The 288358-nt window shown below is 40.3% G+C and overlaps 1 protein-coding gene and 1 non-coding gene across 2 annotated transcripts; one reads left to right on the top strand and one right to left on the bottom strand.

Moving 5' to 3' along the window:
- The first annotated feature begins 66366 nt into the window (after positions 1–66366).
- Positions 66367–191285, top strand: CHRNA7 (cholinergic receptor nicotinic alpha 7 subunit). The gene is made up of 10 exons (XM_032623156.1): positions 66367–66473; positions 66747–66886; positions 112188–112232; positions 126878–126987; positions 174193–174272; positions 178492–178659; positions 179628–179822; positions 181424–181510; positions 185023–185132; positions 190656–191285. Exons 1-10 carry the CDS (start codon positions 66428–66430, stop codon positions 191172–191174), a joined length of 1500 nt encoding a protein of 499 aa, XP_032479047.1. The 5' UTR covers positions 66367–66427; the 3' UTR covers positions 191175–191285.
- Positions 155984–156090, bottom strand: LOC116750029. Its single transcript, XR_004348774.1, has one exon. It is a non-coding gene; the product is annotated as a U6 spliceosomal RNA (small nuclear RNA).
- Positions 191286–288358: the final 97073 nt, after the last annotated feature.

Here is a 288358-nt window from a genome sequence, read left to right as displayed (position 1 = left end):
AATATCAATGCACACACACATGCAAACACAAACATGTCCCTATTCATATCACACTCAAACTGCTTAAAACACAAGAAAAAGAGAAAATTTAAAAGGTAGCCGCAAAAAAGGAAACACTAAGTGTAAGGAACAAAGTGAGAATTAGAACAAAGTCAAGAATGACAGCAGACTTCTCATCAGAAACAGTGCAAGCTAGAAGACTATAGAGTGACATCTTTAAAGTGCTGGGAAAAAAAACATTAACCCAGAATTCTATACACAGAGAAAATACCTTTCAAAAGTGAAGAAAAAAAATAAAGATATTCTCAAAGTAAAACTGAGAGAATTTATTGCTAACGTATTTGCACTGCAGAAGAAAAATAGTGGTTAAGCAAAAGAATATGATAACATATTTAAACATGGAATCTACACAGAAATGAGGAGTTCTGGAAATGGAATAACTTAAGGTAAATTAAAAATATACATATTTTTAAAATGTTTAATTGCTGTAAGAAATAGCTGTCTAAAGCAGGGTTGGGAAACTTTCTTTAAAGGGCCACATTGTAGATGTCTTGTGGGTCCTATGGTGTGTGTTGAAATGACAGGTGACCCTTGAACAACACAGGTTTGAAGTGTGAGGGTCTCCTTATATGCAGATTTTTTTCAGTAGTAAATACTGCAGTATTACACTATCCATATGTTGAATCTATGGTTGAATCCATGGATACAGAGGAACTGCTTATACAGAGGACTGACTTCAAGTGGATAGATTTTCAACTGCATGGAGGGTCAGCACTCCGACCTCTTGTTGTTCAGGAATTAGCTGTACTTAGCTCTGCTGCTGAACTGAATCCATAAAAATTACATAAATAAGTGGTGTGATTATGTTACAATAAAACTTCACTCACAATGACAGCCTTTAGCCTGTAGTTTGTCAAGCCCTGGTCTAAATCAAAGAATGGCAATTCAGTGTGTATTTGTAGCATATGCAAAAGCAAAAGGTATGACAATAATATTGCAACGAATAATGTGGGGGAATTGGTAATATACTGTTGAAAGGTCCTTATACTACCCATGAAGCAGTATAATATTGTTTTAAGGTAGACTGATTAACTAAACATAAAGCCTCAGACAATGCTGAAATTTTAAAGAGGTGTAAATAATAAATTATTAGAGATGATAACTTGAAATGCTCTGAATCAACAAGAGAAAAAAAGAGGAAAAGAAAAACAAACAACAGATGGATCAAGTGGAAAATAGCAGATGGGTAGATTTTAATCCCAAAATCCCAAGAATAATATTAAATATGAAAAGTCTAAAACCACCAATTAAAATATAGTGATTGTCAGATTGGCTATAAAATCAAGACCTAAGTGTATGCTGTTTTCTAGAAGCCCACCTTAAAAATAACTATTGATACATAGATAGTTAAAACTAAAAGAATGGAGAAAGATATACAAGTAGTACTGTTCAGTGAAAACACTAAACAAGGAAAACCAGAGTAGCTATATTACTATCAAGCAAAGTAGATTTCAGGAAATGGACAATTATCAGAAATATACAAACAAGTAGTTCTTTTTTTCTGTTTATTTTGTTTTTCTTTTTTTTCATTTTTTTGTTTTCCTTTTTTTTCATTTTTTCTCTCCTTTTTTTACAACCCAAGTAGTTCTCCATCTAATTTAAACATCAAATTCATAGTTTAAAATCTTCCAAAAAAGAAACACTAGGCCAATATGATTTCTCAGCGGTGAATTCTACCAAATATTTAAAGAAAAAAATATAAATTGTACAGAATTCTCTCCAGAATAAAAATATTATTGATTATTGTTGACTTCCAAATACTTAATGAGGCCAGCATTACCCTAATAACAAAATCAAAGATATTGCAAGGAACAAATGCTACTGATCAATATCCCATATGAATATAGATGCAAACTCCTCAACAGAATGCTAGAAAATCAAAACTAGCAATATATAAAAATAGTACCTCACAGTAAATTGGATTTCATCCCAATATACAAGATTAACATTAAAAAATCAATGAAAGCACATTATTAATAGACTAAATAAAATAGTATTTGATCTTCTCAGTAGATATAGAAACAGCATTTGACAAATTAAACATCTGTAGTATAGTCTGACTCCATTTTCAATGTTTGATGTTCACACTTTTCAAGGCTCACCATTTCCCCTTTCCTTTCTGACCCACATCCTAGAAAGCTGATAAGAAAGCCTGTGTGTTCCCCCCATTGGTGTCAGTGGAAAGTCCAAACAATGGAAGTCCTGGCCTATAAGTGTGAATTCCCACCTTAGCCCCACACCCTAACCACAATAAAACCCCAAGCTACTTAAGGACTTGCTTGGGAATCTGCCCTGCTCTCCCCAGAGAGCCTCCATTATGTGATTAATAAACGTTTTCATACTCTCTCAGTACATGTCTGACATCATCAAGTCTTGACATCTGAACCAAATTTTGGTTGGGATCCATCTCCTTTCTCCAGTGTATCCACAATAACATCCATTCATGATAAAAACTAGGAATAAAAAGGATACTTCTTTAACCAGATAAAAACCATCATCAACAAATAAAAAAAACAAACAACAACAGCAGAAAACCCAGCAAGTATCACACTTAATGGTGAAAGAAAAAATGACTTCTCCCTTAGATTGGGTACAGTGTTTGGATGGCCTCTCTCACCATTCCTAGTCAACACTAGAAGTCTTAGCAAATGTAGTAAAGCATCAAGAAGGGATAAGGAATAAAACTCTCCCTTTTCATAGGTGACATGAACACATGTACAGAAAAGTCCCAAGGAATCTAGAAGAAAGCACCTAAAATTAGTAAATGAACTTACCAAGTTCACAGTACAAAAAGCCAACCTTCAAAAAATCAATTGTGTTTCTATATAATAGCAATGAATCATTGAAATTTGAAAGTTAATACCATGTACAATAGTACCAAAAAAATGAATCTAACAAAATATGTGCAGGATCTGCACTTTGAAAACTACAAAATGTTGATAAAAGCAATCAATCAAGACCTAAACAGATGGAAAGTTATACCATGTTCATGGGTTGGGAAACTTAATATTATTTAGATATCAATTTTCCCAATTTGATCCATATATTCAATTCAATTACAAACGAAATTACAGTAAGTTTCTTGGGTAGATATTAACAAGCTTATTCTAAAGTTTATATAAAAAGCAAAAGAACTAAAGTAGTTAATTCAATTTTGGAAGAAAAACATAGTTGGACTACTTATCCTACCGTATTTCAGATTACTATAAAAGTACAGTATTAAAAGTAGTGGGGGGGGCTTCCCTGGTGGCACAATGGTTGAGAGTCCACCTGCCGATGCAGGGGACGCGGATTTGTGCCCCGGTCCAGGAGGATCCCACGTGCCGCGGAGCCGCTGGGCCCGTGAGCCGTGAGCCATGGCCACTGAGCCTGCATGTCCGGAGTCTGTGCTCCGCAACAGGAGAGGCCACAGCAGTGAGAGGCCCGCGTACTGGAAAAAAAAAAAAAAATAGTGGGTATTGGTAAAAAGGATAGACATATAGATAAATGAATGAGGATAAAGATACCATAAATAAACCCAGACAAATATAGTCATCTGATTCTTAAAAATGCAAAGGCAATTCAGTGTAGAAAAAATAGTTATCCACATATGGATGTTAGAAAAATTGTAAGCCCATATGCAGAAAAATGCATCTTGACCCATATCTAACATCTTAAAAATAACTCCAAATGTACCAGAACTATAAATATAAATCATAAAAAAGTATAAAAATTCTAGAAGAAAACAAAGGGAAAAACATCTGTAGGTTCAACAAAGTGATTTTAGACACAACACCAAAAGCATGAGCCACAAAAGAAAAAAATAATTGGACTTTATTTAAGAAAAGAATATTTATTTGGCTTCACTGGGTCTTAGTTGTGGCACATAGAATCTTCATTGTGGCATGTGGGCTCTTAGTTGTGGCATACCGGATCTAGTTCCCTGACCAAGGATCAAACCTGGGCCCCCTGCACTGGGAGTACAGAGTCTTAACCACTGGACCACCAGGGAAGTCCCCATAGTTGGACTTTATTTTTTAAAAATCTTGCTCTATTAAATAAAGCTGTTCAGATATTGAAAATAAAAACACAAGGTTGGAGAAAATATTTGCCAATCACATTTCTGACAACAGACTTGTATTCAGAATACGAAGAACTCTCAAAACTCAACAATAAGAAAACAATGTAAGTTGACAGAAGTTCTGAAGAGACATTTCATCAAAGAAGATGTGAGGGTGGCAAGTAAACATATAGACAGATGTGATGCTTAATATCTTTATCCATTAATGAAATTCAAATTACAGCCAGCCCTCTGTATCCGCGGGCTCAAGGGACAGTGGATGGAAAACACTACACAATCTGTGGTTGGTTGAATCTACCAATGCGGAACTGAGAACCAACTGTAAGGCACACAGGGATTTTGGTATTCTTGAGTGTCCTGGGACCAATTCCCAGAGGATACCGAGGGATGACTGTAAAACCACACACACAAAAACATGGCTATACTTTGTGCTGACAAGATGTGGAGCAACTGAAACCCATATACATTGTGGGTGGAAATGCAAAAATGGTGCAGTCACTTTGGGAAAAATGTGACAGGTTTGTTAAATAACTTACTGAAATTTTCCTTGAGAAAAATGTAGATTCACATGCAGTAGTAAGAAATATGAGATGTCCCTTATATACTTGTAGGAGTTTCCAACAATGGTAACATTTTGCAAAACTATAGTATCGTATCACAACTAGGATATTCACCTTGATACAAACCACTGATATTATTTAGATTTCCCATCTTGTACTCATTTGTATGTGAGTGTATTAAATTTGATGGATTTTATCACCCCTGTATATTCTTTACCCATCACCATAGTCAATACAGTGAGGAATTACAACACAAGGATGCCTCCTGTCAACCTTTTAAAATCTACCTACTTTTGCACACCTTACTTCCATCCCTAAATTCTGGCAACAACTAACACATCTTCTGCTTCTAAAATGTGTCATATCAAAGTTATATAAATGTAATCATATGACATGGAAACTTTTGGGATTGCTTTTTTACACTCAGGATAATTTCCTAGAGTTTCTAAATTGTTACAGGTGCCAATAGTCAATTCCTCTTCATTGGTGAGTAGTATTCCATGGTATGTTTGGACCACAGTTTATTTAATCATTCACCTGTTGAAGGCTATCTGGGCTGATTCCAGTTTGTGGCTACTACAAATAAAACTGCTCTGACCATTAGTGGACAGGTTTTAATGTGAACACAAGTTTCCAGTTCTCTGGGATAAATGTCCAGGAGTGCAATTGCTGGGTCATATGGAAATTGCAAGTCTAGCATTCTGGGAAACTGCCAAATGGTTTTCCAGAGTGGCTGTACCATTTACATTCTCACCAGCAAAGTCTGAGTAAAGCAGTTTCTTTGCATTCTCAAAGGCATTTGATGGTATCACATTTTTAAAAAATTTTAGACATTCTTATATTTCTGTAGTGATATCTCATTGTGGTTTTAATTGGAATTTCCCTGATGGCTGGCGAGGCTGAGCATCTTTTCATGTGCTTCTTTGCTATGTGTACTGTATATCCTCTTGGGGGAAGTGTCTGTTCATCTAGTTTGCTAATTTTAATTGGATTTTTTTTTTACTGTTGAGTTTATATCTTCTAGCTACTAATCCTTTGATAGATACGTGATTTGGAAATATTTTCTCAGTCTGTCGCTTGTGTTTTCGTTCTGTTCTCAGGGCTATTTGCACAGCAAAGGTTTTTTAATTTTGATAAGCTGCGAATTATCATTTTTTTGGTGTCAATCTAAGAAAACTTTGCCCACCCTCAGATTCTGAAGATTTTCTCCAATGTTTTTCCAAAACCTTTATAGTTAACATTTTACATTTAAGGCAATGAAGAATTTTGAGTTAATTTGTTGTACAAGGTATTAGGTCTGGGTTTAGGTTAAGATTCATTTCCCCCACCCCCGCCATGGATTTCCAATTGCTCCAACACCATTTGTTGAAATGGCTATCCTTCCTCCACTGAGTTGCTTTTGCACTATTGTGGAAAGTCAGGCATATTATTTGGGGTCTGTTTCTGGGTTCTCTATTCAGTTCCATTGATTGATGTTCATCTCTCCCCAATAACACAATGTCTTGATTACTGTAGCTATATAGTGAACCTTAATATTAAGTACAATGTTTCCTCCAACTTTATTCTTATTTTTTGAGATTTTTAAAGCTATTCTAAAACCTGTACCTTTTCACATAAATTTTAGAATCGGTTGTCTATGTCTACAAAAATTCTTGGTAGGGTTTTTATAGGAATTGCATTAAACCTATAGATCAATTTTGGGAAAATTGACATTTTTTACTATGTTGAGTTTTCTAACCCATAAACATGATACGTCTCTCCATTTATGGAGGTTTTCTCTATTTCTTTCATCAGCATTTTGTAATGTTAGGCACATAGATATTACACATGTTTTTTAAGTGCATACCTAACATTTCATTTTATTTGAAGTGATTGTCAATTTATTGTGGTTTCTACAATTGTTAGTATATAGAAATGTGATTGATATTTGTGTGTCCACCTTATAAACTGGGACAGGGATGAACTTACTTATTAGTTCTAGGAGTTTTCTTGTAGAATTCTTGGGATTTTTACATAGAAATAAGAGTGGTCAGAGCTGATATCTTTGTCCTTTTCCTAATCCTAGGGGAGTTGGGAAGCATTAAGTATGATGTTAGCTACAATTGCTATTGTTTTCTGTAAATGCTCTTTATCAAGTTCAGACAATTCTTCCCAGCTATTAACTTGCTGAAAAAATTTTTCTTATCATGAATGAGAGACAGATTTTGTAAAATGTATTTTCTGCCTATCAATTGATAAGATCATATGATTTTTTCCCCTTTAGCTTGTTGACATGATGGATTGCATTGATTGATTTCAAATGTTGTATGAACATTGCATCCTGGAATAAATCCAATTTGGTCATGGTAAATAATTCTTTTTACACTCTAATAGATCCAGTTGCTAATTTTAAATTCATGGGAGACATTGGTCTCTAATTTTTTTTTCTTTTTATACTATTTTTGTCTGGTTTTGAAATCAGACTAACACTGTCCTCATAAAATGAGCTGAGAAGTGCTCCTTCCTCTGTTATATTCTCAAATAGATTGCATAAAATTGGTTTATTTTTCTTCAAATAATTTTTAGAACTCTTCAGTGGAACCATATGAACCTGGAGATTTATTTTTCCAGACATTCTAAATTGCTAATTCAATCCCGTTAATGATTTAGAGATATTCAGATTATCTATTTCATCCTGCATGAGTTTTTGCAGTTTGGGTATTTTATTTTGGAATTGTTCTATTTCTTCTATGTTTTTAAATTTATGAGTAATTGCTCAAACCATCCCATTGTTATCTTTTCAACAGCTGCAGACTATGTAGTGATATCCCCAGTTTCATTCGTAATATTGATGATTTGAGTTTTCTTTCTGTATTTTTGTCAGACTTGCTAGAGGTTCATCAATTTTATTGATTTATTTCCCAAAGAACTAGCTATTTGTTTCATTTATTTTTCCTATTTTTTTCCTGTCTGAAATTTCATTAATTTCTGTTCTTATCTTTATTATTTCCTTCCTTCTTCTTGCTTTAATTAGGTTATTTATTTAGACCTTTCTGCATTTCTAATGAAAACATTTAGCAGTATACATTTCTCTCTTAACATTGCTTTCGCTGCATCCCACATATTTTGATATTATATATTTTTGCTTTCATTCAGTTCTATGTGTTTTCAAATTTTCTTTGAGATTTCCCCTTTGACCCAGGACTTATTTAGAGTGTTGTTTACTTTCTGCATGTATAAGTTTCCTGTTGTCTTTCTACTATTAACTTCTACTTTGAGACTCTGGTGGTTGTAGAGCACACACTCAGTATGATATTTGGTGAGTTTGATTTTTTGCCCAGGATAGAGTTTATCTTGGTGAAATTTCCAAGGGTGCTTGGGAAAAAATATGTATTCTTCTGTTGATTGGTGGACTGTTCCGTGTGTCAAGTTACATCCTATTTTGTGTGTTGTTCAGATCTTATATATCCTTGTTGATTTCATAGTAGGTGGTTGTGGGTGTTGAAATCTCCAACTGTAATTGTAGATTTGTCTGTTTCTCCTGGCATCTCTATCAGTTTTTCCTTCATGTACTGTGAAGCTCTGTGGTTTGGCTATTACACATTTAGGATCATTATGTCTTTCTGGTGGATTATTAATCCACCTTTTATCATTGTGGGATGTCCTTCTCTGCCTCTGGCAGTTTTCTTTGCTCTGGAGTTCTCTTTATTAGATATGAACCTAGACAATCCTGCTTTTAAAATATAATGTTTACGTGGTGTATCTTTCTCCCTCCTTTCAATCTACATATGTCATTGAATTTAAAGTGAGTTTCTCATATAAAGTTTATAGTTGGACCCTGTTTTTTTCTTAATCCACTCTGCTGCTCTCTGTCTGTTCATTGTATTTCTATACAAGGTATTTATTGACATGTTAGATATTAAGTCTGCCTCATTTTAAATTAATTAATTAATTAATTAATTTTTGGCTGCATTGGGTCTTTGTTGCTGCCTGTGGGCTTTCTCTAGTTGTGGCAAGTGGGAGCTGCTCTTCGTTTTGGTACACGGGCTTCTCATTGCGGTGGATTCTTTTATTGCGGAGCACAGGCCCTAGTTGCATGGGCTTCAGTAGTTGTGGCTTGCAGGCTCTAGAGTGCAGGCTCAGTAGTTGTGCACTGGGCTTAGTTGCTCTGCAGCATGTAAGATCTTCCCAGACCAGGGCTTGAACCTGTGTCCCTTGCATTGACAGGCGGATTCTTAACCACTGCGCCACCAGGGAGGTCCCTAAGTCTGCCTTTAAAATACTTTTTTCTGTTTGTTTCTTCTGGTTCTCATTCCTCTGTCTCTTTTCCTGCCTTCCTGTGGATTATTTGAACACTTTCTAGGATCCTACTTTGATTTACTTGTCATGCTTTTGGGTGTATCATTTTATATATTTTTCATTCTAGTTGCTCTGGGTTGGTACTACAATACAGGTACATGACATCATAGCTACTGGTATTACTATTTTACCACTTAGTGTTACATGTGGAAACCTCAGTTCCATTTAGGCACCTTACTGCCCCATTTTTAAACACCATTGTCTGGAGTGTCAGATAGTGTTACAGTTTTTTTCAGTCATTAAATATGATTTATAAAGCTCATTAGGAAAAGGAAAACATACCTATATTTTTCTTTTTACCATTGTTCCTTCATTTATCATTTCCCTCCTTTTGAAGAACTTGCTTTAGCCACTCTTTAAGGATAGGTCTTCTAGCACCAAATTCTTATTGTTTTCCCTCATCTGACAATGTTTTCATTTTCTCTTTATTCTTAAAGAATAGCTTCACTAGATACAGAATTCTTGGTTGACAGATCTTTTCTTTCAGCACTTGAAAAATATTGTGCTACTTCCTTCTGCCTCCATGATTTGGGTTCTGATAAGAATTCTGTTGATATTTGAGTTAGTGTTTCCTTATTGGTAAGGTATTTTTTCCCTTTGCTTGCTTTCCAGATTTTTCTCTTTGTCTTTGGTTTACAAAACTTCATTATGATGTATCTTGAAATGATTCTTTGGGTTTATCTTATTTGGGTGTTCTTAGCCTTTTTGAGCTGTAGGTTTGTGTCTTTTGCCAAATGAGAGAAATCTTCAGCCATTATTTTTTCAGATATTCTTTCTGCCCCATTAACTTTCTCTTCTCCTTTTGGGACTTTGATGATATGATTGTTGGATCCTATGTTATTTTCTTACAGATCTCTGAGGCTCTGCTCATTTCTTTCCATATATTTTCTCTTTGTTGCTCAGATTGGCTGAATTTTATTGATACATTTTCAAGTTCACTTATTCTATCCTCTGTAATTTCCATTCTATTATTGAGCTCATCCAGTGAGTTATTGTTTTCTCTTACTTGTATTTTTCAGTTCTATAATTTCCACTTGGTTATTTTTGTAGCTTTTGTTTCTGTGCTGAAAATTTCTATTTTTTTCATTTGTTTCAAGGGAATTTGTAACTGATTATTGAAGCGTTTTTATGACAACTGCTTTAAAAATCCTTGTCAACTAATTTCAAGGTCTGATTCATCTTGCTGGTGTTGGTTGGTTGTCTTCTCATTCAAGGTAGTTCTTAGTATGACAGTTGACTTTCAACTCTATGCTGGCTATTTTGTCTATTAGATTAGGGGGTTGAGTTCTATTTAAATCTTTTAATTTAGCTTGCTGTCACCCTTTGCAGGTTTAGTGTGTGGTTCTTATCCAAATTTTGTGGGTTGTGGTTCGAATGGCAGTTTCACGTTCAGAAACTTAGCAATGTTATTTTCCTCTGTTTGGCTTATCTGGTGCCATGAGGATCTCAGTGTTGTCTTCCAGTGCTGCCTGCAGGGTAGAAAAGTTCTCCCCAGCTGGGACATGTAAGCATTTCTTGGCAAGGGAGGGCAGTTCCACATTTGCATGCCTTATACACTTCCTTGGTGTCTCTGGGTGAGGGACACAGTCTTGCACCCACAGGGACAAAGAGGCTTCAAGGACCAGATCGCTTGCTGTGACTGGGCCCTGTTTATTTTTTCTGCGTGTCTGTCCCAGGTCTAGATTGGGGAGGAGAATTGGGCAATTTTGTATAAAATTAATCATACCCCTGCTCTATGACCCAGAGTCCTACTCTTATGTATTTATCCAAGAGAAATGAAAATGTATGTTCACACAAAAGCCTGTATGTGAATGTCCTTGACATGATGAATGGATATTTAATCTATGATATGTCCACCTAATAGAATACTTTTCAGCAACAAAAAGAAGCAAATTATTCATGTGTGCCAAATTATAAATGACTCTTAAAAGCATTTGCTAAGTGAAATAAGAAAGATCCAAAAGAAGACCTACTGTGTAATTCAATTTATATAACACTGGAAAAGGCAAAATTATAGAAAGGAAAGCAGATCAGAGGTTGTTTTGCATTGGAAGAGGGTTTATATAAAAAGGTAGTATGGGGAGCTTTTGGGATGATGCAACTGTTTGATATGAAATGGTTGAGGTGAATCTGTGCTGGTTGATACATGACCCTATTCATTTGTCAAAATCCATAGACCTTTCTACCACAAAGTGAATTTTATTGATATAATATTTTAAAATCAAACAGGATGTGGGAGAAAGTTTGAATCTTAACTGTGATGAATGAATCAAGCTATATTACCAATGAATCACACAAGCACACAGAAAGGATAAGGAATAAAAGACTATACCTAAGTTCAAAAATCTAGTTTTGACTGCATATGGTAAGGCTAAATACAAAAAGAGCAATGAGCAAACACTGTACTTTTGTTGATATATTTGTTTCCCAGAAGAGGTTGAATTAAGAATTTTGAAACTACTATTTTTGTGTGTGTACTAGTGTTGGACAAATGAGTAAGTATGTTGTAGAGAATGAAAGCAAAGTTTCTCACTGTGGGAGAAAGAAGCTACAAATAAGGTAAGGAGAGGAGGAAGTCTAGAATGCTGCATTGAGGTTGGAAGATCAATATGGACACATGAATATATATATATATATTCATATATATGTAAATAGATAAATAAGTATAAGTATGTAAATGTGTATATGCAAGATAATATACATACACGTATTCCCTAGTCCTATCCACTGAGAGAAAATGGATGCTATGTGACCCAGTAACGAAGAGTATACCTTGTGTCTAGGAGGTCTTGGTTTCTAAACCATTTTTGTTCTCCAACGAAAGGAGAATGTTAGTCTTTGGAGATGTGGTTGACTCCAAACCTGTGGCAGGGAAAATACACGATGAGCCTGGGTCATCTTGTAGTGCCAATAAGTAAATGATAAAATAAAACAACATAAGCAAACAAAACAAAAATATAAAAGGATGGGGGGTATATTAAAAGAGTACAGGTGCAAACCTGAAAGAGCTCTAAATGTCCAAAGAACAATGACCAATTATAAATAACTATAGTATTAGTATATAACCCAAATGATAAAATAAATACCCATAAATCTGTGCTGATATAAATATATATCTAAATAAATAGGAAAGAAATAACTCATTTACATAAGAATTACAATTATAAAATGCAGAAGAAATTGGGAAATATAAAAAAATCACTATTACCACAGTGAAGGAAACCATCAACAAAATAAAAGGGCAACCTACTGAATGGGAGAAGATATTTGCAAATGGTATATCCAACAAGGGGTTAATATCCAAATTATATTTTAAAAATCATACAACTCAATATCTAAAAACAAACAATCCAATTGAAAAATGAGCAGAGGACTTGAACAGATATTTCTCCAAAGAAGACATACAAATGGCCAACAGGCACATGAAAAGATGTTCAACATCACTAGTCATGAGGGAAATGCAAATCAAAACCACAGTGAGGTATTGCCTCACACCTGTCAGAATATCTGTCATCAAAAAGACAAGAAATTGGGCTTCCCTGGTGGCGCAGTGGTTGAGAGTCCACCTGCCGATGCAGGGGACGCGGGTTCGTGCCCCGGCCCGGGAGGATCCCACATGCCGCGGAGCGGCTGGGCCCGTGACCCATGGCCGCTGGGCCTGCGCGTCCGGAGCCTGTGCTCCGCAATGGGAGAGGCCGCAACAGTGAGAGGCCCGCGTACCACAAAAAAAAAAAAAAAAAAAAAAATCATAAAAAAAAAGACAAGAAATTACAAGTGTTACTGAGGATGTGGACTATTGGTGGGAATGTAAATTGGTGCAGCCACTATGGAAAACTGTATGGAGTTTCATCAAAAATTAGAAACAGAACTATTGTAAGATCCAGCAATTCCACTTCTGGGTATTTACCCAAAGGGAAAAAACCACTGATCTGAAAATATATATGTACCCCTATGTTCATTGCAACAAAATTTACAATAGCCAAGGTACAGAAGCAACCAAAGTGTCCATCAACAGATGAATGGATAAAGAAGATGTGGTGTATATATAAAATGCAATATTACTCAACCATAAAAGAATGAAATCCTGCCATTTGCCTAGAACATGCTAAGTGAAATAAGTCAGACAGAGAAAGACAAATACTGTATGATTTTACTTACATGTGGAATCTATAAAACAAACAAAACAAAACAAAACAAAAATAGACTTATAGATACAGAGAACAAACTGGTGGTTGCCAGAGTGGGATGGGTGGGTGAAATAGGTGAAGGGGATTAAGAGGTACAAACTTCCAGTTATAAAATACATGGGGATGTATTATATAGCATAAGGATAAGTCAATAATGCTGTAGTAATTTGGTATGGTGACAGATGATTACTAGACTTGTGGTGACCATTTTGTAATGTGGATTTAAATGTCAAATCACTATGTTGTACACCTGAAACTAACATAATATTATACATCAAGTCTACTTCAATAAAAAATCACTAGCAGAACGCTACAGATCAAAAATCACTAGTAGAATCGCCACAGGCAAGGTCCACTGATGAATGGTAAATAGTTGAAAATTTTAAGCAAAATATATATAATTTTCTAAGTATATTCCCCCAAATATCTGTTAATTACAAAGAGGAAAATAGTAAGTTTACACTGGAGAACTCTGGCAGACACCATCTGAGTCGTGTGATAAAAGTTAACATACGCAGTAATAAATAATTGACATTATGTCTCCCCACCTGTGATGTACTAGAAGGACTCACCCCTTGGTGGTATCCTTCCCAATTATTAATAAACTCAATCTGATCATGAGATGACATCAGAATACTAGAAATGGAGGTACTTTCTACAAAAATACCTGTCTAGTATTTTCCCAAAATGTCAAGGTTCTAGGTTCTAAAGAACAAGGCAGAATTTACAAATGATCATGAATTGGAGAAGACATGACAACTCAATGCAATATGATATCCTGGATGCATCTGGAACAGGAAGACATTAGAGGAAAAACTGATCAAATTCAATTAAATTCTGTACCTTAGTTACCACTTTTTACCAATGTTAATTTCTTAATTTTGGTAAATGTTCTACGGTTATGTAAGTTGTTTACATAAAAGGAAGCTGGGTGATGGGTAAACTATAACTTTCTACTGTTTTTACAACTCTGAGTCTAAAATTATCTTTAAATGCTATTAGGTCACTTCCTGTCGATGATAGGGAAAAAACTAGTTATCTGGAAACCTAGGTAAATAAAAAGAAAAATAATTATTCATTCTGCCTTCCTTATATCAACTATACCCCTGGGTAATCAAGCAGGAAATGAGGGAAATGTTTCCTTATAGAAGTATTCTAACACATAAGACTTCCACTTTCTGGTTGGTCTTGCATGTAAGGAGCTTAGAAGTCATGATTCCCATCTTCACAACAAGGAAAAAACTGAAAACCAACAACTATTCTTAGTTCCATCAGAGAAGTGATGTCCCAGGGCAAATAGTTACACCCCAAATACAGACAGACAGGCAGATATAGAGACTTAGTTTAGTAGAGCAGAAACTCAAGAACAGAAACTGTCCTTGGAGCCAGCACTAGGGTAGAAAATTCTCATCGCTGAAATGTTGGAAGCTCAGTGTGGACAAGCTTGAGAGTTAAAAACTCCTGGAGGGCTCAGTCTTAGACTGGATGAGGCACACTTTCATGAGTTTTACCTCCGGGAAAACTACTAGATTCTCACAGTGAGAATAAAGAAACAATCCCCTTGCACTCCCAGCAGGGGGAGTGGAAAGGAACCATTTTGAAACATGCTCAGAACATTCTGTTCTTCTTAACAAGGCCTTCCTTCAAGGAAAACTATTTTACCAGAGTCTAACTGATTTGAGGAATAGAAATAACCAATTGCAGCCCTCTCTATCCTTTCTATCTCACCTAACAGGGCAACAACAGAGAGACACTTGTGAAGCTCACAGTCTAAGGGCACAAGCTCACTAAAAGACTGAGATGTAATTATGGTACTATATAACACTTGCTTCACACCTTGCCACCACATCATCGGGGTTCCTGTATGATAACAGGGATTACAGCAAAAAAACTGCATATCACAGACCTTATTTAAGAAGAAGTCTCTATGGAAACCCAAAGACAACAGGGAAGAAAAAAACAAGGAAACTTAAGGAAATTGTAGCCTCTGAAACCTATAGCAAACAGTAAACACAACTCCTAGGCTGATAAACATAAAACTTCACACAAAGGCCTACTTACCTCTGTTCATTTTACCCAGTATACCACATCTGGCTTTCAACAAAAATTACAAAGCATGCTAAAAGACAAAGCACATTATTTGAAGAGTCAGAGAAAGCATCAGAACCAGATTCAGATATGGTAGAGATATTGGAATTATTAGACCAAGAAGTTGAAACAACTATGATTAATGTGCTAAGATCTCTAACGAAAAAAGTGGATAGCATGCAACAACAGATTGGTAATGTAAGCAGAGAGATGGAAATTCTAAGAAAAATCAAAAGGAAATGCTAGAAATTAAAAGGCAGGTGTAACAGAAATGAAGAATGTCTTTGATGGGCTCATCATGGCCAAAGAAAGAATCAGTAAGTTTGAAAAAAAAGTCACTGGGAACTTTAAAAGCTGAAATGCAAGAGAAAAGGGGATAAAAAAGGTGGAACAGAATGTCAAAAACTGTGGGACAATTATAACACGTGTGACATATGCAGAATAGGAATACCAGAAGGAGAAGAAAGAGAGAAAGGAATAAAGGGAAAAAATATTAATAACAGATGCTGAAACACAGATCCAGTAAGCTTGGAGAATTTAAAGAAGGGTAAATACCAAAATATCTACATCAAGTCATATCATAATCAAACTGCAGAAATTTGAAGACAAAGAGAAATATTTAAAGAGGCCAGATATTTAAACAAACAAACAAACAAACAGAAAAACCTTATCTATGGAAGAACTAAGAATTACATCTGCTTCTGACTTCTACTTAGAAATCATGTGAACAAGAAGAGAGTGGAGTGAAATATTTAAGGTGTTGAAAGAAAAAAAGAAAAAACCCACCAACCTAAAATTCTGTAACCAGAGTCATTATCTTTCAGAAGTTAAGAGAGAAATAAAGCCTTCCTCAGACAAACAAAAATTGAGGTAATTTGCCTTGCAAGAAATGTTTAAAGGAGTTTTTTTTAGAAGAAAGGAAAATGATGGAGGTCAGAAACTTGGATCTACATAAATAAAGAATATTAGAGAAGGAAAAAAATAAAGGTAAAATAAAACATTTTATTTTTCTTGTTCTCAGTTGATCTAACAGACCACAGTTTAATGTAATAATAATGACAATGGATTGTGCAATTACAGCAAATTTTAAGTAAATGAAAGACAATTCATTTTTATATGCAATTTTATGTGATAAGAGGGAGGAATTATGAATACTTTCAGACCCTTGAGGTGATATAGTGTATTTGAGGGTGAAATTGGATTAGCCGTAAGTGTGTATTGCGACATCTAGGGCAACCATTAAAAAACATTAAATAGATATGCTAAGAGAGAACAAAATTGTATAAAATCCTCAATTAAAACTGGAGGAGGCAGAAAAAGAGTGTAAGATTAAAATAAGGGCAATAAATAGAAAGCAGTAACAAATATGGTAGACATTAGTCCAAATATATCAATAATCACTTTAAACCTCAATAGTCTGAACACACCAATTAGTAGACAGAGTATCAGAGTGGATAAAAGAAGTAAGACCTAACTATATGTTGTCAACAAGAAACCCATTTTATTTTATTCTCTTTATTTTGATGTGGACAATTTTTAAAGTCTTTATTGAATTTGTTACAATGTTGCTTGTTTTTCTTAAGTTTTGGTTTCTTGGCCACAAGGCATGTGGGATCTTAGCTCCCCAACAAGGGATTGAACCTGCACCCTCCGCACTGGAAGGCAAAGTCTTAACCACTGGACCTCCAGAGAAGTCCCAAGAAACCCATTTTAAATATAAAGACACTAATAGATTAAACATAAAGGGATAAGGAAAGATATACTATGCTAGCACTAATCAAAAGAAAGCTGGAGTAGCTATATTAGTTTCAGACAAAGCAAAGACAGTTACCAGGAATAAAAAGAGGCATTACATCATGATAAATGTATTAATTCATCAAGATGACATCACGATCCTTAGTGTTCATGTGTCTAACAACAGTGTCAAAATACATGAGGCAAAACCTGATAGAACTACCAGGAGAAATAGATGAATACACTATTCTCATTGGAGACTTCAACACCCCTCTCTCAGTAATTGACAGATCCAGCAGGCAGAAAATCAGTAAGGAGGTGATTGAACTGAAAAGCATCATCAATCAGGTGGATATAATTGACATTTCTAGAGTACTTCATGTAACAAGAGCAGATTACACAATCTCCACAAGATAGAACATTTGCCAAGACCACATTCGGGGACATAAAACACACCTTAACAAATTTAAAAGCAACAATAAAAACACCATGACAAAATAAGTATATTAGGTTTTTCCAACAGTCAATCAATTAATAGGTCTTGGCACTCAGTATCATTCATTGGTGATCAAAAGAGTGAAAACCAGGCACCATGTGCTTCCTGGCAAAAGGTCACAGCACAGCCTGTAGTCCTGTCAATGGGGTTGAACCTCAGTTTGATGGGGCCTCGGGATTCAGCTGCTAGTTTGCAGAAAATAAGGCAGGGGAAACACACTGAGCTGCACAGTGAGTCTGAAATTCAGGCAATAGGGAACTCTACAGGTGAAAGAGCTCAGATTCTTCAATTCTTCAACAGATAAATTGAAGAAAGAAAGAGAGAAAATAAAGGAAGGAAGGAAGGGACGGATACATGATTTCTAGCTTGAAAGAGAATACACAGTTGGATGGTAAAACCTTTCTAGCTTGAAAGGATACACAGTTGGATGGTAAAACCATGAAGTAATGCAAGGAAGTGGCTATTACAAAAGTCATCATCATTGCATTTAGAGGAAGGAGGGGCATGGCTTGGATGAGGTATGGAGAAGGGCTTTTGAGGTTACTGCAAAGTTCTGGTCTTGACCTGGGTGATTGTTACTAGGGCACTTGCCTTATAATTGTAATTCACTAAGCTCAGCATGGGTTTTGATCTAGTTTCCTGTTTAACCTTAAAATAAGAAGATAAATAATAAACAAACTAATATATACATAAATTCAAGGAAAAACAAGTTAACGAATGTTTGGTGGAACTTAAGGGCAGAAAGTGCACATTGCGGAGGAGATGGGGTCTACTCCTTCCTGCCTCTATTCCTTTCTGCACAGACTACATCCTCCCTGGCCGTCAGCAGGCATGGCCCCAAGCAGTAGGTTTCTCTGACTGTCCAGCTCTAACATTAACTGTCTGTCACCCTTGGACAGGTGGCAAGAGAAAGAATCTGGTTGGGTTAGCCAGTCCCCACTGTGTTTCTCCCCGGATTAGGAGTCCCACAGCTGAGCAAATAATGGAGGCCAGGTGCAGCCATGCTTCCCCCTTCTAAGCTGTCTGTAGGACAGAGTCCAGGAGAAAGGAGGGAGGCCAGGGAGAGTTCTGGTCATTTCCAGTGTGGCCTGTGTCTCTCATTGAGTGTGTTTTATGGTTTTCTCCTCTTGTGAGATTCTGGCTTTTTTATATATATTACTGAATTAATTTTTTTCTCTATTTCCCCCCCAGTATTCTAACAATTTATTTGTTTACCGTTTGGGTGTGCAGGCTCATTTTGTAATTGTGGCTGTATTCACAGATAGGATTTGTAGTATGCTTTCTTCTACTTAGTATGTTTCGTAAGTATTTTCCATATAGCTGTTTTAATCTTCATAATTTGGAAAAGGGCTTATGCCTTTATTTATTTATTTTAAAATATTTTTTTATTGGAGTATAGTTGCTTTACAATGTTGTGTTAGTTTCTTGCTGTACAGCAAAGTGCATCAGTCATACATATAAATTTTTTTTTTTTCCTTTGCGGTACGTGTCTCACTGCTGTGGCCTCTCCCGTTGCGGAGCACAGGCTCCGGATGCGCAGGCTCAGCGGCCATGGCTCACGGGCCCAGCTGCTCCGTAGCATGTGGGATGCCCCCGGACCGGGGCATGAACCCGTGTCCCCTGCATCAGCAGGTGGACTCTCAACCACTGCACCACCAGGGAAGCCCCATACATATAAATTTATCCACTCTTTTTTAGATTTCCCCCCCATTTAGGCCACCACAGAACACTGAGTTCCCTGTGCTATACAGTAAGTTCTCATTAGTTATCTATTTTATATGTAGTCGTGTAAATATGTCAGTCCCAATGTCCCAGTTCATCCCACCCCACCCCCTTTCCCATAAGTTTGTTCTCTACATCTATGATTCTACTTCTGCTTTGCAAGTAAGTTCATCTCTACCATTTTTCTAGATTTCACATATAAGTGATATTACACAACATTTGTTTTTCTCTTTCTGACTAACTTCACTCTGTATGACAATCTCTAGGTCCATCCACGTCTCTGCAAATGGCACTGTTTCATTCCTTTTTATGCCTAAGTAATATTCCATTGTATATATGTACCACATCTTCTTTATCCATTCCTCTGTCGATGGACATTTAGGTCGCTTCCATGTCCTGGCTATTGTAAATAGTGCTGCAGTGAATATCAGGGTGCATGCCTCCTTTTGAATTATGGTTTTCTCTGGATATATGCCTAGAAGTGGGATTTCTGGATCATATGGTAGTTCTATTTTTCATTTTTTAAGGAACCTCCATGCTGTTCTCCATAGTAGCTGTACCAATTTACATTCCCACCAACAGTGCAGGAGGCTTCCCTTTTCTCCACATCCTATCCAGCATTTATTGTTTGTAGATTTTTTGTTGATGGCCATTCTGACTGGTGTGAGGTGATACCTCATGGGAGTTTTGATTTGCTTTTCTCCAATAATTAGTGATGTTGAGCATTTTTTCATGTGTTTGTTGGCCATCTGTATGTCTTCTTCAGAGAAATGTCTATTATGGTCTTATGCTCATTTTTTGATTGGGTTGTTTGTTTTTTTGATATTGAGCTGCACATGTTGTTTGTATATTTTGTAGATTAATCCCTTGTCAGTTGCTTAATTTGCAAATATTTTCTCCTATTCTGAGGGTTGTCTTTTTGTTTTGTTTATGGTTTCCTTTGCTGTGCAAAAGCTTTTAAGTTTAATTAGGTTCCATTTGTTTATTTTTGTTTTTATTTCCATTACTCTAAGTGGTGGATCAAAAAAGATCTTGCTGTGATTTATGTCATAAAGTGTTCTGCTTATATTTTTCCTCTAAGAGTTTTATAGTATCCAGCCTTACATTTAGGTCTTTATCTTGTTTTGAGTTTATTTTTGTGTATGGTGTTGGCGAGTGTTCTAATTTAATTCTTTTACATGTAGCTGTCCAGTTTTCCCAGCACCACTTATTGAAGAGACTGTCTTTTCTCCATTGTATATTCTTGATTCCTTTATCATAGATTAGGTACCACAGGTGCATGGGTTTATCTCTTTCTATCCTGTTCCATTGATCTATATTCCTGTTTTTGTGCCAGCACTATGCTGTTTTGATTACTGTAGCATAGTTTGAAGTCAGGGAGCCTATTTTATTTTTTTTAATTGAAGTATAGTTTATTTACAATGTTGTGTTAATTTCTGCTGTACAGAAAAGTGATTCAGTTATACATATATACATTCTTTTTAATATTGTTTTCCATCATGGTTTATCACAGGATATTGAATATAATTCCCTGTTATATACAGTAGGACCTTGTTATTTACCAATCCTATATATAATAGTTTACATCTGTTAATCCCAAACTCCCGGTCCTTCCCTCCCCCGAACCCTTGACAACCACAGATCTGTTCTCTATCTCTGTGAGTCTATTTCTTTTTCATAGATAGTTTCATTTGTGTCATATTTTAGATAAATATAGTATTTGTCTTTCTCTTTTTTTCTCTATTTTTAAGTGTCTTATTATTTGTGCCTAAGAATTGCCAATCTAAAAACCAGCAAGTAATAAAATCTGAGGCTCCCTGTGTCAATCTGAGAAACACCCTTATCTTATCCTTATTCTGTGTTCACTGTCCAAACACTTGTCTATACTAATTATTACCTAGGGTATACCATTATCTTTAAATAGGACAAATAAAAAATTATTCTCAATTTCAACTGTCTGGTAGCTGCCATTTCTTCAATGAGCTGGCACTTCAGGGCCAAATCCTCTGCAGAAGCCCCATCTACTTGAGTCTCCCAGTCCCAGAAACAGCACTGTTCTTTTGTGGTACAATTGCTATAGATTTATGTTTTCTGTATATGGATAACCAAAATAGAAAATCAGTGTCATAATTTCAGAGAATCACTGAGTAGTGGGTTTTGAATATCTATGAATCTTGTACTCTGAAACCTGCTGAGTCATGATATTTGAAAATTATGTTCACTTGAAGGCTTGGATTTGCACTTGTGTACTAGAGAAGAACAAATCTGATTCCATATTGAATGTATTCCTTTAGCTCTAACATTTGTGCTCTGTTGCCTGTGCTTAGTCATGCTGGCTCTGCACCTTTTGTAAAAGAATTTTGCCTGTAGCCTAAAATATACGTGATAGCCCATTCTCAGGGCTCTGACCTTAAAGAGCCCATTCATATAGAGATAAAAATTTGCAAAACAGAGTAACATTTTTTTTGTTGGAGGTTTACAGTAACAGCGTGACCTGACCTATGTGGACAGCTGCAAGAACAAAGGATTTTGACACCAAGAAGTTTTTAACAACTAACCACGTCCCTCACCTGGTCTTTAAAAATGCTTTGCTGAAACTCTTCAGAGAGTTCGGGGTTTTTCTTTGGCACAAGTCACCCATCTCCTTGCTTGGCCCTGCAATAAACCTCTCTCTGCTCCAAACTCCGATGTTTCAGTGTTGTTTGGCCTTACTGTGCGTCGGGCACAAGGACTTGCATCTGGTAACACTTGCAGAATATCAAAATCACAACTGCAGTCATCCCCACAGTCATTCTCACTGAAATCTTAAGCTTTAATTCAAACATTCTGTGACTGCAAACTCACAAATTCCAAGAAATGAGGAGTCATGGCATCATAATGTCTTAAAGATGCAGGTGGGAATGCTAGAGCAAGCTGTGAATGACCAGATTGAAAGCATTTGTCTGCCACAGCAGAAATGCCCCATTATTAAATGAAGTCCCTGTGGAGACTCAGATATTCAAAGCAGTGAGGAAGAGGGCAATACTAATGTTTTATTCTGCATTAACCACACATCAGCTGCTTTGAAGAGATCATCCAAGCCTATGGTGTTATCCTCACTTGAGGGGTAAGGAAATTAAAACCAAGAATGATTTAACATCAAAGGTCAGCTGATACATGCCAGATCCAGGACAGTAACTGCTCATCTGTCAGAAGCCTTGATAGATGGCCATGACAGCATGGGGAGAGAGTGAGGATTGCAGAGGACCCAACCTCTATCTGGTCAGGGTTCCATCCTAGAAGCAGGCAAAATCTCCTAGGTCCTAATCTCCTGCACCCTCTCACCCTCACTCTATCCTGGAAGATGATCATCTAACCCACAGGGTTTGCAAATGGTCCCTTGTTGACCTCTCTGAAGACTCATGTACCCATAAATCCTTACCTTTCCCCTGCTCAAATCCCAGAGCTATTCTGGGAGAAGATCCAGGAGTGGATCCCAAATTTGTCTGCTCATTAGAAACACCTGCTGATGTTTAAAATCACCCAAAGCCCTGGCCAACACCCAGACAAGTTAAACCGTCATCTCCGAGAGAAGACATTGGTATTTTAAAAACTTACCAGCCGATTACAATGGAAAGACAAGTTTGGGAACCTTGAGGTTATTCTGTTATTCACAGAAAGCAGTGGTTTAAAATAAGAATCAAATAAGGGAGGCTTTTAAAAAGTTACTGAAGCCAAAATACAAACTCAGACCAGTGAGAATCTCTGGGGGAAGTCTGGGCATAGAGTTTTGAAATCTTCTCAGGCTGATAGAGGTAAAATCCTGAAAGCTTACGGCAGGAGATTCCTGAACTGCATAATCCTTTCCTGGGACTTTGCAAACCTGGTTGTAGATCTTTCCACACCATGGTTCGATTTTGTGAGTCAAAAAATTATATATTTTTGTTTAACTAGTGACTTTCTATCTTTTGCAAGTTCTGGAGTTGACCAAGCATCCCAGTTTGCCCAGGACTCTCATGGTTTTAGCACTGAAAATTCCACTTCCCAGGAAACTCTGCAGTCATAGACAAACCGGGATGGCTGGTTACTCCACTTGCAATCAAAGTATTCTGGCTAATTTAATTTCCTGCTGGATTTCTTGGAATGACCTCTCTTCATCCTCTGAACTGGGGCTCATAAATGAACCACCATCATAATTTATCTCAGCCGCATGGATCTCCGAGTACATGCCCCGCACAGATCCTGAGATGTCATCCCAGCCTTCACTGGCTCCCAATCTTGTCTCACAACTGCCCTCTCACTTCTGTTCCTTACCCAACACAACTCCTGGACCCTGATTCACTGAAGCCTCTAAGGCAGAACCACACTTTGCCTAACTTTGCCTCCATAAATCAAATTAGGGTCACATGGCTCCTTCCATGTGTGGCTTAAGCTATTGGAAACTGAAGCATGAAGCAGACTTCCTAGATACTTTTTCTCACACTTGAGTGTTTGGGTCTCCTTGGTCAAAGTTGAAGGCCACCTTCTAGAAACTTGAGAAAGCAAAACCATGATTCAGTTGGGCTCTTTTTCTTCATGGAAAAGATTTGCTCACACCACCTCATGTAAATGGGAGAAGAGCTTAAGAATCCATTTAAGAAATTGAAAAGAATGCAGTGGTTCTTCACAAGAACCTAGGGAAAACTGAACAACAATGCCTCACATCAAGGTGAGGAAGTCCAAGTTAGCCACCAGGAAGACTTGAACAGAAGAGCTTCCTGAATCAGGGTAGCTCCAAACTCAGCTGCAGGAATCCAGGGACCACTTCAGGACCACTCAGCTAGATGCTGGTGTGCCCTCCTCTCTGGATCAGCTTACCTTGGCCTACCAAGGAGCTCATGGTTGCCAAGCCTCCTACTTTGAATTCCAGAGAAGACTCTACCTTGCCTGATCTATATCTATAATATTGGGTTGACCAAAATGTTCATTCTGCTTTTCCCATAACATCTTATGGAAAAACCTGAACGAACTTTTTGGCCAACCCAATACCTGACAGGGAAAATCTTTTCTTAACCTTTTTTCATCTTGGGCCACTGACTTTTGCAGTGGTTACCTTCAGGTCATTGCAAGTCCCTGGTCCATCAGCTGTGGGCTGGGAGTGGGGGTCATGGTATGACTGCCTAGGGCTGTCCTCTCAGAAGGGTCTATGGTCATAGCAGTTTATTGTAGAAGCTATGAGAAACCCTATGATTGGCATATCTAGTAAAATGGTAAAATCTTAGTGTTGGATGACCCCATGTGAATAATGAAATGCAACTCTAGTATCTTATAGATGAAGGTAAAGTGCTATATATTGAAAAGAGTCAGAAATGTCTGAGTTTGAACCTCAGCTGGTTTTTATCAGTCGACCTTGTGCAATTTATATCACCTCTCTTGATCTCACCTGTAAAACAAAAAAGAATACTTGCCTATTATGTTTGTCATGAAAACTGATTAACACAGCCTACCTAAACCCCTGGTACAACATAATACTAGTTTCTAGTATAGATTTAGGCACTTCATCCTCCTGCCTCTTTGTCCTCAGCCATCACAGCCAATGTGACACAGCACAATAAGGACTCTTCAATGAGCAATCAGTTCTGCTTTAGATGGAGCACAAGCTCGTTGGATTGGGCACCCAGTAGCACTCCATCAGTCTCAAGTCTCTTATGTAACCAACACACATGATCAAAGATCTTATACTTTAAACCTGAATCATCAATCTCAGTGCTAATAGAATATAGAAAACCCTTTTTCCCTGGAAGATTACTAAAAGGTCACAGTCTTGTTTTCCCCTGATAGATTTTCTGTCATATTATATAGTAATGTTCAGTTGGGTGGCGAGATTACTGTCCTCCCGAGAATAACAGTCATCTCTGTAGCTATTTTACTCAACTCTCCAATTCTGCTGTGAGTTTCTCTTGAGATGACTTTTCAATTATTGGCATCTAATTTTTAATTAGTTTTACTTTTTAGACCACAGATAAACAAAAACAAAATTCTCCCGACCATATTCTTCTGTCTAGGGCAATCTCATCATCAGTCTTCCCTGCAAAGTCCCCTTTGTGTGACTTCATTCATTCATTCTTTATTTAAGTTAGTTATTAATTTATTAATTTTCCCCTTCATTCATCATCCCCATTCCCATTCCACTCCCTACCCTGACCTTCACAATGTACACACACTGTACCTAAAGTCCATTCAAACCATTTTCATGTATTCACTTAAAACTATATGTGATATATTTTGTGTGTATGTGATTAATGCAAATAACTTTTTTCATTAACCACAAAGATGTTGATATATGTAAATCTAATTTCAACTGCTGCTGAGATCTCTACTGTGTACATACACACCCTCATCCATTTCTATAAGAAAGGCTGCCCAGGTCATCTCCAGCTGCTTGCTCTCATGACCAAGGCTGAATGCCCTGGTATCAGTACCTTTGTGCCCACCACTGACACTTTCTTCAGGGTATATGCCCTGGAGAAGGATTTCTGGGTAGGAAGGTATACACATACTAATTTTATCTGATTGCCCTCCAGAATGACTCCACCAGTTTTCAGTTCCCAAAGTAAACAAAGTTTTCCATTTCCCCCAAATATCCAATAACATTGAACACATTTTCTACTTTTTGCCAATCTGACATCAAGGCTGCAATATGATGTTTAAATTTGAATATTTCAGAATTTTAGTGAGGTTAAGCACATACTCATTCAGTTAGCAGCTATTCTGTCTGATTTTCCATCTGAAAAGCTTCCTCGTGTGTCTTGCCCATTTTTTTTCTATTGGATTTTTTATCTTTTCCTTGACTATTAGCAGGAGTCCTTTGTATATTCTAGATACTGGAAAGAGTGGCACTCAGCCTATCCCTCATATGTTAACTTTATCTTTGCTAAACAGAAATCACAAATTCTGAATGGGTCCATTGATGACTTTTGGATCTTAGTTAAGAAAGACTTCTCCATCTGAGTTTACAAAGGCATTCTGTATCCTCTCCTGTGAGTGTAATAGAATTACTTTTTAAATAGAAGTTTAACCCATTAAATGTTTGTGTGTGTGTGTGTGTGTGTGTGTGTGTGTGTGTATGTGTTGTAAGGTAAGAATCCAGCTTCTTTCTCTCTACAGGTAGTCAGCCGGTTCACCGAACACTCTTTACTAAGTAAAAAGACATCCTTACTGATGGTTAGTATCATATACCACATCCCTAAATACATATGTGGCATTGTTTGGACTGTCTAGGCTATTCCATTGCTCTTGTGCTAGTAACACATAATTTTTATTAAAGAATTTAAAAATGTGTATTATTTTAAGGTAGAATAATTACCCCATCTTGTGTGTTTCATTTTTAGGATTTGATTGGTATGTTATACATTTCTAAAATCAGTTTATTGATTTTCCCTAAAGAAAATGATTACAAAATAAAACCTGACTATTAGAAAGAAGCTGATTATATAGTCTAATTCCTGGTTTATTCCAAAAAACTTGCAAATAAATAGAATATCAAATGAAAGGAAATTAACATAGATATACTAGAGGTTTTTTTTAATTAAAGGAATTTTCTTTTAAACATGGTAATTGAACTTACATTAAAAATTCCACTGAAATCAGAATAAAGAGGACAAACATAGCATTGGTGCAGAAGGACAAAGCAAATAAGATGACATCCATTAATAGATATTAGAAATCTTTAAAAGTGGCAAAGTAGAAGGACTAATGGTGTCAGAGTTACCAGCTCAGTGGAAGCTAAGTGCCTATGAAGAGTGAAGCAAGTGACTATAACAGAAGATATTGCATCCATGGAGTAAAAACAGGATGCTTTTAAGGAAGATTCAGAGAACAAAAATTCTCAGAAATATGATGGGAAAAACAATATATACAATGAAAAGCCTGGAAGATGAAGTGGAGTTACTCTATAAGAATGTAGAGCAAAAAACAAACAGATGAACTATAAGGAAAAAAAAAAAGATCAATCTGTAAGGGCCAACATGCAAATAATTGGAGTTCCAAAAAATGAGAAGAGATAAAAAGGAAAGAAAAATAACAATGAAATAATACTAGAATTCTCAGAATTTTAGGGCATGAGTCTCCAGATTGAAAGGTCCCACTGAACACTTTACACAATGTAGGAAAGGAAATCACAAGAAACTAGCCATTGATATTTCAGAGCATCGTGGGGAGATGACAACAATATGGGTATAAAATGATGAATAAATAGATGAGTCATTAAAATTACCTCAGATGATAAACAATCCCTCCACCTTCTTAAAGAAAAATGATTTCCAATCAAGACTTCTATTCCAGCTAGTCAATTAATCTCATATAAGGATATAGCGAGGATACTTCCAGAAAGTAAGGTCTCAAAATGTGATTGCCATGTACCCTATCTTAGGAGGATTTGTTCTAAAATATGACAGTAATGAAAGAAGAAGGAAAGTATGAGATCTAAAAACAATTTAGCTAATTCAGAAAATAAGCAGAAAGAATTGTTGGTATGATGATAAGACTCTGGACAACTGGACAAGAGATGACAACTGGACAAGAGCATGTCTAAACAAGATTGAAGATTCCATGGAAAGTGTCTCTGGGAAAAATGGGAAATTATTAGTGATTAGGAAGTATTGGGAGATTTACCCTTCTTTACTAGAGAATGAAGAATTTACTTGATATAAATTTAAAAAGCAATTAATTTAAAATTTATTGTCATGAATATTATGAACAACTATAGAGGACTAAATATAAAGATCTAGAGGAAGTGGGAAATTTTCTGAAAAAAATTAAAATACTAAATTTGGTGCCAGAAGTAAGAAAAGAATGTGAACACCAATAAAAAAATTAAAATATTGAAATGGTGATCAAATGCTATCCTTGTAGACTGAAACTGTAGAATTTACATAGGTAAATTCTACTGAACTCTCAAAGAATATGTAACCCCTATTTTACACAATCTGTTGCAGAAAATAGAACTTGAAGATAAGCTTCCAAACTCATTATATAAAGTCAGTTAATAACCTTGTTACCAAAACAGAGCAAGCAAATTATAAGGAAGGAAAATGACAGATTGATTTCACGGGTTATATAAACTCAGAAATGAGAAATGAAATGTTAGCTGATTAAACTCAAAAGCGTATTTTTAAATTAACAAAACAAAATTATTATGTCGAGTTTATCCCAGTAAACATGGGTGCCATCAGAAAAGATTCAACATTAGATTATTTCATCATCAGAAAATCTACCAGTGCAATTTACTATATGAATGCAGTAAAGAAGGAAATCACATGGTCTTCTGAATACATTAGCAAAAAGCATTTAAAAAGTTCAGTGCTGAGGCTTGCTTCAAGATGGCAGAGAGTAAGACGTGGATATCACCTTCCTCCTCACAGATACATCAAAAATACATCTACATGTGGAACAGCTCCTACAGAACATCTACTGAACGTTGGCAGAAGACCTCAGACTTCTCAAAAGGCAAGAAACTCCTCATGTACATGGGTAGGGCAAAAGAAAAAAGGAAAAACAGAGACAAAAGAATAGGGATGGGACCTGCTCCTCTGGGAGGGAGCTGTGAAGGAGGAAATGATTCCACACACTAGGAAGCCCCTTCACTGGTGGAGACAGGGGAGTGGTGGTGGTGGGAAGCTTCGGGGCCATGGAGGAGAGCACAGTCACAGGGGAGCAGAAGGAAAAGTGGAGAAATTCCTGCACAGAGATCAGTGCAGAGCAGCACTCACCAGCCTGAGAGGCTTGTCTGCTCACCCGCTGGGGCGAGTGGGGGCTGGAACCTGAGGCTCGGACATTGGAGGTCAGATCCTGAGGAGAGGACGGGGGTTGGCTGCGTGAACACAGCCTGAAGGGGGTTAGTGCGCCACAGCTAACTGGGAGGGAATCTGGGGAAAAGTCTGTAACTGCCTAAGCGTCAAGAGACCATTGTTTCAGGGTGAGTAAGGAGAGGGGATTCAGGGCGAGCAAGGAGAGGGGATTCAGGGCACTGCCTAAACGAGCTTCAGAGACGGGTGCAAGCCACCGCTATCAGAGTGGACACCAGAGACAGGAATGAAACACTAAGGCTGCTGCTGCAGCCACCAAGAATCCTGTGTGCAAGCATAGGTCACTATCCACACTTCCCCTCCTGGGAGCCTGTGCAGCAGGCCACTGTCAGGGTCCCGTGATTCAGGGACAACTTCCCCAGGTGAACACATAGCCTGCCTCAGGCTGTTGCAACGTCACACTGGCCACTGCCGCCTCAGGCTAAGCCCACATTCGGTACTCCTCATTTATCCCGGCCTGAGTGAGCCAGAGCCCCCTAATCAGCTGCTCCTTTAACTCCCTCCTGTCTGGGCAAAGAACAGATGCCAGAGGGTGACCTACATTCAGGGCCAAATCCAAAGCTGAACACCAGGAGCTGTGCGAACAAGGAAGAGAAAGGGAAATTTCTCCATGCAGCCCCAGGAGCAGCGGATTAAAGCTCCACAATCAACTTGATGTACCCTGCATCTGTGGAATACCTGAATAAACTAAGAATCATCCCCAAATTGAGGCGGTGGACTTTGGAAGCAACTGTAGACTTGGGGTTTGCTGTATGTGAATAATTTCTGATTTATATGTTTATCTTAGTTTAGTTTTTAGCGCTTGTTATCATTGGTGGATTTGTTTATTGGTGTGGTTGATCTCTTCTTGTTTTTAGTTATTAAAAACTTTTTTTTGTTTTAGTAAAATTTTTCTAGTTTGTAATTTTAATAACTTTAATTTCTTTCTTTCTTTCTTTTTTATCCTCTCTTTTCTTCTGAGCCATGTGGCTGATAGGGTATTGGTGCTTGCTCCTTCCATTTGTCAGGCCTCAGTCTCCAAGGTGGGAGAGCTGAGTTCAGGACATTGGACCACCAGAGACCTCCCAGCCCCATGTAATATCAATCGGTGAGAGGTCTCCCAGAGATCTCCATCTCAATGCTAAGACCCAGGTCTACTCAATGACCAGCAAGCTCCAGTGCTGGACATCCCATGCCAAACAACTAGCAAGAGAGGAACACACCCCACCCATTAGAAGAGAAGCTGCCTAAAATCATACTAAGTTCACGGACACCACAAAACACATCACCAGATGCAGTCCAGCCCACCAGAAAGACAAGATCCAGCCTCATCCACCAGAACACAGGCACCAGTCCCCTTCACCAGGAAGCCTACACAACCCCCTGAACCAAACTTATCCAGTGGGGGCAGACACCAAAAACAATGGGAACTATGAACCTGCAGCCAGCAAAAAGGAGACCCCAAACACAGTAAGTTAAGCAAAACGAGAAGACAGAGAAATGCGCAGCAGATGAAGGAGCAAGGTGAAAGCCCACCAGACCAAACAAATGAAGAGGAAATAGGCAGTCTACCTGAAAAAGAATTCAGAGTAATGATAGTAAAGGTGATCCAAAATCTTGGAAATAGAATGGATGAAATACAAGAAATGCTTAACAAGGACATAAAAGAACTAAAGAACAAACAACAATGAACAATACAATAAATGAGATTAAATATTCTCTAGAAGGAATCAATAGCAGAATACCTGAGGCAGAAGAATGGATAAGTGACCTGGAAGATAAAATAGTGGAAATAACTACTGCAGAGCAGAATAAAGAAAAAAGAATTAAACGAACTGAGGACAGTCTCAGAGACTTCTGGGACAACATTAACTGCACCAATATTTGAATTATAGGGGTCTCAGAAGAAGAAGAGAAAAAGAAAGGGACTGAGAAAATATTTGAAGAGATTATAGTTGAAAACTTCCCTAATACAGGAAAGGAAATAGTCAATCAAGTCTAGGAAGTGCAGAGAGTCCAATACAGGATAAAACCAAGGAGAAACATGCCAAGACACATATTAATCAAACTATCAAAAATTAAATACAAAGAAAAAATATTAAAAGCAGCAAGGGAAAAGTAACAATTAACATACAAGGGAATCCCCATAAGGTTAACAGCTTATCTTTCAGCAGAAACTCTGCAAGCCAGAAGGGAGTGGGCAGGACATATTTAAAGTCATGAAAGAGAAAAACCTACAACCAAGATGACTCTACCCAGCAAGGATCTTGTAATAAAGACTATTTCAAGAGACAAAGAAGGACACTACAAAATGATCAAAGGATCAATCCAAGAAGAAGATATCACAATTGTAAATATTTATGCACCCAACATAGGAGCACCACAATACATAAGGTGAATGCTAACAGCCATAAAAGGGGAAATCGACAGTAACACAATAATAGTAGGGGACTTTAACACCCCACTTTCACCCATGGACAGATCAACCAAAATGAAAATAAATATGGAAACACAAGCTTTAAATGATACATTAAACAAGATGGACCTAGTTGATATTTATAGGACATTCCATCCAAAAACAACAGAATACACTTTCTTCTCAAGTGTTCATGGAACATTCTCCAGGATAGATCATATCTTGGGTCACAAATCAAGTCTTGGTAAATTTAAGAAAATTGAAATTGTATCAAGTAACTTTTCCAACAACAATGCTATGAGACTAGATATCAATTATAGGAAAAAAACTGTAAAAAATACAAACACATGGAGGCTAAACAATACACTACTAAATAACCAAGAGACCACTGAAGAAATTCAAAAATACCTAGAAATAAATGACAATGAAAACACGACAACACAAAAGCTATGGGATGCAGCAAAAGCAGTTTTAAGAGGGAAGTTTACAGCAATACAATCCTACCTCAAGAAACAAGAAACATCTCAAATAAACAACCTAACCTTACACCTAAAGCAATTAGGGAAAGAAGAACAGAAAAACCCCAAAGTTAGCAGAAGGAAAGAAATCATAAATATCAAAACAGAAACAAATGGAAAAGAAATGAAGGAAACAATAGGAAAGATCAATACAACTAAAACCTGGTTCGTTGAGAAGATAAACAAAATTGATAAACCATTAACCAGACTGATCCAGAAAAAAAGGAAGAAGACTCAAATCAGTAGAGTTAGAAATGAAAAAGGAGAAGTAACAACTGACACTGCAGAAATCCAAAGGATCATGAGAGATTACTACAAGCAACTATATGCCAATAAAATGGACAATCTGGAAGAAATGGACAAATTATTAGAAAAGCACAAGCTGTCGAGACTGAACCAGGAAGAAATAAAAAATATGAACAGACCAATCACAAGCACTGAAATTGAAACTGTGATTTAAAATCTTCCAACAGACAAAAGCTCAGGACCGGATGACTTCACAGGTGAATTCTATCACACATTTAGAGAAGAGCTAACACCTATCCTTCTCAAACTCTTCCAAAATATAGTAGAGGGAGGAACACTCCCAAACTCATTCTATGAAGCCACCATCACCCTGATACCAAAATCAGACAAAGATGTCACAAAGAAAGAAAACTACAGGCCAATATCAGTGATCAACACAGATGCCAAAATCCTCAACAAAATACTAACAAAGAGAATCCAACAGCACATTAAAAGGATCATACACCATGATCAAGTGGGGTTTATCCCAGAAATGCAAGGATTCCTCCATATATTCAAATAAAAAAATGTGATTCATCACAGTAAAAAATTGAAGGAGAAAAACCATATGATAATCTCAACAGATGCAGAGAAAGTTACTGACAAAATTCAACACCCATTTATGATAAAAGCCCTCCAGAAAGTAGGCATAGAGGGAAGTTAACATAATAAAGGCCATATATGACAAACCCACAGCCATCATTCTCAAAGGTGAAAAAATGAAACCATTTCCACTAAGATCAGGAAAAAGACAAGGTTGCCCACTCTCACCACTATTATTTGACATAGTTTTGGAAGTTTTAGCCACAGCAATCACAGATACAAGGAATCCAAATCGGAAAAGAAGAAGTAAAACTGGCACTGTTTGCAGATGACATGATGCTATACATAGAGAATCCTAAAGATGCTACCAGAAAACTGCTAGAGCTAATAAATGAATCTGGTAAAGTAGAAGGATAGAAAATTAATGCACAGAAATCTCTTGCATTCCTATACACTAATGATGAAAAATCTGAAAGAGAAATTAAGGAAACACTCCCATTTACCACTGCAACAAAAAGAATGAAATACCTAGGAATAAACCTACCTAAGAAGACAAAAGACCTGTATGCAGAAATCTATAAGACACTGATGAACGAAATTAAAGATGATACCAACAGATGGAGAGCTATACTATGTTCTTGGATTGGAAGAATCAACACTGTGAAAATGACTATACTACGCAAAGCAATCTACAGATTCATTGCAATTCCTATCAAACTACCACTGGCATTTTTCACAGACCTAGAACAAAATATTTCACAATTTGTATTGAAACACAAAAGACACCGAATAGCCAAAGCAATCTTGAGAAAGAAAAATGGAGCTGGAGGAATCAGGCTCCCAGTCTTCAGACTATACTACAAAGCTACAATAATCAAGACAATATGGTACTGGCACAAAAACAGAAATATAGATCAATGAAACAGGATAGAAAACCCAGAGATAAAGCCAGACACCTATGGTCACCTTATCTTTGATAATGAAGGCAAGAATATACAATGGAGAAAAGACAGCCTCTTCAGTAAGTGGTGCTGGGAAAACTAGACAGCTACATGTAAAAGAAAGAAATTAGAACACTCCCTAACACCATACACAAAAATAAACTCAAAATGGATTAAAGACCTAAATGTAAGGCCAGACACTTTAAAACTCTTAGAGGAAAACATAGGCAGATCACTCTATGTCATAAATCACAGCAGGATCCTTTTGACCCACCTCCTAGATAAATGGAAATAAAAACAAAAATAAGCTAATGGGACCTAATGAAACTTAAAAGATTTTGCACAGCAATGGAAACCATAAACAGATGAAAAGACAACTCTCAGAATGGGAGAAAATATTTGCAAATGAAGCAACTGTCAAACGATTAATCTCCAAAATATACAAGTAGCTAATGCAGCTCAATATCAAAAAACCAAAAAACCCAATCCAAAAATGGGCAGAAAACCTAAATAGACATTTCTCCAAAGAAGATATACAGATAGGCAAGTAACACATGAAAGGATGCTAAGCATAACTAATCATTAGAGAAATGCAAATCAAAACTGCAATGTGGGGCTTCCCTGGTGGCGCAGTGGTCGGGGGTCCGCCTGCCGATGCGGAGGACGCGGGTTCGTGACCCGGTCCGGGGGGGTCCCGCGTGCCGCGGAGCGGCTGGGCCCGTGGGCCGTGGCCGCTGGGCCTGCGCGTCCGGAGACTGTGCTCCGCGGCGGGAGAGGCCGCGGCGGTGAGAGGCCCGTGTACCGCAAAAAAAATTAAAAAAAAAAAAAAAACTGCAATGTGGTATCACCTCACACTGGTCAGAATGGCCATCATCAAAAAATCTACAAACAATAAATGCTGGAGAGGGTGTGGAGAAAAGGGAACCCTCTTGCACTGTTGGTGGGAATGTAAATTGATACAGCCACTATGGAGAACAGTAAGGAGGTTCCTTAAAAAACAAAAAATAGGGCTACCATATGACCCAGCAATCCCACTCCTGGGCATATACCCTGAGAAAACCATAATTCAAAAAGAGTCATGTATCACATTGTTCATTGCAGCTCTTTTTATAATAGCCAGGACATGGAAGCAACCTAAGTGTCCTTCGACAGATGAATGGATAAAGAAGATGTGGCACATATATACAATGGACTATTACTCAGTCATAAAAAGAAATGAAATTGAGTTATTTGTTGTGGGGTAGATGGACCTAGCGTCTGTCATACAGAGTGAAGTAAGTCAGAAAGAGAAAAACAAATACTGTATGCTAGCACATATATATGGAATCTAAAAAAACCAAATGGCTTTGAAGAACCTAGGGCCTAGACAGGGATAAAGATGCAGATGTAGAGAATGGATTTGAGACCAGGGGGAAGAGGAAGGGTAAGCTGAGACAAAGTGAGAGATTGGCATAGACATATATACACTACCAAATGTAAAATAGATAGCTAGTGGGAAGCAGCCGCATAGCACAGGGAGATCAGCTCAGTGCTTTGTGGCCATCGAGAGGGCTGGGATAGGGAGGGTGCGAAGGAGATGCAAGAGGGAGGGGATATGGGTATGTACGTATACATATAGCTGATTCACTTTGTTATACAGCAACAACTAACACAGCAATGTAAAGCAATTATACTCCAATAAAGATATATTTTTTTAAAAGTCCAATGCTGTTTACATTGAAAACTCATAGGAAAAAAAAAAAGCCTCAATAGATAGTCTATCCGAATAAATGAGAGAATACAGCAAAATTGCCAAATAGTAGATCAACATATAAAAATGAATTTCATGCCTCTAAATCAGTAATAACTATTAAGAAAATGTAATAGACAGTAAGTTTCAGTTTACAATAGGATGAAAATCTATAATATATTCTGGATATCCTAACAAAAAAATTCATGAGATCTTTATAGAGAAGAAGAATCACTCTGGGGGTAGTTTTCTTTTTTTTTTTCTAGTTAAACTTTTTTTTTTTTTTTTGGCGGTACACGGGTGTCTCACTGTTGTGACCTCTCTCATTGTGGAGCACAGGCCCCGGATGCGCAGGCTCAGCGGCCATGGCTCACGGGCCTAGCCGCTCCGTGGCATGTGGGATCTTCCCGGACCGGGGCACGAACCCGTGTCCGCTGCATCGGCAGGGGGACTCTCAACCACTGCGCCACCAGGGAAGCCCTAGTTAAACTTTTTAATTTGAAATAATTAAATATTCACATGCAATTGTAGGAAATAATACAGAGAGATTCTGGAGGCTGTGTGTGTTCTTTGCCCAATTTCCCCCAATAGTAACATCTACAAATGCTGTATTACATCATAACAATCAGACTTTGATGTAGTCCACCTACCTTATTCAGACTTGCCCAGTTTTAATTATTTATGTGTATGTGTATGTTTAGTTCTATGCAACTTTATGGCATGCGTAGGTTCATGCATCCACCACCATAGTCAAGATACAGAATAGATCCCTCACCACAATGGCCATTCAACTTTCCCTTTTGTACCCCCACCCACCTGCCTTCTACCCTATACCCCCATCCCTGACCCCTGGCACCCACTAATAAGTTCTCCATTTCTACAATTTTGTCTTTTAAAGATGAGATAAAAATGGAACAATATAGTATGTAGCTTTTTGGGACTGGCTTTTTAAGACTCAGCCTAATTCCCTTAAGATCACTCCAGGTTGCTGCGTGTTTACCAATTGGTTGTTTCTTTCTATTGCTGAGTAGTTGTCTGTGGAATGGATTTATCATAGTTTATTTAACCATTTACCCACTGAAGGATGTCTGCGTTGTTTCCAGTTTGGGGCTTTGAAAATAAAGTTACTACGAACATGCATGTGAGGTTTTTTGTGTGAACATGAGTTTTTATTTCCCTGGGACAAATGCCCAAGAGGGCAATTGCTGGATCATGTGGTAATCACATGTTTAGTTTTATAAGGAACTGCCAAGCTATTTTCCAGAGTCGCGGTACCATACTACATTCCCACCAGAAATAAGGGCTAGTCTTAAAAATAAAAACACAATTAAAGGTATGTCAATAAAACTGCAAAAAGTAAGAAAGGATACAAATGTCAAAGTCCTTCACACCTCATTTCTAATGATTACAATTAATGCCTGCCAACAGTCATGTGACTGGCTTCCAGAACAGTCTTACTCAAATGAGGTCAGAGCATATCTCCTAGTAAATTTTCTACTCTGTAGCTTCTTGTGTATATTTCCTAATCTGTAAGCACATCTCTATCCAATTCTTTTGAATGCTGCCAAGTATTCTAGTTTGTGGATATGCCATCCTTTATTCAACTTGTCTCTTAATGATTGGCTTTTAGGGAATTTGCAGTTCTTTGTGCTAATATAAACAATACTCTAATAGATATTTTTAAAGTAAATTTTAAGTGTATATATGGTTTGCATCTGTTAACCCCAAACTCCCAAGCATTATATATAGAATGGATAAACAACAGGGCCCTACTGTATAGCACAGGGAACTACATTCAATATCCTGTGATAAACCATAATGGAAAAGAATTTTAAAAGGAATGTATATATATGTATAACTGAATCACTTTGCTGTACAACAGAAATTAACACAACATTGTAAATCAACTGTACTTCAATTAAAAAATTTTAAAAATGTATACATGGCAACTGTATCCTGTAGGATAAATTAGGAAATCAGTGTATTCAATAGGATGCTAATTAAAACTTTGATATATATTCCCAAATTGCTCTCCTAAACAGTTGCACCTATTTATACTACCAAAGGCAGTATATTGGAGTGCATCTTTTCCCAAAACACCGCCCCCCAGACTTTGGACTTCATCAGAATTCTGAGTCTTCACTGATTTAGTAGGCTAAATATGGAATCTCAGCTTCAAGTCAGCATTGGAAGATAATGTTTTGAAGTTTTCCTCTTCTCCGATCATACAGATAAAGTATACATGGAAATAAAACCCTAAAAATGTGCAGCTCTGCTGCAAGACAGGAAACAATACCTGTGACTGAGAAACCTAGAAAAGCAGAAGCTAGAGAGCCAATAGAAGCGTCTGGCTCCCAGAGAAAGTGGGAAATGAGCCATCTCAGTGTTTAAAATGAGAGTCTGCCTACAGCCTCCCTTCTTATGAAGCATGTGGAAAGAAGATGCTGCCTGGGACAGCTGCGAAGCACAGATCCAGCCAGAGGAGTCTGAGATAGGACTAGCTTTTTGCTGACCTTGGGATGACACATGAAAGTCCTCAGTTTTGCCTAGAAATGTGAAATGGGACTCAATAAGTAAAATGCAGTTTTGGACTGACGGTTCCAACGAGGTAGGGATTGGCAATTGCAAAATCACTAGGCAGAGTAGGATGAGAGAGAGAGACAGAGACAGAGAGAGAGAGGCAGAGAGAGAGAGGTGGAAGTTTTCAAAAGAAAATGTGAAAACATATAAGGAATTCTAAAGCTAGGGAAGTCAACCCTCCTCTCACAAAATATCAATAAGTGGAACATATTTTCACTGAAGAAAACAATTAAAATAACGGCATCATAAAGATAAGCAAGAGGGACAACTTGTTCTGGACCAAAACGGAATAGAGGCACTCTTCCCTACTCCTGCAGCTGAACACAGCTAAAGCTCTGAACATTATGTATAAAGCAAACAAGGTTCTGAAAGGAAGAGACAAAAGACCAGCTGGGGACCTTGGGGCAGAGGAGGAGCACAGCGGTGATGTCCCTGGGTTCTCTTTCTTCCTCACAGATCCCAGACTGGTTACTGGAGAAATCGGCGTTTGAGGACTGCCAACAGGTGCAGACAGAAAAGTCTACAAAAAAGCCCGCTCTCTTGAGCCAGTGACCAGGAAAGAAGCAACCAAGCAAGACAGAAAACTTTTAGAGAACTGCCCTGTGCCCACTTCATCAGCAAAGGCTGAGTTCTGCTCCCCAACTGTGAGTGGACACTGGGGTCCATTGCCCCCTCCCCATCACATCAAAGGAGAAGTAGGGAGTTAGGACTTTCACCCGTACTTATGGTACTGATACTCCCCATTTCACAGTGTCAGCGAGGGCCACGTGGGGTCCTGGACCTCTACCGCCTCCCCAGTGGTAGCGGGCATGCCCCACCTCACAGTGCCAGAGGGCTCCTCCTGCTCCAGACCAGGGCGGAGCCTAGTGGAAACTGTATCCCACTTCAGTCCAGCAGAACCCTCTGGAATAATGTCGTCAAAAGGGTTGAATGTAAACAACTGTTAAAATCAAATTTTACATGCAGTTAAAATATCTTTTCAAGGACTCTGGGAAGACGGGGCAGGGAGCAGTATTTTTTCTGAATCTCTCCAAATCCTTGGTGAACACAAAGAGATGGGGATAGCAAAATCCAAATCCCATAGGTAACATCTACAATAAAGCTAGATAACCCAGTTTCTTAAGAACTCCAGAATACAAGGGGGTGGGGGAACCACTGGCTTCCAAAAGACACCCATAGCTTCAGCAGAGGGCAACAGTGGGTGTCTGCAAGGCTGAGACCTCCAGTATAGCCACCAGGCAGGGCTGACCTCATGCGTATGTGACCAGCATATTCACACAGGGTCCCACACTCAGAAGGGGCTCACACTTGGAGAGGTTAAGGATCTGCAGTGGCTATCTAGAAATACTGAATAAGTTTTGAATTTTTATCCTGGGACAATGGAGCATGCACTGGGTGCTTGGAGACTTAGCTTGATACCAACCAGCGTTCTTGGCCTTCTCCAATCAACAGAAATTGATAAGAAGCCAGACAAGAAATTCAGGCAAAGATTTATTGGGTCCCCTGCTGCAGCAGAGGGGAGTGAAAACAAGTAACAACTTCCCTTGCTCGCTCCCTGAGGGGGGGCGGTCTGGTTCCTTATATGGAGTGAGGGTAGGGGCAGGTCCAGGTGTTGGGCTGGAGGGGTGGCTTAGGTGGTTTGCCCACCCCTTAGGTGGTGGTGTGTGCAGGGGGCATGCACAATGCCCTGCTTTTGCTCCCTACAGCTTGGTTCTGTTCCCAGCACTTCAGAAGTGGCAGCTGGGTGGTTTTGGTCTTTTTGTATCTTGTTGTTTACCCCAACTGCATTTGAATGCAGTTATTTTTAGTCCCTTATAGTTTCTTTGTATTTTGTTGCTGGAGGAAATGTTTGTCCAGGTGCAAGCACTGCAGCAAAGGGTCCCAGTTCCGGGGCCCCAGCCTGTCTCAAGCTCCATGTGGTCCTACTTCCCACCACCTCCCCACCTCCCGAGCAAGCGTTCTCAGGAGTCTGCTTCTCCATGTCCACCCCAAGATTGCAGCCAACGTCAACCCTGGTAGGGACTTGGCACAAGAGGGACTGGGGTTGGGCGTGTGTACCCTGTGAAGTGAATCATGGATGGGGCCCCAGGTACCTGTGAGGGTCTCACTCCTCTACAAGTGTTCTTGTGCTCAAGCAAGTGCAATGTTAAATGTCAAAGGAAAAAACACCATGACAGATTGGGAAAGAGATTACAGAAAAAAGGGAAAAAAATCCCTTAAAACAAAGTTTTTTTGCAACAAAGCGTCCTCCATCTTCACTTTTCACTGGGCCTCCTCAAAGCATGTGGCAAGCCTTGCTAACAGTTATTTTCTGGAAATTCCAGCAGGCCAACTTTGAAAGCAGCTGAATTGGAAGGATATTCTCACTTTTAAAGTAAGTAAGCAAAAGAGGATGTCAGTAAGGTCTAAAGAAGCCAGTGCAGACTAGGTCCTCCAAACTCTCAAGAATAACGAGCAAGGCTCCCTTCCAGGACAGAGCCCCACTGAGAGGAAACTGTTAAGAAAAGAGTCCAAATTGAGCTGGATAAGGACAATGGTGACAAAGAAGAATGCGTGCTGATACAGATGGGGGAGGGGAACAGTTAGAATCTTTCAGAAAACACAATGCTATATTTTCTAACATGTCTCAAAAACAACCAAATGAGGTTACTTGTACCAGCAGCCAAGATTCAACCAGAGAAGCAGAACCTCTAGGGTGTGTGTGTGTGTGTGTGTGTGTGTGTGTGTGTGTGTGTGTGTGATCAAATACTGGGAGCTGGTTAAGCAGCCTTTGTAAGTCTAGCAACCTTGTATGTGAGTCTGAGGTTTGTAAGGCAGGCAGTCAGGAAGGGAGGATGAATGCGTTGTTGGGAGAGAAATAACCAGCTGGAACCTTGTCAGATGGGCTGAAACCCGTGCAGACCTTGTTGCCTTTGAAACTGCAGAGAGACTGGCATAAATACTGGTGGTATGAATTATTATTATTATATGTAGAACTAAGATTAAATATGAAATTCAAGGGAGATAGTATAGCATGCAATAGCTATAGGCTTTGACAATGTACATACAGTAGAACTTTTTAAAATGAAAGAGAAAATGGAAAAAACATACACAAAAAACAATTTTTAAAATATTTTTAGTAATCATGGTGACAGTTGGATAAAGTGTTGGTATCTTCTGAATATTATTTTTGTGTACATATGTTATTCTAATTTGATTATCCCTAGTGCTCTTGAGAACCAGGTTTCTTAGGAGCTGCAAATGAAAGATAGAAAATCTTAAGTAAACACCACATAATGTTGAATTTGAACTTGAGGCATTTTACCATAGATATAGATAGATAGGTAGGTAGATAGATAGTGATAGAGAGATGATAGGTAGATAGAGTATAGATAGCTAGATGATAGAGAGACAGATAGCTAGATGATAGATAGACAGATAAATGATAGATAGATGATAGACAGATAGGTAGATAGATGATAGATATATGATAGATGATAGGAAGAGAGAATATAGATAGATGATAGAGAGATAGATAGCTAGGTGATAGCTAGATGATAGATACATAGATAGATAGATAAATAGATACCCTAAATATGTTCATTGAAGAAGCCTAAAAATAATATTTACAACTAAAAGACACCAGGGTTTCTTAGAGAAATGGTTGAAATTGCATTGCTGATTCCAGGTGTGGGACAGGAAAAGGAAAAGATGAGCAGATGAGCTTAGAATATCTTTTTGTAACAGAGAGCAAGGACATTATCAAAGACTAGTAAGGTTGTGTTAAAAAGACTTGGGTGTCGGGTTTCCCTGGTGGCACAGCAGTTGAGAGTCTGCCTGCCGATGCAGGGAACACGGGTTCGTGCCCCGGTCCTGGAAGATCCCACGTGCCGCGGAGCAGCTGGGCCCGTGAGCCATGACTGCTGAGCCTGCGCGTCCAGAGCCTGTGCTCTGCAACGGGAGAGGCCACAACAGTGAGAGGCCCGCATACTGCAAAAAAAAAAAAAAAAAGACTTGGGTGTCAAGCTGGAGAAACTCCCACTCAGCAAAGATAGGACAATTGGAGCATCAGTAAGGGTAATAATGCCTTAGATGGATGGAAACACACCAAAGAGGTGTACATCTGTGAGTTTATAATGATACATTGCATCGTCTAGGTCCTCCAAGAAGCAGATGCTGAGGTTGAATGAAATGTGCAAGGCTTTTATTGGAGGAAATGGCTAAGTGATAGAAAATACGGAGTGAAAGAGGAATCTTGGAGAGCTATCAAACTGCATTGTAAGTCTGATACCAGGTGCAGGGAGAAGGGAGGAAAGTTGTGTGGCAGAGTCCTAGATGAATATTCAGGAAAGTTCAGCAAGGCCACTAGGAGAACTCAAGCCAAAGGTGGTTGTCAGAGCAGTTCAGTCTCCCAGGATAGGGTCTCCCAGGAATGAGGAACAGCCTATCAGGAACACGTCCTCAGCACAGACACAGAGTTGGGGTTCATAGCTCTTGTAGCTGGAACCCTTGGTGAATTATGCTACTTGATGTTGGAGGTCTGCATGCTCTCTCTCCCCCTCTGTCTCTCTCAATCTCTCTCTCTCTCCATTTCTTTCTCTCTCACCTAATTAATTAAACTCTATAAAATACTAAGAAAACCAGTTCTTTGTTTTGCAAACTCATAAAAATAGGAAAGACTCTAACATCTATCCTGGCTTTCCTATGCAAACTACCTCTAGAAACTAAATGGCAGATGTGGGAATATATTTAAACAAAGAAGGAACAATAGAATTAGAGCATCACCATTTTGCAACACATTTAAGATCTAAGCATGTCCAACTAAGAATCTATGGTTGCCAACCACAAAAAATTAGATAACTAGACCACAATATGCCCCTTGACAATGAACTCAACAGCACCTATGAAGTAATTTTCCTGCCACAGTAAAATCTGAGCCAAATTAAGTTTATACTCAATTACTACTTTGCAGAAAACCTAGAGGACAAATAAAAATATCAAACTAAACCATAGGAATGCAATCAGCAAAATCTTAGCTCCCCAGAATTGGCTTCTTCAGCAAAAAATGTTCAAGGTTAAAAATATACAGAGGGGTAACAGACATATTTTTGAAAATCAGGCTAAGCTATACTATCTATAGTGTTTAGTGTTCCTCAGTTAGGTAATAAAACTACAAGTAAAAGTAATAAGAGGACTTCCATAAAATCTAGAGAGTTACTTTTGTCGTGGGAAGTCAGTGCTTGCTTTGGGGAAGAGGCATGAGGCTTCTGGGGTTGCTGCCAATTTCTGTCTGATTTATGGGTGGAATTAAAAAGACATTCATCTGGGCTTCCCTGGTGGCTCAGTGGTTGCGAGTCTGCCTGCCGATGCAGGGGACATGGGTTCGTGCCCTGGTCTGGGAAGATCCCACATGACGTGGAGCGGCTGGGCCTGTGAGCTGTGGCCGCTGAGCCTGTGCATCCGGAGCCTGTGCCCCACAATGGGAGAGGACACAACAGTGAGAGGCCTACATACCCCAAAAAACAAAACAAAAAAAGACATTCATCATCATCACTCTTTAAGTGGTACCTTTTCTCTAAGGTGTTTTCTGTATTCGTGGTTTGATCAAAAAATTCAAAAGTTGGTGGGAAAACAGAGACATTTATACATAACAACAGGAGCTTATCATACAAAGAGACTCACTAAATTAAATACTAAAGATGTATATCCATAAGAATAGTAAACATAGAGGGAAAGCAATTGAACTAAGAAACAATATGTTGATAACATTAACTAAATATTGCTTACATAAATTATATTGTTAACCTTAACTAAATAGTAGGTGTGAAAATAAATTTTCCAGATCTAGCTCCAGGCAAGGTGGAGTAAACACAGTCTCATCTTCCCATCTCTCTGAATACCAATTATAAACCTGAAACAGAATGAAGAGGCAGCAATCTGAGAACTCTGAAAAGTAAATAACAGCAGGCAGATCAAAGGAAGCCTCCAGAATTCGAAGTACTAATAAACTGGCAGTGAATTTACCATTTTTCCTTGGATATTCCCCAGCCTGAATTGGATACAGTTGGAAAATCAGGTTTGAGCCCTATGGTGCAGACAGAGAGAGTCCAGCAGAAACCCTCTAGCTGGGCTCAAGGACCAGAAAACAGAAATGCAAGAAAAGTGAGGGAAAGTCCCTGTTTTTTCTATTTTTGGTTCTAGCACCCTAACCCCCAGGCAACTGTGAAATGGGGGTAGTAGAAGTAGCCTGCAATGGAAAACTGCCAGAGCTAAATCTCTGTGGGAGGGAAGCTTCCCCTAGCATTTGTTGTTGCTACCCCTCCAAGAGGGCAGGGTGGGTCCCCAGTTGTTTGTTTTTCTCTCTGTTCTCCATTACATGGGCGTTATATATGGTACAATCATGGAATTGGGCAGTTCTGACCTAGGGACTACAAAGGGGAATTGGAAGGGACCAGAAAGTACTGGAGAGACAGCAGAGAGGTAAGCTTGAGAATGTGAACCCATCAAGGTTTTTATGACATCTTGGACTCACCTCTAAAATGCACATTCATGGATCTGATCCCACCCAGCACACCAAAGACTGAGAACTAAGATAACCAGTTGATTTATGCCCAGGTCCTTGACTGACCACTGGGCAGCACAGATCCAGGACATACATATTTGAGTAGCACTAAAAGGCTTGGAAAACTAACCTGGTATTGGAACCACAGCCTATAGAAAGCTAAAACGTACATATCATCATTCTTCATAGGGTTTAAAGAAGACCCAGGGTCTCATGAAACATTCAAAGTGTGCAGGATAAAATCCATAATTATTCAGCATGTGAAGAACCACACACACAAAAAACTCAACTTGCATTAGAAAAGACAATCAACAGACAACAATAATGAGGTGTCGGCATTATCTGATGAGTCTTCAAAGAAAGTATTAAAAAAATGCTCAGATGAGACAGATGAATGGATAAAGAAGATGTGGTACATATATACAATGGAATACCACTTAGCCATAAGAAGAAATGAAATAATGCCATTTGCAGAAACATGGATGGACCTAGAGATTACATACTAAGCAAAGTAAGTCAGAAGGAGAAAGACAAATGCCATATGCTATCACTTATATGTGGAATTTAAAATGCGACACAAATGAACTTATCTATGAAAGAGAAACAGACTCACAGACATAGAGAACAGACTTGTGGTTGCCAAGCAGGAGGTGGGGTGGGAGAGGGGTGGATTGGGAGTTTGGGATTAGTGGATGCAAACTATTATACCTAAGATGGATAAATAACAAGGTCCTACTGTATAGCACAGGGAACGCTATTCAATATCCTGTGATTAAACCATAATGGAAAAGAATATGAAAAAGAATGTATATACATCTATAACTGAATCACTTTTGTGGTACACCTGAAACTAACACAACATTGTAAATCAACTATTCTTCAATAAAATAAATCTTAAAAAAATGCTCAGATGATCAATCATAAGCTCTCTTGAAACAAGTTAAAACAGAAAATTTCTGCAAATAAATAGAAGATAAGAAGAGTCAAATGGAAATTTTAAATGGAAAAATTCAGCAACTGAAATAAATTTACTGTTATAACAATAGTAGAATGGAGATAACAAAGGAAAGAATTAGTGAACTTGAAGATTAATCGATAGAAATTATCCAACTTGAACAACACACAGAAACACACACACACACACACACACACACACACACACACACACACACACAGACAACACTGCCTAAGGGACCAGTAGGGGAACAACAGCAGGCCCAAATTTATGTCATCAGAATCCAAGAAAGAGAGGAGAAAGAGTGTGATGCTAAAAAAATAGTGAAGAAATAATGGCTGAAGACTTCCTCAGTTTGGCAAAAACAAAGCAAAACAAAACCCTCATACACCTACAGATTCAAGTAGTTCAACAAACCTAAAAAGTATAAACTCAAAGCAACCCATGCCCAGACATGTCATAATCAAACTTCTGAAAACTAAACATGAAGAAAATAATCTTGACAGCAGCCACAGAAAAATGACACACACCTGTACAGAAACAATGATTTGAGTGACAGAAGATTTCTCATAGGAAACCATGAAGGCAGGTGGTGGGGCAAGGAGGTGGCATAGTGTTTTTAAAGTAAATTAAAGAAATAGCTATCAACCTAGAATTCTATATCCAATGAAATACTTTTCAAATATCAAGGCATGACAAAGAGTGGTTTCCTTTTATCCTGAAAGAGAGTTATTTCTTCACTGGATACAGGGTTATTGACTTACATTTACTTTATATCAGTAGACTGGAGATTATTCCTCTCTTAGAGTTTCCATTTAATATGTATACAGTTTATCATATGTAAGTTATATCTCAAATTAAGAAAAGAAGACACAAAACAAAAAGACCACAGAGACAGACCCTCACATGCACTATCATATGATGTAGGACAAAGTGAAATTGTAATTCTACAAAGAATAATGATCTTTTCCATAAATGGGGCTAAGATAATTGTACATTAATACAGAAAAAATAATCTTGAACCCTGCCTTCTCTCAAAGCCTACACAAAAAATAATTACAGATGGATTACAGCTCTAAATACTAAAGATAACATGGCAAACTTTTTAGAAGAAAACTTAGGAGAATATCTTTCTGAATTTAGAGTTGGAAAAGATTTATTTCATAGGACATCAAAAACACAATAAATGAAAAATACATAAATTGGACTCTGTGAAGGTCAGTAAATTTTATTTGTCAAAATATGTCTTCAGAGAGTGAAAAGGAAGACACAGAGGGGGAGAAGATAATTGTAGTACATTTTTGGACAAAGGATTCATATCCAGAATAAATAGGAAACTCCTTCAAATAAATAGGAAAAAGTGTCTATTCAATAAAAATGGGCAAAAAGCTCTGAGCAGATGCTTCACAAAAGAAGATATTTAAATGATCAATAAATAGATGAAAAGGTCCTAAACCTCATTAGTTAGCAGAGAAGCTGATAACTAATGCCACTAATACCATCCAAAATGTTTCAAATAAAAGGGGATAAAGTGCTCACAAGGAGATGGAGTAACCATATTCAATAGACATAAACCCATTCACTGAAAGATCAGTTATAAGAATGTTCACAGAAGCATTATTTTTAATTGCTCCAAACTGGAAAATACTCAGATGCCTGCCCAATTAACAGTAGAAGTGTATTTGATATTCTCTCGATGAAATACTACACAGTCAAGAGAACCAATTAACTACAAGTGCATGCCAAAAAATGTGGATGAATATTACAAACATAAAATTGAGCAAAAATTGCCAGACAAAAAGAGAGTGCACTGTGTAATCACATTTATACAAAGTTCAATAATAGGCAAAGCTATCTATGAAGTTAGAAGTCAAGATAATATTACCCTCTGAGGGATAGAAACTGGAATACAGCAGAAAAAATGTGCTTTTGGAGTGCTGGCAATATTCTTTTTCTTGATCTCAATGCAAGTTTCACAAACATGACTTTTTCTGTTTGTATTTTGTGCTTCCATAAAAATTACAAAATGAAATTCTCCCAGGAAAGGAAACACAAAATTAGATGGCTTCACCAGCTAATTTTTCTAATGATTTGTGGAGAAAATAACACAAAGCTTAGAAAACTCTTTCACAATATAGAAAATGGGGAATAATTCTTGACTTATTTCATGAGGCTGACATAATCTACATGCCAAAAACATGTAGCTTTACAAGAAAATCTCAGGTACGTTCCTTTAATAAACATAGATGCAAAATTCTAAAGAGAATATCCACTAAACAAATTCAATAATATTTAAAAAAATAATAATAACTAAGATCAAGTAGGTGATTTTTCAGGACTAGAAGGTACAAAGGAACAGACTTTATAGACACATACCCTCCTACTTGTGAGGCCGCTTTAATTCTGTCCAAAACTCTTAGCAAAGAACAACTGATGAAATGCACCAACCATAAGATGAATAAGGATTCAACAGAGTGCTACAGGGGGTCCTGATTACTGATCTATGGGCACTTTTAGCATGCTATGCCTAGTTTGTCTATCATGCTTACTATAAATAAATCTGCAATTGATGGGCTGCCTCTGCATTGAACAATAGAAATTAGTCACATAGCCAGAACAGGGCCACCTGAGTTGCAGGATATAAAAGCTGAGTGATACACAGATGTTTTCCTGTGCTGACTTGTCCCTACTCATCACTCTGAAGCCAGAATTCATGCTATGTGGGAAAAAAAGTTCAGAGGGCTGAGTGTGAAGGAGTCAGGGCCTCCAGATATTGCTGCAGCATATATCATAGTTCTTGCTTTGCACCTTCATTAGTAAACTTGATGCTTGACAAGACTTCAATTTCATATAAGTTTGATCAGTAATGCGGGTCTTTGTATTAGGCACAAGGGTTAATTTAACAATAAAAAGTCAGTGTACTTCAAAATATTAGAAATAAAGGAGAAAATGATATCATCTTAATAAATGCTAAACAAAGAAATAATTCCATACCCACTTGTAATTTTTAAAAAAATCTTATCTGAGTAGGAATAGAAGGGAATTTTCTTCTTGTGTAAAGGATGATATATATGTGAAAAAAAAAAGAAAAACAATAAAAAAAATACAGCTAACATTTTCCTTAGTGATTGTTGTAAGTTGAATTCTGTCCCTCAAAAAGATATGTTGAAATTCTATGCCCACTGCCCCTGTACCTGTGAATGTGGCCTTATTTGGAACTAGGGTCTTTGTAGATGTAACAAAGTTAAGATGAGAACATTACAGTAGGGCCTAATCCAATATGACTGGTATCCTTATAAGAAAAGGGAAATTTGGACACACACACACAGGATGATCATCATGTGATGACATGGGCAGAGATTGAAGTGATGCAGCTGTGGGCCAAGGGACATCAAGGTGGCCAGCCACCACCAACACCAAGAAGATGCAGGGAGGATTCTGTGCAGAACTTCAAAGGGAACGTGCCAACACCTCAATTTCAGGATTCCAGCCTCCAGAACTGTGAGACAATAAACTGTGTTTAAAGTCACCCACCTTTTGGTATTGTGTTATGAAAATCCCGGAAAACTAATGCAGTGGTAAATTATTGAAGGCTTTCTGCCTGAGCTGAGGAATGAGACAAAACAGTGTGCTGCCCCTTCCATTAAATATTGAATTGGATGTCCCTACCTAGTGAAATAGGTCAAGAAAAAGACATAGAAGAGTACGGATTGGAAAGAAAAGTTTAAAACTGACTTGGCAGTTGTTATGTCTCTGTCTGTTTGAAAAAATAATCTACAGAAAAACTATTAGAGTCAATAAGGGAGCTTAGAATATTTCACTGAATATGAGACCAATATGCAGATATCAAATGTATTTCTAAACATGCAACAGTTGTAAAATGAAATTTAAAAACATATTGTTTTAATAGCATAAAAACATCAGTGTTTACTACGAATGATTCTTTTTTTAAATTTATTTATTTAATTTATTTATTTTTGGCTGTGTTGGGTCTTCATTGCTGAGTGTGGGCTTTCTCTAGTTGCGGCGAGCAGGGGCTACTCTTCATTACGGTGCGTGGGCTTCTCGTTGCGGAGGCTTCTCTTTTTGCAGAGCACGGGCTCTAGGTGTGCGGATAGAGTAGTTGTGGTTCGCGGGCTCCAGATGCAGGCTCAGTAGTTGTGACTCATGGGTTTAGTTGCTCTGCAGCATGTGGGATCTTCCCAGACCAGGGCTTGAACCCATGTTCCCTGCATTGGCAGGTGGATTCTTAACCACTGCGCCACCAGGGAAGCCCTATGAATGATTCTTGGAAAGTTTCCCAACATTTCTACACTGAGAATTATAAAATACAGTTGACATTTAAATAACATGTGTTTGAACTGTGCAGTACATTTGAACTGTGCAGTCCATTGAGACACAATTTTTTTTCTTCAGTCCGGACTACAGTCCTACACGATCCATGGTTGGTTGAATCCTCAGTTGGGGAACTGTGGATATGGAGGAATGATTGTAAATTTATGTATCAGTTTTTGACTGTGAGGAGGGTTGGCACCCCTAGCCCTCATGTTGTTCAAGGGTCAACTGTATTATTGAGAAAAATTAGAGAAGATCTAAATAAATGGAAGAAAACACCATGTTCACAGATTAAAGAACACAGTATCATAAGGCACCAGCTTGGTCTAAAAATTCCATAGAATTCCCCCCAAATTATAAAATGAATCATAATTATATAAAGGTAAAAAGGGTCAGGAATACCCAAGACTTATGGTTTTCTCAGGGTATGTGCCCAGCAGTGGAATTCCTGGGTCATATGGTAGTTCTATTTTTAGTTTTTTAAGGAACCTCCATACTGTTCCCCATGGTGACTGTACCAATTTACATTCCCACCAACAGTGCAAGAAGGTTCCATTTCCCCACACCCTCTCCAGCATTTATTGTTTGTAGATATTTTGATGATGGCCATTCTGACTGGTGTGAGGTGATACCTCATTGTAGTTTTGATTTGCATTTCTCTAATGATTAGTGATGTTGAGCATCCTTTCATGTGTTTGTTGGCAATCTGTATATCTTCTTTGGAGAAATGTCTATTTAGGTCTTCTGCCCATTTTTGGATTGAGTTGTTTGCTTTTTTGATATTGAGCTGCATTCAGAAAGAGTCATGTACCACAATGTTCATTGTAGCTCTATTTGCAATAGCCAGGACATGGAAGCAACCTAAGTGTCCATCGACAGATGAATGGATAAAGAAGATGTGGCACATATATACAATGGAATATTACTCAACCATAAAAAGAAACGAAATTGAGTTATTTGTAGTGAGTTGGATGGACCTAGAGTCTGTCATACAGAGTGAAGTAAGTCAGAAAGAGAAGAACAAATACTGCATGCTAACACATATATATGGAATCTATAAAAAAAAAAAAGGTTCTGAAGGACCTAGGGGCAGGACAGGAATAAAGATGCAGATGTAGAGAATGGACCTGAGGACACGGGGAGGGGGAAGGGTAAGCTGGGACGAAGTGAGAGAGTGGAATGGACATATATATACTACCAAGTGTAAAATAGATAGCTAGTGGGAAGCAGCCACATAGCACAGGGAAATCAGCTTGGTGCTTTGTGACCACCTAGAAGGGTGGGGTAGGGAGGGTGGGAGGGAGACGCAAGAGGGAGGCGATATGGGGATATATGTATATGTATAGCTGATTCACTTTGTTATAAAGCAGAAACTAACACACCATTGTAAAGCAATTATACTCCCAATAAAGATGTTAAAAAAAAAGAATACCCAAGACAATTTGAAGAAATTTTTAAAAGGGTAGAAAATTTATGCTACCAAGTACATAAACCTAGTTCAATGTTAGAGTAGTTGAGAAAGTGTGATATTGGTACAATATCAGACCCACACATATATACTGTCATCTGATGCACAAAGGTGACGTGGCAATACAGGGAGAAAAAAATTACCTTTTCATTAAATGGTATTGGGTCAGTTGAATATCCATATAAAATAATGAATCTTTATTCCTACCTTACCTCATAGCATACACAAAGTTAATTCCAAATGGGTAAAAAATCTCAATGTTAAATCATAAAACTCTTAAAAGAAAACATAGGATGGTATCTTTATGACCTTGGGATAGGCAAAGAAATCAAAAGGAAGGCACCCAAAATGCAAACTGTAGTTGGGAATATTGATAAATTGGACCACACTAAGATTAAGAACATCTGTTCCTCAAAAGATAACCTTAAGAAAGTAAAAACAAAGCCACAGACTTGTAAAAACTGTTTGCAATATAGATGTCTGACAAAGGACTAATATCCTGAACAAAGAATGAATTCCTACAAGTAACTAAGAAAAAGGCAGACAATCCAATAGAAAAATGGGCAAAAGTTTGAGAAGTCACTTCACAAAAAAGGGTATTCAAAATACCAATAAATACACGAAAAGATGTTCAACTGCCTTAGTCATGAAGGAAATGCAAATTAAACGCCGCAATGAGATCAATTTTCCATAAGCCAGAGTGTATGAAATTCTATCAAAGAAGGTGGATGAGTATGTAAAGCACATAGATCACTCATACATTGTGGTGGGAGTGTAATTAGAATAAGAACTTTGGGAAATTGACAGTATCTACTAAAGCTGAACGTTTGCAAATTCTGGGACCCAGCAGAACTCACATGAGAAACAGAATGAATAGGAGCTATCTTATATCTATATCTACATCTATATCAATATCTGTATGCATATCTAATCATGTGAGCCTATATATGTATCATGTATCTCTATATCTATCTATTATCTATCTATCTATCTATCGAGTTTATATGTATATATAAAGAGATCTATTATAAGGAATTGGCTCACGTGATTATGGAGGCTGACAGGTTCCAAGATCTGCAGGGTGATCCAGGGAACTGGAGCCCCTGGACAGCCAATGAGATAGCTGTAGTCCAAGGGCCTAAGAACTAGCAAAGCCAGAGGTAAGTTCCAATCCAAAGGTGGGAAAAAGCCAATGTCCCAGTTTGAAGGCAGTCAGGCAGGAGGAATTCTCTCTTACTGGGGGGGTGGGGGTCAGCCTTTTTATTCTACTCAGACCTTCAACTAATTGCACGAGTGTCACTCACATTATGGAAGACAATCTGTGTCACTCAGTTTACCAATTTAAATCTTAATCTCATCCAAAAAACACCCTCATAGAAATACCCAGAATAATATTTGAAATATATCAAGAATCTGGGCATTTGCAGTCCAGTAAAGTTGACACATAAAATTTACTATCACAATATCCAATGGAAATGTGTACACATTTCTCCCAAAAGATATGTTCAAGAATATTCATGGCAGCATTATTCATAATAGCTTCACAATGGAAACAACCCAATTTTCATCAATAGTGGATACTGTGGTATACTACTATAATCAGATACTCTATGACAAATAAAATGAACAAACTAAAACAACATCTAACAACACGGATGGGTCCCAAACATAATGTTGAGTGAAAGAAGCCAGACCCAATAGAATACATCCTGTAAGATTCCAGTCATAAGAGAACAAAAACATTCAAACCTAATCTCTAGTATTAGAAGTCAGGTTAATCATTACTTTGGTGGGGAGGGGCTAGAAAGTGGAGAGGATCTTTCTGCTTGCTGTTAATATTTTGTATCTTGATCTATTTTCAAAGTGTTTTAATTTTGTATATTAACTGAGCTGTAATTTTTGATTTGTACCTTTTCTTTCTTATGTTTTCCCCCAAAAAAGTTTATCTTAAAAATGGAGCTCCAATAAAGTATATTTAGAGAACAAGAGATGGAATGATTTTTAAATGATCAGATCTTAAGTGTGGTAACATCACAGAAAGGTTTCTAAAAAAGTGAAATAATCCTAGAGGATAGCCTGAGATGCAAAAAGAAATGGCATGTTTAAAATAAAAAGTAAACGTGGGAGAAACATAAACAAACATTTATGGATTATAACTATAACAATAAAATAATATCTAAACAATAATAACGATGCCTAAATTCAGGGGTAAAATGGCAAGAAAGAAACAAAATTTCCAATGATAATAACATATAATACTCACTGGGTTCAAAAACATTTAAAGTGTCCAAAGCTCCTTGTATATGTTGAAGGAAGGCACATATAATGCTTAAAGTATGGACTATATCCAGAGAAAATGATAATTCAAAAAGATACATGCACCCCAATGTTCATTGTAGCACTCTTTACAACAGCCAGGACATGGAAGCAACCAGTGTCCATCGACAGATGAATGGATAAAGAATATGCATACATATGTACAATGGAATATTGCTCAGCCATAAAAAGAATGAAATAATGCCATTTGCAGCAACATAGATGGACCTAGAGATTATCATACTAAGTGAAGTAAGCCAGATGGAGAAAGATAAATATCATATGATATCGCTTATATGTGGAATCTACAAGAAAATGATGCAAGTGAATTTATATAAAAAACAGAAATAGACCTACAGACATAGAAAACAAACTTATGGTTACCAAATGGGAAAGGAGAGGGATAAACTAGGAGTTTGGGATTAGCAGATATATAAAATAGATAAACAACGAGGACCTACTGTATATCGCAAGGAACTATACTTAATATTTTATAATAACTTATAAGGGAAAAGAATCTGAAAAAAAAAGATATATATGTATGTATAACTGAATCACTTTGCTGCACCCCTGAAACTAACACAACATTGTAAATCAACTATACTTCAATAAAAAAGAAAAAAAAAGGATAGAAAAAAAAGTACAGAATATTAAATACTTCTAAATGTTATAGGTAGGGAAGTTATCTGCTTCACACCATGAAAGAGTACCTTCCACTGTAAACAACTATAAAGCTGGATGAAATATATCAGGCAACTGTTTTTAGATGTTTGACAACAGGCAGTATAGGACTGTGATCCCACAATAAAAAGGAAAAAAGGGAGCCCTGCCCTCCCCTTTGCTTTTTGCCTGAGGGAAATTTTGGGACCTTGGGTGGAGAGATGGCACCCAAGCAGAGCAAACTGGTGTTGCTGAGCTGAGGAGGCAAAGGTGGGATTTCTAGGCTGAAAAAAGTGGCTGGAATTTGTGTTAGGATACCCAAGAGGAGGGTGTAATGTAAAGGGTGGTGGTTTAGAAAGTTATGAATTAACCATGAGCTTTTGGCCAAGAACTGGGCTGCACATACATAAAAAAAGCAAAAGCAAAAGCCACACCCCCGCAACAAGGCCTAAGAGAGATTGCCTGTTATGGGGATAAAACCTGAATAGAGATGCCAAATATTGTGCTAAGTGATGTTGATGTTTTAGACCAACCAGAGTGGAGATATCTTGCTGAGCACCATGGTTATTCATTCAAGATTCCAGAAAAGCCAAGGCCTAGGATTAAAGATCACGCCCTAGAGTGAGGGCTAGGCCCTGGACTAAGTTTGTAACCAAAATAATACACCCAAAAAAGTGTAAAGCCAAGTTGGGCAGGACTAGAACAGTACCTATTAATAACTGCCTACCAGAACATGACTCAGTACTCTTTAAAGCATTCCCTACTATGTACCATCTGTGATGTTCAGCATACATTAAAAAATGACTAGACACATGACGAAGCAGAAAAAAATGAGGCCCATAGTTAAGGAAAAAAAAAAAAAAGACAGTCAATAGAAACAGAATCCACAATGACCCAGATGTAGGAATTAACAGACATAGACATTAAAGCAACTATTTTGAGTTTTTTAAAAACATAATAAAAATATGTTCACAAGGAATGATCAAACTGGGAACACCAGGAGTGAAATTAAAACCACAAAAACTAACAAATATAAAATCTAGAAGTAAAAGTATATGAAAAATTTCACCAGATAGGCTTAAACACCAGATTGGAGTCTTCAGAGGAAAGGATTATGGAATTTAAGGACAGATGAATAGAAGTAATCCCACCTCAAGAACAGAGAGAAAACAGATTGTAAACAAAATAAGCAGAGCCTCAGTGGTATGTAGAATGGTGGCAAGGAAACTAACATATATAAGCACATTTGTTGCCAGCAGATCTGTTCTATAAGAAGAAGTTCTAAAAGGAAGTTCTACAGGGTGCAGGATATGAGATGGAAACTTGGATATGAAAATATAATGAGCTCCACAAATAGTAAACGTTAATTCTAAAAAATTACCCTTTTCCTAATCTTATGTTTTTAATTGAAGTATAGTTTATTTACAATATTATATTAGTTTCAGGTGTACAGCATAGTGATTCAGTACTTTTATAGATATTAATCTTAATTTTAAAAAAATTCAACTCTGTTTAAATACAAAATTAATAACATTATGAGGTGGGGTTTATTACCCATGTAGTTGTAAAATATATGATAATAATTATACAAAGAATAGGAGAGGTTAAATAGAATTTTACTGTTAAAAGATTTTACATTTTACAGAGGTAGTACAATTACCACAGTAGACAGTCATAAGTTAATGAAGCATATTGTAATTCCTAGAACAAACACTTAATAAATGCAAAATAGTATAATTAATAAGGCAACAGAGAAATTAAAAGAAAAAATCAATCAATGCAGAAAAAGGGTTTCATGAAATTAGATACCCATTCATACTCAAATCAAGTGAATGTATAAAAAACCTACAACTAATATCATATTTAATGGTGAGAACTAAACTCTTTTCCTTCTTTCCAGGAAGAAGGCAAGGATGTCCACTCTCACCACTTCTATTTATTATCATCCTGGAATACAAGAAGAAGAAATAAATGGTATACAGATTGGAAAGGATAAAATAAAACTATCTTTATTCTCAGATAATACGATTGTTTATGTAGAACACACCAAAGAATCCATACACACAAAAAACACCCCCACAAAACTTGTTAACTAATTAAATGAGTATAGCAAGAGTGCAGGATGTAAAGTCTATATACCAAAGTAAACTGCTTTCCTATATACAGCAATTGGAATTTAAATTTCAAAAAGCAAAACCATTTATAACAGCACCAAAAGAAATGATGTGCTTTGGTATGCATCTAACAAAATATGTTATGCAGAAAACTATAGAACATCAATGAGAGAAATCAAAGAAGGTCTAAATAAATGGAGAAATATTCCATGTTCATGAATTGGAAGAATCAATATTTTTAAGGTTCCCATTCTTCCCAATTTGATCCATAGATTCAATGTAATCCCAAATAAAACCTCAGCAAGCTATAGGAGAAAACTATAAAATTATAGGAAAAAAACTATGTGACCTTAGGTTTGGTCTCTTTTAGATACACACCACAAGCTCAATCCATGGAAAAAAAACATTAATAATCTGGATCTTATTAAAATTAAACCTTTTGCTCTGCAATGAACATTGTTAAGTGAATGAAAAGACAATCGACCAATAGGGAGAAAACATTTACAAATCACATGTCTGATAAAGGACATCTAGGCAAAATATACAAAGACTATTGATATTTAAATCTTAACATTAAGAAAACAAAAAACTGAATTTAAAAATGGGCAAAAGATCTAAACGGACACCTCACCAAACAAGATATATACATGGTAAACAGGCATATAAAAAGAGACTTAACATCATTTGTCATTAGAAAAAGACAAATTAAAACAAGAATGAAGTACCACTCTTAGAATGGCAAATTTACAAAAAATGGTTAATACTGATTGTTGGCAAGGATATAATGCAACAGGGACTCTTCTGATTTCTGGATGGGAATGCAAAATGGTACAGCCAGTTGGGAAGATAATTTGGCAAATTCTTAAAAAACTAAAATGTTTTTTAAAATATTTTAAAAAACTAAAAAATGTTATGGGTTGAATTCCCCCAGCCCCCATCTCATGCTGAAGTCCTAAACTCCAGTACCTCAGAATATGACATTATTTGGAAATAGGGTCATTGCAGATATATAGTTATACTGGAGTTGTATACTGGAGCTATAATACTCCAGTATTAGTTATACTGGAGTATGATGGGCCCCTAATCCAATATGATTAGTGTTCTTGAGAAAAGGAAATTCAGAGACATGTACACAGAGACAGGCCACCATGCAGGGACGAAGGCAGAGATCAGGGTCATGCTCCCACATGCCAGGGAACGCCAAAGATTGCCAGCAAACCACCAGAAGTTAGGAGAGAAATAGAATAGATTCTCCCTCACAGCTCTCAGAAGGAACCAACTCTTGCCAACACTTTGATAATCAGGCTGTTAGTCTCCAGAATTGTGAGACAGTAAATGTTTATTGTTTAAGCAATTCTGTTTGTGGTTCTTTGTTATGTCAGCCCTAGGAAACTAACACACTAAACATAGTCTGATCCTATGATAGTCAATCATCCTATGATAGTCAATCACATTTCTAGGTATTTATCCAATGATTTGAAACTTTATGTACACTCACACACACACACAAATCTGTACTTGAATGTTAATTACAGCTTTATTAATAATTACCCTAAGGGACTTCCTTGGCAGTCCAGTGCTAAAGAATCTGCCTTCCAATGCAGGGGATGTGGCTTCAATATCTGGTCGGGGAACTAAGATCCCACATGCCCGGGCAACTAAGCCTGCGCACCACAGCTACCGAGTTCGGATGCCTCAACAAGAGAGCCCATGTGCCGCAAACTACAGAGCCCATGTGCCCTGGGCCCCGTGCACCATAACTACAGAGCCCGCGCAATCTGGAGCCCGTGCACCACAACTAGAGAGAGAAAACCCGCATACCACAATTAGAGAGAAGCCTGCGTGCCCCAACGAAGAGCCCACGCCCCACAACTAAGAACCAGCACAGCCAAAAAAAAAAAAAAAACCCAAAAGTTAAAAAAACATTATCCCAAACTGGAAGTAATCAAAATGCCCTTCAATAGACGAATGGGTAAATAAACTATGTTACATATATGGAATGGAATAGTATTCAGCAATGAAAAGAAATAAGTTATCAAGCCATGCAAAAACATGGATGAATCTTAAAAGTATATTGCTACATGAAAGAAACCAGTCTTAAAAGGCTACATACTACATGATTCCATTTATATGACATTGTGGAAAAGACAAAACTATAATGATGATAAATGTATCCGTGGTTTCCAGGGATTTGGGAAGAGAGAGATAAATAGGTAAAGCACAGGGGAGTTTATAGGACAGAGAAACTATCCTGTATAATATTTTAATGGTAGAGATATTGAGGCAGGAGATAGATGGGCTCCAGGCTGGACAGTTACAACTGGCCTCTTGTTCACACTTCCTGGGGTGAGAAGAAGATGGGCTCCAGGCTGGACATTCATTATCAGCCCCCTGTTTACATTTCCTGAAGCAAGAGACAAACAGGGTCCGGACTACATATTTATGACCAGATTCCTGTCTGTATTTCGAGATCTGAACTTTGATTAAGAAACAACAACAGGAATAGGGTAGATAACTGGACATTTGACACTTTTATGGCCGGGACAGAGAGGAGCTAAACCCTGTTAAAAGATCAAGAGGTCATACATTTCCCAACCTTGGGGCAAGAGAGACACTACACATGCACAAAAGGTTTCACGGGGTCAAAAAGGCAAGGGATGCCAGACCATAATAAGTCTTGCCATTGTCCCTCCCAGAGGCCTTTGCGATGAAATCCATCTCGACTGAGGGTTGCGTGAGCACCCAGGGGAGAGTCCAGAGACAAATTAGCCATAGGGTCAAAATAATACGGTTGGCCAAGAAGAAGACAAAGACCCGGAAGGCTGACCCCTTATAAAGGATTTAAACTTCCCAAAGGCATGGCTCTCTTTCTGAGTTTGCCTGTGCGTCTTTCCACATGCACTTTGCTTTTCCAATAAATGTTTACTTTTCTCTTTACCTTCTGCCTCCTCACCTGAATTCATTCTTGACAAGGCAGGCAAGAACTTGGGGTTTAGGCCCTAGCAGCTGGTCTCTGTGGTCTAGCAGTTAGGACTCCCGGTCAGGGAAATAAGATCTTGCTTCCAGCTGCCGCTTACTGCTGCGTGCTTCCAAAATCAGTATGACATTATGCTTTTTAAAAATCCACAGAACTTTATAGCAAGAAGAATGAGCTTCACTTGATGCAAATTTTTAAAAAATCACTTTGGGATTCAGGGGAATCCCATGATGGAATGTTGACTGTGACAAAAATATCTAACAGTATCAGAAATATCTAAATTAACCTCAGTGAAGGGGGTTGAGGGAAAATGTACTGACCTAAGTAACTTTGGAAATGAATGGAGACTTAAAGGCAAAAAAGACTACATAAGCACAGTACTCCATTCGGCAAAGCACATGTACATCCCCCAAGGGTACAGGCTAAGAACAGGGAGATCAGCTCCGTGCTTTGTGACCACCTGGAGGGGTGGGATAGGGAGACGCAAGAGGGAAGAGATATGGGAACATATGTGTATATATAGCTGATTCACTTTGTTATAAAGCAGGAAATAATACACCATTGTAAAGCAATTATACTCCAATAAAGATGTTAAAAAAAAAAAGAATTCTGAAACATTTATAGATGCATACTGAAGTTCAACCAGTAAGTAAATAGATGCAATGGTACGAGACAGGTTTCTCACTGTAGGAGATGGGGGTTACCACAAGCAAGGGGGAGGGGGCTAAGATGGTCCACGTTGCATTATAGTTGGAGAATTCAGTGTGGACTTATGTGGAGTTTAATATGGATATAGATGGGTTTGTGCATATATACATGGGTTATATAAACATACATCTCCTTCCTCTGAAAACTCCAGAGGTCCTAGAAGCAACCTCCCCCAGTAGCAACAAGCACACCCAGGATTCAGATGTTCACTTCTAATACCATTTTCAAACAAAAGGAACTAGGGATCCTTGGAGAAATGGCTGATTCTAGGACTGGGGCCAGAAATATTACAAGTCTGGAGAATCTCGTAGTGCTAGAAAGAATGCAGGTGCTCAAAGACAACCCACAAGGGAGGGTATCAAAGCAACACAGGAGCCAACTGAAAGAGCTCCCAATGACCAAAGCTGGAAGAATATGGGCAATAAAATAAAGTCAAGGGATTAGAACCCAAAGTAGAAAGTAAATGTCCATGAATCTACACTGACATAAATGACTGAATGCATAAATAAATGTGGGAAGAGAGATGAATCTCCTAAGAAGAATAATTTGAGATAATTTATGTAAATACTTTAAGGAGTATTTAAAATGTATGTAAATATTTTAGTAGATAGAGTATAACTCCCCACTCCTTAAATGTGAGCTGCACATTTTGCCATCCTTCCAAAGACCACAGGACAGTGAGGGAGGTACAAAAGAGGAACTTCAGGGTACTTCCCTGGTGGTCCAGTGGTTAAGACTCCACACTTCCACTTGATCCCTGGTCAGGGAACTAAGATGCTGCATGCTGCGTGGCATGGTCCAAAATTAATATAAAGTAAAATTAAAGGATACCTATACTATCTCTGACATATATCAGTTCACAATTTTAAAAAAAGAGGAACTTCACAAAGGAGAAATCTGACAAACACTACATCAACACAATTGATCAAGGTCAACATGAGCAGTGATAAGTCATGTTAACAGTATGTACCCTTGATAAGATGTGATGAGAATGGCACTTTACCTCTGTGGTCTTCCTCCCCAAAACCCACATCCTCAGTCTAATACTGAGTAAACATCTGATAAACCCAAACTGAAGGACTTTCTACAAAATACCTGACAGGTACTCCGCAAAACTATCAAGATTACCAATAAACCGGCATGGCTGAGAATCTATCACAGCCAAGAGGAGCCCAAGGAGACATGACATCTAATGTGATGTGGTGTCCTGGATGGGATCCTGGAACAGAAAGATAGTGGGCAAAAACTAAGAAAATCTGAATAAAGTGTGGTCTTTAGTTAATAATAATGTATTCATATTCTTTCTTTAGTTGGAAAAATATAACATACTGATGTTAGATGTTAACAATAGTGGATCCTGGGTATTAAGTATATAAGAATTCTCTGTACATCTCCACAGCTTTTTTGGAAAGCTAAAATTATTCTAAAAATAAAAATTTATTCAGAACAAAAACATGACACTTGCTGTAGGCTTTTTATAAGGCACACTTGATAAGGTTAAGATCGTTTTCTTCAAACCTAGGTTTGTTGTTTATCTTTTAGTCCTGAATGAGCATTGGATTTTACACAACACATTGAATTTTATTATGTCAGTATATTTTGTTGACATGATATTTTTTATTAGCCTGTTAATGTGGTGATGAGTATTTTGCCTTCGTGGGATAAATTCTCTGTAGCATGCCATGCTGTTTAATAGCATTTTACCCACATTAGAACTTCTTTCAAAATTGGAGTCAATCCTCTCAAACCCTGCCACTGCTTTATCAACTAAGTTTATGCAACATTCTAAATCCTTTGTTGGCATTTCAACAATCTTCACAGCATCTTCACCAGGAGTAGTTTCCATCTCAAGAAACCACTTTCTTTGCTCATTCATAAGAAGCAACTCCTCATCCATTAAAGTTTTATCATGATATTGCAGCAATTCAGTCACATCTTCAGGCTCAACTTCTAAGTCTAGTTCTCTTTCTAAGTAATCTGCAGTTACTTCCCCCACTGAAGACTTGAACCCCTCAAAGTCATTCATCAGAGATGGAATCAACTTCTGCCAAATTTTTGTTAATGTTGATATTTTGACCTCTTCCCATGAATCACAAGTGTTCTTAATAGCATCTAGAATGGTGAATCCTTTCTAGAAGGTTTCAATTTACTTTGCCCAGATCCAGCAGAGGAATCACTATCTATGGTAGCTGCAGCCTTGCAAAATGTATTTCTTCAATAATGACATTAAAGTTGAAAGTACTCTTTGATTCATGGGCCACAGAATGAATGTTGTGTTAGCAGGCATGAAAGCAACATTAATCTCACTGTCCAGCTCCATCAGGGCTCTTGGGTGATTACGTGCATTGTCAATGAGCAGTAACATTTTGAAAGGGATTTTTTTTTTTTTTCTCATCAGTATGTCTCAACGGAGGGCTTAAAATATTCAGTAAACCATGTTGTAAACAGATGTGTTGTCATCCAGGCTTTGTTGTTTCATCGAGAGCATAGGAAGAGCAGATTTAGCATAATTCTTAGGGTCCTAGGATTTTCAGAATGGCAAATGGCATTGGCTTCAACTTCAAGTTACCAGCTGCATTAGCCCCTAACAAGACAGTCAGCCTGTGCTTTGAAGCTTGGAAGCCAGGCATTGAGTTCTCCTCTCTAGCTATGAAAGTCCTGGATGGCATCTTCTTCCAACAGAATGCTGTTTCATCTACATTGAAAATCTTTTGTATAGTGTTCAGATGTTCACTTCTAATACCATTTTCAAACAAATGGTATTATCTTAGCTAGATCTTCTGGATAACTTGCTGCAGCTCCTACATCAGCACTTGCTGCTTCACCTTGCACCTCTGTTATGGAGATGGCTTCTTTCCTTAAACCTCATGAACCAACTTCTGCTAGCTTCAGACATTTCTTCTGCAGCTTCCTCATCTCTCTCAGCCTTCACAAAATTGAAGAGAGTTAGGGTCTTCCTCTGGGTTAGACTTTGGCTTAAGGGAATGTTGTGGCTCGTTTTATATTCTATCCAGACCACTAAAACTTTCTCCATATCAATAAGAAGGCTGTTTCACGTTCTTATCATCCATGTGTTGACTGGAGTAGCACTTTCAATTTCCTTCAAGAACTTTTCTTTTGAATTCACAACTTGGCTGTTTGGTGCAAGAGTTCTAGTTATCAGCCTATCTTGGTTTTCAACATGTCTTCCTCACTATGCTTAATCATTTTTAGTGTTTGATTAAAATGAGATACGTACAATTCTTCCTTTCGCTTGAGCACTTAGAGGCCACTGGAGGGTATTAATTGGCCTAATTTCAATACTGTTGTGTCTCGGTGAGTAGGGAGGCCCTAGGAGAGGGAGAGAGACAGGGGAACAGCCAGTCAGTGGAGCAGTCAGAACACACAACCTTTACTGATTAAGTCTGCCATCTTATATGGGTGTGGTCTGTGGTGTCCCAGAACAACTACAATAGTAACGTCAAAGATCAGCCATAGATCACCATAAAGAACATAATTTTAATGGAAAAGTTTGAAATATGAGAACTACCAAAATGTGACCCAGAGGCATGAAGTGAGCAAATTGGAAAAATGACGTCAATAAACTTGCTCACTACAGAGTTGCTGCAAACCTTCACTTTGTAAAAAAAAACATCATATCTGTGAAGTGCAATAAAACGAGGTCTGCTTGTATAGCCAAACTCACAGACCTACTTATTGGCACAGCACAGACTGGAATTTATTTTCCACACTCACATTGGCTCTAAATTGTCAACTGAGTGAGTGGATTATTCTTGTTGCTGCTCCAGGCACCTAGCAGAGAACAGGGGCATAAACCAATACAGACGGTCCCCAATTTAAGACGGTTCAACCTATGATTTTTTGACATCATGATGCTGTGAAAATATGCATTCAGAAGAAACTGTACTTCAAAGTTGGCATTTTTGTCTTTTCCCAAGCTAGCAGTATGTGGTACCATATTCTCGTGATGCTGGGCAGCAACTGTGAGCACAGCCCCCAGTCAGCCACACGATCACGACAAGGATAAACAACTGATACCACCATTCTGTTTTTTACTTTCAGTACAGTGTCACAATAAGCTACATGAGATATTCAACACTTCATTATAAAGTGCTTTGTCTTAGATGATTTTGCCCAACTGTAGGCTGATGCACGGCTTCTGAGCACATTCAAGGTAGGCAAGGTTAAGCTTTGATGTTTGGTAGGTTAGGTTGTATTCAGTGCATTTTCGACTTAAAATATTTTCAACTTATGATGGGTTTATCAAGATGTAACCCCGCTGTAAGTCAAGGTAGATCTGTACTTACTGACCTGTTGTCCCACTGGAAAATGCTTTAATTTGAGGTTTCTGATATTATGGGGTACAAGGGAGGCAAGGAAGTAGTTATACTTTCAGAAATGTGATCCCCATGACCATATGCACATATATGAAGTCCCTTGGCCCCTCTGGGCTCATATACCTCTAGGATGGAAGGCACGGCTTGAAGGTACCTTCAGGAAACGTGTAGGAGAGTGGGTGCTGCATTCATAGGACCAGTGGAGGTGGTGTGCTAGTGGGAATCTTCCAACTGATGCTTCTTATGTCTCCTCTAGTCTGTTGTTGGGTTTTATTTTCCTTGTCTGACTCCCTTTTTGCCAGTGGCCAATACCGTGTAGTTCATTCCTTCACTATATGCTGGCTCCGTGTGTATCCAGACGGCCCCAGATGGTGTGGAACTCAGGAGCCAGATGAAGTGATGAGCATGCCGGTCTGCTCACCAGGAATCCCTACTCTGGTGCTCCCGTCTCCTGGCAAACCCCTCCTTTGAGGCAAGCCCAGGTCAGCAGTCACCTCTTCTATGAACCCTTCTCCAGAAAGAATGAATCCTTCCTTCTTCTAGGATCATGTTGCAGTTATCAAAGCCTATACTGATAATTTATTTATATGTGCATCAGTTAACGTGTGTGAATTTGCTACAGGACACTTCATTGCAAGGCTGACATAATTCTTTGTTTTTCCATATCAAATAACTGCCTTGGTTGCCCTTTACTGCTGCTGGGGTAAATTCAAGGGCAGTCACATTTTGGTAAGCCTTTCCTTAGGTTTTGGTGCCATCCAGGAATCCTGGGCCTTATGCAGTTCAGAGATGTGGGCATTGCCTCTGCTGGTCCACAGCGATCTCAGATCCTGGTGGAGCTCAGATTCTCTGGGGCCTGACGAAAGTGAGCTGCAGAGCCCCCTAAGTGGGCACAGGGAACCCCTCTGCACTCAGTCTTCTGCAACATGCTTGCTGAGAGCAAAGGGGACAGTGTCTACACACCACTTTTGAAGGCCCTCGTCAGCATTCTCTCTCCCATCCTCTTCCAGAACCATGACCCCTCCTCAATATCCAGGATGTAACTAAGCCCCTGACCCCTTGGCCTGGTGTCTGCTCTGAGCTTCTTCTTGGCAATTAATTCTCTCGGCCTCAGAAAAAAAAAAACAATGCCTAGATCACACCACCAAGTTTTGACTGTCCTTCTGGCAAGCCGTGGGGAGTTAACTTTTCAACATTCTCAATCGCCTTTAAAAGAGAACGAGATATAAAGAGGATATACACTGGGAATTCCATCACACACTTTTGCAGTCTCCTCCTTGTAGAACGCCTCCCTGGCGGACTTCGCCTCTCCTCTTGGCACCTCCAGAACTGGCTGAGAAGCAAGCTGGTGATGCCCAGCAAATGGATGCTGAAAGAACATCCACGACCGGCGGGAGGTAGGAGGGGCCTGTCTCAGGTCTGTCTCATCTCCTTGGAGGGAGTCGCGAACCTGTGGGAGCCCGGTTCCCGGGCGCTGCACCCCGCCCCGGCGGGGGGTAGGAAGGGCCCTGGAGAAACGGACCCTTGAGGGGCCCGGCGTTCTCCCACCGACCCGGCGCAGCTTTTGAGAGCATCAGCGAGCGGAGTGGGGACAAAGGACAGAAGGGACCGGCGGAGCCCGGCCTTGCACAGCCTCTGGAGCGCGGGGACCGCTTGGTGGAGACAGAGGCGGGGCGGGGGCGCACCTCCCCGGGAGCGCTCGAGCTACTGTCCCCCACTGCGGCCGCCTAGCCGCCCTAGGGCCGGCGGGTGGTGGGGTGGGCCAGAAGGGACGGGTGGGAGGGTCGCGGGGGGGCGGGGGCGGGGCTCGTCACGTGGAGAGGCGCGCGGGGGTGGCCGGGGCGGGGGCGCGTGCTCGGCTCTTTAAAGGCGCGCGAGCCGAACCGCGAGAAGCGGCTCTGCGGCCGCAGGCGCAGGCCCGGGCTGACTTCCGAGACGCGCAGCTCTGGCCCCAAAATGCGCCGCTTACTGTGCCTGGTGCTGGCCGCGTCGCTCCCGCACGGTAAAGCCGCTGGTCTCCCAGCCCTCCACTCTTCGTCCGCGGGATCCCGGGCGCATCCCGGGTGGCTTGGGGCGCCCCGCGCCGGGCCCGGGTTTGGGGGTTCGCTCCCGCCGGGGGCGGCGGGGGTCGCTGTCGGCGGTGCCGGGTGAAGGCGAGCCCTGCTCGTATGGGCTGCGCTGCTTGGGCGGCCTGGGGTGCGGGCAGGGGGCGCGGGGCGCATCCCCTTTGGCCTTCCTTGAGCATCCCGCCCGGCTCTTCTCTCCTCTCCTGAAGTGTCCCTGCAAGGCGAGTTCCAGAGGAAGCTCTACAAGGACCTGGTCAAGAACTACAACCCTTTGGAGAGGCCCGTGGCCAACGACTCGCAGCCGCTCACCGTCTACTTTTCTCTGAGCCTTCTGCAGATCATGGACGTGGTGAGTCCCGGCCCGGCCCTGCCCGCCACCGCGTGCCTCGGTTTCCCCGGTCGCCTGGGAGGAGCCTGGCGCGCGCCCCGGCCACCTGTGCACGGGTACTTCAGACCTGCCTTGCCCTCGGTTTAGAAACTCAGGACGAAAGTATCTCCGTCCCGAGCCGGGAATCCTCAAGAACAGCTCCGAATGATCGCGTATTAGTACCCCTTATGGTATAAGTATTGGCATGCAGTCCGACATTTGGAGTCAATTTAGACATTTCTAGGCTTTTCTGCTGCCCGTGGTATGCACCTTCTCTGGGTAGAGGCCTGGCCCTGGGCTTTGCAGCTGGTTCATCTGTCCAGGCAAAGGGCCAACTCTGAGCATTTAGACCCCCTCCCCAATTCCAGTAATGGGCATTCTTTGCCTTCCTGGTGAGGGTAGTGCGGGTTGTCTTGCTCTGAGGATGAGCAAAGCTCCGCCACCGGGATACACTTGTCTGCTCCTTCAGGCAGCTGCTTTCAGCCCCACGGGCTTGCGCACTTCAATTGGCAGATCTGTGTAATATCTGGGTAAGTTTGTTCTTTCGCTCTTCTAGACTGCTTTGGATATTCAGTTGTCACATATTAAATATGGATATTGGATATTCAGTTGGCACATCCTCATACGATATAAATAGTTTACAAAAGTGTTTAAGTCATTATAAATGGGTTTCAGTGTCTAGCCTGTACAAGGCATTCATTGGACTGTGCTCTGGAGAAGTGTACAGGTGTGACGCTGTTTCAGGGAGGGAAGAATGTGGTGGGAAGGGGGTGTGAGAATAGCTACAATAGGTAGAAAGTGCTAAGAGCCTCCAGAGGTGTAAAAAGACAGGTAAGATTTCATTGTCCTGAAAATAAAGAGTGCCCGTTCCCTTACACTGATGTATGTTGCATCACTTAACCTAGTTAAATTGCTGTGATGAATGGCTTGCTTTCCCACATGACACCTGTGTTAAATATGTACTTCCTTCTACAGATAGACCCTATGCTTCAAAATATTGAATGTGCGTGTGATGACGTGGGCAGGTTATCACAGAGGAGGACTGTAAAGGCAGACAAGTGCTGTCTCGTGGGTTACCAGGGCAAAAATTCCTGTTTACAGAGCTTGGGCTGCAGGAAAGGGGAAAGGATGGAGATATGGGGTTAGGGGAAGAGGGGCTGGGAAAGCTGCCCCGGTGTTAAGCGGAGCCATGGTGGAGAAATGGAGTTACAGGGGCTTTGGAGCAGCACAGGCCTGCGGCATTTGGGGAGGCAAGTGCTTTATGGAGCAGCTTCTCTGTTACTTCAGAGAGCTCAGGATTTGTGCTTGGGACCTTTGGTAGGTTCTGGCTCTGCTCGTTTCTGGCTGGTTGTTCTGAGGAAAGTTTCTTAAACATCCTGAGTCTGTATTTTCCAGTTAATACATTGTTCTCACTGTGGATCTAGCAGGGAATGCACTTGACTTCCCAGCCCAGCAATCCTGTGAGCTCATGGAGTGGCCTTGAGCAAATTACTTTACCTTTCTAAGCCCTGTTTCCTCATGTGTAAATGAGAATAGTAATACCCACTTCACAGGGTCTTGAGAGGATTAAATAAGAGAAGGTGCTTGCCACACACTGGTGATTCACTGAAGGTTTGCTTGATCTTCCTTATGTAGCTACTCAACTCAAGGGTTGGGATGTCAGTGCCTAGAAAGGTGTGGTCTCTTGCTCAGGGTTGCTCATTGGTTAGAGGCAGGGCTGTGTGGAACGTCCACATTTGCCTTGCAAGCCCTTTGCATCTCCTGCCTCCTTTAGAATCTGTAACTTCTTTTGCAGAAAGAAGTCAGCTTAATTTATTTAAACTGCCTGAGTGTAACTGATTGAATGTAACTATCCTGAGATCCTGGGTGAAGAAGAAGTCTATTAGAAGTAATGAAATATGCAAACATTTGTATTCCAGCAGGACTTGGCTCTGTCTGGTTTTGAAGCAGAGCCAGGGCTTTCCAGCCAGACTCTTGGGATCCTGGACAGAGATACAGTGACTCATAAGTGATTCATGTGGCAGAGCCCTAACTGTTGTCAGGTTCTCTTTACAAATTTTGTTCCAGGGGTCCTTTGCCCATTCTGACTGGGCTGTTCTAGAGAACATTTTTTCTCCCAAATCTTGTTATTGTTGCCCTTTCTGCCAGCAGAGCTTTCCTGGCGGGAGTAATAGGGAGATAATGTGTGATTCTACATATCTTATTTTCATGGAAGATCATTTACCTGTTTATCAACTTATTCCACACATACTTATTGAAGGACTTGTGGACTTCGCTAGATTCTGGGAACTTATACATGGTTAAGGGATTATTTCTACTTCTAGAATTCACAGTCTATCTAGGGAGACTGACGTGTAAATCCAAGATTACATCACGTGTAATTGAACACAAATGTCTGTAAAGTGGTACAGACATACATAGTAGGAAATATTTACTTCCAGCCAGGGTGGCTAGGAATTAGATTTCTAAAGGTGAGTAGAAGTTTGCCAGTTGGAGAAAATAAGAAAGGCTTTCCAGGTGAGACGAACAGGGTGAGGAAAGATGAGAGTGGGGTGAGGACAGCACACCCTCAACAAGGTGTGTTCTGTGTAACACTGGCTCCCAGTTGATCTTTGCTGCGGGTTTTGCTGAAAAAGTTTTCAGAAACTTGAATGTGCTATGTGTATTGAGAATTTTTTAAAGGAGGGATATCATACTAACAAAACTACTAACTTTCTCTTAGGTACCCTTTTGTAAGAATGATGTTCTAGAAACACACCTTGCAAGGATAGGGTTATCTTTTGGTGGGAGGGCTGAGGTGAGTTCATACCATAGACAGAAGAGGTGTTGAACGTGAGGTGTGTCAAGTGGCTCTGCAGAGTTTACATTTTGCCCTGGACCCTCGCCTGGGTATCTCCCAGGACATGAGGTGGAGGTGGTGGTGTGCTAGAGGATTTGTGAAGCTGCAAGACCAGCTTGCCATTGCGTATTTTCCTAGAAATGGAAACAGTCCAAACCATTATATTTGTATTCAATCCAACAAGTATAAATTATAGACTAGAATGAAAAAAATGTGCATAAATTTCTAAAGACAAAGCCTGTGTTTTTAGAGGGATAGTTTTACCAGGCCCCCTTGGTGAGGCACGAGGTGAAGCATGGGAAGGGGTGGTGGATTTTCAATCAAGAGGAGGGATGTTACTAGATCTGTGTTTAGATCGAGGATGCTGAGGGCAGTGTATGTGTGGGACAGATTAAAGACAAGAGAAAGTGTAGGCAAAGGATGAAGAGGTCGAAACTAGAATGGTCACTGTGGGAATGTGGAGATGTGGACAGATTCCAGAGGCATTTTGGGTATACTATCTATGATATATAACTGTGTATGTGAACTTCATGTAGGTATATAGATAAATGTATTGAGTGGAAGTACCTAAATGCATACTCTGACTTACGGTGATTATTAATTTACTTCATGGGCTTGTATCTGGGCTGGGAATGAGATAATACCTAAGAAATCATTTTGAAGTGATGCAAGTGTAAGGTTCTTAAACTACCAACAGTTTCCAGAATATTTCTCCTTTGTGCATGCCATTTAGTCATTCACCTGTACACGTATATCTGAAGGCCATTCCGAGTGTTGATTTGCATAAAATAAATGTGTACAGTTATGAAAGCGTGGCCAGAAGGCAAGGTATTTAAAATGAATACTAGGAATCAACACAAAATTATATGGAAATGTATAATATATAATGATGCATGGATGATTTTTGTTCTTTTGTACATTTGGGATTGCAGAGTCAACTTTTTAGAAGCTTTAGTCACAAGACAGCAGAACAAAGTGGTTGTGCATTTGGGGTTTGCTACTGCAGAGGGCAGGCATGGGTGTGGAGCCCAGTATCTGAGGGCTTGTGTGTTATCTGAAATCCCTTGGCCTCTGCTCTGGTTTGTCAGACTTATGATTTTATATTTACTGTTCACTATGTAAAATGCTACAACTCTAACTTAATATTACCAAATATTTGCTGTAAAAATTGCACACCTTGAAGACAGTCTGTGAAGAAAACCCAAGGTGCCGTTATGTAATTATCCTAATAATGTTTTTATAAATGGTATTTCTTATAGCTACAGATACGTGTTTTGTGCAAGAAATCAAACTAAACAAAAAAAGGACTGCAGGGGGGAAAATCACCCAAATCACCATCACTCAAGGCCTTCTGGTGCAGTTCAGGCTGTCTTTTCTCTGTGTTTTGGGGTGTTTAGAGAAATATTTAAAAATTGAAATAGCATAACACCATTATGGTGCCTTAATCAATATTAGCAGGCATTACTTTTAAAGTGACATAAATAGGCCAAGTAATAAACTGAGTTTTAAAACAAAATTGTGTTATTTCCCCACTATTACATAACTCTCACCATCACTGCATATTCAATCCCTGTTCCTATTTTTATTTTAGAAATCTCTCATAAAGTATTTATTGAATTGATACATGATGTTACTTCTAAGCCTGGATGCTTTTAAATTTTGTCCCAGATATTGTATGTGAAAAATCACAGAGATAATTTGAAGATCTTCACACTACCTCCCTCCAGTTTTATGTTTGCTTCTGACCAACACACAGGCTATAGCTACCAGCAAGCACAAATCACCTTAATCTAGTTAGTGACTGAGTAGAGGAGGACCTGGGCTTCCGTTCCTGTGAGGGCTGGTTAGTTTCTGAATTTTGCATATATGTTTTAGGGTGTGCAAATAGAGAATTTAGCAGGGTCTTCCTTCTATTCTGTGGACCCTGCACCCCTATTTGTCCTGCTAGCTGTTGAGTCTGCCAAGATCTGTTTAAACTTTTGGCATTGTAGGTGTTGCTTTAGAAATCATCACATGGCTCTGGAAAAATGGCCCCAGATCCTGTTATTTTCCTAAACTTCCCTTTTCTGGACCTTGGCCCTGCTGTTCATCATTGCCCTGCTAGTTATCTGGTGCCTTCATGCACATGATCATTGCATTTTTCTAATTATTCTCACCGGAGGGCTGGTGAGAACTACCTTGTTCATCATTGCTGGTAGCAGAACTGAAATTCTAAATTAAAACTTGTTTACCATGCACCTTTGTAATTGATCCAGATTTATTAAGGTAGAAATTGTATCCCTCTTAAACCTCTTTATGGCTCTGGAACATAAACGTACAAAATTCTTTTAGCTTTTCAGGCTGGGGATTATGGGCACTTTTAATAAAGGAAGCTTTCTTGTAAATGTTGCCTTTCAAGTCTACCCCTGAAGATATTCCCCAAAGGCTCAGTTCTCTCAGAGCTCCTGATTCATCCTCGACATGATGTTAAAGGAAGAGAAGTGGTCTTGTCATGAAGAGATACCAGTGAAAATCTCTGCTCCCTTATTGATTTATCAGGATTAGGTAGTGTTTTACTTCTTAGAGAAGACGAAAGTAATTTGGAACTTTCTGATCCCATGCTCTTTATTTCAGTGATTTCCTTATTCCCACTCTACATTAGCTATAAACTGTTTTAGCAAAAAGAGCCCTCAAAGTAAAAACCAAAACCATTGTAAAAAAGTTTGCATGTGCACATTTATTTGTATATAAACACACACACACACACCTATTACTCTTATCTCTCCTTTTTGAATATGTTTTTGGATATCATAAGACATCACATAATATGCTTAAGTTTCCAAGAGAAAAAGCTAGAAGTTACAGCAAAAGCCATGGAGTCATAGCTCCCAGAGAGCCAAATAATTGGCTGAAACTAACATGAAATTAAGGAATTGTTTAAAATCCTGCAGGGGAGTAGGCTGTGGGAGAGGCCTGGACACAGGGCTGACTCCATGCTCTGAGTCAGGTAGTCAGGTAGTAGAAGGAGGAGCTGACCCATCCCCCCTGCAGGTGGCAGTGGGCAGAACGGGGTGGGGGTGGTGGGGGAACATTGTGGCGGCTGTGGTTAATGAGTGCCACCTGTGAGATGACTCCCAGGGTGGAAAATTTATTCTGGGATCACTGAGGGCAAATTGTCAGTAAAGATTGCTGTCTTGGGGTAAAAGAGGTTGTGTCTGAGCAAGAATAAATGTGTTTGCTTTATTTTGTGGAGAGAAGGCAAGTGGTCAGGTTGAGTTCCAGGTGTTTTGAAACGTTAGAATCGTAAAATGGTTTTCTACTACTCTACTGCAGCCGTCTTCAGAAGCTCACACATACAGTGTGTCATATGGAGGGGCTCAGATTAAGCAAATTAATCCGAGGCTGCTCACTGATTGATTAAACTCAAATTGATAACATTTACAATTGAAATCACTGTTCTGGAAACATTCATTTATTCACTGTTTTTTTGTAAGATGTTTTATTGACATTTGCAGTAACCTTTAACATGCTGGCTAGCTCTTAGGCAGATTTCATTTTTGAAGTCATTTTCAACTTTGAATTGCAGTGTAATATGTATCCACCGTGTAGCACAATATCAAAACCAACTTGGTGAATTATCACAGTGAACCCACGCAGGTAACCACCACCCAAGATGGCTCTTCCCCCCTTTTTTCCCACTGGAAAACCATTAACATGAAATCAAGTGCAAGGGTTTAGTTTTGCCCTTCTCCAGAACTTTATACAAGTGGAATCACACAGCACACAATATGTATTCTTTTGTTTTCTTTTACTCGCTTTTATTTTTGTGAGAGTCACCCAAGTTCTTGCCTGTTGCTCCAGTTTATTCATTTTTATCAAGTGGATATAACATGATTTGTTATTCTGTTGGTGGAGATTTAAGTTGTTTCTAGCTTTTGTCTTCTGAAGGACACTGCCATGAATATTCTAATTGCTCATGTCTTTTGATGCACATGTATTTGTATTTCTATCACGTATGTATATATATAGGAGGGGACTAGCCAGGCCATAGGATGCCATATCTTTAACTTTTCCAGATGAAGCCAAACCCTTTTCAAAATGATTATACCAATTAACATTCTCACCAGCAGCGTCTGAAAAATTCTTCTTGTTCTACATAATCACCCACACTTTGGATTTTAGTCTTTTAAATTTACCATTCTGGTGGGTGGGGAGTGATACTTCCTTGTGATTTTAATTAGCAGTTTCCTGATTACCAATAAAGTCGAGGACATTTTCATTTGTTAATTTTCCACTTGGATATCATCTTCTCTGACAAAGTGTTACAAAGTGTTTATTCATATCTCTTGCCTATTTTTATCTTTGTGTGTGTTGTGTGTGTGTGTGTATGGTTTTGTTTTTTCCTTATTGGTATTTGTATGAGTTTTTCTGTATTATGGACATGAGCCCTTTGTAAAATATTTTTGCAAGTATTTTCTTTGACTCTTTGGCTGGTCTTTTCACTCTTCATGTTCTTTCCCTCTTTTGTAAACTTTTAATTGAAGTAGCATATGCTTACAGATAAATGGATCTTTTGATGAACAGAAATTCTTAATTGCCTAATTTTGTAATTCGTTTCTTCTATGTTTAGGGCTTATGTTATCTTTAGAAAGTCTTACCCTTCCTCAAGCTCATGAAGATACTTTCCTATATATTTGCTTTTACGGGCTTTTTGTTGTTGTTTTACCTTCACGTGGAAATCTCGACTGATGATTACTTTGGTTTTCAAGGATAATTTAAGGGTTGTTAGTGTAATGACTGCACAATTGGTGAACTTTCTCACATTTAGACATTGTATTATCCACTGTGTCTGCCCCCAAATGGACATTTCAGTTATTTAGCGTGTGCATAATACGGAGAAAATGTAGGGGCTATGACATTTTTAATATGACACAAATGAACCTATCTACAAAACAGAAAGAGACTCACAGACATAGAAAACAGACTTGTGGTTGCCAAGGAGGGGGTAGGGGAGGGATGGATTGGGAGTTTGGGGTTAGCAGATGCAAAGTAGTAAAAATGAATAAAGCAGGGATTACAAACTAGCCCACAGATTAAAAATCTGCCCACTGCCTGTTTTTGTAAATAAAGTCTTACTGGAACACACACACTCACAAATAAATGTCAGCAGGGCACACACAGCATTTACAGAGCCAACAATAAAGGATTTCTGAAAAGTCCTGGGCCCTCTCCACATTTCCCATTGCTGACCATTTCCCAGAGACTTTCAGCTGCCTCTGTTTCTGATTATGACTCCTATTTTAATACTCTGTTTATAGTCCTCTTCCTGGATTGATCAACTTTACCCATTTTCTGTGAATTCCTGCTATGACAGATATGAACTTGGCTCATTCACAGCTCTCCCCACCTCCTCTCTTAACCTCTGTTCTCACTTCTTCCACTGCTCACTTTTGCATCTTCAGAAGGGCAAAACGGGTTAAGGGCATCAACAGGATGGTGACAGATGGAAATTAACCTTCTGGTGGTAAGCATGCTGCAGTGTGTACAGAAGTTGAAATGTAAGGTATAGGTCAAACTTATATGATGTCATAAACCAATATTGTGATATCAATTATATGTGAAATCTAAAATATGACACAAACATATCTAGAAAGAGAAACAGACTCGCAGACATAGAGAACAGACTTGTCGTTGCTAAGGGGAAGAGGGGTTGGCAGAGGGATGGATTGGGAATTTGGGATTAGCAGATGCAAACTATAACATATAGAATGGATAAATAACAAGGTCCTACTGTATAGCACAGGGAGCTATATTCAATATCCTGTGATAAACCATAATGGAAAAGAATATGAAAAAGAATGTATATGTATAACTGAATCACTTTGTTGTATAGCAGAAACTAATACAACATTGTAAATCAACTATACTTCAATAAAATAAATTTTAAAAAGTTACCTCAATAAAAAATTAAGAGTAATCTTAACTATATCTACAAACTAACTTGGTGAAAAATAAAAAAAACAGTCTTAAAGCTTCTTGTTATTTCTGTCACCCGGAATTCAGTTTTCCTTTTCTGTAATCACTCCCGTTCTGTCCCTACTTCTCTCGAAGTCCTTCCATCTCCATGTTGTTAACATGTACATTCCATACTTTAGCCATATTTAATTTCTTTGTAATTTAAAGTTGGCTTGATTCAACTTAAAAAGAAAAAAAAATGCAGCCCTCTGTGACAGTGTAAGCACCGTTCTCTGCAAAACCATTTTTCTAAGCCCCTGTTTCCTTCTGTGTGGGTTTAGTGCTGTGGCTTCCATGCCATTCAGTTGAGTGTTCCTGTTGTCAGCTGATCTGGGGTCAAGCTGAGATGCTCTCCCTTTTTATTTTCTTCACCAAACCTTATTGTACCTTCCTTTCCCGATGTCTTTGGTCACGCTGTCCGTCCTCTGTGTCCTCCTTTTGCTGTTCCCTCTGTCCTTTGTACATTTGCCCCTCTTTCTTTGAGGATACCGCTTGGAGGGTTGTCCTTTCCTTCTTTATTTTTGTAGTTCATTTGTTTTAAACCAAACAATGTTATTTCTTCTAGGGTAGGGTTACTTTTCTGCCTTTCTTTTAATTTTGCTTATTTGTCTTTCCGTTTATTTCTACTATTTGTTTGGCAAGACTTCCTAAAGTGCCTTCTGATTCTTAGTATTCTCTTCCTATTTTTAAATTGGGAACAGAAACATTGATAGAAGTGCTATATCAGATGGGGGCTGTTACATTTTTGAGGACCCTAAATGCTCAAGGACTGAATGCTTTGCTTCAAGGCACCTCTTTTTTTTAAATAGATCTTTATTGGAGTATAATTGCTTCACATTACTGTGTTAGTTTCTCTTCTTCATTAGCTTCTTTGTTCCCTAATTCAGGGCTGTCCAATGGAAATGTAATATCAGCTCCAGATGTGATTTTAGATTTTCTGGTGGTCACATTTAAAAAGGAAAATGGTGCAGGGAACATTAATTTTAATAAGTATCTTACTTAGCCTAGTATTCCTAAATTATTAAAGTTGCAATGGGTAGCAAACATAAAAAATGTTAATGAGCTAGTTAATGCTTTTAGGGGAGGGCAGAGCTAAGCTATGGAAATCCTGTGTGTTAGGCTCACAGCACTGGCCACACATCCACGACTCGAGCCACGTTTTGGAGTGGCTACCATATTGTACTGTACAGCGCTCACTGATCAGATCAGTTTGTTTGAGTTTTCACTCCGTGGAGTGAGGAGAAACCTGGTTGCTCATTATTGTCAGAAGGGAGTTGACAAAGCTTTCTCTGAATTCACCTGTGACAGCTCCACTCCATACTCCCTGCCCTCCTCCAGACTCAGGGCACTTCTGAACTCTGTGGGTTTCTACGTGGCAGACCTGCTACCTCCATCCTGAAGCCCCTCCCCAGTGTTCAGCACCGGGCTTCCTTCATCTGCTTTTGCAGTTACCAAACCTCCGTCTGTGTGTGTGTTCTCTTCCTGTAGTGTATTGAAATACCTTGTCTTTTTATGGCCCCATTCCCATTCTCTTTGTTTTGGGAAGTTTATACCTGTCGACTGAAAAAAATGCACAAGCTAAAAGTTGAGAATTATGTTTTATTTGGTGGACAGAACTGAGGACTTAGGCCCGGGAGGCAGCCTCTCAGGTAGCTCTGAGCGACGTCTTGTCTCTGAAGAGGGAAGGGAGGAGCCAGGGTATATGGGAGTTTTTGCAACAAAGACCAAGTGGTCAGAACATCAGAAGATTACTGTTAATTAAAGAAAACCAGACATCTCAAGTTAAGGAATTCAGTGCTTTTCTATGTATGGGAAGATGCGAGAGTCTGGGGTCACTGAAATCATTCCTTTGATATGTACCTCAGCTCTCTGGGGCCAGTATCCTGTGCTTTCTCATCCTGAGTCCCCTCAGGGTGCATGTTTGGGGGTGGCTGCAGTGACCGACTGCTTGATGGCGGGCATCCTGTTTCCATCCCACGTTCCCTCAGAGTTCACCACCCAGGGAGGCTGTAATATGATGGCTTGGTGGCTGCAACATCCTCTGTTTCCTGATCTGGCAGGCAACATGTTTTCATTGACTTACTGTTTCCGTTCTTTATTTTAATTTGAGTGGTCTTGGGGGGAACGGGGAAATAGATCAGTATAAGCTGACATCTTAAGCTAGAAACTCAGAGGATACTCATATCAGCAAATAAGCAAATGGGCAAAATATATGTTATTTTCTCTTTTTAATTAATTATTTGATTCACAAATCCATGTCAGTATTTCTGCAATATCATTTTGATATATTTTTTTAAATTTCTGAGATATACATTTTAAAGTAATAACTAGAATTATGACTTATAACATTATACCAAAACATATAAGATTTTTAGAGAATTCATGTGATGTCTGAAACATTTATATTAACATATTTTCATACAAATTACCCAAGGAAAGTTTAGTATTAGTTTTTTTATTTGTTTGGTTTTTTATACTGCAGGTTCTTATTAGTCATCAGTTTTATACACATTAGTGTATACATGTCAATTCCAATTGCCCAATTCAGCACACCACCATCCCCACCCCACCGCGGTTTTCCCCCCTTGGTGTCCATATGTTTGTTCTCTACATCTGTGTCTCAACTTCTGCCCTGCAAACCGGTTCATCTGTATCATTTTTCTAGGTTCCACACACATGCATTAATATACAATATTTGTTTTTTCTCTTTCTCACTTCACTTTGTATGACAGTCTCTAGATCCATCCACGTCTCAACAAATGACGCAATTTCTTTCCTTTTTATGGCTGAGTAATATTCCACTGTATATATGTACCACATCTTCTTTATCCATTCATCTGTTGATGGGCATTTAGGTTGCTTCCATGACCTGGCTATTGTAAATAGTGCTGCAGTGAAGATCCGGGTGCATGTGTGTTTTTGAATTATGATTTTCTCTGGGTATATGCCCAGTAGTGGGATTGCTGGATCATATGGTAATTCTATTTTTAGTTTTTTAAGGAACCTCCATACTGTTCTCCATAGTGGCTGTATCAATTTACATTCCCACCAACAGTGCAAGAGGGTTCCCTTTTCTCCACACCCTCTCCAGCATTTGTTGTTTGTAGATTTTCTGATGATGCCCATTCTACCTGGTGTGAGGTGATACCTCATTGTAGTTTTGATTTGCATTTCTCTAATAATTAGTGATGTTGAGCAGCTTTTCATGTGCTTCTTGGCCATCTGTATGTCTTCTTTGGAGAAATGTCTATTTAGGTCTTCTGCCCATTTTTGGATTGGGTTGTTTCTTTAATATTGAGCTGCATGAGCTCTTTATATATTTTGGACATTAATCCTTTGTCCGTTGATTCGTTTGCAAATATTTTCTCCCATTCTGAGGCTGTCTTTTCATCTTGTTTATGGTTTCCTTTGCTGAGTAAAAGCTTTGAAGTTTCATTAGGTCCCATTTATTTTTCTTTTTATTTCCATTACTCTAGGAGTTGGATCAAAAAAGATCTTGCTGTGATTTATATCAAAGAGTGTTCTTCCTATGTTTTCCTCTAAGAGTTTTATAGTGTCCAGTCTTACATTTAGGTCTCGAATCCATTTTGAGTTTATTTTTGTGTATGGTGTTAGGGAGTGTTCTAATTTCATTCTTCTACATGTAGCTGTCCAGTTTTCCCAGCACCACTTATTGAAGAGGCTGTCTTTTCTCCATTGTATATCTTTGCTTCCTTTGTCATAGATTAGTTGACCATAGATGTGTGGGTTTATCTCTGGGCTTTCTATCTTGTTCCATTGATCTACGTTTCTGTTTTTGTGCCAGTACCATATTGTCTTGATTACTGTAGCTTTGTAGTATAGTCTGAAGTCAGGGAGTCTGATTCCTCCAGCTCCATTTTTTTCCCTCAAGACTGCTTTGGCTATTCCTGGTCTTTTGTGTCTCCATACAAATTTTTAGGTGATTTGTGGTAGTTCCATAAAAAATACCATTGGTAATTTGATAGGGATTGTATTGAATCTGTAGATTGCTTTGGGTAGTATAGTCATTTTCACAATATTGATTCTTCCAATCCAAGAACATGGTATATCTCTCCATCTGTTTGTATCATCTTTAATTTCTTTCATCAGCGTCTTATAGTTTTCTGCGTACAGGTCTTTTGTCACCCTAGGTAGGTTTATTCCTAGGTATTTTATTCTTTTTGTTGCAATGGTAAATGGGAGTGTTCCCTTAATTTCCCTTTCGTTTTTCATCATTAGTGTATAGGAATGTAAGAGATTTCAGTGCATTAATTTTGTATCCTGCAACTTTACCAAATTCATTGATTAGCTCTAGTAGTTTTCTGGTGGCATTTTTAGGATTCTCTATGTATAGTGTCATGTCATCTGCAAACAGTGACAGTTTTACTTCTTCTTTTCTGATTTGTATTCCTTTTATTTCTTTATCTTCTCTGATTGCCCTGGCTAGGACTTCCAAAACTATGTTGAATAATAGTGGTGAGAGTGGACTTCCTTATCTTGTTCCTCATATTAGAGGAAATGCTTTTAGTTTTTCACCATTGAGAATGATGTTTGCTGTGGGTTTGTCGTATATGGCCTTTATTATGTTGAGGTAGGTTCCCTCTATGCCCACTTTCTGGAGAGTTTTTATCATAAATGGGTGTTGAATTTTGTCAAAAGCTTTTTCTGCATCTATTGAGATGATCATATGGTTTTTATTCTTCAGTTTGTTAATATGGTGTATCACATTGATTGATTTGCGTATATTGAAGAATCCCTGCATCCCTGCGATAAATCCCACTTGGTCATGGTGTATGATCCTTTTAATGTGTTGTTGGATTCTGTTTGCTAGTATTTTGTTGAGGATTTTTGCATCTATATTCATCAGTGATATTGGTCCGTAATTTTCTTTTTTTGTAGTGTCTTTGTCTGGTTTTGGTATCAGGGTGATGCTGGCCTCATAAAATGAGTTTGGGAGTGTTCCTTCCTCTGCAATTTTTTGGAGGAGTTTGAGAAGGGTGGGTGTTAGCTCTTCTCTAAATGTTCGATAGAATTCACCTGTGAAGCCATCTAGTCTTGGACTTTTGTTTGTTGGAAGATTTTTAAACCCAGTTTCAATTTCATTACTTGTGATTGTTCTGTTCATATTTCTGTTTCTTCCTGGTTCAGTCTTGGGAGGTTATACCTTTCTAAGAATTTGTCCATTTCTTCCAGGTTGTCCATTTTATTGGCATAGAGTTGCTTGTAGTAGTCTCTTAGGATGCTTTGTATTTCTGCAGTGTCTGTTGTAACTTCTCCTTTTTCATTTCTAATTTTATTGATTTGAGTCCTTTCCCTCTTTTTCTTGATGATAAACAATTTTGTTTATCTTCTCAAAGAACTGGCTTTTAGTTTTATTGATCCTTGCTATTGTGTTCTTTGTTTCTATTTCATTTATTTCTGCTCTGATCTTTATGATTTCTTTCCTTCTGCTAACTTTCGGTTTTGTTTGTTCTTTCTGTAGGTCCTTTAGGTGTAAGGTTAGATTGTTTACTTGAGTTTTTTCTTGTTTCTTGAGGTAGGCTTGTATAGCCATAAACTTGCTTCTTAGAAATGCCCTTGCTGCATCCCATAGATTTTGGATAGTCATGTTTTCATTGTCATTTGTATCTAGGTATTTTTTGATTTCCTCTTTGATTTCTTCAGTGATCTTTTGGTTATTTAGTAATGTATTGTTTAGCCTCTATGTGTTTGTGTGTTTTACATTTTTTTCCCTGTAATTCATTTCTAATCTCATAGCATTGTGGTCAGAAAAGATGCTTGACATGATTTCAATTTTCTTAAATTTTCTGAGGCTGGATTTGTGACCCAAGATGTGATCTATCCTGGAGAATATTCCATGCGCACTTGAGAAGAAAGAATCCTCTGCTGTTTTTGGATGGAATGTCCTATAAATATCAATTAAATCTATCTGGTCTATTGTGTCATTTAAAGCGTCTGTTTCCTTATTTATTTTCATTTTGGATGATCTGTCCATTGGTGTAAGTGAGGTGTTAAAGTGCCCCAATATTATTGTGTTACTGTTTGTTTCCTCTTTTATAGGTGTTAGCAGTTGCCTTATGTATTGAGGTGGTCCTGTGTTGGGTGCATATGTATTTATAATAGTTATATCTTCTTCTTGGTTGATCCCTTGATCAATATGTAGTGTCCTTCTTGTGTCTTGTAACATTCTTTATTTTAAAGGCTATTTTATCTGATATGAGTATAGCTAGTCCATCTTTCTTTTGATTTCCACTTGCATGGAATTTCTTTTTCCATCCTCTGACTTTCAGTCTGTATGTGTTCCTAGGTCTGAAGTGGGTCTCTTGTAGACAGCATATATATGGGTCTTGTTTTTGTATCCATTCAGTAAGACTGTGTCTTTTGGTTGGATCATTTAATCCATTCACGTTTAAGCTGATTATCGATATGTATGTTTCTATTACCATTTTCTTAATTGTTTTGGGTTTATTTTTGTAGGTCCTTTTCTTCTCTTGTGTTTCCCACTTAGAGAAGTTCCTTTAGCATTTGTTGTAGAGCTGGTTTGGTGGTGCTGAATTCTCTTAGCTTTTGCTTGTCTGTAAAGCTTTTGATTTCTCCATCGAATCTGAATGAAATCCTTTCTGGGTAGAGTAATCTTGGTTGTAGGTTCTTCCCTTTCATCACTTTAAGTAGATCATGCCACTCCCTTCTGGCTTGTAGAGTTTCTGCTGAGAAAACTGTTGTTAACCTTATGGGAGTTCCCTTGTATGTTATTTGTCATTTTTCCCTTGCTGCTTTCAATATTTTTTCTTTGCCTTTAATTTTTGCCAGTTTGATTAGTATGTGTCTCGGCATGTTTCTCCTTTGGTTTATCCTGTATGGGACTCGCTGCACTTTCTGGACATGGGTGGCTATTTCTTTTCCCGTGTTAGGGAAGTTTTGGACTATAATCTCTTCAAACATTTTCTCTGGTCCTCTCTCTCTCTATTCTCCTTCTGGCACCCCTGTAATGCGAATGTTCTTAAGTTTAATGTTGTCCCAGAGGTCTCTTAGGCTGTTCTCATTTCTTTTCATTCTTTTTTCTTTATTCTGTTCCGCAGCAGTGAATTCCACCATTCTGTGTTCGAGGTCACTTATCTGTTCTTCTGCCTCAGTTATTCTGCTATTGATTCCTTCTAGTGTATTTTTCATTTCAGTTATTGTATTGTTCCTCTCTGTTTGTTTGTTCTTTAATTCTTCTAGGTCTTTGTTAAACATTTCTTGCACCTTCTCGGTCTTCGCTTCCATTCTTTTTCCGAGGTCCTGGAATATATTCACTACGATTATTCTGAATTCTTTTTCTGGAAGGTTGCCTATCTCCACTTCATTTAGTTGTTTTTCTGGGGTTTTATCTTGTTCCTTCATCTGGTACATAGCCCTCTGCCTTTTCATCTTGTCTGCCTTTCTGTGGATGGGGTTTTTTTTCCACAGGCTGCAAGATTGTAGTTCTTCTTGCTTCTGCTGTTTGCCCTCTGGTGGATGAGGCTATCTAAGAGACTTGTGTAAGTTTCCTGATGGGACTGGTGGTGGGTAGAGCTGACTGTTGCTCTGGTGGGCAGAGCTCAGTAAAACTATAATCCACTTGACTGTTGATGGGTGGGGCTGGGTTCCCTCCCTGTTGGTTTTTTGGCCTGAGGCAACCCAACACTGGAGCCTACCTGGCCGCTTTTGTGGGGCTAATGACAGACTCTGGAACGGCTCATGCCAAGGAGTACTTCCCAGAACTTCTGCTGCCCCCACTTGTCCCCACGGTGAGCCACGACCCCCCTCCCGCCTCTGCAGGAGACCCTCCAACACTAGCAGGTAAGTCTGGTTCAGTCTCCCCTGGGGTCACTGTTCCTTCCCCTGGGTCCCGATGCACAGACTACTTTGTGTGTGCTCTCTAAGAGTGGAGTCTCTGTTTCCCCCAGTCCTGTCGAAGTCCTGCAGTCAATTCCCAGTAGGCCTCAAAGTCTGATTCTCTAGGAATTCCTCCTCCTGTTGCTGGTCCCCCAGGTTGGGAAGCCTGATGTGTGGCTCTGAACCTTCACTCCAGTGGGTGGACTCCTGGGTATGAATGTTCTCCAGTGTGTGAGTCACCCACCCAGCAGTTATGGGATTTGATTTTACTGTGATTGCGCCCCTCCTACTGTCTCATTGTGCCTGCTCCTTTGTCTTTGGATGTGGAGTATCTTTTTTGGTGAGTTCCAGTGTCTTCCTATCGATGATTGTCCAGCAGCTAGTTGTGATTCTGGTGTTCTCGCAAGAGGGAGTGAGAGCCCGTCCTTCTACTCCGCCATCTTGGTTCCTCCCCCTCTCATTTTGATATTTAATGGGTTCCTTCAAACTGATAATTTGGAGAATACTTGGGCAAAATTGTGTCTGTTATTTTCTTAAATCAGTGCAGTTCATTGGAAAGGTGTATGAGCATGTCCTTCAGATGGTTTTTAGTGAATTGAATATATGCCTACAAGGTATTATCTAAAAAAAAATACAATTAGAAGTTGTAGTGTCCTATTCCACGGCTACACCTTTGACTTAATCAAGAATGAGTATTTTACATACTTCTTACATTTATGATTTATTTAAATGTAAATGAATGTTTCCTTCAATGTAGCCCCTGTAGAAGGAGATGCAGTTATTCTAAGAAAGCTATTAAAATATCAAATAGTTTCGGACTCCTGTTAGGATTAAAGCCCGATTATTTGAAAATTTTTGGTAAAGATATTCTTCTTTTCAGAATGAGTTTATTTATTAGGACTGGCAGGTGTACCTCAAAGCAGGGTCTCATGATGGATGTTGATGGCTCACAAATGAGATGGAGATGGATTTTCTGTTTTTATTTTTGTTTTGGATGCATATAATCTGACACTGGAGAAAAATAAAAATTCCCCAAAGTGTCCTAAGCAACTTAAAACAGTTCTCTACTGACTATTTTCAAAGATTGCCTTAATGAGGTAATGAACTTTTTGGTATGTTAGTTTGAAAAATTTATAGCTTATATATTAGTGAATGAAACATTTTGTGGGTCTTAAAAATCAATTGGTCCAAAACTTTAAAACTTGAGAAAACATTAAAAAACTATTTTACAAGTTTTTTTTTAATCCAAAAACATTACTCTTAGATTTTTTTCATTAAATGTTGTAGCTATTCAGCAAATTATGACTGAATCATTTAGGACAATATTTTATATTTGCCTAAAATATCTGGAGATGGAGGATCAACAGAATTCCTTGATGGAAACTAAAGAATAACAGGCATGTTGATAAAAAAACAGACAAAGCCCAGAGAATCCCGATATTTGCAAACATTCAAGTGCTTCTGGCTAGTCTTCAGGGGCACATTCTATAGACAAAATTGCATGCAGCATAGATATTTAGAAATAGGAGAATATCTCCGAATCAGGTTTATCCTCTGTATTAGTGGTCTTGTGTTTTTAAGTTCCAGAGTAAATGGAAACTGCACCAGAGGCTTTTCTCTGGAAGTCTTTATACCCAGGAGCAGTCTGTACTGACATCTGGTCTCAGGAATGAGAGGCATTGAAGGCAGCTCTCTGTCCAGGAGTTGGACTAATACCCAGCTGCAGGAAGGTCCCCCTTACCTCCTTTCTTTCCCTTGGAGGGCATCAGGCCAGTTGGACCCCTCCTCCTGTTCCATGTATAGAACAATTAATGTGATGGCCACTGCCCAGGACGCTTCTTTGTCAGTAACAATTGGGCATGCATTAAAGCAACAGTGTGCAGATGGCACCTTCATTGTTGATGACAGGAAAAATTATAGGCAGTGGATTAAATTAAAAACTGAAAGGGAATGAATACTCATGACAGGAAATGTGTTTCCTTTCCAGTGGTGGTTTGCATCTGCAGGGAGCAGCTGGTCATTGATGTGTCATCACAAACCAGCTTTCCACCGGCTCCCTCCATTTTTTTCCAGATGTCCCCTTAAAAGCACACAGGGGCTTCCCTGGTGGCGCGGTGGTTGAGAGTCCGCCTGCCGATGCAGGGGACACGGGTTCGTGCCCCGGTCTGGGAGGATCCCACATGCCGCGGAGCGACTGGGCCCATGAGCCATGGCTGCTGGGCCTGTGCGTCCGGAGCCTGTGCTCCGCAACGGGAGAGGCCACAGCAGTGAGAGGCCCACGTACCACACACACACAAAAAAGCACACAGAATTAGACAGAAATACTTTTAAAGAGCTTGAAACTTAATCTCAAATAGAGGAAGGGAATAGTACGATGGGATACGTGATGTGGCTTTCTCTGGATTGGAAAGATTGCACCTATTTCAGAAAGGCTGCTCTTTTGGAGGAAAATGAGACTCTTTCTGAGTTTATCTTCATCGTTGTAGGAAATCTGGAAAGGGTGGTGGGTGTCGACCTGATCTCGGAGAGGCAGCATTGAGCGGTGGTGTGAAGTGAGATCTTAGTTCCCTGCCCAGGAATTGAACCTGGGTAGCCTGGATGAAAACCAGGAATCCTAGCCACCAGACCAGCAAGGGCTAGAGGTTAGAAGCTATTTTTTTCCCTGGCTTTTGCCCCCAGTGAAAAAATGCATTTCTCAGGGAGGCAAAAACTGTAAAAACAGCTACAAAGTTTATTAGTAGAGACACAGCACGATGGGAGAGCACACAGAGAAACAGTTTGTTTAGTGAAGATAGGAGCAAGGCAGAGAGAGAGAAAGGGTGTGGGCGTCCTCCTTAATGAGGAGGAGCTGAGGAGGAGCACAGTGAAGAGGTGGTTAAATCATTCATATAGGGCAGTTCTTCGGGTCCTTGTTTACCTTTGGCCAATTATCTGGTTTCTTTTTCCACACTTGACCTGCCCTAGGGCCCTCCCCAACATGCGTGCGAAACTTTTTTCCCAGATGGATTCCAGCCCAGAGGCCTGTGACACTGCTGCCTTAGCATCACATATTATGGGGTGGTGCCTCCTTCTGTTTGACCCCAAGGAGCCTTTCTGCCCATGTGTAGTGTCTCCTTTGCTCCAAGGAAGGGAAATAGATGACCTATTGATCCTTTACTCAAACATGTGTTCCTGCCATGACTGTTATTTTAAGATGTCTGCAGGAGATAAAGCCTGGCTAGCTACCCTGTTTCTGTTGTTACTTTCATTTCCCAGAGCAAACAGGAGGCTGGTTGTAAATATCTAACCTGGAGCCCACCTATCTGCTGTCTCAGGAAATGCAAACAGGAGGCTAATTTTAAGTATCTGGCCTGAAGCCCACTTTTTTCTGTCCCGAAGAAATGTAAATAGGAGGCCAGTTGTAAATGCCTAGCCTGGAGCCCATCCATCTCCTGCCTCAGACCTGGGCTGGGGGGTATTCAGGGCCTGTCTCCCCTGCTAATAGGTAGATTTTTAGGTGTATATCAGTGTCTGTATTTGAAAAGCGCCCTAAAATGGCATCATTTCTATGCGTGTAAATTTAAGTTTTCAGACACTTTCACACACCTAATTTTTGTCTCTTCTTTGATCATATGAATGAGGTGTTATATTATTAGGACCGTTCTTGTATAGGCAGAGAAGATTTGGGGACTTGAACCCAGGCATTCTTCATATTTTTTGTTTGGGGATATTTTTGTTTTTTAATTTTTAAATATGTTATACAATATTCAAGATAGCCAAATAGATGACCAGTGAGATTTTATTATTATTTTGAATAATTTTGGGGGGTATTTGATGTGTCTTATTTCCTTCCAGTTATTTTTGTTTCTGATGCTCAGATTATCAAGGTGACTCCTGTCCTTTTGGTAGGGTCATTATGATCCTTGATAGCTGCTCTACTTTCTAGAACAAAATAAAATGAGGTGTCCCAAGGCTTTCTTGTACCTCCCACTCCAGACCTGAATCTACTTGATTATCAAGAAGCCTGTCAATGGGAAACTATTTGGAAACCACGGATTGACAGCAGGCATTGGAATAAATTCTGACCTGCGCCTAGTAAGTATCTCAGAAAGAGATAACTGAGCAAATGGGAAGTAAAAATATAAATGAATGATCTTTTTAAAGAAGCTTCTACAGTTCAAGGAAGACATGAAAACTTGGATGTAAAAGACCCACTGAGCACTTCAATTTCAGCGCACCAAGGATAAGAAAAAAAAATCTTAATTTCATTCAGAACAGAGGGAAATCATTTGCCAAAGAATAATTGCTAAACTGGGTTTTGAGAAGACAGTAGGCTATAATGTCAGAAATTGATAATTATCCCCAGATTTCTACAAAGCCAAGTAGAAAAATAAACAAAATTTTCAAATATGCAAGAATCCATCCACATTTTACCACCCACAGATTATCTGAAAGCATTGCTAGGTAATGTATTCCAGTTATGCAAAAACCAAAACAAACCCTAACCAAAGTAAGTGGGGTGTAAAAAAAACTAGTCAGAGGTCAGAAAAAAATTTCCATCAAGCTTAATCGTGTCAAACAACAACCATCCCTGTAATGTTAATAGCAATCTGTAACCCAAATATGTGTATTTCTCTCTCTCTCTCTCTGTATATATATAAATGAAAATATATGTTTTCAAAATTTTTAAATAACCACTATACGAGCAGAAAGATGTTCTAACATTTTGAAATCTTGAGGGGAAACTGGAACAAAGAAACTTGAACATTCCAATAATGTTTAGAAATGGTTTTAAGAAGTACAATGAAACACTGTGGGAAAACAGCAGCACATGATGACAGAACAAGCCCAGTCTCATCCATAACCACTCTATTGTGAAATGGGAAACGAGCAGCCCCAGGTTCACTTTTAAAAAGTTCCAGATGTGTACCACTTTCAAGAGAAGGACTTAAAAGTACTCAGAAAGGCAAAAATATGTAGACAGACAGACATACACAGAGGCAGTGAGTTTGGTAACACTGCAGTGAGCCCTGTCAAATGTACTGTTATTCACCTTATTCTGTTGATTGCACACCCACATTGGTGCAGTTTATGGGAGCTGTTAATAGTGGGGCCACCAGGTGCTGAGAAATTGTAGATGGTTTACAGACTGTTGAGAGCTCGCCAGACCCCCACATCAGGATCATGCGGTGGGTGGACTGCAGGAGCTCCATCCTTCCCCGACCCCAGACAGGAAGTCAGGTAGTGGCAGGAGAAGAGGGAGGAATATGGTCCAGGCACTTTCCCTGCCGGCAGGGAGCAGCCTGAGATGGCTCAAAGACTAGTTTAAAGGGTACTTTGTATAAAGAGATTTCCCAATCCCTGCCAATCAGAATTAATCTTTTTTACTCCTGTGATGTCAAAACACTTTACTTATTGACAGGTTGCTACTAGGAAGATTGAGAGAGAAACACAAGATTTGGAATCATAAGAAGACAGTTTCAAAGTGGATCCAACCCTCCGTAATCGTGTGAGCTCAGGAACCCTGCCACACCTCTTGGGTTCTGCCCCTTAAATTATACTGCTTCCTGTGATAACATCACAGTGCTGTTGTGGGTAGTGATACTTTTTTAAAAAATTGTATTTTTGTTAATATGATTCTCGCACATAGGTTAAACACTGAAATAGTTATACAAGACCTATTTATACCTCTCTCTCTGTTTACATTTTCCAGAAACGTCTGATTCCAGCTCTGGGTGTTTCTTTGAGATTTGCATCTGTGTCTCTAAATAAAATGCTTATAACAACTACTGCTTTTTGGTTTAGAGTTGTGGTCAATATCTAAGGACTTCCCAATACTGAAGGTGAGGATTTAGTTGTCCTTTCACCCCCCCACCACCAGATAAGTAATATACTTCCTTTTTTCATTCCTTATCCTCCCAATGAAGTTATATTATCATTTTTGGTTAAATTAATTTACAGTGTATATATTAAAATTGTTATGAAATCACTGTTCACATGAGCCAAGTAGTGGGCTATGATTGCATTTATCTTGTAGTATTACTTTTTATTTTTCTTCAGGGTTAATGCTATTGTCTTTTCCTAGTTGTTGAATTTTTCATATAACAATCATTGTTTCATCCCTAAACTTTCAAGTAGAAGTGTAAGTTGCTCTCCTTGGTTCAGACACATGTGGTTCTGTATCATCCACATTTTTAGTGACCTTATCTTTAGAAGCCTTTGTCTTAGTGCTTGTAACTAAATTGGCAAACGTTGAACTGGTATTTTCCTTCACTATCGGGTTCTGTCAACAAATCTCGGACACCAACTGGTGTCTTACAGTTCAGTCCAATTCTGACCCTGACTACTCTGTGTTGGCATCAAACCCCACGAAGTAAAGGGCATGATTCCCAACGAGGTGCTCTTGCTTCAGACACCAGCTGCAAGTGGGGTCTTCAGGCTGTCTGCACGTCTGTCTGGCTGACTGCAAATTTGGGACTTCCCTAAATCCCAGGTTTTGATAATTCACTAGACTGACTCACACAACTCAGGAAAATGCTGTGCTTACAATGATCATTTTATTATGAAGGATGCAAATGAGCAGCCAGGTGAAGAGTATGTAGGGCAAGGTTGAGGAGGTCTCGGAGAACAGGAGCTGGTTTGTGCCACCCTCCTGGTATATGGTGCCACCCTTCCAGCCAGGAAGCTCTCCCAAGAGCTAATATAAACAAACAGAGTCAAAAATATAAGCAAGGAATAAAAGGGCTTTGAAGAAACAGACAGTACAGGGAGCTGATGAAAACTTGCAAAACTTAAGAAAAATAACTTCAGAAATGTAAGAGAAGCAGTTGCATCAATGTGAAAAGAACAAGGTGTATCAGGACGCAGATACCAAAAAGGAACAGTCAGAGTGCAAAACAGAGTTCTTGGAAATTGGAACATTGGAAGGTAGAAGACAAAGAAACAACAAAATTCCAAGGAAAGAATTCTTTAGCTTATCCCCAACCAAACTAATCATCAAGTAGAAGGGACAAAAATAAAGCCACGTAAAACCTGGAAAACATATTCTTCTATGCTCCCTTTCTCAGACTGCTCCTGATGGACACCATCCACCAGAATGAGGACATACATCTTGAAAGGAAATCACATGGGTCCCTGAAAAGGATATACCTGGAGAAAAGCAACAGGAATTCTCTGCTTGAGTTGTGGTATAATAAAATATAAAAAAACTGTAAAATATTATATATATTTTTTTCCTTTGTTCCAAGTTCCTGACATAACACAAAGCTTCAGAAATGCTTGGAATTTCCTGATAGGAATGTTTTCATTATGCTAGTAAGGTAACTTATGATGGGTTATCCTGAATAGCTTCAGGATGGATGCTTTCATCAAAAAAACCCTAGAGGAGGTTAGAGGGCTGGAACTTTCAGCTCAACCTTCAGTGAGAGGAGGCAGTGCTGGAAATGGAGCCCAATAATGTGGCCAATAATCTAATCAACCGTGTTTACAAAAGAGAATTTCAATAAAAACTCTAGCTGGCAAAATTTGGGAAATAACTTCTGAAGTTATATTTTTTTTAAGTTTTGGAAGTTTTCATTTGCTCCCTGTTGTCTGTTTCTTGTTTTTTATATTAGAGGCTTTCTCATAATGCTAGGTGATCCCTTGATTGGAGCTGTGTGTGTGTGTGCGTGCGTGTGCGTGTGTGTGTGTGTGTGTGTGTCCATGTCCATGAGGGTCTCAGAGAGAGTGGTAGTGTGGGCTTCACTATAGCATGATCTGGCTGGGAAGGTATCAGTATTATTTTGGAGACCTTAGTATGATTAGACCTTTTCTTTTAGGCTGATCAGTTTGCCCAGAGAAAATTTTTCTAGTTTGCCACCGAGGCAGCCTGAGCCTGGCAATTGGAGTTCTGAGAGCCAAGAGGAGACAGGGGCTGGAGGAGTTGGGTATTCTTAACCCCACCTCTGTTTGTAGTGTGTTACTTCCGTTGTAGCTCTGCCTGTGTCTGGTGTACAGAATCCTCTGGTCTGTCTTCTCCAGAGAGTAAGATTCTAATATCCTGCCAGGCAGGGAGGAGCAGCTGCCACTCGTGCATATGAGTATATTGGGGCATTTGAATGATTCTTATAAAGACTTGATGTCAGCCCTCCTGTTTTAACCTCATCTGCACTTCTGCTTTCATGGTTACCTGCTCCCTCCAACTTGTGAGCTGTTCTGGGCTTCATCTCAGTCTCCTCCACGTGGACTTAGATCTGCACTTGGAAGACTCCGTCAGTCATCATTTCTTGTCCATTTACTTTTCAGATTCCAAGTTGTTTATGTTGTCTCCTTTCACATTTGTTTTGGTAAGTTTGAAATTATTCCTTAGCACATTTCTTTGTCACGCATTTTTTTTTGAATTTTGGGAAGAAGAGGATGTATGCTTATGCCCAAATCACATTTTTAATAGGAATCCTCTGAATGGTGATTCTTAACCAGGACTCTGTACCAGAACCCCATGAAAAGCTTTGTCAAATATGACTGCTTGAGGGATGGAAGTGAAAATGGTGGGGTAAGGACCCCTGGAAATTCTCTCCTTCACAAAATCAAGGAGAAAACTTTTGTCAAAAATTTCCCAAACAAACTTTTCCAAAACTTTGGAAATTAACCAAACGTATGCAGAAATCCAGGGGAACATTAATTCAAGAAAATTAGCTGACCTTTGGTAAGAACAGTGAGCTTTGTAACTTGCCCTCTATTCCATCCAGGGTACCAGCCACCACAGGGAAAAGAACTCATTGCCAGAGAAGAGTTTTCTTTGATCTGTCTGGTGCATCATTAGAAAACCCCACTTGCAAGGCTGTCTTTAACAGACCTAATCCAGTCCATAAAGCTTTTTCTAGTCCATAAAGCTTTTCCTGGGAGCATCTGTTGAATTTTTTCCCCACTCTGTCTCCCATTTCCATATTTCTTCTGTGTGACCATAATTTTTCTGTTTTCTTTTTAACTTTTGACCCCCTTCACCCATTTCTTCCACCTCCCACCCTCCCTATCAGGTTTTTGTTTTGTTTTTTTAGATTCCACAGGTAAGAGAGATCATACATAGTATTTGTCTTTCTGTATCTGACTTATTTCACTTAGCATAATGCCATTGAGGTTCATCCACATTGTCACAAACGGCAAGATTTCATTCTTTTTTATGATTGATATATGTGTATATATAGTGAAATATACATATCACAATTTCTTTACTCATTCATCCATCAATGGATAGTTCAGTTGCTTCCATATCTTGGCTGTTATAAACAATGCTACAGTGAACATGGGGATGCATATATCTTTGAGTTAGTGTTTTTGTTTTCTTTGGATAAATACCCAGAAGTGGAATTTGAAATGGTAGTTCTATTTTTAGTTTTTTGAATAATCTCCATACTGTTTTCCATAGTGGCTGTACCAATTTACATTCCTACCAACTGTGTACAAGAGCTCCCTTTTGTTCATCCTTGATAGTACTTGCTATTTCTTGCTTTTTTGATGATAGCCATTCTAACAGGTATGACGTGATATCTTATTGTGGTTTTGATTTGCATTTCCCTGATGATTAGTGATGGCACCTTTTCATGTACCTGTTGGCCATCTGTATGTCTTCTTTGGAAAAGTGTGTATTTAGACCTCTGCCCACTTTTTAATTGGTGATATATATATATATTTGCTATTGTGTTGTATGTTTTTCGTGTTGAAAATTTACTTTTCCATTTTGAAAAGTAATTGCTTAAGCTTGGAGCTGCCTGAGGCAATGGATGACACTTAGGGAAAAAAGATTAAAAGGAAAAGTTGGGGAATTAGATGCCATAGTGACTTTGAAAAAATCTCCAGAAAGCATGTGTAGGCTATGCACATGTTCAGGAAAAGACCTGAGAAGACCCTCACTTCTCACCTCTGATCGACCTTGAGGCCGCACACAAGCAGGAAGTAAATGCTAAAGCAATGTAGTTAACTGCCTGGCTGAGTGCTGAGGATGTGCCCCAGCACACACAGAAGATCCCATTGACAAAGACTGGGAGCCTTGTTGGTTCCAGGCATTTAAGGAAATTTCTGCTCATTCCATCATTATCTGAAAACGAAGCTAATCAAACAGAGACTTCAGTGGCCACACACAACAAAGAATACACTTTACAGAATTAATTCAGAAAAATGACTGCATAAATAAACAACAACAAAATGAAACCTGGGTGGAGAGAGAATATGATTTCCAGGGTTGTCATGTTATATTATTATAAATGTCCATTTTCAGCAAAAATATATAACACATGCGATGAAAAAAGAGTTTGATCCATACACAGAAATAAACAATAGAAACTATCCTGAGGAAGCCCACACATTGGACTTATTAGACAAACACTTTAAATCAGCTATTTTATATCTTTTCAATGAATTAAAGGAGATCATCTATAAAGAACCAAAGGAAAGTTCAAGAATGATGTCTCATCAAATACAGAATATCAATAATGAGATATAAATTATAAAAAAGATATATATTCTGGCATAGAAAATTACAAAAACTGAAAGGAAAACTCACTAGAGTGTTTCAACAGCAGATTTGAGTAGGTGGAAGAATGAAACTGGAAACTTGATCAATCAATGGGATTATCTAGTCTGAAGAACTTAAAAAAAAAGAATGAAGAAAAAGAAATCTCAGAGACCTGTTAGACACCAACAAATGCAAAATGGGAGTTCTAGACGGAGTGGAAAGAAAGGTGAAGAAGGGATATTTGAAGATATAATGGTTGGAAACTTACCAAATTTGATGAAAAACATTAACCTACACGTCCAAAGTGCTCAGTGAACTACAAGTAGGATAAACTCGAAGAGATCCACATACAGGTGCTCATAATTAAACTGTTGGAAGACAAATACAGAGAGAATCTTGAAAATAGTAGGGGAGAACTGACTCATCCCATTCAAAGAATCCTCAATCAGATTAACAGCTGATCTGTGAACAGAAGCAATGAAGGATAGAAGGCAGTGGGATGACATATTCAAAATGCTGAAAGAAAAGACTTTCAACCAAGAATTCTATATCTAGCAAAACTACCTTTTAAAAATGAAGGATGAATTAATACACAGTCAGCCCTCTGTGTCTGTGGGTTTCACGTCTGCAGATTCAACCATCCTCAGATTGAAAATCTCAGATTGAAAACCTCAGGTTGAAAATGAGATTGAAAATCTGAAATAAAATTTCAGAGAGTTCCAAAAAGCAAAACTTGAATTTTCTACATGCTGGCAACTATTTATATAGCATTTACATTGTATTTACAACCATCTGCATAGCATTTATGTTATATTAGATATCATAAGTAATCTAGCGATGAATTAAAGTATCTGGGAAGTTGTATGTAGGTTATATGCAAATACTACACCATTTTTTATAAGGGACTTGAGCATCTTTGGATTTTGGTATCTGAGGGTGGTCCTAGAACCAGTTCCCCTGGATATCAAAGGACAACTGCATTCTCAAATTTTAAAACTCCGAGAGAATTCACGTCATATGTCATCAGGTAAATGCAAATTGAAACAACAGTGAGATACCAATAACACCTATGAAAATGGCCAAAATCCAGAACACCCACAACACCAAATACTGGCAAGGATGCGCCAACAGGAACTCTCATTCATTGCTGGTGGGAATGCAAAATGCTACAACCACTCTGGAAGACAGTTTGGTGATTTCTTATGGAACTAAACATACTCTTACCATAACATCCAGCAATCCCACTCCTTGGCATTAACTCAAAAGAATTGAAAACTTATGTTCATACAAAAACTTGCACACAGGTGTTTAAAGCAGCCTCATTTAGTATTACTGCCAAAATTTGGAAACAACCAAAATGTCCTTCAGTCAATGAATAGATAGACTGTGGTACATCCAGTCACTGGAATGTTATTCATCACCAAACAGAAATGAGCCATTAAGCCATGAAAAGGCATAGGAACCTTACATACATATTACTAAGTGAAATGTCAATCTGAAAAGTCTTCATACTGAATGATTCCAACCATATGACTTTCTGGAAAAGGCAAAACTATAGAGATAATAACAATATCAGTGGTTTCCAAGAGTCAGGGGAGGGAGTGATGAATAGGCAGAGCACAGAGACTTTTTAGGGCAGTGAAACTACTCTGAATGATACTTAAATGATAGATATGTGTCATTATACACTTGTCCAAACTCATAGAATATACAACGCCAGGAGTGAACCATAACGTAAACTATGGACTTTGGTTGGTAATGATGTGTCTATGTAGGTTCATCGGTTGTAATGATTCTAGCACTTAGGTGTGGGGGGGGGGGTGTTGATAATGAGGGAGGCTATGTGTGTGGGGGCAGGTAAATCGCTGTACCTTCCCTTCAGTTTTGCCCTGAATCTAAAACTGCTCTAAAAAATAAAGTAAAAAAAAGCTGAGATAACTCTTGCTAGTAAACTTACTGTACAAGAAATACTAAAGGGAATCCTTTAGGTGAAATGAAAGGTCAGTAGACAGTAACTTGTATCCACATGAATAATAAATAAAGAGCACCAATAAGGTAACTACTTAGGTAAATATAAAAGACAGTATAAATCTTTGTTTTGTTTATCACTTTTTTCTTCCTATTTGACTTGAAAGGCAACCCAGTAAAGCAATAACTATAAATAGGTGTTGATGTGCATACCATATATAAAGTTTGTGTGGTATAAAGAAAGAGGGGTGAGAAAGCAGAACTATAGAGCAGCAGAGTTTTTGTGTAATATTTATTTAAGTTAATATCAATCCAAACAGGATTGTAATAAATTGTTAATTGTAATCCCCAGGAAAAATAGCTCAAAAAATATATGGTAAATGAAATGACAAGGAGATTAAAACAGTAGTCTAGAAGGTTTTTTTTTTGCCGTACACGGGCCTCTCACTGTTGTGGCCTCTCCCGTTGCGGAGCACAGGCTCCGGATGCACAGGCTCAGCGGCCATGGCTCAGGGGCCCAGCTGCTCCGCGGCATGTGGGATCTTCCCGGACCAGGGCACAAACCCATGTCCCCTGCATCGGCAGGCGGACTCTCAACCACTGCGCCACCAGGGAAGACCTGGATGGTTTTGATTTAACACATCAGAAGGCAATAAGAGAGGGATTCAGGTAGAGGGAGCCACATAAGACATTGAAACAAATAGCAAAATGTGAACATAAATCCTCCTTTTATCAGAAATTACATTAAATTTAAATAGTTAAACATTCCAATTGAAAGACAGAGATTGACAGAATGGGTTAAAAAAAAAGATCTGACTATATGTCTCTACAGGAGTTACTCTTTAGATTCCAAGATGTAAATACACTACCGTTTGAATTGCTTTTGCCCTATAGATAAGGTATTGTCTTTCTCTTGCTGTTTCAAAGGTGTTTTCATTGTTTTTAGCTTCTGGAAGTTTGACTCTGATGTATCTTGGTAGGGATTTCTTCTTCTTTTTTTTTTTTTGGTAGGGATTTCTTTAGATTTATCTTCTTTGGGGTTTGCTCACTTCTTGAATCTATAGTTGTGTCTCTTATCAAATTTGGGAAGTGTCAGCCATTATTTCTTCATGTACTTTTTTAGTTTCACCTTCTTTTTCATCCAAGACTCCAATTATACAATTGTTAGATATTTTATTTTAGTCCCATAGGTCCCTGAAGCTATGTTCATTTTTTAGTTTTCTTCTCTGTTTTTCAAATTGGGTAATTTCTATTGTTCTATCTCCCAGTTCACTCATTCTTTGACCATTCTGCTGTTGAGTCCCTCCATTCAGTTATTTAGGTTATTTTGTTTTTCAGTTCTAAAATTTCCATTTGATTCTCCTGTATATCTTCTATTTCTCTGCTGAGACTTCCTATTTTTTCATTTATTTCTATTATGTTTGCAATTGCTATTTGGAGCATTTTTTGATGTCTTTTTTCAAATATTCATCGATAATTCTAACGTCTCTTGGTCGTCATCTTGTTGACATCCATTGATTGTCTTTTTTTTTAAAATTCAGTTTTAGATCTTCCTGGCTCTTTTTCTGGTAAGTGATTTTCAGTAGGAACCTAAACACCATACTTATTTTGTTATGAGACTCTGGGTCTTATTTAAAATCTCTGTTTAAATAGGTGGGACCTTGGGAAGCTCCTCCTGAGGGCAGAGGGGTAGGTGAGACTTATGGCATGAGGTTAGTCAGGGAAGGTTAGGGAAGGTAAGGTAAGGGCAGGTAAGAAGAGGTTAGAGAATGACTCATTCTGGTACTCCATGCAAGTTCTTGAACTAGATTATAAGATGTCAAGAGGGTACTTCCTTCCCCAGGAATCTCTCCTTATTTCATAACCTAAGCCTCTCTAATAACCTGTATCTATGGAATCCAGGTTAGGTCAAATGCATTACTTCATTAAACTGAACAGAAACTGGTGATTGTTCTAGATGATAATGAATATAAAAGTAGGTGCAGATTAATTTTGATCTACAAGTGAGACTGTGATCGTCTGTAGTCTGGGGTGAGGAGATGGGGGGTTGTGGGATAGAAATTCAGCTGTAGCTGTTGTGTAGATATAAGCGCAGGCATCCCCTACATTGCATACTTTCTTCCTGTCTCCCAGCCCCCCCAGAGTTTATAATGAAATATTGTCCCTGACATGTTACGTGGCTCACACTTAACCAAAGGAATGACTTGAGAACTTTATGTAAACTATTTAATCACCTGAATTATGAAAAAGTTCCCGAAGTAATTCCTTTCCTGATTTGGTGATAGGAACATTTTTCTTGGTAATTGGTGTCATGTGCTTTATGGCCTGAGTCACTTCATTGTACTTCTCAGAAGCAAAGAGGTCTGTGAATAGTCTGAATTTGTGTTATTTAGCTCCTCATTGTTCCCTGTAAAATAGGAATCCGAATATGCTCTGGATTAGATGGGAAATGGACTTTGGGGCTGGGGACGGTAGAGGTGTCGAATTTTCCTTTCTGAGTGTTAGAACTCTATGGTGATTAATTGTTGGTGAATTGCCAAATTATTTCTGGGCACCAGTAATTTATTAGCTTCCTACAAGTCTCTAAAAGATAGAGTCTAAAGATCCATAGGGGACTCGGTATTTATAGATTTTACAGAAAAAAAGGATTCTATAAACCCGTTTGGGAAGCACAGGCTTAGTCAGATTCTCCAGGACCTCTTAGAGCCCTTGTGATAAATGGTGTGAGCTAGGAATCTGAGAGAGGACATGGTAGGTGCTTTCTCTTTGTTGATGTGTATTGTTTGGGCAGTACTCTTAGCCCAACAGGTTTCCAAGGTGACCCTGTCCTGATTTGACAAGGGGAGGACTTTATTTTTTTAAATTTTATTTTATTGAAGTATAGTTGATTTACAGGGTTGTGTTGTGTTAATTTCTCCTGTACAGCAAAGTGATTTTTATAAATATATATTCTTTTTCATATTCCTTTCCATTATGGTTTATTACAGGATATTGAATATAGTTCCCTGTGCTATATGGTAGGTCCTTGTTATCTATTTTATATATAGTAGTTTGTATCTGTTAACCCCAATTTCCCAATTTATCCCCCATCCCTGCTATCCCCTTTGATAACCATAAGTTTGTTTTCTGTCTGTGAGTCTGTTTCTGCTTTGTAAATAAGTTCATTTGTATCCTATTTTAGATTCCAGATATAAGTGATATCATATGGTATTTTTCTTTCTCTTTCTGACTTCACTTAGTAGATTTAGTTTTTTAAATACATATTTTATTTTAGGACAGTTTTAGATTTAGGGAAAATTTGCAAAGATTTACTCATTTACCCCACACCCAGTTTCCCCGGTTATTATCATCGTACATTTGTATGCTACCTTTTATTATAATTAATGAACATATATTGATAGATTATTTTAACTCAAGTCCATGCTTTATTAGGATTTTCTTGAATTTTTACTTATTGTCATTTTTCTCTCCTAGGATCCCATCCGGGTACCACATTCCATTTAGTCATCTCTTTAGACTCCTCTTGGTTGTGACAGTTTCTCAGACTTTCCTGGTTTTTGATGACTTTGACAGTTTTGAAGAGTGCTGGTCAGGCATTTTGTAGAATGTCCCTCCGTTGGGATTTGTTGGATGTTTTCCTTATAGTTAGACTGAGGTAATATGTTTTGGGGAGGAGGACCACAGAGCTAGAAGTACCATCCTCATCCTGTCATATCAAGGGCATATATCATCAATATGATTTGTCATTGTTGATGTTGACCTTCATCTTATGACTTTAGGTAGGTCAGGCCTCTCCACTGTACAGTTACTTTTCCCCCCCCCGCCCATCTATACTGTAGTTTTTGCAAGGAAGTCACTCTGTGTAGCCCACATTTAAGTAGTGGGGAGGTAAGCTCCATCTCCTTAAAAAGTGGAGTATCTACATAAATTATTTGGAGTTCCTCTGCATGAGAGATTTGTCTGTTTTCTCCCTTTTATTTATTCAATTATTTATTTATGGCAATGTGGACTCATGGATATTTATCTTATACTCTGGTTATACTTCAATACTACTTTATGGATTTTGTTTCTCAAATTGTTCCAGCTTTGGCCACCTGGGTACTTGTTTTGTTTGTTCCTGTGACCCTTTGATGTACCCTCATCATTGTGAATTTATGTATTTATTTTTTGACCACTTTCTTACTTCCTGGCACTCAAAGATGCTCCAGGTCATCTTGCTTATTTCCTGCCCAACACCTGGAGTCAGCTGTTTCTGAAGGACACCTGATTCTTTTTACTGGAGAATGATTAGGAAACAAAACCTCGGTGCTTGGTGTGTGTGTTCATTGTTCCTGGGGCATGTTTCTAGGCCCTCTAAATTGACGGAGTAAGGGACAGGTGTATGTATACAGTATGTATACTAATGCATGTGTATGCACATATCTATGGTATTTCTATATATAACACTGGAATCTATATTAAGCTAAATGTGAATTTTGCCATATGTCTCCAACTCTAATCCATTACCATATAGGTAATTCTAACCTCCTCCCACCCCAGTGGTGAGAAATCTGACTCCCACGATCTTCCACCCACTTACATAATTGTTCAATTCCAGTATACATGCAGTGGTTTTAGAATTGTTAGGCCAGACCTCTGTGGAGAACAGCTTCATCATCTAGAGTGCAGTGCTAGTGTACGGTGCCTTACAGACTCCCTTATTTGGGAATTTACTTAGGTCAGCACCCTTTTCCTCCAACTCCGTCAGGGAGGTTCATACTTTTGTGATGTGTTTAGATCCAACATTTTGCATTCCATCCTGGATCCTCTGACTTCCTAAATGATTTTCTTTTAAATTTGCATACATTAAGGTTTACTCTTTGTGCTCTACAGTTATATGGGTTTTGACAAATGCTTTATGTCTTGTGTTCACTATTGCAATATCATACAAAATTGTTTCCCTGCTCTAAAATTCCCCTGTGCTCCATCTATTCATCCTTATAACCTCACACACAGCACAACTGATCCATCTGTTTACCATCCCTAGTTTTGCAATGTCTTATAATTGAAATCATACGGTATGTTGCCTTTTCAGCCTGGCTTCTTTCACTTAGCAGTATATGTTTAAGGTTTATCTCTATGTTTCGTGGTTTGATAGCTTATTTCATTTTATCCCTGAATAGTAGTAGTTCATTATAGGGATGTAACGCAGTTTATCCATTCATCTACTGTAGGACATCTTGGTTGCTTCCAGGTTTTGGCAGTTATGAATAAACTGGCCATAAACATTAACTTGAAGGCTTTTGTGTGGATAAAAATTTTCAAACCATTGAGTAAATATCTAGGAGTGCATTTATCGGATAGTCTGGTGATACTATGTTTAGTTTTATGAGAAACTGCCAAACCGTCTTCCAGACTGGCACACCATTTTGCATTCCCACCGGCAGTAAATGAGAGTTCTTACTGCTCCACATCCTCTCAGCAATTGGTATTGTCAGTATTTTAGATATTGATCATTTTAATAGGTGTGTGGCAGTATCTCACTGTTGTAATTTGTAATTCCTTAATGACGCGTTGAGCATCTTTTTGTATGCTTTTTTACCATCTGTGTATCTTTGTTGTTCAGGTGTCTGTTCACATCTTTTGCCTCTTTTTTAGTTAGGTTGTTTGCTTTCTTCATGTTGACTTTTCTTCCAGTATTTCAGATCCAAGTCCTTTATCAGAGATGTTATTTTGAGAAACCATCTCCCAGTCTGTGGTTAGTTTTTTCATTCTGGTAACTGTCTTTCACAGAGCAGTTTTTAAGTTTAATAAAATCCAACCTAGCAATTTAAATTACTTTATTTTTTGCATGGATCATCGTCCCTTTGGCATTGTTTCCAAAAACTCATCACCAAGCCTCAGATCACACATACGTTATCCTATGTTTTCTTCTAGTTTTACATTTAGTCTTATGATCCATTTTGATTTTATTTCTGTGATAGGTATTAGGTCCATGTCTATTTTTCTAGATATTTATCCTGCTTGGTGTTCCCTCACTTTCCGGGATATGTGATTTGTGTCTGTCATTAATTTTGGAAAGTTCTCAGCCATTATTACTTCAATTATTCATCTGCTCTGCTCTTTTTATTTTGGTAACACAACTATATAGAGTTATACATTTTGACATCATCCCAGAATTATTGGATGGTCTATTTTTTTCATTCTTTTTCCTTTTTTGCATTTCAGTTTCAAAAGTTTCTATGACATATTTTCAAGCATATTTTCTGCCAGTGAAGGGGCTTCCTAGTATGTGGAAACTTTTCCTCCTTCAGAGCTCCCTCCTAGAGGTGCAGGTCCTGTCCATATTCTTTTGTCTCTGTTTTTCCTTTTTTCTTTTGCCCTACCCAGGTACACAGGGAGTTTCTTGCCTTTTGGGAAGTCTGAGGTCTTCTGCCAGCGTTCAGTAGGTGTTCTGTAGGAGTTGTTCCACATGTAGATGTATTTTTGATATATTTGTGGGGAAGAAGATGATCTCCGCTTCTTACTCCTCCGCCATCTTGAAGGTTCCCCCTACCCATCTGTTCTTGCATGTTGTTTATTTCTCCTTTAGAGCCCTTTAACATATTGATCATATTATCTTAAATTTAGTGTTTGATAATTTCAACATCTGTGTCATATTACAGTCTTTTTCTGATGCTTGCTTTGTCTCTTCATACTTTTTTTCTTGTCTTTTAGTTGCCTTGTAGTGTTCTGTTATAAATCAGAAATATCCTATAAGGTAATAGAAATTGAAATAAATACACCTTTAATGTGAGAATTTATGTTAGTTTGGCTAGTAGTTGGGCTGTAATGTTTGCTGTAGCTTTCTGTGCCAGAGGTTTCAGATTCTTCTAGTGTCTGTTTTTGTCTCCCCTCTTGATTTTGGTCTTCACTCAGACCCCTCCTCAGAGGGAGTCTGCAGCTTTTTCAGTGGTTCCCACTGCCCTTATTCTGGAGTGTTAGTGTGGTGGGATGATGTGGGGGAGGGGAAGTGTTCTATAGGTTCTGTAGTGTTAGGGTTAAACTTCAGCCTTTCAGTGGGCCTGTCTGTGCTCCTGGGCTGTGGCCTTTACAAGTGTTTCCCTCCTGTGATGGCTTTCGTCCCCTCCTTCACATGGGATAGAAAGGCTCCAGGGCACTGGTGTGGGAGGAATGGTGGAGATCAAGCTCTGGAAAGGTTGGAGAGTAGCCTTTGCTATGGAGAAGGCTTTGGGTGGCCTGTTTCCTAAGAGTTACTCCTTCCATTCCTGTGCCAGAGTTACAAGGGGATCTTTCTTGCATATTTACCTTGAGAACTTGGTGGGGCTCCTGGAGATGAAATCCATGAGAGTGTAGGGTGTCCCCAAGGTCTTATTCTCACTCAAGTTTATCCTCAGCAAACAGAGACTCATCAAAATGACCATGTGGGTGTTACTGCAAGTTTATGGCTCTAGTAGCCTCTGCCCCAGGTAAGCAGATCTTGTCTATGACTCTGTGAATTCGCCTGTTTTCAGATTTCAGCGTGGCACTTTACACTGCAACATCAAGCTCTCACGGGTCCAACCAAAGTCACTGATTTTCAGTATGTTCAGGTTTTTTTTCTTGCTATAAGAGCTTAATTGTAAGCTCTTTACATATAGGAGCTGAAAAAAATGATTAAACTTTGATTTGTTTTTGAGTCATATTTATCTTCTTGAGTAACTTGTTGAGCTTCCTTAAACTGAGGGTTAGTTCAGCAATTCTGGAAATTTCAGTTATTATTTCTTTAAATTTTCTCCTTCTGAAGCTTTTTTATTTTGTTTTTTTTAAAGGTTATTTATTTATTTATTTAATTTTGGCTGTATTGGGTCTTCTTTGCTGCCCGTGGGCTTTCTCTAGTTGCGGCGAGTGGGGGCTACTCTTCACTGTGGTGAGCGGGCTGCTTATTGCAGTGCCTTCTCTTGTTGCGGAGCACGGGCTCTAGGCACGTGGGCTTCAGTAGTTGTGGCATGTGGGCTCAGTAGTTGTAGCTTGCAGGCTCTAGAGCACAGGCTCAGTAGTTGTGGCTCATAGGCTTAGTCGCTCTGTGGCATGTGGGATCTTCCAGGACCAGGGATCGAACCCGTGTCCCCTGCACTGGCAGGCAGATTCTTATTCACTGCACCACCAGTGCCCCTGACAGTGTTCTTTTCAGTTTCTTTGTTTTTGAAGATTTGGTTTTTGAAGATTTCTCTTCCATTTTTGTGACCTTCCATTTGCATTTAAGAAGGTATTTCTGTGATTTCCTCCAGCATTTCTAGGTGTTTGGTAGCAGGACAGTGTTCAGGTCATGGATTTTACTGTTTTGCTAGAACCAGAAGTATGTCTCCTGTGCATGGTCCCAGGACACTTTCTGTTTCCCACGTGCATGTTCTCCATTTCAGCTCAAGTTGTGCCCTCCTTGTGGCACTTCTGTGTCCACGTCCCTAATTGACTTAATCTCTTTTGTGTTTTTCCTCTACACACTCTGGTTATCTCATGCCTTGCCTTCATGCCAGTAACTCAGTTTTCAGCTGGGTCTGTTTTGTTCCTTTCTGGCTCTAAGTTATTAGCCATGTAACCGTATTGTTTTGGTTCTCAGTTTATTTGTTTAGCTCTGCAGTCTCCCTTTTATTTCATTCGGTATTTTATAATCTCATATTTGAAATCATGTTTAATTTGATCCAAGGCTTTATTGAGTTATACAGTAGAAAGAATTCATGGGAAGCATGCTTAATTGGGCTTTTTTCCAGATTATATTTTGTATTTTAGTTGTGTTTATCTGCTTGCCTTCCTTTCTTCCTTGCATTTTAAATTATTTATGTATTCATTCATTCATTCATTGCCAAACTATGTTTGTGAATCTGTCATTCCAATTTTTTCATCTTGCCCATGCCTTATGAGGGTGTGTCTACTCATAGTTGTTAATTTTCTGTGCTATAATGGTGATAATTTTTTCATATATATTCTTTCCTTTTATGTGATCTTTATTTTTGCTTAATTTATTAAACCAATTAACCTACATTGCTTGTAGAAATCTTATAAATGTCAAATAACAAAAAAAGAAAACATTACTGCTTTCACTTCCAGCTCCTGCCTTCTTTCATGTATCTCATCCCTTTCCCTTCCCTTCGACCTTTTGAACCCACCTTGGCACCAGTTCCACACTGAGGGTTGTGTTGAGATCCCCTATCACTAGCTCCTGTCTTCAGAGGACCTCGTTTTGATGGGACTTTCCACAGCCAGGTTCCCAAGAGAGTTTGTTGGAGAAGCCTGATGCTGAAGCTCCAGCACTGGTTTCCATGACCCAGGCATTTGTAGAGTCCAGCTCTGCGTGCAGTTGCTTTCCTTGAGTCCTGCCAGAGATAACTTGTTATGTGTGCTGTGTCTGTGAAGGGGATGCTTAGATACTGATTCAATCAGGATGATGGCTTCAGAATAAAGGGAAATTTATTGTTTCTGTCCAGAGAGAGTTCAGATGAAGCTTGAGTGTTGGTTTACCAGTGTGACTGGTGTCCACCTCTTTCCCCCTCTCTCCTACATCCATAATCCCCCAGCCCCTCCACCCTTCCTCCACTTTCCAGGCCTGCTGACTCAAGATAGAGTCTCTTCTCTGGTTCTGCTCTTATGATCCATGCCCCAGGCTTCATTCTTCCAGATTTGGGTCCTCCTGGGGGAGACAGGGAGGCTCTTCCTCTAACCGAAGTGGAAAGAAGCCCTTTAGTCCTAGTAAAAAGTGCACTCTCGAACCCCTTGCCCCTCCCTGGGGAGGCTGGGGCAGACTTTTCACACTGTACTTCCAAAACACAGACTCTGAGCAACCCCCAAATGAGAACAGAGATGGGGCCGGGCCCCTGGGTCCAAGAACCAGGAACGCCTTGTCTTAGGAACACCAAGCCTGCACCAGTGGCTCTCAAACTTCTAAGCTTCCGGACCCCTCTACTCTCATAAAAGTTATCGCAGATCCCTGTCCGCCCCCCCCAAGTTTTTTTTACATGGGTTACATCTATCAATATTTATTACCATGTTTGAAATAAAAACTAAGAAAACATTTTCAAGTCCATGAATTCATTCGAAATAATAACCTCATGCCTTGTTACCATAACTAATACTTTAAGAAAAATAACTATATTTTCCCAGGAAAAACACATTTAGTGAGAAGAGTAGCACTGTTTTATATTTTTGCAAATCTCCTTAATGCCCAGCTTCATAGAAGACAGCTGCATTCTCTGATCCACTTCTGCGGTCAGTCTGCTGCATCGTATGTCACGTGGTCTCTGCAAAGCTCTACCAACCGTTCATGAGTAAATGAGGGTAAAATAGGCTAATAACTTCTCATGATTGTCAAAAAGGTGTGGCTTCACTGATCCTCTGGGAGCATCTCAGAAACTCAGAGGTTCCCAGCCTGTAGTTTGAGAATGTCTGTGCTGTACAGATGCCAAAGGGAATCATTTTCTGTGACCATCACCAAAGTGTTTCCTTAGGACATTGGGAGCAGAGTCACCTGGCGGCTGAAACACTGGTGTTGAGCTATGAGATGAGAATAATAATAGTACTGACTTCGCCGTGTGGTTGTCACAAGACTGTAATGAGTTTGAAAAAAACGTGTGTGTGTGTGTGTGTGTGTGTGTGTGTGTGTGTGTGTGTACCACATTCAGAAGACTGCAAACTCTATTTAAGGTTTAGCTGTGTTATTTTCAAATATCATTTACTGTTATCCTCTGTAGTGAAAATCATGGGTTGGTTCACCTTTTGCCCATTTTTCTGTTGGATTGTCTGCCTTTTTCTTATTGACTTTTGGGCATTTATTTCTTATGCTGGATATGAGTCTTCTCTCAGCCCTAATACCTCGCTGACTCAGGGAAAACCACAGCTTCTCAATTAATTTTTCTGTAAAAACAGGACAAAAATATGGTTAATGTAAAGATTAAATTAGATAAAAGAAGTGATCCTTGTTAAAAAAAAACTGCAGAATACTACATAAATAAAAATTTATGTTATCTAGCAACTTTCTCTGCAAACAAGAATTGAGACACAGATCTATCGTTACCTATTTTTTTTTCTCAGCATTTACAGAAAAGCAAAGGAAAAGTATTGGGAGCTCTGCAAAATAATGTTGAATAATGTCACGCTGTAACTTCCAGAAGAATAATTGCTGCAGGTGTGCAGGATAGCATATCAGAATGGTTGTACTCTAAAACAGACACATGATTATTCCGGGAGATTGATTTTAAAAAGCATGGCTACTTAAAGTATACTTTAAAAATCCCTTTATTGAGGTGTGACTGACATACAAAAAGCTATACGTGTTTAATGTACACAATATGACAAATTTGGAGATAACCATACATTGTGAAATTCTCACCACAGTCTATGCCATAAACATACCCATCACCTCCCAAAGTTTCCTCCTGCCCTCTTTTTTATTTATTATAATTATTATTTCTGTGATAAGAACACCTAACATAAGATCTACCCTCTTAGCAAATGTTTAAGTCTACGCTACAGCATTATTAGTTATAGGCTCTGTGCCTCACAGATCTCTGGGGCTTGTTCATTTTGCAGAACTGAAACTTTGCACCCTTGGACTAATACCTCTCATTTCCCACCTGGCCCCTGGCAGCCACCATTCTACTCTGTACTTCTGTGGGTTGGATTATTTTAGATTCTTTATACAAGTGGAATTATGCAGGATCTTTCCATGTCTGGTTTCTTTCACTTAACGTAATGTGCTCCAGGTTCATCCACACGGTCGCAGATAGCGGGATTTCCTTCATTTTTGAGGCTGAATGTATTCTGAGGTGCTCAGTTTGAAAAACAAAGGGTTGGCTTTGGGGGTGTTCTGTGCACTGGTCTGTGTGATTCCATGGCACTCAGGGGTCCTGTGTCCTCCTGTGAGATCCCAGGGTCAGCAAGGAGCCTGGGTCTTGTGAGGGAGCCGTGTGTGTGTGTGTGTGTGTGTGTGTGTGTGTGTGTGTGTGTGTGTGAGAGAGAGAGAGAGAGTGAGAGAGAGAGAGAGAGAGAGAGAGGTAGAGCAACCACACAGTGACACACTAGAGCCGAGTCATATTTTACAGCCTGTGTGACTCTACCCTCGTCCCTCCTACACTGGGAGGTAGTGGGAGCAGCTGTTGTCTCCCTATTTCTGAGAAGAGAACACTGAAACCACAGACACTGAGTGCCTGCCTGATAGGGGGCAGCTGATTGGAGCCCAGGGGGTTTTCTGGCAGCCAGTGTGGGGGGCTCTGCACCTGTGTGCTGTCCTGCCAGGTTGGGTCAGTGCTGTGATGGGCAGGTGGCTGCTGAGGGTCTGGAATCACTGGAACTCATGCCCGGATCCTGTGCTGTTTGTTCCCAGGGGGTTGTACCTGCTTATGTTTTAGAGCCCCTGGGCCAGGGTCTAGGGTCAGGGTTTGGAAGCCTCATCCCCCTCTCCCTCCCAAGAGTTCCAGTGTTGGACCCGTGTGCCTCCAGCCTGTGCCAGACGTGACTGCTGAGTTCAGCATCAGTGGCTGGTTCCTGATTTCACACAAGTGCGAGAGCAGTAGGGGGGTTGGTGACCGGGGTGTCAGTGGAGGAGGACGGGGTGAGAGAGGAGAGAGCTCCCTCCCGGAGTGAGAATTGATTTCCACCTGACTTCAGTGTGTAGGACGTGCAGCCCCTGAGGCCATGCAGTTGAATGCAGAGGCGAAGACTCCATCAAGAAGCAGGGCACCATGGGTGCCAGGGTGGCGGGGACGAGGCTGGGAAGCTGTGGCAGGGGCACTGGGTGTGTGGGATCTGGCTCTGCAGACCTTGCAGGCCCTGGTCACCTGGCTTCGCCCTCAGGGTTCCAGCCCAGGGGTGGACCAGAAGGGTGGCCATCCTCTGTGCTTACAACTCAGGAACTGGTCGATAGGTCCCCTCTTTTTTGAAATGGAAAATAGATTTATTAAGCATTAAATAATGTTCAGCTAACTTGTTATCCTTGTGGATACATGTTAGGTCCCTTCTAAAGCAGCTGGACAATTGGCAGGAAGGTTCCTCCTTGGGTTGAATTGCACTTTGCTGTCTGAGGCCACAGGTCTGCCCAGGTTGCTGGCTCCCTCCCGGAGCCCCTGGGCTTGTGCAGGAGGAAGGAGGAGGGCATGGGGCAGGGCAGGCACTTGGGGGTTGAGTGGGGAGCAAGATCTAGAAGGGTAGGGGTGCGCACAGTGGGCGTGAGGGGTCGTGGCTTTGGTGTTGCAGGGTCATAGGAAGTAAACGTGATGTCTTTTCCTCAGGATCTCATCCCCATCACTCTGGTGAAGTCCTTCTTCCTGTCATCCTCTGAAGGGGCTCTGTTCCTGTCCTCTGTGACTTGTCACCATTTGTAATTATAGGTGTGTCATTGTCGAATTGTGTTATCCCACCCTCCACCCATATTTTATATTCCATGAGCTCAGGGACCGTGTCTGTTCAGTTCCCACTGTGCATGTCAGGCTGGCATAATGCCCCAAACAGGAAGTGCTCCAGAAATATTTGTCAAATGAGTGAATGAATGAATGAGCAAATGGACACTTGGCTGGACTGTGGGTTGTAGAAAGAGCTGTGTGCTGCCCTAAGGACTTGAGACTGGGTTATTTGAACAGTACAGCTGGAGGAGGGCAGAGAGCCTGTCTGGAACTGAGCAGAGTTCAGACCCTGTGAGGGCCCTGCCTTCCATCAGCTCGGCTGCTGTAACCAAAGTACCATAGACTGAGTGGCTTAATGACACACATTTATTTCTCACAATTCTGGAGGCTGGGGAGTACAGGATCAAGGTACCTGCAGCTTTGATGTCTGGTGAGAGCCTGCTTCCTGGTTCATAGATGGCTGTTTTCTGACTGGGTCTTCACATGGCAGAAGGGGTGAGGGAGCCCTCTGGGGTCCCTTTATTAAGGACAATAATCCTGGTCATGAGGGTGAACCCACCCTCATGACCTAAACACCTTCCAAAGGCCCCATCTCCTAATACCATCCCCACACAGGGTAGCTTTCAACATAGGAAATTTGGGCAACACAGACATTCAGTCTTTGGGGGGAAGAACATACTTCACAAGGGGGTGGGAAGGAGGTGGGACGCCTTGTCACCATGCAGACTGAAAGCTGAGACTCAGGCAGTGGGTGGCCCTGGGATGGGGGTGGTGTGACGGGCCCACCTTGGGAACACAGACAGTAGCCTCTCTGCTCTGCTGGTCCTGCAGGGTTTTCCCGCATCTCCGTGGAGGCTCCCCCACCTGCATTGCTGCTCCTTCTGTTGGAGGCTGGCTGCTGCTTTGCGTTGATTACAGTTTGAAATGCCTGCTCAGTCCCATGCTGCCACACACCACAGAAATCTCATTTCCCTCTAATGAGGTTTCAGCTAACATGTTGGAAAGAAGAAAGCCTTTTAATTAGATTGGTCGTAATTGAGCTCCCAAACCACAGAAGCCTTTCTCTCAGAAGATAAAGACATGGATGCAATTAAAAGAAAGCCACGTGAATGGAACACTGGCTAATTTTTAAGTCGATTAAAAACAACTCCTTAATAAGTTGAGGCAAGGGACATATGTCCTATAAGAGTTTATCAGTGCTTTCAAATAGTACTGGAGATTGGACTGGAACTAGAGCCCTCTTGCAATTCAGATGCATGGCTCTGTCAGCGACTGTTATTTCTGCACAGAGGATGGAGAGAGGTTAGCTCTGCAGCTTTTTCTACCAAAACCCCTGGCATGTGTTATTTTGAAAAAGGGGATGTATTTTTCTTGTACAGAATTCGCAGCTTCTTCTGGACACAGCCCCTGGCCTGGGACCCTTGGGACTTGGTCCCCTGTCTTTCCCTAGGCAGCCTGATCCTCTCTGTGAGATTTACACCCACCTTCCTGCCTCCAGCTCTCACCTCTCAGAGGCACCCAGGGTGAGCTACTGGGACAGGGGCATTGATGCATCAAAGAATCTCTGCCAGCTTCTTACGCATTCAACACATTTGTATTTGAAGGAGAAGCAGCATCCATTTCTCACTTGTGTCCCTGCCCTGAGACCATGCCCCAGTAGATGGTGTTCTTTCTGCCACTGGGTCTGTTTTTGTGACTGCCATCAGGGAGCCAGGCCAGGTAGTTCCTGCTGGAGGGGCTTATGGCCTCAGCCTCTGGGTATCTCAGCATTAATAAGTACTTTCTCCTGGAGAGGGTGAAAATTGCTAATTTACAGAGTCTTTTAGGTGGGAATTGAACACGAAATAGTGAACAGCATTCTCAGCAGAACTATTGCATGAAATGGGCTTGTTTGTCTCCGTGTGCACTGTGGCTTTTGCTAGGCCCTTTTGGGCTTTTCCAGCCATGCTAAAAAACCGGTTGCGTCCCGGATGGAAAGGCCCCATGTTGACTAGCATCTTCTTTGGGTGCCCAGTGCAGGGGCAAAGCCAAGGTCAATCTGCTCTCCGGAGCTTCCTGAAAAAAATGCAGACTTTGGCGCCCAGCTTGGAACCCACTCTCAGTTTGGAAATGTGGAAAGAGGGGCTGTTGACTCAGATCCAAGTGTGAATGGTTCCTTCATAAAGGAACCACCTTTCTGACCCTTAGTTTGCTCACCTAGACAGGATGTACCCTGCAGGTGTGTGTCGAGGGCCTGGGTGCTGCCAGGCTGATGGAGGATGGGAGGAAAGGCAGGCAGACACTTGGGGTTTAGGGAGAAATGGAGCCCACGCAGCACTGTTAGCACAGGTGCCGCAGCTGTCATGGGGTGGGGCAGGGACTCCCTTTCCTGGGGGAGGGAAGCCTAAAATATTTCAGTTTGCTTAAAACTCTATCCATTCTGCTAATAAACTTGACTTTAAAAGATTGGAATCTGCACCCAGTCTTATTTTTTAAGTATACAAATGATAAATAATGTGTAAGGAAAAATAAGATAAACGATTAGCAGGTATCATCTCGGGATGGTGGGGTTGCAGGGTTTTAATTTTCTTCTCTATACTTTTCCATCTTTTGTAAGAGCTCTGTAATGAATGTGTATTACTTCAGCATAAATAGAAAAGCTGTGCTCTGGGGAAGTGCTGGCGTATATTTGGAAGTGCTCCATGAATTCTATTTTCCACACACGCCAACCGTCCCAACCATCAGATTGGTACATGAATAAGGGTATCATTTCTTCTTATGTAAATCATATAAACCATATTTTTGACTTTTTTTTTTTTTCCTTTAAAGGATGAGAAGAACCAAGTGTTGACCACCAACATTTGGCTGCAAATGGTAAGTTGCAACCATGGCTTCCTGCTCTTGCTTCCACAATGCCTGTGCTGGAATCACAGTGAAGGTCCCGTAGGACAAGCCAGGACTGTCCTCCCACCTTCATGTATGCAAACAGTGAACCAGACCACCGCGCCTTTGCATGTCCTGCACTACGCCCTGCAAGGCAGAAATATGCACAAGTTATAAGATGCAGGTCTGCATGTGCATGTCCACAGTCTGCGCCCTAAATGGTCGCTAGGGCTCGGGAATGTGTGCCCTGCTCCCCCTGGCTCCAGCCATGCACGTCTGAATGCGACAGAGTGACACCTAAGCCAGAGGCCTTCACACTTCCTGCTCCAGTGATACCCGCAAGAATTTTGAGAAGCTGTATTTTTTCATTCATGTATTTTAACCTTGACATCTAAAGTTCTAACCCCAGATTAATTAACTACAAATTATGTTACTTCCATCCAACTGTAAAATGGACGTTTAAAAATAAAACTGTCAGTCTCTATTTTAAATTGAATCTATTAAAATGCCATATAATCTGACGCCCATATCATTAATTAAAAAAAATATACAAACAAGCCCTTCTTTAACTGGTTGATATTTTACATACTCCCATTTTCTCTCTGCACTTATATTTCTATTCCACTTTGCACACAGAATTTTATCCAAATGTGATATAACTTTATGTTTGAAACTCTTTTATTAATCATTCTGCCTTGGTTTTTCAAATGTAAATATTTACATAAAAATTATTCCTTCCTAAAATAAGTGTTAAGAATTTTTCTTCTGGATCAATTTAGGATTATAGTGATTAATGCTACATAATTCCTCAAGGTGACACTTAATTACAAATTTTAATAATTATTAAACATAAAAAATTGGAACTCTACCTCTCTACCAGAGATGGGGCTTTGGAAGAGATTGGTTCAAGGTGGTGGAGTAGAAGGATGTGCTCTCACTCCCTCTTGTGAGAACACCAGAAGCACAACTAACTGCTGAACAGTCGTCGACAGGAAGACACTGGAACTCACCAAAAAAGATACCCCACATCCAAAGACAAAGGAGAAGCTACAATGAGATGGTTGGTAGGAGGGGCGCAATCACAACAAAATCAAATCCCATAACTGCTGCGTGGGTGACTCATAAACTGGAGAACATTATACCACAGAAGTCCACCCACTGGAGTGAAGGTTCTGAGCCTCACTTCAGGCTTCCAAACCTGGGCGCATCTGGCAAGGGAGGAGGAATTCCTAGAGAATCAGACTTTGAAGCCTAGTGGGATTTGATTGCAGGACTTCAACAGGACTGGGGGTAACAGAGACTCTACCCTTGGAGGGCACACACAAAGTAGTGTGTGCGTCGGGACCCACGGAAAGGAGCAGTGACTCCATAGGAGACTGAACCAGACCTACCTGCTGGTGTTGGAGGGTCTCCTGCAGAGGCAGGGGGGTGGCTCTGTCTCACCATTAGGACAAGGACACTGGCAGCAGAAGTTCTGGGAAGTACTCCTTGGTGTGCACCCACCCAGAGTCTGCCATTAGCCCCACCAAAGAGCCCGGGTAGGCTCCAGTGTTGGGTCGCCTCAGACCAAACAACCAGCAAGGAGGGAACCCAGCCCCACCCATCAGAAGACAAGCAGATTAAAATTCTACTGAGCTCTTCCCACCAGAGAAACAGCCAGCTTTACCCACCACCAATCCCTCCCATCAGGAAACTTGCACAGGCCTCTTAGATAGCCTCATCCACCAGAGGGCAGACAGCAGAAGCAAGAAGGACTACAGTCCTGCAACCTGTGGAACAAAAACCACATTCACAGAAAGACAGGATAAAAAGGCAGAGGGCTATGTACCAGATGAAGGAACAAGATAAAACCCCAGAAAAACAACTAAATGAAGTGGAGGTAGGCAACCTTCCAGAAAAAGAATACAGAATAAAGATAGTGAATATGATCCAGGACCTCGGAAAAAGAATAGAGGCAAAGATTGAGAAGATGCAAAAAATATTTAACAAAGATCTAGAAGAATTAAAGAACAAACAGAGATGAACAATAAAATACTGAAATGAAAAATACACTAGAAGGAATCAATAGCAGAATAACTGAGGCAGAAGAACGGATAAGTGACCTGGAAGACAAAATGGTGGAATTCACTGCTACAGAACAGTATAAAGAAAAAAGAATGAAAAGAAATAAAGACGGCCTAAGAGACATCTGGGACAACATTAAACTTAAGAACATTTGCATTACAGGGGTGCCAGAAGGAGAATAGAGAGAGAAAGGACCCGAGAAAATGTTTGAAGAGACTGCAGTCGAAAACTTCCCTAACATGGGAAAGGAGATAGCCACCCAAGTCCAGGAAGCGCAGCGAGTCCCATACAGGATAAACTGAAGGAGAAACACAGCGAGACACATAGTAATCAAACTGGCAAAAATAAAAGGCAAAGAAAAATTATTGAAAGCAGCAAGGGAAAAACAACAAATAACATACATGGGAACTCCCATAAGGTTAACAGCTGATTTCTCAGCAGAAACTCTGCAAGCCAGAAGGGAGTGGCATGATATACTTAAAGTGATGAAAGAGAAGAACCTACAACCAAGATTACTCTACCAGGCAAGGATCTCATTCAGATTCTATGGAGAAATCAAAAGCTTTACAGACAAGCAAAAGCTAAGAGAATTCAGCACCACCAAACCAGCTCTACAACAAATGCTAAAGGAACTTCTCTAAGTGGGAAACACAAGAGAAGAAAAGGGCCAGGAAGCCAAACCCAACACAATTAAGAAAATGGTAATAGGAGCATACATATTGATAATTACCTTAAAGGTGAATGGATTAAATGCTCCAACCAAAAAGAAAGACACAAGCTTGCTAAATAGATACAAAAACAAGACCCATATATATGCTGTCTACAAGAGACCCACTTCAGACCTAGGAACACATTACAGACTGAAAGGCAGGGGTTGGAAAAAGAAATTCCATGCAAGTGGAAATCAAAAGAAAGCTGGAGTAGCTATACTCATATCAGATAAAGTAGACTTAAAAATAAAGAATGTTACAAGAGACAAGGAAGGGCACTACATAATGATCAAGGGATCAATCCAAGAAGAAGTTATAATGTATATGCACCCAACATAAGAGCACCTCAATACATAAGACAACTGCTAACAGCTCTAAAAGAGGGAACCGACAGTAACACACTAATAGTGGGAGACTTTAAAACCTCACTTACACCAATGGACAGATCATCCAAACAGAAAATTAATAAGGAAACAGAAGCTTTAAATGACACAATAGACCAGATAGATTTAATTGATATTTATAGGACATTCCATCCAAAAACAGCAGAGGATTCTTTCTTCTCAAGTGCGCATGGAACATTCTCCAGGATAGATCACATCTTGGGTCACAAATCCAGCCTCAGTAAATTTAAGAAAATTGAAATCATGTCAAGCATCTTTTCTGACCACAACGCTATGAGATTAGAAATAAATTACAGGGAAAAAAACGTAAAAAACACAAACACATGGAGGCTAAACAATACGTTACTAAATAACCAAGAGATCACTGAAGAAATCAAAGAGGAAATAAAAAAATACCTAGAGACAAATGACAATGAAAACATGATGATCCAAAACCTATGGGATGCAGCAAAAGCAGTTCAAAGAGGGAAGTTTATAACTGTACAAGCCTACCTTAGGAAACAAGAAAAATTTCAAATAATCTAACTTTACATCTAAAGGAACTAGAGAAGGAAGAACAAACAAAACCCAAAGTTAGCAGAAGGAAAGAAATCATAAAGATCAGAGCAGAAATAAATGAAGTAGAAACAAAGAAAATAACAAAGATCAATAAAAGTAAAAGCTGGTTCTTTGAGAAGATAAAATTGATAAACCATTAGCCAGATTCATTAAGAAAACGAGGGAGAGGACTCAAATCAATAAACTTAGAAATGAAAAAGGAGAAGTTACAGCAGACACCGCAGAAATACAAAGCATCCTAAGAGACTACTACAAGCAACCCTATGCCAATAAAATGGACAACCTGGAAGAAATGGATAAATTCTTAGAGAAGTATAACCTTCCAACACTGAACGAGGAAGAAATAGAAAATATGAACAGACCAAACACAAGTAATGAAGTTGAAACTGTGGTTAAAAATCTTCCAACGAACAAAAGTCCAGGACCAGATGGCTTCACAGGTGAATTCTATCAAACATTTAGAGAAGAGCTAACACCCATCCTTCTCAAACTCTTCCAAAAAACTGCAGAAGAAGGAACACTCCCAAACTCATTCTATGAGGCCAGCATCACCCTGATACTAAAACCAGGCAAAGATACTACAAAAAAAGAAAATTACAGACCAATATCATTGATGAATATAGATGCAAAAATCCTCAACAAAATACTAACAGAATCCAACAAGACATTAAAAGGATCATACACCATGGTCAAGTGGAATTTATCCCAGGGATGCAAGGATTTTTCAATATACTCAAGTCAATCAATGTGATACACCATATTAACAAATTGAAGAATAAAAACCATATGATCATCTCAATAGATGCAGAAAAAGCTTTTAACAAAATTCAACACCCGTTTATGATAAAAGCTCTCCAGAAAGTGGGCGTAGAGGGAACCTACTTCAACATAATAAAGGCCATATATGACAGACCCACAGCAAACATTATAAATGGTGAAAAACTAAAAGCATTTCCTGTAAGATCAGGAACAAGACAAGGATGTCCACTCTCACCACTATTATTCAACATAGTTTCTGGAAGTCATAGCCATGGCATCAGAGAAGTAAAAGAAATAAAAGGAATACAAATTGGAAAAGAAGTAACACTGTCATTGTTTTCAGATGACATGGTACTATACATAGAGAATCCTAAAGATGCCACCAGAAAACTACTAGAGCTAATCAATGAATTTGGTAAAGTAGCAGGATACAAAATTAATGCACAGAAATCTATTGTATTCCTATACACTAATGATGAAAAATCTGAAAGAGAAAGTAAGAGAACACTCCCATTTACCACTGCAACAAAAAAAATAAAATATCTAGAAATAAACCTACCTAGGGTGACAAAAGACCTGTACACAGAAAACTATAAGACACTGATGAAAGAAATTAAAGATGATACAAACAGCTGGAGATTTATACCATGTTTTTGGATTGGAAGAATCAGTATTGTGAAAATGACTATACTACCCAAAGCAAAATACAGATTCAATGCCATCCCTATCAAATTACCAGTGGCATTTTTTACAGAACTAGAACAAAAAATCTTTAAATTTGTATGGAGACACAGAAGACCCCGAATAGCCAAAGCACTCTTGAGGGAAAAAAACAGATCTGGAGGAATCAGAGTCCCTGACTTCAGACTATACCACAAAGCTACAGTAATCAAGACAATATGGTACTGGCACAGAAACAGAAATATAGATCAATGGAACAAGATAGAAAGCCCAGAGTTAAACCCAGGCACCTATGGTCAACTAATCTATGACAAAGGAGGCAAGGATATACAACGGCGAAAAGACAGTCTCTTCAATAAGTGGTGCTGGGAAAACTGGACAGCTACATGTAGAAGAATGAAATTAGAACACTCCCTAACACCATACACAAAAATAAACTCAAAATGGATTTGAGACCTAAATGTAAGACCGGACACTATAAAACTCTTAGAGGAAAACATAGGAAGAACACTCTTTGATATAAATCACAGCAAGATCTTTTTTGATCCACCTCCTAGAGTAATGGAAATAAAAAGAAAAATAAACAAATGGGATCTAATGAAACTTCAGAGCTTTTGCACAGCAAAGGAAACCGTAAACAAGATGAAAAGACAACCCTCAGAATGGGAGAAAATATTTGCAAATGAATCAACGGAGATAGGATTTATCTCCAAAATATATAAACAACTCATACAGCTCAATGTTAAAGAAACAAACAACCCAATCCAAAAATGGGCAGAAGACCTAGATAGACTTTTCTTCAAAGAATACAAACTGTTGGCCAAAAAGCACATGAAAAGCTGCTCAGCATCACTAATTATTAGAGAAATGCAAATCAAAACTACAATGAGGTATCACCTCACAGCAGTTAGAATGGGCATCGTCAGAAAATCTACAAACAAGAAGTGCTGGAGAGGGTGTGGAGAAAAGGGAACCCTCTTGTACTGTTTGTGGGAATGTAAATGATATAGCCACCATGGAGAATAGTATGGAGGTTCCTTAAAAAACTAAAAATAGAATTACCGTATGACCCAGCAATCCCACTACTGGGCATATACCCAGAGAAAACCATAATTCAAAAAGACACACCCCCTCCAATGTTTATTGCAGCTCTGTTTACAATAGCCAGTTCATGGAAGCAACCTCAATGCCCATCGACAGATGAATGGATAAAGAAGATGTGGTACATATATACAATGGAATATTACTCAGCCATAAAAAGGAACGAAATTGAGTCATTTGTAGAGACGTGGATGGATCTAGAGACTGTCATACAGAGTGAAGTAAGTCAGAAAGAGAAAAACAAATATCGTATATTAATGCATATATGTGGAACCTAGAAAAATGGTACAGATGAACTGGTTTGCAGGGCAGAAACTGAGACACAGATGTAGAGAAGAAGCGTATGGACACCAAGGGGGGAAAGCAGTGTGGTGGTGGTGGTGGTGATGTGATGAATTGGGAGATTGGGATTGACGTGTATACACTGATGCATATAAAATGGTTGACTAATAAAAGCCTGCTGTATAAAAAAAGAAAAAAAAAGAAAAAAAGATGGGGCTTTATTTTAAACTCATTAATGTATTCATAGATGACATTTTTATTGCTAAAACTGAGACATCGATACAGATTTCACTATCAATTCTATAACTTTTAAAAATAGATGTAGTAACGTATAGTTCAGAATGAAAGGTACTTTGTAACAACAGGTTTACTCAGTTCCTTGAACTTCTTACAGATTACATGCCAAAAATAATAAGAGTTTTCATCAACGTGTATCAGTGGACAACTTGATTAGTTTCTCCTTCAATTTTGCTGAAAACAAAGAATTTAAAGAATTAAAATGCATCTGACCTTTGAAAGTATTTGTCACCCAAATTTTTAACAGAATTGACATAGACACTGGTATTTTGAATGGACTTTTTCTTGCTTCTTGGGTCAGTGTCCCTAGGTAAGAGTTGAGAAAAGGGAAATAGGCCTTTATTTGTGAAGTGGGAGGGGGATACTTCAACATGGAGGCAAAGGATGCTCCCAGGCAATTCTTGGGCAGGTGAGTTTTAGTTGGATACAAGTGGACATTGAGGGATAGAAAACAGAAAATGGATTTACTTCACACTGTCTGCTCTTTGTCCCAGGGGTGCCCTTAGCTACGTCTCAGACCCCTTGCAGAACTTTCCTGTAGTGAATAAAGTAGGAACCTTTGAGAGTCTCCCCTGCAGGATTTAAAGCAACGTTCTTCAGTGTGTGGATCCCACCTGTACACCTGTGCCCGCCGACTCCAGCTTCCCTCCTTTTGCCAGGGGTACAGGGTCTGTGTTCCCCTGGAAGCCAGCCCTTCCTCAGTGGGCTTGGTTCTGTCTCCTGGCACCTGCTGAGAGCTGGGCTTTCACAACTGCCCCTATCGCCTGGAGCATCATAATAGTGTCTGTGAGCCACTCATTAGCATGCAGACATGATGCAGTCTGTCCCCATAAATCCGCCCGGTGACTCCCTGGTTCCTCTTAACCTTTATGGCAACGCTCCCCTGAGCAGTGACCCCTGCCCTACTGTCCTCAATCTCTCCACTTGCATTCTCACTTAAACTCACCTTCTTTTGGCTGTGTGTAAGCAAAGCACTAACCCCCAGATTACTACATATTATGAGTAATGTTTTTACCCAGTTTATTTTGATGAGAATTTTCAACTATACCAAGAAGTTGAATTTATAGCACGCACCCATATACCTGCCTCCTGGATTCTATAATTAGCATTTTACTATACTTGCTTTATCCCATATCTGGGAATCTATTCATCTAGTTTATTTTTAAATGCAGCTCAAAGTAGAATAGTGGACAGTGGTGCCCTTTCACCCACATATTTCATGGAGATCTCAAGAGTTCAGAGGGTTTTTTTTCTTTCTTTCAAGGTAAAGTATTTGCATACAATGCAATGCACAGATTCTAAGAGTGTATCTGTCAATAAATTGCCAGTAATGCCTTCAGGTCTGCAGCCCCGCCCCCGTCCCCTGCATTCAGGACTGTCATGTAAGATGCAGCTCTGGGAATCCTGGGGCATAATGCAAATGCTTCCTTTTTTACATAAAACTGCTTGTTTCCCAAGCCCTCTAAAGTGCAGAGCTGCTGTGGACATTTTTCTCATGGAGAGAGAGAGACACTGAATTTGCCCCTGGCATGTCAGGTCATGTTTCCCTGAGTCTCTGTTTCTTAGCCCTCAGTAAGTGATTGATCTTCAGCAATGTATATTATTTGGTGATTTTTACAAGGGTGTTGGTTTCCAGGAAAAATGTAACTGGATTATTACTTACTGCATTGAGTTCAGGTTCTCCATAAATAAACACCCTTGCTTTGGAGGATGTCACCAGAGGCCTCTAAATTTCTTTCAAGCACAGTGTATTTCTAATTAAGACTTGCATTTGCGGAGGCACCTGCAGCTTCATTTGTTTTAAAACTCACTTTTTAATCTCATGTACCTATTCAACTAATCTTTTCAAGCACCTGCTTTGTGGAAAGCATTGAACTAGGCCATGTAAGGGGGGCCCAGAAAAGGATGAGACCCAGTTTCTACTTGCAAACCATTTCCAATCCGGCTGTGTAATTTACACTCTAAAGAAGATTCAAATATCAAGACCAAGTACCTCCCTAGAGAATTGGCAGGAGGCAGGCTGGCTGTGTAGACCGTGGAGTTGGCAGGTGGGAGAAATCTCTGCTTTACAGAAACGGGAGGGAGAGGAGGAAAGGCACAGACTCTTCTGAATGTGATGATCAGGGAGCCCGAGTGTCTGTAGGTGTGACCTTGCTAATTAGTGCTTCTTTCCAGGTGCCCACCTTGTGGAAAACAAGTTGGGTGCCTTTGTAGCGCATGTCCTTATAAAGCTGGGTGGCACATTTATCTGGCACCTGTAGCTCATGGAGCAGCTGTAACAGTAGCTCCCAGCTGAATTTTAAGGAATCACAAGTATCTTGGATTTAGAGCAGACCTTAAAAGTTATCAAACCTCTGCCCTACCCAGTGTTTCCATCTGGAAAGCCATGGCATTCCTATTGTGGCCATAGCATGGCCAATGGGGAACTCAGATGTCACCCTGACAAGCCTTGGGAGCTGCCCCAGAGCCATGTGTAAGACGACCACCTTGATTCCTGCTCTTTGTGTTCTCCCAACTGGTGACCAGCCTCGCCTGCCCCAGTTATGGGGACAGACAAGAAGTGAGGCTCCATGCTGAAGATGGTCAAGGCCAGAGTCCCCAGGGAGGGAGGGCAGAAATGTGGACAGGAGGGGACAGAGGACCCAGGAAATTGCTCTCAGCAATTGGTTTTTCTCTCCTCTCATTTCATGGTGCTGAATTCCTGTTCTGAAAACCTGAATCCACATAATCTTTTCTCTAGGTATTTAAACTCTGAGGTCAATATTATACAAATGATGGATTTTCTATACATTCAAAAAGAGAAGCAGAGAAAACATTCTCTTTGACCTACAGTTTGTTGATTGTGTTTTCCTTTCTCTTACATGTCCTTGATTTGTAGGACTTTCCAGTTATTTAGATAACCTGAAGGAAGAGAAAGTGTCTGATCTTTCTGTTTACCTCTATATTCACAGGAGGAGGAAGCAGTTAGTGTATTTTCTTGGCAGATTAGTTTTATCATTTGGGGAGGCCTGTCAGGCATAATCTGATTTAATCTACGAGAAGCCATTTCAGTTTCTAAAGAGACATTTGAGCCATCCAGAGACTTGTAGTTGCTTTAAAAATAAATCTGTTGTCTTTAATTTTGGAATTTTGACCATTCTTCTGGTTTCAGGTTTCCCATCCTTCTTATGCTTATTTTTTACCTCCTAATTCTAATGATGGAATGAATAGCATCATAGAATATTAGATTCTAAACCATATTTATTCCTAAAATGCTTACCTTCTTCATTTCTGCATTCTTTATCACTTTTCTCTGACAAATAGAAATGCCATACGTTATGCTCATAGATGAGATGTCGGTGGCTTGCTTAGGGCCATAAGAGTAACCCACGGTTAAGGGTGGTGTTTCAATCACTGTGTCCCACTGAGAGAAGAAAGTTTTAGGGCAGAAGGAAGGAGGAGGCCCACTCTCTTCCTCTGAGATCAAAACAGTTGATGGAAAGAATGTTCAGAGCATGTGTGTGTGAGGTGTTTCCTGACACCAGGCGCTTGGCGTCTGCCCATCCAATAGCTGGTTCTGTGATTCTCGGGACTTGACCTTGGTGTCCAGCAGTTCAGTTTTATTCTGAGTTAGCGTGCAGTCCCTCGAGGTAAGGGCTCAGTCCCACAAACTGCCCTCACTTGAGACACAAAATGCAGATGAGGGAGCCAGGCAACCCACACTTCTGTCCAGCTGAGTTCAAATTCGGACGTTCCCACCACACCCCGCTTGGGTACAGTATTTTCCTAGAACAGCTCCTGGAACTCAAGAGAAACCTTCATCTATGTTTCCAATTTATTATAAAGGATGCAGCTCATGCACAGCTGAAGGAGGAGATGCCAGGGCAGGTATGAGGGGAGAAGTGGAACTTCTGTTTCCCCACCCCAACCACTGTGTCCCTGCCCCTTGATGTGGTCACCAGCCTTGTTTTTTTTTCTGCTCCAACAGCATCGTTTGTTTGTTTATTTATTTATTATTAATTTTCATTGGAGTATAGTTGCTTTACAATGTCAGCCTTATTGTTCAGAGTTTCATAACCCAGTCTCCGGCCTCTCTTCTCTTCCCAGAGATAGGGGTGGGATGGGGATAAGGTTCCCATCCTCTAATGCAGGGTTGATCTTTCCGGTGACCAGAGGCATTCTGCTGGCCTGAGGCTGACTAGGGGCCCCACCCTAAGCCAACTCATTAGTATAAAAAATATGCTTAAAAGACATCTGATCACTTAGGAAGTTCCCAGGTTTTAGGAGCTCTGTGCCAGGAACCAAGGAAAAAGATCAAATATATTTCTTATTATACCATACTGTATTTTTTTAAAATGAAGTAAACTTTCCCTTTCTTCTCTTTCATTCACTTGCTCTCACTCTCTGCTTTCTTTCTTTCTTGCATTAAATATTTCCATGCAAGTGTGCACACACACATTTAAAAAGAGTTTCCTGTGGGGCCAAGGCAGGTTGTAATAGGGCCAGTTCTCAGACCCCTGAAAGAGTGGGATTCTTACTGTGCATTTTAGATCAAGGGCCCCTTCCTCCCCTGCGTTTCCCCTTAAGCATCCCATGTAATCGTATCTTGATGACTTAATGAGAAGGAATCACACAGAAATAGGGAGAGAATGCAAAGTGCAGCCTCTTCTGACGGGAAGCTCTGGGAGGGTTGGCGTTTCTAGGTTCATGCGTGTTTCCAGGTGCTCACGTGTGGAAGCCGTGCCAGCTGCTGTCTGTGCACAGATTTTGCTCGGTGCCTCTGCCTTCCTGTGCCTTGCAATCTGAGAGGCAGTCAGTACTTTGGAGGATAGAAACTCCCCCCCACCACTTGTTTATGGGCCCCTTTCCACATCCATTCTTTTTTTTTTTTTTTTTTTTTTTGCGGTACGCGGACCTCTCACTGTTGTGGCCTCTCCCATTGTGGAGCACAGGCTCCAGACACACAGGCCCAGCGGCCATGGCTCACAGGCCCAGCTGCTCCGTGGCACGTGGGATCTTCCCGGACTGGGGCACGAACCCATGTTCCCGCATCGGCAGGCGGACTCTCAACCACTGCACCACCAGGGAAGCCCCTCCACATCCATTCTTAAGAAATCTTCATGCAAATCCAGGACAATGCAGCACCAAGGTTCCTGCTCCATCCACCTCTGACACTGAGCTGGCCCTTGCTCTCTCCACCTTTGGCTGCAGCTCAGTTATTACAGCTCTCATGTCCTCTGAGATTTTGTGAAAGGGAGGGTTCCCTCTTCCTTTTAAAGCCATCATGTATCACGTGCCTCCCAGGGCCATGTGACTTACCTGCTGTGACACTATCTCATTGCATCCTTACAGCGCCTGATGAGGTGTGACACATAGGAGCAAACTGCAGCACAGAGAGGGTGGTTTACCTGCTAGAGCTCACACAGTTCTTCTCTGCCGGAGCCTTGGTACAAACCTGCCTGTCTGATTCCAAAGCTCCCAGTAGCCCCTCTTTCTGCCGTGAGGGTGGGAGAGACCCAGCTTGGCTTTGGACTAAGGAAGAGCCCCAGAAGGGCAGTGCCTTCAGGGATGATGAGCAGCCCACCTTGTTGGGGTGCAGAATCTGCCTGTGCAGACAGATTGGATGGGAAGAACCAACCACGGTAGAGCCCAGGAGTCACCCAGCTTGAAGTCAGATAATGCCGTTCTGAATCCTGATCCAGTGACCAACAAAAAATATATCACTTCTCTGGGCCTCCGATTTCTCTTGTAAATAGGAATAGTAATGCTGGCGTCCTGGCATCCTGGTGAGCATGGTACACATAGCAGACACTGAGTGAGCAGGATGGCCGGGATACATGCCCTGGGGCACAGGGAGCTAGGGAGACGGGAGGGGTGAGGAATTGCCAGGGAGGCTTCCTGCAGCTCAGATCAGGTGCCCTTAGGAGAGGTCTGAGTTTGACCAACAGAGTGCTCCCTCTTCCCTGCTTCCCCTTGCCCTGTGGCCATCATTTCAGCAGGCAGAGGAGATGGGTGTCTGCCTGCCACACCTACCTTCCTGGGCAGTTCTTGGGGCCCTGGGGCCCTGAGCAGCATGGTGGGGAAGGTGACAGTGTAAGGCTCTGTGATAATCAGCTGCCAGAGAAGCATCCCAGGGCTGGATATGAGGACTTGGTCAGGAAAGCACAGATGTTGGGCACATAAGGGCTTATGCCCAGAGCAAGGGAGAGGAAAGAAGGGAGCTCTGGGCAAATGGGGCAGAGTTGGAGCTGCTGGAGCGGACACAGCATGGCTGGTACCCAGGCCTTCCTGCAAAACCGCTGGAACAGGTCTGGCTCTTTCTGGGTGCTGTGCTGTCCTGTCACAGCAGGGTGAGGATGGGAGAGACCCTCCCCAGCTGCACATGTCTAATTAGAAACATCGGCCTGGTGGGTCTCTATCCTAAATGCCCCAGATGATACTTCAGCACGTTAGGTAGCAATACACCCTCCTTTCCGTGGTCCATGGCTGTGAAATGCTGTTACTTGCCGGCATATTCCTTCTTGCCTGACTTCAGGTAGGCCCAGAACTGGGATGCTTGCCTGCCCTTTCCAGAGGATGGTGGGATCTCTGGGACATGCCCTTTGACCCCTGCTGCAAGTTTCAGTAGCTCTAGATCCACAGCCCCTTGGCTGCAATTCTCAAATCTCAGCAACTCTGAACATGACAGGATTTTTGGTTGGTTTGTTTTTGTTTTTATAACTTTACATGAAAATGATATTGATATGCATTTATTTTCTCAGTAAAAATATGCATGTTCTGCTGCAGAAATAATGATTGATTATATGGAGTTGTCCCTGGACCAGCTTGGGGTGTTACATCACATACCTTTTTAAATCTGAGAAAGTTTGAGCTCCAGAGCAGGTGGCCCCAGGGGGACTGAGTACAGGATGGGGGCCTTTACTGGGTCTGCTTGGATTATGCACCTGTAGGAGCTGATGAGTCCAAACCCAGCAGCCCTGCGGTCCTGGCTGGGTGGTGCTGGTTGTCCAGCAGTGCAGGTGGGGTCCTACCTGGGCAGTCTTTACAGAGCTAGTGGACCCCAGGTAGCTCTGGGGTGCATAGTCCTGGCGCGGAGGACCCCAGACATGGGCCTTCATCTCACAAGGATCCCTCAAGAGCCAATTTCAGGCCTAGCCCCAAAGAGATGCACCTGTGTTCACGTGTTTATAAATATTTCCTGTACCCTCATGTGCTGATTCATTGTTTTACTGCCAAGACCCATGTTTGCGTTTTTGAGTTGTGGTGTCAGAAGCACTATTCCTACATGAAAATAATAATTCAAATCCAAAAACAGTGCCTTAGAAATTTCTGAGAGGTACCCCCGCAGCTGCACGAAGTTGTTTCATGGAAATAAATATTCTTCATTTTTCCAGCTTGGTTCTTGTTCTAATTGAAATAATGAATTTATTTGTCCAAAGTGTCTTTACAATGGAAAACTTTGAAGGCAAAACAGTTCTTCGTTTGGCTAGGAAAAAACCCATCTGCTATGGGAGGGGAAGGCTTGGGGGCATTCAGTGAACTGGAATTAACTTTAATGCTACCCTCTGACTGTGGTCATGGTGACAGCAAGATCTTAAATGTGATTTTTTTGCTATTCATGGTCATTTTGTAAGGGGTTATTTAATTCCCAGTTTCCATATATGTTACAGATAGCAACTCAATTATGTAAATAAGTGTCTGGAACTCTTTTTGGTTTTGAACTTATCTAATAATCTCTTATAAGATATATTAGCAGGCAAGGAAGCAAAGTGCTGCTAATGCTGCCCTCTGTGTTTGTCAGTCTTGGATGGATCACTATTTACAGTGGAATATGTCAGAGTATCCAGGCGTGAAGACGGTTCGTTTCCCAGATGGCCAGATTTGGAAGCCAGACATTCTCCTCTACAACAGGTAAGCACAGTGGACAAAGGAGAAAAATGAGTTTATTTTTGGACGTGTTTAACAATCAAGCATATTTGAGTATTTTATAGCAATGCCAGTACATTATCTGTAACTTGGGACTGTGGATCCCCACGAGGCTTTGTAGGAAGCAGCTCTGTCCCATGTCCAGCGTTCTCTGTCCTGGCACGCAGGCCTGCAGCACCCAGCACACTGCCCCGGACGGCCATGTCCACAGGGCTGTGCATTATAGGTGTGTAGGTACTTGTGTGCATGTTGGCACTGAGACAGTTTTGCTTGTGGTCATACCTTTGCCCCTGAATGACAGCAGTTACAATCACAGCATGAGAAGTTGCTGGTCAACGGGACGCATGGCTGGAGTCCACTTTCTGGACCCAGGTCCTCATTTGATGCAGTGTCCTTTGGGCATTGGGAGAGCCCTGTGGGGCAGCTGGGCACAGGAGACTGTCATCTCTAGCCACACTCAGAAGCTTGTACCTGACAAAAGAAAGACAGATAGCAGTCATGTTCTAATAAATGTAGTCCTTCTCCTGAGGTCAGGAAAGGAAGGATTCATTAGTCATCCAAAGCTGTCTGATTTGTAGAGTGGAAGCCCAGAAGGCAGATATCCAGGTAGGGTAAATTTCTAGAAGCATTAAATTATTTGCTAAACTACATAGTCACAAAAGGGAACCCAGTGCCTTTCTTTCTAATAAGGCATAGGATGGGATAACCAGCTTAATATACAAGAAAGATATTTCCTAGTGATGGCTGCTGTCTCTGGTCCCACCTGGACAAGAAGGAAGCCGAGTACCTTCCTGACTCAGGAAACAGTGATGCCATTGGCCACTGCCCACAGTCATCCCCCCCGGGACCAGCTGATGTGTTTGTCCTGCACTGGCTCCTTCCAGAAGGCTGGGTATTCCAAGTCTTGCTTTCCCTTTTAATTCTTTTTCTTTCTTACGGACATCACATTTCATTTGAATCATTGGGCCTGTCTCTAGAAGACTACACCTCTTCTGATTTGCTGCCACTCTTCAGTTTCTTAAATTAGTTCAGGCAGCTGAGCTTTGAAAGATGTCTCAGGTCAGAGTAAGTGATCCCAACTGAGTAGAAGCTCAGGAGTTCCCATGCCTTCTCCTTGGCTCATCTGTTTCCTGGGGGTGGCTATGTTAGTTGCCCAGGGCTGCCAGAACAAAATACCGCAGACTGGGTGACTTAAACAACAGAAATTTATTTTCTCAGAGAAATTTATTTGCTCTTGGAGGCTGCAAGTCCGAAATCCAGGTGTCTGCAGGGTTGGTTTCTCCTGAGGCCTCTCTCCTTGGCTTGCAGATGGCCACCTTCTCCCTATGTCCTCACAAGGTCTTCCCTCTGTGTGTGTCTGTGTCCTCATCTCTTCTTATAAAGACATTAGTCATGTTGGATTTGGGCCTATTCTAGTGACCTCATTTTAACTTAGTTACCTCTTTAAAGACTATCTCCAAATACAGTTTCACTCAGAGATACTTGGGCATGTGGATTAGGACTTCAACCGATGACTTTTGGGGGAACACAATTCAGCCTATTACAGGGACATTGCCATTGACTGCTTAAGGACAAAGGGTTAGGATTGAACAAGTCTGGGTGTAAGTCTTAACTGTAATGTTTACTATGTCTGTAAGCCTCAGATTCCTCCTTTGCCCAGTGGGGGAAATGCCAACCTCGCAGAGTTTGGAAGGATGACTGCAGATGTACGTGGCATGCTTGGGTGGCACTTGGCAAAGAGTAAACATTCACTAATGGCAGTCGTGTGCTCACAGGCCTGATGATGAGGATTTCTGCTTCAAGTAAGATGGGTTTGACAATTTAAAAAAGAAATACCAATAGTGTTTTCCATTATTCTCAATTCAGTTTTTTTATCCGAAATCAAGAATAAATATTATAATATGGTAGGATCTTAAGAATGAGGCTTTAAGAGATGGGTCTTATGGCTTATCTGCAAGACCTTAAACCCCAATAAATAAAATGTTTGGAGTTCCTAATATTTTGGCTAATGAAGAGTTACCAAGTCTTCTATACATACCTGAATTTCAAGGAACAAAGATACAGAGGTCTCTGTCTGATGGATGACACCTGGGACCCGGCCCCCAGGAATAATGCATCCCCTTCTTCCTCTCCTGTATCCCCTGGAGCTCCAAATAACCATCTTCCTCCTGCCTCTCAGTCCTGTATCCCTATTGAATGAGTCCACCAGCCTCTGTCATGGGATCTGTAGAGGCTGCCTCCTCTTCTGCATTAGTTTTCTTCCGAGAAATGAGATATAGGATTTTTTACCTGAAGTAACTGCTAACTATATGGCTGTGCGTCCACGTGAGCACAGCGGGGGCTAAGCAGGTTACGGAAGATATTGAAGCCAGTTGTAGACACGGTGCCAGTTATCTTTTGCTGCTTAACAAATGACCCTGAGCTTAGTGGCTTAAGGAAAAAACACAGTGCAGATAATTTCTCGCCATGCTGTGGGCTGGCTGGGCCCGTGTGGCTGCTTGTCTGCTCCGTGAGATGCTGGTGGAAGGCAACGGGCCGGAGCTCAGATGAGCTGGGATGTGGGGATGCACCGCCAGGGCTGGCAGTGGGGGTGATGATGCCATGGGTCGGGGCTCAGCCGGGGCTGCACCTGTGCCAGCTCAGCTGTCTCCCCCCTCCCTGAAGGTCTTCCACGTGGCCTGGCGACACAGGAGAGGCAGGAAGTGGGGATTCCGGGGCCCTTAGGGACTGAGCGTGAGAAACCAGTCAGCCCTTTACTTGGTGGTCCTGTTGGGCAGAGTAGATCTGGGCGCAGCCTGGAGGAGGGAGGAGAAATCAGCTGTCCCCTTATCCAGGGCACCAGGGAGGGAGGCGGGGAGGCTGCCCTGGGGAGACCAGCTGTCCAGGCTGAGAGGGGACAGTGATGACATAGGAAGGTCAGAGTAAAGACTGGGAGGAGTGGAAGGACCAAAACAGACGCGCATAATGAAGGAGCACTCAGCTCAGGGCGCCCTGTGGGGCTAGGAGGAGGGGGAGACGCAGGGTGACCCCGTTATCCCTGCCTCCATGGGCTAGCCTCCCTCCGCTGCCACTCCTCCTGCCCTAGGTGTGTGTGGGCCCCCCGCCACCCCCAGCCCGCAGCCTCCTCTTCCACTTGCTGTCCGTCGGCTCAGGGATGTGCCCGGACTCCCACTGTTTACACGTGCCCCCTCTCGGCATGGGACAGTCACCCTTCTCTCTGCCCCCAGACCTCAACTCGACACCCCTTTGGCTCCAGACACCTCTCTCTGTCATGTGATCTCCTAGAAGGGTGTTCCTGTGCCCAGTAGCATGCAGGTTCTGCCCCCTCTCCTGGGCACCTGGAAAGCACCTGACTAATATTTGTGCACAGATGAGATGGAAGCACGGAGGGAGGGCCCAGGTGTGAGGAGGAGCAAAGGGGATGATCTTTGTGATGCCAGTGCCGCTAAGGACAGCAAAGGGAAGAAAGGAAGGAGAGAAATCATATTGGCAGCCTGGAAAATGTGAGACTGGGTGACTGAGTCCAGAAACTGACGCAGGAAGTAGCAAAAACAGGCCTGAATTCAGCAAGATCCTAACCTTCCGATACTATTTTGTTATGGAGGATTTTGAGAGATGTTGATCTTGATGCTTTCCACCAGCCAGAGGGTCTCAGAATAGTACGTTTCCTCAGTGGGTGCATGTGATAGTTCATTATGTGTGTGTGATGGGGCTGGGCGCGCTTCCTTGAGGAGGGGACGTGTCGTCCTTCTGTGTGAGCCGTGGTTTGGAAGGGAGCATTGATTCAGGTCAGGGAGAAACATCACCAACATGTATGTTACATTTCTCCTTCTATTCCAGCTCAATTTTGTAGTCCAAGTGCGAGCCCCACGTGGTTTTTGAGATAGAATACATTTCCTGTGCTTTGAAGAGGCTGGGTCACTGCAAAACATCCATCTCTGCATCATTTCTGGGATGCACTGCTTTAGTTCCCTGAGGGATGGTGAACAAGTTACCACTGCTGGCCAGCTGGCTGTGTGGCTCTGAGGAGAGGACGGGCACTGATAGAACCATCCCTGCTAGATACTGAGCCCAGTGGTTTCTTGGTTACTTTGTTCTGCTTTACTTTAAGCTTGCAGTTCAAGGATTTGTCTGAACACAATCTTGCTCAAAGTGAGTAGCAATTGTGGATGGCTTGTTACGATTTCCTCCCCTTTTTTGGTTTTTATCTTCTGTATGATTACGCTTATTGACGTTCTAGAATAGGGGATACAAATCAATAAAATGGTTGCCTCTGGGAGGGACATTTGACTGGAAAGGGGCATGAGGGAACTTTCTGAGGTAATGGGAGTGTCTGTATCTTGACTTCATGGTGATTATGTCACATGAATGTAATCTGCATCAAAATTCAATGAACCAGGACCTCCCTGGCGGCGCAGTGGTTAAGAATCCGCCTGCCAGTGCAGGGGACATTGATTCCATCCCTGGGCCAGGAAGGTCCCACATGCCGCAGAACACCTAAGCCTGTGTGCCACAACTACTGAGCCTGCACTCTAGAGCCTGCGAGCCACAACTGCTGAAGCCTGCATGCCTAGAGCTCATGCTCTGCAACAAGAGAAGCCACAGCAATGAGAAGCCCGTGCACTGCAACGGTTGAAGAGCAACCCCCACTCGCCACAACTAGAGAAAGCCTGCACTCAGCAACAAAGACCCAACACAGCCAAAAAAAAAAAAAAAAAAAAATTCAATGAACCACACACCAAAAATCTGTGCTTTCTTCTTGTAAATTATAGATCAATTTGAAACGTGTAATAGGTTGAATAGCAGATGGTTCACAAATAAAGAGAAGATCAGTGAACTGGAAGACACATTTAAGTCATTTACACAGAATGTAGCAAAGGGATGCAAAAAGATGAAAAATAAGAGAAATGTCGCGACTTGGAGAATAGAGTGAGATGTCCTTAAAATGTTTAATTGGAGTCCAAGATAGAACTAATAGAGAAAACGAGGGAAAAGCAGTGTTTAAAGAAATAATGGCTGGGAATTTTCCAGAAATTATAAAAAATACGAATCATCAGGTAAAGGAACCCCAACCAATCCTAACTGGGACAAATGGTATTTATTGCAGTTCCTGTCTTTGCAGAACAAATCACTCCAAAATTTAAAATAAGAATCCTTGTGACCTCCCCCCCTCACTGCGGGTCAGGGATTTGGGGAGGGGTCCAGCCCGGTGCTCTGACTCCAGGTCTTGTGAAGTTTCAGCCCAGTGCTGGCTGGGGCAGCAGTCAGCGAGGAGCCTGACTGGGGCATCCCAACAACCCAGATGGCTGGCAAATTGATTTTGGCCCTCAGTTGGGAGCCTTAATTCTTATGCACGTGAGCTTCTTAATGGATTGCATGTCCTCCTGGTATGGTGGCTGGCTTCCCTCAGAATGAGTCACGCAAGAGACTGACCAGGGAAAAGCTATAATGCCTGTGGGCGGAATGAAAGCCCTGGCTGGTATCAGCATCGCTTTTCAGAGGAAAGCTTGAGCTCCAGCAACGTCTTGGCCACCCCTGCACTGTGCAACCGTGGGCGGCTGCCTCAGCCTCTCCAGGCTTCTCAGTTCTTGAGCTGTTTCTTCAGAAAATCCCATGACAATAATGGAATCTTTGTTGATGAAGGTAATTTACCGATGTTTTTGTTGGCTCTGTATTTTTAGGACAGCGAGGGGTGTCAACCATCTCTTTCTCACAGGCTGTGCAAAACCACATTTGCACCTAAGCCTATGTGCCACAACTACTGAGCCTGCACTCTAGAGCCTGCGAGCCACAACTCGCAGGTGTCTGCAGGCACCTGTCTGGCTCCGAGGCTGCAAGCCTCTGGCTCCAGCCCTCTTTCTGTCACATGTTCCCCTGACCCTGTGGCTGATGGCAGACCCTGGGGAGAGGGCAGTGCATGCAGTGTGATCCAGCCCGAGAGGGCTTGTAATTGTGCTGATCAGTGAGTCACCAGTGAAATAGAATTTATTCTCTTCCCAAGTGTCTTAAATTCCCTTAGAAATCAAGACAAGGATTCAAGTGCACATTGTCTGAGAGAGGACATGAGACCAGGGAGGGAGGGAAACGAATATAGGATGCGTCAAAAGCTACTGCTGTGGGCAACAGGGCCCATTCCCACCGGGGACATCCGGGATGTTTATCTGCCAACCGCCTTCTGTCCTAGGTTGACAGCTGCTTCCAGGGGTATCATTCCGTTTGCCTGTCCCATGCACAAACCAGAGCCTCGGTCAGGGCTGCCGATTCTTGGCATGGGCAGCTGTCAGGGCCTCAGGCATGGACAGGACAGCTGTCAGCATGGTCAGCTCAGTGCAGGTGAGTGGCCCACTGAAGTTCTAGTCGTCTTCACCTTGGCCTGATTGGAGGTCCAATCCCAGCTCCTGGGGGCAGGGCAGCAGTGATGTGAGTGATGGGAAAGCATCTTGGGACTCAGGCAAAGTGGAGGAGGCAGGCAGGTGGCAAAGGTAACAGAGACCAGCTGGGACCTGCATCCTTGTGAGTGGCAGTTGCTCCCCTGGGCAGCATGTGTTGTCATGGTATCACAGTGGTCCACGTGTGGGATGGGATCTTAGGGAGTGAATCTCTTAGACTCAGTGCTGTCGCTGCTATTGGCTCCACAAGGAGGTTCCCAGGTTGATGCTCCCAGGCCCATCACACAGCCGTGGCTGGTCTGGGGGTGGGGGTCAGGGCAGGAGGCATCACTGAAAGGATGTCAGTGGCAGCTCTTGTTACGGCAGGAAACTCCAGTTGAGCAAAGGTAATTTTCAGCTTTGGATCTTAGAGAAGGAGGCTTTAGGGTGTGCTGTAATAGCATCTGAATTATCAAATCTTATGACCTAACCTGGAGGGAGGCTGTTTGTAGATAAGGTGAGGTGAGAAGAGGGCGGAGCAGTTTTTAGGAAGTGAGTGGATGAACTTTGTCCATCCAAACCTCCCCCTTCTCACCCCTGCCACTGTTGATGTTTGTTTTTCGTTTGTCTCTTCACTCAACCGATATTTAATGAAGGCTTACATGCTGTTATCACACAGTGTTCTAGGATCTGAGGACATTGCAGTGATCAAGATGGACAGCCCTCTAGGGGAAGGGAGAGACGGAGGGGAGAGCATGCATCAGGTTTTTGGGGCTTTGATAATTGGGGAGAGAGCCTCACATGTGCTGGAGCCAGAGGTGGGGTGTGAGACCAGCAGAATGGCTAGAGGGAGGCTGTGGAAGAAGTCAGAGCATCAGGGAGGCAGATGCTCTTGGCAGAAGGAACAGGTGCACAGGCCTGTCAGGAAAGGTTGTGAAAGGCTTTGAAATGCTTTGATCATCATCGTAAAATAAATTAAATGGTGAAGGAGAGAAAGATGAGTGGGAGTCTATGACATCTCCGTGTGAGGTCACCTGCACCCTCTAGGCTATCAGATGCTCTAGTAGACTCAGTAGGTCATGGTCTTTGAACTACCTTTCACCTTTGTAAGTTCTAGAACCAGTAGTGGTGGAGATGATTCCAGTCCATAGAGAAGCAAATGGATTCTGTCTGGTGGACTCTTCTGTGAATAGACAGGATCAGCATTCCTGGTCACCAGTGTCCATGTCTGCTCTTTGGTTGCTCCTTAGAATTGGTCTTTGATGCCTTGCTGTTGCCCTCATTACCTAATGACTGAAAAAAAAAAAAATCTTTGACACATGTTCATTTTATATTTGTGTAAGTATCATGATTTTATCTTTTTAATATGTATCTTTTTTTGATCAACCTGAGGCGGGAACTTGTCATCTAGATCTCTCCTCGGAACAGAAGGGGCCAGGGTGGCAGTAGTGGCAGGGGAGAGGCTCAGAGACACTGGAGGTGCCGCCCAAGTCTCCCAGGTCTTGGCTTTTACTTTGAATGAGACAGGAGAGCCTCTGAGCCTCTTGGTAAAATGGCATTTCCTTTTTTTGCTCTGAATAACTGTCAAAATCCTAATTCATATTCTCCTTTTGACTTGCTAGCAGCTGATTCCCATCCCATGGTTATTTGTCTGGAAGTTATTATCTATTCTTCTCTGCTTGCACACTCCTCCCAGCTTACGGCAGTGGACGTGTTTGACCTCTGTCATTTCCTCCAGCATCTTGGTAAAATCAGGGGACAGAGGGCACGTGGACGTGCATCCTCATTCAGCTGCTGGGATCCCAGAGACCCGGCTGCCTCATTCTGACTTGGAGCCCAGCCTTTCTGCACAGCATGGACTGTCACTAGCTGACCTTTAGTGCCCCTGCTTTGCTCCACTCTTTCTGCAAAGGGCTGGGTGGCTTCAAAGTCTGTGTTAGCATCCACGTTTCTCAGGGCAGGAAACTGGTGCCTGGAGAGGTTCAGCCACTTGCCCGAGGTTACCCAGCAGGGCATGCTTGACTCTGGAATGTGATGTACTTGCTTCTAGCTGTGCTTTTAGAGCTCTTGTGTTTTATTTTTCTACAAGTTAGACAAAGTGGAATCACTCCTCTCGCTTCCTGAGAATCAACTCCACTTTCACACCTTCTCTGGCCACTCTGTCTCAGCCTTTTTTTCTTGCACTCTGGAAGGCGTGAGCCTGTCTCCTCCCAATTTCAGAGCCGCTGGGGGATTTTCATACATCGCTTCTTGCTGATCTTTCCTCAGCATCCGACAGCCGAATTTTCCTGGACCAAATCCCTTGCCAGCCAGCGTGGAATGACAAAATGCAAACTGCTGGGTGAGAGTTAGAGTAGAATTTCAAACAGAGAGCCGGGCGCTGCAGCCAGCTGGGTTTTCTAGGGATAGCTTTGTATCCAGGGCTGCCCCGGCAAGACTCTCTTCCTACCTGTGGCGCCAGGCCAGCCCATGGAGTCCCCCACCCCCTGCACCCTGAGGGCTGCAAGACCCATCCAGCCCAAGAGCCTGGCTTTGGGAGTTGAGCTTATTGATCTTCGTGATATCAGACATGGAGCCCACTCAGCTGTAAGGGTCTGTGTAGTAAATACGTGAGACAGGAATTCAAGGGGGAGTTCAGTCATCCTCAGGAGCCTCCTGAGGGAAGGGAGAGGCCAAGGTCAGCCCTCACGCTGCCCCCCTCTCAGCCTGCTGTGGGGTCCCTGTGGGATCTCCACTGCCTACCCAGGCTGTGGGCCATCTGTACAGAGGAAGGAGAACATAGGAAGTGGTGACTGACAGGGACAAGACATGGGGGCCGGGTGCTGGTCCTCCCCCGAAGCCCGGGACTTCAGCTGTGCAGGGGCTGGGTCAAGCTGAGTGTGCCTATGGCATGCGTCAAAATCTGGAGGAACTGGGCTGTGGGGCAGGGTCTCTGGGCCGGTGTGTAGCTGATGCTGTCTGTGCAGCTCAGGGGAATCTTCTGAGGACACACCTTCACTGCCCTTGAGTCGTTTGTAATCAGTTACACATTACTTCATCCTGGTGGGCGATCTGATCTGATTCCTGATTGCAGTGAAGCCACGTGGAATTACTCTCCCTCACTCGCAATTAAGGAAACTGTTTCTGAGACACAGGACCAAGGCCTTGACTCCCAAACCTTTGACTTTTCCCAGCACTTGACAGTCTTGTCATGGGTATAAGACAGGGGTTCAGAAGATCATCTTACAGAGCAGATGATGTGAGTCAGGGGTCGGGCAAGATCTGGAGGAGAGAGACCCTCATCCAGTGGCAGTGGGGAGAAGTTGTTCCTGGGAAGGGGGCCAGACGGGACCTGTCTGCCAGGGGCAGTCCTGGCACAGCTGTTAACTGTGCCTTTTTCACTTCTAAGAGTGGCCCAGCTTAGATAATAATGTATGTGGTCCTCTCACTTAGGACAGGTGGCTACAGGGAGACAACAGTTAAGTGAAGACCTGGAAGCCAACAGGATAGGGCACCTCAGGGAGAAACACTAGGTGAGGCCATAGCACGGAGCTCTTAGGGGGGGACCGTGGGTGACAGTCTTGGAAGGGAACAAATGTTGCAGGACCCCCAAAACATTGCTTTTATTTAATTCACGGGAGGGGGTAAAGAACAGAATAGGCCAGGATGAAGTACAGTAAGGCATTCAGACCATTCCAGCTGGGCTTCTCCTCCAGGACTCTGCCCTTGATGTCCAGTGCAGTTGTTGCCTCTGGGATGCTGTGGGCCTCAGAGGACTTGGTGTTTCTTAGCATTACATCACATGCAAATCCAGTTTAACACTCAGGTTCCTCCCCTCTGGCCAGCGAGCTCCATCAAAAGAACCACGTACTATTCACATCTTTGATTCCTAAAAGTAAATGTGGCAAACAGCACATGGAAGGCATCAAATTAGAGCGAGTGGATGCAGTATTGGGGGCTGTGACCCTGGTACAGTAGGGAATCGCTGGAGGCCTTAGTGCTTAGCACTCACAGCTCTGGATTAAGAGATCCATTCCCAACAGCAATAAACAAAAAATAAGTGAACTCTGGTTGTTTGGGGCAGGGGTGAGGGGTATGGGTCATAAAATGCAAATATCTAGAGTTTATCATTCTCTTTTCTCCTTCAATTTCCCTATCAATCTATCATGAAGGATTATCCAATTTAAACTACTCAAGTTATCTTTTAGCATGATTTATGGTCTTTTATTGAAGATAAACTAAACCTTCTTAATCAGATCTTTTTGTTACTCTCATTGTGTATCACTGTGGCTTTGGGTTCCATACTGGAAGATTACACATGCATTCTATTCTAGTTTTTTCTCATGCTTTTTGCTTTTCTAATGCTTTTTGCTTTTCATTTTGTGGGTTTTTCTTTTTAACTTAAATTTTTTTATGGTGCAAGGTAAGAGTCTAACTTTACTTTCCTTTAAAGGGTAGAAAATGATTCTAACATGATGTCCTAAACATTCTGTCTTTTTCCTCCTGAATTGAAATGGGATAGTTGTATTCCTCTATTCCGTATCAGTAGCCAACTTAGTGCTAAGGAGAGAAACAAAAAGAGACATATATTTTGAATAACATGCTGAAATATTAAAATATCCAAAATATAGAGAAGACCTTTAGAAGCCCTCAAAGTGAAAAATTACAGTAACAAGAAACAAATTTGGGCTAAGTTAATAAGGTCTTACTCAAATATTAGAGGGAAATTATTATTATTTTTTAACATCTTTATTGGAGTATAATTGCTTTGCATTGTTGTGTTAGTTGCTGCTGTATAACAAAGTGAATCAGCTATACGTATACACATATATCCTCATATCCCCCGCCTCTTGCGTCTCCCTCCCACCCTCCCTATCCCAGCCTTCTAGGTGGAAACAAAGCACCCAGCTGATCTCCTTGTACTGTGCAGCTGCTTCCCACTAGCTATCTATTTTACATTTGATAGTGTATACATGTCCATGCTACTCTCTCACTTCGTCCCAGCTTCCCCTACCCCCTCCCCATGTCCTCAAGTCCATTCTCTTCCTCTGCGTCTTTATTCCTGTCCTGTCCCTAGGTTCTTCGTAACCATTTTTTTTTTTAGATTCCATATATATGTGTTAGCATACGGTATTTGTTTTTCTCTTTCTGACTTACTTCACTCGTATGACAGACTCTAGATCCATCCACCTCACTATAAATAACTCAGTTTTGTTTCTTTTTATGGCTGAGTAATATTCTGTTGTATATATGTGCCACACCTTCTTTATCCATTCATCTGTCAATGGACATTTAGGTTGCTTCCATGTCCTGGCTATTGTAAATAGTGCTACAATGAACATTGTGGTATATGTCTCTTTATGAATTTTGTTTTTTTCAGGGTATATGCCCAGTAGTGGGATTTCTGGGTCATATGGTAGTTATGTATTTAGATTTTAAGGAAATTCCATACTGTTCTCCATAGTGGCTGTATCAATTTACATTCCCACCAACAGTGCAAGAGGGTTCCCTCTTCTCCACACCCTTTCCAGCATTTATTGTTTCTAGATTTTTTGATTATGGCCATTCTGACCGGTGTGAGGTGATACCTCATTGTAGTTTTGATTTGCATTTCTCTAGTGATTAATGATGTTGAGCATTCTTTCATGTGTTTGTTGGCAATCTGTATATCTTCTTTGGAGAAATGTCCATTTAGGTCTTATGCCCATTTTTGGATTGGGTTGTTTGTTTTTTGGATATTCAGCTGCATGAGCTGTTTGTATATTTTGGAGATTAATCCTTTGTCAGTTGCTTCCTTTGCAAATGTTTTCTCCCATCCTGAGGGTTGTCCTTTCATCTTGTTTATGGTTTCCTTTGCTGTGCAAAAGCTTTTAAGTTTCATTAGGTCCCATTAGTTTTATTTTTGATTTTATTTCCATTTCCTTAGGAGGTGGGTCAAAAAGGATCTTGCTGTGATTTATGTCATAGAGTGTTCTGCCTATGTTTTCCTCTAAGAGTTTGATAGTGTCTGGCCTTACATTTAGGTCTTTAATCCATTTTGAGTTTATTTTTGTGTATGGTGTTAGGGAGTGTTCTAATTTCATTCTTTTACATGTAGCTGTCCAGCTTTCCCAGCACCACTTATTGAAGAGGCTGTCTTTTCTCCATTGTATATTTATATTCTTGTCTCCTTTATCAAAGATAAGGTGAGCATATGTGCGTGGGTTTATTTCTGGGCTTTCTATCCTGTTCCATTGATCTATATTTCTGTTCTTGTGCCAGTACCATACTGTCTTTTTTTTTTTTAATTAATAATTAATTTATTTATTTTTGGCTGTGTTGGGTCTTTGTTTCTGTGCGAGGGCTTTCTCTAGTTGCGGCAAGTGGGGGCCACTCTTCATCGCAGTGCGCGGGCCTCTCACTATAGCGACCTCTCTTGTTGCAGAGCACAAGCTCCAGGCGCGCAGGCTCAGTAGTTGTGGCTCACGGACCCAGTTGCTCCGCGGCCTGTGGGATCTTCCCAGACCAGGGCTCAAACCCGTGTCCTCTGCATTGGCAGACAGATTCTCAACCACTGCACTACCAGGGAAACCCCATACTGTCTTGATTACTTTAGCTTTGCAGTATAGTATGAAGTCTGGGAGCCAGATTCCTCCAGCTCCATTTTTCTTTCTCAAGATTGGTTTGGCTATTCAGGACCTTTCGTGTTTCCATACAAATTGTGAAATTTTTTGTTCTAGTTCTGTGAAAAATGCCATTGGTAGTTTGATAGGGATGGCATTGAATCTGTAGATTGCTTTGGTTAGTATAGTCATTTTCACGATGTTCATTCTTTCAATCCAAGAACATGGTATATCTCTCCATCTGTTTGTATCATCTTTAATTTCTTTCATCAGTGTCTTATAGTTTTCTGCATACAGGTCTTTTATCTCCTTAGGTAGGTTTATTCCTAGGTATTTTATTCCTTTTGTTGCAGTGGTAAATGGGAGTGTTTCCTTAATTTCTCTTTCAGAGTTTTCATCATCATTAGTGTACAGAAATGCAAGAAATTTCTGTGCATTAATTTTGTATCCTGCTACTTTACCAAATTCATTGATTAGCTCTAGTAGTTTTCTGGTAGCATCTTTTTTTTTTTTTTTTAAACATCTTTATTGGGGTATAATTGCTTTACAATGGTGTGTTAGTTTCTGCTTTATAACAAAGTGAATCAGCTATACATATACATATGTTCCCATATGTCTTCCCTCTTGCGTCTCCCTCCCTCCCACTCTCCCCATCCCACCCTTCCAGGCTGTCACAAAGCACCGAGCTAATATCCCTGTGCCTTGCGGCTGCTTCCCCCTAGCTATCTACCTTACTACGTTTGTTAGTGTGTATATGTCCATGACTCTCTCTCGCCCTGTCAAAACTCACCCTTCCCCCTCCCCATATCCTCAAGTCCGTTCTCCAATAGGTCTGCGTCTTTATTCCTGTCTTACCCCTAGGTTCTTCATGACATTTTTTCCCCTTAAATTCCATATATATGTGTTAGCATACGGTATTTGTCTTTTTTTTTTTCTGACTTACTTCACTCTATGACAGACTCTAGGTCTATCCATCTCATTACAAATAGCTCAATTTCATTTCTTTTTAAGGCTGAGTAATATTCCATTGTGTATATGTGCCACATCTTCTTTATCCATTCATCCGATGATGGGCGCTTAGGTTGTTTCCATCTCCGGGCTATTGTAAACAGAGCTGCAATGAACATTTTGGTACATGACTCTTTTTGAATTTTGGTTTTCTCAGGGTATATGCCCAGTAGTGGGATTGCTGGGTCATATGGTAATTCTATTTGTAGTTTTTTTAAGGAACCTCCATACTGTTCTCCATAGTGGCTGAACCAATTCACATTCCCACCAGCAGTGCAAGAGTGTCCCCTTTTCTCCACACCCTCTCCAGCATTTATTGTTTCTAGATTTTTTGATGATGGCCATTCTGACTGGTGTGAGATGATATCTCATTGTAGTTTTGATTTGCATTTCTCTAATGATTAATGATGTTGAGCATTCTTTCATGTGTTTGTTGGCATTCTGTATATCTTCTTTGGAGAAATGTCTATTTAGGTCTTCTGCCCATTTTTGGAAGGGGTTATTTGTTTTTTTGTTATTGAGCTGCATGAGCTGCTTGTAAATTTTGGAGATTAATCCTTTGTCAGTTGCTTCATTTGCAAATGTTTTCACCCATTCTGAGGGTTGTCTTTTGGTCTTGGTTATGGTTTCCTTTGCTGTGCAAAAGCTTTGAAGTTTCATTAGGTCCCATTTGTTTATTTTTGTTTTTATTTCCATTACTGTAGGAGGTGGGTCAGAAAGGATCTTGCTGTGATTTATGTTATAGAGTGTTCTTCCTATGTTTTCCTCTAAGAGTTTGATAGTTTCTGGCCTTACATTTAGGTCTTTAATCCATTTTGAGCTTATTTTTGTGTATGGTGTTAGGGAGTGATCTAATCTCATACTTTTACATGTACCTGTCCAGTTTTCCCAGCACCATTTATTGAAGAGGCTGTCCTTTCTCCACTGTACATTCCTGCCTCCTTTATCAAAGATAAGGTGTCCATATGTGCGTGGGTTTATCTCTGGGCTTTCTATCCTGTTCCACTGATCTATCTTTCTGTTTTTGCGCCAGTACCATACTGTCTTGATTACTGTTGCTTTGTAGTATAGTCTGAAGTCAGGGAGCCTGATTCCTCCAGCTCCTTTTTTCGTTCTCAAGATTGCTTTGGCTATTCGGGGTCTTATGTGTTTCCATACAAATTGTGAAATTTTTTGTTCTAGTTCTGTGAAAAATGCCAGTGGTAGTTTGATAGGGATTGCATTGAATCTGTAGATTGCTTTGGGTAGTAGAGTCATTTTCACAATGTTGATTCTTCCCATCCAAGAACATGGTATATCTCTCCATCTATTTGTATCATCTTTAATTTCTTTCATCAGTGTCTTATAATTTTCTGCATACAGGTCTTTCATTTCCTTAGGTAGGTTTATTCCTAGATATTTTATTCTTTTTGTTGCAGTGGTAAATGGGAGTGTTTTCTTGATTTCACTTTCAGATTTTTCATCATTAGTGTATAGGAATGCCGGAGATTTCTGTGCATTAATTTAATTAATCTGCGACTTTACCAGATTCATTGATTAGCTCTAGTAGTTTTCTGGTAGCATCTTTAGGATTCTCTATGTATAGTATCATGTCATCTGCAAACAGTGACAGTTTTACTTCTTTTCCGATTTGGATTCCTTGTATTTCTTTTTCACGTCTGATTGCCATGGCTAAAACTTCCAAAACTATGTTGAATAATAGTGGTGAGAGTGGCCAACATTGTCTTGTTCCTGACCTTAGTGGAAATGTTTTCAGTTTTTCCGCATTGAGAACAATGTTGGCTGTGGGTTTGTCATATATGGCCTTTATTACGTTGAGTTAAGTTCCCTCTATGCCTACTTTCTGGAGAGTTTTTATCATAATTGGGTGTTGAACTTTGCTAAAAGCTTTTTCTGCATCTATTGAGATTATCATGGTTTTTCTCCTTCAGTTTGTTAGTATGGTATATCACATTGATTGATTTGCATATATTGAAGAATCCTTGCATTCCTGGGATAAACCCCAGTTGGTCATGGTGTATGATCCTTTCAATGTGCTGCTGGAATCTGTTTGCTAGTATTTTGTTGGAGATTTTTGCATCTATGTTTATCAGTGATATTGGCCTGTAGTTTTCTTTTTTAGTGACATTTCTGTCTGGTTTTGGTATCAGGGTGATGGTGGCCTCATAGAATGAGTTTGGGAGTGTTCCTCCCTCTGCTATATATTGGAAGAGTTTGATAAGGATAGGTGTTAGCTCTTCTCTAAATGTTTGATAGAATTTGCCTGTGAGGTAATCTGGTCCTGGGCTTTTGTTTGTTGGAAGATTTTTAATCACAGTTTCAATTTCAGTGCTTGTGATTGGTCTGTTCATATTTTCTATTTCTTCCTAGTTCAGTCTCAGCAGGTTGTGCATTTCTAAGAATTTGTCCATTTCTTCCAGGTTGTCAATTTTACTGGCATAGAGTTGCTTGTAGTAATCTCTCATGATCCTTTGTATTTCTGCAGTGTCAGTTGTTATTTCTCCTTTTTCATTTCTAATTCTATTGATTTCAGTCTTCTCCCTTTCTTTCTTGATGAGTCTGGCTAATGGTTTATCAATTTTGTTTATCTTCTCAAAGAACCAGCTTTTAGTTTTATTGATCTTTGCTATCGTTTCCTTCATTTCTTTTTCATTTATTTCTGATCTGATCTTTATGATTTCTTTCCTTCTGCTAACTTTGGGTTTTTTGTTCTTCTCTCTCTTGAGTGCTTTAGGTGTAAGGTTAGCTTGTTTATTTGAGATATTTCTTGTTTCTTGAGGTAGGATTGTATTGCTGTAAACTCCTCTCTTAGAACTGCTTGTGCTGCATCACATAGGTTTTGGGCCGTCGTGTTTTTATTGTCATTTGCTTCCAGGTATTTTTTGATTTCCTCTTTGATTTCTTCAGTGATCTCTTGCTTATTAAGTAGCGAATTGTTTAGCCTCCATGTGTTTGTAGTTTTTACAGTTTTTTTCCTGTAATTGATAACTAGTTTCATAGTGTTGTGGTTGGAAAAGATACTTGATATGATTTCAATTTTTTTTAATTTACTGAGGCTTGTTTTGTGACCCTAGGTATGATCTATTCTGGAGAATTTTCCATGAGCACTTGAGAAGAAAGTGTATTCTGTTGTTTTTGGATGGAATGTCCTATAAATATCAATGAAGTTCATCTTGTTCAATGTATCATTTAAATCTTGTGTTTCCTTATTTATCTTCATTTTAGTTGATCTGTGCATTGGGGAAAGAGGGGTGTTAAAGTCGCCTACTATGAATGTGTTACTGTCGATTTCCCCTTTTATGGCTGTTAGCATTTGCCTTATGTATTGAGGTGCTCTTATGTTGGGTGCATGTATATTTACAATTGTTATATCTTCTTCTTGGATTGATCCCTTGATCATTATGTAGTGTCCTTCTTTGTCTCTTGTAATAGTCTTTATTTTAAAGTTTATTTTGTCTGATATGAGAATTGCTACTCCAGCTTTATTTTGATTTCTGTTTGCATGGAATATGTTTTTCCATCCCCTCACTTTCAGTCTGTATGTGTCCCTGGGTCTGAAGTGGGTCTCTTGTAGACAGCATATATACGGTTCCTGTTTTTGTATCCATTCAGCCAGTCTGTGTCTTTTGGTTGGAACATTTAGTCCATTTACATTTAAGGTAATTATCGATATGTATGTTCCTACTAGCATTTTCTTAATTGTTTTGGGTTTGTTATTGTAGGTTTTTTCCTTCTCTTGTGTTTCCTGCCTAGAGAAGTTCCTTTAGCATTTGTTGTAAAGCTGCTTTGGTGGTGATGAATTCTCTTAAACAGTTATGCACCCAGCACAGGAGCACCTCAATACATAAGGCAAATAATAATATCTAGTGTATTCCAAAATGTAGATATCACATGGCTTCTGTTCTCTCATCACAAAGCTCTAAAAGTAGAATTTATCAACAAAGCGATAGTAATACAATAATATGTATATATGTATGTATAATGTCCACTTAATTTTTTTAAAAAAAACACTCTTAAATTAATCTTGGCTATAGGAACTTCTAAGAAGTGTCTTTTAAAGAGTGAATAAAAATGAGTATGAACATGTCAAGACCAGAGACAGATGCCAAAGTCGTATCTAAAGATAAGAAAACAAGGAAGTTTGAAATTTGATTAATTAATCCTATACCTCAAAAAGTTAGCAAATGCATATCAGAAGAAACTGGAAGAAACTAGGATGAATTAGTAAAGACATACCAGAAATGATTTTTAAAAGGCATAAAACAAACACACATTTAAAAAGAGGAAATTCAAAACTAAAATCTAGTTCTTTGAAAACGTCAAAAAAGTGAATGAATGAAAGAACATATGTATAAATTGAACATCTGGTTGAAATGGGTACTTTTTGAGGGAAATAAAAATTACTAAGTATACCTAAAAAGTAGAAAATCAGAATAGACTTTAAAATCCATAAAAATGGAAAAGGTAGGCAAATATATACATTTAAAAGTTACATTTTTACATTTGAATTTTACATCTTCAAAGAATAGATAAATATACATTATATAAATTGTTCTAGAACATGATAAAAGATAGAAGATTTATAAAGATAGATATTAAACAGATACTAGCAGATATTAAACATGACAAAGACATCTGAATAGAACTATTGACAAATCTTATGTGTAAATATGAATGCAGATACCCTAAAAGAATACTGACAGATGAATTCCAGCAGTGCACTAAGTGAAAAATACCAAATAATTTTTATCCCAGGTAGGCAAGGATGGATTAACTTGGTAGATTTACTAATGCAAGTCACGTTAATTTGTATCCATGTTAAAGAAGGAAACAAATTAACAGAAAAAATATTAAATTCAGCTCTAATTCTTGATTTAAAACATTATAAACCAAGACTAGAAGAAAACTTTCATAATTGGATAAATACAATCCACAAGAAAACTGCAGTAAACATAAACTAATAGTTGAGAAGTTAGATCCACATCCAAGTCAGACATAAGGCAAAGATGCCAGATATCCCTCCTGTCAGCAGTCTGCTGGAGGGTGTAGCCAGAGCACGACAAGAAAAAATTGAAAATAAGAGATCTAAATATAGCAGGAAGACACAACACTGCTGTTACTTCTAGTTGATTATTGACTTAAAAATAGAATCTGCTGACAAACTTGGAGCTAAATAGAGTTGAGCAAGGAAGACGAGATAATAGCTGAGCTACACATCAGTGACTAACAGAGAAGCAAAATGGAAAACAGGATCTCATTTACAATAGTGAGCATAACCGTGAAATACTAAGGGATAAATCTGGGACAAATGCACCAGCCCGTGAGAGCTGAATTTAACAATTATTCTGTCTCTGTTAAGATTATGTCTTTGCTTCTTTGTCTAACGTGGATATGTAGTGAATTGCATTAGTAAGTCTACTGGTTTCATCCACGTTTGCCTATCCAGGATAAAAACTCACCAAATCATCTGAAAGAATGTGCAACCAGAAGTGCCATTGCTGTGGGGGACCAGGTTTCGGGACCAGGGTCTAGATACGCTCTGCCCCCATGTAAGCCATGTCTGCAGTCCTTCTGCACCAGGTCAGAGTGTTCATGAGGAGACATTCAACGGGCTTTAAAAACTCCCAGGCTGCTCAGAGGTTTCTTTGGTATGGTCCTCTGAGTCCTTGCAAACCATGTGGGTACTCTCAATCTTCCGGCTCATTTTGACTTTTCTGATTTGATTTTCTGGCTTCTGCTCTGCTTAAGAAACTCCCAAGTACTTGTTAGCAATGGGGGCTTCATCTCTACCTCCCTCAGGGTGCGATACAGCAGGTTTGGAGTACAGCTGAGGAATCTGCTACAAGTGGTCTATGGACCAAACTTTGAAAGACTCTGACCTGCTGGGCACAAATACCAACTTACATATCTTTAATTAGGTGGAAACTAGGAGGAATTTGGGGGGTTGATGTCATGATTTTCAGCCCATACAATAACCTTAATTAAATTCTTGTCTCCCTCTTGCTGTCCAGAGAGAGAGACCAACTGAATGATGAAGGATGCTCACGACATTGGTGCCCTATGGCAAAAGAACAAATGGGAACTTGATTCTAACCATCTGACTGCTTCTCCCTGGTACTTACCTAGGTATTCTCATTTTCCCAGGGTGCATTAATGCTTTAGGGAATTATTACAGGATTCCTTAAGCATTTTGTAATCAACAGGCAGGATATGTTATGGCTATAACATAGGTCCTTTGATGTTCTCAGTAAGCAGAACATAGGATGGGTTCCATTTTATAGACTTCCAGTGGGTGCCTCTAAAGGCTTGTGGCAGGTGGCATCTGGGTTTGAAGGTGACAGTTCTTTCTGACCTTCCAGTGGACATTGTCACATTCTTCTTATCTTGGCTTTGTTGACCTTTTTACCTCATTATTGTGAAAGCCAACTTCAGATTGAAACAAAAAAAAAAAAAAGTCTTCATGGTTCAAAAGAGCAGTATCATGGCCATTACAAAGTCAAATTGCTTCATTTCTATCCTCCCTTCCCTAAACAGCTAAATATCATTTTATATATCTGTCAGTCCATCCATTTAATACATTTTGATGTGGTTATAATGACTGCATTTTTCAGTAATTATAAACATTTTCTATGTTTCTATGGGCACTTCCTAATTATAATTTTCATGGTAACATAAGATTTCATTGAGATGATGTATTTTAATTGACCATTATTTGATATTTGGTGTCTTAATTTTTTAAAAAAATTCTAAAATGGATTACTAATAACCTGCTGTATAAAAAAGTAAATAAAATAAAATTCAAAAATTCAAAAAAATAAAGTGCTTATTAAGAGTATTAAAAAACAAAAAAAAATTCTACTTTTTATTTTGAAATTATAGATTCACAAAAAAACAGAGAAAAATGTACAGGGAGGTACATCTTCCTATCCTTCCCAGTCTTCCCCAGTGGTAACATTTTAAATAAGTCCAGTAAAATGTCATAACCGAGAAATTGACATTGGTACAATCCACAGAGTTTATTCAGGTTTCACCCATTTTACGTATGTGCATTTGTGTGTGTGCATAATTCTAAGCAATTTCATCACATGTGTAGATTTGTGTAACTCCTCCTACAGTTAAGCTGTGGCACATACTCATAGGATATCCATCTCTAGATTTATGGCATTTCAGTAATATTATATAAATGGATCTGTACGGTATGTAACCCCTTGAGAGTGGCTGAATAGCATTCCATGGTATAGATGTACAACATTTGTTTAAATATTTATCGATTGAAGGACATTTGGGGAGTTTACAGTTTTTAGGTATTATAAATCTACCATGAAGATGCATGTACAGGTTTTTAGGTGAACATAAGTTTTTATTTTTCTGGTATAAATTACACAAGAGTATAATTGCTGGGTTGTATAATACATAAATGTTTAGTTTTCTAAAAACACTGTCATACCCTTTTTCAGAGCACATGTACCATTTACGTTCTCCTCAGAAATACATGACTCAAGTTACACTGCCTCTTCACAAGGATTTCATGTTTCCATTATTTATTACTTTGGTCATTTTGTTAGGTATGTAGTAATATCGCATTGTGGTTTTGCATTTCCACAAGGGCTAATGATGTTGAACATTTTCCATGTATTTATTAGTTATGCATATCCTCTTTAATCAAGTATCTGATCATTTCTTTTGCCTTTTTTCTAATTTGATTGTTGCTGGGTTTTGTTATTATTTATTTTTTACTATTAGTTTTGAGAGTTCTTTATATATTCTGTGAGTCTTCAGATATGTGTTGAAAATATTTTTTATCCTTCTATAGCTTGTCTTTCCATATTCTTTTTGTTTTTGAATTTTATTTTATTTATTTTTATATGGCATCTTTTCATATTCTTAACTGGATTTTTCACAAAGCAAATTAAAAAAAAATTATATACATGAAATCTACTTGATGGATTGTGTTTAGGTGTCAAGTCTAAGAAATCTTAGCCTACACCTATGTCCTGAAGATTTTCTCCTGTTTCCTTCTGAGTTTTATAGTTTTAAGAGGTACATTTAAGTCTGTGATTCATTCTGAGTTAATTTTTGTGAATTCTTGTATAATATGTGAGGCTTAGGTCAAAGTTCTTTTCACCCATGGTTTTCCAATTGCTCCAACTCCATTCTTTGAAAAGGCTATATTTCTCATTTGAATTGCCTCAGATCCTTGATAAAGTCAGTTGCTCAGATCTGTGTGGGTTTACTCTTGGGCTCTCTGTTCTGTTCTATCGATCTGTGTCTGTCCCTCTACCAATGCAATACTGCCCTGTTTGCTTTGGCTTTAAGTAAGGCTTAACATTAAATAGAGTTTTTCATCTTAGTTTATTCTTCTTTTACAAAATTGTTTTAGATCTTTTAGTTTCTTTGCCTGTCTCTATAAATTGAGAATGACCTTGTCCATGTCTACTAAAATCTTACTGGAATTTTGATAGGAACTTTGTTAAACCTACAGATTATTTTGGGGAGAATTGGCATACTATGTTGACTCTCCCAACGTGTGATTGTGTTTTATCTCTTGTTTAAATCTTCTATGATTTCTTTCATGGGTATTTTGTAATTTTCAGCATACAGGTCCTGTTCATGTTTTGTTAGATTTATATTTAAGAGTTTCATTTTTTTAGCAATTATAAATGGTATTGAATATTCAGTTTCCATAGTTACTAATATATAGACATACAATTGATTATTTGTTTATTATATAAATTTTGGGTGTACATTATAATCTGACATCTGTATACACTTCAAAGTGATCACCACTACAAGTCTAGTTACCATCAATCACTATACAGTTGACCCACTTCACTCATTTTGCCCATTCCCCAAGCCCCCTTTCCCTCTGGTAACCGCTAATCTGATCTCTGTACCTTTGAGTTTGTTTTTGCTTTATTTTGTTTGTTTATTTATTTACTTTTTAGATTCCACACATGAGTGAAATCATACGGTATTTGTCTTTCTTTGTCTGACTTATTTCACTTAGCATAATACCTTCAAGGTCCATCCATGTTGTTGCAAATGGCAGGATTTCGTTCTTTTTTTAATGGCTGAGTAGTATTCCATTGTGTGTGTGTGTGTGTGTGTGTGTGTGTGTGTGTGTGTGTGTGTGTGTGTCTTCTTTATCCATTTATCCAGTGATGGACACTTAGGTTGTTAGGATATCTTGGCTATTGTAAATTATGCTGCAATGAATGTAGAAGTGCATGTATCTAATCAGATTAGTGTTCTTGTGTTATTTGAATAAATAACCAGAAGTGGAACAGCTGGACCATATGATGGTTCTAGTCTTAAGTTTTTAAAGAGTCTTCTTACTGTTTTCCATAGTGATTGTACCAATTTACAGTCCCACCAACAGTGTACAAAGATTGCCTTTCATCCACATTCTCTCCAACGTTAGTTATTTCTTGTCTTTTCAATGATGGCCATTCTGGCAGGTGTGAGATGATATGTCACTGTGGTTTTGATTTGCATTTCCCTAATAATTAGTGATGTTGAACATTTTTTCCATGTGCCTGTTGGTCATCCCTATGTCTTCTTGGAAAAATGTCCATTCAGATCCACTGCCTATTTTTTTTTTTTTTTTTTTTTTTTTTTTTGCGGTACGCGGGCCTCTCACTGCTGTGGCCTCTCCCGCCGCGGAGCACAGGCTCCGGACGCGCAGGCTCAGCGGCCATGGCTCACGGGCCCAGCCGCTCCGCGGCATGTGGGATCTTCCCCGACCGGGGCACGAACCCGTGTCCGCTGCATCGGCAGGCGGATTCTCAACCACTGCGCCACCAGGGAAGCCCACTGCCTATTTTTAATTGGGCTGTTTTGTTGTTGTTGATTTGTGTGAGTTCTTCATATATTTTTTGATATTAACCCCTTATCAGATATATGATTTGCAAATATCTTTTCCCATTCAGGAGGTTGCCTTTTTTATTTTGATGATGCTTTTCTTTGCTCTTCAGAAGCATATTGGTTTGATGTAGTCCCATTTGTTTATTTTCACTTTTGTTCCTCTGGTCTTTGGAGTCAGATCCACAGAAACATCACTAAGGCCAATGTTACTGAGGTTGCCACCTATGTTTTCTGTTTGTTTTTAGGAATTTTATGGTTTCAGGTCCTACATTGAAGTCCTTAATCCATTTGAGTTAATTTTTGTTATGATGTAAGATAGTGGTCTAGTTTTATTGTTTTGCATGTGGCTGCCCAGGTTTTCCACCATTTATTGAAGAGACTATCATTTCTCCATTATATGTTCTTTGCTCCTCTGTTGTAAATAGGTGGTCTGTATATGTGTGAGTTTATTTTGGGCTCTCAATTCAAGTTCCATTGACTTGTGTGTCTGTTTATGTACCAGTACCATACTGTTTTGATTGCTATAGCTTTGTAGTATAGTTTGAAATCAGGGCTCATGATATCTCTAGCTTTCTTCTTCTTTCTCAAGATTGTTTTGGTTATTCATGATCTTTTGTGGTTCCATACAAATTTTAGAATTCTTTTTTCTAGTTCTGTGAAATATGATATTAGAATTTTGATAAAGATTGTATTGAATCTGTACATTGCTTTAGGTAATATGGACATTTAAACAATATTAATTTCTCTAATCCATGAACATGGAATAACTTTCCATTTATTTGTGTCTTCTTCAGTTTCTCTCATTAGTATCTTATAGTTTTCAGTGTACAGGTTTTCATCTGCTTAGTTAAATTTATTCCTAGGTATAGTATTCTTTTTGATGCAGTTGTAAATGGGGTTGTTCTCTTAATTTCTCTTTCTGGTAGTTTGTTATTAGTGTATAGAAATACCATGGATTTCTGTATATTGATTTTGTATCCTGTGACTTTACTAAATTCATTTATTAGTTCTAACAGTATTTTGGTGGGAACTTTAGAATTCTCTCTATATAGTATCATGTCATCTTCAAACAGTGACATTCTGATTTGGATGCCATCCATTCTGATTTGGATGCCATCCATTCTGATTTGGATGCCTTTTATTTCTTTTTCTTGCCTGATTTCTCTAGGCTAGGACATCTGATACTATGTTGGATAAAAGTGGCAAGAGTGGGCATCCTTGTCTTATTACTGATCTGAGGGGAAAAGCTTTCAGCTTTTCACCACTGAGTATGATGTTACTTGTGGGTTTGTCATATGTGGCCTTTATTAGGTAGGTTGAAGTACACTCTCTCTATAGGCACTTTTTTGAGAATTTTTATCATAAATGGATGTTGAATTATATCAGATGCTTTTTTCTGCATCTATTGAGGTGATCATATGATTTTTATTCTTCATTTTGTTAATGTGATGTATCACATTGATCGATACATGGATTTGAACCATCCTTGCATCCCTGGAATAAATCCTGCTTGATCATGATATATGATCTTTTTAATGTATTGTTGGATTAAATTTGCTAATATTTTGTTGAGGATATTTACATCTATCTTCATCAAGTATATTAACCTGTATTTTTCTTTCTTTTTCTTTTTTTAAATTTTTTCTCTGTCATGCCCTTACCTGGTTTTGGTATCAGGGTAATGCTGACTTTGTAAAATATATTTGGAAAGTTTCCCTTCTCTTCAGTTTTTGGAAGAGTTTGAGAAAGATGGGTATTAAATTTTCTTTAAATATTATATGCAATTCACCAGTGAAGCCATCTGGTCCTGGGATTTTGTTAGATTTTTGATTACTGTTTTAGTCTCTTTACTATTGATTGGTCTATTTAGATGTTCTATTTCTTCATGATTCAGTCTTAGAAGTTTGTATGTTTCTAGGAATTTATCCATTTCTTCTAGGTTATCCAATTTATTGGTGCATAATTGTTTGTAATAATCTCTTATGATCCTTTGTATTTCTGTGGTATTAGTGTAACTTTTCCTCTTTCATTTCTGATTTTATTTATTTGAGTCCTCTCTTTTTTTTCTGGTTAGTGTAGCTAAAGTTTTGTTAATTTTGTCTTTTCATTGAACCAGCTCTTAGATTTGTTGCTCTTTTCTATAGCTTTTTGTCTCTATTTCATTTATTTCTGCCCTAAGTTTTATTATTTCCTTTCTTCTACTAATTTTGGGCTTTGTTTATTCTTCTTTTTCTAGTTCTTTTAGGTGTAAAGTTACATTTTTGGGGGGCGGGGGATTTTCATGTTTTATGAGGTAGGCCTGTATTGATAAGAACTTTTCTCTTAAAGCCACTTTACTGTATCCCATAGAATTTGGTATGTCATACTTCTGTTTCATTTCTCTCTAGGTAATTTTTGATTTCTCCTTTGATTTCATTGATGACCCATTGGTTTTCTGTAGCATGTTATTTAATATCCACATGTTGTGGGGTTTTTCCCTCATTTTTTTCTTGTGATTAATTTCTAATGACCCCATTATTATATAATACCTGTCTTTGTTTTTTATTTCACTGTTAGTTTTAAATTCTATTTTGTCTCATACGAGTATGGCTACTTCAGCTTTCTTTTCATTTCCTTTGCATGGAATATCTTTTTCCATCTCTTCATTTTTAGTCTGTGCCTGTCCTTTCTTCTGAAGTGAGTCTCTTGTAGGCAACCTACTTACGGGTCTTGGGTTTTTTGTCCATGCATCTACTCTGTGTATTCTGATTGGCAAATTTAGTCCATTTACATTTAGAGTAAGTATTGATAGGTATGTATTGCCATTTCCTTAATTGTTTTCTAGCTATTTTTGTAGTTCCTCTCTGTTTTGTTCCTCTTCTCTTTTTCTCTTCCCTTGTGTTTTTCTTTAGTGTTATGTTTAGATTCCTTTCTTATTTTCTTTTGTGTATTTACTATAATTTTTTTCCTTTTTGCTACTCTGAGGTTCACATATCACATCCTGTGTAAATAGTAGCCTGTTTTAAGTTAGTAGCAACTTAGGTTTGAACACATTCCAAAACTTTATCTTTTTAATACCCCTCATGTTTTATACTTTTGATGACACATTTTATCTCTTTATTTTATGCATCCCTTAAGTAATTAAGTATTGTAATTTTAGTTAATTTTATTGCTTTTATCTTTTAACCTTCATGCTTGTTTTATGTGATTAATTTACTATATTTATTATTCACCTTTCCAGTGAGATTTTTACTTTTGTATGTTTTCTTATTATTAGTTAGTGCCATTTCTTTTCAGCTTAAAGTAGCCCCTTTAACATTTCTTACTGGGTCAGTTTAGTGGTGATGAACTCCTTTAGCTTTTACTTATCTTGGAATATCTTGATCTCTTCTTCAATTCTGAATGATATCCTTGCTGGGTAGAGAATTATTGGCTGGAAATTTTTTGGTTTTTTTTCCTTTCAGCACTTTGAATATGTCATGCCACTGCCTCTGGGCTGTACAGTTTCTGCTGAGAAATCTACTGATAGCCTTAGGGGTTTACCTTGTATGTAACAAGTTGTTTTTCTCTTTCTGCTTTTAGGATTCTCTCTTTATCCTTAACTTTTATTATTTTAGTTATAATATGTCTTGGTGTGTGACTCTATAGGTTCATCTTATTTGGGACTTGCTGCACTTCCTGGACCTGGAAATCTGTTTCCTTCCCCAGACTAGGGAAGTTTTCAGCCACTGTTTCTTCAAATAATTTTTCTGACCCTTTTTCTTTCTCCTCTTCTTCTGGAACCCCTATAATGCAAGTGTAATGTTGTCCCAAAGGTCCCTTTAGGTATCTTTGCTTTTTAAGTTCTTTTTCATTTTACTGCCCTGTCTGGATGAGTTCCATTTTGTCTTCCAGCTTGTTGATTTGTTCTTCTATCTCATCCAGTCTGATGTTCAGCTCTTCTAGTGTATTTTTCAGTTTAGTTGTAACTTCTGTTTGGTACTTTCTTATATTTTCTGTCTTTGTTGAAGTTCTCACTGTGTCCATCCATTCTTCTCCTGAGCTTGGTGAGCATCTATATAACCATTACTTTTAACTCTTTGTCAGGTAGATTGCTTATCTCCATTTCACTTAGCTATTTTTCTGAGGTTTTGACTTGTTCTTCCAATTGGAGCATATTCCTCTGTCTCCTCATTTTTCTTAATTCTTTGATTCTATGTATTAGGTGAATCAGCTATCCTTCCCAGTCTTGAAGGAGTGGCCTTATTTAGGAAATGTCTTGTGGGGCGCAGAGGTGCAATTCTGCCTGGACACTAGAGCCAGGCATTCAAGGGTTGTCCCCTGTTGGGGCTGCATGCACCCTCCTCTATGGTGGGGCCACAGCTGCTTCTGTGGCATGCTGGTGGGCTGGGCTTCCCTCCAGGATGGCTGAGGGGCATAGCTACAGCTGCTGTGGTGTGCTGGTGAGTGATGCAGCCCCCCAGACTGGCTTGGAGGTCTACCTGTGATGGCTGCACCGACTGGTAGGTGGGGCTGATGTGGCAGGAGTGGGTGGGGCTCTCAATGGGGCACACTGGTGCTAACAAGTTAGAGCAAGAATTTCAAAGTGGTACCCACCAGCACCAGTATTAGCAAGGTAGTCTGAAATGGCAAAAATGGTTCCTGGCACTGTCTTGCATTCCCCAGGGAGCATCTGAAATTGTTCTTGCCTCTCTGGTGATGCTTCAAGGTTAGTAAGTGGGTCCCCTTGACCTACAGTCTATATGCTTTTCAATTTGGTGTTTTCATGCTGGCTTTTGGGTTGAGTGAGTCTGCATGTGGGCCCTTTAAGAATGAATTTTCTCTTCTCTCAGTTCTGTGGTTGCCCTGGATGTATTCCCTTTTGGTTTTTCTTCTTTTTTATTATTATTGAAATATAGTTGATTTACAATGTTGTGTTAATTTCAGGTGTATAGCAAAGTGATTCAGTTATATAAAGTATATATATTTTTTATTTTTCAGATTCTTTTCCATTATAGGTTATTACAAGCTATTCAGTATAGTTCCCTGTGCTATACAGTAGGTTCTTGTTTATCTGTTTTATATATAATAGTGTGTATATGTTAATCTCAAACTCCTAATTTATCCCCTCCCTCCCCTTTTGGTAGCCATAAAACGGTTTTCTATGTCTGTGAGTATATTTCTGTTTTGTAAATAAGTGCAAAAACTATGGAGTGCTTCACAAATTTGTGCATCATCCTCATGCAGGGGCCCTGCTAATCTTCTCTGTATTGTTCCAATTTTAGTATATGTGCTGCCAAAGTGAGCACTCTCTTTTGGCTTTTAAAATCAGGTGTTTTGGGGGCTTGTCTCTCCTGTGCAGGATCTAGGGGTCAGGGTACCTGGTGTGGAGCTTGAATCCCTCACTCCTCAGAGAAGAGATCTGGGCCTTTGTGATCCCTCCCGATTGTGGAGTGGTGTGGTTTCCTCCTTGGTGACACATCTCTCTGCCTCTCCTCACCATCTCAGTGTTGTCCTTTTACTCTTTGTTGTGGAGATTCTGTTCCTCCAGCTTTTGGGTCCTTTATGAGGGGATTATCCCATATGTAGTTGTGGATCTGCTGTGTCTGTGGAAGGAGGTGAGTTCAGGATCATCCTATGCCACCATCTTGAACCCTCCTTCACAATTTTTTTTAAATGTTGACCTTGTATCCTCTGACCTTGCTCCACTCATGTATTAGTTTTAGGAGCTGTTGTGGGGTTTTGTTGTTGTTGTTGTTAGAGATTTCTTGGGGTTTTCTACACAGTCATGCAAATGATTTCTATCATCACGTCAACTGCAAATAAGACGGTTTTCTTTTCTTCTGATCTCTGTGTCTTTATTTCTTCTGCTTTCCTGGTGAGGACTCCAGTATTATGTTGAATAAGGGTGTTGAAAGATTGGGAATAAGATCTGCCTTGTTCCTGATCTTAGAGGGAAGGCATTCAGTCTTTTTACTATTATGTATGATACTAGCTGTGGTTTTTTTGGTAGATGTTCTTTATCAGGCCGAGGAAGTTCCCCTCTATTCCAATTTTCTGACAGTTTTTATTCTGCCTGAGTGTTGAATATTATCAGTGTTTTTTTCTGCACCAATTGGTATAAGCATCTGCTTTTTATTCTTCAGCCTCTTAATATGGTTGATTCATTGATCAGTTTTGAAATACTCCAACCAATGTTGTACTCATGGAATAAACCCCACTTGGTTATGTGTATAATTCTTTATATATGCTGCCAAATTGTATTTGCTAATTTTTTATTAAGGATTTTTGTGTCTATGAGGGAATGTACTCTATACGTTTCTATTTTTTTTCTTATTCTTTTTTTTTTCAGTACTATCCTTGTGGTTTTGGTTTCAGAATAATATTAGCTTCTTAAAATGAATTGATAGATATTCTCTCATCCTCTATTTTCTGGAAGAGAGTTATAGAATTGGTATTAATTCTTCTTAATTGTTGGTAGAATTTTCTAGTGAAACCATCAGGACCTAGAGGGTTCTTTTCAGGAATTTTAAAATTATTAATTCAATTTGTTTAATAATTCTGTGACTATTCAGCGTATTTCTATCCTCTCGTTTAAGTTTTAGTAGGTTGTGCTTTCCAAGGAACCAAGGAATTGGTGTATTTCATCTAAACTGTCAAATTTATATGTGAAGAGTTGTTTGTGACATCCTTTTGTCATTCTTTTGATGTGTGCAGGGCTTGTAGTGATATACTCAAATTCATTCCTGATATTGGCTTGTCAATTTTTTTTTTCACCCTCTTTTTTTTGTGGTACATGGGCCTCTCACTGTTGTGGCCTCTCCCGTTGCGGAGCACAGGCTCCGGACGCGCAGGCTCAGTGGTCATGGCTCACAGACCCAGCCGCTCTGCGGCATGTGGGATCTTCCCGGACCGGGGCACGAACCCATGTCCCCTGCATCAGCAGGCGGACTGTCAACCACTGTGCCACCAGGGAAGCCCCGGTTTGTCAATTTAATTGATCTTTTCAAAGAAGTAGATTTTTGTTTCATTGATTTTCCCTATTGTTTTTCTTTTCTCACTTTCATTGATTTTTCTTCCTATATTTATTATTTCCTTCTCTCTACCTGTTATGAGTTTATTTTTCTCTTCATTTTTTTTTGTTACATGAGGAGTCAGCATAGAGTTACAGACTTGAGACATTTTTCTAATGTAAGCATTTACTACTATACATCTCTTTCTCAGCACTCTACCCGTACCTCACAAATTTTGATAAGCTGTATTTTTAGTTTTTTCAGTTCACTTTATCTTTTGAGTTTCCAACCATAGACTTTCTATTTAACTCATAGATTATTTAGAAATTTAGTGTTTAGATTCCAAGTGTTTGGAAATTCTCGTGTTGTCTCCTTTTTACTTGTTTTTAATTTGATTCCATTGTGGAAAATCACACTCCATATGGTTTAAATTCTTTTAATATTGTTGAGGTTTTTATGGTACAGTTTGTGGTCTGTCTTAGTATATGCTCCATGGGGACTTGAAAACAATGTGTTTTTGCTGTGTTGGGGAAAGGGTTTTATGTCAGTTAGGCCATATTGGTTGATGGTGTGTGAAGTTCTGTGACTTTCCTGATTTTCTGTCTAGTTGTCCTCTCATCAAGTGTTGAGACAGGAGTGTTGAAGAATATAGATTTGTATATTTCTCTTTCTTTTTCTTTTTTTTTTTTTACTTCCTTCTGATTTTATTCACATACTTTTCAGCTCATTTGGGAAAGAATGTATGATTGTTGTGTCTTCTTGGTATGTGGAGTCTTTATCAGTATGTAAATTTATATCTGCCCTTTGTAATTTTCTTTCCTCTAAAGTCTAGTTTATCTGGTAATAATATAGTTGATCTTGCTTGTTTTGATAATATTTTCTTGGAATATGTAATTTGGCTGGTAGCCTACAGGCCTCACCTCTCTGCTGATGGTGTTGGTGGTAGAACATGATTTTTTCCTTTGGTGTTTAGCTGAGGTAGGACTATTACTTAAAAGTTTTCTGTCTCCCTGGCTGCCCTTTCCTGGTCATTTTGCTTTTCTCAGGACATTTTTGTTGTTGTTGTTTTTCTCTGCACCTGTTGATGCTTCTCCAGTACTCAGTTTGGAATAAAAGAGAAATGGAAAACCCAGGGACTTTGTCAGTCCTTCTGCCTTCTCTTCATTTTCACAGTGATCCTATGTTTATTTATATTTTATGTTAAGAGTTTTAGGCATAGTTAATGGAAGTAATAGTGCTGCAAAACACTGATAACAAAATACCATACTCTGGGCATTTTTTTTCACTAAAGTAAATATTTATTTGGGGAAGAATCCCCAGGCCATTACATTTTATTTCTTATTTATTTATATACTGTGTTATTCCCAAGAAACTCTTAAAGTGACTGTAATGGATACATAAAAATGGAGACGTTTATTTCTGCTAGCCAGTTTGGTTCCTGGTGAATGATCCCATCCTGGCCTGTAGAGGCCTGCCTTCACACTGTGTCCTCTATGGAAAAGAGAGAGAGAGAACATGAATATTAATTTCTTCCTATTCTTATAAGGCTACCAGTCCTATTGGATTACGGCCCCATCCTTATGGCTGCATGTAACCTTAATTACCTCCTTAAAGGTTGTGTTTCCAAATATATTCACATTGGGGGATTAGGACTTCAACATATGAATTGGGGGAGGTGCAGTTCAGTCCATGCAAATAGGTAAAAGTATGTCTATTCTCTCCCTAACTGAAAGTCTGAGCTCTAATTATTGTTTTATTGAAATTGGTAATAAACATATTTGTGACTATAATTATTTTAATCTTATTTTCCCAGACGAAACATGGAATTTTTAAGGTTCTTAAATCCTCTTATTACATTTTGTGAAATTTCTTTCCAAACACGTCATACCAGCTTGGTTCACTTGAAGCACTTCTTGCTTCAGTGTTTTGGTGGAAATACTTAATATAATTTTAGGCAGGAAATATTTAGATTAACTTCTTGAAGATAAAAACAATATTTCTGTTTTATCATTTTTAGATTTTATTTATACTTTCATAGCAAGTGCATATGCTTAGTTTACTTAGATTTCATATTTATTCAGATGAATGTTGATCAATTTCTTTACTATCTTCAATCTAAAGGGAAAAGCTCCCCTTAAGAAGATTAGTCTGGTCACTTTTCAGCCAGTTACTGGGGAACTTCAGGCATGGATTTGGTGGCCCCACTTATGTGGGAGGTGCCCAAGGTGGCATACATGCCAGGTCAGAGGTCACTGAAACACAGGTGGGCAGAGTGCAAAGTCAGCACCTTTCTCTCTGTGTTTGCTACTCAACTTCACTCACGTTTGAATTTCCACACCTGATTCACAGTCCTTGTATGAAAAGTAACCAAGGGCACCAGTGGCAGAAATTCTCCCCTCCCCAGCAGGGGTGGCTAGCTTTCTTTTGTCCTCTTTGTTTCATGGCTCTGGAGAGAAAGGGCATTACAGGTTACACAGCTCAGAAATGGAAAACTCACTTTTACTTCATGGACTCATTCACATCCATGAAGTAGGCTGCCTGACCTCTGTGTTGGAGGGACTGCAGGGGCTCTGAGCAGCCCGAGAGATTGGAGGCCAGTGCTTTCCCCACATGGAGCCCTGGGAGCTCAGGCAGTTATCCTGGGTCCTGGGTCACCAAACAACTCGCCTAGGGAGGCAAGGGTGACACCTCGGTCCCTACCCTCTTGCCCAGACCAGGTGGGCTGGAACTGACTGCTGTGGAAACACTGCCCTATCTGAGAAGGGGGCTGGAGGAGTATCTCCTTCTCAGTGCAGGAAGGTGAACAGGAAGCTTGCCTGTTTCTGGCTGTGTGGGGGAAGCTCCATGTCACAATCAGGGGGCTCGGAGACTGAAGATTCATTCCATTTTTGGCATCTGGAAGCTGAGGTGTGCCCTGTCCAAGCTCCATGGTGGTGCATCAGTGTTTGAACCCTGAGTTTTCTGCCACCTGACAAACAGCACAAACTACAGTGGTTGGTGTCCAGGAGCGGGGGCTGGAAAACTGTGAGGCGACAGCCATAGGGCTCTGCTCTTCTACCCCCCTCCCCCTTGTCATTTCGCTTCCACCAACACTGTGACTGCATCTGTGTCCCCTGAGCTCTTGCTCTATATCACCCTTCATTAGATTTTACAGCAAACGTTACAAAGACTGTTTGTTAAAGGCAAACAAACATATGCAAATAGATGAGTTGAAAATTAAACTTACAAAAGATACATAAATAAATAGCACCTCCCTTGGAGCAAATATTATCAGACATAACAAACTGCAGATCTGAATCTAAACTTTAGATAATAGGAACTAATAAATAATGTTTAAATAATTAAACACAATTAAGAATTGAAAATGCAAGAAAAACGCAAAGCACTCTTTAAAAAACAGCTTTAAAAAAATGACATAAAACTAATAGAGATGAGAAATGTAGGCATCAAAATTAAAAACTCACCTTATCTACAAAACAGAAATAAATCCACAGACATAAAAAACAAACTTATGGTTACCAAAGGGGAAGGGTGAGGGAGGGATAAATTAGGAGTTTGGGATTAACATATACACACTGCAGTAGATAAAATAGATAAACAACAAGGGCCCACTGTATAGCACAGGGAACTATACTCAATATTTTGTGATAACCTAAAAGGGAAAAGAATCTGAAAAAGAATATATATATATATATATATATATATCTGTATGTATAACTGAATCAGTGTGCTGTACACCTGAAACTAACACAACATTGTAAATCTAACAGCATTGTAAATCTAACAACATTGTAAAACTAACACAACATTGTAAAACTAACACAACATTTCAATGAAATAAAAAATTAAAAACTCAGTAGAAGCATTGGGTGTCAGGTGAGACACGGTCAAAGGAGTAGAGGTAATTTCCTAGATGAACCATAGCCAGCTATATAGGTGGAAAATATGAAAGAATGGTGAATGGATGCATTGGTGAATGGTGCTTCTATGTACCAAGTCCTGATCCAAATGTTTTACATATATTTACAACCTTTTGAGAAGGGTACTGTTATTATTTTGCAAATAAGTCAAAAATAGGAAGAGTCATCAAAATAATAGCACAGTGTGTCTGAGGTCATGCAGAAAGCAGATGTGGACGCATGAACCCCATCCTGGATTGACCCCACACGTAACCTTGTGAGACAGGGCATATGAGTTCCTCTTTTTCGTAGGTGCTCCCACACGTGGTGGCTGGTATTGTAGAAGGAAATAATAGAAAGAACGTGGGAGAAGTGTTAGGAGATGATTTTTCAGAGGAAAGGTAAAATTGTGACCCATATACAGATATAAAAAATGAACACATGCTAAAGAATTTATTTTACTCACAAGACATGAGGGAACCAGGCAGATGTTAGATCCTATTAAAGGAAAAGTCAAACCAGGACAAATGTATATGAAGTAAAGGAATGTTGAGATGAATTGTAAGTGGACATAAAATGTGTTTATTTACAGGGCGCAGGAAGTCAAATCACCACCAGTGAAATCACTCCCGACAACACATAATTTATGCATCTATCCTCTGCTTGCAGCTTACAAAGAGTTTCCAAAGAGCTCAGACGTAGTCCCATGCCTTGCTCAGAGCTGTATGCTTTTAGAGGATGCAGTTTTCCGGTGAAATATGACTTTTTCCTCCAGAAGCCATGTTCCAAAAGAATGGCTGAGAATTTAATAATATTGATGAAAAACATAAATCCTCGGTTTCAGGAGATACAAGAAGTCTGAGAAAAGATAGATAATAAGAAACGGGCACCTAGACAACTTTGCTAAAAACGGCAGAACGCCCAAAGCTAAGGAGATACTGGAAAAAATGAAAGAAAAAAAGATAGTTTGCTACAAAGGGATGACGATTAGACTGACTGCAGGCCTTTTAGAGGCAACAGTAGAAGCCAGAAAAAAATAAGAGTAACTTTAAATTTTGAGAGAAAATAATCATCAATGTAGAATTCTGTCCCGGCTAAACCCTTCTTTACATGAGGGGCAAAATCAGGACATTTTCAGGAAAACAAAGACTAAAGAAGTTACCATGAAGAGGTAAACTGCCATGATGAAATACCAGAAATACACGTATTAAAGAAACTACCAGAATATACATTTAGGAACAGGGTATGAGAAGGAACGCAATTGTTAAAAAATTCAGGTAAATATAAATAGTTTTGAACATATATAATAATAATGATGAACTTGAGGGTGAAAAACAAAGAGAGATTAAAATGATGGAAAATAGTAACATGAAAGGCAGTATTTGGATGGTACTTGTAGGTAAAGCACTTAGTTGGACTTAAGTTGCTCTGGCAGAACATAGAGCTGTCAGCTCTGAGTAAAGTATACACGTTAAAAATGTAAAAATTGAAACCGTCTATGATACATTGCTAAAGTGGGGGAAAAAAGCAAATTCTAAAGAGTATTGTATGTAATATCTAAAATTTTGTTAAAATATCTGTATGTATGCATGTGCATTATGTACAACTGATGTATCCACATGCATAGAAAAAGGTCAGAAAAAAATGTTAAAGAGGTTACCTCTGAGTTACAAAATTGTGGGTAATTTTAATCTTTGCTCCTTCAGTCACCTCATAATTAATTATTGCGTCCCTACCAAGTGTTTTCTGTATTTCCCTTTTTGTGAATATGTTTTATTTCTGTAATTAGAAAAGAACAATAAATGTTTGTTTTAAAGGGATAAAAAAATGTAAGAATAACCATCAGAAGCATAAGAATAATTTTTTAAACTTCCAGACAGGTAAGAAGTGAGTAGGGAAAGAATAAAGAAAATGTGAGAAGCCTATAGAAAGGAGGGAAATGCAATCAAAGGACGGTGAAATAAAGAGCACAAAATTAAATAGTAGAAATAAAACCAAACATTGTAACAGACAAGATAAAGGATTAGGCAGCTAGTTAAAAAGACAGAGATCCCCCAACTATATATTTTTTTAAAATCCAACTGTACACCATTTGTATGTATATATATATATATATATATATACACACACACACATATATATGTGTGTGTGTGTATAGACACACACACACACACACACACACACACACACCCCATTTGGATATATATTTGAACTAAAGCATAAGTACACAAGAGACAAAAAAAAAAAGGAAAAAGATATACTGGGCCAACAAGAATAAGATAAAATTAGCATGGCTATGTTTATAACAGGAAAATGCACACACACACACACTCTCAAGTGCACGCACACACGCTATAAGAAAAAAGGTGCAATTAAGGTTAAAGATCAAGTCATAATGATAAAAAAGAAACCATTTCTGAGAATACTTAACAAATTTCACATGTATGCACCTAATAAAATAGCTTTGAAACAAATGAAGAAAAATTGGCAGATAAATCCATAATTGTGGTAGAAGATTTTAATGTACTGGTTTTTTTTTAGTAATTGATAGTTCAAGAAGGAAAAAATGTGTCAGGATATAGAATTTCATAATTAACAAGCCTCACCTAATGTAGAGAAATAGATACAGATAGACACAGATAGAAAAACAGATGTGTCCTTGTTCTACTAAAAATACATATCTGGAGAACTAAGTACCCAAATGTGAATCAGAAAAAGAGAAACTTTAGTGTGTGTGAATGTGTGTGTGCATGTATGTATATATGTAGGGAGAAATCCATAGCCTTAAATGCTTACATTAGGCAAGATTTTAAAACTAAAATTTGTGAATTAATTACCAATCTCAAGAAGTTAGGAAAAAAATAATATTAAGTAAATAGAAGGAAGAATAAAGAAAAGAGTAGAAATTTATTAAATGAGAAAAATAAGATAGAAATCAAGAAGGAATAAGTTGGTTTTAAAAAGAACTAATAAAATGAACACACCTCAGGGAATAATTATCAAGAAAGTAAAGAAGAGAGAATATTATGGACAACTTTATGCCATTGAATATGGAAACTTAGCCAGAAATTATTTTTTCTAGAAAAATATAAGCTGGTTCTAGACAAAATAGAAAAATAGACAAGATAATTGGATCTCTCTACCTATCTACCTATCTATCATCTATCTATCTTTAAAATATGCTTTATTTTTTAGAGCAGTTTTAGATCCCCAGCATAGTTGAGAAGGTTCAGAGATTTCCCACATAGCCCTGCCCCCACAATGCACTGCCTCCCCGATTATGAACACCCTCACCAGAGTGGTATGTTTGTTACAATCGATGAGCCAACATTGACAAATAATGATCACCCAAAGTCCATAGTTTACACTAAGGGTTTGCTTTTTATGTTGTACATTCTATGGATGTGGACAAATGTATAATGACATGTATCCACCATTATAGTATCATACTAGCTTCACTGCCCTAAAAATCCTCTGTGCGCCTCCCATTTATCCCTCTCTCCCCCTAACTCCTGGAAACCACTGAGCTTTACTGTCTCCATAGTTTTGCCTGGTCCAGAATGTCATATAGTTGGAATCATACAGTTTGTAGCCCTCGGACTGGCTTCTTTCACTTAGTAGTATGCATTTAAGCTGCCTCCAAGTCTTTCATGGCTTAATAGCTCATTTCATTTTAAGACTAAATAACATTTCATTGTCTGGATATACCACAGTTTATTTATTTATTCATTCACCTACTCAAGAACATCTTGATTGCTTCAAAGTTTTAGCAATTATGAATAAAGCTGCTTTAAGCATACATGTGCAGATTTCTGTCTGGACATAAGTTTTCAACTCCTTTTAGTAAACACCAAGGAGTGTGATTGGTGGATTGTATGGTAAGAGGATGTTTAGTTTTGTAAGAAGCTGCCAAAGTGTCTTTCAAAGTGGCTGTTCCATTTTGCATACCCATCAGTAATGAATGAAAGCTCCTGTTGCTCTGCTTCCTTGCCAGATGTGGTGTTCTCATTGTTCTGCATTTTGACCATTTACTAGGTGTGTGGTGGTATCTGGTTGTTTAAATTTGCAATTCCCTGATAACTTCTTTGTTGAGGTGTCTGTTCAAGGATTTTTTGATTGGGTGGTTTTCTTACTGTTAAGTGTCATTTGTATATTTTGGATAGCAGTCTTTATCATGTATATCTTTTTTCAAATATTTTCTACCAATCTGAAGCTTGCCTTTTCATTCTCTTGATTGATATGTTTTTAAAAAGAAATTCGAAAAAGTGGATTTTGCAGGCAAGTTCCATCTAGCATACAATGTCACTTATGAGCATGTATGTATGCATCTTAACTAGAGTATTAACTCACTAAATCTAGCAATAATTTTTAAAAAATCATAACAAATTTAGTTTTCTAATGAAAAATAAGTTTTGTTTAACTTTAGAAAAATTCATTCATACAATTCATTCTATCAATATTAACAGAATGAAGGAGAAAAATCACACGATCATCTTGGTAGCTGGGGAGAAATCAGTTGATGGTATTTAATACCCATTTGTGAAATAGAAGAAAACTTGTGTAACCTGATGTAAGGTGTTTACCAAAAGTTCATTTAATGCTGAAACATTACAAGTTTTCTATATGTAGAACAAAATAAAGATACCTATTGTCATCACTTAAAAAATATCTTAAGAATGATAAGAATCTTAAATAACAAGAAAAGTAAAAAAATGAAATATTAAGGATTAGAAAGGAATAAACTAAATTAACTATCATTCATCAACTATATGACTTTTTTTCCAGTATTTGCAGGTGTTAAAAAGGATCAATAAATAAATCTAAGACCAAAATAAATGGTGAGTTATATATTTATTTCTGGGAAAACTCAGTATCATAAAGATGTCAGAATTTCCCAAACTAGTCTGTAAATTTAATGTGATTCCAACTAAAGTCTCAGCTGGGTCTTCATGGGACTGGACAAGTAGATCCTAGAACTTAACAATGATGAGTAAAGGGCCAAGGATATGTAAGATAATTTTTAAACAAAAGAACAAAGTTGTCGGAGACTTGCCCTGCCAAATACCAACATTTCCACTAAGTTGTAGTGATTAAGATGATGTTGTACTGGATCAGGAACAGTCCTATTGATCAAGGAACAATATTGGGAGCCCAGAAACTTGACACAGGCTTTGATAACATTATCCCATATTATTTATAACATTGTTATAATTCATCCAATGTTACATCCAATTGTTATAATCCATGTTATATGCCATTTAACATATAAATTGGTGGGTAAAGAAAGGATCTTGAATAGATTCTTCTGGAAGCCTCCTGCTGATACCTGGATGTCTGCCTCCTGGGATCTCTGAAAGGTAGAAACGACCATGAAATTTCAGTTCTGCTCAAGACTTTTTGGTCATGGTCTGTGACAAGCCACCTTGCTATCATTTTAACATGTCCTTAACACTTTAGAATAAAATACAAAACAAAATCAAAATATCCAGAGAAAGGACTTACTACTCTCTTTTGAAATAAAATTAATCTATTCTCTACAGACTTTTTTTCCTCTGAAACCTGGGCATCAGCGGTATCTTAACATGTAATTGGCAGCTTTTTTTTTTTTTTTGCTGTTACCAATGTATTGTTTTTATTTTTTTAGCACCTTTATTGGAGTATAATTGCTTTACAATGGTGTGTTAGTTTCTGCTTTATAACAAAGTGAATCAGCTATACATATACATATATCCCCATATCCCCTCCCTCTTGCGTCTCCCTCCCATACTCCCTATCCCACCCCTCTAGGTGGTCACAAAGCACCGAGCTGATCTCCCTGTGCTATGCGGCTGCTTCCCACTAACTATCTATTTTACATGTGCTAGTATATATAAGTCCATGCTTTTGTCTCCTTAGGTAGGTTTATTCCTAGGTATTTTATTCTTTTTGTTGCAATGGTAAATTTTTGTCTGGTTTTGGTATCGGGGTGATGGTGGCCTTGTAGAATGAGTTTGGGAGTGTTCTTCCCTCTGCTGTATTTTGGAAGAGTTTGAGGAGAGGTGTTAGCCCTTCTGTAAATGTTTGATAGAATTCGCCTGTGAAGCCATCTGGTCCTGGGCTTTTGTTCGTTGGAAGATTTTTTTTTTTTTTTTTTTTTGCTGTACGCTGGCCTCTCACCGATGCGGCCTCTTCCCATTGCAGAGCACAGGCTCCGGACGCGCAGGCCCAGCGGCCACGGGGTCACGTGGCTGAGCCGCTCCGTGACATGTGGGATCCTCCCCGACCGGGGCACAAACCCACGTCCCCTGCATCGGCAGGCGGACTCTCAACCACTGCGCTACCAGGGAAGCCCTGTTGGAAGATTTTTAATCACAGTCTCAACTTCAGTGCTTTTGATTAGTCTGTTTATATTTTCTATTTCTTCCTGGTTCAGTCTTGGAAGGTTGTGCTTTTCTAAGAATTTGTCCATTTCTTCCAGGTTGTCCATTTTATTGGCATATAGTTGCTTGTAGTAATCTCTCATGGTCCTTTTTATCTCTGCAGTGTCAGTTGTTACTTCTCCTTTTTCATTTCTAATTCTATTGATTTGAGTCTTCTCCCTTTTCTTCTTGATGAGTCTGGCTAATGGTTTATCAATTTTGTTTATCTTCACAAAGAACCAGCTTTTAGTTTTATTGATCTTATCTTTTATCCATGGCAACTTTTATTCCTTAAAAGATTTAAGATAAATGGCACCTTAGATTGACAGTCTTTTGAGATAGAAGGGTTTCCTCTTTCTTATTCATTTACTTTTTTTCTTACAATATTTTAAATTTTATTTTATTATTTTTATGGAGATACAATTGATATATATATATATATATACAACATTTTATGTTTACCGTGTACATTGTGTTGATTTGAAATACATATATATTGCAATATGATTACCATTGTAGCATTAGCTGACACCTCTATCCTCAATCACATAATCATTATTTCTTTTTTGTGGTAGAGCAATTAAGATCATTTTCGCCTTTTTCTGCTCTTCCCTCTCTCTCTTTCGAGGACCATGTTGAGCTCAGAGGGAATGGGTCTGATGGCACCTGAGACCCTATTCATTACAGTTCTCACCTCATGAGCCCACAGTGTGCTCTCGACAGCAGTGCAGTGTACCTGGGGTTTTTTGCTCAGAGATGGGGGTCAGTGTTGTGGGGCAAGATGAGCAGGGGCTGCACCAAGCTGGGATCGGAGGGCTCTGCTTCCAGGGCCAGGAGCCCTTTGCAGGACTGGGATCAGGCACTGTGTCAGACCCTGTGGATGGGGAGCAGGAAACAGTCTTAGCCCAGACCACCAGGGTTCACCTGTGTCCCTTGGGCTCTGCCTGCCTGTGCTGCCATTGACGTCTGGAAGCACAGTTTGTAATCCTCCCCTAAGGATGGGCCCTTGGGTCCTGCAGGCATAGCACTAGTGGTTAGCCCTCAAGCCCCTGTATTAGCCTTGCTGCTTGGGACAACATCTCATTCACCCCTGCTCCAGGCAAACCTCACCTTCATGAAGCCTCCCTCAGTCCAGTCTACCTCCAGGTGTGTGATCAGACTACGCTGTCTGCTGGGGACACGCCCACCTTCCCTGGTAGGCTCACAGAACCTGTGAGCCTTCTGCCCATCCTTAGAGCCTGTCCAGATGTCCTCTGCTCCTGACTACTTGACGGATGACGTAGGACCTGCACCTTCAATATTGGGGTTAAATATCCCTCCTCTCCATGGGCACTTCTCAGTGGGAGTGCCCAGAGCTCCCCTCACACCAAGTGCAAGCTCATCTGTCCATTATTGCCTGGACGAGGACCAAGGCTGCTGGAGGGAAGAGGTTTTGAGGGGCTTGAAGGGTCACGTACCAGGGTCATCAAAAGTTCTGAGGGTGTATCCTGTCCTCTAGTAGTCAAGAAAAAATATGTATGTTTGACTGTTTTCTAACAGTTTAATACAGAAAGTTTCAGGTGCACACCAGCACAGAGGGAAGAGTGAGCTGAGTTCTGTGAACCCACCCAGCCTCCGGGGTGACCAGAATCTGCTGGCTGCAAGGCTGTGATACCATGTGACCTCAAGGTCACTGTCAGCTGACACCCAATGGACATCACTGATATTGTCACCTGGCAGGTCCTTGCAGTGGTTTTGATCACTCATGTTTCACAGGGACTTCATCCCCTGCGTGTTTTCAGACTTAGATTTTAGCAACAGAACCCTTTTTCAAACAAACCTTATCTCCAGCCCTAATGGTCAAAACAGATGAAGTGGTATTAGCACATAATTATTACCAGAGTTTACTTTTATATCATTTACGTATAAAATCAATTTGCCCCTGGGAAAGAACCCTAAAACTTCCACAGTGAGTATTAAGATTTTGATAATGATGACAGTGGTACATTTATCAATATTCTATTTTGGTTGAACGGTATTCAGAAATCACTGAGTCACACAGCCATTAGCAACAGATTTTTATCTTGTTTTTACCCATTTGCCTTGTGATCTCAAGAGTCTTTTCAATTAAATTGCTCCAAATCCATGGAGAAAGAGCTGTATGAGTTTTATTTTCTTTCAGAATTGAATGATTAACAGATGTCCACAGCCTTTATTATAAATATAAAAATCAGCCAAGATGACACCCAAGCTTAAAATAAGCAAAGCTATGCAAGCATCACACAGTGCTTTCTGCTGTTGCTGCTGCGGGGTGGGGGCTGGGGGGTAGGGGAAGAGGTGCCAAGGCAGATGCAGGTTCTATGCTGGAACTGTAGATTCAAATATGAATTTTTTTTTAAAAGAGCAATAATGCAAAACTGAAATCTTACTGGGTGACTCATTTTCAAGAGTTTCAAATACATGCAGTATTCATGGCAAGAGGAGTTTAGTTTCATGTCCACCAGAAAAGAAGTTAAACGGGCCACATGAATTAATACATTGGTAGTGTCTGAAGAGTTAAAATTTCGCAAACAATTATTTGAGTGTTTTTGGACTTTTATTAGCATTTTATTTACATCTTTATTGGAGTATAACTGCTTTACAATGGTGTGTTAGTTTCTCGCTTTATAACAAAGTGAATCAGTTATACATATACATATGTCACCATATCTCTTCTCTCTTGCATCTCCCTTCCTCCCACCCTCCCTATCACACCCCTCCAGGCGGTCACAAAGCACCGAGCGAGCTGATCTCCCTGTGCTATGCGGCTGCTTCCCACTAGCTATCTACCTTACGTTTGGTAGTGTATATATGTCCATGCCTCTCTCTCGCTTTATCACAGCTTACCCTTCCCCTCCCCATATCCTCAAGTCCATTCTCTAGTAGGTCTGTCTTTATTCCTGTCTTACCCCTAGGTTCTTCATGACATTTTTTTTTCTTAAATTCCATATATATGTGTTAGCATACGGTATTTGTCTTTCTCTTTCTGACTTACTTCACTCTGTATGACAGACTCTAGGTCTATCCACCTCATTACAAATAGCTCAATTTCGTTTCTTTTTATGGCTGAGTAATATTCCATTGTATATATGTGCCACATCTTCTTTATCCATTCATCCAATGATGCATTTTGAAACACAAGGAAAATAAAATATTGGAATCAAACATTTGCAGAAATCTGAAGCACCTCCACAGAATCTTCGGGTTTCAGTGAACCTAATTTAAAAAGCAGGGTAAAAAAATAAAAAAATAAAAAATAAAAAAATAAAAAGCAGGGTAAAATCCAGGGTGAGTTTGTGAAGGTCCACATCCTCAGATATTTGGTTCCCAGTCACTGTTTGTGTGTCATTAAGACAGTCAGGTACAGACTGCAGTGAAGCAAAGAATATTTACATCTTGAGCCTTCCTCCTCCTCTCTCTCCCTGAGTGTGTTTGGAAGTCAGGGGGTGGATGTGTCCTTTTTCATCTTAGAGGATTATCTTTTTATTGTAACTTAGTCTTCCTCCCTTCCTTCTGTCTTTAAGCTTCATCACATTTTTGTTTCATATTCAAACCTTGGCTTTCTTGTACAGTTTTTTCCTGAAGTTTCTGGTGGCTTTTTTTAATTAAAGATTTTTGAAAACAATGTGCCCTTAGTCAAATCCACGGTGTTTTCCACCTTGTTGTTTCTTCTCTTCATTACTCTGAATCCACTTTACTCTCTTCAGAGACCCCTTATATCTTGCTGTAATTTGGAACCCTGCCCCTTTTTCTAGACCCACTACACAGCTCATCATGAAATTCCTTTTCCAGATCTTTAGGTTTGGTCTGAAAGTTTATTTCTTTTTCCTTAGTATTCACCCTCATTTTTCTGGAGCTGATGCTCAAGTCCATGACCAAGAAAATATACATAAGAAACAAGCTCTCTGGCACCTTAATGTTCTTAAAAACACCTTTCTTTGCCTTCACATTGGAGGGGTTTCTTTCAGCTCTACAATTTCTCTATGTGATTTCTCTCCCTCCCACTACTCACCCCCGCCCCCATGTCTCTTCTGCTTCCTTGGCCTTTACTCTGAGGCCCTCATCCTTTCGGTCTTACATTTCATCTCAGTGATTCTTATCAGCCAAACCTCCCACCAATTTATAAAGGTGTATTTCATAGATCATGTTTTAACTTCCATATTGCCATTTGTTTTTCTAAATGCAACATCCTCTTGAATTTTTGTGAGGATATTACTTTTTAAGAGGTAATTTTTTCATTCCTTTCATTGACTGTTTCTTCTTGGATCTTTCTTGTTCCTGTCCTTGTCTCTCACAGTGAAGGCTGTCCTCAGATATCTCATGACGGTGAGTTTCCCCTTTTAGAGGATTTTTGGGAACAGAAAAGGCTGCAGAGGTTCTGTAGACGTGGGCAGCCCTTAGCAGAGGTTTCTCCAGTTGCTAAAATGAGGGAAGCTTAACTCGAGGTGCTGACACCCTTGACTGGCTGCCTACGTTTTCTTGAGGCTGTTTACTTTTTTATTCACCTGTAGGGGCGACATTTTTTTTTTTTAAACATCTTTATTGGAGTATAATTGCTTTACAGGGTTGTGTTAGTTTCTGCTTTATAACAAAGTGAATCAGTTATACATATACATATGTTCCCATATCTCTTCCCTCTTGCATCTCCCTCCCTCCCACCCTCCCTATCCCAGCCCTCTAGGTGGTCACAAAGCACCGAGCTGATCTCCCTGTGCTATGTGGCCACTTCCCACTAGCGAGCTATTTTACATTTGGTAGTGTATATATGTCCATGCCACCTTCTCACTTCATCCCAGCTTACCCTTCCCACTCCCCGTGTCCTCAAGTCCATTCACTACATCTGACATTTTAAGGATATGTTTTAATCAGGCATGGTAAAATGCAGACACAGAAATGACTGTCAGGAAGGAAGGAAGTTTATCTTACAGTTCCCTGGAAACAGGAACATGCTCCCTGTACAGGGCCACACAGGGAAGCACTAGGGACAGTCAGGAGGCAGAGGGCGTGAGGGGAAAATGTGGTCAAAAGCCTTTATTGTGGTTTCCATGGAATAGAACTGGTGAGGCAGGGTAAGCAGGGCTAGGACCGGGATACCTTCAGCAGACTTGGGTACATATGGCCTGTCCCTGTTTGTCTGGTACCTGGTCCTGGGGTGATTAGGGCAGGTGGATGGTGGCCAGGAGGGTGAGAGCTCCATAAAAGAGATGGTGGGGGTGTGGGCTCTGGATTGGTTGCTTTCCATTTGAGTGAGTTGTTTGCTATCTCTAGGAATTGGCTGACCTGGGGCAGGGGTGGGGGTGAGAGTAGTCCCTCCAGGATCAGCAAGGCCCCAGATGTCAAAGTGTCAGAACACAGAAAATGAAAGACCTGGATAATAAGGGCTGTTGGTCTTAATTGTTTTTCCTTTCCGTTTTGTGTGCCCCCTTTAACCAGGTTGGTAACTCCTGGCTGTAGGAGGTTCTGACCATGGGCAGGGGGTGGGGCTGGAGTGCGTTCTTCTACACTTGAACCTAATTCTTCTGTCTCCACCTGTGCTCCTTCCTGTCATCACTAATCCTGGAGCCCCGTACTCCTTGGGGCTGCCCAACTCCCCCATGCACCTGCAGCCTCAGTCACTCAAGATGGATTTCTCAAGCACCAACCGAGCTTTGGACCCATTCAAGGGGCTGGAACTAGGGCCTTGAACACAGTGGGTCCAAATCCCACCCTTAAGGGCTGATAGAGGGGCACTGTGCTTCTTCCCCCCACTCTTTATCTCCTGGAGATGGATTGAAATGTCTCATCTGCCAATGTCCTCCTAAGTTGTCTTCAGGTTTCATTTTTGCTAAGAGCTTTGTTTTATATGCATATGGAAAAAATAGGCATCCCTATGAAATGGAGGTGGGCACTGGTCTCTTCCCCCTGTGCTCTGGGAAGACCTTCCAGGTCAGCCACAGGTGGGGCTCTCAGACAGCCGCTGGCTGTCCCAACTGCAAGCAGCAGCCCCTCTCAGAGCTGCTCGGACTGCAGGAACAACTGCCCTGAGGGCATGGGGAACCCACTGCCCAGCCGGGCTGGCTCACGGATCCTTCTCCTGTTTCCAGTGCTGATGAGCGGTTTGACGCCACGTTCCACACCAACGTGTTAGTGAATTCTTCTGGGCACTGCCAGTACCTCCCTCCAGGTAAGTGCCGCTCCCTTTGTCCCCTGCAGTTAGACAGCATGAAGGAGGTTGGGGTGCCCGACGGTGCCCGCAGGGGCAGCGGCTGGCTCTGAGCTCGGAGCATCCTTAGCCTCCATGCACGCCCAGCCCTCCTGACTTCTCCTCTGTGCTTGCATGTATTCCCTGAGCGTGGCAATGCTGTCTTCCTCTTGGGATCATGGCTTAAGCTGTCTTTGCCAACACATGTCCTCTGTCCTTATTGTCTGTCCTGTGTTCTTTAAAGTTCATCTGCAACTAAAACAAGTCTCCGTTGTCAGGTCATTTCTGTTCTCCTTATAGCCTGCACCAACCTCCAGGTCATTTCCTCCTCACAGCCTGCGTTTTCCTTCCCACTGCACTGGGTACCTGGGTATGTGCTGCCCTCCAGTGTCAGGGTGAGATGGTGACCTTGCTGGGCTGGCTTCTTGAGTGCGTGCATTAAAGCCCACCTGCTTGTTAGAGGTGAGAACAGGTGGTTTCCAAGGGACTCATCAGTGATTTCTTCCTGAAAGAGCTTCTCTCCTTCTCAGGCAGCTGATGGGTAACTGCTGGGGTTGAATCTCCTCCCATCATTCCTGTCAGTTCACAGGGCCTTGGGTTGCTTGTGAGTGATCCATGCCATGGGAAACCCAGGCTTCGTGCCCTCAAGATATTAACAGATTTCTTTAAATCGTCTAGATGATTTTCACATGTTAATTTTCCAGGGTTATTTCCCCCACTGCAACTGTTTGTTTAACTTTCTGTTCCCAGGCAGCCTGCAGCCACCTCCCCCCTCACCACCAACACCTACACCACACACACACACACACACACACACACACACACACATGCACACACACACACGTGCACATGTCACCCACTAACGCCATGCATACACACCACACATATAGATACATCACACAAAAAACATACCACACACTATGCTCACACATACCACACACCCTCACAGACACACACACACACACACACCCTCCAGCAGTCAGCCCCATCTTGTGCCCTTGGATCCATCTCACAGCTCACAGCAAAGCTGGCTTTTTGCCTCCTGGGTTTGTTGTTTACATTCTCTTTCTCATTAGCAGAGGATAAGAGTCCCAAGGGGCAGGATCTGTGTTTATTCCCCTTAGAACCACCCTCATCAACCAGTGGCCTGGCCCACATGTAGGTAAACGAACACGTCAGGGATTGAACCTGTCACAGGCAGATACATCCATTATTGTCTGAGGAGATGGAAGGACTCCAGACTTTCAGGTTTTCTGTCTTAAACCTTGTGCTTCCTTGCTTCTTCCTCAGCCCCTCCTCTCCTCCCCCAGGCCACGCAAGCCTTCCTCCTAACAAAGACCTCGGGGATGGGTCTTCCATCACTGGTACACTCTTTTACACCAGGCCTAGAAGTTGCAGCTTCTATCATGAGAACTATTTTGGAAAAATGACCTCCAGCAGTCATCAGCGTAGAGAATACTGGGCTGCGGGTTGTTTTGAAGGCTGAGGCTATTTTCAGCCACGGGAGCAGTCCTCCTGACCCCCGAGCCCTCTGTGCAGCAGCCCCTTTGGGGCCAGTTCCTACATCCCAGCCTGCATGGCCCCCGGAGTCTGTCAGGAGGGCACATTGAGCTTTGATTGTGGGAGTCTCCCCTACTCTGGTCTAGAGAGTGTGGGATTGTCTGGTTCAGGGCAGCAAGACTGCGCCTGGGGTCGTGTAGACCTGAACTGGGAAGCTGCTCTGCTCCAGCAACTAAACAGGCAAAAAGTGCTTCAGATGCAAGCTTTGAAATAGACTTGGTTATTAGGAAATGACTTCTTTCCCATGTCATATTTTTATTTTTTAACAGCATTATTGAAGTGTAAGTTACGTATTATACAATTGACCCATCTTAAGTGCACAATTCAATGATTTTTAGTAAATTCACAGAGTTGTACGACCACGACTGCAATCTAGTTCTAGAACATTTTCCATTACCCCCCAAAGATCCCTTTTGCCTGTTTGCAGTTAGTCCCCACCCTCACTGCCGGCCCACTGACCTCCTTTCTGCCTCTAGAGGAGTCTCTTTTTCTGGTCATTTGATAGAAATGGAATAATACAGTTACAGTTTTCATTTTCTACCAGCAGTGAGAGTTTTGGGGGATTCAGCCCATTAATGGGAGGGCAGTGTCTGTAATGACTTCCAGATTCCTGTGGACATTGGATGTAATGCTGCAAATCCTGTTTAAAGGGACTTGAGGAGACAGGAAGTTTATTATCCTTTCCCAGTTTGACTGTGGGTGGGTGGGGGGGTCCCTGTTAGCAAGTTGAGTCCCTCCATTCATTTTTTTAAAATTTGGAAGCAGAAATTTACAGAGCATCTGCCTTGTCCCTGTGAGCACTGGGACCCTTAGCTATTTGTGCCATCACTGCCTTCTGGTCTTTCTCTGGGCAGCAAGGAGCACATGGGCATAAATGGCCGGTGTGGAATTATCTCAGTGACCTGTTGGCAAATTTACTCCCAACTTGTCCTCTTTTCAGTGGAAACTCTAGCTTTTGTCCAAACACTACCTCTTCAACTAAAACCTATTAGGTTTTGTTCTGTTTATAATCTAGAATTCAGGCTAGTTAAAATTATCTTCCATATATATTCTAGATAACCGAGTATGTTCTCAATTTTTAACCTAAAGAAATGTTTTTCCTGCTCCTCACCGAACACAGTCACACAGACGCACACAGACCTTTCAGATTCTGTTTCTAAGCTCTTCATCATTTTTATCAGCTTCTATAGGATTTTTTTTACATCCTTTACATCTCTCTTACTGTTTAGAATTTGGAGATGCACATGCATGGCAGGAGCAAGTTTACAGAATGTTGAATTCTTTGCTCAGAACAGAAAATGTCGGTGTAGCCTTTGAAATGTAAAAGACAGTAAAGCTTCAACTGAACTCTTTTCTAGAGATTTTTCCAGAAGGACTCAGCTTGTCCTGGACAGGTCTAGTTTGGACGGGCAGGATGGGCTGAAGCCTCTCTGGTCACACCCAGGTGAGAGGCCCCGGTACTCACACTGCCTCCTCCTGAAGGGATCTCAAATGGTCCAGGGGATGTGTGCACAGCATTGATCATGAGACATGCAGAGCATCAGAAATGATGCATCGTTTAACCGGCCAATGCTTGATCAGGGTAGCAAGCTTTTCACTCCATGAAGAGTAGGCTTTGTGTGTTACGAATAGTGTATGGGATGGAGACCAAGGGATTGCTGTGCATTTATTTTTATTTTTAATATTTTTTCCAGCATTATTGAGGTGTAGTTGACAAATGAAATTGTAATATATATATACACATACACATATATATGTATAATATATGTATGTATATACGTGATATATATGCATATGCATGTGTATATATACACACACACACACACACACACATGCATATGCATATATATTGTGAAATCATTTATTTCCACAATCAGGTTAATTAACACACCCATCACCTCACATAGTACATTTCAAGTATAAAATATTATTAACTATAGTCACGATGCTGTACATTAGATCCTCAAAATGAATCCACCTTATAACTGAAAGTTTGTTCCCTTTTTGATCAACCTCTCTTCCATTTCCCCCACCCTCCAGCCCTTGGCAACCGCCATTCCACTCTGTTTCTATGAGTTAAACTTTTTAAAAAAAAATTCTTCATGTAAGTGATATTATACAGGATCTGTCTTTCTGTGTGTGGCTTATTTCACTTAGCATAAAGCCCTCCAGTTTCATCCATGTTGTTGCAAATGGCAGGATTTTCATCTTTTTAAAGGCTGAATAATATTCCATATAATCCACATAAATTTGATTTTATGTATATATATATATATATATATATACACACACACACATATATATATATATATAATATTTTATCTGTTTATCCATCAACAGAAACTTAGGTTGTTTCCATGTCTTGGCTAGTGAGTAATGCTGCAGTGGGGTACAAATATCTTTGTGAGATACTGATTTTGTTTCCTTTCCATGTATACCCAGGAGTGGGATCGCTGGATCATTTTTAGTTCTTTTTGTAATTTTTTGAGGAGCCCCCGTACTGTTTCCATAGTGGCTGCACCAATTTACATTCCCACTGTGTGTTTCAGACACACAGTTTCAGACACGTGGTTCAGACTGCTGTGTGTTTAAAGCAGGTCTCAGCCTGCTTTCATCTTGGTTTGTCTCATTGCCCACGTAGGCATCTTCAAGAGCTCCTGCTACATTGATGTGCGATGGTTCCCCTTTGATGTGCAGCAGTGCAAACTGAAGTTTGGGTCCTGGTCTTATGGAGGGTGGTCCTTGGATCTGCAGATGCAGGAGGCAGACATCAGCGGCTATATCCCAAATGGAGAATGGGACCTTGTGGGTAAGCCCAGCAAAGACGTGATACTGGCAACATAGAAGGAAGCTACTTTATTACTGTGCTGGCTTAAAAAGTTTGGGATTTTCCACTCTGCTTTTCAGCATGAGCAGTTATTGAACCCTGCAGCATTCTCCATGATTTACTGAGAGCTCTAGGATGAGAAACAAAAAACAATGAGAAAATTCAGTGCTTTCCATAAGGAACTTGCAGTTATGGTAAGGTCAGTGCTAGTATGGGCATCTCTACGTTATTCAAATCTGCTTCATCCTGAAAATCAGGTGGAACAGCAAATTGCAGTTGATGGGAACCTATATTTGATGATTTTAAATAGAAAACAATAATTACATTTATAATGGTGTCGAGTTTACAATGTATTATTTATAATCATGGTGTCTTAGTCCGTTCAGGCTGCTATAACAGAATGCCATAGACTGGGTAGCTTATAAACAACAGACAGTTATTTCTCATAGTTCGGAGGCTGGGAGTCTAAGATCAAGTTGCTGGCAGACTCAGCGTCTGGTGAGGACCTGCTTCGTGGTTCACAGACAGCTGTCTTCAGGCTGTGTCCTCACACGGCAGCAGGAATAGGGGAGCTCTCTGGGGTCCCTTTTATAAGGGCACTAATTCCATTCCCAAGGGCTCCCCCTCATGACCTAATCACCTCCCAAAGGCCTCACCTCCAAATAACCATCACTGTGGAGGTTAGGATTTCAACATATGAACCTTGCAGGGGACACATTCAGTCTAGAGCACATGTAATTTGAATACACAAAAAACCTGCCAATTTGTTCAAATATCACTAAGATACCCTTAAATAAATCTATAATAAACCTAAAGCATTTATTCAGACAACAATTAGCCAGTGTTTTGCACTTAACAAATTCCATGGCTCTGTGTGTGTGTTATAACCCCTTAAAATAAACTGCATCCTTTTATTCAACGGCGGTTCCTTTCTTCCCCTGGAACTGAAGGGATCCCTGGCAAGCGGAGTGAGAAGTTCTATGAGTGCTGCAAAGAGCCGTACCCGGATGTGACCTTCACTGTCACCATCCGCCGCAGGACCCTCTACTATGGCCTCAACCTTCTCATTCCCTGTGTGCTCATCTCTGCCCTGGCCCTCCTCGTGTTCTTGCTCCCTGCAGACTCTGGGGAGAAAATCTCCCTGGGTGAGTACCGGGTCTGAGCTGGGATGGGAGGGCCCTGCCTTGAGGGTGGCAGTCTGGGCTCTAGGTGCAGAGATGTCCAGGGCCCACTCCATGCATCCCAGCCCAGGGTGGCTCCCTGACACCACAGCCCACTGTGCAGGATGGCCAGGCCCTCTTGAGATTCCACAGGCTCCTCTGATCCTGAAAAGAGGATGGGGATGCCCAGGGAAGAACCAATTCTTCCCTGAGGGGCCTGTACCTTCTCCCCTTCTGCCACCCCACCCCACCCCTTGGTGGCAACCAGCTGGAATTTATTGTGGACAGGACACAGTTTAGTTTAATATAGTATCAGCTTGCATCTATATATGGCCACACACAGTGTAATTCCTGATTATCCTCCAATAGGAAGATAAGAAAACTATGATTTAGATTGGTGAAATGAGCTCCTCAGCATCTCAGAGTTACTAAAGATCCTATCTGGTACGCGTAGAAATCATTCTCAAACCTAGAACTTCTGACTGTGAGTGTCAACTGAAAAAAAATGTTCAACCGAAAAGTTAAGAATTATGTTTTATTTGGTGGACTTTCTGAGGACTTCAAGCCTGAGACATAGCATCTCAGATAGTTCTAGGGATGGCTCTGAAGAGGGAAGGGAGGAGCCAGGGTATATGGGAGTTTCTGCCACAAAGACCAGGTAGTCAAAACATCAAAAGATTACTGTTGATTACAGAAAACCAAAGGGCTTCCCTGGTGGTGCAGTGATTGAGAGTCCACCTGCCGATACAGGGGACGCGGGTTCGTGCCCTGTTCTGGGAGGATCCCATGTGCCGTGGAGCGGCTGGGCCCGTGAGCCACGGCCGCTGATCCTGCACGTCTGGAGCCTGTGCTCCGCGACGGGAGAGGCCACAACAGTGAGACGCCCATGTACCGCAAAAAAAAAAAAAGAAAGAAAACCAAACACCTCAAGTTAATGAATTTAGTGCTTTTCTGTGTATGGGAAGATGCAAGAGTCTGGGCTCACTGAAATCACTCCTTTGATATGCACCTCACCTCTCTGGGGCCAGTATCCTGTGTTTTCTCATCCCGAGTCCCCTCAGGGTGCCCCACTGGGGAGGCTGTAATGTGATGGCTTGATGGCTGCAACATCCTTTGTTTACTGATATGGCAGGTGATATTTTTCATTCATACAAGAGCCTCGGGCACATTAAATGACCTATCCAAGGTCACACAGCTAGTAAGTAGAAAAGTCAAGAACAAAACCCAGGTCTTCAAACTGTATGTTTTCTTTTTCCTGCTACATGAAACTACCTCTCGATACTAATGTAATAAAGAAAATGAGAGATACATGTGCTGAGGTCAATGATTTATTTTGAGTTGTTCTTCTAAAGTTCTGGCTCCTAAGTTTGTTTTCCCAGGGACTCCTCTGGAACTCCAGTAAATGGCACAGACTGTCCCCAGAAAGATGCCCATTGCCATCAATATAGAAAACTGTGCATTTGGTTTCAGGAATGTCATGGCCACCACCATCCCTCCCTCCACACCTCCTTTGACTCTTGGGCTGGATGGAGTTCAGGCCTTACCATCTGTTCTGTCTCAGGGACCACTGTATGTCTCTGTTCCAGGGATCACAGTTTTACTCTCTCTTACCGTCTTCATGCTGCTGGTGGCTGAGATCATGCCTGCTACCTCTGACTCAGTGCCCTTGATAGGTAAGCAAGCATCCAGCTCCTCTAAAGACATGGCCTTAGAGAGTGCCTGGGATTTTGCAGCACAGGCAGGGAGCAGAAACATGTCCCGCAGGAGACTGGAGGGCTGCATGGCCCCCCTTTTCTGCTGTGAGGAGATGACTTGCTCTAACTACTCAGAGTTGACCCATGGCCTCTACTTATGTGGCATTTAGAAGGGGAGGGGGAGTCTGGCTTTGTGGTTTGGCCTTGAGATGCAGAAATGCCCCCTTTTCTCCCACAATGCCCCCCTCACACTTGTTATGGAGCCAGAGATTTTTACCATTAAAGATGCATTATTTTAGCTTGAGTCACTGTTCTTCCACAAATTATTTGTTACACGTTAACTCTCATCCATTGTTTCTTGAGATAACGCGATGTCTCTGTAGAAAATTAACGATTGTGAGGGAAGGTGAACAGGACAAATATGTTTTGGCCACATGTTGGGCTGCAACTCGCAGGCCTGCAAGCCCTATACTTGCCCAGACTCAAGACTGAAGAAAGAGTCCAGAGACAGGACATCAGTTGTTTGGTAGATGGGAGATCTTACACATCTGAAGCAAAAGGGTCCTGGAGTGACACCCCACCAGTTATCTAGGGGAATTGAAGTCAGATTGGCCCATCGGTTACCTGGGAAACCAGCAGAGGGGCACAGCCCTCTTAGCCCCTTGGGCTAAGTACCTTCAAGGGGCGGAGGTCTTCCCTTTGTTAAACTATCAAAGGGGAGCCATTCTGAACTAAAGATTAAACAATCACTAGCTTCGGGGCAGCGGGACAAGGATGTAGGTATTTACTCTTTAGGCTCTGCAATTAGGGGGGAAAGTCAGTCATGTGAGTAGGGTGTAGGTGAAGCAGGGACTGGTCCAGCAGGGGATGCACAAACCACACACAAAGGCAGGTGTAAGGATGACCTTCTGCCCAAGGAAGGATGACAGAGACAGGAGGCAGCATCACCTGTTGCTGTGAACCTCCCTGGACTGGACTGGAATTAGCAGGAGTGTGCCGAGGGGTGCTCAGTGGCCCAGAGGTTAGGACCCAGTACCCTGGCCACTGCAGCCAGGGTTCTGTTCCTGGTCAGGGAACCAGACCTCCAAGCCAGTTATGAGGACAGGAAGCAAACATTCTGCCAATAGATATTAGTTTTAATGAGAGTCCCCACTCCCATTTGGCGGTGGAGGTCAGAAACAGGAAAGCAGTATACGGGTGGCAATCCTGTGTGGTTAACCAGGGGTAAGTAGGAGTGGGGTGCCTTACACGATATCGCCAGGCTTCACGAATTAAGAAGCCAAGGCCCTTCTTATTGGAGGTTTCTGGATGTGTAATATTTTGACCAGACAGACTGTTGGTATAAAAAGCCTCTGAGGGTGTCATATTGGTATGGTGTCATACCATCCTGGAAGCAAGGAACCTTCTTTCAACCTGACATTCTGACCCCATCCTTTCTACCTTCTAGCACAATGCTTTCAATAGAGACCTGCAGCAGAAACCACCCTTAAAGGGGCAGTCGGCAGACCCTGTTGTGTCTGATGAACCCACAGGCTTGGTTGGTGCATAGCCCACATCTAGAAGGATGGGATGCTGTTGGCCTTTGACCTCTGTTGCTGAGATTTCAGCTGTGGGATCCAGTCAGCCTGGATCCCTCCATAGGTCATTGTATTAGTCTGCTAAGGCTACCACAATAAAATTCCACAGACTGGGTGCCTTACACAGGAAAAATTTATGTGCTCACAGTTTTGGAGGCTGGAACCTCCAACCGGCAGGGTTGGTTTCTCCTGAGGTCTCTTTCTTTCTCTTGCAAATGGGCACCCTCTGCTGTGTCCCCGCATGGTCTTTCCTTTGTATCTTCACATCCCTGTGCCTCCTTGTGTGTCCAAATTTCCCCTTCTTATAATAAGGACACCAGTCAGATTGGACCAGGTGCCACACTAACAATCTCTTTTTAACTTAATTCCCTCTTTAAATGCCCTCTCTTCAAACACAGTCACATTCTAAGGTACTTGGGGTTTACAGCTTCAACATATAAATTTTAGGGGGACAGAGTATGCAGCCCATAACAGTCACAAGTTTGGTCCCCTCCTCCTTCCCTCCCCAGAGGTCCCTGAGGCTGATGATAAGTCTGGTAGCTCCTTGTAGGTTCCTCTTGGTCTCCCTGGGAGAGCAAAGAGTTCCTGCCTGCCTGGAGGGCAGGAGGTGTTTTTAACCAAGTGTGTGGCTGCATACTTAGCCTTGTACCAGGATGCTTTCTTTAAGGGCCCAGCCCCTTGGTGGTTGGCCACACTGAGGCTTTGTTTGTTTGTTTGCATTTATGTTAGGATAATTTATTCTGTTGCTTAGAGAGGCCTTGTGTGTATATATATTTTGTTTTGTTATTTTTTAATACTCTTTTTATACTTGAATCCATCTTTGCTTCTAATCCCTTTTTATTTTATTTATTTATTTTATTGATTTACAATGTTGTGTTGGTTTCAGGTGTACAGCCTGATTCTTTTCCCTTATAGGTTTTTACAAATAACCTACAATTATTACAAAATATTGAGTATTGTTCCCTGTATAATACAGTAGGTCCTTGTTAGTTATCTATTTTATATATAGTCGTGTGTATGTTAATCCCAACCTCCTAATTTATGCCTCCCCCACACTGGAGGTTTACTAATCAGAGTTGGAAATTAAGGAATGCCCACCCATGCCAGCTTTCTCCTATACCCTTGGCCCATAAAATTGCTAATCCTTGTGCAAACCCTGCAGAGAAGGCATTTCCATCCCTGTTATACTGGTGAAGAAGCTGAGGCCCAGAGAGGCTGAGTGGTCTGTTCAGGCTCACAGACGGCCGCCAGTGGACCGGGGGGGAAACTCCATGCTGCTTCTCACCTGGTCCAAGGTGGAGAAATGCATCCTTGCCCATCAGAGCTGAAGCTGATGTTCTCAGCCTGAAAAGACACTGCAGCTGACCTCTTCTTCCGGCTGCACAGCTGGCACTCCCCACCCCTGTGGCTCTCAGTAAGTAGATGGGGGCAGACTCTATCATTAGTAGAGTCATTTTTCAGGTCTGATAAGTCAGCCAGTGGCACCCGGGTCTGCCCTTGCTAGATCCCCAAAGCCTGTCCGTGGCCTGCAGTCATCACAGTGGTGATCACACCCTCTGTGCCAGGTGGTTTCAGTTCTGACAATGGTGCTTTCTCATCAGACAACCTTATCACCATCCTGTGAGGTGCAGTTAGCTTTCACTGAAGGGTGAGGCAGGCAGGGTTCCCAGCAGTGCAGTCAGCTGGTGAGGCCGCTCAGCAGGGTGGGAGGAGGGGGTCTGTGTGCTCTGGATTGGCCTCTGCCCACCAGGAATGTGCGTGGTGGGCTACAGGCCTGGAGGAGGTCCTGCTCTGCTCTTGGGCATTGCTCCCCAGCCCCTGGTGGTCAAGACACAGTCTGGGTCCCCTGCACTGTGCCATGGTGACACGCTGTGACCTAGCCCCAGGTCTCCCCTGCATTTGCTCTCTCTGCAGCCCAGTACTTCGCTAGCACCATGATCATCGTGGGCCTCTCCGTGGTCGTCACAGTGATCGTGCTACAGTACCACCACCACGACCCTGACGGTGGCAAGATGCCCAAGTGGGTGAGTTCCTCCCCAGCTCCTCCACCAGAGGGGGGGTCAGGGCCCCTCCCCAGAAGAGGCTCCGAGGATGGCTTACCTATTTTAAAAATCCCACAAACAGCTAGCATTCCTAAACAAAAAGCTGCAATTTCTTACCTGTCTGCGTATCTCTGCTTCCAGGGCAGTATGGTGAATGCTCTTAGGGTCCCATGGGGCTGTCCTTCCAATCTGATATCCCAGAGCAGGGCTCAGGTCGAACACTCTGCACCTTTCACTGGACAGTGTTTCTAAACCTCCTTTTTGCACGTACACTGTTAGAAGCAGCACATAAGATGAGCACACAGCTGCTGGTTGGATCTTCAAAACAGAATGGGGAGGGAAAAGAGTAAGAAATAGAGTGAACAGTGTACAAATATATACAATCAGTTGTCAATGAAAATAATCAATAAAATATCAATAAGAAGCATAGAAAAGAGTTTTATTTGAGTCAAACTGAGGACTAGCCTGGAAGCCGGCTTCCCAGATTAATCTGAGAAGCTGCTCTGGAGTAGCAGGGTTTTCAGCACAGTTTTATATCTTGTCAGAACAAAGAACATGACATGAGTCGGGGTTACATTTCTTCAAGGTAAACAAAACAAAACAAAACAGAAACACAGATTAGCACGTACACGGCAAGTCAGCATGGCCTTGGCGCCTGAGAAGGGAGTCTTATCATTGGAGGACCAGCATTGGTGTTCCAGGAAGAGAGGCATTTAATCTTTATTTTTATTATGGACATTCTTTACTTCTGGTCAGTGTGCCCTCTTCTCTAATAATTAAAGCAGATGTCTGTTTGATAGGCCACAAACAGGCTATTTTAGTTAGCATCAAATTCAAGTTAACTCATGTATAAGGCAGAATGACGGGATAAAAGGAAATGGATGGATGGGACATCCCTGGTGGTCCAATGGATAAGACTCTGTGCTCCCAATGCAGGGGTCCGGGTTTGATCCCTGGTCAGGGAACTAGATCCCACATGCCACAACTAAGAGTTCGCATGCCACAACTCAAGATCCCGCACACGGCAAAGAATATCCTGAGTGCCGCAACTAGGACCTGGCGCAGCTAAATAAATAAATAAATATTAAAAAATAAAAAGGAAATGGATGGTAAATAAATGTTTGTCATCTGAGCCCAGGTCAGCCCACATGGTCCCAGTGCCTCCCAGCACTGATGTGTTGTGACGTGTGCTGATGCTTCCCCAGCCATGGGCCGTGCTCCACTGGAGTCCAATGTCCAAAGCTCTACACCACCCTCGCTGGGCTCTTGGGAAACCTTGCTTGGGGGACAAGCAGGGCCTGGACTTTCCCCGCCTCGCTTGGTGTGACCAAACCCCCGGCAGGGCAGAGCTGCCCCCCCCACCCCTCACCCCACTTCATACTTGGGCCCCACAAACCCTCCAGTCTTCCCATCGAGAGAGCATGGCTTAGGGACAGTTGGGAGCTAAAGAAGCCCTCTCATGCCAAAACAAGCCTGTCTTTGCAGACCCATAAATATTGCCTCCAAGTTCAGAGTCAATTTAGGACTCACCAGTGCGCTAAATGTAACTGCAAGATGTAAGATGCATTCCCTTAATCTCCAGGAGCAGGGAGTTCCTGGCCCTTCTAAAAATATCCATTGCACAATAATTTACAGTTACCCAAAAATTAACTTAGGCAAGACCACTTTTTTTTTTTAAGAAATTGGCTTTACAGAGTGACTGCCCTTGAGTTCTTTTCCACAGCAAATCCTTACACTTAATAATTCTCTCGTGTTAGCATACAGTATTGGTCTTTCTCTTTCTGACTTACTTCACTCTGTATATACGGAATTTAAGAAAAAAAAGTGTCATGAAGAACCTAGGGGTAAGACAGGAATAAAGACACAGACCTACTAGAGAATGGACTTAAGGATATGGGGAGGGGGAAGGGTAAGCTGTGACAAAGCGAGAGAGAGGCATGGACATATATACACTACCAAACGTAAGGTAGATAGCAAGTGGGAAGCAGCCGCATAGCACAGGGAGATCAGCTCGGTGCTTTGTGACCGCCTGGAGGGGTGGGATAGGGAGGGTGGGAGGGAGGGAGATGCAAGAGGGAAGAGATATGGGAACATATGTATATGTATAACTGATTCACTTTGTTATAAAGCAGAAACTAACACACCATTGTAAAGCAATTATACTCCAATAAAGATGTAAAATATAATAATAATAATTCTATCGTGGCATCAGCAATGGGCTCCCCAAAATGGTGCCACCTCCCACATGGGTCACATCACCACAGTCTGTGAGCTTGTTTTGAGAAGTCCCTCCCCCCTCAAAAAAGGAAGCTGAGACACGTTTGCACACATTCACCTACATTCTCATCTGACTTCTTTATAACTCTGATACACTTTCTTGTCTATCCACCCATTTGTTTGAAATAACATTTACATGTTTCAGAGGTCAAAATCAAAGAATTATACATGGGCTTCCCTGGTGGCGCACTGGTTGAGAGTCCGCCCGCCGATGCAGGGGACACGGGTTTGTGCCCCGGTCCTGGAAGATCCCACATGCCGCGGAGCGGCTGGGCCCGTGAGCCATGGCTGCTGAGCCTGCGTGTCCGGAGCCTGTGCTCCGCAACAGGAGAGGCCACAAGAGTGAGAGGCCTGCGTACCAAAAAAAAAAAAAAAAAGAATTATACATAAGGAACTCCTGCTCCCATTCCTGCCCCTCCCCCTACTTCCACCACCAATTGATAACCATTTCAATTAATTTCTTTTTCCTTCCAGTGTTTATGCAGATGCCAAAATATAAACACATATTCTTATTTCTTCTGTTTTGACTGATGTAAAGACAAGGGGATTAGGGCAGTAAGATACAAAACCATTTTTAATGACCTGGTAGCACTTTACTGTTCCAGAAAAATCTGAATTAAGAGCATATGCTGATTATTCACCTTTGAGCGCAAGAGCATGTTAAAGCCAATGGTGCAAAGCAGATATGAAACTTGTATTTCTCTTTCACTTTATATAACACACTGCATTTTTTTTTTCTTTCCAAGTGCATATGAAACATAAACAGCCTCCGAGGTGCTTTCATTGTGATCTGTTGCCGTGAAGAAGACCCTGCCGGTGCGGTGACATTATGTGACATTCACACAGCCAGAAACCAAACCATAACCTAACAGCAGAGGTCACAAGCACAGTCTGAGAAGTGCCAAGAGGATAATCTCATCTTCTGAGATGCTTTAGCCTTGAAAGCTAATGATTTAGGCCATGAAATTCAAAATAGATTTAGCTTGAGCTATGCCCCAGGGGATGTGCAGACCCCCACTTGGCAGGCACAGCCCTAGATCTGAGGCTCAGCTCTCCCTTCCAGGCTGCCTCTGGGTTTGGGAACACTCACTGCCCCACGTGCTCCCTTGAGCTCTGACCCCAACTTTCTGGTGCCTTCTGAGTGGGGGTTTGGCTAAAGTCACAGGGGGCTTGCAGAGAACCTAGCAGACTCTTTTATAGATGAGGCTGCGGAAGTCTGAACACATTAGGTGACTCAAACTCACAGTGTGATCTTCACCCAATTTTTTTGCCTCTTTGAGCCTCAGATTCTTTTTATTTTTATTTTATTCGAGTATAGATGATTTACAATGTTGTGTTAGTTTCTAGTGTACAGCAAAGTGATTCAGTTATACATATATATTCTTTTTCAGATTCTTTTCCATTTTGGTTTATTACAGGATATTCAATACAGTTCCCTGTGCTATACAGTAGGACCTTGTTGTTTAACCATTCTATATATAATGGTTTGCATCTGCTCACCCCAAACTCTCCACCACCTCCCCCTGAGCCTCAGCGTCTTTACCTGTAAAATGGGGGAATTATACTCACTTCACTGAACCCTGAGATGCCCAGGTGAGATGGCTTGTCTTGAGCCTCGTGTCCACGTGGGGCTGTGTGTTTCTGCTCCTTACTGATCCTGGAAAACAGAGTCTGCAGGCTGGCTCTTCCAGGCTCTGGAAGTATGTCCATAGGGTGTGGGCAGGATAAAAATTGCCGCCTATGATGGACAGAGGGTGATCTTAACAGCTGCTGCAAAACTGCTCTTACGCCTTCTTGTTCTTTTCATTGCTGTCTCCAGACCAGAAAACTGCAGTTATCTTTGATAAGTGTCATAAAAATGGTTACCAAAAGAAGGGTGGCAGACACGAATTTCACAACTTGCTGCCTGCACTTACAGATGGGAAGCATACCTGCTACACTGCTGATGGAATTTGCCTACGATCATAAACCAAAATTCAAATCAGTATCTGGATCATTTCAGGGAAAGGGCTCACTTTTCTTGCACTTGTCTAAATAGGCTTGCAAGAATTTTTTAAAAGCTGGATTGAGGTTTCACAAGGGTCTCTTCTTTCTATTAGAAGGGAGAAACAAATCTCTCCAGCATCTTCTATGCATGCAGGTAATGTATGTTTATAAAACACTTTAGGCCAGAGGTCGACAAACTATGGCCCTGGTGGCCAAATCCAACCTGCCAACTGCTTTTGCAAATAAAATTTTATTAGGAAAAAAAGCCTCTTTGCTCTTTTGCATGTATGGCTGATTTTGCACTATATCAGCAAAGCTAAAATATTTACTCTCTGGCCCTTTAAAGAAAGTCTGCCAACCCCAGCTTCAGACTTTTCACAGCATTTTGTCTCATATCATCTCCTTCAGTCTTCACTGCAGCCTAATGAGTTAGGTTAGAGGTTCCTAAACTCCCATGGTTCACAGCACCTTTCATGTCTCAGGGTTTTGTTTTTTTTTTTTTTCCCCACAGAGCACCTAGGACAAGAGGAATACCTAATGGTTCTATTATTTAAACAGGTCAAAACAACTTACTAAGTACTTATACCCCGACAGCTTAGCACCCATTGGCACAGCAAACTTCTCTCATCTTGGGAGCGTGCTACCCTCCTTGTCTGTTCCACGATGACTTTCTTGGCACTTGCCTTTTATCAGGACAAGTTCCAAAATCTACTTTGCAAGGAATGCAGTGATCTAATGTGACAGTCTGAACTGTTTCAGGCTAGGGGTGCACACAGTGTCTGACACATGCCACAGGGTTGCCCTTGAAACTTCAATATCTCCAGGGGTGCCCTTGTGAGTTTGTCACCGCACACTGGCGTACCTCACAGGGAGTTAGAGTTGGTGGTCCCTAGTTCCAGATGAGGAAGGACCGGAGAGGGTGACTTGCTCTGTTCCCCAGCTCAGGGCTCTCTTTAGAAGACAGCCCTCTCCTCCCACACAGGCTGTCCTCCTTGAGATGGCAGTGTGCGCATAGTTCCTTCCCAGGGTGATTTTCTGTATTGCTTTGTCATTGCCTCACATTCGATTCAACCATTGTACCGCGTTGGCACTGCTTGCCTGTGTAAACTCGCCTGGGAAGGCCTGGGGACCTGTCACCCCTAGGGTCCGCCCCCACGAAGTCTAGCTGGTATCACAGCATCCCCTTGGATGGACCAGCCATGCACCCTTCCCTGCCACCCTAACGGTGTGCTGTCTCTGCAGACGAGAGTCATCCTCCTGAACTGGTGTGCCTGGTTCCTGCGCATGAAGAGACCGGGGGAGGACAAGGTGCGGCCGGCCTGCCAGCACAAGCAGCGCCGCTGCAGCCTGGCCAGCGTGGAGATGAGCGCCGTGGCAGGGCCGCCGGCTACCAACGGCAACCTGCTGTACATCGGCTTCCGTGGCCTGGAGAGCGTGCACTGCGCGCCCACCCCTGACTCGGGGGTCGTGTGCGGCCGCGTGGCCTGCTCGCCCACGCACGACGAGCACCTGCTGCACTGCGGCCAGCCCTCGGAGGGGGACCCGGACCTGGCCAAGATTCTGGAGGAGGTACGCTACATCGCCCACCGCTTCCGCTGCCAGGACGAGAGTGAGGCCGTGTGCAGCGAGTGGAAGTTCGCGGCCTGTGTGGTGGACCGCCTGTGCCTCATGGCCTTCTCGGTCTTCACCATCCTCTGCACCATCGGCATCCTGATGTCGGCGCCCAACTTCGTCGAGGCTGTGTCCAAAGACTTCGCTTGACTCCGTCCTGGCTCCCAGCATGTAGGAAACGCAGAGATGGGCGATGACGTTGGCTTAGGGAGAACTTTGGGTTGCTGATTCCACAGCACCGTTAAACCCGAGGACGCAGATATACCCTATCGCTGTCATGTCGGTTTCAGTTTACTTGTTACTTTCAGTAATGGGATCTCAGCACGTTTCTGTTTAACCCTCTTTGATGGGCCACTCGATATCCTCCCAGCATCCTTATAGTCAGCAGGACCCTGGAGAGGTCGTTTTGCCCATTCTCCACTGCCTGGTGTGCCCTTCAAAGAGGTTCGGGAAGCTCAGGACTGACTGCCAGGTGAGGCCTGGGTAGCTGGTCTGCATGCCTGCATGTCACTTGCTGTGAGGGCTTACATGAAAATTCATATCTGCTTTGCCTGTGTACAAATCTAGATTGAAGTTAATCGTCATCATAAACTACACTCAGTAAATCCATCAGATAATTGACTGATGAAACAAAACTAAACTAAAACTTAAAACCCAGCTGCTTGGTTTTACTTCAATTCAGACTTTAATTTTCTCTGCCAAAGACAGTTGGTAGAGAGAAACAGTTTTATGCTGTGTCTACATTTTTAAAAAGAGACAGTAATAGTTCATCCTGTAAATTACACTTTTTTGCCAGCCTACCCTGTGAGGGGGAACCAGGAGGGACACAGGTGTGTGTTGATTCTGAACCAGGACCAGACCCAGTCAAGTTAAGGGGATTTCTGTAGATCCCAGGCACTCTCAAGCTTTCTGTGCTGCTCCCCAGACACTGGCAGGTTGAGTCGGGCTGTTCTAGTCGACAAAGCCCAAAGGACAAGTAGAATTCTATTAGAATTACCACCCAATGTAATAATAGCTGAAGATGATTTAAACCATCTATGTGTTTGTTTTTTTTAATATAAGTAATAGCTGAAGCTAAATTAAACCATATGTGTTTTTTTTTTTAAATAATGCATTAGACACTTCACATGTATTGGAGTTGACTAGCCTTACAAATTTGTGGACCCATACAAATGCACAACATGAAGTCACCAAAGTATTCTATGCCTTTTCTCCGTGTGTCAGGGCCAAAGGGCAGGGGTTTGGGCCTCTTCTGGCTCCCTCTGTGGCAGGAACTGGGGAGGGGGTGGCATGGCTGATGGCTTTCCTGAATGGCAGGCCAGTGGTGGTTAGCAGGAGGGGCTTACAGACTAACAGTGGCTGCACACCCAGTAATTCCAGTTTCTGGTTTGGGGGGGGATCTGCTTTCCCACAGTTCACACACACAGCTTCAGCCCAGAGAGCTGGCTGAATGGGTGGATTCACCGGAGGTGTGTGCTTTGAAAGCTTGGGAAATTTTTATTTTAAATCCAGGTGGTGATGCAGTTCTCCACTTAGATTGTCTAGCTGACAATCATCCCTTTGCTTCTCCCATCCTTACTGTTTAATGTGATCAGAGGAAGACATAAGACAATCTCTCCTGTTCTGTTGTTTCATCTAGTAACTCTCAGAGCTCAAAACTGCAGAAGGTGTCTGAGCTCCTGGGCATCTTTAATTTGCTTCTAACCCCTGAAATGGATACATCATGAGGGAAGATTTGATTTTCAGAGCAAAAGAAATGGCATGCACTTCTTCAGCCATTTATTTCGCTCATTTCTGGGTGGATCTGTGTGCACTGAAGAAGATGGAGGCTTGTGTATGGTGTGTGTGTATGTGTGTGAGAACACGTGTGTGTGAGCACCTTCAGAAAAGGCCCCTGGTTTACAGCAAAAAGGCTGATAAATAAGGGCATTCCAGCAACATACCATTTGGAGCAGGGTCGTCCTCAGAGTACACTCATTCTATGTGGAGTGGACAAAAAATGCACAATCATTTTTTTTTTTTTGGTCTATTAAAGTGTCTTTAGAAACAACTAGAAGTGTTTTCGTATATAAAGAGAGTGCTTCATTTCTTATTGCTATTCGAAGTTGATCCCTACTACATTTTCCTTTAATACAAAACCTTTTTGGTTTTGTATTTTATACAGAAAAACGTAAAAGGCAAACAAAAGGGGTTTGTATTTTGACTGCCCAAATAACTACTCTGCGATTTAAAAAGTAGTAATAAGGAAAAGATGCACACATAGGAAGACAAGTGTGAAAGGCTGAAAATAAGCCCCCACCCACCCCAGCCCCTGCCTTCTCTCCTCACAGGGACCGTCAGTGAGCTTCTGGGGAGGGATGGGCATTTCCAGAAAAAAAGGAAGGGAGAGAGGCTGAGCAGGGAGGAAGAGGATGTGGAGAGACACCTTCCTTTTTTGTCTGTTTCTAGTGCCCTGCACTTTGCTTTTTTCACTTGGTGTTAAGAGATCTTTCCATAACAACATATAAAGATCTACCTCATTCTTAATAGCTGCTTAGTGTTCCATTGTCCCCGTGCACTATAATTTCTTTGATTAGTCTTTTATTAGTGAACCTATAGAGTATTTCCTGCCTTTATTTTTATACACAGATCTAAAATTAGCATCCTTGTACTTATATCATGGCATACTTTTGTGACTGTATCTTGATATCAATTCCAACTTGAAAATGGAGTTGCTGGATTTAAGGTTATGTGCATTTAACACTTTTGTCAATATTGCTAGATTATTCTTCAAAAATTGACCCGTGGCTACACTTAAGAGTATAATGAAAAGGTCGATTTCTCAGTTTTCTCGAACAACTTTTTTTTCCAGTCTGGTGAAAAATGATATTACAGTATCATTCTGATTTAGTTCACTTTATTAGGAGTGAAGTTGAACATCTTTTCAAATGTTTCCTGGCAATTTTTTGGTAAATTTATGTCCTTTACACAATTTTGGCTTTTTCTTAATTAATTTGGCTGTGTATTTTGAAACCTTTCTGTCTTATGTCTTGAAATATTTTTGTCTTCTGACGTTCTCTATTGATTTGCTTATTAATGGTCATATATATATGTATATATATATAAAGTTTAAAGTTTTACGTTGTCAACTTACCCATATTTTCCTTGTTAGAGGCCAGAATTTGTTTCCAGTTCTAAAAGACCTTTCTCATTCTGAGATTATAAATAAATTTACTCATATTTTCTTCTAAATTCTTATGGTTTCATCTGTTTATCTTTACATCTTCTAATTCCCAGGAATTCATTTATTGCAGGAAATGGAGGTAAAGATGTGTTTTTATTCCCTCGAAATTGTTGGTCAGTTGTGCCAGCAAAATACATGACAGTACATTCTGGTATGTAATTGCTTTTTCCCCATTTGTTCAAAATGACACCTTATTTGTAAACTAAATTCCTCCAAGTGTTTGGGTCTACTTCTGTTTTATTGATTTGTCTCCCTATGAATTCCTTGAATTTCTGAGGCTTCATTCCAATTTAATATAAAATATTCATATTAATGTAAACATTTCAATCAAGGCTCTTCTCTACACTCTCTCCCTCTCTTCCTCTCTCTCCTTTTTTCTGTAACTCTTTCTTTCTCATAAATACACACACAACTTTTTAAAGAATTGGGATCACAATGAATTTCTAGATTGTCCTCCTATCGAAGAATACTGCAATCCAGGCTTGTATTCAAATCTAATTTTATATCACTCGTAGAGTTTTATGGTTTCAGATAGGTCCTATGAATTTGTTATTGTCTATTTCTAGATGTCATTTGGCTACCATTTTTAATGCAATGAGTTTTTACATTTTGTATTCTCACTGAATATATAGGAAAGTAGTCGATTTTGCACATCAGTGTTATAATCAAACACCCTAACTATGATTGCTTACTGTTTCTAAGATTTTCTTTTGCCTCCCCCTTTCCACTAATTTCCCTTATTTCTTTCTCTTAGCCTACTGCATTTGAGAACAGTGTTAAATAATAGTGACTCAGGTGGCATACCTGTCTTGTTCCTGACATCAATAGGATGGTTTAATGTCTCACTGTTTAACTTGTATGAAGACATGTATTTTCCTTGTCATAATAAAAAGTATCTGTGTATTCTCAAACTATTAAGGCTTTCTGGGGAAATGTAGATGTTAGTTTTTTGTCACAGCCTTCTCAGTATCCATGGAGATAATCAGAAGGTTTTCCGCTTTGCTCTAGTAGTATGTTGTATATTAATAGATTGCTTCAGACCAAACTACTATTATGTTCCTGAGATGATCTCTACTTACGATTTTTGCTATCAATTTCATATATGAGATGAATCATTCTACAGCTTGCTTTGTGTGCAAAACCAAAAGAAACCAAAGAATGCTCTATATTCTGCAACCATTTACTTGTTTTTAGAATCATCTTCTACTTAAGTGTCAAATGTCTCACCAGGGCTGGGGGCTGTCTGGGAATACACTGGGGTGCTTCTGAATTTCTCCCACTGGGCACGTTAGGTCCTAGGGCACTTCTGGAGTCAATTTTAGTTACATATTTTTTAAGAAAATTAATTTTAATCCAATTTTCAGTATATTTATGTAGTTTTGCAATATGGGAACTCAGGATTTTAAAATTTCCTCTATATTCATAATTATGTCTCCATTTTTCATTTCTAATTGTGTGCATTTCTCCATTTGCCTTTATTGATTTGACTCACCAAGGATTTTATTTTTCTATATTTTCAGACACTGAAACCTTAGAGTTATTCATCAGTTCGGGGACCTGGCTGCAGACCCTGTTGCCCCTGGGCTGATGCAACCCTTCCTGGGATAGCAGGCAAGCAGTACAGAGGGAGCCACAGCAGGGCTCCGGCACCAGGACTGCAGCTTCCCTTGGCAGTGAGAGCCAGAGGGTCAAACCACGCCAGGCAGTGGGGATGTGTCCGACGAGGCTGATCATGTCACCCCTGTGACCACAGTTAGTTGGAGAACAGACCCACCGAAGCTTTAACCAGAAGCTGTCTTGAGGCTCTGGACTCCCGGAAGCAATCCTTTCTCATGTAATAATTTCTGTTCCCTGGTTACTTTGTTCTTTCCGGCCCAATCCTTCTTAGACCTGACCTTACTGCTCCTGGCTCCTTTTCAAATTATCACTTACTTCATTTGCATGTGGGTTTGTCTTTTTAATATCAGAGCTTATCCTGTGATGGGGACTGTCTGCAGTTTCAGGCTTTCTGAACTCGGTCAAATCTTGCTGAGTCCGTAGTACACCCCACTTGGGGAATCACAGGAATGCAAAACATTCTAGCATTCTGCCCTGTTCTTTGCCCTTTCTAGTGTGTCTCTCCAATGTCTCATTTAAAAACTTACATTCTTTCCTAATTTTTTTCTTGCTAGAGCCTTATTGCCAATCTCTCCTCTGCTGTGTTAGACTTCTGTAATTCTACCTTCTGACAAATACTGCCCATCAACAAATTCTGCTGTTGTATTTTGTAATTCTTAAATTTCTGCCTTGATTTTTAATATTTCAGTCCTCCTCTACTCTTATTTTTGTATTTTTTATTTTTAAGGCTTTATTTTTTAGAGTAGTTATAGATCCACAGCAAAATTGAGGAAGGTATGGAGATTTCCCAGGTACTCCCTGCCCCCCGCATGCCTAACCTCCCTCATGATGGACATTTGTTACAAGTGATGAACCTACACATAGTTATCAACCAAAGTCCATAGTTTACACAAGGGTTCACTCTTGATGTTGTGCATTCCGTGAGTTTGGACAAATGTATAAAGATGTGTACCCAGTGTTATAGTATCATACAGACTAGTTTCACTGCCCTAAAAATCATCTGTGCTCCCATCTATTCATTCCCCACTCCCAGCCCCTGGCAATGATTGATCTTGTCACTGTCTCCATAGTTTTGCCTTGTCTAGAAAGTCATATAGTTGGAATCACACAGTATATGGCCTTTTCAGATTGACTTCTTTCACTTAGTAATATGCATTTAAGGTTCCCCAGTGTCTTTTCATGGCTTGATAGCTCTTTTTTTTTTTTTTTTTAGCACTGAGTAACAGTTCATTATCTGTATCATTTACTTCATGATACGGATCCTTGCTCCTTTTCTAATTATTATTTACTATATTTACATGTGGGTTTGACTTTTTAATATCAGAGCTTATCATAAACATCTGCTATAAACATCTGCATGCAGATTTTTGTCTGGATATAAGTTTTCAACCCCTTTTAGTAAATACCAAGTGGTGTGATTACTAGATTGTATGGTAAAACTATGTTTAGTTTTTAAAGTAACTGTCTTCCAAAGTGGCTGTACCATTTTGCATTCCCACTGGTAATAAAAGACAGTTCCTGTTTCTTCCCTTCCTTGCGAGTATTTGGGGTTGTCCATCTTCCAGATTTTGGCCATCTAATAGGTATGTACTTGTATCTCGTTGTTTTAATTTTAATTTCCCTGATGGCATATGATGTAGAGCATCTTTTCATATGCTTATTTGCCATCTGTATATCTTCTTTGACAGGGTGTTTGTTAAGGTCTTTGGCCCATCTTTTAAATCAGGTTGTTTGTTTTCTTATTGTTGGGTTTTAAGAGTTCTTTGTATATATTGGATAACAATCCTTTATCAGATGTGTCTTTTTCAAATATTTTCTCCTAATCTGTGACTTGTCTTTTCATTTTCTTGGTATTGTCTTTCAAAGAGCAGAAGTTTTGCATTTAAATAAAGTCTACTCTATTTATTTCTTTCATGGACATGCCTTTGCTGTTGTATCTAAAAAGTCATCTCCATACCCAAGGTCATCTAGACTTTCTCTTGTTATCTCCCAGGAGTTGCATAAGTCTGTGTTTTAGAGTTAGGTCTGTGATCCGCTTTGAGTTAATTTTTTGGACAGTATATACTCTGTGTCTAGATTTATTTATTTATTTTTGCATGTGGATGTTTAGTTGCTCCAGCATTATTTGTTGAATAAATTATCCTTTCTCCATTGAACTGACTTTGCTTCTTTTCAAGAATCAGTTGACTATATTTATGTGAGTCTATTTCCGGGCTCTTTATTGTCTCCCATTGGGTACCATCTGGGTTCTCTATTCTGCTCTATTTGTCTATGCTTTTGTTAATACTACATTGTCATGATTACTATAGATCTATAGTAAGTCTTGAAGTCAAACCCCTATTTAAAAAAATGTTATATATGTTTTTGAATTGTGGTAAAATATACAGAACATAAAATTTACCATCTTTAAGTGTACAGTTTGGTGGCATTAATTGCATTCACATTTTTGTACAACCATCGCCACCATCCATCACCAGAACTATTTTCATCTTGCAAAATTGAACTCTGTATGCATTAAACACTAATTCCCCATTTCCCATCCCCCAGACCCTGGCAACCACAATTCTACTCTGTCTCTATGAATTTGATTACTCTAGGTACCTCACATCAGTGGAATCATGCAGGATTTGTCATTCTGTGATTGGCTTATTTCACTTTGCATAAGGCCCTCAAGCTTCATCCAAGTGGGTGCTCCTCTTCTGCTTTTACTGTTTACTTTATTGTTGTGGTTCTAACTTATGCAGTTGATACCTAGTTCACTTATCTCCATTTATTCTGATTTTATCATATACTTTTGGCTCTGAATTTTCTTCTCATTAGAGCTTTAACAGCAACCTATATGTTTTGATATGTAGCGTTTTTATCTTCGCTTTCTAAATATTCTATAAATTCAGTTTTGAAATATTCTTTGAACTGATACTTTTTGAATATTTGAAAATTTCCAAAATTTTTAAAAGTTAAAAATTAATTTCCTATTGTATTACATTGTGCTTTGAGCACCATGTATTCTGTACTACTTCTAATATTTATAATTTATTGATGTATATTTTGAGTTTTTTAATATAATCATTTTGTGCAAATGAGCACTTCCCAGAGTATGGCCTTGGAGTTCTGGCCTTTGAGACTGACCAGTGGGAGCCAAGCAGGAGGGGCTACACTCTTTACTAGCAGTATTTCTCCTTTAGTTTTCCTTCCTTTTAATATATGACATTTAACAATTGATATCATTTGTTGATTCGATATTTTCCTTGAATTCACACTTTAAAATCAGGGCCCCAGATTTTTTTTCTGAGCTTATGCCTAGTATATCCTTAACCATAATTTTATTTTTAACCTTTTTTGAGTCACTTTGTTATAGGTTTGTCTTGAATATGCATTTACATTTTAATATAACTGCTATGTTTGGTTCTAATATCATTTTTCCTTAAATAATTTCTGTATATGAAGTTCATATTTCTTTTGCATCTTATGTTTTCGGTTTTCTTTCTTTTTCCTCCTTTGGTGTATATGTATTCCTTTTGTTAAAATGGAAGACATTATAGGTATGTGTTTCAAGTGGTCACCTATATACTTTTACATAATATAATCAAACCTTTATTTCATGATTAATCAACCTGAACCTGTTCTCAGTGTTTCCACATGTTCTGAAATGGTGAGTTTTTGGTCCACTGTTTGTTTCCAAAGCTCTGCAACTTACCACTTATTTTATTTGTCCATCCTGTCTTTTAGCACTTATGTTATATAAATCTAGTTCTCGTTCTTATACAACATTTTGGAGAATTTTCTTCTGTTTGTTTGGTTCTTCCTTTACAGAAAGGGAACTTCCCATCTCTGCCACATGCCAGGGTCCACACTTTCTCTTCTGTTCTCCCGTGGTGTGTTTGAGTGAATGCCTTCCCATTTATGTTCATCTTGCTTCTGCTTATTGGGCAGCTCTGTGCGGACCTTCATTTTCCTCTAAGAGAAGGTCTCTGAACCTCTTCCCAAATTCTCTATCCTCCCATTCAAGCTGGAGATGAAGGCTCAGACCTCCCTCTTCTTTCTGCTCTTTTGCCCTGAGGTTCTGGAAGGAAGGTTGGAGGATTTGGGTTTGTATGTTTTTACTCTTTTGCTGCAGTTGTTGGTCTGTTAAGTGCCCCTAACACTCAGGTAGAGGAGACCTGCATTGGCATTTACTTCTCTAATTTAGCATGAAACCCTGGGGCCTCCCATCAGCTGGTTATTTTAGCTTCATCTCCCCAGCAGCATTGCCAACCCCTATCCTTAACCCACCTCCGGTCAGGACAGAAAGAAGATAACCATGGATTGGGCACTGTGCTGGCAGTTCGTAGGATGGGGGAGCGTTATCTTTTGCTCTGATTGTGCCTTGGAAGTGGTTACAGTCACATCCCCATTTCTTTCTGCCCATCTGGGAAAGAAAGCACGAAGACCTTGGGTGGGTTTTCTGCTTCTGTGGAGACCCTTTAGGGCTCCGTAGGGGATTCTGCACTCGTGAGATTTTTATAAACTTTCCCCTCCAGATTACAGCTTCCCTTCCCAGTCACCCCACTCCACATTGGTGGGGATGGGGTGGGGACAACGCAACCAGGTCCTTCAGTAGGGTGTGTATGTAGGGGTGCCTCCCTGAGGCAGGGTTTTCCCCACCACGATTTACTCTCTCTTCTTGGCTGCAGCATTTTGAAGAGTGTGGCATGTGGCTCTGTCAAGTCACTTATTTCACTGCTGCTGGTTAGTAATTTTGTTGTTCGGGGCTGGAGCATCTCTGGCCCTGATTTCCTCCACCCATGATTTTTAAGGCCCTTGACCTATGTTAAAAAGGATGAGTATCAGTGGACAGTGATATACTCAAGCACCAAGGCTAGTGGTAAATTATATTATCAATAATTTGAGAGTATCATGGCAGATGTTTTCAACTTTATGTTGAAGCTGTTGATCTTTATGTTGAAGGAGCCTCTGTAGTTGTGGGCTTAGGATTTCTCCACCTATATTTGTCCATTTTTGTCTCTATGGTAGGTGAAAGTAACCAAGCATCAGCCATTTCTTTGTAGTACATATTTTTATTAATACTATCTGCATAGCTGTTTTCTAAAGCATGTTGCTTTGAACTATCACTTAAGATAAGGATAGTCTGGCAGAAATAAATACTTTAGAGTTAAAATGAGTGTTATGTTTCTGCCTGTGCATTTTGGTAGTTACTATACATTAGGAACTGCTGTTACATTTTTCAAACATGATAAGGCTCAGAAAATCGCCACCCACTTGAAATGACAATCTGAGCTAGTCCCATCCATACTGCAGTGTGCTCCCTATATACTGTCATCCTCAGTCTCTGGCTCCTGTGTGACAGTATTATATTCCCTTTAGCACCCTTATTTACAGAGCCCTGCATACTGAGACAGGCTGGGACCTGGGGCCCTTTGCTGCAGCGCTTGCACCTGGACAAAGGTCTCCTCGAGCAACAGAATACAAAGAAACTATAATGAGCTAAAAATTACTGCACACATGCGCAATTAGGGAAAATTATGAACAAGGTACAAAAAGACCAAAAATCCAACTGCCACTTCTGAAGAGCCGGGAACAAAAACAGGGTCGGGAGCAACAGCAGGGTGCTGCGCATGTCCCCTGCACACACCACCACCAAGGGGGTGGGCACACCACCTGAGCCACCCCTCCGGCCCGACCCCTGGACACACCCCCACCCTCACCCCATATAAGGAAGCAGCTCACCCCTCCCCTTAGGGAGCAAACAAGGGAATCTCTTACTTGTTTTAGCTCCCTCCCTGCTGCAGCAAGAGTCCCAATAAAGCCTTGCCTGAATTTCTTGTCTTGTCTCTTATCAATTTCTATTGATTAAGGAGGCCAAGGATCCTGGTCGGTAACAACGCTGTTTACAGAGGGAGGCCTGGTGACTCATTTGAGGAGGCAGTGCCTCAAACCCTTCATGGATAGGGGCAAGTTCACTATATTCAATTAGATTCATAATTTCCAAAATAGACAAGAGCTTAGAGCTCATCTCTGCCATCCATTTCCAAACTTAAAAAAAAGAAGAGGGAAAGGGCTATTTCTTCAAACTGAAGAGAACAGACTCTCAGTTCCAGAGTGGGAGTCCGGGGGGCCTGGTTTGCCCCTAAAGAGAAGCTGTGAAGGAAACATTTTGAAAAGGGTCTTAGTAAACATTGGGGCATCAGCCAAAGCAATGTGGGCTCAGGAGGCGGTGGACCAGTGAGGGGTCACGCGGTCACTTCCAACTGCATCTGTGTTTGGGGGAGGTGGGAACCCCACTCTCAGGATGGAGCAGTGGTGGTAGCCAACATTTGGTGCTTTGCTTCAAGGAGGCTTCCTGAACTCTCCTGAGGGTCCTCCAGACTCCTAGAAATAAACGGGCAGAGGAGAGACAAAGCCACTGGCTGAGACTAACCTACCACTTAAATTCAGATTTCGTCACCCCACGGGAGCCATAGGCTGAGATTTAATACATTCACTTAAAGTACGTTGGGCCGTGTTACAGGCTGAATTGTGTCCCTCCACCCCACCAAATCCATATGTCGACGTCCTAACCGCCCCAGTACCTCAGAATGTGACTGTATTTGAAGATGAGGCCTTTAAAGAAGTGATTAGGTTAAATGAGGTCGTATGGGTGGGGCCTAATCCAATATGACTGGTGTCCTTACAAGAAGAGATTAGGACACAGATGTGCACAGAAGGAAGACCCTGTGAGGACACAGGGAGAAGATGGCTATTTGCAAACCAAGGAAAGCGGCCCCAGTAAAAAACTAACCCTGCTGACATCCTGATCTCAGATTTCCAGCCTCCAGAACTGTGAGCAAATAAACGTGTGTTTTTTAAATCACCCAGCCTGTGGGACTTTATTGGCTGCCCTCGCAGACTAATGCACTGCCTACAACAGGGCATCCCCTCCACCAGGCACTGGGTGGGGTGCATATACAGTCCCCTGAAAAAGAATGACTCCTCAGCTGCAATGAGCTCTTTCTCAGTAAGAGGCTTAGATATGTAAATAGACAAGGGCCACCCAGTGAGGAATCCCAGCCTTGAGAAATCCTGACCAGCCTCCCAGAGATGGTGGTGCTTCAGCTAGAACCAGACAGCAGGATTGAGGCTCACACCAGCAGCTTGCTCCGTCTCTCACACATGGCTGTTTTTGATTGAGGATGAGAAAATGTCCTGACAGTGCTCTCATTTACTTCCAACATCTCTGCCCTCCAAACCCCTGTGGCAGTGGCAGGGAACTGCACGTGGAATCCTTAAATGATCAGGCATGAAAGGGAAACTGGAGAGGCTGCCTTGTTCACCCCAGCTTTGCTTTCATGCAAAATATTGTTTTTGTCACTGGTATGTGCTGTCTTCATTAGCTGTGAATGAAATTTTGGGCCAAAACAATTTTTCTTTGAAAGTTAATATTTCAATACCATGATGGTGGAAGACACTCATGGTCCCTAAAACTGCCTTTAGCTGGGGCCTGGGCAGTGTTGGGGGTGTGGCAGGTGAGAATGAATGTCCTGAGGACCAGGCAGTGAGAACTTCCTGAGCGTTTCAGGGCCCTGTGAACACATCACAAAAGAATAAGCTTGGAAAGGATGTATATATATGTATACCTGAATCACTTTGCTGTACAGCAGAAATTAACACAATATTATAAATCAATGACACTTCAATAAAATAAATTTAAAAAGAAAAGAATGAGCTTGGGTGGGCAGTGATTAAGAAAACCTCTCCAAGATTTTCTTTAAGGTTGGCAAGTCTGTTCCCTCCACACACACCTTCCCTCCTTTCTCTAGTGCAGAGATGAAAACTGGCCGCCCCAGGTTGGCTGCCACACCTGCAAACCTATTTCTGTCCCTACTGACCTCCAGCACGCTCCTCACCTTATCCAAACCTCAGTTTCCCCATATTTTAAGAGCAAACAACTAATACTAGTACCCACTGAGGCAGGAGCCTGGAGCAGCCCGGAACACGGGAAACACTCAGAAAATGTCGTTAAGTTAATTTCCATCAGGATCAAACCTCAGCCTTCTCACACAGGGAACACACTATTCTTGTCTTAAAAGGCTTCATGACAAACAGGCTGCCTGGTCCTGTCACAAGTGTCCCTTTCAAGTTTAGCAAACTCTTCCTACTACTGTTGGCAATGACATCAAGCAGCAAGTTCTCTGGTGAGAAAAAGGAAAGCTTAGAGAGACACTGTCAACTGTATCTTTCTAGGGATATTTTCTGGGACCCCAAACTGAAAAGCACAAGTCAAAAATGAAGAAAGGGGCTTTGGCAGTGAGTCCTGGGAGAATCTGGTGGAGTCCTTAGGGAGGGGCCATTACACTTGGAAACCAGCAGAGACCCTTCGCAGAATGGCTGTCTATTGAATGCCTTCTACATGCCTGGCATGTTCCCAAGATAAATGGGGAGAGACGCTTATCCGCATGGAGCTGGAGTCTGGTAGAGAGGGTGGTAAATTAATAAACAGACATGGACACGAATGTGACAGCATGAGTGATGGGGTGAAGACCTGGGAGCAGGGGAATGGGTTCAGGCCAGCTCCCTCTGCAGGCAATGTGTGCAGCAGACAGTGAAAGCTGGTTAGAAGTTACCCAGCAGGAAGATTTGGAAGGGCAGGGGCAGCAGCCAGTTTCCCTGCCACTGTTCCTTCCTCCCTAGGGTCTCAAGCCAGCCCTCTGTCCTCCAACCAGCTTTCAGAGTCCTCTGATTGCTGCTGGTGTTATTTGAGGTGTCCAGCTGTGCTTAGAGCAGCAGGCAGGGGTTCCCCTATCTTGCTGGGATGGACCAATGGTGAGATGGAGGCAGCTTTCATCTTTGTCATAGACTGTCCTTGAGGTGGGAGGATGCACTGCCAGGGGCCGCTGAGAAACACTCCAGAGTAAAGGAGAGTTACGTGGTGGACAGATATGTGTGGGGCTGTGGACAGAGAGACAGCAGAAGTGAGGGGGCTGCCTGCTGTGAGGAAAATGAGGGAGGTGCCTGGCCCAATGCGGACAGACTCGGCCTCCGTTGTCTCCTGGGGTTTGGTTTAGTGGCTGCCACAAGACCATTGCATCTTTGTATATGGCAATTCGGCTGTCTTTAGCCCAAGGCCTTTGTGTTACTTTTCCTTTCTGCATCCCATGATTTGAAATAGCATATCTACCCCATTAATGACTCTATTCCAGTGTTTCTAAAGAAAGGAATATGATGAAGCATTATTCCATAACAACCCTGCAGTAAACAACGACAAAGTGAGTGCTAAACTTGGTCTTATTTTGCAGTGGTTATTATTGCTTCATAATGAGAAAGGGGAGAGCTGCCCCGGCCGACCAGCTGAGCTGGCCTGGCGCACCGAGCTTGGTGTCTCCTGATGAACCTAAACAACTGCACAGCACATCATCAGGCAAGGCCACCCAGTGAAGGTGAGAGGTCAGAATGAGAGCAAGGTCACAATGTCATCACGTCTGAGCACAGACGAAGCAGGAAGCCACACAAAGGGCCGAACATCCACCTTGCCGCGGGTAAAGGGAGAGGGGCTGCTTCTATACAGTGAAGACTGCCGCCTCGCTTTCATCTGCATGTCTTCTAGACATGATTTATTAAGATGTCCAAGCATAGGATTCCCCTCTTCCTGACAGCATCACAGCATCCAATCTAGAGCAAAGCCCAGCTTCCTGGACCCCTCTCCCCAAATCACCCAACACAAGCCTATAATGAGTCCCTTCTGGCTCCCTTTTACTGGGATGCCCCTGGCTCCCCCTCGGGTGACTTGTGTGTAGTCTCTCTTGCTCTGGCAAATAATAAGCCCAACTCGCTCAACTGCAGGGCTGTTCCTAGGGGTCTTCAGTTGGAGGATATTTCACATAGGATGGCATTCACGGGCTAATTTCCATGAGAGCTTTTGAAACACATAAAATAGCTTATATATTCCGCCCGCAACTGGCCACCAACTCCGTGATAATATAATTTTTACTAAACCCTAGGATTCTGGAACACAGGATATTAAGTCTGAGCTGAGAACATCCTTGCATTTTTTTGTGGTGTCTAAATGACACCAGGAGTAACTTCATGAAAGTGGAGATCATATTTTCTACATTCATTCCTCTAATGAGTCTACTAGTGACTAATGGGAACCAACCAGGCCTTTAAACTCTTCTTCCCAGCTCTCCTGCTGTCTGTTCCTAAGACGCACACTTCATTCATTTTCAATGACTGTGTATCTGCTTTCAAAGAACATCTTTCAGAAAACCAAAAGAGACATTATAATGGATGTTTAGCACCAGTATAGTTCATTGAATGGCATGAAAATTAACCTCTCACACAGTAACATAAAGACATAAAAAATAAATAAATACAATCTACTTAAAGTTTCTGGTTACAGACTTTTAGCAAAATGGCACTCAAAGTATATTCAAAGTCAGGGAGGCTTTGCATATAATATGGAGCCTTTGACCATACATCTGAGCGGCTTACGCGTCTCTTTGTCTGGAGTTGACGATGGAGTTTGGGAAGCTTCAAGGAGACATCTTGCTGAGATCTGCATAGCAATTCTTTTCACCCCTTTCAGGAGTGTAAGTCATGGCAGAGACATATGATCTGAACCCATGAAATTCACACCATCGGATGACCCTGCCTTCATGGAATCCATGGTGTGGGCTGGCCCCCTAAATAGTTGCCACATTATTCCACTTCCCACATCAATTTCAACAAATGAAAATCTTTTAATCAGGTTTTACTTATACTATACAATCGTGATAGGATTTTGGACAATAGCTCCTTGGGTTCTGCGGGAAGGGAGTGGGGGAAGGTAGGGCTAGTAGTATATTTATGAAATAAAAATAGAGAATGAAATAAATATTACATGAGACCTACTTCTACTCCCCAAAAGTTGTTTATCTGAAATTCAAATTTAACTGGGCATCCTGTGTTTTATCTCACCACCCCAGGGGGAAGGAGAGTGGGAAGGACATAACAAAAATTAATATTAAAGACTGGGTAGGTTGAAGTGGAGTTCTAAATTAAGAGAGGCTTGGTCTGTGATGGGATTCAATGCATGCTCTGCCAATGACCTAGGGGCTTTGGGCATCTGTCTTAGGAACTGGGAACTTAGTGGATGGACAAAAGAGGACTTGGGGACTGTGTGTGTAGCAGAGGATTGATGCTGATGGGTTGTGGAGAAGTGCTGACTACAGAAGGTCTAGTTACAGACCAGAGCCTAGACCAGCCCCAGGAGGCTGGGCTACATGCTGGTCTCAACTGAGTCAAGTTCCCTGCCTGGGAAAGGAGCTGGCTCTGGTCCAGGTGATGTTCTAGGAGGAAGGGAATGAGGAAACCCATGTCCTGTTTCTCTACCCCTCACTTCCCCAAGGGGGCTCTCTGCTCAGCCCTCAGGGCTTCTGGAGAGCTCTCCTGGAAACCCAAGACAGCCACAGGCTTGCATGCTCCATGTGAACAAGGGAAGATGCGGGCCTCTGACAGAGGGCTCATCTACCCTTACTCTCCTTGCCTGACTGTGGTCCCACTCTGGGTGACAGTGCCACTGTCTGGTTGGAACTTGCCTATTCCAACAGATACCCAGTCTCAAGTCAGTAATGCTGCTTTGAATGCAGGAGTGTCCTGCTGTGGATGATAAATTATATGATCATCCTATTCTTAGCCCAGGGGCCTCTGTGCATTGAACTGGCTGCATCTGCTTTGTTTTAACCACAGAACCCAGCTTTACAATCGGTTGGCAATAGGATTTTGGCAGACAGAGTGAGGATGAGGAAAAATGGAACAAAAAGGACACAGATTGAGAGAGCTAACAGAGAAAATGGTAGGGGTGGGGAGGAAAAAACTCTACCCTTCCTGCTGGGCCTCCTGACCTGGGCAGACCCCCTAAGGAACAGGAATGGACCCGAGAAAAGGATTACAGGAAGCTGTATCTGAAGACACTGCGACCCGCCTCTGGGGGAGACTGAGCCTGCCTGGCTCTATCCTAGATCTGCATTTGGGATTCTTCCCAGAGATGATTCGGGGTGGGGGGCGAAGGAAATGGGGACACACACGACCTTAGATTGTGTCAGACTGATATTGAGCTGCTCTGTGATATACCCTTAGTGTGTGCCCTGTCAGTGCTGGTGGAGTAATGGATACGAGTCCAAACCACCTTATTAGAGTTTCAGATACTTCTCTATAAATTACTAAGGGATTTCCCTTACTTCCTTAGAAATATTTTTATTTTAAAACCCACCTGTATTAGTTTTCTATGGCTGATATAACAAAATACCATCAACGTGGGGACTTAAAACAATATGCATTATTCCCTTATAGTTCTAGTGGTCAGAAGTCTGCAATGAGTCTCATGGGGACAACACCAAGGTGTAGGCAGGACCCCAATGTTCATAGCAGCACTATTCACAATAGCCAAGACATGGAAGCAACCTAAAGGTCCATCGACAGGTGAATGGATAAAGAAGCTGTGGTATATATATATAACTGAATATTATTCAGCCATAAAAAGAATGATATAATGCCATTTACAGCAACAAGGATGGACCTAGAGGTGATCATAATAAGTGAAGTAAGTCAGAAGAGAAAGACAAATGCCATATGATATCACTTATATGTGGAATCTAAAATATGACACAAATGAACTTATTTATGAAACAGAAATAGACTCACAGACATAGAGCACAAACTTATGGTTACCAAAGGGAAAAGGGTAGCGATGAATTAGGAGTTTGGGATTAGCAGACACAAACTACTATACATAAAATAAATAAACAACAAGGTCCTACCGTATAGCACAGAGAGCTATACTCAATATTTTGTAATAATCTATAAAGGAAAAGAATCCGAAAAAGAAAAAAATATACATATCACTTGGCCATACACCTGAAACTAACAAAACATTGTAAATCAACTCTACTTTAAAAAAAAAAAAAAGGTATAATCAGGATTGGTTCCTTCTGGAGGCTCTAAGAGAGGAGCTGTTTCCTTGCCTTTTCTAGCTTCTGGAAGCTGCCTGCATTGTTTGGATCTGACCCCTTCCTTGCACACATGGATTTTTCGTCCCCTACTTCCTTGTCATATTGCCTCTGTCCTTTCATAGTCAAATCTCCTTCTGCAGCTCTCTTACAAGGACATTTATGATTACATTTAGGGCCCACCTGGATAATCCAAGATAACCTCCCCATCTCAAAGTTCTTAATCACATCTGCAAAGTCCCTTTTGCTGTGTAAGGTAGCATACTTACAGGTTCCAGGGATTAGGACATGGACATCCTAGGGGCCCATTATTTGTCCAGTCACACAACTCTTCTCTCAGACTGAACTGGTGGCCTTGTCTGTTCCTCTTTCAAGGCAGGGAAAGGGCCCCCGCTCTTCACAATGCTCTAGCATTGCTCTTCACAATGCTATCTGTAGAGAGTATCTCTAACGTGCAACTAACATGATCTTCAAAACAACCCACAAGCCAGGGGGTGCTGTCATCATCATCTTGCAGGTAGGAAATTGGGAAGGGAACTAACATGTACTGAGTTAAATCCAATATCAATGGAGCATCACCGTATACAAGATCCTGTACTTCCATCACTTCATTTAACCCTCTTGCAATCTGGGAAGCAATTTTTTTTTCTGTGTTTACTCTCATTTTACAGGTAGAGAACTTGAAATTAGAGTTGTTAAGTGCTGTAACTAAGACTGCAAAATCAGAAATGGAGGCACTGAACTTGAACCCAGATCCGTGATTTCCAGCCCTCACGTCTTCCCCAGCCCTGTTGCGCCCTGTGTGTTCTCCTGACCACAGTCCTGTGATGGTCTGAGGATGGGGTGGCTGATGGCTGCAGGGGACCCTGTGGGTGCTCCTTTGTGGTGTACACTGACATCTTTAGATGTTTCCAAAGCCACAAAACATTAGGGCAGAGATGAGTCTCAGTGCAAACCTACCCCAAATGATTCTCAAAGTATAATACAATGTGTACAGAACTATCTGGAATTTTATTAAAAAGTAAAATTTCCTGATCCTCATTCTGGGAGATTTTAATTAGCAGGTCTGGGGTGAAGACCAGGAATCCAGCTTTTAATGTACACAGAAGCTGATTCGGATGCAATTGGGCAGAAAAGAAAGATACCTGGATGAGCAGGGTAATACATTTTCTCTGGATTGTAGGATTAGCCTTTCTTTCAGTGGGGCAGGGGGGTGGGGGTAGGTTTGTGTGTTAGGAAGCCAATCACGGTGGCCACACCATTAGAAAATGCCAAAGGCTTCTTAACAGATTTCTGGTTCTTTCAGTAGATTTGGTCAGATGAAGAATTTTGGTTCACTCTGGGCTCTGATTTGAGTGAGAGAAACAGTGAAAGGTGGATTCCATGCTGTGGAATGTAACATTTGGGGATGCCTACAGTCTCAGCTTGTGCATTTGCCAGAAAGAAATCCAGAGTGGTCCCTGCTATGTCTGTGTTACAATCTGTCTAACTGGATTTTCCAGAATATGGGATCTACTAACTACTAAGAAATATTCCAAATCCAGAAGTAGATGGGCAGCATGCATTCACCAGAGATGTTAATGCAGACTTAACTGAGGTTTGTTATTGCTTAGAATATTGAGAAATGGAGCTTCAGAACGTATCATCAGCTAGGGGAGAACATATTCAGACCAGGTGCCTGGACATCTGGTGGTCTCGGGCATATTTACCCCGTAGGCCCCTGCTTTCTTTAGATTTATAAACTTAGCAAGTTGCCTGTTACTCTGTGTTACATTTCCCAAGCCAAATTACCAGGGACAGATGCACGGTGAATTTGCTTGTCTGGCATATTTGTCACATTACAAACAAAACACTGCATGAGTGATGATTCACAGCTTATCACAGATAATGTAACTGTTATCACACTGGGGTCTGGACTTTGCAGTTCACTTGGGCTTATTACCAGCTGATTTCCTAAAAGAGCTCAGATTCCTGGCTCAGCATGCCTTTGCTAGAAGAGTGTGCTCTGAATGGAAGAGAAGCAATAATTACACATTTCTCTCAGTGGGTCACTTCTAAAGCGAAGTCAGAGTTTTAACCAGGGTTCAGTGTCTCCCTTTAAAATCCTCCACTCTCCATTTTTCAGTGTGAAAGGATCCAGGCCCTGTTTTCTGCAGACAGTATTTTTTGATGGCATGGTCAGCAAATTGTGCTAAGTGTGTGTCCTGTGATCTCCATAAAAGGGAATCATTGAATTTTCTGTCCACTTAGTGGTGTCTTTTGTTAATCATAGGCAGGGGACTTGCATTATTTATGGGGCACTCGGACAACTCAGCAGTTTATGGAGTATAGTATATGAAGAAAGGGAGCTCTTTTCCATCTAATAAAATGCTGCATTAGAACCTCAGTATTGAATTTCTTTAAAATAATTAATTTATTAATTTTTATTATTTTTAATATCTTTATTGGAGTATAATTGTTTTACAATGGTGTGTTAGTTTCTGCTTTATAACAAAGTGAATCAGTTATACATATATATATATTCCCATATCTCTTCCCTCTTCTGACTCCCTCCCTCCCACCCTCCCTATCCCACCCCTCTAGGTGGTCACAAAGCACCTAGCTGATCTCCCTGTGCTATGCGGCTGCTTCCCACTAGCTGTCTATTTTACATTTGGTAGTGTATACATGTCCATGCCACCCTCTCCCTTTGTCACAGGAATCCTGGATTATTGTGTGCACAAGTTACAAAGGACATACTTTGGTCTCACATTCAAGCTAACCTACAACCTTTGTGAATCTGTGTGTCTGCTGGCACAAGTGAGGTATTACTTCAAAGATAAGGAGATTTATTATAGATTCTTCCCAAAGCAAAGAGCCATCTTATTAAAATGCTGTAAGTTCATCCATGTGGGATTTGGGTGAAGGCAATTTTGGACAAGCCACTGTGTACCAGTAATGAAAACAGAAATGAATTCAACATTCTAATGGGAAAGTGAAAAGTAAATAAATTAGTCTCCAGGTTTTCCAACTTTAGAAAATTATCTAAGGTAAAATATGACCAAAAATTGAAATAGCAAGTTAAAATTGTTTCCAGGTTTCTGATGGATAATTTGTAATTTAAAATGATTGGGGCAGGGGCGCCCAGGGCAAATCTGAATATCAAGATTTGCCCCCAGCCTCTCTGATTGCTGCTTCTTGCACTTTTACTAAATCTCTTCCTTTTCTACTTCCTCTTAAGTGTGGGAAGAATTCACATGTATCTTTTACCAGCATAAAGTAACATTCTGTGCTTGCTGTCTGACACTGGCCAGGGAATGCCTTTGTTTTGTCTTTTACACCTCTGCTTAACCACAGGAAAAATAGATATTGTGTGTTTAGTCCAGGAAATGTGACTAGTACTAAGTTGTATCTTAAGGAAAGGGACGGGGAACAGCCAGTCCTGGGCACAGTTAAGAACTCTCTTTTGCCTTTAGAATGGAGTTTCCTTGAAGAATTAAAACAAATGGAGCTACCATATGATCCTGCAGTCCTACTCCTGGGCATATGGTTTCCGGAGAAAACTATAATTTGAAAAGATACATGCACCCCAATGTTCATAGTAGCACTATTTACAGTAGCCAAGACATGGAAGTAACCTAAATGTCCATTGACAGATGAAGGGATAAAGAAGATGTGGTACATATATACAATAGAATATTCCTCAGCCATAAAAATTGAAATAATGCCATTTGCAGCAACACAGATGGCCCTGGAGATTATCATACTAAGTGAAGTAAGTCAGACAGAGAAAGACAAATATTATATGATATCACTTACATGTGGAATCTAAAAAATAATACAAATGAATCTATTTACATAATAGAAACAGACTCATAGGCATTGAAAACAAACTTATGGTTACTGAAAGGGAAGCAAGGGGAAGGATAAATTAGGAGTATGGGATTAATAGATGCACACTACTGTATATAAAATAACTAAACAACAAGGTCCTACTGTATCACACAGGGAACAATATTCAATATCTTGTAATAACCTATAATGGAAAATAATCTGAAATATATATATGTGTATATACATAATATAACTGAATCATTTTGCTGTACACCTGAAACTAATACAATATTGTAAATCAACTATACTTCAATAAAAAAAAGAACTCTCTTTTGCCTTGGTGCTCTCATACCTTTCTCTTTCCCATTATGTGTTGTTCTCCTGCCCTAAGATTCTGAGACACTCATGGTATCTTCTAGCTCTAAAAAGTCCTTCCCCAAGTCTCTCTTTCCTCAATGTGCAGCATGCCCCAGAATTGGAGCTTGACCCTCCTGCCCTGTACTTAGTCCTACTTCCTCATATAAGGCAGGCTTGTCAGAATGCCAGCACCTCTGCACACCCTGGAGTGCTGGCTTCTACAAGTAGCATTATTGCTCTGGCCTTCATGACAGCATGAAGACAAGCACATAGAAAGGAGGTGGATGTGGGGCTCCTGTAGGTCCCCAGCTCTTGCTCCAGAGCAGTGGCCCAATAAGCCATGTGAGGTCCTAGTTCTTAACTCAGGGCCTCAGCCCAGAATTTTTGTCTGGAGCTGGACAGCTGAGACAAGGGTGAGCCAGGACTGAGCTTCGTTTTAAGATCCTTAAATCTCCCTCTTCCTGGCAATCTACAGCTTCAATGCAATCCTTATTAAAATACCAGTGGCATTGAAGAGGCTTTCTTTTTCCCATTGTATATTCTTGCCTCCTTTATCGTAGATTAATTGACCATACAACTGTGAGTTCATTTCTGGGCTGTCTATCCTGTTCCATGAGCTATGTGTCTGTTTTTGTGCCAGTACCATACTGTTTGCAGTACCATAGCTTGGTGATGTAGCTTGAAATAAGGGAGCTTGATAACTCCAACTTTGTCCTTCGTTTTCAAGATTGTTTTGGCTATTCAGGATGTTTTGTGTTCCCATAAAAATTTTAGAATTATTTGTTCTAGTTCTGTGAAAAAATGTCGAATGCTATATATGTATATGTCTATCATCTATCTATCTATCTAGAGATGGGGGAGGGGAAGAGAGAGGATATTTAAAATATAAGAAGATAGTGTATAAAATTATACCAACACATTTAAATGTCTAGGGAAAATGGACATGTTTTGAAGATGCGATCTATGAATTATCAGTTCTAAGTCACAAAGAGACAAAATCCAAACAAACAAAGTATCAAAACCAAACTGAAAGGGTAATAGAAAGAAAGAAAAATCTATCCATAAGAATGACACCAGGTTCAGATAGTTTCTTAAGTGAATTTTACTAAACCTTATTTGATAGATGATCATTGTATTATGGACACACTTGCACAGCATAGAGTGTGCGAGAAGCCTAATGCATATCAAATGGCATCTGTGTTACATTGTGCAGTTTTGATTGTACACAACCATATTTATATCAAACGATTTGATTACCCTCAGAAACCAACAATGCAGCTTCTGAGTCCTACAGGATAGATAAGATAGTTACCTCTACAGAAGGTTGTGGCTTACTGTCACCAGGTTCTGAACGTGACTGAACATGGGCAACCAACCCAGGGGAACTGCTGGCCAGCATCCCTGTACCAGGGTTTTGGGATGACATACAACCCATTGCCCTCACCCCCAGCAGCACCCCTGGGCCCAGCACCCTGGGCACTACAGGTGGACTTGGCCCATGGCCCTTAGGCTCAGCCCCTCCTCAAGAGGCACCACTGACAATGTCACAGATGCTGTAGCTGCCCTTCCAACCAAATGTGTGTTTACTGTGGGCTATATAACTTCTGGTTCCTTTAGTCAAGATGCTTAATCCAACATTTGTTTCTCCAATTACTCCAATGTATAAATCCAACATTGCATGACTCGTGCATAACTATTCTAAAGAATCTTATTTTATGTACTATATGTATCAGAATAGTGTACATTGCCATGTAATGTGAAAAGAAAAGTCTACATAAATAATGTGGCCAACTATCCAAGTGTCCTACCAGCTAAAATACCAACTAAACCTTGAACAGTGAAAAAACAAAACCAAACAAGAAAACCCCATTGTTTAACCACTTTGGACTGCCCTCCAGGGGCCATGCACAGGCAATGAAACCACCGGGGCCCAGGTCCCCCAGAGTGCTACACGCACATGCTGTTGGTCATAGAGGAGAAGGGCAAAGACATCCGGCCCCCTTGTGCCGACAGTAAGGGTGCCAGGGAGCCCCTGAAGGGAGGCATCATCACCACTCAGACCCTGGTTGGAGTGGAGAGTGCCTGGCAGACACGGTGCAGACGCCCTCCCCACCCCTGCAACAGGATGCACCTAGGCCTCAGCCACTGCAGAGCCCTTGCTTCCCCTGGCCTCTACCCCAAGTTACACTTCCCATCCTGGGCTTCCTGGCCTGTGTCCCTCCAGGAACCAGGGGGCGACTCTCACTCCAGTCTGCAGTACTAACTGACACCCCCACCCCCCGAAGCAATAATTAGCAGTGAGATGACTGTGAGTCCCACCCATGACCTGACATCAGTGTGGATCCATCTGCACCTTTCTCCTCTCTGTGCCCCCCCGCCCCACTCTGCTCTTACTCGGTAATGCTTCTCACTTTGTCCCAGCCCTCTCCTCCCCTAGCAGGGCCTCCAAACACTTGTCACCTCCCTGCCTTGTCTCCTGGACCATAGTGACTCTTCAGTGTGTCTTTTGCTAAATATGCCCTTTTTTCTATAAATAAAAGAGAATTCCATGAGGCTAATATAATACTAACTCCCACACTATACAAGTCTGACGACAGAAATCTAAAAACTATCAACCAATCACACTAATACACAGATATGGACAAATTAAATACAAACTATCTCAGCAGATTTTACTCAGTAATGAATTTTGTGGTTCACATATAAGGTCAAAACAATACTTAGAGTGCAAATGTGATTCAGCAGTTTCAAAATCTATTAATTCTCTGTATCTACAAATTAAAGTAGGAAAAGAAGATAATCTCAATAAATATTAAGAAAACATTTCCAAAATTCAACATCTATTTGTGATAAAAATATAAATAAAATAACACAGTAAAGTTAGAAATAAAGGTATAACTTGATATAAAAAATATCTCCTAGAAAACTGAAGCAAACATAATAGCTAATGGTGAAATATCAGAAGTACTCATATTAAAATCATAAACAAGAAAAAGACACCGACTATTGTCATTTTTACTTACATTATTACATTATTCAATGTTTTGAATAGAAAATTTTAGTAATAAATTAAAAGAAAAAAGAAGTATAAGAAACGAAACTGAGTTATTTGTAGTGAGGTGGATGGACCTAGAGTCTGTCATACAGAGTGAAGTAAGTCAGAAAGAGAAAAACAAATACGGCATGCTAACACACATATATGGAATTAAAAAAAAAAAAGTTCTGAAGAGCCTAGGGGCAAGATGGGAATAAAGACACAGACCTACTAGAGAATGGACTTGAGGATACGGGGAGGGGGAAGGGTAACCTGGGATGAAGTGAGAGAGTGGCATAGACATATATACACTACCAAACATAAAATAGCTAGTGAGAAGCAGCCGCACAGCACAGGAAGATCAGCTTGGTGCTTTGTGACCACCTGGAGGGGTGGGATAGGGAGGGTGGGAGGGAGGGAGATGCAAGAGGGAAGAGATATGGGGACATATGTATATGTATAACTGATTCACTTTGTTATAAAGCAGAAACTAACACACCATTGTAAAGCAATTATACTCCAATAAAGATGTTAAAAAAATAAAATAATGGAATAAAAGAGACAAACCTGCCATTTAAAAAACTTTTATCTGATAACCTACCCCAAAACTCCAGAGAATTAATTGATAAAAAACATTAACTAAAAAGATGGTCTTAAAATGAAGCAGGACCCTATGGTCCTTCCCCCCCATGTCCTCTGCCTGTCTTTTGTCTGTGGAAAAACTTTAGCCAAAGAATAAGTTTAATCAGAGAAGTGAAAAATGCAGAAGCAAAAAAAAAAAAAAAAAAAAGCAGTCAAACAGGACAAAACAATAATAAGTTAGTCAGTAAGCAAAGTCAAGGACTTTTAGTTCCTCCTCAGGGGCTATAGATAATATTCTGAGCCATGTCCTGTGAGCTGTCTTATAGATACTGAAACCCCCACCAGGTAGAAGAAGTTAACTACATGATGACCAGGCTGTAGCCACGACATAAGCTGCCACAATTCCGAGAACTGGCCTCAAAGAAATGGGAACAAACCGACCCTGGAACTGAAGACTAACTATACCTAAAGCAATCAAGATGACGCTGGTCAGACCACTGCATGACCGATTTCAAGATGACGGTCAGAGCTGACTGTGCTGTTTCTGCATGTAGCTCCCTCCCTCTGCCTATAAAAACTCTTGCCCCCTGATTGTTAGAGGGGAGTCAGCCTTTGGACAGGCATCTGCCCTCTCCGCTGGTTGCCGGCAGCCAAAATAAAGCAAACTTTCCTTTCCACCAACCTGGCCTCTTTATTGGCTTTTGAGCAGCGAGCAGCCAGACCCCACTTTTGGTTAGAGTCTGATTGATGTACAGTAAACATTTAAAACATACTTACCAATAATAACAATTCAGAAAATGCAATGGAAAAAAATGGATTCCATTATCAGTTGTTTAAGTTAACACAAAACACCACGAAATAAACTACATTTTTCTGGGTGGGCCACAGGGCAGCCTTAACTAGGCCCAGATACCTAAAGTCTCACTTGACAACGTGAGGTGGTTCCAGGGAAGTGCAGAAGTTCTGCTGCACCAGACATCCTGGTGCACAGGTAACCGTGACTCTGCTGTCTTCCACACCTGGCTTCCAAGCTGGCCGGAAGAGGAGAGGAGCACAGAAGAGTGTGCACTGAAGTGCTTTATGAGCTGGGCTGAAAGTGGCATTCACTCTCCAGCGGCCAGTGCTCAACCACACAGCCACGTGTGAGTGCAAGGCAGCCTGGGTAAGGAAGAGGAGGCACAGATTTTTAGGAACCTCTGCATTAATCTTGTCGTGAAAATCTGTCTGCACCCTTCTTCCCACATACAGAACTCATTCAAGCCTTTCCCCAGGGGACCAACCCCAAGTTTCATCCGGCTCAGTCTGGGATCTGGGTGAAGTCTTCTCTTCTCCATCCATCTGGATGTGGCTCGCCATCATCCAGCTGCCTGTAAACTAAATGCTGTGGTGGAGCAGGCAGAGAGTAACCCCAATGCAACTGCCCTTAAAAGGGAGACGTACAGGGGGAAATACCAGGAGACGAACAGCAATCACCATCCTCAGCAAGAGTGGACTCCTACCGGGCCAGCATCTTGGAAGAAGGGCCTTGATTAGACGTTGGATTTGGGCTCCAGGAGAATCTCCTTTGCCCCTGGTTCTACCCTTTGGCAAGGTTTATTTTTTCCTTCCATTTTCTTTCATGACTATATTTGAAGTAGGCGTTGGAAAATATGCCACCCTTGGGGTAGGGGTGTGTGTAGAGTTTTAGTAGCAGTTTTCTTGCTGGTGCCGATTTGGGGACCCAAATTTATTGTACATTTCCAAGTTTGATTTTTTTTAAGCTCATGGTTTCTTTGGTAATATAACTTCCTCAGAAATTTTGTAAACTTCTAATCTTCTGTCAGTCAATTTCACATGCCAGCAACCACATCCATACTTCCATGAAGTCTTATTCATTGTTTACCTGAAATTTAAATCTAACAGGGTGCCCTATATTTTTATTTGGTAAATCTGGCAGGCCTAAAGTTAGCAGGAAGAGTTGGACCAAATGTCCACCACTGCTGGCTGGGGCCTCTCTCTTTCCGGATCTTCCTGTGCCCAACACCCAAGCACTAAGTTAGGCTATGAATTTCAATCCTTGTCTATGGCACTGACCCTCTTCAAGGTGAAGATTTCTATACTGATTATACAAGATTTAGCTGTGGTAACAGACTTAAACATCTAACAGTTCTACCCAAGAGAAGTTCATTTCTCACACATCTAACAGCCCCAGGCAGCAACCCACGTGCTCCATTCCATCACTCCGGGCCCCAGGGATCCCCTGACAGTGTTTTGCCATCCTCATCAATTTCTTCTAAGGACCCTCTGGGGATTACTATTCCAGGCAGGCAGGAGAGGGAGAGAGCTTAGGAGAAAGTGGGGGTGTGTTTTAGGGGTCTGGCTTGGAAGCAACACCCATTACTTCTGTTCACCTTCCAGTGGCTAAGACCTGAGTTATATGACCCAACCTAACTGCAAAGATTGCTGTAAGTTTAGCTGCTTGCCCAAGAAGAAAAGTCAACTAGATTTTGAAGAACTGCTAGCAAATTCTGTCCCAGACCTAACAAAGAATGTACAAGCCTGATGTGAATAAAACTTCAAACTTTGTTAAAGGACATTAAAAAAAAAAAAAAAAACTAAATAAGAGGAGAGACATATTATGTCCTGATATGGAAAGATATAGGCATGTAAAAATGTTAATTCTCCCCCACATTAATCTAAAAATTGCATAAAATCTTAGTCAAAATCGGAATGTTTCATGGAAGCTGATAAAATGATTTTAAATTTCATGTGGTAGAGAATATCTAATTTTTTAAAGAGAACAGTATAGTGTGATTATCACTACAGATCAATTATAATTAAAGCATGGTGGTATTGGTACAAAAGTAGATCAGTAGAAGAGATAAACAAACTAGAGAATTCAGGAAATATTCTTCATAGTATTCAACCTTAAGAAAAAAAAGGAAATCCTGTCACATGCTACAGCATGGATGAATCTTGAGGACATTAAGTGAAATTAGCTAGTCACACACACAAATACCGTATGACACTGCTTGTATGAGGTACCTAGAGGAGTCAAATTTATAGAGACAGAAAGTAGATTGTGGTTGCCAGGGACTTGGGGAGGAGGATGGGGAGTTGTTTAAGGAGGTACAGAATTTCAGTTTTTCAAGATGAAGAAGTTTTGGAAAACTTTCCCACAAAAATGTGAATATACTTAACACTACTGGACTCTACACTTAAAATGGTTTAACCACATTAAGAAACCACATTAAAAAACCATTTTTTAACCACATTAAAAAAACATTTTTTAACCACAGTTGAAAATTTATTAAGTTAAAAAAATATTTATATTATTGTATTAATAGGATAGTAGCTTATTAAAATTAAAAAAATTCAAGTTTCAAGTGTTTCAAGTCAGTGGTAAAGGATAGCGCATTCAAGAAATAATTTCCTTCTGGAAAAAAATAAGTTTCCTTACATTATAAAAACAATAAAATTTTGATAAAAAGCAGGACTGTGAACTTAGAAAAAATGTTAGTGTTTTCCTAATATTGAGGTGTTGCAAAGGCCAAATAAAAATCAAAATTTTACACTTAGAAAATATAGAGTTGCCGCATTATATTGGAATGGTGTAAAAGTATTTCTAAGCAAAGTGTAAAACTCAGAATCCGTAAAAAATCTAATGAAATGTTTGCCTTCATATAATCTGAAATCGCCTTTAGAAAAAGAAAGTCACCATAAAGTTAAAAGGCAAGTAAGTGACTAGTAGAAGATATTGCAACATATTTAATCAATAAAGAGTTAATAACTAGAATATATAAAGAGATCTAAAAATTAATAAGAAAGGAAAACATTTTAATAGAAAAATTTAAACTATGAACACGACCCTCACAGAAGAATGGAACATAGCCAATAAACATATGAAACGAGGTTAATTCTTACTCAAAATCAAGAAGTAGCAAAATAAAACCATACTGAAATTATTTTTCCTCATTTATTAGTTTGGGATTAATTTAAATGCTGCAGAATAGTGGATGTTCTCATTCATCACTCTTGGGAATTGCATGTTCTTTCTAGTTTTTCAGAAAAACTGGATGCATTTGTCAAAATTGTAAATGTGTATGTATTTTTACTCACGAACTCTCCACTAGGAATCTATCTTAAATATTCCCATATGTGAAAAGGGATGCATATATAAAAATATTCACTGCAGCATTGTTGATTTGAGGAAAGAGCAGAAGTTAAATATTCATCAACAGGGTTTGGCTAAATAAATTGTGTTACATCCATACCATGGAATACTATGTAGCCCTTACAAAGAATACTGTTGGCTTATAGGTACTGACACTGGAGGAACCCTAAGACATATCATTAAAAAACAAAAACAATGCATCCCACGTAATCAATTCTGTAGGTGCCTGTTAAAATCATGGGAAAGATGCATACTGCCTTGGTTAGATATTGCCACAATTCTGTTGTGTCACAAACTCAGTGAACCTGAACAACCATCTCTTATTGTGATGACTCTCTGGGTCATGGAGCAGTTCTGCCTCAACATGTAAGCCGTGTTCTAGTCTCTTCTGCGTGCTTCTCACCCTCCTTGGATCAGCAGGCTGGCCAGGACATGCAGTTCTCATGCTGGGGGCAGACCCTCAAGAGCCTAAACATAAACATGTAAGACTTCTTAATGCCTGTCTTGGAACTGGAACACAATTGCTTCTGCCCTCTGCCCTTGGCTAAGGCAGGTCCCACAGCCCAGCCCAAAGTCAAGACACTCCGGCCAAAAGTCCATGCACAAAGGAGTGGACGGCTGAATAGTTATTCCTCAGGAGAAGATTTTGCATGATCATTTTATGCATTTATTTGTTAAATATTGACTAACCTTTACTAATTACGAAGCTCTGTTCTTGGCACTGGACCATGAGCAGTAAACAAAAGACACCACCCCAACAAACACCATTCCCGCATGGACCTTACATTCTAGTAGAGGAGACACCTTAAAGGAGGTAAATAAGGAAAACATGTAGTGTGTTAGATAGTGATAAATGCTAAAGAGGAAAATAAAACAGAGAAAGGAGACATATATTTGGTCTGTAGGGAGAGGGAATATAAACATTCAGATCACGTGTCAGGGAACTCCACCAACTGAGGAGATGACTTTTAAATGAAACTCTGAAGGAAGTGAGGAAATGAGCCATCTGGTTATCGGGGAAGGGCCTTCCACGGGATGGAGAAACAGCAAGTGCAAAGCCCTGAGACAGGAGCATGACCAGCAAGTTCAAAACAGAAGGGGCCATAGTGGTTGGGGCAGAATGAACAAGGGAAGGAGGAGAAGGTTTTCTCCAGAGAGGCCACAGAACCTAGTCATGTCCCTGACAGGTGCCTCCCTAGGGACTGCAGACACCAGCGCAAGACCCACACCAAGTGAGTACTTGCCTGCTTTCCTGCTTTGGATTTTCAGATATTTTCAGAAACTCACTTCCTATTCCTATGCTCTGGCACTTTTTCATGCCGGCTTAGCTGGACTTCTTCCAATGACAGGAGACCCCTCAGAACCAGCTCCTGGGTTCTGTGGGTCTCTTGTCCCAGTTCCTGGCCCCATCCAACAGCCTCTTCTCCAGTTAACCAAAATATGACAGACAGATCAAGAGCTCTGTGGAATATGCAATGACTGGCAAGAGGATGGGTCAAGGATCAGGAAAATTATGATCAAGATGATGCCTGAAAGGCCCAGTTAATTATAAAATGGATAGACAGTTTAAGTACCCCAGCCATGGCTCCCAATTCTAGACCTTGGAAGGCCCTTTCAGAGGACACAGAGGGATTGAACCCAAATAAGAAGAGCCATTAAATCTATTGGGCGCAGAATGGTACCTGTTATTTTCGATATCACAGAAATAGCAAGAAAATCAAAACCACTGGTGAAGTACATATCATGGAAAAAAATGAAGCTCTCTTGCTATAGAATTCAAACAAATTAAATTATATAGAAAATTACACACACACACACACACACACACACACACATACACACACATACCACATGGTCCAATGTAAAACATTTTTTCTCACTCTCTTAAGTATCAAAGAATTGGGAGTCAGTGGGGACAAGTTTCCTAAAAGACAAAATGTTTTCCCATTGTATTAATGATAGTGCATTTCAGCTAATTCCTGTAGTTACTATTGATGCAATAACTGGAGAAATCTATTAAGTCCTTGAATTTTAATAACCTTGATGTTACAAGTCACAGTAACAAATTAAGATTGCTTCTCTGAGCTAGCACATTAATCAGGTTTGCCATTTTGGACCTCACACAGACCACAGGCTGCATCCAGCCAATATCATTAGGTAAGGACCCTGAAGATTAGACGTAGACAGGTTCCCAATACACAGCCACGAGCCCACAGGTGATGTGGTTGTGGTGTAGCCAGCCCTCTGGGTTACTTCCAGGATGTATGCTTCAAAGACGAGATGGGGACGAAGTCAAAAGAGCACTAATAAGTATTAATGATTAGTTTGTATGGCTGTGTACTTATTAGCTATTGTCAGGAAATCTACAATGACCAAAACATACCCCTACCTGTATCCAGGAAGTAGTATTTAAATACCTATTTTTTGACGTTTAAAAATAAGCATGGACCCCATTAGCAATGGGGCTCCTCCCCCAGAGATGTCCCCCAGCCACCTGACTTTTTTAGGAGTGAAAAATATGTATAAAATACAGCCTGTTACTAATGTCTGATGTGTAATGTCAGGACTGATTTGATGATGTCCTTCACCTTGAATGCAATGCTGAGTAGAAAATGGGATTCCAATAATCCACAGTGTGCAGTGGCATTAGGATTCAATTACCACCTGGGGTTGCTAAGGAAGCAATGCCTATTGATGCGAGTGCCTTGGGTGCTGTACTTGACATTCACAGTGGTGACAACAATGACAAGGCCGGCAGGGAGGCATGGGAAAGCCACATGTGACTGCACAGGAGGGCAGTCACAGCCGGCATGACTGACTGACATGCTTTCAGTACTTTAACCCCTTGGCTCCTGTCACAATCAGAGAATCAGACAGCTTCTGCAGTGACACTCAAGACAAAATAGGATAAAACATTTTCTTTTCTTAAAGCAACAGGGCAGATATGGCTGTAACACAGACTCAGAATGTAACTGAGTAGGTGGTATCACTACAATGTAACTTGCCAATGCCCTTGTATACAACTGAGGCTGGATTGTGGTGCAGGGGCACCCTGAGATTTGGAATTGGACATGTGTGGATTCCAGAAAAGCTGGGAATTTTGAATTCTCCAAAATGGGAGAATTCTCCAAAATGAGAGAATTCAACCCTTGCTGGAAGAAGTGGCCCATGCACCCTGTGTGAAGAACCTTCCCTTATCTGAAGATCCGTTAATAACTTTCACAGGAGAGTCCCCTCACAAGGTGATGTTTATGATCCTCCAACCCACCGCCTCAACTGATACTGCCTTGAGACTCATAATTAGGTTCGCAACTATCAAGTAGGGTTCACAGGGACAAATGCAAAATCTGATCCATGAAGAGATTTTTACACTTAGTGAGGGTGAGGGAGAGAGAGAGAGGGAGAGAGGAATAGGGAGTAGGGTGGGAGAGAGAGGGAGAGAGAGAGAGAGAGAGAGAGAGAGAGAGAGAGAGAGGGAGGGAGGGAGGGAGGGAGGGAGAGAAAGGGGAAGGGAAAAGATAAAAAGGGAAAGATTTGCTAATTCAAACCATCAGACACAGGTAAAATGGGCATGGATTTTAAGAAGGTTAAACCATGAAGTGCAGAATTCAGTACTAGATAAGGCTGAATTTACCCAGGCGAGGGCCCTTCCAGAGTGATAAAAGAAATGTTCACAATTGAGATATAGGGAAGTCATTCTGATTTATACGTGAGTTAACTTGAATTTGATGCTAGCTAAAATAGACTCTTTGTAGCCTATCAAACATACATTAGTACACCTGCTTTAATTATTAAAGAAAAGGGCACATTGGCCAGAAGTGAAGTATATCCACATTAAAAATAAAAAGATTAAATGTCTCCCTTCCTGGGATATCAATGTTGGTCCTCCTTTGATGATAAGACTCCCTTTCCAGGTGCCAAGGCCATGCTGACTCACTGTTTACATGCTCGGCTGTTCTTTTTTTTTTTTTTTTGAAACCTTGAAGAAATGTAATCCTGACTTGTTTAATGTTCTTTGTTCTGACAAGATATAAAACTGTGCTGAAAACCCTGCTTCTCAGGAGCAGTTTCTCAGAGTCATCTGGGAAGTGGGTTTCTGGGCTAGTCCTCAGTTTGACTCAAATAAAACTCTCTTCCATTTTTCTTATTCATTGTTTAGTGATTATTTTCATTGACAAGAGATTCAGGCCGAGTGGCTTAATGGAGCTCCTTAGGGGAGCTCTCAGCTTGCTTGGTTGCTGGGGTGAAATCCAAACTGGACGTTGGCCCATATCTGATAAGGCTGTCTCTGCTCTCTGTGATGGGCTGTTTGCAGAAATCTTTGCATTCTACAGAAGACCATGCTCATCCACTACACCCATGATATCAAGATGATTGAACCTGGTGAGCAGGAACAGCAAGAGCTTTAAATGTCGTATTGAGACACATGTGTGGCAGAGGGTGAGCAAGAAACCCCATGAAACTACAGGGCCCAGACCGTGGGGAGGTTTCCAAGGGCCAGGTTGTCTGAAGCATGTTGGAACATTCCTTCCAAAGTGAAAGAAAAGTTGCTATTTCTTCGATTGCCTACTGCTCAAAAATAGACAGTTTTGGGTGGGTCTCTTTGGAGGCAACGTATGCCATATTTGAAAGGGCTGCCCCAATCCATTTACTGAAAATCTTCAAAGCTCCAGATTTTGAGTGGGGCCTGGATGAGGTGTCTTGGGCCTTGTGCATCACGGTAATTGAAATGTCTGTTTCCCACAGGGATACTGTATATAACAATGAAAATATCTAGGTTTGGTGTGCAAAGTTATTATTTATTATTATTATTTTTTTGTGGTACGTGGGCCTCTCACTGCTGTGGCCTCTCCCATTGCAGAGCACAGGCTCCGGACGCACAGGTTCAGCGGCCATGGCTCATGGGCCCAGCCGCTCCACTGCATGTGGGATCTTCCCGGACTGGGGCACGAACCCGTGTCCCCTGCATTGGCAGGCGGACTCTCAACCACTGCGCCACCAGGGAAGCCCCAAAGTTATTATTTTAAGCATCAGCTCTTGTTATGCAACTGAACTTTGTAGCAGAATGGGGATTCAGTGACCCTGTGACTGAAGCTGATCACCACGAATTGGCTATGCTCTGACACACGGAGCCACAGTGCAGAAGTTGTTTGTAAGAGAACAGGTTTGCAAGTCTGGAAAGCACAAGTATATTTCATGAGCAGGTGGCTCAGCCTCCTATCACATCTTCTGCTTCTCCATCTTTTTTCCCCACGATTTACACGTATGACCTCATGGGGAATTCCTTATGACAGGCTGGTTCACAGATGGTTCTGCCTGAGATGCTGGCACCAACTAACTCTAAGTGGACTGCTGGACCACAACAGCCTCACTCAAGGGAGTCCCTAAAGAACAGGGCAAGGGATATCCTCCAAGTGGGTAAAACCTTGAGCAGGACATTTAGTTTTTCACTTTGTCTGGAATGCCACATTTGCCATGGTTTTATTTCATACAATACTGCTTCTGATCAAGGCATTCACTTCACAGTCAAAGGAACAGGGTAATAAGCTCATGAAATTCACACATCCTACTCTATTCTCTGCTACCCAGAAGCAGTGGTCATTATATGTTGGTAGGATGGCCTGAGAAGACTCCATTATGGTACCCATTGGGAGGCAGCACCCTATATGTGGTATACGCTTTGAACCAGCAAGCAATCATCAGAATACATGAGTCTAGAAATCAAAGAAGCATAATTGGAAATGTTTTTTCTCACTAGTATGCCTAATATCTCTTCTGCAGAACTGTTGCTTCCCATCCCTAGAACTGTGTGCTTTGCTGGTTTGGAGGTCCTAGTTCTAAGGGGAGGGATACTTCTGCCAGAGAACTCAACGATGTGTCCATTGGATTGGAAGCCGAGGCTGTATCCTGTCACATGGGACTCTTTATTACACTGTAAAGAGGAGAGTTACTGTCCTGGCTGGGGTAAATGATTCTGATTACTACAGAGAAACTGAGTTTCTGCTACACAAAGGAGGTAGGGAGGACATACCTGGAAGATGCACTAGAGTGCCTCTCACATGCCTCTCCCATGTCCAATAGGAAATGTTAGTGGACAATCTTGTGGGTTAAATTGTGTCCCCCCAAAAGATCTGTTTAAGTCCTAAACTCTGGTACTTGTGAATGTGATCTTATTTGGAAATAGGGTCCTTGCAGTTGTAATCAAGTTAAGATTAGGTCACATTGGATTAGGGTGGGGGATCAATATGACCTCCAATATGACAGGTGCCCTTATAAGAAGTAGAGAAGAGACACAAACACACAGAGGAAGAATGCCACCTGACAACAGAGGCAGAGATTGGAGTTATGTAGGAACAAAGCAAGTAATGACAAGGTTTACAGCCACCACCAGAAGGTAGTGTTACCAAATTAATTCCTATGGATTCTAGCTTGGCTGAGGCCCTCTACCTTGGTGGAGGAGGGCTCTTTTCCCATTTGGGTTTGAATAGGTGAATAACAAAACTGAAGCTAATTTTAAACAGTAGAGACAAACGGAGGAAGAGTGAGGCTAATGATGGAAAGGCATATGCATTAGTCTACTGGGAAAGGAACATTTGAGGGAGTGGGAGGGTCACCCTCTTTTCATCCTCTTTTTGTCCTTAATGTTCAGTCATAGCCATTGGTTGGTGTGTCATTTAATATACTCATATGGTAAAATCAATGTATAATGAGACTCAGGGTCTGTTGGAGGTCCAATCCGTTGCCATCTTAGACCAGGATGGTGCCATCTGGATTTTCGTTCGTTTGTTTGTAGCTTCCTTTTTTATCTCTGGATGCTTTTTATAGTTTTCTCAGAAATGGGATTTATTTTAGATAGAGAAGTTCTATTGTCTTTTTATTTTTTAACATTTTTATTGGAGTATAATTGCTTTACAATGGTGCATTAGTTTCTGCTTTATAACAAAATGAATCAGTTATACATGCACGTATATCTCCATATCTCTTGCCTCTTGCACCTCCCTCCCTCCCAGCCTCCCTATCACACCCTTCTAGCTGGTCACATGGCACTGGGCTGATCTCTCTGTGCTATGCGACTGCTTCTCACTAGCTATTTTACATTTGGTAGTGTATATATGTCCACTACTACTCTCTCACTTTGTCCCAGCTTACCCTTCCCCCTCCCCATATCCTCAAGTCCATTCTCTAGTAGGTCTGCATCTTTTTTCCCATCTTGCCCCAGGTTCTTCATGACGTTTTTTTTTTTTTTTAGACTCCATATATATGTGTTAACATACGGTATTTGTTTTTCTCTTTCTGACTTACTTCACTCTGTGTGACAGACTTAGGTCCATCCATCTTACCACAAATAACTCAATTTTGTTTCTTTTTATGGCTGAGTAATATTCCATTGTATATATGTGCCACATCTTCTTTATCCATTCATCTGTTGATGGACACTTAGGTTGCTTCCATGTCCTGGCTATTGTAAATAGAGCTGCAATGAACATTGTGGTACACGACTCTTTTTGAATTATGGCTTTCTCAGGGTATATGCCCAGTAGTGGGATTGCTGGGTCGTATGGTAGTTCTATTTTTCATTTTTTAAGGAAGCTCCATACTGTTCTCCACCGTGGATCTATCAATTTACATTCCCACCAACAGTGTATGAGGGTTCCCTTTTCTCCACACCCTCTCCAGCATTTATTGTTTGTAGATTTTTTGATGATGGCCATTCTGACCGGTGTGAGCTGATATCTCATTGTAGTTTTGATTTGCATTTCTCTAATGATTAATGATGTTGAGCATTCTTTCATGTGCTTGTTGGCAATCTGTATATCTTCTTTGGAGAAATATCTATTTAGTTCTTCTGCCCATTTTTGGATTGGGTTGTTTGTTTTTTGGATATTGAGCTGCATGAGCTGCTGGTAAATTGTGGAGATTAATCCTTTGTCAGTTGCTTCATTTGCAAATTTTCTCTCCCATTCTGAGGGTTGTCTTTTCGTCATGTTTATGGTTTCCTTTTTTGTGCAAAAGCTTTTAAGTTTCATTATGTCCCATTAGTTTATTTTTGTTTCTATTTCCATTTCTCTAGGAGTTGGGTCAAAAAGGATCTTACTGTGATTTATGTCATAGAGTGTTCTGGCTATGTTTTCCTCTAAGAGTTTAATAGTGCCTGGCCTTACATTTAGATCTTTAATCCATTATGAGTTTATTTTTGTGTATGGTGTTAGGGAGTATTCTAATTTCATTCCTTTACATGTAGCTGTCCAATTTTCCCAGCAGCAGTTATTGAAGAGGCTATCTTTTCTCCATTGTATATTCTTGCATTCTTTGTTAAAGATAAGGTGACCATAAGTGCATGGGTTTATCTCTGGGCTTCCTATCCTGTTCCATTGATCTATATTTCTGTTCTTGTGCCAGTGCCATACTATCTTGATTACGGTAGCTTTGTAGTATAGTGTGAAGTCCAGGAGCCTGATTCCTCCAGTACCCATTTTCTTTCTCAAGATTGCTTTGGCTATTTAGGGTCTTTTGTGTTTCCATACAAATTGTGAAATTTTTTGTTCTAGTTCTGTGAAAAATGCCAGTGATAGTTTGATAGGGATGGCATTCAATCTGTAGATTGCTTTGGGTAGTAGAGTCATTTTCACAATGTTGATTCTTCCAATCCAAGAACATGGTATATCTCTCCATGTATTTGTATCATCTTTAATTTCTTTCATCAGTGCCTTATAATTTTCTGCATACAGGTCTTTTGTCTCCTTAGGTAGGTTTATACCTGGATATTTTATTCTTTTTTTGCAATGGTAAATGGGAGTGTTTTCTTAATTTCTCTTTCAGATTTTTCATCATTAGTGTATAAGAATGCAAGAGATTTCTGAGCATTAATTTTGTATCCTGCTACATTTCCAAATTCATTGATTAACTCTAGTAGTTTTCTGGTAGCATCTTTAGGATTCTCTATGTACAGTATCATGTCATCTGCAAACAGTGACAGCTTTACTTCTTCTTTTCCGATTTGGATTCCTTTTATTTCTTTTTCTTCTCTGATTGCTGTGGCTAAAACTTCCTAAACTATTTTAAATAAGAGTGGTGAGAGTGGGCAACCTTGTCTTATTCCTGATCTTAGTGGAAATGCTTTCAGTTTTTCACCATTGAGGACAATGTTGGCTGAGGGTTTGTCATATATGGCTTTTATTATGTTGAGGAAAGTTCCCGCTATGCCTACTTTCTGTAGGGTTTTCATCATAAATGGGTGTTGAATTTTGTCAAAAGCTTTCTCTGCATCTATTGAGATGATCATATGGTTATTCTCCTTCAATTTGTTAATATGGTGTATCACATTGATTTGCATATATTGAAGAATCCTTGCATTCCTGGAATAAACCCCACTTGATCATGGTGTATGATCCTTTTAATGTGCTGTTGGATTCTTTTTGCTAGTATTTTGTTGAGGATTTTTGCATCTATGTTCATCAGTGATTTTGGCCTGTAGTTTTCTTTTTCTGTGACATCTTTGTCTGGTTTTGGTATCAGGGTAAAGGTGGCCTTGTAGAATGAATTTGGGAGTGTTCCTCCCTCTGCTATATTTTGGAAGAGTTTGAGAAGGATCGGTGTTAGCTCTTCTCTAAATGTTTGATAGAATTCGCCTGGGAAGCCATCTGGTCCTGGGCTTTTGTTTTCTGGAAGATTTTTAATTACAGTTTCAATTTCAGTGCTTGCGATTGGTCTTTTCATATTTTCTATTTCTTCCTGGTTCAGACTCAGAAGGTTGTGCTTTTCTAAGAATTTGTCCATTTCTTCCAGGTTGTCCATTTTATTTGCATAGAGTTGCTTGTAGTAATGTCTCATGATCTTTTGTATTTCTGCAGTGTCAGTTGTTACTTCTCCTTTTTCATTTCTAATTCTATTGATTTCAGTCTTCTTCCTTTTTTTCTTGTTGAGTCTGGCTAATGGTTTATCAATTTTGTTTATCTTCTCAAAGAACCAGCTTTTAGTTTTATTGATCTTTGCTATCGTTTCCTTCATTTCTTTTTCATTTATTTCTGAGCTGATCTTTATGATTTCTTTCCTTTTGCTAACTTTGGGTTTTTTTTTTTCTTTCTCTAATTGCTTTAGGTGTAAGGTTAGCTTGTTTATTTAAGATGTTTCTTGTTTCTTAAGGTCGGATTGTATTGCTATAAACTTCCATCTTAGAACTGTTTTGCTGCACTCCATAGGTTTTCGGTCATAGCGTTTTCATTAACATATTTTTCTAAGTATTATTTGATGTTTTTTTTGATTTCTTCACTGATCTCTTGGTTATTAAGTAGTGTATTGTTTAGGCTCCATGTGTTTGTATTTTTTACAGACTTTTTTCCTGTAATTGATATCTAGTCTCATAGCGTTGTGTTCAGAAAAGATGCTTGATATGATTTCAATTTTCTTAAATTTACAAAGGCTTGATTTGTGACCCAAGCTATGATCTATCCTGGAGAATTTCCATGAGCACTTGAGAAGAAAGTGTATTCTGTTGTTTTTGGATGGAATGTCCTATAAATATCAATTAACTTCATCTTGCTTAATGTATCATTTAATGCTCGTGTTTCCTTATTTATTTTTCATTTTGGATGATCTGTCCTTTGGTTAATGTGGGGTGTTAAAGTCCACTACTATGATTGTGTTACTGTTGAATTTCCCTTTTATGGCTGTTAGTATTTGCTTTATGTATTGAGGTGCTCCTATGTTGGGTGCATAAATATTTACAATTCTTATATCTTCTTCTTGGAAATGATCCCTTGATCATTATGTAGTGTCCTTCTTTGTCTCTTTTAATAGTCTTTGTTTTCAAGTCTATTTTGTCTGATTTGAGAATTGCTACTCCAGCTTTCCTTTGTGTTCCATTTGCATGGAATATCTTTTTTCATCACCTCACTTTCAGTGTGTATGTGTCCCTAGGTCTGAAGTGGGTCTCTTGTAGACAGCATATATATGGGTCTTGTTTTTGTATCCATTCAGCCACTCTGTGTCTTTTGGTGGGAGCATTTAATCCATTTACATTTAAGATAATTATCTATATGTATGTTCATTTTGCCATTTTCTTAATTGTTTTGGGCTTATTATTGTTGGTTTTTTCCTTCTTTGTGTTTCCTGCCTGGAGAAGTTCCTTTAGTATTTGTTGTAAAGCTGGTTTGGTGGTGCTGAATTCTCTTAGATTTTGCTTGTCTGTAAAACTTTTAATTTCTCTGTCAAATCTGAATGAAATCCTTGCTGGGTACAGTAATCTTGGTTGTAGGTGTTTCTCCTTCATCACTTTAAATATGTCCTGCCAGTCCCTTCTGGCTTGCAGAGTTTCTGCTGATAGATCAGCTATTAACCTTATTGGGATTCCCTTGTGTGTTATTTGTTGTTTTTCCCTTGCTGTTTTTAATATTTGTTCTTTGTATTTAATTTTTGATAGTTTGATTAATATGTGTCTTGGCATGTTTCTCCTTGGATTTATCCTGTATGGGACTCTCTGTGCTTCCTGGACTTGATTACCTATTTCCTTTCCCATATTAGGGAAGTTTTCAACTATAATCTCTTCAAATATTTTCTCAGTCCTTTTCTTTTTCTTGTCTTCTTCTGGGACCCGTATAATTTGAATGTTGGTGCTTTTAATGTTGTCCCAGAGGTCTCTGAGATTATTCTCAACTCTTTTCCTTCTTGTTTCTTTATTCTGCTGTGCAATAGTTATTTCCACTATTTTATCTTGCAGGTCACTTATCTGTTCTTCTGCCTCAGTTATTCTGCTACTGATCCCTTCTAGAAAATTTTAAATTTCATTTATTGTGTTGTTTGTCACTGTTTCTTTGCTCTTTATTTCCTCTAGGTCCTTGTGAAATGTTTCTTGTATTTTCTCCATTCTATTTCCACGATTTTGGATCATCTTTACTATCATTATTCTCAATTCTTTTTCAGGTAGACTGCCTATTTCCTCCTCATTTGTTAGGTGTGGTGAGTTTTTACCTTGCTCCTTCATCTGCTGTGTGTTTCTCTGTCTTCTCATTTTGCTTAACTTACTGTGTTAAAGGTCTCCTTTTCACAGCCTGCATGTTCGTAGTTTCTGTTTTTTTTGGTGTCTGCCCCCAGTGGCTAAAGTTGGTTCAGTGGGTTGTGTAGGCTTCCTGGTGGAGGGGACTAGTGCCTGTGTTCTGGTGGATGAAGCTGGATCTTGTCTTTTTGGTGGGCAGGTCCACGTCTGGTGGTGTGTTTTGGGGTTTCTGTGGACTTATTATGATTTTAGGCAGCCTCTCTGCTAATAGGTGGGGTTATGTTCCTGTCTTGCTAGTTGTTTAGCATAGGGTGTCCAGCACTTTAGCTTGCTGGTCGTTGAGTGGAGCTGGGTGTTGGCATTGAGATGGAGATCTCTGGGAAATTTTTGCCATTTGATATTATGTGGAGCTGGGAGGTCTCTGGTGGACCAGTGTTATTAACTTGGCTCTCCCATCTCAGAGGCACAGCCCTGATGCCTGGCTGGAGCACCAAGACCCTGTCATCCACACAGCTCAGAATAAAAGGGAGAAGAAAAGAAAGAAAGGAAAACAAGATAAAATAAAATTAAATTAAAGTTATTAAAATAAAAACCAAAAAATAATTGTTAAAATTTTTTAAAATAATTTTAAGAAAATGAAATAAAGAAGATAGAGAGCAACCAAACCAAAAAACAAATCCATCAATGATAACAAGAGCTGAAAACTATACTAAAAAACAAACAAACAAACAAAAAAAAAAACAGAGAAAACGGACAGACAGAACCCTAGGAAAAATGGTAAAAGCAAAGCTATACAGACAAAATCACACACAGAAGCATATGCATACACACTCACAAAAAAGAGAAAAAGGGGAAAAAATATATATATCATTGCTCCCAAAGTCCACCTCCTCAATTTGGGATGATTCGTTGTGCATTCAGGCATTCCACAGATGCATGTACATCAAGTTGATTGTGGAGATTTAATCCGCTGCTCCTGACTGAGGCTGCTGGGAGAGATTTCCCGTTCTCTTCTTTGTTCGCACAGCTCCTGGGATTCAGCTTTGGATTTGGCCCTGCCTCTGCATGTAGGTCACCTGAGGGCATCTGTTCTTCCCTCAGAGAGGACAGGGTTAAAGGAGCAGCTGATTCGGGAGCTCTGGCTCACTCAGGCCCGGGGGAGGGAGGGGTACGGATGCGGGGCGAGCCTGCGCGGCAGAGGCCGGCAGGATGTTGCATCAGCCTGAGGCGTGCCGTGCGTTCTCCTGGGGAAGTTGTTCCTGCATCACGGGACCCTAGCAGTGGCAGGCTGCACAGGCTCCCAGGAGGGGAGGTGTGGAGAGGGACCTGTGCTTGCACACAGACTTCTTGGTGGCTGCAGAAGCAGCCTTAGCGTCTCATGCCCATCTCTGGGGTTCACGCTGATAGCTGCAGCTCATGCCCATCTCTGGAGCTCCTTTAAGCAGCACTCTTAATCCCCTCTCCTCACGCACCATGAAACAGAGGCAAGAAAATGTCTCTTGCCTCTTTGGCAGTTCCAGACCTTTTCCCGGACTCTATCCTGGCTAGCTGCGGTGCACAGCCCTTCAGGCTGTGTTCATGCAGCTAACCCCAGTCCTCTCCCTGGGATCTGACCTCCGAAGCCCGAAGCCCGAGCCTCAGCTCCCAACCCCAACCCGCCCTGGCAGGTGAGCAGACACGCCCCAGCGGGTGAGCAGACAAGCCTCTTGGGCAGGTGAGTGCTGGTCGGCCCCGATCCTCTGTGCGGGAATCTCTCCACTTTGCCCTCTTCACCCGTTACTGCGCTCTCCTCCATGGCTCTGAAGCTGCCCCCCTCCACGACCCGCAGTCTACGCCCGCGAAGGGGCTTCCTAGTGTGTGGAAACCTTTCCTCCTTCACAGCTCCCTCCCAGAGGTGCAGGTCCCGTCCCTATTCTTTTGTCTCTCTTTTTTCTTTTGCCCTACCCAGGTACGTGGGGAGTTTCTTGCCTTTTGGGAGGTCTGAAGTCTTCTGCCAACTTTCAGTAGGTGTTCTGTAGGAGTTTTTCCACATGTAGATGTATTTCTGATGTACTTGTGGGGAGAAAGGTGATCTCCATGTCTTACTCTTCAGCCATCTTGAAGATCCTCTATCTCTGAACTCTTTAACTTAAAGATTATGGTAACTCTTACGGAATTCCTTGGTGTCCAGTGGTTAGAGCTCTGCGCTTCCACTGCAAGGGGCATGGGTTTGATGCCTGGTCAGAGAACTAAGCTCATGTGGCTTAATATCATAAAAACAGACAACCCAATCAAAATATGGGCAGAAGGCCTAAATAGACATTTCTCCAAAGAAGACATACAGATGGCCAAGATGCACATGAAAAGATCCTCAACATCACTAATTATTAGAGAAATGGAAATCAAAACTACAATGAGATATCACTTCACACCAGTCAGAATGGTTATCATCAAAAAATCCACAAACAATAAATACTGGAGAGGGTGTGGATAGAAGGGAGCTATCCTACACTGTTGGTGGGAATGCAAATTGGTACAGCCACTGTGGAGAAACAATATGGAGGTTCCTTAAAAAACTAAAAATAGAGCTACCATATGATCCTGCAATCCCTCTCCTGGACATATACCTGGAGAAAAACATGGTCTGAAAGGATACATGCACCACAACGTTCATAGCAGCACTATTGACAATAGCCAAGACATGGAAGCAACGTAAATGTCTATCTACAGATGAATGGATAAAGAATATGTGATACGTATATATAATGGAATATTACTCAGCCATAAAAAAAACAAAATAATGCCATTTGCAGCAACATGAATGGACCTAGAGATTATCATACTAAGTGAAGTAAGTCAGACAGAGAAAAACAAATATCTTATGATATCATATTGCTTATATGTGGAATCTAAAAAATGATACAAATGACCTTATTTACAAAACAGAAACAGACTCACAGACTTAGAGAATGAACTTATGGTTACTGGGGAGGGATAGTTAGGGAGTTTGGGATTGACACATACACACTGCTCTATTTAAAATGGATAACCAGCAAGGACCTATTGTATAGCACGGGGAACTCTGCTCAATATTATGTAACAACCTAAATGGGAAAAGAATTTGAAAAAGGATAGATACATGTATATGTATAATTAAATCACTTTGCTGTACACTTGAAACTAACACAACATTGTTAATCAACTATAGTCCAATATAAAATTAAAAACTTAAAAAAATATTATGTTAACTGTTGCTAGAGGTGGGAGTTGGAGGGTGTTGAGCAAAGACCTGGAGCAGCCCTGGCAACACTAGGAAAGCGGCATGAGATGGATTCTCCCTCAGAACTTCCAGAAGAAACCGACCCTGCTGATGCATTGATTTCAGACTTCTGGCCTCCAGAACTGTGACAAAATAATTTTTTGTTGCTTTTAAGCCACGTGGTTTGTGGTAATTTGTTCCAGCAGCCCTTGGAAATGAAAAGAAATGACAATAGCAATTCCATAAAGGCAAGGCAGCTAAGGACTCAGACCCTTCAGGAATTAAAGTTTGGGTCACCTCTTCCTTAGGGGCATGTGTGTTTTTGTGTCCATTTAAACTTTTGGATGGAAGTGTGTTAGTGTTTAGTATGAGAATGTGGCAAATGTTCAGTGTGAAGGTGACATGAATTACCATCAATTTTACCAGAATGTGCCCACCCAACAGGGACCTAAAGAGGGAATCTCTGCCATTTCCATTGAGTCACTTGCTTGCCCTCTCATAGCAGATGCTGGGTGAGACCACTGCCCCCACTCACTCAGTCCCAAACTCAGTGGCAGAGTTCTCAACTCACTCAGAATGGGGTCCACATTCTTTCAGAAGGACAGAACCAGTCCCACCTCTTCACAGCCCTCCATACATTCCCCATAAAGAAGCTCCCATGAGCTCCTTTCATCTTCTCGCTGATCTCAATTACAAGCTGTCTTCCTCCCATTGCATGAACTCCTCCAGTCCCATGAATTCTGTGATCATCACAGCTTTGATCCTAGCCACATCTTTCCTCCCCCAATACTACTCTCCACTTACCTAGAAACCCACCAATTTCCAAAATGCTCTATTCATGTACCATACCTCCTGTGACATCCTCACATGGCTCTAACTCACTAGTATTGTGTAATGTGTGTTTAATTCCTCTCCATTCAGTTTATGAGCTTTTGTTTTGTCAATGAAAAGATATTGCCTGCCATATCAGTAAACAAAGAATGTTGCAGCCATCAAGCCATCACATTACAGCCACCCAGATGGATGGTGAGCCCTGAGGGAACTCAGGATGGAAGAGGACGCCCACCACCAAACCATCAGACACTGCAGCCACCCCCAATGGTGCACCCTGAGGAGACTCAGGATGAGAAAGCACAGGATACTGGCCCCAGAGAGCTGAGCTGCATATCAAAGGAATGATTTCAGTGAGCCCAGACTCTTGCATCTCCCCATACATAGAAAAGCACTAAATTCATTAACTTGAGATGTCTGCTTTTCTTCAATTAACAGTAATCTTGATGTTCTGACCACCTGGTCTTTGCTGCAAAACCTATATGTCCTGGCTCCTCCCTTACCTCTTTGGAGCAGTCCCTCAGAGTTACCTGAGAGGCTGTGTCCCAGGCTTAAGTCTTCAGTTTTGTCTGGAAAATAAAACATATTTCTCAACTTTTAGGTTGTGCATTTGTTTTCAGTCGACAGTTTCATTACCTCATGCTCCCATATTCCTTAAGATTTCTTCCACCTGGCTTGAAATTCTTCCTATTGTCTCCTTTGCCTGCTAAAGTTGATAGGTCACTAAGTTATATTTACTCTTCTCCAAAAGTATTTTTTTATTGTTGTCTGCTCTACTCTTACTGGTGTTGTCAGCACTAGTTCTACAATTACAAGAGCAATAATTGTAAAGATGATGACATACAGTAAGTGTTCACTGTCCTCCCAGCACTGTGTGGAGTACTCCCCCTGGATCATCTCATAATCCTCACCCTAACCTCATGAAATAGGTGTTATCATTATTTTCAGTTTACTTATAAGGAAACTGAGGCTTTTGGAGGTTAAGCAATTTGCCCAAAGTCACAAAGCACAGAAAACTCTAATTCATTTGTGACAGAAAGAGCTTTAAACAGAGATCATCCCCACCGAAGATATTTTGGGAGGTCCAAGGGTCCTAACTAAGGGTGTAGGATGTCCAAGCTCCAGACTCACTGAACTCATTGAATTCACTCACTGGTTCTTAAAGGAAGTTTGCTTTTTGACAAATTTAATCCCACCAAATTGAAGTATTGTCCCATTTCCTTCAAGAGAATTTGGCCTCAGGCAGCACTGATTCGTGTAAACGTCCACATTTTCAGATTTGCCAGCAAGCTGGTTGGTGGGAACAGGTCTTTGACTTAGTTTTTTTAAGATTTATTTATTTATTTATTTATGGCTGTGTTGGGTCTTGGTTGCGGCACGTGGGATCTTTTGTTTTGGCGCACAGAGCTCTTTATTGTGGCGTATGGGCTGTGTAGTTGTGGCGCGTGGGTTCCAGGGCACGTGTGCTCTTTAGTTGTGGCGAGCGTGTTCCAGAGCGCATGGGCTCTGTAGTTTATGGCACATGGGCTCTAGTGGAGACGTTAGAGCTCAGTAGTTGTGGCGTGAGGGCTTAGTTACCTCTCTGCGTGTGGGATCTTCGTTCCATGACCAGGGATCTAACCCACATCCTCTTCACTGTAAGGCAGATTCTTTACCACTGGACCACCAGGGTAGTCCCCAGGCCTTTGACTTGGAATCATAAAACCTAGTGGCTTTAAAGCAGAGCTGGGTGGTGCCCAAGAGTTTTGTGATGGTGCCCAGGTGTCACCATGAAGGCCAGACTGGGAGGCAGGGGGGCAGAGACCGAGCTTCAACAACCACAGCTGCACTTTTGTATATGTATATGCATGTGTCTGTGTATATGTACATGTGTGTATGTGATATGATGTGCACATGTGCATACACATAGGATATGTGTGTATATGGCTACATGTACTTACATATGAAATGTACATGATATGCACGTGTATGTGTGCATTTATATGAATATACATGTGTATATGTAAATGTGTGTGTATATACTGGGTTAATTTTCACCTGGAAACAGCATTCAGATGCCTTAGAGACATAGTTTGAGATCCACAGCTTTAGGACTACCTACTCATTGTAACAGAAGACAACAATAAAAAAACAAAGAACTGAGGGTCAGAGAGATTAAATCCATAGCAAAAGAAACATGAATATTTAATGACAACTACTAAAATGTTTCCCCATCGTGATCAGATGATTGTTCCCTGGGGTCTTCTCTCTGGAAGGCCAAGAGTAGGAACTCCTAGAGGATAAGGATGAGTCATTGACACCCTTCAGGCCTGGGGCTGGCTGTGGCTGTTAGTCTGGGACTCAAGAACTCAGAACTCATCAGCCAGTGAGGAGTGACCACAAGGCATGGAAAAGGTCAGAGCAGTGCTTCCTGATGCAGTGACTTTTCATACCCCCTCACTGGGGCAGGTGGGGGCTTGTACTATTTTTGTTGCTGATCTCCAGCTAGCCTGGGGATCACAGTGTCTAGGGACTTGATTGTATGATGTACCTTTTATCCTCTGGATCATTTTTATGATTCTGCTTGTTACTTTATAGGGTGAGTTCAGTGGCCCCTGTGAACCCAGCCATGATCTGCAACTTTACTCTTAAATGATGATCTTATTAAGGGACAGGTACCACAGAACTAGCATAAGGATAACAGAAGCCATTATTTCAAATTAGTAAATGTTTAGTTTTTTTCCTCTCACCAAAATTTACCTCTCACAGACCCCAAGAGAAGAGAAAAAAAGAAAGATGAAAAGATGCAACCAGCAATGAAAATTATTCTCTTACTTCAAATTATGCCTAGGATAATTTGACCTTTAGCTAGAAATGGCCAGTTCCATCTTCATTTAGGCTCAGAGAACCAAAAGGCAGGGGCTTCATGTGGGGAGGGAGGTGGGTGAACCTTGCCAAGGCTTGCCATCCCATCCAGGACTATGGGAGGTTCTGCCCTGTGCTACAAATTAGCACACTGAGCTCCTGGATTCACTTGATTCTTCCTAGATTGCAGCATGCCAAGTGGTGTCCATAAAGTGGCACTCAGGCAATATGGCTTCCTTCACACTGTGGACAAAGAATGCCAGTAAACAAATAACACTGTGGCCATGGAGTTATCAGCTACTGCAGCTGCCCGCTAAGGTGCACCCTGAGATTTCAGGATGGATTAAAACAGGATACTGGCCCTAGATAGTTAAGATGCATATCAAAGAAATAATTTCAATGAGCCCAGAAACTTGCATCTTGTCATATGTAGAAAAGCACTAAAATCATTAACTTGAGATGTCTGAGGGTTTTTTTGTGATTAATCTTTTGATATTAGACTACAGTAATCTTTTGATATTAGACTACATGATTTTTTTTTTCAGCAGAAACATTTTTTGTGGTACGCGGACCTCTCACTGTTGTGGCCTCTCCCATTGCGGAGCACAGGCTCCGGATGCGCAGGCTCAGCGGCCATGGCTCATGGGCCCAGCCACTCCTCAGCATGTGGGATCTTCCCAGACCCGGGCACGAACCCGTGTCCCCTGTATCTCAACCACTGCGCCACCAGGGAAGCCCTCAGCAAAAACTTCTTTATGGCTCCTCCCTGACCTCACTGAAACAGTTCCTCAGAGCTATCTGAGAGGCTGCCTTCCTGGGCTGTAGTCCTCAGTAATGTCCTAGAATAAAACATGATTCTCAACTTTCCGGTTGTACAGGTTTTTCAGTCAACAAGACTCAAAAGAGCAAACACAAATTAAAAGGCTAGTGCAGCTTTCTTTTTAGCAGATTACTAACAGAGACTTATGTTCTTTGCAAACATTTATTTAAAAAAAAAATCTTGTTCTAGTCCTGATCTGGAACAGAAAATTTTGTGTGACATAATGCATAAATCTTATCCTAGGAAGAAATTAGCATTTTTACAAAGGATTTTAATGGACTAAGAATTCTTCCAAAATATGACATAAATGAACCTATCTACAAAAATAGGAACAGACTCACAGACATAGAGAACAGACTTGTGGTTTCCAAGGGGGAGGGAGGGTGGGGGAGGGATGGAGTGGGAGATTGGAATTAGTGGATGCAAACTGGTATATATAGAATGGATGAACAACAAGGTCCTACTGTATAGCACAGGGAACTGTATTCAATATCCTGTGATAAACCATAATGGAAAAGAGTATGAAAAATAACTTGTATATGTATAACAGAATCACTAGGCTGTACAGCAGATATTAACACTACATTGTAAATCAACTATGCTTCAATAAAATTTAAAAAAAAAAGAATTCTTCTAGACATTAGCTGCATACCTGCTCTGCTGACCATCAGCTTCGAGAGGGATTGACAACCCTGACTGGGTTCCTAGGACTGGACAAAGACTCCACTCTGCCTTCAGCAGCTGTGCTGTTCCTTGCATCCACACCTTCAACCATTTAGCATTTTCTATAAAATTTCTTACCAAAAGTCAGTCTTTGAATTGGCTTGCAGGAAGTCTTATCCCTTGTAGCATGCCTAACTAAAGTTATAAGAAATGTATGACATACTGAAAGGTGAGTGGAAGGCATAGTAGATGTAGATTACTTTTTCCATGATGTTTTCAATTATTTGCATATACCCATTATCTCCTTTGACAGCATCCATGTATGGTAGGCATCACTGGCCCCATTTTAGGGGTGAGGAAGTATAGAGTTAAGAAGGTGAAGGTGAAGGGATCTGCCATAAAGCTCATGACAAAGAAAGGTTCAGGTTTTACTTAGACCCCCATTTGGTTTTTAACTGTGATGTTCTTGGGTCTTTCCTTGACACCAGAAGTGCATTCAGAAGGATGCTTATAAATCACCATTGACTGCTGGAGTGGAAAGAAGGGAGGGCAAAGACCAACATACAGATTTATGGGGAATCAAACTTGCCTGGAATATACAAACCTGCCCTGGAACTCTCTTTTTGCTCATGAGCCAAGGACAGATGCCAAGGCATCTCTGTGCCTATGGACACACAGCACCTGAAAGACACGTGATGTTGTGGGAATTTGAAAGTGAAAAGTCAAGGTGCTTTTCCCAAAGCTTTCTTTGTTTTCTATCAGCAATAGCCATGAGGGTGCAATCGGGTTTGTTTTCTCTCCTCTCCCAGCAATCTCTCCATCTGCGGCCGCCCGCCTACCTCCTTATGGAAAAGAACTTGCAAAGGGTTGTAACCGAGCAGAACCCTATGAGGCCTTCCCAGAATAGACCCCCACCTCTTCCTGCCTTTTGTCTGTAGAAAAACTTTAGTCAAAGAATAAATTTAATCAGAGAAGTGAGAAAATGCAGAAAGAAAGGAATACAGTCAAGCAAAACAAAATAATAATACTTTAGCTATTAAACAAAGTCAAGGACCTTTAGTTCCTCCTCAAGGACTATAGATAATATTCTGAGCCATGTCCTTTGAGCTGTTTTGCAGATACTGAGGCCCCCACCAGGTGGAAGAAGTAAACCGTATGCTGCTGACAAGCATGTAGACCTCAGACAAACTGGAGCCAGAAGGTTGATGATACTGACTCTGGATTACCTCACCACCAACCAATCAGAAGAATGTCCACAAGCTGACCACGCCCAGCTCCTTGAACACTATAAGATGCCTCACTACCCCCTCCAGGGTGGGTCACACAGTCTTGAGGACATTAGCCCACTGTAGCCCCCTTTGCCTGGCAAAGCAATAAAGCTATTCTTTTCTACTTCACTCAGAACTCTGTCTCTGTGTTTCTATTTGGCACTGTTGAACAGCGGCTGAATTTCAGCAACAGGGTTGCAGACTTTTTACTCTTTTTGTTAGTAGATGTATTAACAGCACATAATTTCTGAAGAATTGGCTCCGGAAATTCCAGAATAAGAGCACAGATACAATTAAGAAACTAAGTCTTCCAAACAAAATACTGTAAGAGATTTTTAACAGAGGAGAAAGACATTGAGTCACCCTTTTCAAGGCTTTTCAATTTGTGCTTTGAACTTTATGCTGGTGGTGGAAAGGAGCACAATCTGCTAGAGAGGCAGAGTGAGCATATCTGATTCCCTTCCACAGACTTGGAAACTGAGAAGAAATGAACCAGACTTTGGAGACGCGATGTAATTGCAGTTTTCTGAGAACCATTTTTATATCCCCATCGTTTGTGTGCAGCCAAAGGGTGACAGCAGCAGGAAGGACCTTTAAGGACCTTGATATTCAGGCTGGCCAACTTCATAGTAAGAATGCTGAATGAGGCAAAACTTCCTTGGAAAAGTGTTGAATCAGTGAATTTCAATGAAATAGCCCTCAGAAGCATAATATTTAATGATTTCAGCCTGCATTATTTATTGACTTGTGGGGAGTTTGTGGGTTTAACATTTTATTAATATGGCACCAGGTCATCTGAGAAAGTTGTAACCACTGGGAAATCTCCCCAGAAACACATTTTCATATTATCCACAGTGCACTTTGAGAACAGAACAGAAGCTCTTGTATGTCTCTGGGGACAGATATAAAGTGTCAGGTCTTCTATAATCCTTCTTTTCTCTAAGGAAATCAAATGGGAGTGAGGAAAATCCACACCTACTTTTTCTCTCTTGATGACCTTGTGATTCTTTATTTTGTGCCTTCGAACCCATTAGGGCTGGGGAAGCTGCAATCTCTATCACCTAAGGTACCTTTGGCATCTAAGTGAGTCCTTTCTGTTATCTTTCATTTAATGACCCCAGGGTATCAGGCATTATATAAAGCTTTCAGCATTGAGAATATAGCATCAAGAACAAACACAATCCATGTACAAGGGAATCTGAGAAGGGAGTCAATCTATAGCATGAGATTTAAATGAGGAACAATTCATTAATTTTCAGAACAAAAGGAAGACTCAATATTCAGAACTGTTCCCTCTGATATTACATTACATGCTACTTTAAGAAAGTGACAAATACAGAACAAACCACTATCAGATATTCTCCCTAAAGAGACTTTTAGAGATTTGCTTTAGATATTTCATTGAATCTCCTCAACTGTTAACATTTCTATAAATTTATATTGATTAATAATACAACATTCTAAAATGCCTTTTAAGGGATCAAGTGAGAAGTAAAGTTGTTAAGAGTGGTGAGAGTGGTTTTCTGTTTAATTAGTTGAACATTTTTATACATATACATATTTAAACATATATATGTATGTATGTATATATATGGCTGCCAGAGCTAACACTGTACCTGAAACACAGTAAGTATTAAATATGTATTTGTTATTATTTTCCTGTGTTCATGTGTTTATTAATTCTTTTTTGGACCTCAAGTGCAAAAATTTCATATAGCTCACATCATGCCCTTAGAGCACAGCATCTCTTTTGTTTTATACCCTTTATCCCCATCCCCTACTCCTTTCCATCTGCCTACTGCAGGCCCCATTTTAATTACTCCCTTGTATGTGCTATTGTAAAACATGTAAACCTAATTTGTGTGCATATATTTTAAATCACATAAATGGGATGTTGCTATATATCCCATTCAGCTTCTCACTTTTTCCCTCCGATATGTGTCCTTACAGTATCCTTGTTGATATGTGCACATCTTGTCTGTAGCATGCATCTAACATATTTTTAACATATCTATTACTGCAGTTGTTGTTGATTGAATTGTGTCTCCCCCAGAAGGTATGCTGTACCATGACTAGACCTTATTTAGAACTAGGGTCTTTGCTGATGTAATCAAGCCAAGATTAGGTCAAACTGGATTAGGGTAGACCCTACTTCCAATGACTAGCATCCTTATAAGGAGAGAGATTTGAAGACACACATATACACAGGAAAAAATTATATGTGAAGACAGAGGCAGAGAATGGAGTCCTAGTGTCACAAAACAAAGAATGCCAAGGATTGCTGGCAACTACCAGAAGCTACAAGGGGCAAGAAAATATTCTTTTCTAGAGGCTTTAGAGGAAGCATTGCCCTGCTGACACCTTGATTTCAGACTTCTGGGTGCCACAACTGTGAAAAATTAAATGTATGTTGTTTTAGCCACCCAGTTTGTGGTAATTTGTTACAGCAGCCATAGAAAACTAGTACAATTGTCTATTTCTTCCTTTAATTCTGCAAATGTTTGTTTCATACATTTTGGGACGTTGTTGTTTGACACATATTATGCTTATAATCATCATATCATCTTGATGAATTGAAAATTCATACTTAAAAGTCTGTTCCGCTAGAACTGCTATCAGTACCAAAATCCATATTAGAGTTATCCAGAGAAACACAACCAATAAACGTGTGTATAGATTGAAAAAGTTTTATTATAAGGAATTGGCTCTCATTATTGTGGTGATTGGAATCCAAATCTGTAGTGTGGGCTGGTAGGCGCAAGACCCAGCAGAGCTGATGTTGCTGTTCTGGTCCTGAGGCTGGCAGACTGGAGACCCAGGATAACTGATGGCTCAACTGAAGTCTTAAGGCAATATACTGTAGAATTCTCTCTTACTCTGGGGCAGATTGGTCTTTTTATGTTAAGGTCTTCAACTGACTGGATGTGGTCCACCCACATTACAGAGGGCAGTCTGCTGCACTCTACTGTACCCTACTTTACTGATTAAAATGTTAATCTCGGGCTTCCCTGGTGGCACAGTGGTTGAGAGTCCGCCTGCCGATGCAGGGGACGCGGGTTCGTGCCCCGGTCCGGGAAGATCCCACATGCCGCGGAGCGGCTGGGCCCGTGAGCCATGGCCGCTGAGCCTGCATTTCCGGAGCCTGTGCTCCGCAACGGGAGAGGCCACAGCAGTGAGAGGCCTGCGTACCGCAAAAAAAAAAAAAAAAAATGTTAATCTCATCCAAATACACTTTGCAGAAACACCTAGTACAATGTTTGACCAAACATCTGGGCATCCCATGGCCCAGTGTGTTTCATACATAAAATTAACCATCACATCACTCTTGCCGAGTCACCACGTCAGGATGCTGCCACTTCAGCTGCCAGCTCTAGGAGCACATGATGTAATAATGATGCTTCAGGGACTTCTAGTTTTAGCCTCAACATGTAAAGAGATTGGAAGTCAACCAAATTTACAATAAGAAAAAAGCTGAACAAACTTAAATTCAAAGACTTTTTTGAACCCAAGAGAGAATTGAAGTCACGGGGAAAATTGTTCCCTGAAATCTAGAAATACAGGTGAATACAGAGAAAAAGAGTGCAGATAAATTTGCGAGGAACAAAAGTTTCTGGAAGCATAAACTGGTAAAATCTCATAAATAGTAATTTTGATGAATTTCTAGACAATGAGTATACAGTAGCTTGAGAGCAAGAAACTTCTGGGGGCCACAGTCTTAGAGGGTTTCCACACTTTTGTGAATTTTACCTCCAGGCACCTCATCAGGTTCTTATCATAAGGAGCCAAGAAAAATCACCTCATTGCCTAGGCAGGGAGAGGGGAAAAGTAACCATTTTGAAATATGCCCAGAATATTCTCTATAACAAAGACCTACTCTCCACAGAAAAAGACTTTATCTCACTTAGGTGGAAGGGTGATTACCCACTTCCAGCCCCCTCTAACCTTCCCGTCTCACTTAAAATAAATATTAAAGTTACTGCCAAGAGACTGAGGCCCACTAAAAAAAAAAAACACTTGAGATTGAATCATAAGATTATAGAACACTTCCCTGCTTGTCTTACCACTATGTCAACAGGGCTCCAATAAGTTAACAGTGGATTACAGCTAAAAGAGCTGCAAGGCTCAGACTCTACTTAAGAAGTTCTTAGAGAAACTCAGACAACAACAGAGACAAAAACAAGAAAACTAGAGGAATTTGAAGCCCCTGGCATCTACACCTACAATAAGCATTAAACACTTCTAGCCAGATTAACATAATACCTCAGAGTAAAGGCAAATTTATATCAGTTTGTATTAACCTATCATGTTCAGATATCAAGAAAAATAACGGGCTTCCCTGGTGGCACAGTGCTTGAGAGTCCGCCTGCCGATGCAGGGGACGCGGGTTCGTGCCCCGGTCCGGGATGATCCCACGTGCCGCGGAGCGGCTGGGCCCGTGAGCCATGGCCGCTGAGCCTGTGCGTCCGGAGCCTGTGCTCCGCAACGGGAGAGGCCACAAGAGTGAGAGGCCCACGTACCGCAAAAAAAAAAAGAAAAAGAAAAAGAAAAATAACATTATAAGGCATGTTAAAAGGCAGGATAAAACCGAATGTGAAGCAAAGCAAATATCGGAACAAAACTCACATATGTCACATATTTTGGACTTATCAGAGGGGAAATTTAAGATAATTTTGATTAATTTGTTAAGAAATCTAATGAAAACAAGTAAAATATGAAAGAATAGATGGATAGTTAAGAGGTGAAAGCGCTAAGAAAATTAAAAGAAAATGATAGAAATAAACATACACACAAACTGTTAACAAAATGAAAAATGCCTTTGATGGATTGATGAATAGACTGGATGAAAACAACCAAGGAACGAATCAGTAAGCTTGAAACTATGTCAGCAAAAACTTCCCAAACTGAAATGCAAAAAAAAAAAAAAAAGGGAAAAAAGAAAAGTATATCCAAGAAAGAACTTTGAGAACTTTGGGACAATTTCAAAAGGTGTAACGCATGTATGCAAAATGGAATACCAGTAAAAGAAAAAAGAAAGAATGGAGCAGAATAAATATTTGAAGTAATAATCGCTAAAAGCCTTCCAGAGCTAATGATGGCCACCAAACCACAGATCTAAGAAGCTCAGAGAACACAAAGCAGGATAAATAACAAAGAATCTGCACCCAGGCATACCATAATATTTGAACTATTGAAAGAAAAAAAACCCCACAAATTTAAAATTCTATATCCAAAAAAATGAACCTATTTGTAGGGCAGGAATAGAGACATAGATATTGAGAACGGACATGTGGACATGGTGGGGAAGGGGAGGGTGGGACTAATTGGGAGATTAGGTTTGACATAAATACACTACCATGTGTGAAAAGATATCTATTGGGAACCTGCTGTATAGCACAGGGAGCTCAGCTCGGTGCTCTGTGATGATCTAGGTGGGGGGGAAGGGGGAAGGGAGGTCCAAAATGGAGGGGATATAGGTATACATATAGCTGATTCACTTCATTGTACAGCAGAAACTAACACAACATTGTAAAGCAATTTTACTCCAATAAAAAAGAGGGAAAAAAAACCCACAAATATAAAATTCTATATCCAAAAAAAATTTTCAAAACAGAATATAAAGAATTTTTCAGATGAACAAAAAACTGAATGAATTCATCCCCCCACAAGAAATGTTAAAAGAAGTTCTTCAAGAGAAAGAAGATGATAGAACAGAAACTTGGGTCTACATTTTAAAAATAAAAGGGAAACATTGAAGATGGAATAAATGAAGGTAAAATAAAATCTTTTAAAAAGTTCTTATTGATTCAATAGACATAAATTTGTTCAAAGCCATAATAGTAACAATGCATTATGTAATTATATAAAATAGACAAGTGAAATAAAACACAGCAATTTTATAAGGAGGCGGGGAGAGATTGGGAATATTCTGCTACAAGCTACCTGTACTACAAATGAAGTGGTATCATGTTATTTGAAAGTAGACTTAGATTAGTTGTAAATGTATATAGAAAACTCTAGAGCAACCACTAAACATTTTTAAAGCATAATTGCTGTGCTAAGAAAGAAGAAAAATGTAATTATATTTTGTGCTACAGTAGAACCAGAGAAGAGAGAAAAAGAGAGAAAAAAAGAAGGAAGTGTATGAATAGAAAAACTGTTACAAACATGGTAAATATTAATCCAACTATATCAATAATCACATTACATGTAAAAGTTTTAAATATACCAATTAAAGGGCATATATTGTCAGAATGGATGAAAGAAACAAGATCCAACTGTATGTTGTCTACAACTTACTCACTTTGAATACAAAGACACAGACACATTAACAGTAAATGGGTGGAGGAAGATGACACAGAAAGAAGCATCAGGAAACTGTCTTCCCAACTAGACAACAACTGCACTGACAGAATCTGTCCAATATAACTATTTTGGACCCCGGGAGTCTATTAAAGGTTTGCAACTACCAGGGGAAGAGTTGAACAGTAAATTGCAGTTAACTTCAGATGATTTCAGCTTTCATCAGAGTAGCAGCTGCCCATCTCCTACCCTTTGTTCCATGCAGGCAGCTGTATACATGTTTCACCAGATATCTGCACACAGTTTACAGGAATAAGAGTGGAAGAAAATAACACTGTTCTTCAAGTATAAGGAATCTGTGTTCTGATTGTTGCTTCTGATCACAGAAGTTCAGACAAAGAGACAGGTGGCCACTGTTGTTGCACCTGTCCCATGTGTTGCAATCCCCTCCCCTTCTGGCTGAAATAACTTTCAGGGGATTTAAAGAGCGGACACCCTTTCCCCTTCCCATTAATTTGTTTTTCCTTTTGGGACCCAAGTATTAAAGATTAGAACATTAAAAAACAAACAAACAACAAAACAACAACAACAACCACAAAAACTTCATATATATTCAGAAAATTGAAAGGTAGAGGCACCTGCCCAGGGAAACGTGCAGGCTTAGAAAAGATCTGACAAGACCTTAAGTCTACACCTCAGGCTGATCTTAAACACAGAGACAGGCTTCAACAATTAAAAAAAATAAACAACAGCAATAATAAAGCCCAGTGAAACCTGGGAAAGGGGGAGAATCTCATTTTCAGTGTTACCACATTATTAGATTCAAATGTCCATTTCTCAACCACAACAAATCATGAGGCATGCAAAGATACAGGAATTTATAGCCCATTCAAAGGGAAAAAAATAAATCAATAAAAACTGTCCTTGGAAAAGACCTGATGGCAAATCTACTAGACAAAGAATGTAAAACAACTGTATGCAAGATGCCCAGAGTACTAAAGAAAGATGTGAAGAAAGCCTAGAAAATGATGTATGAACAAAATGGAAATATCAATAAAGAGACAAAAAAGAAACAAAATTTCTGGAGCCGCAAAGTACAATAAATGAAAAATACACTAGAGGAATTCAAAGACAGATGTGAGCAAGCAGACGAAAGAAACAGTAACTTAGAAGACAGAACTATGGGAATTGTCCAGTCTAACGGACAGAAAGAAAAAAAATAATTGAAGAAAAGTGAATAGAGCCTAAGGGACCTGTGAGACATCATGAAGAAGATCAACATATGCATTATGGGAGTCCCAGAAGGAGAAGAGGGACCTAAAGGGGCTGAGAGATTATTTGAAGAAATAATGACTGAAAACTTCCTAAATTTTATGAAAGACATGAATATAAACATCTAAGAAACAACAAACTTCATGTAATATGCAAAAGCAGTACTAAGAGGGAAGTTTATAGCAATACACAGGCCTATCTTGAGGAACAAGAAAAATCTCAAATAAACTGTCTAACCTTACATCTAAAGGAACTAGAAAAAGAATAACAAATGAAGTCCAAATCAGTAGAAGGAAGGAAATTATAAAGATCAGAGAAGAAATAAATAAAATAGAGACTAAAAAGACAATAGAAAATGTCAATAAAACTAATAGCTGGGTGTTTGAAAAGATAAACAAAATTGACAAACCTTTAGCTAGACTGACTCACTAAGAAAAAAAGAGACAAGACTCAGATAAATAAAATCATAAGTTGGGCTTCCCTGGTGGCGCAGTGGTTGAGAGTCCGCCTGCCGATGCAGGGGACACGGGTTCGTGCCCCGGTCCGGGAAAATCCCACATGCCGCGGAGCGGCTGGGCCCGTGAGCCATGGCCGCTGAGCCTGCGCATCCGGAGCCTGTGCTCTGCAATGGGAGAGGCCACAGCGGTGAAAGGCCCGCGTACCACAAAAAAAAAAAAAAATCATAAGTGAAAGAGGAGAAATAACAATGGACACCACAGAAATGCAAAGGATTATAAGAGAATAAATATTGATACTATGAAAACTATACACCAACAAATTGGACAACCTAGAAGAAGCAAATAAATTCTTAGAATCAAGGCAACCTTCTAAGACCTAATCCTTGAAAGAAGAATTGATAAGTTGGACTTTATTAAAATTAAACACTCTGCTCTTCAAAATACATTGTTCAGAGAATGAGAAAACAAACCACAGACTGGGAGAAAACATTTGCAAAACACATATCTGATAAAGGACTTATATTCAAAATATACAATGAACTTTATAATGCAACAGTAAGAAATCAATCAACCAAATAAAACAAAATTGGATAAAAGACCTGAACATAAATTTCATCAAAGAAAATATACTGATGGCAATATGAAATAATTTCAAAATGATTTTGTCAATTGGAAATTGCAAATTAAAACAACAATGAGATACTACTATACCTATGTTAGAATAGCTGAGATTTATAAACGTGACAGTACCAGTTGCTGGAGAAGATGTGGAATCAGGAACTCACATCATTGCTGGTGAGAGTAAAAAATGGTACAGCCACTTTGGAAGGCAGTTTGACATTTTCTTACGAAGCTAAAAATAGTCTCACCATAAACCCAGCAATCACATCCCTCAGTAATAGCTGATTTGAAAATTTATGCTCATACAAAAGCCTACATGCAAGTGTTTTTAGCAGTTATATTTATTAACACAAAAACCTGGAAGCAACTTAGATGTCCTTCAATAGGTGAATGGATAAAGAAACTGTAGAACATCCAGACAATGGAATATTATTTTGGCAATAAAAGAAATGAACCATCAAGCCAAGAGAGGCCACGGATGAATTTCAAATGCATATTGCTATGTGAAAGGAATCAATTTGAAAAAGTTAAATATTGTATGATTCTAATTGCATGGCATTCTCAAAAATGCACAATCAGAGTGGGTAAAAAGATCAGTGGATGCCAGGGGCTGAGGATTGTGGGGAAGGTTGACTAGGTGAAGCACAGGGGGATTTTAGAGTGGTGAAATTTTGGGTGTGCTTAAATCCCCAGTACTTAAGTGTGAGCTGAACATAGTGACTACATTACTAAAACTAAAGTATTGAAAGCAGGGAAAAAAAGAGTAACTTGATAGTGAAGAACCCTGACAAACACTACCCCAGCCAGGTGGTCAAAGTCAATATTGACAGTGATTAGTGATGTTGGTAGAAATTACCCTTGATATGATGAGGTGAAAATGGCACTTTACATCTGTGGTCCTTGTCCCCAAAACCTATAACCCCATTCCAATCATGAGAAAAATTTCAGACAAATTCCATTTGGGATGTATCCTACAAAATACTTGACTTCTACCCTTAGATATGTCGAGATTGTCAAAAACAAAGAATCTGTCACAGCCAAGAGGAGCCTAGAAGACATGACAAGTAAATGTAATGGGACCCTGGATGAAATCCTGGAGCAGAAAAAGACATTCTGTAAAAACTAAGAAGATCTGAGTAAACTAAGGATTTTAGTTAACAATAATGATAGTAAAAAGTCCTTTTGGTTTATTCATTTTAACAAATGTTAAATGTTAAGATGGTGAAAATAGGGAAAGCTGAGTATGTAAGTATTATGGGAGCTCTCTGTATTAGCTTCTCAATTTTTCTGTAAATATATTTCTGTAATGTAAAATTTTTAGAACAGAATTCTGTTCTAAAAGTTAAAATATTTTACTTATAAAATGATGTTTTATGCTGCCTCTATCTCCTTTAACAGACATCCAAAGCCAAATCATACATGAGAGCTTCTAATTGGTGAACCTAAGTCATGTTTGTAACCAAAGGAGAAAATAGAAAAATAAAGTTTCCAGATCTCCAGCCCCTGAAGTACAGGGAAACATACAAGAGGAACGTTGAAAATGATACTGACTGAGCCAGTCCACAGGAATGACTTACAGGTGGTTGTATTAACATTCATTAACCATCCCCTTATTGGTGGACCTCTGAGCCTTATCCAGTTTTTCTCTTTTATCAGTAGTGCATCTAAGTAAAGGTTTCTATAAGGTAAATAGAAGGCAATTAGAGGTCACAGGCTATGCATAGTTATCATCCAAAAAAACATCGATTTATATTTTCATCCAAACTATTGCCAACACTGGTTATTATTAGTTATTCATAATTTTGTGAGTCTGTTGGGTAAAAATATTCCATATTATTGTTGTTTCACTTACTGTTTCTCTGATAGCCAATGAAGTGACGGTTCTGATCACCTCTTATGTTGGTGAGGGAGAGATCCCTTGCCCTAAATACAATGAGACACGTGACACCTGACACTGGGATGGCAAGATGTGCAGAAGTTTATTACTCACCTATGCTCACAGTCTCGGGGAGGAGGACATGGCACACACACAGGTCCACACCGGAATTGTGCTTGGGAACAGAGTGAACAAACAGGGTCTGTGGGAGGCAGGCTTTGCAGTATCAAGGAGTTGGGGTGCCTCCCTGGGGTGCCTCCTCACTGGAGGATGTGATTGCCTTGCTTGAATAACTTCATGGGCTGGCAGGGAAATCAAGCCGTTTAGGGTGAGGACCAGGTGGAATGCAGCTGGTCCTGCTGATAGGGGACTAGTAGGCAGTGGGGAGACTTTCCCACTAGGTGGGGGCATATCTGGAAGGCAAGAGAACTCATGCTTAGACCTAGGAGCCTGTGAGGCTCGAAGATGTCCAGATGGCACATTCAATTTTGGGCTTACAGTATGTTGACCATCTTTTCAATGTTTATCAGTCAATTATTCCTCCTTTTCCTGTAAATTGCCTATTTGTGTTTTCTAACCAATTTTATTTGTATTGTTTTCAGGATTTAAAAAAAATTTCTGCTTACCAGTTCTATTTTTTGTGATACTCATATTACCAGTATTTTTGCCCCATCAGCTGTTGTTTTTATTAAGAATGCCCTTAAATTTTTTTCTGCTCTCCCTTTTCCTTTCTTTTTTTAAAAAAAAATTTACTAAAATATAGCTAATTTACAATGTTGTATTAGTTTCAGGTGTAAAACACAGTGATTCAGTTATATATATATAATATATATGTATGTATGTATACATATATAAATAATATATATGTATGTGTATATATATATATATATATATATATTCTGTTTTACATTCCTTTCCATTATAGGTTATTACAAGATATTGAGTATAGTTCCCTGTGCTATATAGTAGGCTCTTGTTGGTTATCTATTTTATATACATTAGTTTGTATCTGTTAATCCCAAACTCCTAATTTATCCCTCCCCGCTTTAGTAACCATAAGTTTGTTTTCTATGTCTGTGAGTCTATCGCTTTTTGTAAATAAGTTTGTAGCATTTTTCTAGATTCCATGTATGAGTGAAATCATATGGTATTTATCTTTGTCTGACTTCAATTTGTATGATAATCTCTAGGTCCATCTATGTTGCTGCAAATGGCATTATTTCATTCTTTTATGGCTGAGTAATATTCTATTGTATATATGTACCACATCTTCTTTATCCATTCATCTGTCAGTGGATATTTAGGTTGTTTCTATGTCTTGGGAATTGTAAATAATGCCCTTTAAAAATTTTAAATCTGACATTGTCACTGTGCTGGTTAGAACACTTCAATGATTTTTAAGCAAATTCCAGAATCTGTGCTGTAGTAGTGTATCCTGTGTGAGCTCCCTTATTATCTGTTGCTCATGCTCTTTCTGTCTTTACTTCTTCCCATGCTCCAACCAGCTTCCACTGCTCTTCACAGATTGGATTCTTCCACCTTGGGGCCCCTTGCTGGAGATTCTCTTCTCTTCCTGCATTGACATGAAAGACTCATGGACACATAGTGAAGAAGAAAGAGTAGCAGTTGCAGTAGAGCTAAGATGGTTGTAAACCCAAGTGTTGTGGGACTTTATCATGTTTCTTTTCTTCTCCACTTAATTCTGAAATAGCCATTTAATTTTTTAATTTTAAACTGGAAACACACATGCATGGTACAAAATTCAAAAGAATAGAGAATCTGTAGTGAAAAGAAAGTCATCCTTCCTCCCTGTGTTCCAGGCATTTCTTTTTCCAGGGGGCAACCTCTGTGATTGGTTTCTTGGTTCTTCAGGCCTACATCGTGCTTACACCAGATACATTGTCTTCCACCTCATCACTTTGCGGTTTTCACTTGTTTCATTCTTTTGTGGTGTATGTAGAGCTTTCTCCTTCTTTTCTTTTGCTGTATAATATTAAATTTCATGGATCCTTTGCAATTCAAATCAACATCTCTCTAATGATGGATATTTATGCATTTCCAACATATTGCTATTACAAACAATGTTGATATAAGTAATTTTGTTCACACCTCATGTAGTCCAGTGTGAGTTTGTGAAAAGTAGATGTGTAATTTTATGTGAGAGTGTGTGAACTTTTAATTTCTAGTAAGACAGGACCTTACTGCTTCTTATAGTGGTTGCACCAAAGAGCACTTCCACCAGCAATGTATGAACTATATCTTCTCCAATGACTTATCAAATTTGATAAGTAAAAACTGTACTGTTGGTTTTAGTCTGCATCGTTAAATTAAGAAAGGGGCATGACAGTTGTCCTTGTGTGCTTTTCTTATGCACTGAAATGTTTTCTTATCTTTTGCAGGTTTTTATTGGGGGTTTGGTCATTTTTCTCATTGATTTATAGATACTCTTTACATAGTATGGGAATATATAATCTTTTACAATCACATAAGTTGCAAATATTTCATTTCTGTTTTTCATTTCTCTTTTGACTTTATTTTTTCAAGCAGAATTTATCATATTCATATAGTTAATTTCTCAATACTTTTATGGCTTTGGGTTTTGTGTAATAGTTTAAAATGAAGCCTTCCCCATTCCACTTGCTAAAAAAAATGTCATTGCTTTTCTAATATTTTTATGGTTTTCTCTTAGAATTTGAGACTTCGATTGTTTAGGATTTATTTTGTGTGCCATATCAGCTAGCATTCCAACAATCATTTCAGATGGAAACAAATTGTCAACATCATATTTTGAATAACCTAAAATGTTACCACAATAACTGACTGTCAAAAGTTCAGAAATAATGGAAGTAAAACCAATGAATCACTGAAGCAGTAAAAATTTATTGTGTTCACACCAAAAAAAGACAGTTCACAAACAAGGAGTCCTCAAACCAAAACATGGAATGAAGCTCAGGGGAATATTGTTATAAAGCAGCTTATATAGTGAGAAAGCAGTGACTGTTTGTTCTTCACAGTAGTTGGTTACAATATTAGAATTTTCTTAAATGATAGGGAATTGGTTAGTGGTTATGTCATATCAATTTTGGGAAACAGGTTAAATTTTGTTTATGTTTTCCAGAAGCATAAATGAGAAATGACCCAGGTCAAGTTAGTTTTACAAAATAAGCTAAATTAAGCAGATAAAACTGGTTTCATCTGCTCAGGGAATTTTTACAGCTGGTTTCCATTTGTTTTTATTTTTAACATACCTGTTATTTTTATTTTTAACAATGCCTTTATATATATATAGTGTGTATATATAAAAAGTATATATATATATATATACATATATATATATAGAATATATAGAATATATAGTATTCTATTTATGGACTTTTCATTCTGTTTTGTTGATTTCTTGATTTTGTACCAGTACCACAATCTTGTATTCAGTGTACATTTATAGTATAGTTTAATATCTGAATGGGCTTCCCACCCTCATTATTCTTCACATGCAGAATTTTCCTAACTACTTTTCTTTTGTGCTTTTCTCTTTAGAATCTAAAATCAACTTATCTGGTTCCAAAGGGGGAAGAAAAAAAAAAAGATAAATCCTATTGGCAATTTTACTGGATCTCAAATACAGGTTAATGTAATTGACATCTAATTACTCTCATTCAATCCAAGAGTATTGTATGGTTTTCCATTTGTTTAAGACTTTTTTTTTTTTTTTTTAACATCTTTATTGGGGTATAATTGCTTTACAATAGTGTGTTAGTTTCTGATTTATAACAAAGTGAATCAGCTATACATATACATGTGCTCCCATGTGTCTTCCCTCTTGCGTCTCCCTCCCTCCCACTCTCCCCCTCCCACCCCTCCAGGCTGTCACAAAGCACCGAGCTAATATCCCTGTGCCTTGCGGCTGCTTCCCCCCAGCTATCTACCTTACTACGTTTGTTAGTGTGTATATGTCCATGACTCTCTCTCGCCCTGTCAAAACTCACCCATCCCCCTCCCCATATCCTCAAGTCCGTTCTCCAGTAGGTCTGCGCCTCTATTCCTGTCTTATCCCTAGGTTCTTCATGACATTTTTTCCCCTTAAATTCCATATATATGTGTTAGCATACGGTATTTGTCTTTGTCTTTCTGACTTACTTCACTCTGTATGACAGACTCTAGGTCTATCCATCTCATTACAAATAACTCAATTTCATTTCATTTTAAGGCTGAGTAATATTCCATTGTGTATATGTGCCACATCTTCTTTATCCATTCGTCCGATGATGGGCGCTTAGGTTCTTTCCATCTCCGGGCTATTGTAAATAGAGCTGCAATGAACATTTTGGTACATGACTCTTTTTGAATTTTGGTTTTCTCAGGGTATATGCCCAGTAGTGGGATTGCTGGGTCATATGTAATTCTATTTGTAGTTTTTTAAGGAACCTCCATACTGTTCTCCATAGTGGCTGAACCAATTCACATTCCCACCAGCAGTGCAAGAGTGTCCCCTTTTCTCCACACCCTCTCCAGCATTTATTGTTTCTAGATTTTTTGATGATGGCCATTCTGACTGGTGTGAGATGATATCTCATTGTAGTTTTGATTTGCATTTCTCTAATGATTAATGATGTTGAGCATTCTTTCATGTGTTTGTTGGCATTCTGTATATCTTCTTTGGAGAAATGTCTGTTTAGGTCTTCTGCCCATTTTTGGATGGGGTTGTTTGTTTTTTTGTTATTGAGGTGCATGAGCTGATTGTAAATTTTGGAGATTAATCCTTTGTCAGTTGCTTCATTTGCAAATGTTTTCTCCCATTCTGAGGGTTGTCTTTTGGTCTTGATTATGGTTTCCTTTGCTGTGCAAAAGCTTTGAAGTTTCATTAGGTCCCATTTGTTTATTTTTGTTTTTATTTCCATTACTCTAGGAGGTGGGTCAGAAAGGATCTTGCTGTGATTTATGTCATAGAGTGTTCTTCCTATGTTTTCCTCTAAGAGTTTGATAGTTTCTGGCCTTACATTTAGGTCTTTAATCCATTTTGAGCTTATTTTTGTGTATGGTGTTAGGGAGTGATCTAATCTCATACTTTTACATGTACCTGTCCAGTTTTCCCAGCACCATTTATTGAAGAGGCTGTCCTTTCTCCACTGTACATTCCTGCCTCCTTTATCAAAGATAAGGTGTCCATATGTGCGTGGGTTTATCTCTGGGCTTTCTATCCTGTTCCACTGATCTATCTTTCTGTTTTTGTGCCAGTACCATACTGTCTTGATTACTGTTGCTTTGTAGTATAGTCTGAAGTCAGGGAGCCTGATTCCTCCAGCTCCTTTTTTCGTTCTCAAGATTGCTTTGGCTATTCGGGGTCTTTTGTGTTTCCATACAAATTGCGAAATTTTTTGTTCTAGTTCTGTGAAAAATGCCAGTGGTAGTTTGATAGGGATTGCATTGAATCTGTAGATTGCTTTGGGTAGTAGAGTCATTTTCACAATGTTGATTCTTCCCATCCAAGAACATGGTATATCTCTCCATCTATTTGTATCATCTTTAATTTCTTTCATCAGTGTCTTATAATTTTCTGCATACAGGTCTTTCGTATCCTTAGGTAGGTTTATTCCTAGATATTTTATTCTTTTTGTTGCAATGGTAAATGGGAGTGTTTTCTTGATTTCACTTTCAGATTTTTCATCATTAGTATATAGGAATGCCAGAGATTTCTGTGCATTAATTTTGTATCCTGCTACTTTACCAAATTCATTGATTAGCTCTAGTAGTTTTCTGGTAGCATCTTTAGGATTCTCTATGTATAGTATCATGTCATCTGCAAACAGTGACAGCTTTACTTCTTCTTTTCCGATGTGGATTCCTTTTATTTCCTTTTCTTCTCTGATTGCTGTGGCTAAAACTTCCAAAACTATGTTGAATAAGAGTGGTGAGAGTGGGCAACCTTGTCTTGTTCCTGATCTTAGTGGAAATGCTTTCAGTTTTTCACCATTGAGGATGATGTTTGCTGTGGGCTTGTCATATATGGCCTTTATTATGTTGAGGAAAGTTCCCTCTATGCCTACTTTCTGGAGGGTTTTTTATCATAAATGGGTGTTGAATTTTGTCGAAAGCTTTCTCTGCATCTATTGAGATGATCATATGGTTTTTCTCCTTCAATTTGTTAATATGGTTTATCACATTGATAGATTTGCGTATATTGAAGAATCCTTGCATTCCTGGAATAAACCCCACTTGATCATGGTGTATGATCCTTTTAATGTGCTGTTGGATTCTGTTTGCTAGTATTTTGTTGAGGATTTTTGCATCTATGTTCATCAGTGATATTGGCCTGTAGTTTTCTTTCTTTGTGACATCCTTGTCTGGTTTTGGTATCAAGGTGATGGTGGCTTCGTAGAAGGAATTTGGGAGTGTTCCTCCCTCTGCTATATTTTGGAAGAGTTTGAGAAGGATAGGTGTTAGCTCTTCTCTAAACGTTTGATAGAATTCACCTGTGAAGCCATCTGGTCCTGGGCTTTTGTTTGTTGGAAGATTTTTAATCACAGTTTCAATTTCAGTGCTTGTGATTGGTCTGTTCATATTTTCTATTTCTTCCTGATTCAGTCTTGGCAGGTTGTGCATTTCTAAGAATTTGTCCATTTCTTCCAGATTGTCCATTTTATTGGCATAGAGTTGCTTGTAGTAATCTCTCATGATTTTTTTATTTCTGCAGTGTCAGTTGTTATTTCTCCTTTCTCGTTTCTAATTCTATTGATTTGAGTCTTCTCCCTTTTTTTCTTGATGAGTCTGGCTAGTGGTTTATCTATTTTGTTTATCTTCTCAAAGAACCAGCTTTTAGTTTTATTGATCTTTGCTATCGTTTCCTTCATTTCTTTTTCATTTATTTCTGATCTGATTTTTATGATTTCTTTCCTTCTGCTAGCTTTGGGGCTTTTTTGTTCTTCTTTCTCTAATTGCTTGAGGTGCAAGGTTAGGTTGTTTATTCGAGATGTTTCCTGCTTCTTAAGGTGGGCTTGTATTGCTATAAACTTCCCCCTTAGAACTGCTTTTGCTGCATCCCATAGGTTTTGGGTCGTTGTGTCTCCATTGTCATTTGTTTCTAGGTATTTTTTTATTTCCTCTTTGATTTCTTCAGTGATCACTTCATTATTAAGTAGTGTATTGTTTAGCCTCCATGTGTTTGTATATTTTACAGATCTTTTCCTGTAATTGCTATCTAGTCTCATGGCGTTGTGGTCAGAAAAGATACTTGATACAATTTCAATTTTCTTAAATTTACCAAGGCTTGATTTGTGACCCAAGATATGATCTATCCTGGAGAATGTTCCATGAGCACTTGAGAAAAATGTGTATTCTGTTGTTTTTGGATGGAGTGTCCTATAAATATCAATTAAGTCCATCTTGTTTAATGTATCATTTAAAGCTTGTGTTTCTTTATGTATTTTCATTTTGGATGATCTGTCCATGGGTGAAAGTGGGGTGTTAACGTCCCCTACTATGAATGTGTTACTGTCAATTTCCCCTTTTATGGCTGTTAGTATTTGCCTTACGTATTGAGGTGCTCCTATGTTGGGTGCATAAATATTTACAATTGTTATATCTTCTTCTTGGATCGATCCCTTGATCATTATGTAGTGTCCTTCTTTATCCCTTTTAATAGTCCTTATTTTAAAGTCTATTTTGTCTGATATGAGAATTGCTACTCCAGCTTTCTTTTGGTTTCCATTTGCATGGAATATCTTTTTCCATCCCCTTACTTTCAGTCTGTATGTGTCTCTAGGTCTGAGGTGGGTCTCTTGTAGACAGCATATATAAGGGTCTTGTTTTTGTATCCATTCAGCCAATCTGTGTCTTTTGGTGGGAGCATTTAGTCCATTTACATTTAAGGTAATTATCGATATGTATGTTCCTATTCCCATTTTCTATATTGTTTTGGGTTCGTTATTATAGGTCGTTTCCTTCTTTTGCATTTCTTATCTAGAGAAGTTCCTTTAGCATTTGTTGTAAAGCTGGTTTGGTGGTGCTGAACTCTCTCAGCTTTTGCTTGTCTGTAAAGGTTTTAATTTCTCCATCAAATCTGAATGAGATCCTTGCTGGGTAGAGTAGTCTTGGTTGCAGGTTTTTCTCCTTCATCACTTTCAGTATGTCCTGCCACTCCCTTCTGGCTTGTAGGGTTTCTGCTGAGAGATCAGCTGTTAACCTTATGGGGATTCCCTTGTGTGTTATTTGTTGTTTTTCCCTTGCTGCTTTTAATATGCTTTATTTGTATTTAATTTTTGATAGTTTGATTAATATGTGTCTTGGCGTATTTCTCCTTGTATTTATCCTGTATGGGACTCTCTGTGCTTCCTGGACTTGATTAACTATTTCCTTTCCCATATTAGGGAAGTTTTCAACTATAATCTCTTCAAATATTTTCTCAGTCCCTTTCTTTTTTTCTTCTTCTTCTGGAACCCCTATAATTCGAATGTTGGTGCGTTTAATGTTGTCCCAGAGCTCTCTGAGACTGTCCTCAGTTCTTTTCATTCTTTTTTCTTTATTCTGCTCTGCAGTAGTTATTTCCACTACTTTATCTTCCAGGTCACTTATCCGTTCTTCTGCCTCAGTTATTCTGCTATTGATCCTATCTAGAGTACTTTTAATTTCATTTATTGCGTTGTTCATCGTTGCTTGTTTCATCTTTAGTTCTTGTAGGTCCTTGTTAACTGTTTCTTGCATTTTGTCCATTCTACTTCCAAGAATTCGGATCATCCTTACTATCATTATTCTGAATTCTTTTTCAGGTAGATTGCCTATTTCCTCTTCATTTGTTAGGTCTGGTGGGTTTTTATCTTGCTCCTTCATCTGCTGTGTGTTTTTCTGTCTTCTCATTTTGCTTATCTTATTGTGTTTGGGGTCTCCTTTTTGCAGGCTGCACGTTCGTAGTTCCCATTGTTTTTGATGTCTGTCTCCAGTGGCTAAGGTTGTTTCAGCGGGTTGTGTAGGCTTCCTGGTGGAGGGGACTAGTGCCTGTGTTGTGCTGGATGAGGCTGGATCTTGTCTCTCTAGTGGGCAGGTTCACGTCTGGTGGTGTGTTTTGGGGTGTCTGTGGCCTTGTTATGATTTTCGGCAGCCTCTCTGCTAATGGGTGTGGTTGTGTTCCTGTTTTGCTAGTTGTTTGGCATAGGTTGTCCAGCACTGTGGCTTGCTGGTCGTTGAGTGAAGCTGGGTGCTGGTGTTAAGATGGAGGTCTCTGGGAGATTTCCACCGTTTAATATTATGTGGAGCTGGGAGGTCTCTTGTTGATCAGTGTCCTGAAGTTGGCTCTCCTACCTCAGAGGCAGAGCCCTGCCTCCTGGGCTGGAGCACCAAGAGCCTTTCATCCACACGGTGCGTGTCTGACTGCTGGGTTCTGCGGTGGGGGAGGGAGGCAGCAACCAGGCCCCTCCCGTCCCTTCTGCTCCACTCCTCGGTTGTTTGGTAATTTGAGATTCCAAATAAGATTTCTTAGGTTGACGTCAAGGGTTTCACACCAGCATCCTGCAGTAATCCATGCTTATTTATAAAACACCAAGGCTCTGTGTGGAGGATCACATAACACACAAGCAAGGCATCATCTTGTCTCCTCCCATCAATTCCACGATCTCTGTCTTAAATTTTATCCACTTAGCACCTTTATCTTGGTCTTCACAACCCGAAGGAGCATGTTGCCCCGCAGCGCACCTCAGCGTAGGCCAGCGCACCACACAGGACAGGCCGGGCAGGGGCTGGGGGCCAGGTGGCGGAGGAGGAACTTGGGGGCCAAGGGCACTGGTCGTGTGCCCGGCACTGAGGTGTCTCCAGGGCTCCCTTGGTGCCCTCCTCAGACCTGCTTTGGCGCCTGGTGGTCAGGCGGCCCCAGCACCTCAGGTCCTCACGGGCTCGCCACGCCAAGAAAGCTCAAGACTTTTTTAAATAAAAGTCTCTCAATAATATTTTATAGTTTTCCTAAAGGTCTTACAGATTTCTTACTTAAATCCAGGGTAATTCTTTTTTTTCATTCCTGTTGCTATCACTTCTGATTGTTGCGTGCAAGTTGATGGCTTTTATATATTATTATTCTTTACACAGTCCCTTTACTGAATTCTTTCACTTGTCTTATATCAGTTGATTCTCCTGGTTTATCCAGGTATACAATCATATTAACTACAATCAAATATAACTTTACCTCTTCACTTCCAGTTTCCATATGTCTTACTTCTTCCTAAAATTTTCAGCTAGTACCACTATAGCAATGCTCAATGGTAATAATGATACTAGTCTGGTCCCTGCCTTTAATGGCAATGCTTCTGGTTTTCTTCCATCAAGCATAAGAATGGATTTGGGGTCAAGATATATACATTCTGTCAGTCACAGATTTAATAAGTCTATTATTCAAACCAAGAATGGATATTGAAGGTTATTAAAATATCTTTTCTGTATTTGTAAAAGTGATTCTATTTTTTTCATTTTTTACTTAATATAATGTGTCATGTGAATATATAATGAACTAGATAAATAGGTTTTGCAATATTAAACCACCCTGGTATTACTGAGAAAATGCTACACTGCTGCCTTCTGTGTCTAAGGTGAACTTGTTTTCTCTTAGACCAGAGCCACGGCAGCCAGGGCGTTGATCAGTGTGGATGTGAAGCATGTCATGAAAGTGTCAGAGTGAAAACGCTGGGATCCCCTGGGGAATGCCATCCCGCGTGCTCTGTGGTCAGTGAGAGCAAGCGCGAGGTCAAAGGGGACTTGCCGATGACCACTGAACTGTGGGATTTAAAGGGGAAGGAAATTTAGAGATGAGTTGTTGTCACTGCAGCTGCTGAAGGCATGAGAATCAGAATTCATGAGGGAGGTTTCACAGAGAAAACTACACAAGAAAATATTTGGATAAAGCAACGGATATTATATATCTGGCAGGGAGAGCAGGGAGGATGATTGCAGTCAAACAGCTTAACCCAAGGAAAGGTACAAAGTGATGGCGATGGGCCAGCATTTTCTTGCCCTGCCAAGGCCAGCGGTGTGAACTGTTAGGCAGTTCACACTGTTAGGTAGGGGTTAAAAGCAGCGAGGTGAGAGTTGTGTTACCCTTGCACGCCTGCCTCTCTGCCACCTTTTTTATAAACATATATTTTAAAATTCTCTAGTTCTTCTTAATACTTAAAAGATTTCCCCCAGATCTGTCAATACCTAACTGTAGCATCTGCCTTTTTCCCCCTTCATATAGATTTTTCATTTCTGCAGTGTGCTTCCTCTTTTCCATTTTCCACATCCTTCCCCTTTGTCATATAGCCTCTTCTTTGAAAATCCTAACTCTCACATGAGCTCTTGTTCCAGGGGTGGAATGCTGTCTGCTATATATATCTTTTGGCAGCAGTGAAGAATGATTGGTCACAATTCCCGTTCCCTTGAATAGTGCCTCTTGTGAAATATGCCCTTGACTTGTCTTCTTGTCTTTCCTCCCTCCACTTGACTGCTTGATGGCAGTGGTTTTTGTTTGTTTAAAATTTCATTGGAGTATAGTTGATTTACAACCTTGTGTTAGTTTCAGGTGTACAGCAAAGTGATTCAGTTATACACATACATGTATTCATTCTTTTTCAGATTCTTTTCTTATATATAGGTTATCACAGAATATTGAGTAGAGTTCCCTGTGGTATACAGTAGGTCCATGTTGGTTATATATCTTATATATTGCTATATTTATATAGTGTGTGTGTATGTTAATCCCATAACCCTGATTTATCCCTCCCCCAACCACGTTTCCCTGTGGTAACCATAAGTTTGTAAGTCTGTTTTTGTTTTGTAAATAATTTGTATCTTTTTGCAGTGTTTACACTTAGGGCCAGGCTCTTTATTTCTGCATGACTCATTTTTGAAGGGGCCAGTGAGTAGCCCCATTCTGTTAGTGGGAGGATGGGGTGGAAGTGGGAAAGTGGCAGGAAGTGGGTAAAGGATCCTGTCTCCCACTTCCACATGCATTTTTCCTTCGAGGTCCTCCAATAAAATCTGCTTTTTTTTGCCCTGAGGATCTTCCTCCTTGCAGGCATATCCTCTCAAGCCCTTTACAGGATATCCACTTGATGCTGGCAATAGCTGTCACCGCCTTTGTGTCCTGTACACTTCTGACACTCTTCCAGTAGTGAAAGCAGCTGGGGCAGGAACAGGCAGATGGACCATAGACGATGGACCCTCCCTTTTAGGAGTACCTCTGAGCTGGCCTCAGGTTCAGGTGGCAGAGGTTAACTTTTTATGTGATCTGTAACTCCTGTCAAGATGTCACAACTTTTCTTTTGAGAGTGTGGCCATAATCTTATTTTATATGATGGATAGATCGTTTTCCCTATTTAAGATGGATATACCTTTTTCTCTATTTTTCTTTTGTTGTTGTTTGTATATTTTTGGGTGGACTTTGAGGGAGACTGAGAGCAACGAAAGTCATCTTTAAACAGAAGTCAATTTATGCTTTTTGATGAGTAAATTCTTTTTTTAAAAATATCTTTATTGGAGTATAATTGCTTTACAATGGTATGTTAGTTTCTGCTTTATAAAAAAGTGAATCAATTATACATATACATATGTTCCCACACCTCCTCCCTCTTGTGTCTCCCTCCCTCCCACCCTCCCTATCCCACCCCTCTAGGTGGTCACAAAGCAATGAGCTGATCTCCCTGTGCTACGTGGCTGCTTCCCACTAGCTATCTATTTTACGTTTAGTAGTATATATATGTCCATGCCACTCTCTCACTTTGTCACAGCTTATCCTTCCCCCTCCTCATAACCTCAAGTCCATTCTCTAGTAGGTCTGTGTCTTTATTCCCGTCTTACCCCTAGGTTATTCATGACAATTTTTTTCTCTTAAATTCCATATATATGTGTTAACATACGGCATTTGTTTTTCTCTTTCTGACTGACTTCACTCTGTATGACAGACTCTAGGTCCATCCACCTCACTACAAATAACTCAATTTCATTTCTTTTTATGGCTGAGTAATATTACATTGTATATATGTGCCACATCTTCTTTATCCATTCATCCGATGATGGACACTTAGGTTGTTTCCATGTCCTGGCTATTGTAAATACAGCTGCAATGAACATTTTGGTACCTGACACTTTTTGAATTATGGTTTTCTCAGGGTATATGCCCAGTAGTGGGATTGCTGGGTCATATGGTAGTTCTATTTGTAGTTTCTTAAGGAACCTCCATACTGTTCTCCGTAGTGCCTGTACCAATTCACATTCCCACCAGCAGTGCAACAGTGTTCCCTTTTCTCCACACCCTCTCCAGCATTTATTGTTTCTAGATTTTTTGATGATGGCCATTCTGACTGGTGTGAGATGATATCTCATTGTAGTTTTGATTTGCATTTCTCTAATGATTAATGATGTTGAGCATTCTTTCATGTGTTTGTTGGCAATCTGTATATCTTCTCTGGAGAAATGTCTATTTAGGTCTTCTGCCCATTTTTGGATTGGGTTGTTTGTTTTTTTGTTATTGAGCTGCAAGAGCTGCTTGTAAATTTTGGAGATTAATCCTTTGTCAGTTGCTTCATTTGAAAATATTTTCTCCCATTCTGAGGGTTGCCTTTTGGTCGTTTCTATGGATTCCTTTGCTGTGCAAAAGCTTTGAAGCTTCATTAGGTCCCATTTGTTTATTTTTGTTTTTATTTCCATTTCTCTAGGAGGTGGATCAAAAAGGATCTTGCTGTGATTTATGTCATAGAGTGTTCTGCCTATGTTTTCCTCTAAGAGTTTGATAGTTTCTTGCCTTACATTTAGTTCTTTAATCCATTTTGAGCTTATTTTTGTGTATGGTGTTAGGGAGTGTTCTAATCTCATACTTTTACATGTAGCTGTCCAGTTTTCCCAGCACCACTTATTGAAGAAGCTGTCCTTTCTCCATTGTATATTCCTGCTTCCTTTATCAAAGATAAGGTGACCATATGTGCATGGTTTTATCTCTTTTATGGCTTTCTATCGTATTCCATTGATCTATATTTCTGTTTTTGTGCCAGTACCATACTGTCTTGATTACTGTAGCATTGTAGTATAGTCTGAAGTCAGGGAGCCTGATTCCTCCAGCTCCATTTTTCGTTCTCAAGATTGCTTTGGCTATTAGGGGTCTTTTCTGTTTCCATACAAATTGTGAAATTTTTTGCTTTAGTTCTGTGAAAAATGCCAGTGGTAGTTTGATAGGGATTGCATTGAATCTGTAGATTGCTTTGGGTAGTAGATTCATTTTCACACTGTTGATTCTTCCAATTCAAGAACATGGTATATCTCTCCATCTATTTGTATCATCTTTAATTTCTTTCATCAGTGTCTTATAATTTTCTGCATACAGGTCTTTTGTCTCCTTAGGTAGGCTTATTCCTGGATATTTTATTCTTTTTGTTGCAGTGGTAAATGGGAGTGTTTTCTTGATTTCACTTTTAGATTTTTCATCATTAGTGTATAGGAATGCCAGAGATTTCTGTGCATTAATTTTGTATCCTGCTACTTTATCAAATTCATTGATTAGCTCTAGTAGTTTTCTGGTAGCATCTTTAGGATTCTCTATGTATAGTATCATGTCATCTGCAAACAGTGACAGCTTAACTTCCTCTTTTCCTATTTGGATTCCTTTCATTTCCTTTTCTTCTCTGACTGCTGTGGCTAAAACTTCCAAAACTATGTTGAATAAGAGTGGTGAGAGTGGGCAACCTTGTCTTTTTCCTGATCTTAGTGGAAATGCTTTCAGTGTTTCACCATTGAGGACGATGTTGGCTGAGGGTTTGTCATATATGGCTTTTATTATGTTGAGGAAAGTTCCTGCTATGCCTACTTTCTGTAGGGTTTTCATCATAAATGGGTGTTGAATTTTGTCAAAAGCTTTCTCTGCATCTATTGAGATGATCATATGGTTATTCTCCTTCAATTTGTTAATATGGTGTATCACATTGATTTGCATATATTGAAGAATCCTTGCATTCCTGGAATAAACCCCACTTGATCATGGTGTATGATCCTTTTAATGTGCTGTTGGATTCTGTTTTCTAGTATTTTGTTGAAGATTTTTGCATCTATGTTCATCAGTGATATTGACCTGTAGTTTTCTTTTTTGTGACATCCTTGTCTGGTTTTGGTATCAGGGTGATGGTGGCCTCATAGAATGAGTTTGGGAGTGTTCCTCTCTCTGCTATATTTTGGAAGAGTTTGCGAAGGATCGGTGTTAGCTCTTTAAATGTTTGATAGAATTCGCCTGTGTAGCCATCTGGTCCTGGGCTTTTGTTTGTTGGAAGATTTTTAATCACAGTTTCAATTTTAGTGCTTGTGATTCATCTGTTCATATTTTCCATATCTTCCTGATTCAGTCTTGGCAAGTTGTGCATTTCTAAGAATTTGTCCATTTCTTCCAGGTTGTCCATTTTATTGCAGTGTCAGTTGTTACTTCTCCTTTTTCATTTCTAATTCTATTGATTTGAGTCTTCTCCCTTTTTTCTTGATGTGTCTGGCTAATGGCTTATCAATTTTGTTTATCTTCTCAAAGAACCAGCTTTCAGTTTTATTGATCTTTGCTATTGTTTTCTTCATTTCTTTTTCATTTATTTCTGATCTGATCTTTATGATTTCTTTCCTACTGCTAACTTTGGGACACTACATAATGATCAAGGGATCGATCCAAGAAGAAGATATAACAATTGTAAATAGTTATGCACCCAACATAGGAGCACCTCAATACATAAGGTAAATACTAACAGCCATAAAAGGGGAAATAGAAAGTAACACATTCATAGTATGGGACTTTAACACCCTACTTTCATCTATGGACAGATCATCCAAAATGAAAATAAATAAAAAACACAAGCTTTAAATTATACATTAAACAGGATGGACTTAATTGGTATTTATAAGACATTCCATCCAAAAACACCAGAATACACATTTTTCTCAAGTGCTCATGGAACATTCTCCAGGATAGATTATATCTTGGTTCACAAATCAAGCCTTGGTAAATTTAAGAAAATTGAAATTGTATCAAGTATCTTTTCTGATCACAACACTATGAGACTAGATATCAACTACAGGAAAAGATCTGTATAAAATACAAATGCATGGAGGCTATACAATACACTACTTAATAACGAAGTGATCACTGAAGAAATCAAAGAGGAAATAAAAAAAATACCTAGAAACAAATGACAATGGAGACACGATGAACCAAAACCTATGGGATGCAGCAAAAGCAGTTCTAAGAGGGAAGTTTATAGCAATACAATCCTACCTTAAGAAACCAGAAACATCGCGAATAAACAACCTAACCTTCCACCTAAAGCAATTAGAGAAATAAGAGCAAAAAAACCCCAACGTTTAGTGAGTAAATTCTTATCCTCATCCTTGAATTTTCCTTCCATGAAATGGAGGGGGGATAAGATTGAAAGAAATCAGAAACACTCAAGTATCTTTACCCACTTTTAAAGGAGAATTTAAAGTTTATTTTTTAGGACATTACCTGTTTTGGGAAGAACTTAGGACCTGTCAAGACCTTTAGCTCAACATTCATGATCTATTAGAAATCTGAGTGACTTTTCAGATAGGTTTTACCCCATGTTCCTCTGGGGCTACCTCATTGGGCATGGAGATGATAAGGATAGAAGAAAATTGCCAGATTGGGAGAGAAACAAGGGTCAGAGTTCAGGAAAGGAGCTTAGGTATAAGCAGAGATAATAAGATGGTCAAATTCATGGTTTTCCCCCGGCAAAATTATGAATTGCATTTATGAACTGCAACCTTCCTTTACTTTTTCTGCTTAAACACAACAAGGGCTTCCTTGGTGGCACAGTGGTTGGGAATCTGCCTGCTAATGCAGGGGACACAGGTTTGAGCCCTGATCTGGGAGGATCCCACATGCCGCGGAGCAACTAGGCCCATGAGCCACAACTACTGAGCCTGCACGTCTGCAGCCTGTGCTCCGCAACAAGAGAGGCCGCGATAGTGAGAGGCCCGTGCACCGCGATGAAGAGTGGCCCCCGCTTGTCACAACTAGAGAAAGCCCTTGCATAGAAATGAAGACCCAATGCAGCATAAATAAATAAATTAATTAATAAACTCCTACCCCCAACATCTTCTTTAAAAACAAAAAAACCCACAACAATGGGGATGGAATATTTTGTCATGACGATGATTATCAGAATAATGACTCTGTAGTCATTATGTAGTCAATATCAAGCTCTGGCTCCCTAGTTCAATTACAAGATATGATCCACCAGCTCCAGCACCTTATGGATGATAAAGCCCACGGATGATTTGTTGTTGTTCATTTGTTTCCTATAATGAGAACAAACTCTCTGCCACATTTAAATAAAAGCCCAATTATATTTCCATAGCTACAAATGCTATTATCTCTTTGTCTGGCTATAAAAGTTAACAAGTTTCCTATTGCTTTGCTTTGTAAAGTTTAGAAATAAAATGCTTCAGATGCATAACATGAGATTCACTCTACTTTGCTCTTTTGTTTTTGGAGGTGGGGAGAGAAGCAAAGCCTCAATTACTTTACCCTTTACTGCTTTCTATTTTAGAATATGGGCTGCTTTGCATTATTTTTCCTACTTTTTGAACATAAGTATAAAAAAGACATAACCAAATGGCATTGAAGGAAATTGCATCAAATCAGCTGAAGAGAACCGGAGTATGTTTTTATGATCTACATGTTTTTGGAGGAGATACACAAGGCTGACAGCCTAAAAAAGTTTTTAATAGTGTGTGCTCACCCACTTCTGTGGGCTCTCAAGGTCTTCTGCAACAAGGATGGGCCTGGGAACTTGAAGGCCAGACTCTCAGCTATTAATCACCAACTAACCTCTGTGTGCTATCAGTCTCATTGACATGAACCTGAGTTTGGTTTTATTTCTCCGTGCAGAGCTAGATTTTTAAGAATTCAGTTATTCTAGGGGTGGAGAGCCAAAATAATTGTCTACAAACCTTGAGAATATTTTTTTCATATTTTGAGACTCATTCTAAAAGTGAGATAGAGTTTATGATTTTTCCTCACTGCATTTGGTGAAGTCAGTTCACTTTACAGAATAGGAAGCTGAAGCCTAGAACCAATGCCGGGTGTCCAGGTGCAGGTCTGGGCACTGCACCATAGTGGCACCTCCCATGGGCATCTGGAAGAATGGACTTGAACCTCACTGTGGAAAATGAGTCCACTTTCAGCGGACGTGTGCATCTAAAAACAAACAGGGCTTTGTCCGGGTTAAATGAGGGCCAAACACACAATGCTTTTCACATGCAATGTTTCCTGACTTTCATGAAGGAATAGGCACAATTGCAGGGGTGGGAAGTTCAGAAACAAAGCTTTGACCCACTGTCCAGGGGCTCCCCTTCCAGAGATGGGTGGTGGAAGTCAAAAGCAGCAAGTGAACTTCTAAGACCAAGATAAGGAGTGGAATTCCCAGGAATCCCTCCTGGGGGCTTATGGCTGAGGAGAGATTTGAGGCTGAGCTGACAGTGGTGGGTGGGTGAGAGGGCAGGAGCCAGGAACAGGCTCACCGAGCTCCGTGCACTGAGGCTGGAGGGCCAGCTGCTGACTAGATGTCCTATGTGAGTCTGTGTCAGGGTGACAGCTGGTAAGGCCCAAGGCCAGACAAGTGGGCAAGGCACATTCATCAGCCTGCATTTCTGGGTTTTGATGGTGTCTTATAGGGAATGGAGAGATGGGAAGGAATTTTAGTGGTGGGATCATGTAATTTGATTTACATTTTATCATCATCACCCTGACTGCGATTAGCAGAAAGGTTGAAATATTTTAAGATGGAAAGCAGAAGACCTGGGAGGAATAAGCCAGACAAGTCTATGAGGTCATAGAAGAGAGGCTGGGAGAGAGAGAGATCATTGTTAGGGAGCCTTTCTCTAGGTGTGCTGAGGTCATTGCTCTACCCCCATCATTGGTCAGGAACAGTGAGCCTCTAAGGACCAGCCATCTCCTTGACCTAGGTGCCCTCTCATTCTGCAATCAGGGCTGAGCCCAGGAATGCTCCTTTGCCATTTCCCTCAGCTTCCCCATCACCTCCTGCCTTGCTTAGGCTCACCTGTGCAGAGACTGGTGAAAAGATAAACTTACCCTTAGTGAGAAGTCCCAGAGTCCACACCTAAAGCCTCTCCTCAGTGGTATGCACCCTGGCGCCAACCTCACACCTACCTCTGGGTCCTGGAGACCTTCCTTTAGGTGAAATGGGAATTTATCACCCAAATACTTACTGAAAACACACTCATGCACATAAATCCTACTTCTGTCTCAAGGTTGTTCTTCTCTATAAAAATTCAGTTTCCTCTAGACCTTTCTGAGTGATTGATCAAAAGATCATTTTATAATACTGTGGGGAAATCTGAGTTCAAGATTATTTTAAGTGTATGGGTTGGCATCAATGCCCTTTCCTTTTGAAAATTATTTTTAATTGTGATAGAATACACATAACATAAAATTTACCATCATAACCATCTGTAAGTGTCCTGCAAAGTTCTGCAGCATTAAGTACATTCACATTGTTGATCCCATTCCTACCATCCATCTCTAAAACCCTGTCATCCTAGCACATTGAAACTCTGTCCTTATTAAACAGTAATCCCCCCACCCCTTACCCCAGGGGACCACCATTCTACTTTCTGTCACAATGAATTGAGGTACTCAAGAACTCATATAAGTGGAGTCATACGGTATTTGTCCTTTGGTGAATGGCTTATTTCACTTAGCATGATGTCCTCAAGGTTTATCAATGTTGTAGTTTGTATCAGAATATTCTCCCTTTTAAAGACTGATTAATATTGTATGGACAGACCACACTTCCACACTTGGCTTATCCATTCATTCATGGATGGACACTTGGGTTTTTCCTTCTTTTGGCTGTTGTGAACAGTGCTGGTGTGAAGGAGGACTACCCTTCCTTTTCAAATGCGGGTGTTGGTCCTCATCCTGGAGACTCATGAAATCCCTCTTCCTTATGTTTTTCTGGCACCTGTCCCCTTCTCTGTCCTTACCGGGAGTGGTATTTTGTCTCTGCTAAATGAGAAAGAATATTGGATATATTTCATTTAATGAAATGATAAACACAAACCTTGAGCAAAACACTTAATTTATTTACAGTATAGTCTTCTCATCTGTAAAACAGAAATGCCATCACCTACTTCCTAGGTTTACGGGAGGATAAAAGGAGACAATGTCTGTGGAGAACTTACCACACAGCCTGTTACATAGTGAGTGCCCAGCACACAGAGGCTGGTACTTCCTTCCTTGCAGTTAGAGGCAGAGGGCAAGGCAGAACTCGTACATGTGGGGCAGGGAGAGAGGCCAGGGACACATGACCACAGTCGGAGATACTGTAAGGGCCGGTGCATGCTTATAGATCCTCATGCAGAAAGACTAGCCTTTATCACTGGGTGCTGGGGGTCCCTGATGAATTGCAAAATGTATAGGGGGTATGTATAGCAAGAGAGAAATCCCAAGCTTGGCAAAAAAGTCCATGATTCCTCAGCTTCCTTAGCCCTGGTACCCTTCCTGGGATGGTTATGGGTAGCTCAGCCCCCAGAAAGGAATCCACTCTGTTATAGGTTGAATTTATATGTACCCCCACTCCAACTTCTTGTGTTAAAGTCTTAACTCCCTGTACCTCAGAATGTGACCTTATTTGGAGATGGGAGTGGAAAATGAGAACATTAGGAAGGACCTAATACAAATGGCTGTTGTCCTTAGAAAAAGGGACAATTTGGACCCAGAAATACATACAAAGAGAGAAAGCAATGTGCGGAGATGCAGAGAGAAGATGGGCATCTACCATCTACCAGGCAAGAGAATCACAGTCCTCAGAAAGAAACCAAACCTGCTGCACCTTGATCTCAGACTTCCAGCCTCCATAACTGTGAGACAAAAAATTTTTGTTGGTTAAGCCACCCAGTCTGTGGTACAACAATCCTAGGAAACCAATACACACCCCCAAATCCTTTCAGGAACAACAAAGGAAAACTCTGCTGAAAGAAACATCGAAGTCAGCAGAACTAAGGAGGAAAATTGACTGATATTAAGGACAGCTTAACACTTGTTTGACATACAAGTAAATAAGCAATTTTGGGGGAGGGGGAAAAAGCATTTTATTAAACTAAGTATGTGATTTGCAAGTGGTTTTATAAGAAAATTTAAAAGCAGAGTTATAAAAAGTTCTCAATACAAATGTACAGACCTGACAGCAAAATTACTTTGTCTTTATTGTACAAATAAAAACATTTTGTTTCTTATATACTGGCTGAAAGTTTTGTAATATATTCTCCACAAGATACCTGCAATATTGCATTTTAATGAGTAGCCTCACAGTTAATTCAATCATTATTAAAAACAGGTTCACCATTTGAACCAGAAGAATCACTCAGTATAAAAAGAAAGATAACAAAATTTGTCATATATAACGTGAAGTCATAAAGGGCTCTTCTGGATGCAGATGCATTCTGGCCCTGTTTCTTTACTAAATTCTTCATGCTTCTAAGTCAAGGATATTTCTTTACTTTAGCAGGACTTTCCAGCAGCCTGGTCTAATTTCAGAGAGCCTGAAGCTGTGGTTGTAGATGTTTAACAACGGCTGGCTTCCTGCCATCAACTATGCCCTGGCTGTTTTCCTTGGTCCATAATCACGGAGAGGCAAGACATACGAACATTCTCTTAAATTCTTCAGTGTGTGCTGTAATTCTGTCATCCAGTGTTCTCTAGCTTTGTCGCCATGCAGCCCATGGAGGTCTGGAACATTCTGTGTCAGCTGGGAGGAACGTTTTCTGAAAAATCTCTGCATTGGCAATGCAGCTGGCTTCATTCGTCTGCTCATGGACACTTCCCTGTGGGGCACAAAACATGGCAGCACTCCCACCTCCCATTGGATGGACTTCTTTGCCTTGTTGAAACCTTGCATCCTCTTCTGCTTGCAGGCATCCTACTCAGGGGAATGGACCACTTTGTTTATCTCCAGTCTTTCCTTTGTTTCTCTTTAGACTTCTATGCAGTAGAAGTGATGCTCATTTTTTGGTGAAGAACTCTTGTGCAACAACAGTTTTTTGGGGGTCTCCTTTAAGAACACAGTTTAAATGTGTGTCCCAAGAGATGGCTGTGGTCCTTGAAAATCTCCACCAGAGAATTTTGGGAATATCTTGGAGAACTGATGCTTCTTTAATTCAGTGACACAATCTTTTACAAACATTATGTGGCTCCCTTTTCAAATCATGTTTTTCCTGTGAGGCAATTTCTTCTGACATTATTTCTCTGAGTGATACTTTTTAAGTTTGAGTATTCCCTACAGATGACCAACAGGCACATGAAAAATGCTCAACATCACTAATTATTAGAGAAATTCAAATCCAAACTACAATAAAATATCACCTCACTCTGGTCAGAATGGCCATCATCAAAAGGTCTACACATAATAAATGCTGGAGAGGGTGTGGTGAAAAGGGAACCTTTCTACACTGTTGGTGGGAATGTAAATTGGTGCAGCCACTATGGAAAACAGTATGGAGGTTCCTTAAAAAACTAGAGTTACCATATGATCCAGCAATCTCACTCCTGGGCATATATCCAGACAAAACTCTAATTCAAAAAGATACATGCATCCCTATGTTTATAGCAGAACTATTTACAATTGCCAAGACATGGAAACAACCTAAGAGTCCATTGATGGATGAATGGATAAAGAAGGTGTGGTACATATATACACAATGGAATATTACTCAGCCATAAAAAAGAATGAAATAATGTCATTTTCAGCAACATGGATGGACTTAGTGATTATCATACTATGTGAAGTAAGCCAGACAGAGAAAGACAAAAATATGATATCACTTATATGTGAAATCTAAAAAAAAAGATACAAATGAACTTATTTATAAAACAGAAATAGAGCACAGATATAGAAAACAAACACATGGTTAGCAAAGGGGAAATGGAAGGGAAGGATATATTAGGAGTTTGGGAATAACATATATACACTACTATATATAAAATAGATAACCAACAAGGACCTACTACTGTACAGCACAGAGAACTCTACTCAGTATTTTGTAATAGCCTATAAGGGAAAAGAATCTGAAAAAGAATATATATATATATATATATATATATATATATATATATATATATATATATATATATTTAGCACAGTGATTCAGTTTTATATATATGTGTGGTATATATGTGTGTGTGTGTGTGTGTGTATATATATATATATATATATAACTGAATCACTGTACTGTACACTGGGAACTAACACAACATTGTAAATCAACTATACTTCAAAAAGAAGTTTGAGTATTCCAAAGATCCAATAAGAGTAGCACATCAGGGGCTGCTAAATTCTTCAATAATTTTTGGTTTTCTATTCTCTGAGATGATGTTTGTTCAGGATTATCAGGATCAATATCCCCAACAAGGGGAGGGTCTCAAATTAGCATTTTACAGGACACTTCCTGTCCTTGATGCTTTTAAACACAAATCATGGGCAAGAAATTGGCAAAGCAGGGATGCATTGGTAAATGCATTTATATTACTTTTGTCCAGAAATGATTTTGCCTTGTATAATTGCAGTCAAATTATTTGTAGTTAATCTAAATAAATAAATAAAGCTACATAATATAATTATAAAGTATGGCTGCATCCATATAATTTCTCCACTTACAGAGCTCTTCTGCTGCATCTTTTAAAAACTGATTTTAAAACTTAACTGGTGAAAATGGCGGAAGAATAAGACGTGGAGATCACCTTCCTCACCACAAATACATCTACATGTGGAACAACTCCTACAGAACGCCTACTGAATGCAGGCAGAAGACCTCAGAACCCCCAGAAGGCAATAAACTCCCCACGTACCTGGGTAGGGCAAAAAAAAAGAAAAAGAAAAAAACAGAGACAAAAGAATAGGGACGGGACCTGCACCAGTGGGAGGGAGCTGTGAAGGAGGAAATGTTTCCACACACTAGGAAGCCCCTTCACAGGTGGAGGCTGTGAGTGGTAGAGGGGGGAAGCTTCGGAGCCACAGAGGAGAGTGCAACAACAGGGGTGCAGAGGGCAAAGCGGAGAGATTCCCGCACAGAGGATGGGTGCCGACCAGCACTCACCAGCCCGAAAGGCTTGTCTGCTCACCTGCCAGGGCGGGCGGGGGCTGGGAAATGAGGCTCGGGCTTCGGAGGTCAGACCCCAGGGAGAGGACTGGGGTTGGCTGCATGAACACAGCCTGAAGGGGGATAGTGTGCCACAGCTAGCCGGGAGGGAGTCCGGGAAAGAGTCTGGAGCTACTGAAGAGGCAAGAGACATTTTTTATCCCTTTGTTTCCTGGTGCGCGAGGAGAGGGGATTAAGAGTGCTGCTTATAGGACCTCCAGAGATGGGCACGAGCTGTGGCTATCAGCGTGGACCCCAGAGATGAGCATGGGATGCTAAGGCTTCTGCTGTCACCACCAAGAAGACTGTGTGCAAGCACAGGTCACCATCTACACCTCCCCACCCAGGAGCCTGTGCAGCCCACCACGGCCAGAGTCCCGCGATCCAGGGACAAGTTCCCTAGGAGAACGCACTGCACAACTCAGGCTGGTGCAATGTCACGCTGGCCTCTGCTGCCACAGGCTCACCCCGCACTCTGTGCCCCTCGCTCGCCCCCACTGGAGTGAGCCAGAGCCCCCAAATCAGCTGCAGACACCCTCAGGCGAGCTACACGCAGAGGCAGGGCCAAATCCAAAGCTGAACCCCAGGAGCTGTGCGAATGAAAAAGAGAAAGGGAAATTTCTCCCAGCAGCCTCAGGAGCAGCGGATTAAATCTCCACAATCAACTTGATGTACATGCATCTGTGGAATATCTGAATAGACAACTAATCGTTGCAAATTGAGGAGGTGGACTTAGGGACCACCGATATATATTTTTTCCCTCTTTTACACTTTTGTGAGAGTGTATGTGTATGCTTTTTAGAGCTTCTTATCATTGGTGGATATGTTTCTGGTTTCGTTGCTCTCTTCTTTCCTTCCTTCCTTCTCTTTATATATTACTTAAAAAATGTTTTTAATACTTACTTTTTATTTTAATAACTTTTAATTTTATTTTATTTCATCATCTTCTTTCTTTCTTTCATTTTCTGCCTTTTATTCAGAGCCGTGTGGATGACAGGCTCTTGTTGCTCCAGGCAGGCATCAAGGCTGCACCTCAGAGGTGGGAGAGCCAAGCCCAGGACATGGGTCCACAAAAGACCTCCCAGCTCCACATAATATCAAAAGGCAAAAATCTCCCAGAGATCTCCATCTCAACACCAACACCCAGCTTCACTCAATGACCAGCAAGCTACAGTGCTGGACACCCTAGGACAAACAACTAGCAAGAGAGGAACAAAACCCCACCCATTAGCAGAGAGGCTGCCTAAAATCATAATAAGTCCACAGACACCTCAAAACACACCACCAGATATGGACCTGCCCACCAGAAAGACAAGATCCAGCCTCATCCACCAGAACACAGGCACCACTCCCCTCCACCTGAAAGCCTACACAACCCACTAAACCAACTTTAGCCACTGGGCACAGACACCAAAAACAGTGGGAACTACGAACATGCAGCCTGCAAAAAGGAGACCCCAAACACAGTAAGATAAGCAAAATGAGAAGACAGAAAAACATAACAGATGAAGGAGCAAGATAAAATCCCACCAGACGTAACAAATGAAGAGGAAATAGGCAGTCTACCTGAAAAAGAATTGAGAATAATGATAGTAAAGATGATCCAAAATCTTGGAAATAGAGTAGAGGAAATGCAAGAAACATTTAACAAGGACCTAGAAGAATTAAACATGAAACAAGCAATGATGAACAACACAATAAATGAAATTTAAAATACTTTAGAAGGGATCAATAGCAGAATAACTGAGGCAGAGGAACGGATAAGTGACCTGGAAGATAAAATAGTAGAAATAACTACTGCAGAGCAGAATAAAGAAAAAAGAATGAAAAGAACTGAGGACAGCCTCAGAGAACTCTGGGACAACATTAAATGCACCAACATTGGAATTATAGGGGTTCCAGAAGAAGAAGAGAAAAAGAAAGGGACTGATAAAATATTTGAAGAGATTATAGTTGAAAATTTCCCTAATATGGGAAAGGAAATAGTTAATTAAGTCCAGAAAACACAGAGAGTTCCATAAAGGATATATCCAAGGAGAAACATGCCAAGACACATATTAATCAAACTGTCAAATTTAAATACAAAGAAAACATATTAAAAGCAGCAAGGGTAAAATAACACACAAGGGAATCCCCATAACGTTAACAGCTGATCTTTCAGCAGAAACTCTGCAAGCCAGAAGGGACTGGCAGGACATATTTAAAGTGATGAAGGAGAAAAAACTACAACCAAGATTACTCTACCCAGTAAGGATCTCATTCAGATTTGATGGAGAAATTAAAACCTATACAGACAAGCAAAAGCTAAGAAAGTTCAGCACTACCAAACCAGCTTTACAACAAATGCTAAAGGATCTTCTCTAGGCAAGAAACAAAAGAGAAGGAAAAGACCTATAATAACAAACCTAAAACAATTAAGACAATGGGAATAGGAACATACATATCGATAATTACCTTAAATGTAAATGGATTAAATGCTCCCAGCAAAAGACACAGACTGGCTGAATGGATACAAAAACAAAACCCATATATATGCTGTCTACAAGAGACACACTTCACACCTGGAGACACATACAGACTGAAAGTGATGGGATGGAAAATGATATTACATGCAAATGGAAACCAAAAGAAAGCTGGAGTAGAATTCTCATATCAGACATAATAGACTTGAAAATAAAGACTCTTAGAAGAGACAAAGAAGGACACTACATAATGATCAAGGGATCGATCAAGAAGATATAACAATTGTAAATTTCTAGGCACCTAACATAGGAGCACCTCAGTACATAAGGTAAATACTAACAGCCATAAAAGGGGAAATCGACAGTAACACATACATAGTAGGGGACATTAACACCCCACTTTCACCAATGGACAGATCATCCAAAATGAAAATAAATAAGGAAACACAAGCTTTAAATGATACATTAAACAAGATGGACTTAATTGATATTTATAGGACATTCCATCCAAAAACACCAGAATACACATTTTTCTCAAGTGCTCATGGAACATTCTCCAAGATAGATCATATCTTGGGTCACAAATCAAGCATGGGAAAATTTAAGAAAATTGAAATTGTATCGAGTATCTTTTCTGACCACAATACTATGAGACTAGATATCAATTACAGGAAAAGGCCTGTAAAAAATACAAACACATGGAGGCTAAACAATACACTACTTAATAACGAAGTGATCATTGAAGAAATCAAAGAGGAAGTCAAAAATACCTAGAAACAAATGACAATGGAGACACAATGACCCAAAACCTATGGGATGCAGCAAAAGCAGTTCTAAGAGGGAAGTTTACAGCAACACAATCATACCTTAAGAAACAGGAAACATCTCAAATAAACAACCTAACCTTGCACTTAAAGCAATTGGAGAAAAAAGAAAAAAAGTACCCCAAAGTTAGCAGAAGGAAAGATATCCTAAAGATCAGATCAGAAATAAATGAAAAAGAAATTAAAGAAATGATAGCAAAGATCAATAAAACTAAAAGCTGGTTCTTTGAGAAGATAAACAAAATTGATAAACCATTAGCCAGACTCATCAAGAAAAAAAGGGAGAAGACTCACATCAATAGAATTAGAAATGCAAAAGGAGAAGTAACAACTGACACTGCAGAAATACAAAAGATCATGAGAGATTACAAGTAACCCTATGCAAATAAAATGGACAACCTGGAAGAAATGGACAAATTCTTAGAAATGCACAACCTGCCAAGACTGAATCAGGAAGAAATAGAAAATATGAACAGACCAATCACAAGCACTGAAATTGAAACTGTGATTAAGAATTACCAACAAACAAAAGCCCAGGACAAGATTGCTTCACAGGCAAACTCTATCAAACATTTAGAAAAGAGTTAACAGATATTCTTCTCAAATTCTTCCAAAATATAGCAGAGAGAGGAACACTCCCAAACTCATTCTATGAGGTTACCATCACCCTGATACCAAAACCAGACAAGGATGTCACAAAGAATGAAAAATACAGGCCAATATCACTGATGAACATAGATGCAAAAATCCTCAACAAAATACTAGAAAACAGAATCCAACAGCACATTAAAAGGATCATACACCATGATCATGTGGGATTTATTCCATGCATGCAAGGATTCCTCAATATACGCAAATCAATCAATGTAATACACCATATTAACAATTAAACGAGAAAAACCATATGGTTTTCTCAATAGGTGCAGAGAAAACTTTTGACAAAATTCAACACCCATTTATGATAAAAACCCTCCAGAAAGTAGGCATAGAGGGAACTTTCCTAAACATAATAAAAGCCATATATGACAAACCCACAGCCAACATCGTCCTCAATGGTGAAAAACTGAAAGCATTTCCACTAAGATCAGGAATAAGACAAGGTTGCCCACTCACACCAGTCTTATTCAACATAGTTTTGGAAGTTTTAGCCACTGCAATCAGAGAAGAAAGGAAATAAAAGGAATCCAAATCGGAAAAGAAGAAGTAAAACTGTCACTGTTTGCAGATGACATGATACTATACATAGAGAATCCTAAAGATGCTACCAGAAAACTACTAGAGCTAATCAATTAATCTGGTAAAGTCGCAGGATACAAAATTAATGCACAGAAATCTCTGGCATTCCTATACACTAATGATGAAAAATCTGAAAGTGAAATCAAGAAAACACCCCCATTTACCATTGCAAGAAAAAGAATAAAATATCCAGGAATAAACCTACCTAAGGAGACAGAAGAACTGTATGTAGAAAATTATAAGACACTGATGAAAGAAATTAAGTATGATACAAGTAGGTGGAGAGATATACCATGTTCTTGGATTGGAAGAATCAACAATTTGAAAATGACTCTACTACCTAAAGCAATCTACAGATTCAATGCAACCCCTATCAAACTACCACTGGCATTTTTCACAGAACTAGAACAAAAAATTTCACAATTTGTATGGAGACAAAATATACACCGTATAACCAAAGCAATCTTGGGAACGAAATATTCTCCTCCAGGGAGCTGGAGGAATCATGCTCCCTGACTTCAGACTATACTACAAAGCTACAGTAATCAAGACAGTATGGTACTGGCACAAAAACAGAAAGATAGATCAATGGAACAGGATAGAAAGCCCAGAGATAAACCCACACACCTATGGTCACCTTATCTTTGATAAAGGAGGCAGGAATGTACAATGGAGAAAGAACAGCCTCTTCAATAAGTGGTGCTGGGAAAACTGGAGAGGTACATGTAAAAGTATGATATTAGGTCACTCCCTAACACCATACACAAAAATAAGCTCAAAATGGATTAAAGAACTAAATGTAAGGTCAGAAACTATCAAACTCTTAGAGGAAAACATAAGTAGAACACTCTAAGACATAAATCACAGCAAGATCCTTTTTGACCCACCTCATAGAGAAATGGAAATGAAAACAAACAAACAAAAAGCACGTGGAGGAGGAACTTCAAGATGGCAGTAGAGTAAGATGCGAAGATCATCTTCCTCCCCACAAATCCATGACAAATACATCTACACGTGGAACAACTCCTACAGAACACTTACTGAATGCTGGCAGAAGACCTCAGCCCTCCAAAAGGCAAGAAACTCCCCACATACCTGTGTAGGGCAAAAGAAAAAAGAAAAAACAGAGACAAAAGAATAGGGACGGGACCTGCACCCTTGGGAGGGAGCTGTGAAACAGGAGAGGTTTCCACACACTAGGAATCCCCTTCTAGGGCGGAGACTGCGGGTGGCAGAGGGGAAAGCTTCGGAGCCACGGGAGAAAGCACAGCAACAGAGTTGCAGAGGGAAAAGCCAAGAGATTCCTGCACAGAGGATTGGTGCCGACCAGCACTCACCAACCCGAGAGGCTTGTCTGCTCAACCACTGGGGCGTGTGGGGGCTGGGGAGCTGAGACTCAGGCTTCGGAGGTCGGATGCCAGGGAGAGGCCAGGGGTTGGCTACATGAACACAGCCTAAAGGGGGCTAGTGCACCACAGCTAGACGGGAGGGAGTCCGGGAAAAGGTCTAGAGCTGCCGAAGAGACAAGAGACTTTTTCTTGCCTCTTTGTTTCCTTGTGTATGAGGAGAGGGGATTAAGAGCACCGCTTAAAGGAGCTCCAGAGACGGATGCAAGCCGCAGCTATCAGCCCAGACCCCTGAGACAGGCATGAGACGCTGAGGCTGGTGCTGCCGCCACCACGTAGCCTGTGTGCAAGAACAGGTCTCTATCCACACCGTCCCTCCTTGGAGCCTGTGCAGCACACCACTTCCAGGGTCCCGTGATCAAAGGACAACTTCCCCGGGAGAATGCACCTTGCGCCTCAGGCTGTTGCAATGTAAATTTGGTGTCTGCGGCTGCAGGCTTGCCCTGGATTCAATATCCCTCCCTCCACCAGGCCTGAGTGAGCCAGAGCCCCCAATCAGCTGCTACTTTAACCCCATGCTGTCTGAGCGAGGAACAGATGCCCTCAGGCAACCTACAGGCAGAGACAGGGCCAAATCCAAAGGTGAACCCAGGGCCAAATCAAAAGGTGAACCGCAGGAGCTGTGAGAACAAAGAAGAGGAAGGGAAAATTCTCCCAGCTGCCTCAGGAGCAGCAGATTAATCTCCACAACCAACTTGATGTACCCTGCATGTTTGGAATATCTGAATAGACAACGAATCATCCCAAATTGAGGAGGTGAACTTTGGGAGAAACAAAACAAAACAAAACAAACAAAAAAATATATATATATATATATATATATTTCCCTTATTTTCTTTCTGTGAGTGTGTATGTGTATGCTTCTGTGTGTGGTTTTGTCTGTATAGCTTTGCTTTTACCATTTGTCTTAGGGCTCTCTCTGTCTGTTTTTTTTTTTTTTTTATCATTACTTAACAAAATTTTTTTCTTAATTATTTTTTATATTTTATTTTAATAACTTTATTTTATTTTATCTTCTTCTTTCTTTCTTTATTTTCTCCCTTTTATTCTAAGCTCTGAGGAAGACAGGCTCTTGGTGCTCCAGCCAGGAATTAGGGCTGTGTCACTGAGGTGGGAGAGCCAAGTTCAGCACACTGGTCCACAGGAGACCTCCCAGCTCCACGTAATTTCAAATGGCAAAAATCTCCCAGAGATATCTATCTCAATGCCAAGACCCAGCTCCACTCAAAGACCAGCAAGCTGGACACCCTAGGCCAAACATCAAGCAAGACAGGAACACAACCACATCTAATAGCACAGAGGCTGCCTAAAATCATAATAAGGCCACAGAAACCCTAAAACACACCACAAGATGTGCAGCTGCACACCAGAAAAAAATATCCAGCCTCATCCACCAGAACACAGGCACTAGTCCCCTCCACCAGGAAGCCTACACAACCCACTGAACACATCCTTAGCCACTGGGGAAAAACACCAAAAACAACGGGAACTATGAACCTGCAGCCTGCAAAAAGGAGACCCCAAACACAGTAAGATAAGCAAAATGAGAAGACAGAAAAACACAGAAGATGAAGGAGCAAGGCAAAACCCACCAGACCAAACAAATGAAGAGGAAATAGGCAGTCTACCTGAAGAAGAATTCAGAATAATGATAGTAAAGATGATCCAAAATCTTGGAAATAGAATGGAGAAAATACAAGAAACGTTTAGCAAGGACCTAGAAGAACTAAGGAGCAAAGAAACAGTGATGAACAACACAATAAATGAAATTTAAAATTCTCCAGAAGGAATCAATAGCAGAATAACTGAGGCAGAAGAACGGATAAGTGACCTGGAAGATAAAATAGTGGAAATAATTACTGCAGAGCAGAATAAAGAAAAAAGAAAGAAAAGAATTAAGGACAGTCTCAGAGACCTCTGGGACAACATTAAACACACCAACATTCGAATTATAGGGGTCCCAAAAGAAGAGAAAAAGAAAGGGACTGATAAAATATTTGAAGGGATTATAGTTGAAAATTTCCCTAATATGGGAAAGAAAATAGTTAATCAAGTCCAGGAAGCACAGGAGACACATACAGGATAAATCTAAGGAGAATCAGGCCAAGACATATATTAATCAAACTATCAAAAATTAAATACAAAGAACAAATATTAAAAGCAGCAAGGGAAAAACAACAAATAACACATAAGGGAATCCCCATAAGGATAAGAGCTGATCTTTCAGCAGAAACTCTGCAAGACACAAAGGAGTGGCAGGACATTTTTAAAGTGTTGAAGGAGAAAAACCTACAACCAAGATTACTCTACTCAGCAAGGATCTCATTCAGATTTAATGGAGAAATTAAAAGCTTTACAGACAAGCAAAATCTAAGATAATTCAGCACCACCAAACCAGCTTTACAACAAATACTAAGGGAACTTCTCTAAACAGGAACCACAGAGAAGGAAAAGACCTACAATAATAAACCCCAAACAATTAAGTAAATAGTAATAGGATCATACATATCGATAATTACCTTAAATGTAAACAGATTAAATGCTCCAACCAAAAGACACAGATTGGCTGTATAGATACAAAAACAAGACTCGAATACATGCTGTCTACAAGAGACCAACTTCAGACCTAGGGACACATACAGACTGAAAGTGAGGGGATGGAAAAAGATATTGCATGAAAATGGAACACAAAGGAAAGCTGGAGTAGCAATTCTCATATCAGACAAAGTAGATGTTAAAACAAAGACTATTACAAGAGACAAAGAAGGACACTACATAATGACCAAGGGATCGATCCAAGAAGAAGATATAACAATTGTAATTATTTATGCATCCAACATAGGAACAACTCAATACATAAGGCAAATACTAACAGCCATAAACGGGGAAATCAACAGTAACACAATCATAGTAGGGGACTTTAACACCACACTTTCACCAATGGACAGATCATCCAAAATGAAAGTAAATAAGGAAACACCAGCTTTAAATGATACATTAAACAAGATGGACTTAATTGATATTAATAAGACATTCCATCCAAAAACAACAGGATACACATTCTGCTCAAGTGCTCATGGAAAATCCTCCAGGATAGATCAAATCTTGGGTCACAATAAAGCCTTGGTAAATATAAGAAAATTGAAATCATATCAAGTACCTTTTCAGGCCACAACACTATGAGATTATATATCAATTACAGGAAAAAATTTGTAAGAAGTACAAACACATGAAAGCTAAACAACACACTACTTAATAACCAAGAGTTCACTGAAGAAATCAAAGAGCAAATCAAAAAATACCTAGAAACAAATGACAATGAAAACATGACAACCCAAAACCTATGTGATGCAGCCAAAGCAGTTCTAAGGGGGAAGTTTATAGCAATACAATCCTACCTTAAGAAACAAGAAAAATCTAAAATAAACAACCTAACCTTACACGTAAAGCAATCAGAGAAAGAAGAACAAAAAACCCCCAAAGTTAGCAGAAGGAAAGAAACCATAAAGGTTAGATCAGAAATAAATGAAGGAAATGATAGCAGAGATCAATAAAACTAAAAGCTGGTTCTTTGAGAAGATAAACAAAATTGATAAACCATTAGCCAGAGTCATCAAGAAAAAAGGGATGAAGACTGAAATGAATAGAATTAGAAATGAAAAAGAAGTAACACCTGACACTGCAGAAATACAAAGGATCATGAGAGATTACTACAAGCAACTCTATGCCAATAAAATTGACAACCCAGAAGAAATGGACTAATTCTTAGAAGTGCACAACCTTCTGAGACTGAACCAGTAAGAAATAGAAAATATGAACAGACCAATCACAAGCACTGAAATTGAAACTGTGATTAAAAATCTTCCAACAAACAAAAGCCCAGGACCAGATGGCTTCACAGGCTAATTCTATAAAACATTTAGAGAAGAGCTAATACCTATCCTTCTCAAATGCTTCCAAAATATATCAGAGGGAGGAACACTCCATAACTCATTCTACGAGGGCATGCTCACTCTAATATCAAAACCAGACAAAAGTGTTCACAAAGAAAGAAAACTACAGGCCAATATCACTGATGAACATAGATGCAAAAATCCTCAACAAAATATTAGCAAACAGAATCCAACAGCACATTGGAAGCATTATGCATTATGATCAACTGGGGTTTATCCCAGGAATGCAAGGATTCTTCAATATATGCAAATCAATCAATGTGATGCCCCATATTAACAAATTGAAGGAGAAAAATCATGTGATCATCTTAATAAATGCAGATAAAGCTTTCGACAAAATTGAACACCCATTTATGATAATAACGCCCTGGAAAGGAGGAATAGAGGGAATTCTCCTCAACATAATAAAGGCCATATATGACAAACCCACAGCCAACGTCGTCCTCGATGTTGAAAAACTGAAACCATTTCCACTAGGATCAGGAAGAAGACAAGGTTGCCCACTTTCATCACTATTATTCAACATAGTTTTGGAAGTTTTAGCCACAGCAATCAGAGAAGAAAAAGAAATAAAAAGAATCCGAATCGGAAAAGAAGAAGTAAAGCTGTCACTGTTTGCAGATGACATGATACTATACATAGAGAATCCTAAAGATGTTACCAGAAAACTACTAGAGCTAATCAATGAGTTTGGTAAAGTAGCAGGATACAAAATTAATGCACAGAAATCTCTGGCATTCCTATACATTAATGATGAAAAATCTAAAAGTGAAATTAAGAAAATACTCCCATTTACCATTGCAACAAAAAGAATAAAATATCTAGGAACAAACCTACTTAAGAAGACAAAGGAACTACATGCAGAAAATTATAAGACACTCATAAAAGAAATTAAAGATGATACAAATAGATGGAGAGATATATCATTTTCTTGGATTGGAAGAATCAACATCGTGAAAATGACTCTACTATGCAAAGCAATCTACAGATCCAAAGCAATCCCTATCAAACTACCACTGGCATTTTTCACAGAACTAGAACAAAAAAATTCACAATTTGTATGGAAATACAAAAGCTAAAGCAAACCTGAGAAAAAAAAATACAGAGCTGTAAGAATCAGGCGCCCTGAGTTCTGACTGTATTACAAAGCTACAGTAATCAAGACAGTATGGTACAGGCACAGTAACAGAAATATAGATCAATGGAACAGGATAGAAAGCCCAGAGATAAACCCACACGAATATGGTCGCCTTATCTTTGATAAAGGAGGCAAGAATATACATTGGGGGAAATACAGCCTCTTCAAAAAATAGTGCTGGAAAAACTGGACAGCTACATGTAAAAGAATGAAATTAGAACACTCCCTAACACCATGCACAAGA

Source organism: Phocoena sinus, chromosome 2 (genome assembly GCF_008692025.1).
Source record: "Phocoena sinus isolate mPhoSin1 chromosome 2, mPhoSin1.pri, whole genome shotgun sequence".
Lineage (NCBI taxonomy): Eukaryota > Metazoa > Chordata > Mammalia > Artiodactyla > Phocoenidae > Phocoena > Phocoena sinus.
The sequence above is the reverse complement of the archived record's forward strand: the minus strand, read 5'-3'. Positions and strand labels throughout refer to the sequence as shown.

What these genes read in the sequence shown, in the direction of transcription:
- CHRNA7 (XM_032623156.1), top strand. Translation starts at nt 66,428, where the DNA reads ATGCGCCGCTTACTGTGCCTGGTGCTGGCCGCGTCGCTCCCGCACG. An exon ending in GGCCGCGTCGCTCCCGCACG is followed by an intron (nt 66,474 to 66,746) that starts GTAAAGCCGCTG and finishes CCTCTCCTGAAG; the next exon opens with TGTCCCTGCAAGGCGAGTTC. An exon ending in TTCTGCAGATCATGGACGTG is followed by an intron (nt 66,887 to 112,187) that starts GTGAGTCCCGGC and finishes TTTCCTTTAAAG; the next exon opens with GATGAGAAGAACCAAGTGTT.